General features: G+C 37.0%; 1 protein-coding gene across 1 annotated transcript; it reads left to right on the forward strand.

Annotated features, from left to right (window-relative positions):
* Positions 1-3,707: 3,707 nt before the first annotated feature.
* DNAH5 (dynein axonemal heavy chain 5) lies at positions 3,708-121,744 on the forward strand (the record flags this gene model as incomplete). Its single annotated transcript, XM_080639444.1, has 79 exons — positions 3,708-3,764; positions 9,048-9,182; positions 9,496-9,580; positions 10,739-10,902; positions 12,548-12,769; positions 13,294-13,431; positions 14,030-14,206; positions 14,932-15,045; positions 17,417-17,524; positions 18,218-18,340; positions 19,878-20,093; positions 23,129-23,236; positions 23,719-23,804; positions 24,578-24,899; positions 26,730-26,936; positions 27,991-28,162; positions 29,428-29,573; positions 31,743-31,902; positions 32,384-32,626; positions 33,455-33,645; positions 33,729-33,828; positions 35,228-35,364; positions 36,839-37,040; positions 38,523-38,758; positions 40,442-40,660; positions 41,361-41,423; positions 42,393-42,631; positions 43,481-43,721; positions 45,005-45,204; positions 45,993-46,146; positions 46,741-46,904; positions 47,567-47,723; positions 48,664-48,876; positions 49,707-49,931; positions 51,420-51,592; positions 52,670-52,848; positions 53,928-54,115; positions 54,589-54,783; positions 55,433-55,567; positions 56,911-57,018; positions 59,501-59,654; positions 61,281-61,427; positions 63,013-63,254; positions 65,352-65,528; positions 66,024-66,228; positions 66,704-66,846; positions 67,582-67,716; positions 69,802-69,924; positions 70,779-70,992; positions 71,623-71,846; positions 76,615-76,810; positions 80,801-80,973; positions 83,569-83,699; positions 86,376-86,529; positions 87,301-87,568; positions 88,177-88,408; positions 89,831-89,945; positions 90,207-90,383; positions 93,728-93,931; positions 95,103-95,282; positions 96,156-96,293; positions 96,884-97,019; positions 98,261-98,577; positions 99,875-100,030; positions 100,438-100,620; positions 104,956-105,199; positions 106,166-106,280; positions 106,736-106,926; positions 107,340-107,461; positions 108,231-108,380; positions 109,954-110,199; positions 111,695-111,914; positions 112,589-112,794; positions 113,603-113,806; positions 114,434-114,649; positions 117,246-117,458; positions 118,829-118,981; positions 120,873-121,104; positions 121,593-121,744. 79 exons carry the CDS (start codon positions 3,708-3,710, stop codon positions 121,742-121,744), a joined length of 13,890 nt encoding a protein of 4,629 aa, XP_080495570.1.
* Between the last annotated feature and the right edge of the window lie 166,614 nt (positions 121,745-288,358).

The following is a 288,358-nucleotide window of genomic DNA, read 5'->3' on the forward strand; positions in this document are numbered from 1 at the left end:
ATTTGAGATGTGTAAGTGATCATCTCTGTAAAGGTCAATTTCAGTTGCCAAATTTCATATAGACTGGTCTTATCAAAACCAGCATAGAAGTAATGCACTCTTTCAGCTTTTAACCACTAGATGGTAGCTAGCTACTATCTGTAATTACCGATTGTAAAAGAAACCTTGTTGCCAAAGCTGTGCAGTGTAACACTATTAAAAAATCTTTTGACATTGTGTAATGAACTTTCATAATTCCTAAACTAATCTTACTACTTAATATTTTAACCTAAAAAGCTTCCCTCTGATGCAGTTGCTTCTGCTCTTCATGGTTTTTTACTGATCTGCATAATGGTGGTTTACCCTCAATCTGGTTTACTGGTTTGTAGGGAGCTGAACATAGTTAAGGGTATCCAGAGACACATGACAGGCTAGTATTAAACTGACAATGCTGAGTTATAACACAAGATTGCATATTCATGTATGTATTACATTATTAAAAAGAATGCAACTTCACCATGGACCTTAGACTCCTGGAGCATCTGTGGTGTTAAAATCACAGATCGGATTGTGGATCACCAGTAAAATAAAGGGTAAAAGGGCAGGGTTTTCTTTATGTTTGTTTGCTTGTTTTGTTTTGAAGCTGATTAAAACTGCAAGAAAACTTCTTTCAAATGATAAAAATGTTTTTGTAAGTCTTTGCTGATGATACAGAACTTGGAGAAGTGGCTAATATCCCAGAGTGCTGTGCTGTCATTCAGAAGCATCTATACAGGCTGGAGAGATGGACATAGAGGAGCCTAATGAAGTTCAGCAAAGGCAAGTGCAGGGTCCTGCCTCTGGGGAGGAATAACCCCATGCACTGGTAGCTCTGTGGAGAAGGACCTGGGGGTCCTGGTGGACAATGAGTTGTTCATGAGCCGGCAGCCTGCCCTTGTGGCCAAGAAGGCCAATGGTATCCTGGGCTGTGTTAGGAAGAGCATTGCCAGCAGGTGAAGGAGGTAATCCTCCCTCTTTAATTAGCTTTGATGAGGCCTCACCTGGAGTACTGTGCTCAGTTCTGGGCTCCCCAGTACAAGAGAGACATGAAGCTCCTGGTGCAAATGTAGTGAAGGGCTACTAGAATGATTGAGGATCTGAAGCACCTCTCCTGTGAGAAAAGACTAAGGGAGTTGGGTCTGTTCAGTCTAAAGAAGAGTGGATCTAATCAAGGTTTAAAAGTATCTGAAGGGAGAGTGTCAAGATGATGGAGCCAGCCATCTTGAAGCCAGATGGTAGCGTGAGGGGCAATGGGTATAAACTAAACCACAGGAAGCTCCACCTGAAAATGAGGAAGAACTTCTTTATTGTGGGGGTGACTGAGAGTTGTAATAGGTTGCCCAGGGAGGTCGTGGAGTCTCCTTCCCTGGAGATACACAAAAGCTGTGTGGACACAATCCTGAACAAGGTGATCCTGCTTGAGCAGGGAGGTTCAACTAGATGATCTCCAGTGGTCCCTTGCAGCCTCAACCATTCTGTGATTCTGTGATGTGTTAAATCTAATAATGTGATAAAACAAGTAGTCCTTATTAAGTTATTGATTACATGACCTTGCCTCAGCAGGAACTGTTCTGTTCAAAAATCCTTAAAATGAACACTATTCAAACTAATGCTCTTGTGGATGTAAAGCAAATTCCTAAAGTGATATTTTTATAGCCATTTCAGCAGTTACCAGCTATGCCAAACTTAAGGCTGAGTGTTATTTGGTTTTGTGACTCGTAAGGCGAAGCAGCAATGCAGGTGATACCTTGCATATGGTTGCTGACCAAAAGGTTGCTGCTTAGCCTTCTGGGTTGGTTATATTAATAGTCTGCTAAATTGGCTTTGCTGGAAGTCTGACTTTTGTCTGGAGGACAACAGTGACCTGACCATGGCAGTAAAAAGTACTGTCTCAAACACTTCATTATTTTCAGTTTTCTTTTTTTAACACATAATGAGTTGGAAGACCACAGGAAGTTGCTTTCCATAAGCATCAAAATTTTTCCATGACTCTAAGCAAGATCAGTATATCATCTAGCACTGTAAATGCAGCCTACTTAAAAGGTTCTTACTGAGAGCTGACTCAAGATGTATTACAGCTGTAAAGAGGTTTTCTGTGTAAGTTAATGATTTGTGATTATTTGATATTAACACATATGTGGGTCTATTTCACAGATTAGAATATTCCTTGTTATAATTCCCAGTCATTTTAATTTGCCAGCCTCTGACTTAATGTAAAATTCCACATTCCAAGTTACTTAAATGACTGCTATTTCTGGAGTTTGTGGAAGACTATTTCTTTTTGCAGATGATAAATAAGCTGACAGCTCTGCTGGGCTTGCCACTCACAGGTAAGAAAGAACCAGCTGAAGACAGGGAGGTTGAGGGAATCCTTGACTTCGGCAATGATGTGGCTGTGGAGTTTAAAAGCCCTAAGAGAAGCGAGCAAGACAACCAGTAGTGTCACAGACTTAGACATCAGGTCAGCAGATTTTTGACTTTCTCAGGGACCTGCTAGACAAGATCCCATGAAGGACTAAAGGGTTGGACTACATGTCTAGGCTAGTAAATAGTTCCTCGGTGTTCTGAATATGTCCAGGAATTAACTGTATGTGTAATATTTAATTGCATGTTTAAGGTTTCAGAAAAAGCTATGGATGTTTACTTTTACACTAAATGCAATTTTTTTCAGTCTATCTCTTTCAAACGTATGCACAATCAGATTTGATATAGAAGGTGGGGAAAATTGTATCGAAAAATTAGATAATGTGGGGAAAATGGGTTTTACTCATGAGATTTTTATCAACATTGAGGTTGTCAAGTGGTTTTAGACATGATTCACATTGGTATGAGTGGAAGCAGAAATATTTAGGGACATATTAAGCCTGAAATAGCTGTAAAACATCTTGTTTTTCTTGTTCCTAATATTGGATCATTAGTTTGTTTTTCTTGGCATTTTCAAGAGGACATCAGGTCAGATTGTCGCTGAAGTGGAAAAAAATAAGGCTATTTCAAGAAGAAAAATCTCAGCATTCCTTGCTGGGGGGGGGGGGAACATATTAAGTAACCATTGTGTAACTGAAAAATAACTGAGACTGAGTGTGCTGGCATAAAAATATGAACGGAAAACTCGATAATTTAGTAGTCTGTAGGTAAAAGCTATCTGAAAGCTGCTTGACTGTTGTTGCTAGATATTTAAACAGTCATCTGTGATAAGGAAAAAGACGTCTATTGACAGGAGGATTGCTTAAGAAGACTAACCACAAATCAGATAAGCAGTTATAAAATTTACTTTTGCAAATGGTTATGTTGCCCTTCAACATGATGAATTGTATTGAGTGGTGTTTGCATATAAACAATATCACCTTAACAACACTGTGCTTGGTAGCAGTAATTTTCAGCTCCTAATCTACAGGCAGTAAACTGATGGTTAGAGACCTCTAGTTTCTAAAGGAGTCCAATTTAGGTTTCAAGTAATTTAAATGCCCATTAGAACTGAATTTTAAATACAGAGCTAAAGTTAATGGTTGACTTTTTAGGGCCTTCTTGTGTTTTCTTAGAGTTATTTTGGTGTTCCCACAGATGAGAAATGAAACAAATAAGAACAAAAGATTGGGGGGAGAGCACAAAATAATGAAACAAGAAGCTTGCTCCATGGTTTAAGGCTTATTGCTGAAAAACAGTACTTGATGCTTGTATCAAATAGTACAATGTTTAGAGCTGGAAGAAAGCATCTTTGGAAACAGAGCATTGGCAGAGTTATAAAGGTAAGGAAAACTGAACTTTGGACTAGGTAGAGAGTAGTAACTGCATAGCTTGAATAAAGGTGTGAAATGAGGGGGCAGAGGGTGTAAAAAAACTCTTTTGAAATGGTTTAAGTGGGTAATGTTGGTTTCAAAAAGCATTCTAATTACATAAAAATGGATAAACTTTGCCTTTTAAAGCAAAACATATTTTGGGACAGGTATTTGTCATGAGAGGTAGGTTTTTTTTGTGTAGCTGGTCTTATAAGTTAATTGATAGGGTATCAAGGCTTTGAAAGATAGATTTGAGTTTGGAGATACTTACGCATTTGACTGCTGGTACTTGTATCTTGCCCATATTGTTGCACTGGTCCGGTAATAGTATAATTTCACAAACATTAGACCAGTGCAATAAAGAGTTTGATGCTAGATCTGGCAACAAAACAGGGGTGGCCTCTGCCACCAAGGAAAACTGATGTTTATCTTCACTTTTCCCTTACTTGTAAAATGGGAATGGAGTTTTGAGGACACTATGTAGCACTAAGAAACAGTAATAAAATATACAAGTCACTAAGGCTAATTTTAAAATTAGCTTAACAGCTAATTTTAAAAGCCAGTTATTTGAACAAGTTATTCCTGAATTAATGCAATGTTATACCAAATGCGAAAGCTCTGCTTGATGTTTGAGACTTAAGAGCCACTAAGGGGCTTGCACTAATTCTGTAGGGTATTTGTTTTTTGGAGAAGAGTGAATAAAAAGGTGTGTGTCTGTGGAACACTCAGGGTGCTTGGAAAGTGTAAAATGATTTGCAGTTTACTTTTACAGGGAAATCAATGAACAATACTTAGGCAATATAAAACAGTAAAATGAAGGTAAAATGAAAGACAAGTTAAAGGAGACACAGAAGAATGTCATGTTGATTAAATAAATTTTGGGAAAGACAGTAAATTAGCAGTAACATACTCTTACTTTTTGACTCTTTTACTATTGAACTTCCTAGTAAAGTTCAAGTGTATTGCTCATCCATAAGGCTTTGATCTGAGTGTGTCTAAATTCAGTAACGCAAGGTATTCTGACAACCAAGTGCAGCATTGCTGAATAAACTGTGCTCAGAAACAAGTTTTAACTTGTGCAGTTATGACTTGCATACTAAACATTCATGCTAACTCTGTTTAGAATGTCTGCAGACACATTAGCAACTGCCCACTGTAATGGAGAAGTTGGCAATAGTCAATATTTGGTTTCCAAGTCTGTTGTTTCAAAGGGAGGGCCCCTAGCACCTCCGACTTCTGATATTTTAGTACATTCTGCTTAAATATATATACTTATACACCCTTGTGATAGTTAGAGAATACTTTAAAAAAAACCCCAACCAAACATAACTTAATCCCTATTTGTTGTTTAAGATTGATGATGTGATGTTTATGGGCTTAGGAGTTTGTTAAAATGGCTTTAGGAATCTTCCCTTTATTCTGCTTCAGGTGAAGATGTCTAATAAGTTTTCTGTGCTAAGTTTTTTGTATTTATGTATTAGAAATTTTATGTAGCATAAACCAAGTTACTTATTATAACTAGATTAATCATCAAAAGTAATTTTCAGTTAATTAGTTTAGCTTTGGATTTGCATCTGTTGTGGGACTGTGTCATATGGCCTTTTGTACCTTTGTAACTAAGAGGGGGAAAAGAAACTCAAAACTAAATGTGGCGATGCCGCCCTTCTTTATATCGAAAACTGAAGTAAAGCAATATAATTTAAAAACTTGGCCAGTCCTCCCATATATCTAAATGAGAAAGCATTTTTCTTTTGGAACTACCGTTCCACCTGAATCCTCTGAAATCATGGGACATTATGAGGAGTCTTTGTTTTATGATCTTGATCTGAATTGCTGCTGATGTTTTTCAGGGTTTGCATGTAAGCGTTACTGCATTTACCATCAATTCTTCCCTTACCTACATAAATGACAGCTTATGTGTTTTAGCAATACTTCCATCTTTAAATCTTAGTCTTCCAGTGTTCTATTAAATATTGTTTATTTGAATTACGTAAAACTGCCTGCTTGTCTTTTTTGGTTTTGTGGTTTCTTTTTTTTTTTTTTTTTTTTGTACAGAAGCTGTTTGGGGATATGTACTTCTGTAATGTATCCTGCAGGATGTAAAATACAAATACACAGAAACTCCTAGGCTATGAACATATTGCTGGTTTAAAGCAAGATGTGGGGGTAGTTCAAGTTAGCATCTTGAAGTCTAAAGACTGAATTTTGGAACAGGTTGGTGAATTACTTCACTGAAGTTCTGGTTGATATGAAAGGGTTGAGGGGCTGAAATGCATCACTGGACAAAAATCACAAAGGAAACAAATCTGAAATAGAAATCTACTTGCTCCTTCATGAGTCTTTTGCTTATTTATGTCTGGCCTTTAAAAATGGGGGGGAGGGAAAGAATGAGAGGTAGAAAGCTCAACATTTTCTTACAATTCATTCTTTGAGATTCCTACTCTTAAAGAATATCTTAAAAGTTTATTTTTTTAGTGGTATGCAAAAGAAAACTGATATTTTGACCAGCTTCCAGTCTAGTTCATGTGTTTTCAAATATTTAGATTAATGACATACTATTGAAAGCACTGAAGTTAGGTTTGTTCTACTTTTTTGGGGGACAAGTGAATCCTAAAAGTGAGGCAGAATTGTCTTCATCTGACTGCAACAAGTGAAAGAGAGAGCTTGTGATTGGGGAACACTTCATTTGGGGAGAAGTTCTTAGAAATGGCAGATCATCAAAATACTGAAGCAAGACAAGCAGGATGTGTTCTTGAATTGCATTGTAGCAACTATCAAGAAAGACAAGCGTGTAACTTGTAGCAATTGGATGTCCACTGGAACAATGCAAATGCCTTTCAGAAATCATGTGATAAATGCAAGTAAATGTCTTTAATAATCATAAAATTATACCTTTATTATTGAGTTAAAAATTCCTTGGATTCTCTAGGTAAACTTCATTAAAAGAATTAAAGTTAACTAGATTTTGACAGTTTTGTGACATATTGACAACAAGCTCTTGTTGTGGGACTTAGACATAAAATATTGCATAGCACTATGTGAACAGCTACACACAGTAGCTACTGTATTTGTTACAGAGCTTGAGAGACTGCAATTAAAGGATTGGAAACTTTAAAAGAACTGAAACAAACATTGGGGCATGATTTCCCAGTTTGAAAAGATGCTCATGATTTCAGCCTACATAAACAGCAACTTGTTGAAGAAATTGAGGCTATGAACATATCACAGGGCCATCCGTATAGGTGGAGTTGGGAACTGGTAACTAAGATGAATACCTTCTGTAGCAATATATCTGAAGTTCTATACTGGAAACACAGCAGAATATAGAAGTATTCTCTGTAGTTAAAGTAAAACAAAGAGTTTTTTCTAGATAAAATAGAAGCTAACTAATTGGCAGAGTATTGGTTGTATTTTTCTATGTTAAATATGCATCATCAGTTGTGCTCAGATTACTTAAACAACAGTTTTTAGGTTTCTACTGTTATAATCTAGTGTGAAGTTGATTCAGCCCAAAATGGTTGCTTTTTGTGTGCCTAGCTAGGGAGAAAAATTTCTATGCTAATTTGTGAACATGTAGGAAAGGCCAATCCTGTGGTGACATTTCACTTTTAGGAAAGTGGTGACTGCTTTAGGGAATAACAGAGGTAAAATAGCATGAAGTACATGTACAAATTAATCTGCTCCTGCATTCATCAGGTGTGTCTGTGTATATGTTTGTCTTTTACATGGAAAAACATTTCCAATGCATTCAGCATCTATGAAAGCGTGCTAGTAATTATGAGTTTACCAAATATTTGAAAATTCCTCCAGAAAGTAGGAAAGATGCTTACATAAGGGTATAAAGTGTATTACTCAAGTCCTATTGGCTCTGCAGAAGCTTGTGGATAAATCATTTGTGCATACTTTGAAGAGTTACTAGATTTTTTTCATAATCACTGGGGAAATAAAGATTGAATTTACCACCAATGAAACATAATTCTAAATTTCTTATGAAAATGAAATGATATTAAATCTTGTAATCCACAAGCACAACAATACCAGTAACTATTCCAGAAGGCTATTTTGTCTATAATGTAATGATGTGTATTACATATGGGAATTCAATTTAATTAGAAGAGTAGATATACTGCTTGAAGAATGGTATAATAACTATAGTTAAGCACATTTGTAAACATTTGTGTACCTTGAGGCTTGTGACTTTTTTTACCCCTCATTATATCAGAGAGATAATGCATGAAACCTCAGTTCCCTCCAGCAGCATCTGTCTTTATTAGAGAACGCTTACAATATCTTCCACAAATAAAAAAGATGGGTCTGAGTGCTATCTTGATGATCATACGTGACTAGACTTGAAAATCTGGGACTAAGGACTTAGAGTGTTGAAGGTAACTTGCAGAATGATGGAGCTGTACACATAAAATACCTCTCCCTCTCTGTGGCAGCTGAGGCACGGACTCCAGTTGTGATGCAACCAAAATAATTTATTCAGTGATGAGCTTATAGGCTTTTTATATAACCGTGCCTAGCGGTTAGTAATTGTTAGTATCTGTTAGTTTCTTTTTAGTACCTCTTGCCAACATCATATGCTTTTCTCAACCAATCACATTATTGTTCACGCACCTTTGCTTGAACAACTTATTTGTTCTCAGATGTATAAGCACATTTCTCTGTTACCACTTTCTGCTACGTTATTACTTTCCATTTTCCCTTAAACACACATGCTTTTGTCCCCTCAGTCCACATCGGAGACTTTCATTAGCTCCTGGGAAAGTCCTAGGTAGAACATTACATCTTCCTCTTCAGTAGCTTCTTTGTTTCAATGTCTATAGTTCTCTGAGATTATCTCGGTGTTCTAACTTTGCTTCCTCTTGACTCCCTTGGTTTGCAGCTGATGAGGGTCAGGATGTTCGTGCTCTTGTTCAGGCCTGCTGGCGCAGCTTCCTATGCAGCACTCCCCACACCTGTCCCTCTCGTCCCTCTTGTCTCTCTCCTTCCCAGGCTTTCAGCAAATAATATTGCGCAAAAGACTGATGATTGAGATTTTGTGCTAAATTTGAAAATAGAAACCAGGGAGTCAACCGTGAAATTGTAATGGGTAGCTTATAAAAATAATCATTTGTATGCCTTAAGAATATAAACCATAAGCATGGAGGAATGTAATAATTTTTACCTTTTTAAAGAAATTTTAGAATTTTTATTTTTGTCTTCAAAAGATTGTGAATTTTTTATTGTCCACTTTGCGTTTTGTAACAGCAAAAGCTCAAGGAAGAGAGGGAGGCTAAACGTGCTAGGCTGGATGGCAGGCATGACTACTTACTGGACACCATTGCCTGCTGTGTGAATCTGGACAAAGCAGAAGTAGAAGATGCAATCCTTGATGGCAACCAGGTAATCTGATGAATTTGATAGTGAAGCTCATAGGGTGCTTTAGAACTGATATTACCACACTCTGTGAGGTATTTATCAGACTTCGTGTCTGAGATTACTCTAGTTTTCTCTTAAAAAAAATATTTCTCAGCAGTTTGTAATTAAGTTGAAAAAGTGTCCTTACTTTCAGAACCTATTGTGATGATTTTGAAATTGATTATTTTGCTTTCCAGTGGTTATAGTTAGTACCATAAATTCTGTGACTGTATTTCATGCAAAGAAAACCTTTTAATAGCGGGTATGGTGTGCATAATCTCAACATGATCTCAAACAGATAGAGCGCATTGACAAATTCCTGGCCCCTGGAGGTCTGTGTCGTCTGATGTTCTACTATCAAGATGTGGAGATGACGGGTACAGGTAAACGAACTTGGCTTCTCCAGCAGCATATAAGAGTTGTGCTGAGCAAGTATGTAAGGAAAAGCAACTATTGAAGTTCTTATGTTTTGGGGCTTAATGCAGATCAAGTTTGGTTGTATTGGGACACCAATCCTTGTTCATGAAATGAGGATTGATAAAACTACTGAAGCTTGTCAGTGCACTTCTGCATATTGCTTATATGCTGCAGCAAGGTATTCCATTGTGAGCCCAGCAGCTCTTGCCTGAGGGGCTGAACAATGGTTTTCAATAGTCAAAAGATGAGCAGTGACAGGTGCTCTGTCCCTCCCTATCATGCCACCAGTCTTCCCTAGAACCTCTTCACATTTCTTGGCACATGACCATCCATCCAGGTGGCCCTGCTACCAATGGCCCCAGGAGGCCTGCAGGGTGTGTAGTAGGGCCATTATTCCAGAATTCCCTTTTGCTCATATCCCATTTCCTTCCCCAGTGCCCACATGTTATTACACCTCTGGGGAAAGCCTATAGGGTGGGGAGGGGGACTTACGGGTGGCCACCTGATCCAAAAATAGGGCTCTCTGGGCACATAGTCACGTGCCTGAAAGAAGAAAGGTAAGGTACCTGGCACTTTGTGCATTGTTTTGGATGTTGTCCTTTAACTACTGGTATCAGCAATTCACTTTTTGATCTTTCTGTTGTTGCAGTGTCTCACTAAGATGTATATGCATGCAATTTTACTGTAAAGGAACATTAGAAAACTAGTATCAGAGAAGTAACATGGCCAAAACCACAATTTAAGATATTTATTCCCTCCTCCCTTCCACCTCAACCCAAGACACTGCTGCTACTTGCTGACTCTTTACAAGTGTTACCAACAGCCTAAATATGGAGCAGCATATTCAGTGATCCTGAAATTTTCCTAAGAAGGAATAGAAAAGAAATAAGTTAATAGAAATAAAAGGCTTTTGATGTGAGAAAGAGAAAATTAGATTAAATAGTTCTTACTGTGCTATGAGGACTCTGGGTGCTGCATGCTGTGAGTGGGTAGTCCCATGGGGTGGTTCCCAGTGGCTGGGACTCAAGAGATACACAAATGATGACTGAACCGTTTGTTTAGAAAACTTTTATTTGAATAAATAATCAGTGGGTTTAAAATATTCCTTTTATTTGAATCTATAGAGCAATTTGGCCTTCCGGAAACAGGAATGACCTCTCATTTGACAAAGAAAAAGAAACCTAAAGTATTTGTGACGGAGGGAAAAGAAGTTGCTTTAACTGGTACATGCATTTTCTTCATTAGATCTAGTCTTTTTAAACACATCACAACTGAGAATATCCGCCAGGTAAGAGTCAGTGACTGCTGGTCACTGTACATAATTTTGTTTAATTTTCATCTTAGGGTATTTGCTCTCAGTAAGTAATATGACAGCCTTTGACATGGAAGAATGAGCAAAAGGACACAGTTTGGCTAGGTGAAACACAAGACAAAACAGAAGGGAAAATCTCCAGCATTATCTAGCAGTTGCAACTTGAAGTGTATCATTGCTATGAAGAAATGATGCTAAGGAAGAATATTTATGATAATTTAGAATAACAAGGAGTCAATACCTAAATAATAAGCTCTTTAATCTTAATAAGTGCGAGCAAATCAATTAAAAAAACAATCAAGAATGGTTTTGTTTTTGAGAGTGTATATGCAAATTATGTACAAACAAGTTTTTACTGGTGAAAGACTCCTTAGATCTATGACAATCTGAAGTGAACAAAGCTGGATCAAGTGCTGCAGTAATGAGGAGAACAGAGTAAAATGTAGGATATCCCACGACTGCAACTTATCAGAGTGCTAAAGGAAGAATGACAGGCTAACTGAGAATTTAGTGTCATGGAAAAATTTCAATGCACTTTAAAATAGGGGCTTTCAAGTACAACCTCTAAACCAGCAAGTTTTAACTTCCCCCATCTCTTCTATGGGTGGGAAAAAAACTAAACCAAAACCTCTAAACCTCTTTAAAACTGTATTTTGCCCAGATAGGCAAGAAATAGAAAAGCAAAGGGTGGGTGAGCTGGTGTCATCATCAGATTATTATGATTTTTACACATATATGCTTTAAAGTTTTATGCTAACTTCTTATGTTTTGTTTTTTATGATTTTGAAAGGCCTGGCTTAGATTTTAGCCAGTTATATACTATTTAACATTTGAAGATGGTTTTGCTTATTAATAGTGCTTGCAAGCTGGTATATGCAAATGAAAGTTGTGTAAATCAGACTTCTTCACAAGTAATGATACAGCCTTTGCTGGTAGTAAAGAATACCTTAAAGCTAGGAGAGATACGCTGTAAAGTGAAACTGGTATGTGTGAGAACGCATCTAATGTATGACACTTGAATACAAGTTGTTTGGTGTTAAATTATGTTACTGAAAAAAAATCATGTGGCACCTTCTAATGAAGCAAAATATGGTGGCAGATTAATGTAATTTACCTTAGAAGTCAGAAGAGTAATTTTCAGAATGTCTCTCTCAAACTGGATAAAGGTATTCTTTTTGGACCAAAATCTTTGGGCAACTGCAAAACAGGTTTAACTGTAGTCGTAATTCTTCTGGTATTTAAGCCTTTTAAATGCATTGATCTCTGCCTATATATATGTATATATATCTGAATATAGTAATAAATTGAATTCTGATAGCTTTAGAAGTGGCAGACTGGAATAATTTTATTCACCCATGTAAGCTGAGTTTTATAAATAATGGTCTCTTATACTCTCATTGTATTTTGAAGTGTTTTCAGATCTTTGTTTCCTCAGTTTTGTATGACAAACTGTGACCCTGTGAAAATATTGCAGACCCTGTTAACAAGAACTGTGCTGGTGGTGCGTGAAGGGCACTTGTACTGGTAATTTTTGAGGTGATCAAAGCAATAGGACAGGAATAAATACAATGATGGTAGAGTTTTGCTTTCTATTTTAATTTGTACTGTGTTTCTTTTACAGGAAGTAAATTTTAATATGATGAATGTAGGTCAAGATGGCTTACTAAAAAGTGTTGAGCAGTTGATATCGGAAATCTTCATTCCAGCCTTACAGACTACGGACCATGGCTGGGTTGAACTTATTGAACCTCAACTAGCTTCATGTATTAAGCAGAACTTCCTTTATTCTCTTGAAGCATTTGTTAATGTGCTATCAGGAACTGAGCAAAGTCTGTTAGAAAAGGTAGTATGTTCACATGGCAAACAGACATTGAGCTAGCTGCAGAATGTCTGTTGCTCTGGAGCACTTGAATTGACTGCTGTTGTAGAATACTCATAAAAATTGCTTCTGTTAAACTGGACAAAAGCAACCCTTTTTTTTTTTATCAGTTGTATGTTGATCTGTGGCTTTAACAATTCTGCAGGTGCTTCTGTTCTTGTTTGCTCTGGTGCTGTTAACCATTTGAGCTATTAATTACTTGGCTCTCCAATGGCTGTGTACACTCTTAAACCAAGAATGATTAATGCCTGACAACTAGTTGCTTTAAATGTTAATTTCTACTCAGCCTTTGAGAAGGAAAGAGCGTGAGAGCACAAGGTGCCAGGCTGGTGAATTCTCCAGATTCTAGTGTCCAGTTCTGACTCAAACCAGTTTAATTTAAACTGAAGTGGGAATATTCAAGTGGAGCAATCAGTTACTTTTTGAATTTCCTGTATTATTTGTTATGAACATTTCAGCATTTCAGGGTTTTTTAACCTGTGTTTTAGATCAATCTGAAGAATTGTGAAACATATGATCTGAAAACTCTAAGAGGACCTTCAGATTACTTGATGGTTGCTAACAGCACAGATGCTCTTGAAAAAATAGAAGTCTGCATGAAAGGATGGACCAAACAAATTGAGCAGGTGATAATACTGAGAAATTGAAAAATAAGAAAACATCTGCATATTGACAGATGATGAGTTTAATCCTGTTGGTGTATAGCTACTTTTCTATATAATTAGATGTGATCAATCCCTGTATTTTAAAGCATTGTTTGCATTTTGTGTGCTTTTACTTCTGCATGAGAATATTATTGAGAGATTTTTCCTTCTGCTGATAAATAGAGCATGCATGTATCTTTGGAAGCTTAGACCCTGTTTTTGTAGTCATCTATCCTTAAAGTAGAAAACAGTAATTCTCAGTGGATTTAATGAAATGAAAATAACACAATAATTCACTGAACACTATTCTCAGTGGTCAAAATTTCACTTTGAAACATACTTTGCAGGCTATTTGCAGAAAATGTAATTTTCTGTAACAGTGCCCTTGAGGTATTACTCCCTTTTTGACTCAGAACTAAAAAGGCTAAGCAAAATTAAGGCCTCTTATGTGAGGTGGTGGCTGAGTTGAGTAATTTATTGTGTGAGGTTAATACTGGAAGTTAAATTATGAATTAATCCATAGTATCCACGCAGAGAAAAAATATTAACATCATTCAATAACATTATTCTATGATAAAAGGTTCTTGCAGAAAATGATCAGTTGAGAAAGGAAGCTGATGACCTCGGACCGCGAGCAGAGCTTGATTATTGGAAAAAGAGATTGTCAAAATTCAACTTCCTTACAGACCAGCTGAAGAGCCCAGACGTGAAGGCAGTGCTTGGAGTACTCACTGCTGCTAAATCCAAGCTGCTGAAGGTTACTATTTTGACTTATGGTGGATGTAAAGACTAGAAATGCTCTGTATACTGTAGTTCATTTTGGCGATGTGTGTAACATTGGTGGTGGGGAAAATATTGAAGCATCTTTGGCTTTTGTTTTCTTTGTCCTTTCTTATTTCTCATCTTGAGTAGATAAAATTTAAATCTATCATAGTTTATTGGAGAAGACTGAGAATCCCTTTTGTCTAAAGGCTGATAATGTTCTACATCCTCATGGTTCAACAGAAATAAATACTTACAAATCTTTGAAAAGTTGATCAAAAATCAGAAATTGATTTAATGAATTGGGTATTTAATGAAAAGAAAAAACCCACCACTTTCTCATGCTTTTACAGTGCCTCTCAAAACTGCTTGTGGGGTCATAACTTCTCACATTGACACAACGAAGTTAAAATCACAAATAGAAAAATAAGTGAGTAAGACATGAGACAAATGTTCATCACTCCATCAAGAAAAATATTTAACAGCTGATGTCTGTATATTTTAGAGCAGCTTGTCTTGACACTGCTACTGACATAATCTGTTGAGCTGAGTGGTCTAAACTGTGTTCAAAGTCAAGTAATTGAAGCAAAAAAAGGACTTGGTCCTCATTTTGGGTAAACAAGTAACTCTCAAGTAACATCTATACTTTCAAATGTGTGTTTAAAGACTAATAACAAAACAGCTTGGGTTTATTTTTCTTTCCCAACTTTTTATTCTTAGAACTGGCAAGCATTGGATATTCGCATCACGAATGCAGCAAATGAAGCTAAAGATAATGTGAAGTACCTCTATTCTCTGGAAAAATATTATGACCCATTATACAATAGTGATCCTGTAAGCAGAACTTTTTAATTCTTAACATAAATCTCTTGAGGCCACTAAAATTAATGTATTTTGCAGGATCAGTTTGGAAATTACATACATAGCATTTGAAGTATGTGTCTCCAGCTTGACACTTTTTGCAGTTATGCTGAAAGTGGCCTGATGGGATTTCTGACTACAAAATAAAGTACTTGTTATTTTGTTGCTGTGGTATCTATGCAGCTTTTGGTCTGATGATGGGACTGGATTCTGTGCCACGGGAGGAAGTGAAATCTTTGAGGTTAAAAAAAAATAAAAAATGGTGTGTGTAAGTGAACCTAGCGCTATGCTAAAGACGAAGGATGGGCTTTTGTCTTTGTGTTGGGGGCCAGTTCAGGCTTAGCCAAACATCTGTAATGCAATTTTCAGCTATTTGGGTTAGGAAAACAAATAGAGTTAGGCAAATATTCAGGTGTAAATATAAACCACCTTCTTGTAACATAGTAACAGGACATTACAAGCATAACAAGTAGTAAACAAGTAGTAAACTAAAGCACGGGCTAGGAGGAAGGATTCTTACTGTCCCATTATAGACTAAAGTAGGTGGCAAATTATTGCTTCTATTAAACTTGCTTTTCAGCTGACTGTATGCATCTTTATAGTCAGAGACACATGAAGAGTAGCTATGAAGATTCAAAGCTTTGATCATCCAAGTTACTTTTCTTTCTCTCTCCATACTTTTCCCATGGTGAAATTGCTTCCAAACAGTGCTCTAGGCAACCATGCTACAGCTCTTGTTTGTTTCCACTTACTACATGCTATTAGAACAGTGTGTTCTTTCAGTGTTTTCCAATATGATATTTGAGTCTCTCTGGTGAAAGGTTGGGTATGATACCCATAGAAACCACAGTTAAAGTTAAATATGCTTGCTACTGACACTGTGCAGGGTCTCTACAACTTGATCTGCTTTGTGTTCCCCATACTGACTTTTACCAAGGAGGAAGTGGTGCAATCTGCAGAGATGTTTAGTTTTGAGGAGAGTATAGAACTTGGGGTGGAAGCCATTGAGGTATGGAGAGTGTACCTTTTCCTTACTGGTATTTATCAGTAAAATACTGAGAAGCAGTTTGTCAGTACAGTAAAACTGACATTGCTTTGAAATCCAGACGTGAGGAGGACCTGTCTCAAAAGTCCTTGTCTGGCCTATTCATGCATGGGCTGAAGACTGGATTGCTGGGGTCTTGAAAGGATGCTTCTCTTCAAAGTATTTAGCAAAAGGCATTTCTCTTGTACACAAGGGTTACTGAAAATCATATAGGGTATTGGAGAATTAAAATGGTGTGGTGAGTTAACCTTAGCTATGGCCCAAGCACTCTCTCACTCCCACTCCTCAACAGGATGGGGGGAGAATATAGCATGAAAAAGCTCATGGATTTTTTTCAAAGACATGGGGATCACTTACCGATTATAATCATGGATGAAACAAACTTGACTTGGGACAAAGTAACTCAAGTTATTGACAGTTAAAATGGATTTAGGTAGTGAGAAACAAAGACAAAAATTAAAGCCACATATCCCCACCACTTCATCCTTCAACTCCTGACTTCTTTTATTCCTTCTCAGAGCAGCACAAAGGGAAGGAGACTAGGTGGCTGCGGTCAGCCTGTATGGCTCCTTGTCCTACACTTTTCCCTGCTGTGGCCTGGGGGCCCTCAGGGCTCACAGGGCTGTTTCTCACCTGGCTCCCCTCAGCCCTGGCTGCCGGGCAGCGTTTTGCCCTTACGCAGGCTGTCTCTGAAGCTCCTGCCCGTGGCTGAGGGGTTGAGCTCTGCCCGGCGGTGAGGCTGTTGAAGCTGGCTGGGACCAGCCTCTCCTCACAAGGGCTGCCTCTCTTGCCAGCGCCCATGGACCTGCACCCCAAAGAATGGCCTAGAAGATCACCTCCTCCCAGACACTTCATCTACTGTATTAATTTTTTTATTACCTAGATGCCACTGCTATAGGAAAGTTGTTTGTAGTTCCTTTCTTCAAATGAGTGCTATGAGGCTTAATGTAATTTTTTTATGAATCTGTTTATATACAAGTTTAGATCAGGTTTAGTGAAAGAGTGTACAGACAATTTTCGGTGAAAATAAGTGGTACTTTTGGAGAGGCCTTTGTCTTTATCAAATTTCACTTGTTATCAGAACATTTCCAGCCAAGATTAGTGAAAATTTTTCCCTAAAATTGAACTGGAGAGCTTGGAGGGTGAAGTAGGACAGGCCCAGGGAAAGAGAGACAGAAATGTTCAGGAGACCATGTTTGTAATGCTCCTGTGTTCTCTAATTAGATGCTGACCTAATGCACGGCAACAGAAGTACTCAGTACAGAAGTACTGCAGTTCAGACTCTGTATTTCTTTCCAGGTGTCCATGGTGGATGCTATTCCAGGACTCATAAATGCGATAAAAATGATTCAGAGTATCTCTGAATATTACAACACATCTGAAAAGATATCCTCGTTGTTTGTGAAGGTTGGTGCTTCAGCATGAAAGGAAATTTTCAGGGATTTTTCTGTGTGTTGTTGCTTGAGTGTAAGAGAGAACACATAAAGGGAGCAAGCAATTGAAGAGACAGCATTTTGGTCAATTTAACGCTGCTTTTTGAATGTTTAAAGAATCAGAAATAGTGATAAAACTAGTTCAAAGTTACAATTTATATTATTGTCTGTAATTTGGAGTTGTAAGTATTTTTTCAGACTTCTTGAAGATCCAGGGCTGTTCTCAACCCTGACATGAACTGATTGAGGAACTTTCTGTTACAATGAGTTTCACCTGTGGTGACCTGATTTTTGTAGCCCTTAAACCTCATTATGATTGCATAAAGAAGGAAATGCAGTTGGAAGGACAACCTATTCTTCAGTGATCACAGTCTCTTGATTTTACCTTTGCTTTCAGAAGTGTTTCTTTTCAGTCTTATGACCTTGTAGCTCTCAGTGGAATTTCAGGGTTGGTGCAAAGTGTTTAGATCTGAGGGGAACATAGTTAATCAACAACATTTTGATGGTGTAATGGTTTGGGGGCTTGATATTACAAGGGGAACAGTCTATGTGGCTGGTGTTTGGTACTGCTATTTTGCAGGCTTTAAGGCAGTGGATGAGACTGAAAGAAGGGCAAGTTCTGCTTTGTCTTGAAATGTTTTTTTCACAAGATGAAATTTTTTTTTAGGTGACCAATCAGATGGTTGCAGCATGTAAATCTTACATTACAAACAACAATATGGCCACCATCTGGAATCAGCCCCAGGAGAGTGTTATGGAAAAGATACAAGCAGCTATTAGACTTAAACAGGTAGGTGGCAGAGCACAATGGAAAACAATATAAGGTGAGATTCAGGAGCACGTGGTTAGGAAAACTTCATTTTATACAAGGAAGCAATGTTATAATGTCTGAAAATGAAGAAACTGAAAATACCCTTAGGAACTGAAGCATTTATATTATGACTAACAGGGAATTTAGACCAGTGTCTATCTTCCAGGAACAGGATTTCAATGGTTAACCTAACTTAACTGTGCTTCTTATATGAGAATTACTTGTAGTGTCATGCCTGAGTTTCTTTAGAAAGTTTCTTACATGATGAAGATGGATGTGTGATAGAAATGAAAACAGAGTGAGTTACCGAGCTGAATGTATTTCAAAGATATGTGGATAAGCTCTACCTTTAGAAGGGGCAGTTCAGTGAACTGAGAATTCAGCCATTGCAGGTTGCATCCAGTCAGAACATCTTCTGTTTCAATTTATGCCCATTGTCTCTTGGCCTCTGTTACTTTGAAGATCCTAGTTCTGTCTTTCTGATAACTTCCCTGTAGATTTCAGAAGGTTCATATTAGGTTTTCTCTCTTATTACTTTTTGATTTTTTAATAATATGTGATTGGAAGACTAGAATTTTATCTTGATACTTTCTGAAGAATCAAATCTTGCATGCTTCTAGTACAAATTAGTGTAAATTTATATATATTAGCATCAGCAGTGAGTAGCAATTTTGTGTATTTCTATAAACATATAACAAATGATTCAATTGCTACATTAAAATATGGTGAAGGATTAGTTTATTTCAGTCTGGTTAGTTCCAAAAGCTTTCAGAAAATCAATAGATTAAAACTTAAAATTTGAATCACTTAACAAATTTAGGAAACTCTGGGCCCTTTTTATTAATATTTCCAAGAGGGGTTATTCATATGTATATTTGATGAAGAAATAATGAACATTGTAATTTAAAGATTATTTTCTTGAAAGAAACCATTTTAAGCAAATCTGTTGACTATGAAAAGAGTGTGTAGGAAGAATTTAATTTTAACATATTTGAAGCAAGGTTTGTGACCAGTTTAGAATGCAGAATGAAAACTGAAAGCTGCTAAATTTAGAAGGGTTTTTGTTCTGGAAAGTGATTTTGGAAAATTCAAAATATTATTACTCAACAAAACTGCTCAACACACAATCATTATTTTCCATCTCTGAAAACTGAAATTTGGGTTGTCATCTTGGATATTCAGTAAACATATCAAGCCCTGCTATAAAATAGAGGAAACTGAATTTCACACTAGGTAAGGATGGAATATATGAATACGTAAATGTGCAGTTCATTGATTTGATAAAATGTGTGATCCTGTAATAGTATTGTTGGGATAGTTTTCAGAGACAAATCCTGCTACTGAGTTTATAGTTCTTGTGATCGTTTATTGATAAAAATTCTACTTGCTATCAAGATAGGAAAATATCTGTCTGCCTAAAGTGTTCTACCTAATGATAGTGCCCTTTATTAGATGCTTAACTTCTTTTTTCTAGTGTTGTTTTTTTTTTTTTTTTTAATTAATTCTTTGTTTCCAGGAATATCAGAATTGTTTTCGCAAGGTAAAAGAGAAATTGGAACAAGATCCAGCTGAAAGACAGTTTGCTTTTAGTGAGGTGTATATCTTTGGAAAATTTGAATCCTTTCATCGACGTCTGGTAAAGATAATAGATGTTTTCAATACTGTGAAAACCTACTCAGTTCTACAGGAGTCTAAGATAGAGGGATTGGAAGGAATGATCACAAAATATGAGGTACACAGTAAATTTTGGATATCCTGACCATCTGACTTGAACTTTAAACAGCAAATAATTATGAAAATTGGAAATGTGTTTATCAAGGGAAAAACTAACTCTAAGTTGTGCTAAAATTACCAAGTAGTACTTAGTGATGTAACTGTGTGATTGCTGGAGAAGCGAGCAGACAAGGTGAAAAGGGGCAGGTGGGCATGTGAAGGAGGTATGTCTTTACTTTTACTTGTTTCTTTGAGCAATTTGAGCCACGGTTTTACGTTATGATCAGGAGAAAAACTGAGAAATGCAACATTTCTGTCTTTATGAGCATTTTGCTGGCTATGAAAGTGTACCATGGCCAAAATTGCAGTATGGGGTGAAATAAGTCCCATTTCAATTTCTTTGATGCATAAATGCAAACAAATATAACTTTGATTTCTTGAAATAAGTAATTTGAAAACCCTATACCAATTAAATACCAACCCCCCAAAACTTGGACACTCAGATTGACTTTTTTTCATTAAGAAAATGTGTGCCTGCCCATGGCAGGGGAGTTGGAACTGGGTAATCTTCAAGGTCCCTTCTAATACAAAGCACTTTATGTTTCTATGAAATAGTGAGCTTAATTCCAACAAAACAGGTTATTAAATTTACTTAAAATCTGTACTCTAAATCCAGAGTGCAATCATCACCTTTGTGTTTTATGAGTTCAGAAAGAAGTATTTCACAGATGGCTATCTTTAGGGTGGGGGAAGAAGAGAAATGACTTAGCTGGTTTGCTCTGGAAAGCTCCTAAAGTTTAGGCTTTTTCTTCAGTAACAGCAAAATCATTTTGCTTGTTAGTATTACCATTCAGGCTTCTTTCCTGATCCTTTTATTTAGTAGGAGTAAGACTTGAACAACAAGGATCTCTTCTAAGAATATGAATATGCTAAATCACATTATTTTTCTTCCTTCTTTCCAAGATTAACTTTCTTTTCTAGAAAGAATTTACCAATGCTGAGTTAACTTACCTTATTTTATGTCTTTCTTAGTGCAGTATCATAATTATGGTAATTATATAGTATACTATAATATATATACTTATTACTTGCATAAAACATAAAAATATAGTTACCATAATTATGATAGTTATACTTTATAATAGAAAATAATTATTGTAAATATTAAAATAAATCTTAAGTATTTAATGTGTGGAGTTTGTAGACTGCTTTTAAAAATCACATGTGATACAGTGGCAGTACAGTCAACTGAGGCATTCTAATTTGCTTTACCTTGTCCATTTTCTTTTTGTTATGAACACAAGTAAGTTACTTTGTTTTAGTTTAATAACTGTAGGGTCAAATATGAGCTTTCCTGTTGCAGTCCACAGTTTTGATTCCTTGACTGTATCCTTCACAGTAGTCAGTTTTCTTCTTTGTTGTCTTCTATAGTCTTCTGAGAAGAAACCTAGGCACAAGTTGAAGGCTAGCTTAGTCCAAGACTATTCCACATGGGCAGGATAGGTGTGTGCTGCTCTAAATTTTGCTGTGTTCACTAATACCTTCTTTCTAAAGCTATGTCAGCAGGCACAGCTTTTCTCCACAACTCAGGTTGCTGAAAATTTTCAGGTTATGCTATGAAAATACTTTATTGGTAGGCTGCAACACAGACATTTATTTGGAGTATTCGTATTTGAAAAGCTGCCTGTGACTATTAGTCCAGGCTGTGATGCAGTCTGCAAACTGTATGCAGATATACTGCATTATCCATTTCAGCACTCAAGTCCTAAAGTAAGAGGTTTGTGCGAGATCTAGTTCATAGAATCATAGAATGGTTAGGGTTAGGAAGGACCTTAAAAATCATCTAGTTCCAACTCCCTGCCATGGGCAGAGATGCCTTCCACTAGATCAGGTTGCTCTGTGACCTGTCCAGCTTGGCCTTGACCACTGCCAGGGATGGAACATTCACTAACTCTCTGGGCAACCTGTTCCAGTGTCTCACCTCTCTCACAGGAAAGAATTTCTTCCTTATATACAACCTAAATCTCCCCTGTTTCAGTTTGAATCCATTTCCTCTTGTTCAGTCACTACAGCCCCTGATGAAAAGCCCCTCTCTGGCATCCTTGTATGCCTCCTTCAGGTATTGGGAGGCTGCTACAAGATCAATTTAATTTGGTGGGTAGGAGTGTGCAAGTGAGGGGAAATTATACATTCTTTGGTAGAAAATACTATATAGAAGGTTCTAGATAGTACACATAAATGGCAGAAAGTGATTGTACTTTTTTAATAGTGACAAAATTGAAGTACTGAAGTATTTGATGTGGACCATAGCTACAGTTATGTGACTCATTACATGATTTGAAAAATGTTTACAATATGTTAATGTGTTATGTTAATATGTTGCAGGCATTTATGCTTTACCACTTAGTTGCTATCTGGGATTTGCTTGTTTTTAGAGGAAAAGATGGAAATGTTATTTACAGCAAAACAATAAAGATGGAGTTCCATTGACTTATAATTAAGTGATGGAAGTCTTCTGTGCTGAAAATATACTGAGCTTTGTAGCTGTACTGTGGCAAACTATTAGGATGTTGAACAGCGGCTCAGCTCAAGGGTGATGATTAAGATATACTTTCATTTGAGTGGAAAGAAGCTATGTAAGAGAATCCTGCTGCTTCTTACTTTGTCTTTCAAACTGTCTGTTTTCCTATGGAATCAGTTAATTTAAAGAAATGGAAAATGCTAATGTGAAAATATTTTTCTGTGTTGAGCTGCATAAGAGAATATTTAATGGATAACGAATGTCTTTGAGGAAAAGCAAGAATCTGAACTTTCTGTCAGTCCTAATTGACTTAAACTAGAAGTAAATAATATAAATGAAATCCATATGACCATTGCAGCAACTTCAAAATGTCATGTAAGCAATTTGCTTATATTGCTCAGTAAATAAATGGGAACTAATGGCAAAGGTAAAATGAGAATGTGCATAGCCCATTGTACTAAATATTTTGGTGTGGTAAGTCTTTGTGGTAAGACAATTTTTTTGTTATTTTCTTTTTCTGTGACACTGTTTAGAGCATTGTGGACATCATGAAGAAAAGGCAGTACAATTTCTTGGATCAACGGAAGACTGATTTTGACCAAGACTATGAAGAGTTTTGCAAAGAGATAAATGACCTTCATGTAGGTTTTATGATTCAAATATTTTAATTTACTGATGAGTCCTCATGAAAACACATTTTTTTATTACTGTACTTTATTTGGAAGTTTGATAGCAAGTTTAACACAAAAATGGATGATTTTGTTGGGTGACTGGGAGCACAGCACAAATAAGTCAAATAATTAACTTTCTCATAATTCTGAAATCACAAGTTTGTGGAAGGAAAGGGTATCTGTAGAAGGTGGTGGAACATCTGAAGGTACAAAACTTTTGTTGGTTGCACAGCCTCAGAGGGAACATAGAAAGACAATGCCTTGAAAGTTGGCTGTATTTTGTTTAATTCTTGAAAGGACGAAGAAGGGGGAAATTGATACTTACTGGGGTTAGCTTCATATAAATAATGTTCCAATATAGTGCATGATAAATCCTGTAAAATAATATCTGGCATGTTTGAGGTGTGTACCTTATCTAGTTCTCTGTTGTAGAATTATTTACTCTCTTTTAGGATCAATTAAGGGTTTTCATGGATGTCACCTTTGAAAATATTCTGAACACTGAAAGAGCACTGAGTACGCTGAAGAAATTTGAAAGGTAGTATGTCCTATCTAGATTGCTGGAGTTCTGCCTGGCAATGGAAATAACACTTTAAGGATGATGGGAAATGGGGGGGCTGAGCAGGAGGTGTCTCCTTTAAATACAGACAAAAACCAGCTCAACCTTCTCTCACTTGTCCAGCTCTGTTAAGGGATATCTTTCTAGCAGTGTGGATAAATAAACCCCACATTTTTTTTGTATCAGAAAATGCAAAGCATAAGTGGACTTTGTATTTAATCTTTCAAAAGTAGCATAAGTGCAGGAATACTTTATGGCTGTTAGCATAATTACCTTATTTTTGTCCTTTAACAATAACATTAATTTATTACCACAATGCAGTTAGAAGAGAATAAATGCTCATATTAAGAAACAGTGAAATTTTTCTTGATAAATTCACATTGTTGCAATGCAGCCTCAGTCTTTATTACATCAGTCTTCTTATACTTCTCTGTTTAATGGAGTAGACTGCTAGTGGTGGATTGGTTACAGTTTGCTGCACATAATTTTAGCTCAGTGTTTGAAAACAGTGACAAAACAGAAAATGTGTAGGCTTACTTGGAAAATTGTATCATTTGGTCTAAATCTCGGTTGCTTAGAATCAGGTTGTGACAGCATTTTTTTCAAGAGTCAGTGAAAATTCAGCTGCTAAACTAGCTATTTTCTTATAGAATGCAAGGGAATCTGGAACAACTGTATTTTTCAGGAATGCATCAGGAGAATTTCAGAAGTATTGAAGGAATTTTTTAAGTGATTATTATTTTTCTAAGCAGATTACAAATCCCAAATCTTGGCATTGATGAAAAGTATCAGAAAATACTCCAAAACTATGGCCATGACATAGAAACAGTCTGTAAGATATACACTAAGCAGAAGCATGACCCTCCGCTGGCTCGTAATCTGCCTCCAATAGCTGGTAAGATCTTGTGGGCACGCCACCTATTCCATAGGATCCAGGAGCCCATGGAGTCTTTCCAGCAGCACCCAGCTGTTCTGCAAACACCAGATGGGAAGAGCATAATCCGCAACTACAACAAAGTAGCAAAAGTTCTTGTGAAGTTTGAAGTGATCTACCACAGGGGATGGCTTCAGCAGGTAAACCTGGTTTTGATCATGATACCTTAAAAAGAATGTGGTGGATTTTGTTGTTGGTAGACTACTAACACCTAGCTTTACAGTCCAGATTGGATTCCTGTTGTTTCAGGCCTCACTGAAACACTCAGAGCAATGTGAAGGAATTTCTGGTTAATAACAGTAGTCAGGTACACTGAGCTATAGACTCAGGAGATCTCCTAAGTGAAGGATGAAATGAGAAAAGGTACTTTATAATAAACAGTACTGCCTGTAGCTGAATTTAGGAGCAATAGATACTTCATTATAACTAAAAGGTTATAATGAAAAATATTTATTATGGAAAAGTATAATGAAGATTCACTGGTACCTACATCTGTGTCCTTTGATTAAATGATCTAGTGATCAGATTATCTGACATATACCATGCCTTGATGGAGCAGTCACATACATTCTCTTTTCGCCTTTTACAAAATAACTGTAGCATCCAAATCATCTCCCCTGAACTAGTGCTTTCCTTTGTGAGGTCCTAGTGATCTGTGGTCTGATTCTGATCTATGCTAAAAGTACATCTGGTTTCTCCTACAGCAGGGTCAAATCACATTGGCAGCCACATAAACTTGCTTAGCCTGCTTCAACCTTATATTTATTAAGTGAGAACAAAGAGAGGTAGATTTGAACACAATTTCAAGTTTTAATACGAGCACACATGCCTTGAAAATACAGGACAAGTATATCAGTTTTAAAATCAGTGGTCTTGTCTAACAGATGTTGAAAAACTCGACTACTGTTCAGTAGTCCTCTATTCTTGAGGCAAGGAGCACAGACGAATGTGGACATGAGCATTATAGAACACAAGGTGGAGCTCCTGCTCCACTTCTGAACAAAAGGAAAACCGGGTGTGTGTGGGGGCAATGTACAGTGGGGACTGCAAAAGAAGCAGAAAAAGTCCTGTAGCTCCTACTACTTTTTTATTCTTCTATGAAATGGAAATACTTAAGCTTAGTGTCACTTTCTGAAATTTCCAAACATTTTTCCCTCCTTTTGCCTGTTTGTCACAGGATGGTTATCACCTTGTTTAGGCTTTTTTTTTTTTTTTTTTTAGCAGATAGAATCAGAGAATCATAGAATAGTCAGGGTTGGAAAGGACCTTAAGATCATCTAGTTCCAACCCCCCTGCCATGGGCAGGGACACCTCACACTAAACCATGCCACCCCAGGCCTCATCCAACCTGGCCTTGAACACTGCCAGGGATGGAGCATTCACAACCTCCCTGGGCAACCCATTCCAGTGCCTCACCACCCTCACAGTAAAGAATTTCTTCCTTATATCCAATCGAAACTTCCCTTGTTTAAGTTTCAACCTCTTACCCCTTGTCCTGTCACTACAGTCCCTGATGAAGAGTCCATGTGGAAAACAAGCAAAAGGAGAAATGAGTTTATTCAAAAGATATCTAAAGAAGTTATGCAAGAATAATTTAGTTAATGAAAGAGGTTGTGTCCAGCCTTATAGCAGGATGTAGAATAAGTTTTAATGAAATAAGAGTTCAGATTTAAAAGGATTGAACTAAAAAAGCCTATGCCTCTGCTTTTGATGTTGGGCTGTGGAATGCAGCTCATGATATACAAGAACCAAGAGAAAAATGTCTGTGGGAGAAAGGACAGTTAACTTGTTAAGCATTTGAGGACATACAGATTTTGTTAATAAACTTTTGTTCTTCATTCATACAATATCAATCTTTATTGTCAGCAATATCTCATTTTAGTATCTGCCAAAGTGATATTTATGTCCAAAACTAAGTATTTTGTTGTACTAGCTTCTCTGATCAGGAATGATGGCTTTGTTTCCTGCAGATTGAATTAACCAAAAGAGGACTTGAGGCATCTCTCTTGGTAAAAGCACCAGAAACAGGAGAATTACTTGTGAATTTTGACCCTGAAATATTAACTTTAATCAGAGAAACAGATTGCATGGCTCACACGCACCTTGAAATCCCACCTTTTGCAAGTGTTATTCAACAGAAGAAAGACTGGTATAAGAAGATTGTCAACAATTTGCACGTGAGTTTATTTTAGTTATTTTATATATGTATAATGTACATTAAGATGTCTAGGTTCTATACATATAGAAGAGAAAATATGAAGTCCAATTATTATGCATTAAGAAAATACTGGAAAATCTGTTTTTTATCTCTATGACTTCTTGAGGCACTTTAAAAAAGAATTTCTGGACTTTGTGTTTTCTGTGAAGTCATTTCAAACATGCATGGGTTTAGGGATGTTCTACAGAACTTGGGAAAGAGATGAGGCTGGGAAGGAAAAGGGGCTTACACGATGCCTCTCTCCATTGCCTGCTTTCTAAACAATAAGCAATCTATCTCTTATCCAATACTGGAGTCACCATTGTTTACAGTTTGTTTTGAGAGGATAGCTGGGTGACAGGAACAGGTGGTATGTCTTTAAAAAGTGTAAAGCATCCAGCAAGTAGCAGCATAGTCGCTGCACCAGAGTTTTACACAGATATATGTGGAATAGCTTAAAATCAGAAGCTCAGACTTCCCTTTCTCTCATCTTTCAAATCGTTTGAGTGATTTTGTCTGCCTATGAACAGACAAGGTTTTTGATGACTGAAGTTGAGAATTCAAAGATATGTGTTTAGAAAACTGTATCTTCAAAGGTCTACTTGATTCTGAAATGAGAAAAAAAAGTCATATTAAGTCAAAGTTATTGCAAGGATTGTGTTATGCAAAACGTGAAACTAGATCAGCAGGTTAAAGATGCATTGGAAACCATCACACAGACACTAGCTTACTCCACACAGTGGGATGAGAGAGAGAATCTGGAGGTTAAAAGAGAAAACATGTGGGTTGAGACAAAGACAATTTAATAGGGAAAGCAAAACTGGCATGCATAAGCAAAGCAGAATAAGGAATTAATTTAACAATTCCTATCAGTAAATCCAGAGGAATTTTCTTAATTTAAATTATCATAAATATGTGTATGTGTGTCCTGGTTTAAGCCCAGTTTAATGACTGTTACAGTTGAACCTAGGACAATATGGAGATGTACAAATCATTGTATATTATCTAGTGCTTTAATTTTCTGTTAATTTCAGATGATGCTGGCAGAATATAGAAGAATTAAACTGAAAATACAACAGCCTATTGAGCAACTGGTGGCTCCTCGGTTAGCAAATGTAGACGACGCTATCCAACCAGGTCTAATGTTACTGACATGGACATCCTTGAATATTGAGAAGTATATTAATTCAGTTTTTTACAAGTTAAGTAAGTCACTTGCCTCTTTTCATTAACTTCAGCTTGTTTGTTTCTATATAACTGCAAGCTATATTATTAAACTTACTGTCCTTTATATGGTTTAACTTAATTGGCTTATGCATGAAAGAAATCAGAATTTTCATCTGTCCTTTATGAAACCTGTTTTTTAAAATGCCTTCTTTGTCTCACATAATTGTCAAACTTTTACTAATATGGAAGGGATGGCAGTTAGGATTAGATCAAGTGGTGGGCAAAAGTTTCTGTGTATTCTGAATTCAAAGAATGATAGCTAGTTTTCAAAAGAGCTCCTAGGTTTCAGACTTTTCCTAATCTTACCTTTCATTTCTGTAATGTACAATACAAGTTCTTGGAATAATATCTCTGGCACTGTCACTGCTCAATAGCTTTTCATATTAACCTTTTATTTTTTTAACATCAGTGACTTTAAAACCAACACATACACATCTTGGGCAAAAGCTTTGGAAAAAAATGAGCTTGTCTTTTCAAAAGATTATTGCAAGATTGCACTGAGATGCGTGTTGTTTCTGAAGAGACCAAGTTCCTTTTGATTCAGCTTAATTACTATGTCAAATAGATTTTGTTTTTTTGAAATGATATAAGTAGTTATAGTGGGAATTTTCATTAGTTGAAATAGCAAATTAAAATGCATTTTGGATGCTTACCTGATATTACACTCCATTTAATTCTGAGTAATACAAGTAGTTTCAGCCTGGAACAGGCACCTTGCTGGTATTTAAATTTCTGCATTCAAAGCAAATTGCTATTAAACTGTGAAAATTCTAGTGACTGTTTTCTGTTAACTATTATTTGACTTTTTTTGAAGGATAGATGTTTTATTTGTCAAAAGTTTCTGTTGTGAGTGTGTTCTCCGAGTGGTAATGAGTTCAAACTGTAGAAGTATTCCTAGACCTCAGCTGAGTTTTAATGTCTTTATGTTTGAAATGTGTATACTTTTATACATATATGCATATACATATGAGCTCACCTTATACACATTTATAATATTTTGCCTGTAATATCCTAGCATATGGTTAGTATATGATAAGGTGCATATGCTATGCAAAATTTAATTATGATTTCAGTGATTAACCTTGCTATAAATGTTTAGATATTTGAAATAAGCTGGTTAAGGTGTAGAATTCATACAAAATTAAATATGATTGTTTGTTGATGTAAAAGTTTAAGCAGAGCACAGCAAAAACTATTGTTTCAAAGTTCTAAGCTTGTCTTGAATCTTGTGTTTGCTTCAAAAGCTGGTCTGGAGTTATTGCTTGATCGAGTGAATGACTTGGTTGAATTTCGTATTGATGCTGTCCTTCAAGAAATGACTAGAGTGCCACTCTGTAAGTTGCCAGATGATGAACCACTGAGCTGTGAGGAATTTCTCCGAAAGACTAAGGTTATTAGATAAAAATTTCATAAAGAAGAGTTGGATGGCTTTGAATTAAGATATTTTCTTGGTTTTATGACATAAAACCAGTGCAGAATTAAGGAAGCATGCATGGGAAAGTGAAATAAGGGAATCCTCACTTGCTTAGCTGCAACCTTAAAAAGGAACAAAAATGCCAAATGCAAAGAGGTCTGAGTTCAAATGTTCTTTTCTGAGTTTGTTACTTTCAAGCCAACTACTGTATGATATTTCTTTCATGCTTTAATATTACTCAACTGAAAAGTTTTTCCTCTGTGATAGTATCTTTTTTTTTCATTGTTGTTTGTTATTTAATTCAATTCTTTTAAATGAGGGAATTGCCCATCTGATGCCTGTGAATAGGTCTATAACAAGTGCACTTTGTTGCCTGGGAGAGTAAATACTGTGCAATTGTTGGTGTACTGAATATCTTTGTTAATCCCAAACTCTCCTGAGTTGCTAATGGGATGTACAAAATATACTCAGAAGTGCCTAGGTGAAATTATTCTGGAAATAGCCCCTTCCTTCACCCCATCCAAATTCTGTTATGGTGACAAGGATTGACTGTGAGCAGTTGTTAGTCAGTTGAAAAGCTGATTAAACTTGTAATAAAATTGGCTGTCAGAATGATTTTATGAGGCAATACTGAGGTATTTTGGCATTTCAGGATATAATGTTTAACTTGTGTTTTATCCTGAAATAAACTTCGCTTTAGTAAAAATTGTAGAAAATCCTGTCGATAATCCCCATCCCTGGCCTCTTATAGCAATAAATACCGTAAATTAAAGTTTTTTTCTTACTATACTTAACTTTTTGGCCTTTCCTCTTTTGTTCCTTGTAACAGCCCACACTGTTGTTAAATACAAAGTAAGACTTACTATTTTATGCAGTGAATGGTTATTTTGTAAGTCTCACATTTTTGTAAAGTTTTATTGTTCACTTTTTGATGCTTTCCTGGTAGGGCTGGTACTATATTAAATGGAGTAAAAATATCTGAGTGTGAGCACAAAAACTTTCTCAACACTGTGCGACAACTGATACTGCTTAATCTTCTGCAAGAAAATGTGAGCTGCTACACAGCAATTACAACACCACAGCAGCAAACTGATTTGGGTTAGCAGAACAAGTGGTATACTAACCCCAGTTACGGGTACAATCAAAACAGTAACAGCATTTGTAAGCTTATTGTAGTTTTTAATTAGAAGGGACTGTAAATAAGTTCTATCATATAACAGGTGTCTTTAAGTTTCTAAACAAATTGCTGTAACAAAAATATTTAGACTGTGGAGAAAACCTCAAAGTACTTTGTTTAGGAGTAGCTGTGATATTGCAAATCAGATATGGCTTCTCTCTCAACTAGACTGAATCATTAGGAAGATCAAAGATTCTGTCTTAAAATTTAGAGGTGACTGAATATTTCTAATGGCATAATTTCTTCAATTATTGATTTTTAATTAAATGGAGGTAACCAGGTTTGATTAAACTTAAAGAAATAGGAGATAACAAGGAATAAAAAAAATATAAGGCAGTTATAGTTAAAAGTTAGGGTTTGCTAAAACATACTTAATAAGTTTTACCATAAGTATTAAATTCCCCCCCAACAATACTTTAATACATTTCTGAATTTTATTAAATCTAATTCTTTGATTCCTTTTCCCCCAGTTACTAATTTTCTTATTTGTTCTAATAGATTTTGGTAGGGTTTTTTTATCTCCTATCTATTTATAAATGGGAAATATGATTGGCTAAGACTCCTTTGGCACAGCCAAATAATGTAAAATGGCAATATTAAAATAAAGGATAAATCTTGTACATCTATATTGGAAAGTTAAGAAAATTAAGAAGCACTTACTTTTGGGAGCCCTTTAATAGAACTAGGCTTTATAAACACTGACTCATTATATTAAGTATGGATGAGCCATGCGATTTAAGAAAAAAGCCACAGCGATTTTGAAGGACATTTATGATGTCTTTGGCACAACAAAGAAATCCAACAGTAAATGGTTTGGAGCAAACTAATTGAAAAATAATGTTCCATATTGATCTTGCTTTTCACAAGTCTGAGGCCTTGACATTTGTGTTAATGAATGCTGCTGTGACTGTGAAATAGACATGAGAACTGGGAAGATAAGAACATGTATTGTTTTTGTTTGATAACAGGAGCTCTGTATAAGAGGTTCTCGGACTTTACATTCAAAAAGCTCACTGGTAGAAGATGCTGTTAATGAGTTGATTAACATGTTACTTGACACTGAGGTACAGGTCAGTAAAGAAGATACATCAGTTGTACCCACTGGTGAAGTAAGGGGAAAAAATACGGGTAAGAAGATTTTATTGTAGCCCTGTGGTTATGTTTATTTTGCATAGTGATAGTGTGTGTTGGGGGTTATCATAGCATAGCTGACTGAAGTATCAATCAGTATCTAATGTCTAAAGACTTTTCTTTGAATTTGCCTGAATAATGGATCATCTATAAATCATTTATCATCTGCTAAACAGATCAATATTATCAGTCTAACTTGCGTGTTGAAATGTTAATGCCATAGAAACAGCTGCTTGCAGGCTTCGCCTAATTCCTAGAGAAAGAATATAAGAAATGATATCTAAATCATGTCAGTTTGTACTGAGTAAAGAAGATGGATAGGAGTGAAAGGAATTCTACCCCAAGGTACAGATTACAAATGAGTATAATCTGCACTTCTGTAAAATTCAGCTGTTTTTCACAGATCTATGAAGCTGTTGCTTTATTGTGTTTTAAGTCCCATAAATTGATTTAACTAACTAGATATATGATATTTTAGCAACAGAAGAGGAAAGAAGATCAAAAATCTTGACTTCATCCCACAATTCCAGTGAGATATGGGCTGCACTGTCTCCTCCAGTAAAGAGGAAGAGAACAGATTTGGAAATATTAGAGAAAGAAGCCAATGAACTGCTTTCCTACTTCAATCATCGTAATATTGATGCCCTTTTGAAAGTCATTCGAAACACTTTGGAGACCATACGCAAGCGTATCCATGCATCTTCCACAGTCAACTTCTTAGGTGGCGATATTACAATACTTTACTCTATTAGGTCATAAAAAGAAAAAATTTACAAATGTAATATCCCCAAACTATATATATAAAAAAAGCCACATATGTAAAAGAAGGGAAAACACAGGGAGTTTGAATAAGCTGTCTTGTTAAACCACCATTGATAACATGGTATATTTCCAAAGGATTTTTTTTTCATGTGACAGTAGTAATGTGTCATTGCAATGCTGTTTCTCTTAGGACTGACTGTACTGTTCTGAAGCCAGATATTATGTTTGGAGCTGACTTAATAAGTACTTACTTACTTGACCTTGGCTTTTCCCTAAAACTGTATGAGAAAACAACAGAAAAAGATGTGCATAACTGTATCTCTTACTAATTGCCTTCAGTTTTTTCTGTACATTGTTATGAAACACTCTTCTGAAGTGTTTTCTTGTTCCATACTTTTAAGAAACAAATATAAAGACATTTTTGTTTGGTCTCTAGCACACAAGGCATAGAATAGTACGAGATTCTAAGGAGTTTTTGTGCCCAATTTAATATGCTGACAGGGAATACAAGCCAAAATTTTCTTTTATCAATCAGAGTTTAGCTGCATGGAACAAGTTAAAGAGGAGCTTCATGGAAAGAAATAGCAAAGCACTTAGTTTTCTCTTGTGCTGCTGTAGACTTTACATCTTGTAAATTACTCAGGAATCCTTTTCTTCTTAAGGAATTGCACTCAATACTCAACATTAAGATATATATATTCGTTTATATCATTACAGTGTACAGTCTGACATCTTGAAAGAAATGTGAACAACCTTTTAAATTTTTTCTTTTTTGTCTTTCATTTAGAAAATCACAATGCTTCTAAGAAGAAAAAAAGTGCCCCTCCTATAATTAGGACTAGTATTAACTTATCTATCCCTAATATCATTATGTCACCCTCTTTGGATGAGGTACAGCAGACACTTAATAAAGCTGTACATAGTATTGTGAAAGTAATGAAAGGAGTTGGACAGTGGAGCATGGAGAGGATATCAAAGGTTTGTGTCTTTTAACAGCCTCACTTAAAATTAATATTTCAAAACTACTGGGAATAATACATGAAATTTTATTTCTTCCTCAGAAGAAAATGATAGAGAAAAAAGTGGCTTTGTTACGGTGTGAGAGCAGAGACAGCGATTCTGATGGTGGAATGAAAGAGTCTGGAAAGAAAAATATCCATGGTAATTATGAACTCTGACATCACTCAATTTAAATGTTAGGTTAATGTGCTTACACAGGATATGTTGAAGCATATTAAATACAAAATGCATTAAAAGTGGTAGAATGAAGACTTCATAGATTTTAAGCTACCTTGGAGAAGAAATAGGATATAACAACAATGCCAGTGCTTCTCTTTGTGATTAGAAGCCAGGCTTACCTGAGAATACTTGTCTTTGTACGGATCTGAGTAAGGGGATTTTTTTTTGTGCCTCTCAGAGTGTTGTACTGCTTTGGGTTTTCTGAAGCTTTTAAAAGCTGCTGGGATGCCAGCTTCACCAGCACAGTAGAAACTGTGCATGAATTTGGAAAACAATTATAGTCACTATCACTACCCAAAACATCTTTCATGATTTGTCAGTGCGGTTTGTAACATGGCATGTTCAAGTAACATCGTAAAACTTGTGCTGAAATTCGTATTCAAAGGGTAAATTGAACTTAAACAAAACCTGGTACTGAATAGAAATATTTATACCAATTGCAGCATTGCTGGAGAGAGGATAATGTAGAGGATTGAATAGACTGAAATTTCTTGAAGAGTTTTAACTTAATCTGTTTTGTGATCAAACATGGAAATAAGATATTGAAGGCATTAGTTCAAGGAAGTTTAAGATGGTATCTTTGGGTGCTGTTTGCTTCCTGTCTGAAATGGTTTAGAAGCAAATCAAATTAATTGTTGTACTTTGTACTTCAGGTACTTAAAAAATAAACTGAGTCCTTTTAGGTTAGCTCCCTTTTACACACCTTAAAATTAGTAAAGAAATGCTTGAACCGGTTAAGAAATGAAATTGTTCTTTCAAAACTAAAAATCTTTCTTGCACAAGATGGAGTAAGAAAAGATAGCAAGTTCAATCTTCTGGACCTTTGCTAACTAGTGGACCTTCCTTTTATTTTTCTCTCCTTCTGAGAACTGGCTATGATCATCTTCTTAAATTTAATGTTAATTTGTATTTCAAATTGTCAGTTGTGATCTGTCCCACATTATTTCAGAAAATAAAAAAATATATGCATTTGCTCAAAGCTGACACACCAGTAAATCAGTTGGGTGAAGTATACAGAATAAACTTTGGAAGAGGTGAGAGAAAAGGAAAGATTATATTTGAAAAATTGGAGTGGAACTTGTTCTAAATTTGTCAGAGTACCTAGATGAAGCAAGTTTCCTAAAATGGAGAGGTTTATTAATTTGTGGCAATTATATTTGCCACCTAGACTTCTAGTTTCTGTTTTGATTAATAAGAGCACAACTTTAAAATGCACGCTTATTGAAAAATAGGTTTTTAGGTTTTGTCTATAAGAATTTACTTGTCCTGAACAATATATCTCTCCTATAAACTGCTTTTGAATTTGAATCTGTTTTTATAGATAGTCTGTCAGATGTATCATCACTCAGTTTGCCTGATCCGGTGCAAAGCCAGAACTACTTTAAGAGTGTTTCAGAGAACAAGGAAATTATTAAATTAGTCTCTTTACTCAGCACTGCTATCAATTCTACAAAAAGGGTAAGACAGTCAAGATGTTAATTTAATATCACTAGCCAAGGGATATTAATGTATTACTTTTAACATCCTTGAGCAATAAGGGTAGGCATTTAAATCAGTGATAAATCATACAAATGAAAAAATGTGGGATGGTAGATGGAAAACATGTGGCTGCAAATTTGAAAATATGTTTTGAAAGTGTAACATGGATTGTGTACTCTGTTCAAAAATTTGAGGTTTTGAATATTACATAAAGTAAAAATCAGATCTGATGAAAAACTTATCTCCAATTGCTGAAAACATCATAAAATAGCTCTAGGTCTGCATGAGTTGTATGTATTTAATATAGAACTGGTAGTAATTGTGCAAGTGTGTTAAATACAGTTTTACTCATGTAGAAATTCTAAAGAAGCCAGCATGATTTCTGGCCCATTATGAAAAGTTAATGAAGGGTTTTGGAAGAAAACTGGTTGTTGGCTTGGCATTTGTAAAGCACTGCATAGGATTTGTTGCTGAAGGTTAAGAGGTAGCTTAAGGGATATGCATAATTTCTTTGCCCTTTTCTTATACTATGCACTCTCTAGCAAACTGCAGGTATTGAACTGATATTTCTTTGGGGAATTCTGCAACAGTTCCTCCTGGGGCTAGTCCAACCTTGCAGTGGAGCCTTTCCAGGTGAAAATTTCTGACCCAAGGCCTTGTAACTTCAGTGGTATAAAAGCACAGCAAGCACAATGACATACAGGCTTGTGTTGAAGCATAAGGTGCAGTTGATAATGGTAGATAGTTAACTTGGTATTTTAATACTCAGCATTTTGTAATTGGAAATTTATCATTTAGCCAGGTTTAAATGCCTGCAAGCACTATGTTTATCATAAGTCATGATAAAGATTACCTCTTGTAGCACTCACTTCTCATTTACATGTTTAATTAGCTGAAGTGACAATGATTTGACTTTATCTGATATTCCAGAACTCCTGAGAACCAGAAAAATAATTATTGCACACTCCTTAATAATATGAAAATCAAAGATACCTGAATTGAGTGTAGAATTTAATGTTAACATCACCAATATCATACATGTAATAAATTTTATCTCATAACTGTTCTTGTTATTTTGGGCCCTGGAGCTCACATTTCAGTTCCTAGTTCAATAAATTGTAGGTAAGGACAAGTTTACTCTATCCTAGTCTTAATAGAGTATTTTACTCCCCACTGATTCTTAGGATTTTGACTGAAGAATCACTTCATTGGAAAAAATGTAACTGATTTGACAAATTGAATGTGATTAGCATACAGTTCTTGGCAAGCCTTGTGATTGTTAATGGAATTTGCTTTAGCTTAAATTTACCAGCTGCCTTATGTTTAGTGAAGTGATGCAACCTGCTTCACCATAGACTTCTTAATGTATTCCAACAAGCAGATGGTAAGAAATTAGATGTAATCTCTACATATAATACTGAGAATCTTTCTTTGAACTTCTAATGTGTTTCAGGAAGTTCTTATAGCTTTGGAGAGTTTTAGTTGTTACCACCACATATGGCAGAGGGACAAGGAGGAAACCATTGATAAATTCTTGATGGGAAACCCATTACTGTCTGAATTTGAATCTGAAATTCTGCATTTCCAAGACTTGGAGCTGAAAATCAGTTCTGAGCCTGAGTACATCTGCGTGGGAGCTATTGCACTGTACACTGGTAGAGTTCAGCTTTCCACTTCTTTCTAGAGATGTATGCTTTCTGACTCACAAAAGAAGGAGAGATATTGCTTAGTTTTGGGTGGGTGAACTACCTTAAAGATGGAATGGAGAAAGAGGAAATGGTTGTTCACTGTTTTGCAAATGCTTGCCAAAAAATACTAATGCAGGTGTATCTGTGAAGTTCAGCTGGAGTTCTTTCCCCCATCTAGATATTTTGCTCACTTACAGAGTGGATGGTAGATGTTCGCCTATCCTTCTGTCACTGACCCCCATAGGTACATATTTTATAGGAGTAAGATGCTACATTTGATTTATGTTGCTTTTCTCCTTGCCTGGCTCCATGTAATGAGACAGCTGAAAAGCATTGTAGTTAACATAGCTGATGAAGTGAAATATGCATGTTGCTGCTGATTCTCTTTTTGTCATGAAAGCCAGGCTTCAAATCAAATAGCTCAGGTTACACATCACCTGACTAAATTTTGCATGAGCATTTTAAATCAGTATAACAGCAAGGACAGTTAGAAACTGTGATGGACTGTAAGAAATGCATGCAAATGATTTTGAAGTGGATGTCAAATCTGAGGGAGCAGAATGATTTCTTCATTAGGAAAGAGTGTCAATGAACTGTCTATGATTATATCATAAGGCAAAGAACCAGAGAAACAATCTGGCTGTTGACACTTAATGGAGGTGAGGTAGTTCTGATATTTAATAAATCAGAAAGGTAAGCATAGGAAGAAGCACTGTGTAAAAAGGGACACAAGTGATTTCTGCACAGGGAACGAATAGGTAACAGTGTTGAAATTATATCCAGCTAGAACGTTATATAATGCTTGTGTTGGTATTGATTTTTGAATTTTTTGTAGAGAACTGAAAGGAAGAAGTTTGTATTTTATGTCATAACCTTAGAGAAATGGACTGGATTGTTGCAAAATTGGACAAAATTTCTCTCTAAAATTTTTTTGCCACTTGGTTCGACTGATGCTACAGGCAAAACTTAGAAAAAGTAAATAGTTGATGGACTGTTTGGTTTCATTAAAAGACAGATCTCTTTTGTCAGCTTCCATAATCAGACTTACTTTTCCCTCTCACATTATTTTTTTTTTTAAAGACTAGTTTTTGAAAAGATTTTAGACTTAGATGGAAATATGAACCAATTTGTTAGTGATGTATAGGACAGAAATTTCTATAATGATATATGAACAAGATGACAAGTGTGGAGTCCAGTCCCGTTTTTCCAGTAGGAAAGATGATATATTCTGAACAGATATAGGAAGTAAGCAATCCTGAATTGCAAGCAATCCTATAAACCACTCAAAGTTGTCAATGCAATTTCATGCTTTTCTATACATGGCATATGGGTAGTTAGTCTGAGAAAAGAACTGGGACCAAAGAGAACACATATTACAAAAAAATTAAAAGTACATCTTAAAAAATATCTGCAATATCTAAATATCAGTTAATTGTTCAATGTTTTTAGCTGATTTGAAGCTAGCACTGAGAACAGAAACCAAAGCCTGGGTGACTTTGCTGGGGCGTCATTGTAATAGGAAGTACCGAACAGAGATGGAAGCAATTTTGACTTTTATAGAGGAAACTGACAGGAAGTTAAATCGCCGCATCAAGGATCTGGATGATATAAGAATAGCCATGGCAGCTTTAAAAGAGATCAGAGAACTACATATCTCCATAGACTCTCAAGTTGGGCCTATTGAGGTAATTAACAGGAATGTTGCATGTATGGGTGCTGTTTCAAGAGAGCAATTATTTTCTGGGTTAAAACTTAACAGTGCTTTAACTTTGAAAATGTGTTAAATATTCAGTGGCAGACCTGTTGTGCTTCTGTAAACCTTTTTTATATGGAACTCTAATTAGGACAAATGTAGGCTTGTTGAGGTGAGGGTGGTTTAGAGAATAGTGCAGAAATTGAGTGATTGCGTTAAAAGGAAGATGAGGATACAGATATTTTATGCAAGAAACCTTTTGGTACTTTCTGGAGCTTTTTGGTGTTTTCTTGTGTAAGAAGTCTGCGTATGAAAAGCATTGATTTATTGATTTTCCTCTCTGTGTTTTTTTTTTTTTTTTTTTTTTTTTTGTTTAGACTACTGAAGAAGCTGATTATATGTGTGAGAGTGATTGATTTATCATTTATAGTATGGGCTGAAGTAAACATAAAATATTGACTTCCTTAAAGAAGTTCACTTACTAGAATATATTTATTGAGCATCTCTATGCAGTATGTTCTTGTATGTGCAAATAATGTAAATGTGCATACAGCCTTTCCATAGTCTGAAGAGTACAGCTAAGAAAGAATGTATCTCTCAGCCTTATAAGCTGTGAGGGTCTCCCTAGTTGTGTGAAAGCAAAAATAGGACAAGTATTTTATGGTGAAAAGAAAAGCATATTTGTTTCTGGAACCTTCTGTGAAATTTTCATAGGTAATGTGATCTCTTAGAAAATGACAATTTTGGAAATTCCTGGTAAGACATATCTTCATTTGCCATGTGATGTGTTTTTCACATAGTGGGGTGGCAGACAGATAGTTTTGCAAATTGCAATTTGATCGAACTGGAAAAGGTAAATGAAAATAATTCCACTTTATACAAAATTTTTCAGATGGACTGTTATGCCATAAGATTAATGTCTACCCACTTATGCTAATTTAGAGTAAGTGAATTACAGTTGCGTTTTCTGTGAAACCTGACTAAGGGTTTCAGTATGTAGAGTGTTTATACATTGGTGATACAAGTGAAGATCAGTGTTCAGAAGAAACAAATCTACATCAAGTAGATTTTTAAATAGATTCCTCACTTTGAATGATGAATGATTATAACATTTGAAATGGTTGCAATATCTCAGTTGTGGTAATTTTTGATGTAATTTTCTAATTTTTTTTTTTTTTTTTTTTTTTTTTTTTTTAACCATGAAGCAGAGCTTAAAGGTTTTTGTAGAACAGAAGGTTGCTTCACTTTTTTGAAGGCCCCTGCTTAGATGCTTTCTCGTGGTTCACCTCCCATAATATTCAGCTTGGGTTATGGCAGATAACTGACAATATGGATCGGAAAAATATTCTAATTAAAATAAAACTAAAATCTGTAGACTTCAGGAGTACTTTAACTGGAAGTAGCTTTTCAGACAGTCAGATTGCACTAGGACAAATAATCTATCAGAAAGCAGAATGCTATGTGAAAGATGAGTTGTTAAGGAGAGCTAGTTAGTTTTAATTTTGATGTTTCTTCCAGTTTGGTATTGGTTTGCCAATTGCTATGCATAAAGATGAGATTACCTTTTCCTAACATATGAATCTCTGTTCTTAAAAATTTTAAATCTTAACATACATATATGTGTAAAATTAACTTCACTTACCATTTTGCATATCCTGATTGAACCTTCTGACAGGAATCCTATGCTGTGTTAAACAAATACGGTCTTCTTGTGGCCAAGGAAGAGACAGAGAAGGTGGATACTTTGCACTACACTTGGGAAAAACTGTTAGTCCGTGCAAATGAAGTACAGAATGAGCTCATTGCTTTGCAGCCCAACTTCAGAGGAGAGCTTATTAGCACTGTGAAGACTTTTACTGAAGACTGTGTGCAGTTCTATTCAGATTATAATGAGGCAAGTGGTTTATTGTATTAGAGGAGTTTTTGAGGAGCAGTGAGAACATGAAAAGATTGTGGAGTTGACTAAAAGGGTATGCATCTGTCTGAAGATTATATTTGTTCTTGTTAATGTGGTATTTGAATTTCAGTGTAGGGCAGGCTTTGTTTAGTTTTTGTATGTGACTAAAGCATGTAATGCTGGTAACAGCTCTTAAAGATTAAGACTTGAAACATTTAGGGTTTATGATAAACAGCTAGTTGGCAGGAGCAAATGTGAAGATTGGGACTAATGAGAAATTGTTTTAGAATGCAAGAAAAATTTTCTCATGTTGGATAGAAGTAGAAATGACTTAAGCTCTTAAATTCTTTCTCAGTAGAATATGAATCAAGCTGAACCACTCTTGTATCATCTTCTAAGTAATGCTGATTTTTACTTGCCTAGACTTTACGCTGTTATGAAAACTACTGTATTAAAAGAACAATTAAATTGCCTTCTTTGTTCTTTAAAAAAGAAAAAAAAGTGCTTATTCTAATAGATAACTGTGATCTCTTTATTCAGTTATATCTGACATAGGGATATAATCCTGCAGCCACAAAAATATCTGAATTTAGCATTTAGAAAATGATGACTAGAAGGAAGTTGTGGCTATATTCATCCTCTAAATTAACATTTATTTATTTATTTATTTATTTATTTATTTATTTCTTTGTTTTAGAATGGGCCAATGGTGGTTGGTCTACACCCTCAGGAAGCCAGCGACAGGCTTACCATGTTTCAGGTACTGCTAATTCTAAGGCTTTGCTTAATAGTTATTACAAGTAAATTAACACCTGTAGGCTCTGAGAATGAATCAGAGCAGTTGAACTAATTTTCATTGGTATATTGGATTACTGATTAGGCAAGGTCTATTTTAACTTAATGAGAGCTAATTTGGAATTTTTTTTTTCTATGCATTTGCAAGGAATGCTGGTTAAAATTAGGTTTTTTAGGAGCTAATAAAAGGCTAAATAATGAGTAATAATTACTAGATTTAAGTTTCCTGCTAATAGTCTACTCTCCAGTTTAGACTATTTGGCTATATGCTGATTTTGTGTTCATTATTGTGTCTTTTTATCATAAATACAACTCTGTCCAATCTTCCCTTCCCCTCACTATTTTTTTTTTTAATAGTATTAAAGATTTCCATTTAAACTGCCTATTTCACTATTTTTCCTGTTGAAATGTTTTGTTTGTACCATGATTGATCTCTATCACTGTAATGATGGCTTCTAATGGTTTTTCTTTCTCCATAGTGCTATTCATTTGGCTTCCTACTATATTGCCTCACTTACATTACAGCTGACAAATAAATTTTGTTATTCCTTGCTGCTTAAACTATAGCAACCCTTATTTCAACTCTTCAGTAAAGGAATTGCACAGCATACCTGGAGGGGTAGAATTTGCTACATTCACCTTTCTTTGCTTTGCATGCCATGCTCCACCTCTTCAATGCGCAAGCATTTATTGTTCTATCACTGTGCCACATGGAGTAAATGGCCTCTCTGTCGGCTTCTAATGTGCCTCCAAGCTAACTAAAGGTTACTTTTCTCATGAAAATTGTTGACAAAGCTCTCAACAGTGTAAGTTGTTAGTATCTCCTGTATACCTTTCTAGTATTTGCTAGACTTCAATCACTAATGCAGCTCTAAGCATAATGCCAAATCTTGAATATTTAATTGAGTTTAATCTGTTTCTTATTCTTTCCTAGAATCGTTTTGATAATCTTTTTCGGAAATATATCACTTACACAGGTGGGGAAGATCTTTTTGGTTTGCCTGTAACTCGGTATCCTCAGCTACTTGAAATAAGGAAACAACTGAATCTGTTACAGAAACTTTACAATCTGTATAACAATGTAATTGACACAGTCAATGGCTACTATGATATTCTCTGGTCAGAATTAGACACTAGAAAAATTAACAATGAACTCCTGGAGTTTCAGAACAGGTGAGAAACTGCTGCTGTGGTAAAGATGCCTAAAATAATTTTGTTACTTCTGATATATGATTATAATAATTAACACCAATAATGTATTTATTGTTGGAACATGAAAAAATGAAAAATAGGAATTTTAATTGATAAATATATCCACTACCAACTTCATAAAATAAAGGAGCTAGGTTTTGACTGTAGGTGTTGAGGCTTATTGTTCCTTAGAGATCTTCTTGGCTATTTTTTTTTTTTTTTTATGAGATTGGAATATATGTTAAAATTGCTATTTATTTTGTCCATGAAGACAAATTTCACTTGTTTGTTGCAACAGTATTATTCATGAGGCAGATTCACCCTAAATATCTAAGACAAATTACTGACTTGCTGAAGAGTTTTCCTACAAAATGTGATGTATTGCATACCTACATACATAGAAGCTGAACTTTTCATCAAACCTGTAATCAAATGATTTAAAGAATTAAATCTTTATATTCTGAGGAGCAGGGGTTTGTGTTCTTTTTTTTTTTCTTTTTTTTTCCTAGAGTACAGAACAGGGCATATCCTGAGCTTCACCAGAAGGTGAAATCAAGATATAAAGCAGTTCAGTTATTTTTGAAGATAGCTTGGACAAAGCGTATTAGAATTATGCACTTACACTCCTTAAAGTTTAGCCTGTCAGTGCCTGCCCAGCTATCAGTCAATGAAATAGAATGGAAACAGATTTTCTTACATGCAGAATCACATACAGAATCTTCAGAATACAGGCAACTTGAATTTGAAAGATATGTGGTTGGTCTGTGGTTAAATGGGTAACAGAAAAAATATTTGAAACTTGTGGAAAAGACTTTCATTATTTCTACATAGATGCTGTAAGCTTCCTCGTGGTGTAAAGGAATGGCAGGCTTTTTTTGACCTAAAGAAGATCATTGAGGACTTCAGTGAATGTTGCCCATTGCTTGAGCGTATGTCAAGTAAAGCAATGATGCCTCGGCACTGGAAGCAGATTGCAGATCTCACTGAACACAACTTTGATGTGGAAAGCGAAACATTCAAACTGAGGAATATAATGGAAGCTCCACTATTAAGATATAAAGATGAAATAGAGGTATTGTGAAGAAAGAGAAATGGATGAAGGAAACAAAACAATCTGCTTGAATATTATAGGAGTAACAGTAGTAAGAAGGAAAATTGAGTATTTCTAAAGAAAAAACAGAGAAATGGACTATCACTTCAGCTTTCTGTATAAAATGACACCATCCTGGGTTCATATAAATAAGTTGTGGTATCAACTTCTCTTTTTAAATCATGCAACTTGGCCCAGGAATTAATTTGTGAGGGTGCCTTAATTTGCAACTTAAAGATATTAAAAGTAATCACTGGTTAGTTTTACCCTACTGATGATGTGTTGTTGCAATAGTAATCCCGTTCAGTACGAGAGGAACCGCAGGTAAAGACCCCTGGTGCTTGCACTTGGCTGAGGAGCCACTGGCATGAGGCTACCATCTGCGGGCTTATGACTGAACGCCTCTAAGTCAGTATTCCACCTAGACTATTGATGTTGTGCTATTGTGTCATTGGTTGCTTGTGATTGACCTAGGAGATGACAGTCTTGTTTGAAATGCAAGGGTAAAACCCTTTCCAACTCTTTGTTAGCGAAGACATGCCTTCCTCATAGGAGAAGGAAAACTCTTATTTTCATATCGGGGCTGATGGAGCTCGTCTATCCTTGTAAGGTCTTCCATCTAAGAGAAGGACACTCTTACAAAACCTATGACCTGAGGACTTTGCTGTCACCATCCTGGCTATCTAGGCTGTGGCAGATAAACCTCAGGTGTAAAGGATGGGGCCAGTTCTGCACACACTGCGCCTCACCTAAAAAATCCATTGCACAGGCTGGAAGGGTTTACTCACACTTGCAAAGCCCTGTAGTGACAAGCAAGGGTCAAAACGGCAGGTGACAAGGTGCACTGGAAGCTGCAGGTCCAACCATGCCTGCGAGTGGTTCAGGCCTTTGGTTGCTCGAGCTTGATCCAGGAGATGACAGTCTCGTGCGGAATCTTCCTGATTGCCTATGCAGCTTTTCTCCAATCGGTTTTGCCTATTCCACTTGCCCTTAGTCATTGTGCTTGTAGTGAGTGTGGGTAATGCCCTTCCCAAATATTCATTCGTGAAGCCAAGCCATCAATCAATCAATCAATATTTTATTCCCCAAAGCTGGTCATGTGATATACAAATTATTAACTATGGTGTTTGTATGTCTGTAGGTCTTTCCACTTAATAAATAGTTACTCATCAGCCTCACTAGGATTAAAGGAGATATGAGTTAGATTTGTATATTAGAGACATGAACCATTCATGGCGTCTTTTAACATCCTTTTTATTTAAAAGGATATCTGCATAAGTGCTGTGAAAGAGAGAGACATTGAGCAGAAGTTAAAACAAGTAATAGCTGAATGGGACAACAAAACATTTGTCTTCACAAATTTTAAAACCCGTGGGGAACTTCTTTTAAGAGGTGACAACGCATCAGAAACAATTGCCACCATAGAGGACAGCTTGATGGTTCTTGGCTCTCTCTTGAATAACAGGTAATATGAAAAATGGGGGAGATAAAAATATCAGCAAGAGGCTTTGTTTTATTAAACAAACCTATATTTCACAGAAGACAAGGTAAATAAATATCTAGATAAATACTAAGAGCTTGCTTGTCCTTGAACTGTTCATGGGCAAGTTCTTATTGTCTTTATACTTCCAATAACTTCTTTTGAAAGCATGTGGATGCAGTTCAGACTTCTTGAATAATCAACTGGATAATTTTCATTGATGAAGAAAGTGGTGATGAGCAAAAGAGAGATCATTTCCTGGTTGTGGCAGGCATACTACGGGCATTACAGGCACTGCTACTCTGGCCTTGTGACAGGTCACTGCCTCATGCTGAAGGTGCTGAAAATCCTTCTTAAAATGAGCTTCAATTCGTCTCATTCAACATGACAAAGCCTGCACACAGAACCTGATCATCAGGCAGATGTTCAAAAGCAGCAGTTCAGTTGATGAGGACCTCTGGGAGTCCTTCAGCTTTCAAGAGTCTTGTATAGCCCTTTTATGAAACCACTTTGACTTAGAGTAAAATTGAAATCTTGCTTCTATTTAGCTTCTTTTGGATCAAAGCTGAGCTATGCACCATCTGTACAAAGCAGAAAGTTGGAGCAGATTTGGTTTATAGCTGCTAACTAGCTGAATTAAGTATAGGTTTTTATATTTTCACTTGACAAAGATGTAAGTAGCATAATTATTCCTCATCCTTATGAGTAATATGCTGGCTTTCAAGAGATTTGTTCCTTCTTGAAATAAAGCAAGTGTCTTCTTTTTATTCTAGATATAACACACCCTTCAAGACACAGATTCAGAAATGGGTACACTATCTTTCCAGCACAACAGACATCATTGAGAACTGGATGACTGTACAGAACTTGTGGATTTATTTAGAAGCTGTTTTTGTTGGTGGTGACATAGCAAAGCAGCTTCCAAAGGTTTTCAGACATGCCTTTTTTCAGTTTGATTTTCTACATTATAATATTTAACCTTGTAGTCATAACTTATGCAGTAACATAAACTTTTTTGGTAATTAACAGAACTGGCCTTGCTAAGAAATTAGGTAAACAAATATTGTGTTAGAATAATAACATTGTGTGAGCTAGTTATCTATTTATTTCTGTATTGTAAAATTGTTAACCAGAAAGTGTTGTGCCTAGTAGTACATAGGAATCCTTATCTTGAACTTTCATAAATAGCTTTTTAAATTAAAAATTAACTTTCATTTTAAGAGAAAAAGTCTTCTAATTTAAAGCATGCACTTCAAGGAAGAGTTTTCTGTCTTTTTCTCTAAGAATGATTTAAAGAGAAAGTAGACAGGCTTGGCAGTCAAGTATAAAGCTGTATTGTGCAAACTGTGAGATTTGTGTTTTTCTAGCTGAAAAATCCTTAGAAGTTGGACATTAGATTACTAATGAGATTACTGTTGAAATTACTGGGTGCCAATTCTGCAAGCAAATACCTTTCCCCTTTTCTCTTGTCCTTCCTCCGTCTCTTTCTTTCTTTCCACATTCATTGTCATGTTTCAACAGGAAGCAAAGCGTTTCTCTAACATTGATAAATCCTGGGTAAGGATCATGACCCGAGCTCATGAAACACCCAATGTTGTTCAGTGCTGTATTGGAGATGAAATCATGGGACAGGTGTTACCACATTTACTAGAACAGCTTGAAATCTGTCAGAAATCACTTACAGGGTAAGATTACTACAAGACTGCAGTCTTGGGCAGATGATTGTGAATTGTGTAACTAGGGAAAGAGCAATTGCTTGAGTACTGTCCCATGGACTTTGCAAAGATGTTGCTGTCCTAGTATAAATCCAATTGAACTGAGTAAACAAGTTATCAAAATGATACACCACCTCCAAAGACATTGTTAGCAACTATAAAGAAATATTTAATTTGTAACTAAGCCATCACTCTATCTCTGCTGAAACTGAAGCATGACTCATGATGGTTTTGATCCAGAAGGCAGCCTTGGATTTTTATGTCCTATTCGGACCCTTCACAAATCTTCAAGAAATTCAGTATGAGAGACCTAAATAGCATGTAACAGACTTAATGTAAAAGCATTTTATTTTGGTTTTGTTTCTTTTCTTTTTATTGATACTTACATAATAACAAATAATAAAAGTTTTCCATTAAATGATTTCTGATGCTGAAAGAGTAGCTTTAAAGCAGGTGCTTAACATGAAGGTGTGATGGATAAGAACTGTTGTCATTATCACTGCTAAAAATTGCAATTATACATTGTTAGAAATGCAGGCTTTAAAGAGGAAAGGATGTACAAACTAATTGAATTCACTTACCATCTACCAACTCCCCATCCCTCTTCCTACCAATTTTGATTTTAAATGCAGGTACCTGGAGAAAAAGCGCCTCCTATTTCCACGATTCTTCTTTGTGTCAGATCCTGCTCTCTTAGAAATTCTTGGCCAGGCATCAGACTCTCACAATATACAGGCACATCTCCTGAATATTTTTGACAACATTAAAACTGTCAGGTTCCATGAAAAGGTATGTATTGCTCACACCTCAGTGTTTCATTCTTTCAAATTAATAATGTGTGATACTTGTTAAATAAGAAAGCTACCTGGGTGCATAGGGCATTCAGCTGTTTTAACGAGCTCATCAGCCGTTTATTTATTCAATTTAATATAAAATTAAATTGAAGATTTAATTTTATATTCTCATTTACATAATAGGAAATGTCTATATAGAATAGCAAAACAAACAAAAAATTGCACCAGTGATTAGGTTTCGGAAAAAAACCCACCCAATACTGAACTGTCTTCTGTGGCTTAATATAGGCTAGCATTCTCTCAAATAAGCTTCTGATTCTTTATGAGGATATGTGTCTTTAGATTGCCTGTATTGCACTTTCCTTCATTTTCTGATTGTAACAAAAATGTACATAGTCTCTCACCTGTTTGAGTTATTCTTAATATTGCCTTCAAACTTACTGTTTGAAGAAAAGCTTTTTATACCTTTTACAGGAACAGAAAGCAACAAAAAAAATATTTCTCTTTTTTTCCTGGGTATGTCAACACTTCCATTCACTTGAAATTCCTGTAATTGATCATGTTCTTTTTGTGTTTCCATTAATTTTCCATTGTAAGGCTGCAACTTTTGTTAGGATATTAATCCACCAGTAATGGGGGAAGGTTTCCTTTATTGTGACTGGAAATCAGATACTGTCATTGAAACTTAAGTGAAATTCAGGAATTTTCAATTTATTGAGGTTTGCCTCCTTGTTCAGATGACAGTGTTTTGTTTAGAGCCTTTCTGCACACCAAAAGTAATGATTTATTTGTTTTTACATTTCACTTCAAAAGTTGGTATAATTTATTAGTTACCTAAATAAGTCTGATGTAGTGATGTCAGGAAAATCAAATAGTTATGGTAAAGCTAACAATAAATCTGCAATCACAAGATGTTCTTGCTTTGCTTTTATCAGATATATGATCGTATACTGTCGATCAGTTCACGAGAGGGTGAGACTGTAGAGCTGACTAAACCTGTAATGGCTGAAGGTAATGTAGAAGTTTGGCTCAATTCTCTGTTGAAGGAATCTCAGCTGTCACTGCATCATGTTATTCGCCAAGCAGCTGAGCACATCGAGGAAAGTAATTTCCAGCTGACTGAATTTCTTTCTACTTACCCATCCCAGGTAATATTGTTAAATCAATGAATAATTGGTCACAGATATGTAGCACATTAATGGAGTTTTTTCTTGGTTTTGCAATCAAAATTGCAGCCAGTGTTGTAAATGCAAACCTGACATTTAAATTAAGCTGAATCAACTCAGCCTTTTAAATTACACTTTACATATCTGAAACCAAAAGCAAAAAACTTACCCTGAAGGGTTTTTTGTTTCTTTTCTTTCTCTTTTTCTTTCCCCCCCCCTCTAAAATAATGTTGAATGTGATAAATTAATGTGATGGAGTTAACACTTTCTTTACAAGCTTAATACTAGACTAATGAAGGAAAAGTAGTAAAATTGTTTATATATTCAGGAAAACAGTATATTTACTGGTAAAGATTTGGAGCTGAAGGTAGTGTTGAGTGAAAATTATTTTCTTGGTAAAAGCTCCTTCACTTCTGATCAGGAATGTTGATGGAGAGAGAATAAAGAGTTTGTGAATTATTAAAAGAAATATTTTAAATCAAAGCATTAGTTTTTCACTAATTAGTTATTAATTATAAAGTGTATTAATTATACATAGTATTTATATGCTGTAAATTATATTGAACATTTGTATCAGCAGTGCACTGTAGACAGTATCTACAGGACTGAAGTGTGTTCTTAACTATGTGTTTATGAACGGAGTTGGGACACAAAACAAATGCATGGGGTGAATGACCTCAGTTTGGATGCGTGAAAAAATAATTTTTTACAAATAGTAGAGACACACTTTCTTTAGTTTATCTGTGTCTGTGAATGTACATTTTAGGTGAAAGAGAAAAGATTATGAAGCATATTATTTTATGTTTTCTAAGGTTGGGTTGTTGGGGATCCAAATGATTTGGACAAGAGACTCAGAAGCAGCTTTGACTAATGCCAGGTATGATAAAAAAATTATGCGAAAGACGAACCAGTTTTTCCTGGATCTTCTAAACATGCTGATAGATACGACTACAAAAGACCTTAGCTCAGTTGAGCGAGTTAAATACGAGACATTAATCACTGTTCATGTGCATCAGAGGGACATTTTTGATGGTCTGGTAAGTACTGAAAAATTTACAATGAGGTATGAGGTGGTTTTCACATATAAAACAATGTGAAAGGACAAGAAGAAATATTACTATACCTATAAACTCATGACTCTTAAGCTAAACATTTAATTTCAGGACTACTATGATTATGTGCCCTTGAGTATTATAAAAATGATGTTGTTTTTCAATCCATGTCTTAGTTTCTCTTGAAGAAATTCAGTGTTTTCTCTCCCCATGAGCAATAGCAGAATTTTATAATGCTTTGTGTTGGCCCACTTAAGTTAGATGCTTCTATAGCACAATCACTTAAGGGACTTGTTTTGCTTCATACATTGTGCTACAAGTAATTGTCCTTTCTCTGGACTACATTGTGAGTTTTGAAGAGTAAGTAGAATGAATGTAGAGTTATAGTACAGGAAAAAGTTTGAAGTTGGCTGAAGCTACTATCCCCTCTGTTCTAGTTTCAATGGCATACCTAATTATTATTAATGGATTTACTTACTCACACCTTATGCTGCCACAGGGTATTAGCATTAGGAAAATGAAAGCATACACTGCATACACTGCTGAAACAGTCAAACTTAAGATCTAGCATACCCTTTTACCTATAGGAAGCTCTGGACCTAACTGAGATTTAGCTGTCTGGAAAAAGAATTACTGAGATTTTTATTTTGTTTTATTTTTCCTTAGTAATTAGTGAGAATTGCTGCCATTGCTGATAGGCAGGCATCTATATTTTCTCTCTCAAAAGAGTTGTTTCTAATTATAATCATCTTATGTAAACTGTAATTTTTAGATACAACCTCCAGGGCATCTTTTTTAATTGTAGAATCATAGAATGGTTTGGTTTAGTAGGGACCTTAAAGATCATCTAGTTCTAACCCCCGTATCATGGGCAGAGACACCTTCCACTAGACCAGGCTGCTCAAAGTCCCATCCAGGCTGGCCTTGAACACTGCTAAGAATGGGGCAGCCACTTCTCTGGGCAACCTGTTCCAGTGCCTCACTACCCTCATACTAAAGAACTTCTTCCTAATACCTAATCTAAATTTACCCTTTTTCAGCTTAAAGCCACTCCCCCTTGCCTTATCACTCCATGCCCTTGCAAAATGTTTCTCCCCAGCTCTTTTGTACCCTTTTAGGTTCTGGAAGGCTGCTAAGAGGCCCCCCCTGAGCCTTCTCCAGGCTGAACAAGTCCAGCTCTTTGAGCCTGTCTCCATAGGAGAGTTAGTCCAGACCTATGATCATCTTCGCCTCCCTCCTTATGTCCTTTTATGCTGGTTGCCTCAGAGATGAATGCAGTACTCCATGTGGGGTATCACAAGACCAGAGTAAAGGGGGATTTTTGTGGTAAAAATCAAGATAGATAGGGTCTCTACTATTCTGTTACTAAGCTGTTCTTTATGCCTTTCATTGTGATTGCTGTGCTACTTAGATAATTGCAAAAATAAATGTTAACCATGAATACCAGACCTTTTTTCCCCCCTTTTTTCTTAGTGTTGCATGCATATCAAGAGTCCTACAGACTTCGAGTGGCTGAAACAATGTAGATTTTACTTTAATGAAGACTCTGATAAACTGATGATTAAGATCACTGATGTGGGTTTCACATACCAGAATGAATTCTTGGGCTGTACTGAGAGGCTTGTCATAACGCCTCTTACAGACAGGTGAAAAAGACTGATTTTATTCCTTTATTCTTTGATGCCAAAACTAGGCTTTTGCAAGAGCAATTTAGTGATTCCTATTGGATGCAAAATAGATCTCTGCAGAGTATATCCTTCACAGTCTTAGCAAAGACAATAATTTTGCATGGAATATGTGACTGTTTTTTATTTCTGTGCCTTATAGCTTGAATAAATTCCAGCTTAATTTTTTGCCACATACTTGCATGATCCCCACAGATATGATGTATGGGACCCTGATTTTCATGTATGTGAGGCTAATACCTGAGGATCAGGTACATTCGACAGATACAATATGCAGAGAGTGATACAATGTTTACAGGCAAACTAATGAAAATAGCTAAAGAAGAATAGACAGGAAAAAATTTTATACAGCTGCAGTGGATAGATGTTGAAAGAATTGTAGTGTTACTAACACAGATGTCTACCTACCCAACTGGAATAACACAAAGAATACTTTATAAGCTATTATTGGAAAATAAGGACATTGGTTGTTTCCTTTTGTTTTGTTTTTAATTATTGCATAGAGCAAATCCCGGGGCTTCTCTTTAGATACAGCTGTTAGCTGGTGTTTTACTGCGTTACACATAGAATTTTCCTTTATGAAAATGAGATGCACTGTATGATCAAATTTTAAAGGTGATTGAGAAAGGAAGGTTTAGCTGTCTTTCATTATTGTATTCCACAGTATAATGTAGTTCAGAACTACTTCAGTTAAAATAATTCAGGAACTAAGCTAACCAAAGTAGATTAGTCAGCATATCTGTATCTTCTCTCTTCCCTTCTTGTGATGCTTCAGATGGTTGATTATTGAAGATTATCTGCTTTTCCACTTTATGTAGGAAGAGACAAACCTTAATATTATCTACACCAAAGGCTGAGTGAAGAGGTTTCCTTCTTACTGATTTAAATTGTAATTAGAGGCATGTCATTTCAGTAGTTTTCTTGACTCCTTAAAACCGGACTTTCCTCGTGTAACACATTTGAGTAATTTCCTCTGTTGCTATACAGAAAACTGTGTGCTGCAGCCTCATTAAGTGATGACAACCTGTTGCTTTTTAGATGTTATATCACTGTGGCTCAAGCTTTAGGCATGAACATGGGTGGAGCACCTGTGGGACCTGCAGGAACTGGAAAAACTGAAACCATCAAAGACATGGGAAGGTGCCTTGGAAAATATGTAGTGGTCTTCAACTGCTCAGACCAGATGGATTTCCGAGGACTTGGGAGAATCTTCAAAGGTCAGATATCTGACAAAAGGGCCAACTGTATTCTGGGGTGCATTAAGTGCAGTATAACTAACCAGTCAAAAGATATATACTTTATATATACTGTATACAGCATTGGAGTGGCCTCATCACAAGGTGAGTTTTGGGGTCAAAAATGTAAGAACAGCAAGTGGTTTTCAGCCTTTTAATTAATCCAAACAATTAATATCTTGCTAGGAATGTAAAATATATTTGCAACACTGTCTCCAAGAAATATAAATGTCTGAAAACATAAGACAATTTATGAAAAGATACATAAAGACACGTAAAATAAACAAGGACTACTGCCAGCACAAGAAGAAAAAGCTGTGAAATTTATTGCTGAACTAGTAGAATGCATTTGATTCTGATTTCAATATTTTGTTTCCTTCAAATGTCAAAGCTCTTATCAGTGGAAGGAAGTGCATGACAAGCACTATATATGTTAAAAACAATTGGCACAGCTCACTGAAGTTAGATTCAGATGACATTTCTTTTTTTTTGGTGCCTGAAATTGATATCTATCAGTTATGGCAGATGTTCAATTAGAGATCAAGTGAAGGTCCTTGACTGTTATATTGTTGCAAGTGACTGTGTTGATGATTTTCGTTTTGTTTTTTTTTTTTTTTTTTTCCTTAAAATACGTGGAAGAATGCAGTTCTGACACAGACTGACTCCTAACTTCTTTCCAGGTGAAAGCAACTATTGTTCTTTTTAAACTGTGCAATAGACTATTGACAACCCATCATATTTTCATAGACTGATTACAGGGATATTTTTGAAGGGGCTAAGGAGGAACAAGATAACATTCACGATACTGAGAGAAGGAGAGAAAATTATGGATATAGTGTACTGGACAAGCTTAAGGACTTCTGGAACTTTGTGAACTCTAGCTTAAAAAAGAATTAAACTCTTTTCCTTGTCCCTTTCCCAACCCTCAAAAATAAACCCCTTCCCCACCCCACCCTCGAGGTAGATTACCCTGAATTTTAGCTTATGAATTGCAAAAAAAAAAAAAAAAAAAAGGGTTAGCAACATAATGGTCAGATGCTTCATTGTCTTTCTCTTTGAAGGTCTTGCTCAGTCTGGCTCCTGGGGTTGTTTCGATGAGTTCAATCGCATTGATTTACCAGTACTATCAGTAGCTGCACAGCAAATCGCAATTATGTTGACATGCAAGAAGGAATGTAGAAAAAGCTTCATTTTTACTGACGGGGATAATGTGGAAATGAACCCTGAATTTGGCATATTTCTTACTATGGTAGGTATTCAGTAGGTTTCTAATATGCCAGTGATGACTGCACAATAATCACTTCTAACCTGGTATGTTAAATGTAGTTGCCAATTCTTTTGTTACTTAGCTGTTAGAACTCACTGACAATTTGAGAACACTGAGCATTACTACAAAAACAGTTTACAGGGTCTTGTTTCAATGACATCAAGAACATACAATTAACAAATATAGCCAGCATTGTAAAAACAAATTGTTACCTAAATGCTAAATTAATTCTGCATGCTATGTTCTAGTTCCCAAAGTATGCTTTTTGCTACAAGTACAGAAAAATGGCTACAGACATATAGGGAGAAGTAGACAGTAAAAACAGGACCTGTGAAACAAATACAGGTGTGACTTAAAGCCAAAAAGCTTTTTGTCAAACCAGGTTACACATTCCTTTGCTGATTCTTCTGTTTCTGCAAGTTGCAGTCAACTTCATAACCTACTCATCTCTCCAGAATCCAGGATATGCTGGACGACAAGAGCTTCCTGAAAACTTGAAGATCAACTTCCGTTCAGTGGCTATGATGGTTCCGGATCGTCAAATCATAATTCGTGTCAAATTGGCTAGTTGTGGTTTCATTGCTAATGTTGTGTTGGCGAGGAAATTCTTTACACTGTACAAACTGTGTGAAGAACAACTGTCAAAGCAGGTGATTACTTTCATATGAGGAAAAATATCTTAGGGAAAACCTATATATGATGTCACAACTTATTAGTATCTATGTGAAGAAAACGAAAATGTTCATGTCCATGAAGTAAGCTAAATGACACCTGTGGTTCAGTAGTGCAGCCTTCTGCTGTTCTGGAGGATTAACTCCTGCTACAGGTTATCTGTACAAAATGGGTCAGTCATTCAAAACACTGCTTATTACTAAGATTTATCTTTAATGAATGGTGATGATTGCAGCAAATAAAGCTCTTACATATTGGTTGGTCTTCTAGACTGGATTAAGAGGCATTTTTTTTGTGCTGTCTGTGCTTGTTTAGATGTTTCTCAAATAAAGTCAGTTTCCAAGATCCACAGATGATGCAGAATAATGCTGCTAGTTTACTTCTTAATAGTCCTTGAGAACCTTATCTTGGTTCAAAGACTTGTGATTACCTCTGTCACACCTTACTGCTTAGCAGAGATGGGGAATGAAGTTGCCCATAGTCATACAACCAAAGAGTAGGATTCTAGGAGGCATTTGTGCCACATGTAACACTTCTCATACATATCTATATCTTAAAGGATAAATAAGAATTGTTTGATCCCTGTTAATGCAGGGAAAATTTTCCCAAACTTTGCATATCCCCTAGGTGCATTATGATTTTGGCTTGCGGAATATATTGTCAGTGCTACGAACATTAGGAGCAGCAAAAAGAGCAAATCCTGCAGATACTGAGTCCACCATTGTCATGCGTGTGCTGAGAGACATGAACCTGTCTAAACTAGTAAGTTCCAATGTCCTGGTGTTGTGGTTTAAGCCCAGCCTGTAAATCAGAACCACGCAGCCGCTCGCTCACTCTCCCCTTTTCCTCCCCCCACTCTTGGAGGGATGGGGAGGAGAATCAAAAGAATGTAACTCCCATGTGTTGCGATAAGAACAGTCCAGTAACTAAGGTATAACACAAATCACTAGTGCTACCACCACCAATAATAATGATAAGGGAAATAACAAGGGGAGAGTTACTGCTCACCACCTGCCAACCAATGCCCAGCTTGACCCGAACAGCTATCTAGCCCTTCTAACTCCTCCTAGTTTATATACTGGGCATGATGTGCTGTGGTATGGAATACCCTTTTGGCTAATTTGCTTCAGGTGTCCTGTCTCTGCTTCCTCCTGGTTTCCTCTTCTCCCTGGAAGAGCATGAGACTCAGAAAGTCCTTGGTCAGAGTAAACATTACTTAGCAACAACTAAAAACATCAGTGTTATCAGCATTGTTCCCAGGCTGAGAGTCAAACACACAGCACTGCATCAGCTACTAAGAAGGGGAAAAATGACTGCTACTGCTGAACCCAGGACACCTGGTAAATGAATTAAATTGCACTTTGGGATGACATGTTTTTTTCTGAAATACAAATTAAATCTTTTGAGGTGATTACTAGAAGATTGGATGTGACCTTTACACTGCAGCTAGCTTGGAAATGTTCTGTTCTCTCAGTGGTGTTGGGTGTTGGTTTTGGCTGGGTTTGGGTTAATTTTCTTTGCTGTACCTTGTATGGGGCTTGGAGGGAGCGAGCAAGAGGCTTTGTGGTGCTTGGTTGCCTACCTGGGTTGAGCCACCACACCTTAAGTTGTTCAGATTTTTTTTTTTTTTAATGTATTTACCTTGTTACCTGTAGAAATAAGCAATCAAATAAAAGTTTATGGAGTAACCTCTTGAGAACTTTTAACCTAAAGTATTTAGTAATTCTTTTGAAATAATTTGTTATTCATAGTAATGACAACGTCTGTCTTAAGTAGCTAACAAAACCTCTTCTGTTGCTGTGGTAATTCATCTACTTTATAAATTTTTTCTACACCTTAGACAAATAATTTACTGTTTGTATAAATGTTATTGCTAAAATCTACTTTATTAAATTCAGTTGGTCTATTTTCAGTAACTTTTGATTACTGGAAACATCACATCTCCTGCTAGGTTTTTAGCACCTAGAGCGTTACAATAGGTGTTTTCTTGCATTTTCAAATATTTCTTTAGCTCTGATATAGTTAGGGATTTTTTTTTTTTTTTTTTAACATGCTAGAATAAATAAGGTTTTAATCTGTGTTTCCTCCCCCCTGATTTTCAATAGATTGATGAAGACGAACCCTTATTCCTGAGTCTAATTGAAGATCTGTTTCCAGATATCCAGCTTGATAAAGTAGGCTACCCTGAACTGGAAGCTGCCATTGATAAACAGGTGATGTTTGTCTTGATCTGTGCTGCTGTGACATAACTATCAGTATGTGACATCTAAGAAAACCATTGCTTTTGAATCTACCCAGCTGGTAATAATATGTTTTACTTTTTAGAGGAAAAGTAAAATTTTTCATAAATCTTTACCACTGGTAAATTATTAAATTTGTTTTTAAAGGTGTCACTGAATTCTGATTGTGGTGTCCTGTGATTTTCTTGTGAGTCATTTGTTGTGACCAGTTAGAAAAAACATGTCTACATTCCCTAGCAAGTTGGGGGGGAAGGGGAAAAGAGAGCAAAGAAAGGGGTCTTGATCGTTTAATAAACTATTTAGTTCAGTTTAGTTTATTATTTAGTCTAATAAATTGTTTAATAAATGACAGAAAAAAGAAAAAAAACCCCAAATCATTCAAAAGCAATGCTCACAGCAGACTGATGCCCAGATAGTCTCTGAGCAACGGCTACTTCGGAGAAAACTCACACCAATTTTATTAATGAGCATGGTGTTATCAGTGTAGTTAAACAATCTTTTAAATGTCCCTTCCAACCCAAACCATACTGTGATTCTATGGTATGGAGTATCCTTTTGGTCATCCTTTTTTGGAGTCAGCTGTACCAGATATATCCCCTCCCAAACTCTTGCTCACCTCAGCCTACTAGCTGACTGGACTGTGAGAAACAGAGGCCTAGATGTTGTGTAAACACAGTTCAGCAATAGCCAAAACACTCGTGTGTTATCAACATTGTTTTGATCAAAATTATAAAACATGGTGAAATGGAGAAACAACCCCGATCATCCCAACCAGATCCAGTACATATGTGCAACTGTTAACAGGATCTTTTGAGAACATGTCCAGTCTGCTTGTGAACATCTTTTTTGATAAGGGAAATATCTAGTCTATAAAATTATCATAGAATCGATGAGTGTTGGAAATTGCCAAGAGAAGATAAATCTTCAGTGATGGCATTGGACTACCTCATTTTATGTAAAGAAAGAAATCAGTTCAGATACATTCTATTAGTAGCATCATTAGGTTTTGGATATATATTACTGTATATATGTGGACTCTGGAAAAAATTCAGACAGTTATATTCTCTAGTGGAGAGATAGGCAGCTTGACTGGTTTGGGGTCAGCTGTGAGATCTGTTAAGATGCGAATGGATCCATGGAAATGGTGCATCTGATGTCTTCATTGTGCTTTGCAAGCTCCGTTGCTTCAGCAGTGGTGGTGTTCATGATGATGAGGAGTTAGCGGCAGCATATACTTTATGGTTGCTGTTGATGAATTTATCTTGTGCTGCTTTATCTTCTTGGCTTCCTTGCAGATTGAGATAAATAAGTTGAACTGACATTCACATATGTGAATAATATAACAAGTGGTACTGCCAGTTCCATAGTTACAAATGACTGTGACAGTAATTTTAACAACTGTTTTATCAGTAAAAAGTTAGTCCTTTTTATACCGATAATATTTTTCTAAGATTATTTTTGAAACATAATTAAAAGCAGAAATCATACTTGAATTAAAATATTGTTGTTATTTTGAGAGCTTCACTTTTATAACATGATCTTGAGCCTTTAGAAAATCTTTTGACTATCAAAAACATATGGTGCTGTATGAATCCTTAAGAAATAGTTCTAGCTTTTCTCTTCTGGCTAGAATCTATTTTGTTCACTTCCAGCTGAGTCACTTTCACAAGCAACAGCAATACCATTACAGTGAGATAACTTCTTTAACCTTGGAACTAGCAAAAAGTAGTAAACAAGCATATGATATTTGATTCTAAAGCATCATGTCTTTTCTTAAAAGGATAATATTAAGAAGTTACTCAAAGCTCTGCCTGTACACTGAGAATTAACAAAATGTTTTACAAAAAGCTTTTGACTATTGTAAGAATTTAGAAACACAAATGATCATCATAAAAAAGCAACTGTTCTAAGAGGCAACTGAAAATGGTGTATGGCTATGGAAGACATTGCTAGCAAAAGTGTTCCTAAAATTCTTGGCTTTTCCTTAAAATTATGTTTTAATCCTAAAAATAAAAAATTATGTTTTAACCCTAAGAAGATGTAAAAAAAACCAACAACTATTTTCCTTATTTTATTTTTCTGAATACATATTTGAATACCAAATTTCTTCACAGAGAAGGTAATGAGTATTGGAACAGATTAAGGAAGTAGTGGAATCACTGTTCCTGAAAGTGTTCAAAAAACATGTAAATGAGGACCTCAATGATATGGTTTAGTGATGGTCTTGGCAGTCCTGGGGTAACGGTTAGACTCAATGATCTTAAAGGTCTTTTCCAACTTATCTGATTCTATCTATCCCTTCTTTTTCCAAATAGTTTTTTTTTATATACACAAAAACTTTACAAAGAGTGTAGTCTTCTGAGAAGATTTATGTATTTATTTATTTATTTTTAAAGCATCAAAATATCTTGTGTTCTAAGTTACTAGTAATTTGGTTTTCTGTCACTTTCTATAGGTGGAGGAAGCTGGACTTATTTGTCATCCTCCTTGGAAACTGAAAGTTATCCAACTTTTTGAAACCCAGAAAGTAAGGCATGGATTGATGACACTAGGACCTAGTGGTGCAGGAAAAACTGTTTGCATTCACACTTTAATGAAAGCCCTGACAGGTATGTGAATATTTATGTTGTAAAATGTTATTAAACTTTAAACCATGTTGTTTTTTCATAGAAAGCCTACTTCACTGTGAGAATATATTACTGGAAGAGACTGTTTGTGTTGTATGATACTAATTTTTGTGGTAGTACCTTTTGAAAGCTTGAAAATGTCTGACATTGGAAGTCGTATAATTCATATCCTATATTCCATGTTATGATACTTATATCAGAAGTTCTTATTCTAGAAACACTGAGAAAGATTTGCACTGTCTGGGTAGACGGATTGGGCAAGTGATTAAAGCATCTCCCAGGTTGAAACCTTCCCCTAATCATAAGTATTTAGCCCTCTTTGAACATGATTCACAAGACAGTGTCTTTATCTGCAGTAAAAACCAGCTGCTTCTGTCCTGTGTGGCTGCTAGGAGATCCTGTTTTAGGCAGTGACAAAATCTTCAAGGATATTAATTTTGTGTCCTGGTTGGAGGCTTGAGGAGTGTGTCTTCTTGTTCTCTGTATTTCTAAAGAAAAATAGTAGAAGAACTTCTGTTTGATCTTATTAAAAGCTCATAGCTGAGGGAGAAAAAATACATCTCTTGATGTAAGTTGTGTTACCCCATTTCACAGGCTTCAGTGGGCTGCTTATACAATTTTCCAGAAATGGATAGTTTCTGTAAAATATTACTCAGCCAATAGCCAGCTTCTCATCTATTCAGTAACTTAGTGTGCTTAAGAAACACTGTGAGCTCTGCATTGCAGTGTAAATGACTGTTTCATTTTGGAAAAAAAAGCAGAAAGAACACGTAGTAGTGTTATACTATTTTCCTATATTTCTGTAGCACTGAGATGTGAACTACTACCAAGATAAACTGCCACAATATTTTTTTCAAGCTGATCTTCTGATATAACCTCAAAAACTGTAAAACCACAGTGATTTGCCAGGCTTTTCTCTTGCATGTTAGTGAGCTGTGATTATAATTAAGATTTTAAGATAAGCCATTTTTTAACCTTGCTCTTTTAACATTATTGGTTCCTGTGTAAGTTTTAATATTAGGTTTTCTAAAGATGTCTGGCATAGGATTCTTTTTTAAACTGTTCTTAATGAGGCAAATACAAAGACTATATGATCTCAATATGGCTAGGTAGAATTTGGCTGCCTAAGAGACTTCACAGGGATATGCCAATATGATACACTTTGTCTATTCCAAAATGTATACAAATGCACAACAGAAAAAAACAACAATTAACCATGTGGAGCATTTCTATGGTTTTTAGTCATAAGGATTTTAAAATATATATCCAAAAAAAAGGCTTTAAAGCTCTATTGTTTGGTATGCCTGCAAAATATTAAACAAAGCCTTGAATAAATTTTATCTTGCTGTTCTTCTGTTCTCAGTAAATCCATGAAATGTGATTGTACTTTCAGAAGTTTCAGAACTTTTTTGTACTTGAAATTTTGATGACTGCACTTAACAAATATTGATGTATAGCAAGAGATAAATTTTCCAAGTAAATACATAACCTCTTATAATGATGAACGCATATTAAAACATACATCTAGGTGTAATGATTTTGAATTTATCAAAGTTCTCTGACTGTTGAAAATAAACACCCAAACTAACTAATGATCTGCCTTCATAGACTGTGGACAGCCACATCGTGAAATGAGAATGAATCCTAAGGCTATAACTGCTGCACAAATGTTTGGTCGTCTTGATGTGGCAACAAATGATTGGACAGATGGAATATTTTCAACGCTCTGGAGAAAAACTTTAAAAGCCAAAAAAGGTAGAATGAAAAACAGTTCCCCCCAAAACAAACCAAACAATCAAGCTTCAGGACATCTCTCAAATGCGTATTAGCAGACTTTTTTTTTTTTGTACATACATGGAAGTATTGGAATATTGCTGCAAATTGCTGCAAAAAATTCTGTCTATTGTATAGTCTCTGTTTCAAATGTTTTGTGTTCAAACTGTGTATTGTAGCAAATACTGCTTCACTGAATTTGCTGATCCCTGTCTTTCAAATGACAGGCCCTTGTATGGAAGCACAAGGAAGGTGAGTACCAGTTCCTTCAACACTGGTATACTATAAAAAAATCTTGGTGCTGTCAAGATTTCTACCTGGTCTCCAGGTTCTGTACTAGAAGGGTATGAATTTCCTTTGTATCATACCTGCTAGCCCTGCACATACCATAGTCCATGTCAAATGACACCAGACAATTCTATTTGGGCAAGCATTTTCTGCCTAAAGTAATGCTAGCATATATTCTTAGATTGATACATTAAATAAAAGATAGTTGGATACTAGTGGATTCTTCCTTGTATTGTCTGAATATTAGTATGTGACCTTATCATTAGGCCTTTAAAAAAGGAGTAAAATTAAGAAAAGAAGGGATGAAAATCCTAACTTACGTTGTCTTTCCTAGTTTTTAAGGATACAGATATTTTTAAAATAGAAAATACTTTAGGATTTGATTTTGTTGGTTTTGTTTTAAATCTAGAAATGTAGCAGCCTTGATAATGTAGCATAGCATTAACTGTTGATTTTTCTATTTTTCCTTTTAATGTGAAATAAAAATTAGAACACTCATGTGACTTCCTCAGATTCACTATTTGCAACACTTCTGTAATGTCTCTTATGAAGTGAATTCCAGATTATCATGCCTGAGAGGCCTGCACTGTAGCAATGAAAAGACTCCACATATAAAACTACTTGCCTCAAAAATGAGGTTTGTCATCTGGAGCCTGCTTGATTCATATGCAGCAATGCATCACGTCACCTAGACCTAAATGATAAGGGCTTGCTCTAAAGGCAGATGAGAATGAGACCCTCTCTGAACAAGGGCTATCTAGCAATGCACAGCAAAGGGAGCTGGATCAAGTTTATAAGCAAGAGAATGCACAGAAAAATCTTCCCCTAACAGATCTCTTTTACTTACTAAAGTGATTTTTTCAAGAGTTCCTTTCATTTAATCTCACTACAACACACCACCTCCTTGGAAACAAACAAATGGTGGTTTTAAATAGACCTGTAGTTTCTGTCTTCTTTATGTTGTTTTATGTAAGTTGAAATAAACTTGATTTATTGGTATGTTGAAGACTGGATCCATAAAACTGCTTCAAACTATTGCAAACTGATGACTTATGATGTTACAACTTTATATACTGAGCAATGGATAATTTTTATCAGTGAGTGGTGAAACAAAGTCATTGAAATTGGGAATGGAAATGGTAATTGTATTAAAAGCTAAGATTCTAGCTGTGTGCATGAATTTGGAATTAGTTCAAAACTTGTTTGCAGAGAAACAAACTGGTCCTTGAAAGAAACTAGAACTTCCTCAATAGGCATTTTCATCTGTTATTTATTATAGGTGACCATATGTGGATAGTTCTTGATGGTCCAGTTGATGCTATTTGGATTGAGAACCTTAATTCTGTTCTGGATGATAACAGAACTCTAACTCTGGCAAATGGAGATCGAATACCTATGGCACCAAATTGCAAAATAGTCTTTGAACCTCATAATATTGATAATGCTTCTCCAGCAACAGTTTCGAGGAATGGGATGGTATTCATGAGCTCATCAGTTCTCAGCTGGAGCCCTATCCTTGAGGTATGATAGCTAAGTGATTAGGTACTGGAAGTTTTACTGGTTAGTTATTTAACGCTTCAGTGTTGTTACTTTAGGACCTAATTTTGTGAATTTTTGCTATAAAACACCTTTTACACTGTATAAACTTATAAGTCAGTATTTAATACAGCAATGTTTCTGGTATTAGTTTATACAAGAGTGAATAATGTATTTTTTTCAGAAACATTGTCAACATATTACACTTTTAAAAACATGGACATCTCACTTTAGGGAACGTTTGTAATTCAAGGTATTTTATACAGTTGAAGAACAACTCGGTTGTCAAAATATCAACTACGTGGCAGCCTCTAGTACAGCTTCAGGTCAAGGAAGAAGAAAGAATTTATTCTTACAGGCTGATTCAGGAATCTAGAAGTCCTCAAAGAAAAGCATTTTATTTTGCCTTATCAGTAATGATTTACCTTCTCACTTTAAAGTGATATGCAGACTAAATTTAGTTGTGTTGAAGTAAGTGCTGCATGCAAGTAGTTTCACTTAATCCATGACTTTATGCTTTTAATTTATTTTGGTGGCAGCAGCAGTCAAAGAAAACAGATCATGGGTTTGTTTTTTGTTTGTTTGTTTGTTTGTTTGTTTTGCTTTTGGATAACACAAAACAAATTTTATTCATTTCAACCATGAAACAACCATTCCAATGTCCCTTTCTTGCTCTCCTGCCCCTCCCCCCCCGAAAAAATTTTGTCATAAAATTGCAACTTATAGTTATTTATCATTTGAGCCAAAAGCATTTATTTAGTTTTTGTTTCATTTAACTACTAAATAAAATATCTTGATGGCTCTTTCAGAACATCTTTCTTTAAGTCTATTTTGGATCTTACTAACTTTTCTACTTACCCTTAATATTAAATGAATAGCTGGTAAAGTTCCAGATGTCTATTTTAAGTAGTTCTGCCATAATAAATGGCAAATAATAATAATAGAATAATAAATATAGGATAATAAATATAGAATAATAAAGAATAACTTTAGCACTTTTCTTTCCACTTATCTGTTTCTAGACAGCTTTTTTATACATCTAACTACTTGTAATCAGTCCTAGAGCTTCTTTATTTTGGGCAGTAAAAGATAGAGTTTCAAAATATTATAAAGGTCAAAGTGTATAAAGGAATCACAGAAACATGAAATATTTGAAGTTGGAAGAAACCTCTAGAGACTCTGTAGTTGAACACACCTCACGCATTGTCAGCTAAAGTAGGTAGCTCAGTACTATGTCCTACTGAAATTTGAGATGAAGACTCCAAAACTCACTGAGAAGCCTGTTCCTGCATTTGAAAACAACCACCTTTTTTTTCTCTTATGTTTAAATGGAATTTATTTAATTTCAATTTGTGCCAAATTTTAGTTTGAAGTCTGGGGAAGAATCTGCAAGAATTTTTGCTGATGAGTGTATTTCACGTAAGAAATAAATTCATGGGATGTAAACGAGAAACATTCTGTAACACAGATGAGAAAAAGCTTCTGGATAACTCACAGAAGCAGGTTACTATGTTGAGCTAAAGACATGAAAGAACAAATCCTGTCCTGTGATTTTGAGAAATAAGTAATTTTAACTAGGTTTTGTTTATCCAGCATTGCAGATACTGAGATGCACAATAAAAATGACACATATCAGCAGACATGCCCTCCTGAAATCCCTTTTTTCTGCAACTGCCAGATGTTTCTGGGGTACCCTGTACTGCTACTAGACACTAACACTGTACAGAATGAATCAAACTTGTGTTCAATACATATGAAATTCTTTCTTCTCAGTGTTAAACAGCCACTGTGATTTAAAAAAATATTTGAAAATATTTTTGTGCTACAGAAAGCTTTAAAGTACTTTTTTCTTCAGTGTCCATGTTTAAGAGCCAGTAGGAATTATACATAGTTGGGTAAAGTCTGATCTTCTGCTAGCCAAACACTACCCAACAGGCAGGGAATCTGAGCTTCACACCCCCCCATCCTCACCCCCAAGAAATCTGTTTTCCATGCTCGCTGGACCTTTTCAATTACTAGAGTTAAATTTACTGAGACTTGCATTGGGAACTAAATTTATTTTCTCACCATGCTTTGTGACAGGGGTTTTTGAAAAGGCGCTCATTCCAAGAAGCTGAAATTCTACGTCAACTGTATTCTTCTTCATTCCCAGACTTATACCGCTTCAGCATTCAGTGTCTGCAATACAAGGCTAAAATGTTGGAAGCCTTTGTGATTATGCAGAGCATTAATATGCTGCAGGGTCTTATCCCGCCTAAGGTAGTGTGGATTTTTTTTCTGTATTTACGTAATCTAATGGAGATAATTTTAAGTAAGTCATGAGGTTATGTAGAAAGGAGATTCTTTGACAACTTGGAATATTAATGAAGAGAAGATGCAGGTTTGTAAGGAATTCTTTTTCTTTAGAAAATAATAGCTATGATGTGCCTTCTTTCACATTTGGTTTTCATGGTAAACACTGACGTGTAGCATGCATCAAATAGCATCTTTCCTTCAGGTTTTTTTTTTTTTTTGGTGGATTACTATCAGATTATAAACTGGAATTTAAACAGATTGAATGCTGTAATGGGTGGTTAAAAGTGATATTTACAAGGTACTTTTCTATATTTTGTGGTCTACTCGACATTGGTTCAGTCTCTTTATTGATGAAGACATCAGTAAATTTAAACATGACCAAAGGCTTTTAACCTGATGTTCCTATGATTATCGAGTATAATTTTCAGTCAATTGAAAATAAAAATCTTAATCCTTCAGGAGCAAGGAGGGGAAGTGACTCCAAAATACTTGGAAAGGCTGTACATCTTCTCTCTTATGTGGAGTGTGGGAGCATTACTAGAACTGGAAGACAGATGTAAAATGGAACACTGGTTTCGAAAACATGCAACAATAAAACTTGATCTTCCCTCTATCCCAGAAGGCAGTGAAGATACCATGTTTGACTATTATGTGGCATCTGACGGTTAGTAACCCTTATGGGTGTTATGGGGTGAAACTTAAAAGTAATGTTAAAACTATTCTTCTTTTACAGAATTAATTTAGATGTTTCTTGTAGCTTACCTTCTTTTGTGTTCCTTAGCAAGTATTGTTTTACAGCTACACTTTACTGATGATGTTGTATAGAGCTTTTTCCCTGTTTCCTGTGAGGAATCAGAATGCAGATATATTGCTACAGAAAGCTTCATGGACTTTGTGTGGATGATTTGTCAAGTGAATGAAAATACACAAGCCTTGTCCTTCTCATAATTTATGTAAGAAAGAGGAGTAAGCCTTAACTTAAGAGATTCTTTGATTATGTGATTCTATAATTTTGGTCTGAATTTACAGAGTGGTATTACAGTATGTGAGATGGGCACTGACAGATGAGTCAACTCAGTTGAAAATAAAAGAAGTGATGATGCCTTGTATATCGAAAACATTCATTTCTTTCTTATTAGGTAAATGGGTGCACTGGAATACATGTGTTGAAGAGTATGTATATCCCAGTAGCAGCACTCCAGAGTATGGCTCTATACTTGTGCCTAACGTTGACAATGTGAGAATGGATTTTCTTATCAAAACCATTGAGAAACAGGGCAAGGTACTTCTATATTTCACATCTAAATAGCGCTAACAGTTTTTTATCAGGTTTTTGAATTAAAAATGAAGTATTATATTGTTGAAAGGGAAGAATATTTTTTAAAGAGGGAATGGTGATTCCAAGAGCTACGTTTATGTGAATATGCTTGAACCCTTGAATGCTTATTGCTTCCAGACTTTGTTGTCTTCCACTCACCCATCCTTTTTGTAGTGGAAATAACCATAATTGCAGCTGAGATCGGGTCAGAAGTGAAACAACATTTGCATGTAGCTTGGAGAAAGGACAGCACACAGGGCAGTAGAGTGCCAGACTCTGCTGATATGAACTCCGCCCACATGGGGCAGTTACAGAGCTTATGTACCTTTAGGTTATGCAACTTAACGCACCAAAGCTGTGTCAGATAAGCAGGATATGGTAAATAACACAATCCAAAAGAAACTGAAGGCTCTCAATAGTACACCCTTTTCCAGACAATCAACTCCTTTTATGAATAATCCACTGCTTGGTTAGTTAAATTGTGCTGACTGACTTGACCAATGCAAATATTTTTAACTTAAGGCCTGCAAAAGCCTATGAGACATTACCTGTTTTGTTTCCACATGTCCCTTGTTGAGAATTCATTTCACATAACTTTTCTAGTTTAATTTCGGTTTAAAAACTAAATGGGATTGCTGAGGCTTTGACAAGACACCCAGCTCTTGTGTTTATTCTTATTTCGATGTTGTCTTTGTCTAGGCTGTCCTACTAATTGGTGAGCAAGGAACTGCAAAGACTGTTATAATTAAAGGTTTTATGTCAAAATATAACTCTGAAAGCCACATGGCTAAGAGTTTGAACTTTTCGTCTGCAACTACTCCATTAATCTTCCAGGTATAGTAGTCATTCACCTTTTAATATAATGTGACTGGATTCAGATATTATTCTGAGAATTTGCCAGAAGAATGCCTCTGAAAGCAGTTTATTTAATTGAAAATGAGTACAGAAATAAAAATGCAGCTGTTCAAACGGACTAAATGTCCTAAGACATTACTTAAGACTTCTGTAAAACCCATGTTTTCTTCAACTTCTTCGGTTGTTATTGAGATGTTCTTGGATTAGTACAATCATATCATAGAATCATAGAATAGTTAGGGTTGGAAAGGACCTTAAGATCATCTAGTTCCAAACCCCTTGCCATGAGCAGGGACACCTCACACTAAACCATGCCACCCAAGGCCTCATCCAACCTGGCCTTGAACACCGCCAGGGATGGAGCATTCACAGCTTCCTTGAGCAACCCATTCCAGTGCCTCACCACCCTCACAGTAAAGAATTTCTTCCTTATAGCCAATCTAAACTTCCCCTGTTTAAGTTTGAACCCGTTACCCCTTGTCCTCTCACTACAGTCCCTGATGAATAGTCCATCCCCAGCATCCTTGTAGGCCCCCTTCAGATACTGGAAGGCTGCTATGAGGTCTCCACGCAGCCTTCTCTTCTCCAGGCTGAACAGCCCCAACTTTCTCAGCCTGTCTTCATACAGGAGGTGCTCCAGTCCCCTGATCATCTTCGTGGCCCTCCTCTGGACTTGTTCCAACAGTTCCATGTCCTTTTTATGTTGAGGACACCAGAACTGCACACAATACTCCAAGGGAGGTCTCAGGAGAGCAGAGTATTTACTTCATCATATTTAATGTTTTTATGTCAAAAGTATTAGTTCTCACTAACTGGGTAGAGCTGTTGGTGACTTTCCTCAGATTTCACTAGAAGCCCTGAGTAAAATAAGTGCTACCCATAACAATCTGTCAACTGTGTGCTGTCTGCAATTTATATTTCAGTAAATTACTCATTAAAAAAGTAACGCATGCAGTGCAGCTGCTCTAAATAGAACTATGAATACTTAAATCCTGAACAGTACTGCTTATCCAGATTTCTACTGAGATAGTTTGAGCTATTTCAGGCTTTTTGAACCTGATGGGTATGCCAAGCTGATGCACTGTCTATGTTATAATCAGAAGTGCTGTCTATAGGCTCGATGCATCATCTATCATCTGGCTCTATAGCATAGTAGAAACTGTTAATATGTTTAATATTTGAGTATGTAATTTTGGTCTTATTTTACTTAGTGGTTTTCCTTCTATTGAGTGGACTATAGAAACAAAAACTAGTGTCAGTACCTCTATTTTTATAAAATATATGTCAGGTTTTTTGATGATAGCGGATAGTCTGTTGATGGTAAAGAAATCTGAAATAGATGTGCAAATCTAACAATCAAGTATCTGACAGCAATCTAGACTGAAGCATTGTCTGTTGCAACACATGCGTGTTCAAATTAGTCTGACTTTCTTGGCCTAACTGGTGCCACTTGTGTAAGAAGGCTTTCCAGGCTGCTGTACAGGAACGTAAGCACAGTGTAAGAATGCAGATATTTACATTTGCACTAGTGAATAACAACACGTGGTTGAGTTTTCACTTGGTATAGAATAAATAAAATCTGGACCTTAAAAAAATGGAGTAATGGAAAGATGATGGGAAGAAAAGTGGTGGTAAGGTAGTATTAAGTAAAGTTATTTCATCAAGTGTATTTATGTTTGTGGATTGACTTATCACTGCATGTTTTTATGAAGTACATTGATGTATGCTGCAAAGGTCTTCAAGATTCATGTATTTCAGCTCTGACAGATTGATAGTTACTAGCAATAAATATTAAACTAATAATTTTTCAGATAAATTGAAATGATATCAAATTTATGAAACTGACACCTACATTAGACATTTGTTTTGTTACCAACCTAATGCTGTATAGTATGATATTTAAGGCACTCTAGTTGCACTAGTGCAATTAACTGCAGTAGATGTGCTGTCTAAACCTTCCTTAGTAAAATTCTGGGTAACAAAATCATCAATATGTTTAAACGTTTGAATCTTGTATGAAAAAAAAGGCTGTTTATAACTATGCTAATAATTGCTTTTTAACAGCGTACAATAGAAAGTTATGTGGAGAAGCGCATGGGCACAACTTATGGTCCACCTGCAGGCAAAAAGATGACAGTCTTCATTGATGATGTGAATATGCCCATAATAAATGAATGGGGAGATCAGGTTAGTTTGTAAGAAAGGAAAAAAAGAAGGCCAAAGATATTTTCTTATTTTCTTTTTTCCTTGCTACGCGTTAAAAATTACTTCTCTTTTCTGTCAGGCAGTAGAGGGTAAGTTTCATACATAATGCTTAATTCTTAAAGCTTCTAAAAGAACCCATCAAGTTTTATATTGTCCTGAATTCATTCAAAATAGATATGCTGGCTACAAGAAGCAGTTGAGTGGTCCTTAAAACAAGCCTATATGATTTTAGTGATACTTTTAACCAACACTCATTTTTTAATAATAAATAAAAGAAAAAAAAAAATCAATTGGCACATAAATTTTGATAACAACCTAGCTGTGTGGACAATAATTGAAATAGTAATAATTTTATGAAAGTAGTTTTATGGAATTCTATGGAAATAATTCTATGTTTGCAGCTTGAAAAACCATGTTTGTGATTGCTAAACATGGAAATTTCATCAAAATCTTTGGTAGCAAATGCAAGTATTATCTTGGGCTTGGTTAGAACAACTGGAAGTTTTGTGCTAAAAAGGAGAAGTATTTCCAATATAACAGTATTGGAAATCATGCAACATACAAGCAAGAATAGATTGAAGTATGAAGGATTAATTCTAAGCTAGGGATTCCCCTATACTCCAGGACTTTTGTCCACAAGTATTACCAATGAAGAGGACAATCTAAATATGCTTATTCCTAACAGTGCATATTCCTCCTGAAGCAAATAAGCAGGAATTTGTGTGAGAAAATAATTTTACAGTCTTTATTAGGTCTTTCAAGTTCATAAGTGTGTTTTGCATTTCATTTAGTCGTGTGTATAATATTCTGCTATATAATACCTGATTATTTTACAGGTCACTAATGAGATAGTTAGGCAGCTGATGGAACAGAAAGGATTGTATAACCTGGAAAAGCCTGGTGAATTTACCAACATTGTGGACATTCAGTTTTTGGCTGCCATGATCCACCCTGGGGGAGGTCGCAATGACATTCCACAGAGGCTCAAGAGACAATTTTCTGTATTCAACTGTACTCTGCCTTCTAATTCTTCTATTGACAAAATTTTTGGTAAAGGAAAATTAGCTTTGTATCCTTCCCATTTTTGAAAATGGTAGTTGATTATTCTTTATCCTTCTGTTTATAAACATTATGATTAAATTTGAGGCTTAATACCCCTCTGATTTGTTTCCCAGCATATTTTCATTCCATAACCACTATGCACCTGCAATTCCATCAGTCCGTAGGTTTTTCAGGTTTAGTCACATCTTTGAATCTATTGGTATGCAATGTGTTAGAAGAGTGGCATGCAGGCCATTCCTAGTTGTAAGTGATGATGCTGGAGAGTTGCTAAGGTCTACTAGTGCTAAGAATGAGTAACTAATGACTAGACTTTCACAAATGACAGGATCATTGGTCTCAGGGAAAAGATTGGCTATTCAAAGGCTGGGGAAGATATTTTGATAGAAAAAAAAGAACATTTTTAACAAACAGTAATTCAGAGAGAAATACCCACTGAGCTGGTAGCAGAATGGTGTTAAGATCAGGTGAATCAAGATTTGAATAAAGACTGAAAAGCCATTTCAACAAATTAGAAAAAGGTTTGGGATGAAAAGTGAAAAAGAAATTTAAGAAGATTGTTGCTTTTGGTTTTGCACTAATGTGCACTAATCTTTCAATTGGCAATTTTTTTCCCCACAGGTGTAATTGGACAAGGGCATTATTGTAGTGAGCGGGGATTTTCAGCAGATGTGCATAACACAGTAGCCAAATTGGTTCCACTGACACGCAGGCTGTGGCAGATTACCAAGCTAAAAATGTTGCCCACACCAGCCAAGTTCCATTACATCTTCAACCTTAGAGACCTCTCAAGGATTTGGCAAGGAATGCTGAATACTACATCAGAAGTGATCAATGAATCAAAGGTAAGTGCAGCTCATCAGTGGTTTTGTTATAATTAGTGTATAATTAGTGTAGAAAGAGAGTGGAGAGTCTTCTTGGCATTTCTGGTTAAAAAGTTTTTATTTTTTTTATTCATCTTATTTTGAGGTGAAGTGTTTTAGTTCAGCTTTTACAGTACCAACTGAAACAACAAAAAACTGCTTCTTTTGACAAAAGAGAGTTTGCCTTTCTCTGCTCATTCTATTCCTGGCTGTGTCAGTGACACTAGATAATGGTCCACAGTGAAACACACAAAAATAGAAAAGTACTGTTTGGCATGGGTTGTGGGAACATAACCTTAAAAATAGGGGAGTTAACACTGCTGTTAGCAAAAGGGAGCCTCATACCAGTTGCAAGACACATGAAATAATGGTCTGTGATGGCTTCTTCCCAAAAATCCCCTAAAAGTTCTGACCCCCAGAGGCCCTTTTTGTATAGCTGGCTACTCCTTCTGATGTAGGCTGGCCCCCTGCGTCAGAACAAGTGTACCCTTTTGCTAGCATAAAAGCTTGGGCCTCATGCAATGTGGGGAGGCAGACCTCATACCACCGAGGTCAATGTTGCCTCCATGGGGACGTCCGCTGAGGTTGAGCCTGCTACCTCGCACTGCAATGATGTTTCTTGGAGCTGGTTTCCTGATTGTCATCACATGGTCTTAGAGATTGGTAAGATAAACACTCACCAAAAAAATCCATCACTGTTTCTTTTGCCCTTTGCTGGCTCTTCCTCCCTATCTTTTCCTATAGTAATAAACAGTTGCTTTTTCTCCATTGTGTCTCGCCTCTCTCTCAACCTGGAATCCTCAAACTCTGGAACACTGACAAATTCCAGGTTTTTTTTTTGAAAGAAGTGAGCGGGAAAAAAAAAAAAAGAGAAGCAGTGAACTTATTTTAAAATAATGAAAATATGTATATATTGATTAAAAGTACTTCTCTCTCCACTAGTGTCTTGAGGCTTTCAATCACTGCCTAATGGCTGTTAAACAAATGATTTCTGTCTTACAGCTTAAAAGGAAGTAGTAGTAATGAGTCATTGTCCTGGGTTCAGCAGTAGCAGTCATTTTTTCTCCTTTTTGGCAGCTGGTGCAGTGCTGTGTTTTTGACTTTTGGCCTGGGGACAGTACTGATAACACCGATGTTTTTAGTTGTTGGTCAGAATGTTTAGTCTGACCAGGGACATTGTGAGTCTTATGCTCTGCCAGGGAGGAGGTGAAGCCGGGAGGAAGCAGAGACAGGACACCTGACCCAAACTAGCCAAAGAGGTATTCCATACCACAGCACGTCATGCCCAGGATGTAACTGGGAGTTACTCAGAAGGGCTGATTCACTACTAGGTCGGGCTGGGTATCGATGGGTGGTATTGTATTCTCTTCCCTTGTTATTTCCCTTATTATTATTATTGGTGGTAGCAGCAGTGATTTGTGTTATATCTTAGTTACTGGACTGTTCTTATCTCAACCCATGGGAGTTACATTCCTTTTATTCTCCTACCCATCCCTCTGGGAGGTGGTGGTGGTGGAGGGGGGTTGGGAAGAAAGGGAGGGAGTGAGCGAGAGGGCTGCGTGGCTGACTTGTAGCCTGGGCTTAAACCAAGACAGTTCTTTTTAGTGCCCAACATGAGGCACGGAGAGTTGAAATAACGACAGATCTGACAGGAGTGTGTCTGATCGTATTTGTGATAAGCATTCATTGTTTCAGATTAGTAGTCACTTGTCACAATGCTGATTTATTGGCTCTCAAAGTTGTTGTTCCTGATCTCACAGTTTCAGTATGTCATACTTTACTGATAGCCGGTATTTGTTGTGTTAGTGTTTTTCAAGTGTGGGGCTTGGGCTAAAGTTCTTGTCTCATTATACTTTATGGTAATGATTTGTAATACAATAGAATCATTGATCATGAAATTGATCTGGCTTATGTTACCAGTGTGGTCATCACCTTTATACTTTGGGAGGTATACAATAGAAGTGCTTAGCAATTAGACATCTTTTTTCAGGTTGACCACCTGAGAAGGACACATTCTTTTACCCTCCCAGCCCCCCCCCCCCAACCGTTTACAGCATTGTTTGAGAGTGTTGAAGGTTTTGAATGGCATTTAAATACCCTTTAGACCTGTTTGCTGATTGTGATGGGGATCACCATGTTGGCACGCATGCAGAGTGTGTTTTGCTCACGACCATTTCGTCTGGTCCCGACAGTTAAGCAGAGTCGGGTTTGGGCCTTGTCTGGGGTTAGACGACGATATAGGAGGACCAAGAGATTTTCCCCGAGGCTGGACAGCCATGAGTGGCAGGGTGTATGGGATAGTATGAGCAAGTATCTAGGCCAGTGGGCCCCTCCAGTGCTTTGGAATTTCACCACTGAACAAGTGCAAAATCCAGAAAAATTAGTAAAACACTTAAATCAGGTGTGTTGTCATTCCAGCCATACCAGAAACAGACAAATCATGGCAATGTGCTGGGGCTTGGCCTATGCTTACTGGGCCTTGTTCAACACTATCCAGCCCTTCAAACGGAAAAAAATGTCCCTGGATCTGAGGGCAAAGCAACACACAGCACAGCTACTCCAGTTCCAAGCACAGCAGCTACACCACCGCTAACTAAAAGAACTGTCATGGTTTAAGCCCAGGCCGCAAGTCAGCCACACAGCTCTTTCGCTCACTCCTCCCCTTTCTTCCCCCCCCCCAACCCTGCTTCCGGAAGGACGGGGAGGAGAATCGAAGGAATGTAACTCCCATGGGTTGAGATAAGAACAGTCCGGTAACTAAGGTATAACACAAGACAATACTGCTACCACCAATAATAATAATGATAAGTGAAATAACAAGGGAAGAGAATACAATACCACCCATCGATACCCAGCCCAATCAAGCAGTGAACCAGCCCTTCTGGGTAACTCCCAGTTACATCTTGGGCATGACGTGCTGTGGTATGGAATACCTCTTTGGCTAGTTTGGGTCAGGTGTCCTGTCTCTGCTTCCTCCCGACTTCCCCTCCTCCCTGGCTGTCCTGGGTTCAGCAGCAGCAGTCAGTTTTTCTCCTTCTTAGTAGCTGGTGCAGTGCTGTGGTTTTGACTTTCAGCCTGGGAATAATACTGATAAAGCCGATGTTTTCAGTTGCTGGTCAGAATGTTTACCCTGACCAAGGACTTTGTGAGTCTCATGCTCTGCCAGGGAGAAGGAGAAGCCGGGAGGAAGCAGGGACAGGACACCTGACCCAAACTAGCCAAAGAGGTATTCCATACCACAGCACGTCATGCCCAGGATGTAACTGGGAGTTACCCGGAAGGGCACGTCCTCTTCTCTGTCAGGCTCTTTTCCGGTGGGCGGTATCGTATTCTCTTCCCTTGTCATTTCCCTTATCATTATTATTATTGGTGGTAGCAGTAGTGATTTGTGTTATACCTTAGTTACTAGACTGTTTTTATCTCAACCCGTGGGAGCTACATTCTTTTGATTCTCCTCCCCATCCCTATGGTGGTGGAGGGGGGAGTAGAAACTGCGTGGTTCTAATTTACGGCCTGGGCTTAAACCACGACACTGGCCCAGCATGAGACTCAGAAAGTCCTTGGTCAGACTAAACATTTGAGCAACAACTAAAAACATCGGTGTTATCAGCGCTGTTCCCAGGCTGAAAGTCAAAAACACAGCACTGCACCAGCTACTAAGAAGGAGAAAAAATGACTGCTACTGCTGAACCCAGGAGAGTCAGTTATTCCTCTTTTTTTATTTTATTTTATTTTCATAACCCACCTTTCTTCCAGAAAAGCTCAACATTTTATATCATTTCTCTTTTAATTGTTTTAAGGAAAAGTCATTTAGTGTTTTCAGCACTGAAACATGAAGTGTTGGAAAAGCAACATTTATGGTAATGATGGAAAATTTGTTATACACTTCAGTTATATAATCACTTCATGTTTAATGTACTTACCTTGTTGTTGAATAAGCTCCTGAATACTACTACATCTAAAATTTGTATTTTAGAATTTATTTTATTTTCCAAAACCAAAAATATTCAGCATAACGATTATGTGTATAAATTCTAAATTAATTCTTTTACAAGTATAAGAAACATTTGCTCAAAATTTGTTTGTATAAATTTACATATTAGTTCTGAGACTTGACGTAGATGTGTCATTTGTACAAAGTGCTGGAGGTTTAAACAAGATGCCTTCAAAGAGTACTTGGAAATTTTTCTACTACTGTGTAGTAATAGTGCAGGATCAAAACCTGTGCTGCCAGGATTAAGAACCTGGCAAGTTTTCCTTCTCCATCCTCTGACCAAACTGAAGGACTGTAAAGGTATATTTGGAGAAAGAATAATATGAGCAATTATGCCTTTTTTTTTTTTTTTTTTTTTTCCTCCCTCCTCTCTACTTCGGATATACTATTGGGACTGACATTTATGTTTGGGATGAAATTATTCATGCCATGATGATATGATTTCCACCCACCTTCTACTTAATGACCAGCTAAAAAAGTGGTTGATAAGTGCATAAATATATGTTAACAAGTATAGATACGGTTTTAGGGCTAGGGAAGTAAAATCTTAATTTGGTAAATACATTTCAGTTCAGAATGCTAGGTTAAGGCTTCTTGCACATTAGCTGAAAGCAAGCTTAAATACTGTTGGTCAGAATGAGAAGCTCAAGGTATCTCTCCTACATAAACGCCAACATACTACCATTTCTTTTCTAGCATTAGTATGATTTTAAAATAAAAATGTCAAACCGAATTTTTTTATATATATATGTACAGGTGCTGATAAAACTGTGGAAGCATGAGTGTAAATGTGTTCTTGCTGATCGTTTTACAACTTCGGAAGATGTAAATTGGTTTAACGCAGCTGTGGTAAAACTTATTGAGGAGGAGTTTGAAGAATCAAAAGCATTGCTGGATTCTGACGTTGATGCATTCTTTGTTGACTTCTTAAGGGATGGCCCTGAAAGAACTGGTAAAGTTTGGCTCTAATAACCATGGAGATGGCAAGAATAGGGAAGGGGATATGATAAAATAGACACTAGTAGAAATATGTCTTCAAAAATGCCTAGTAAGTTTATGCATTAAAGGTGGTTGTTCTGTCTCGTGACTTTGAAGGTAGAAGGTAGTCTGTTACCAGCTGTGGCACATCTTCATATTAATAGGATTCTTAAGTCCATATTTATATCCAGGTTACCTGTATCAGAGAGCCTTGCTTCCATTTCCATCAATGTGGTAGGTAGAAAGAACTGTCAAATAGTGAGCAAAAGTATAAATTATTCTAAAATGATGAAAGAGTATTGTATGAATTACTTGAAGTGATAGGGTTGTAGTGCTAGATAAAGAATAGCACTCTAACTACTATCCTCTGGAAACCTGGTAAAAGAGTATTGGCTCTGGGCTAATCCCGTATTTAGGAAACACTTGATACATGATTTTGTAACAAGTGAGTATTATTTCAAAATCTCCTGAATGTTACTAAAACTTTTTGAATTACCCATATGGCTTACAACAATGTTTTTGTGTCTTTTAAATGAAAACACTGTGTCATTAACCTTGCTAAATGACCTGGGGATATTTGTTACTTCATGAAAAAGAACAGAAAACATTTTTTTTAGGTTCTGGGGAAGGTCATTAATTTAAACTATTGGATGATTCAATTATCTGTAGTCATGTCACTGTAATGGTGGATAGTGGAGGCAATAAAAGGTTGGCATGAGTGATCGAAAGCTATTTAAATATCTTCTTGGATAATTGCAGTAGTCAGAAGGCAGTGACAAAGGAGAGTAAAGAATAGGAAATGTTTGATTGGAAGAAATAAAATAGAAGCAAAAAACAAAGTGGTATGAGAAAGTAGTAAAATACATCCTTAAATCCATCCAATAGTGAAGTACTGGAAACCATTGTTTTGAACTGAAAAGTAAGTGCTAAAAGAAGCATGTATTTTTCCAATTAACTTGCTTCTTGTTTACACTTTAAATGTACCTGCTGTGTAATGTGCCATTTAGCATGAAACTTTATCTAACCCTCATTTAGAAAGGGTGTGTTTTGTCCTCAATATGTTTGTCAGAGCCTTGAGAACCTCTTCCTGTTTTGGCTATAAGTGAAAAGAATAACAAGTGTTATTTTGTTTTAATTGTCCTTTTAATGGAATTTAGTATTGCTTATTATGATAGAAGTGTAAGAATGGGAACTGGATTTCTGAGCTCTTAAATATTTAAAAAATTACATCTGACATCAGTTTCCAATAACCCTCTGCTCAAGTTAGTGATACGTTTACTATACTTCCTCTGTCTTTGGGTTGTTCAGTAATAACATATTTGTCCCTGAGATAAATACACAAAGACTTGAAATTAAGTACCTCAAACATTAACTTTTAGATCTTAGCTTCACAGAAATTTAGTTGTGCTAATGTTCTTTAGACCATCAGAGTGTTCAAAGGTGTTTTTTATCAGTTTTGCCATTGTTATTTAATGCTTGTGATTCTGTATCTTGAGACTATAAAAACATCACCCCAATTTAACTCTTTGCTGTATTCCTTAATAGTTTCCCCTCAGTAGCTGAGTTGTTTAAGTGTCTTATTCAACTTGTAAGAAACCTATTTCCACCCAGAATACTCCTTTTCTTTAACCAGTGTTTTTGCAGGTTAAGATAAGGAGTTGGTTAATTTTATTAGATCTAAATCTAAAAGGGTGTTCATACATGCAGAAACAATACAGAACTGGAGAATTCTAAAATTAAGGTGACTTCAGGCATACACAGAACGCAATACAAAGGACAGCTGAGTGATAATTAACAACCAATTTATTTTGAGAGGTTTGGTTTTTCTATAGTAAGAAAATAGTATAAGTATAATAATAATAGTATATAATAATAATAATAGTATAATAATAATTAGTAATTAAATTAGTAATTAAAATTAGTAATTAAATTAGTAATATAATAATAGTATAAGTATAATAATAATAAGTATAGTAAGAAAAACCCCATTAGAATGGGGTTTTGGTGGTGGCTTTTTTTTTTTTTTTTTTTTGTTGGTTGTTTTGGGGTTCTTTTTGGACCACTGCCAATTTGTAAAAGCAAAATGTGCAAGAAGGAAATGGAGAAAAAATCAAAATGAAAAAAATGTTGTAGATACTATTCTAAATACAATACAGTTTGATTGCTTTTTTCCTGCTTTTCTTGCCCCTTTTCTTCCATTTCCACTGGCTTCCAGTGCTTTACTAAGAATTAGGGAAATGTTTATTTTGCTGGAAGGACTTTATTTTAATTCCATCTGTTAGAAATAATACTGTGATTAATATATATATTCGATAACTAAGAGGAGGCTTAGCAAAGCTGATTGTTAGTAATGACTGACCTATGGTAACTCGTAACTGGAAAAATAAATCCTGCAGCATATAGATCATGAAGTCTTCAAAATAATGAAGTTATTTGTATGTAAATAAAAGAGAAATTGTATTGTTTCTACTAATTTTTTGAGAAAAAAAACCCCAACCAACTAATCAAAAACCATGATGTCTGCTTGTGGCACTCCTCCAGTGAAGTCTGTCAGTTATTTCCTGATGATACATGGGCTGTATAAGCAGTGAGATGGATTGAAAATTGGCTGAGTGGCTCTGCCCAAGAGACTGGAAGAAAGACTAGCAGAAGACTAGAAACCTGTAGTGTACCCCAGGGGTTAATACCGAGTACAGTCATCTTCAGCATCTTCATTATTGATCTGGATATGGAGCAGAACATACCTTCAGCAAGTTCCCAGATGACGCAAAACTGGGACAAAGAATGGATGATATGTCAGAGGTTGTGCTGCTGTCCAGAGGAACCTTTACAAGAATCTTGTAAGGTTCAACAGTGGGAGGTGCAAATCCCATGCATCAGTATATACTGGTGGTCACTAATCTGGAAAGCAGTTTTGCAGAAAAGGACCTGAGGGTGCTGGTTGTCACCAAGTTGAACAAAAGACACTGATGTGTCTTTGAAGGGAAAAAAAAGGTTAGTGGCATCCTGGGCTGCATTACAATGTTGCCAGCAGGTCAAGGGAAGCGATCCTTACCTTTTATTCAGCACTGGTGAGGCCACACCTGGAGTGCTGTGTCCAGGTTTGTGCCCCCCAGTACAAGACAGACAGGGACATACTGGAGACAGTCCAATGAGGAGCCGAAAACATGGCTAAAGGACTCTTGCATGAAGAAAGGCTAAGACAGCTGGGACTGTTAAGCCTGCAGAAGGGAAGGCCTAGGGAGATTTCCTCAATATGTATAAATACAAAAGGAGAACACAAAGAAAGACAGAGCTGGGCTCTTCTCAGTAGTGTCCTTTAAATATGATTAATGCTTATGAATGGAAAGATGAGACAGTGGTACTATTTCCTCGTTTCCTTTGGGTGGTGAGGATTTAAAAATTCCTTGTTGCTTTCAGATAATTTGATGAAACAAATGTGTGCATTTTCACAGTGAATATACTACTTTTTGGTGTTTTTTTTTTTTTTTTTTTTTTTTTTTTTTGAGGTAATCATTCACTTTGGTAGGGTTTTGTTTTTTGGTTTTTGTTTTTTGGTTTTTTTTTTTCCATTAGTGAAATCATTTAATCAAGTCAGAGTGTTTTTCTTTCAGAAACTTTTTTAACTGCAGTATTTGTTTACATTGATTCTCTGGGTCTACATTTGCTTCTAGCATTTAAGTTAATTTCATTTTTTCATCATTCAAATTTCAGATGTAGGGAAAGAAGGCTCCTTATTTTTTTTCTGGTTTTGTCTTTGAGAATCAAGCAGCTGAACTTGTTCCTTGTAGGCAGGGTATAGGCAGCACTCTCATATATGCATTTAATATGTAATGTTATGTATAATAATCCTGCTTCTGGGTGATTAAAGAGAATTTTAATTACCTTCACTTACTCATTCCCACATAGAGCCTTTGACAATCATTTAAACTGTTAAGATTTTATTACCTGCTTTTTGTTGTAGGTGAAAAATCAGAAGTTGTTAATTTGGATATTCCCAGAGTATATGAGCCAATTTATTCCTTTCATCAGCTGCGGAATCGTTTAAATAAGTTTTTGCATGCATACAATGGGAATGTCCGTGGTGCTGGGATGGACATGGTTTTCTTTGAGGATGCTATGATTCATTTAGTCAAGGTACAGACTTACTAGATTGCCATTTGTTGTTGTTCATTTGCTCTCATCACCTATGAGTGGAGGTATCCACAAATCGAGGTAAATTACTTCTAAAACTGAAGCAAGTTATTTATTGTGAGCAAATATTTTGTCTGTCACTCTAACTAAAACTCAGCTTTTCTGAAAATATACTGGATGGAACTATTCTTTTATAATTTTATTTTGTGTCTCGTGAGATCCTCTTCAATATCCTAACACTATTTCAGCTTTTCTTCCCCTAATTCTTCTGAGAGCCCTTTCTCTCTTTGGAATGAGTCAAATGAAATTCAGGTTAGAACACAATTGGTTGTTTATGAAGGAGCAGGCACAGCTGAGTATAAATAAAGGTAGTCCAAATTTCCTTTGTAGATAGTGTGTTTACTTACTTTAAAATTCCTTTGAATGTGAATTGGAGCTGACCATAATTTTTAGTATAGCACAGCTTGATATGATTGTCAACATAGAATAGGCTTCATACAAAGAAGAAGCCTTTTTTTTTTTTTTTTTTTTTTTTTTTATAATTATTATTTCTCAGTTACACCATGACATTATCATAGAATCGAATGGTCTGGGTTAGAAGGGACCTTAAAGATCATCTAGTTCCAGCCCACCTGCCTTGGGCAGGGGTGCCTCACACTAGACTATGTCGTCCAAGGCTGTGCTCAACCTGGGCTTGAACACTGTCAAGGATGTAGTATTTACCACTTCTTTAGGCAACCTATTTCAGTGCTTCACCACCTTTACAGTAAAGAACTTCTTCCTTATATCTAACCTGAACTTCTCCTGTTGAAGTTTAAACCCATTACCCCTTGTCCTATCACTACAGTTCCTGATGAAGATGCCCTCTCCAGATAGGCCCCTTCATATATTGGAAGGCTGCTCACACAGCCTTCTCTTCTCCAGGCCGAACAGCCCCAATTTTTTTAGCAGTACTGCTTATCATAAATTATTAAAAACTGAATATTGGATTGTACCTTCCTAGCAGTATAATAAATATCAAAGCAAATAAAATTTAATTATAGTTGACAAACACATTGCATCTTCAGTTTTCAAAATTTTGGCTATGGATACTTGTAATTTCACAAAATTAGTCCCTTTCCTTGAAGGTCTTCCCTCCAGAATGGATTGTGTTCTCCCATGGATTTCTTTAGGAAAATTTTTAAAGCTAAGAAATATCTTACTCAGACAATAAAGTGCAACCTGCCTATTTACTCTGCTTGCAACAGCTAATAGCCATAATTGAAGTGATCAGTAATATTCCAAGGGTGCTGTGCAAATCTATTTTCTTTCTCTGATTAAATACTAAGTATGCTTATAGTAAGCCTTCATACTTGTTTTTACTTTTGCTTATAAAACATTAACTTCTGAAAAATAACTAGTACATTGCCCTCAATACATAAAATATATGGGTTTACAATTGCAGAAATTGGCATTTTTCAAGCTTTTACAAGCGTGAAAAAAGTACATTAGAGAAAAGGCAACTAATTAAGTATCCCAGGCTGCTTATTAGCATGATGTAACTCTGGGGGCATCAGATGTTCAAGATAATAAAGAGAACAGAAGCCAATACCTTGTGTCATTACTTGTGCAGAAGAGATCAGCTGCTAACCAGCTGGTTGGTATTACCTTGCCTTTGAGGGTCAAGTGGCTCCGTGCTGTTCTGGAAATTAATGTAGGTTTTTCTGTATGTTATGAGTACCTGTCCATGTGCAACTGATATGGTATGGAGCAAGTTTGTCCTGTGCTTAAAGGCATATTTTCTCAGCAGCATCTAGCTATTTCCAGATTTCTTGGCATTGTTTTGCCTGTGGACACTGGGGTAGGTGCTGCATGCAGTTCACAGTGCTGAATTTTTTTTTGCTCTGAATTGCAAAGGGTGTTTTTGTTTACCTTGCACTGTTCTAAATTGAAATGTGGAGCAGGAAGTAACTGCTGCCTTTTAAAAGAAAAGGAATAATGAAATGGAGAAGAAAGGGAGATGTACTTGGGAGCTGTTCTACTGTTATCAAATATTTATACTGATACAGTGCATTTTTATAATCAAGAAAACTAGAAGCTTAAGAAGTTTGATTATAAAGGCAGTATTATTACCTGCTGTAGAGAATACGGGAGACTGTTTGTCCTGAATTTAATATGCCTGAGACAGCTTGTCTTCCTGGTCACAATGAAGGGGTCTGGAGAAATGAGTCTTACTAAATCTGTTAAGAGAGTACAGTGTTGGGAAAATTATTTCCTTCCCAATTTTTATAATGTGTCATGCTATGTCAGCACATCACTAACATAACACAGTTGAGATTTACTTGTGCTTTGTAGAAGTGTGAGATGTAATTCCGCTATTAATCGAAAGCTCATAGGGATCGTATCAAGTGGTTGTTATACTATTGAATGGTTTAAAGAAAATATTGCCAAGTGGAAATATCCAGAGAATATATTAATAATAATATAGATTCCGATAATGAAACCTTGAAAATTTAATTTGTTCTACATTTCTAATATAAATACATTACTGAAGTAGCATAGGATTTTTAGGTGTGTAAGTTTTACACATTGTAGCAATAAACGACTGATCTTACACAGATTTCTCGGGTGATTCGCACTCCTCGTGGAAATGCTCTTTTAGTTGGAGTTGGTGGATCAGGAAAACAGAGCTTGACAAGATTGGCATCTTTCATAGCTGGCTATGATACATTCCAGATAATGTTAACAAGGTGAGCATTAATAAAAATGTAAGTAGATAAGTACTTTGTGTTTAAATTCTTCCTAAACATGAAACAGGCTTCCAGTCTCTGCAGTGTGAGAAAGAACAAGCTAACACAGGCTGAGCAGTGTTGCCTAGAGTGGAAAGATGTGAAAATCCTTACAGACTTATTAACTTTGCTTGATTTAAAATTATAGAACCATTCTCCAATTCTGTATTTTCTACATTAAGTCTGAGCTATTACTATCTTTGGAATAATAAACTGTCTTGTGTGTTTCACAGAATGGGAAGGACTATTCACAGTGTCAAGTTACCTTTATGTCTTTTTACACAGTACACTAAACTGTACTGAAAGTAGTTGTAGGCAGCATCTATCCATAATGCCTTTATGAGTTTATCTTGTAATATTTGAAATAACGCCTGTGTGAGGAGGTGAAATCCTCATCCCTGCCCATTAATTTGGTAGCTCTCATGTATATGTCAGTATTTTGGCAGTCTTTTCCAAGTGTATCTTGCTTTATTTAATACTGTTCAACCAAATGTGGTTTCTTGCAGAATAACTTATGAAAGATATGAAAAAATAAATTGTATTATGAAAAAATAAATTGTAACTCCTCTGAATATTTTAGAATGGGTGCCTCCCAAAGTGCCTGTAGGACAAGTAAATGTGCAGAAAATATTTTCGGCGCTCAAATATGGTGTCATTGTAGAGAAGCTAAATTTTTTTAATTCTTTTGCAGTAGTGTTGGCTGCAGCAGAAATTGTAGATTCACATGTAGGAATGCCTTCTGGTGAGGATCTTGTTGAGAAATAAGAATGACTTCAGGAGAGATTACAGTACAGTTCACAAAAGAAGCAGTAATAAATTGTTGTATATCATTCACAAAGACTTATGAAACCTCTAGAGGGTGAAATACTGAAGTGGTGTGTAGCTTTCTACTTTAAGTTGCCAGAGGATCTATATAAAGCCCATGAAAAAAAAGAAAGTCCACAAAAGAACTGGGGAATCCTTGCACCTGAAAGCTTGTAAACCTCATGTGTGCGTCAGATGAATTCAAGAAGCTATCATAAAGAACAGACTGAGTAAAGATTTGAGTAAACATGATTTTAGGGAAGACTCATCAAAGATACTGACAAAACATAATCCTGCCTTGCAAACCACTTGAAGTTCTCAAGGTGTAGTTCTCCAGGCTCAACAAGCAAGTGTAGAAGTGTAATCAGAATCCCATCTGATTGATAGGAGTTTACTCTGTACTTTTCTAACCTTATTTATCTGAAACACATTTAATAACTTGTGCCAAAATGCCTCTGGGAAAAATTTTGAATCCTTTTTGGATAGACATTTTATTTTCCCTCTGTTAATTGGTGAGTTGATAATAGTTGATAGAGTTGATAGAAGATAATAGTTGTAAGATTTTAAATGGTTTCATTTAGTTCACCAAGGTAGATGATAGTCATAGTGCTTACTCAACTTTAACTTGAAGTATGTTTTTCGGGTTAGTACTTTTGTCTAATTTTGAGTAATTAAATTAATAACTCTTCCAATCATTATTTTGCCCTGCAGCTGAAACAAAAGCACATAGAATATTTGTGTCTTTTCTGTGTCTATTTCTAATATTAATGGTGTCTTTGAATTTGAAGTGTCTTATTTACAAATACATGTATGGAACCTTATCTTGGTGATTGTGGCATCTTTGTGGAAATGCACAAAAATTATCTTCTTAATCATCAAGATAAATATTGTAAATCAGTTGTATTTATTTCCTGAGCTCCTCTCTAGTAATGAGCAGCTGCAATGCAGGTTTTGATATTTGAGGTCATCCATGAGATCATTGTGGTTACACAAGAAACTCTTAATGAAGTTGCATGCAACCACTTCTCTGTTTTAATTCCCAGTGGGCATCCTAGAAACCTCAGCTTTTATTGCAATCCTTTATGCGGCCAGAGAGATCATTCCAGTATAACAATGTGTATTGGGTTTGTGTGGCAAGGTTTTGGTAGCAGCCCAGCTACAAGGGTGGATTCTGCGAGAAGCTGCCAGAAGCCTTCCCTGTGTCCACTAGAGCCAATGCCAGTTGGCTCCAAGATGGATGAACTGTTGGCCAAGGTTGCGCCTGTCAGTGATGGTGGTAGTGCCTCTGGGGTAACAAAGTTAAGAAAGAGAAAACAAACCTACTGAGTAACAACAGCTAGAAGAGGAGAGTGAGAATACATGAGAGAAACAGCTACGCAGACACCAAAGTCAACCCACCACACCTTGTCTAATATTTTTAATTTTTTTTTTTTTTAATCTCTCTTTTATCTTTGTTGCTGCTGTCTTTCCTTGTTGTTAAACTGATGACTTTCACCAAAGGGCAAACTAGTTTGAGTTTTTTAATCATTCAATAAAATCTAAAGTATCTTATTGCATCCAGCACTTGACAGAATCCTGTGAGACAATGCCTGTGTTTTCACTTTTTCAAGCAAAGGAGAAATAAATAGCATGATAAAATTTCAGATTTGAGGAGGGGTTTTTGTTGTTAGTTTTGGCTTTTTTGGTGGCTAAATTAAAATTCCCAGACTTTTGCACGGTTTTACCCTACATTCCAAGAGTCTGTTTTTTACTTAAATTTGCCTGTTCTTTTTCTTTTAACTGGAAGCCGTTTTTAAAATAAATGAATGTTAGTACAACTGTCTTTTTTTGTAGATCGTACAACACTTTAAACTTGATGGAAGATCTGAAACTCTTGTACAGAACAACGGGACTGCAAGGCAAAGGCATCTGTTTTCTTTTTACAGACAATGAGATCAAAGATGAATCTTTCTTGGAATACCTGAACAATGTTTTATCATCAGGAGAGGTAAGAGGCCTTCTCGTGGTAACTTTTCTGCTTTTAAAATTTTATAGTTCTGAAGTAAAATAACCAAATTTATTTGAATATTCTTTTATATCTCAAGGGACAGACTTTCACAAATTAAAACACAAGTGCTTTTCATCATTGCAATATTATAAAAAGAGGACTTGGTCAATTATATTAGGTTAGAGTGAAACAAAGCTATTGTAAAATTCAGAATGAGCATCATCATTCTATACAGAGATATTGTCACAGTCAGGCCCTTTTAAATGTGTTGACAAGCCATTAGTGACATGAGAATAGCTTAAAAAAAAAAGATAAAATTGTCTGTTAAGTTAAATATTTCATTAGTATACAATCAACTTTTGTATGGTAAATTTATGTCCAGAATAAATGGGATGGCTTTAATAATTTCTATTTGTTTATTTATTTATTATGTCAGCGGTGTATTTCAGAGTAATTTCTGCTAGTTATGAGAGGAGAAGAAAGCAAAACTGTTGTATATGGATTCTTAGTTTAGTTTTGTTTTGTTTTGGGGTTGTTTTGTTTGCTTGTTTGGGTTTTTTTCACTCAGGATAGTGGGTTTTACATTTACAGCAAGTTAGATTTCAGTATTTTTTGATGGAATCACTTCAGTCAAAGTTCTTGATTAAGGGCGTGGGGAGGGCCCTAATAGCTTCAGTGTCTGAAATGCTATGTATTAAATGAACCTTATGCTATATACTTTATTTTGGATCATCTCATAAAGCGTGAAAAAAATCTTCCTTTTTCTCAAAGGTTTCAAACTTATTTGCACATGATGAAATAGATGAGATCGTTAGTGACCTCAGACCTGTCTTCAGAAAGGAACATTCACGTAAACCTCCAACCAGTGACGTTCTTTATGACTACTTCATGACCAGAGTTCGTCAGAACCTTCATGTGGTTCTTTGCTTTTCACCAGTAGGTGAAAAATTCCGTAATAGGGCTCTGAAGTTCCCTGCTCTTATTTCTGGATGCACTATAGATTGGTTCAGTCAATGGCCGAAGGATGCTCTAGTGGAAGGTATGTGTAGTTTTTGTTTTTGCATATATTTAATTCTCTGATCCGTGGTCATGAACTTGCTTAAATTGCCAGCACACAGGCAGAAGAAATTTATTTGGTTCTAAAATTTGCTATAGATTCTTTTTTTCTTTAGATCTTGCTGTATTAGGATGTTGAAATATTTCTAACAGGAGAAAGGCTTTAATATTTCTAACAGAAGAAAGGCATCAAACACAGTTTGAAGGAAAAATGCCCTGGAAGATGGCTTAAAGGCATTAGTAAAGGTGGCAAATTACTACTAAAGAAAAAATTTATTAGTGCCTGTGCCTGTGATCAGGCATACAGAAGAAGGCTGTGATCACCCAATCTCTGGTAGCTAGCAGTTAAATGGGTTGACAGAAAGTAGTTGCACACCTTGGAGGTGAAAGAATATCAGATCCTTGTCTATACTTTTACTGAGAACATGGAATAATGTTAGGAATCTGACGATGGGGGAATAAAGATGATTGGGGTTTCAGAAGCTTGGTGAAAGCTGATATAATACATGCTGCGATGTTTTGTATTACCTTGTTTATAAGCTAAGAGGTTTTCCTGAGTATTTACTTACATTTTTATTTTTCTTTCTTAAGTATCTGAGCATTTCTTGTCCTCATTTGCTATGGACTGCACTGCTGATACAAAGAGGGAAATTGTGCAGTGTATGGGCTCATTCCAGGATGGAGTGGCAGACAAGTGTTCTGATTACTTTCAAAGATACAGACGTTCTACACATGTGACTCCTAAATCCTACCTGTCCTTTATTCAGGGATATAAAGCCACATACAAAGAAAAGCATGCTGAAGTGCATACATTAGCAAACAGGTAAACTGCTCAGTTTACTACTGTTTTTTGGTAGTTTTCTTCCCCAGGTAGGTAAATTCTGATATACTTCATTTCAATGCATGGTTTGTCTCTTTGCACAGCAAAAGGATTTTTCTTTTTTTATTTCCTAAAACGATGTAAAGGTGTGACTTGATCAAACATTATAGTTGCGCTTGGTATATAAGTTAAAGTCTGTATTTTTGGATAGGAAAAAGAGTGATTTATGAAAAAGAAAGGTGGTGGAGAAAAAAGGTGAATATAAATTATTTCCATGTATTTTTCATGAGTAAAAGAAAACATCTACATATAATTTCATAATATATTCATAGTAGCTTTTACTGTACCAGAGAGTAACTTTTTTTTTGTATCAGGAGTTTTATCTTCCTGATATGGATGTTTAAGTAACACCCTTGGCATTTTTGGTTTTGTGATCATAGAGCCCAATTTAGGCTGCTGAGCTTTTTAGTTGTAGATCGTTAAAGCGGTTTTGATATATCCTTTCTTCTTTTCAGATGCTTTATTAAACTAATGAAGTCTATTTGCAGATTTATCTTCATGTCAGAAATTCTAAAATAGAATGTAAACCTAACATTTAGTGTATCATTCTGTTAAGAAAAACTGTCTTCTCAGTTTTGAATGTCTTGTTTTCTGCCTTCTGATGCCTCAAATGTACTAGTTTAGTTCATGTGTGTCAGCTTGTTTCACTCAACCTTAGTTGCTTAGTCTGAATTGCTTTAGCAGGTGTTACTTTGTCTGTTCTCCTGTATTTGCTTAGTTGTCCAAGTGCTGCTTAGGCTTTGCAATATCAGCCTCTGTATAACCCACTTAAACTTGCCTGAAAAGTCCTAAGACTTACTTTATAATAGACAAAAAGGACTCCTGAAGGGGCATTTCAAGGCTGAATGAGAAAAGTGTTATCTGTTTTCTCATGCTATTTTTTCTGTTGTTCTTGGTTGCTCTCAATTTCAGTATTTTGATTCTATTAGCCTTTTCATTATAACTTTCAAACATAAAATAGTGATTCTTAGATATTTCTCAGCATTCCAGTATGCAGAAAATGCTTTCTGCTGTATCGAATTCAGTCTTTTGAATATCAGTTTGGAGCTCAACAGGGATGATGACATATATGGAACCAACATATGGGATTTTTATGCAATGATAAAGGCATACTATTTGAGCTAAAGTGGGTAAAATTTCAAGCCACAGATGCTCTTCATATTAATCTTTATTTTTCATTTTCTGATTCTGAAGACAGCAGACACTTGTGTGAATGTTACTGTCCAAGTTTTATTTTTGGTGTAAAACATCTTTTGCTAGTGGTCTTTGCTTGATTTGATTTATTCTATTAATGGTATAATTTGAAAAGTGGAGGTCAAATTACTTAGGAAATTACATGCTTCTTATTTTACTTTTCAACTCCAGGGTGAATACTGGATTGGAAAAATTGAAAGAGGCCTCTGAGTCAATGGCTGCTCTAAGCAGAGAGCTGGAGGTAAAAGAAAAGGAACTTCAAATTGCCAATGTAAAAGCTGACATGGTATGTGAAGTCTTCAAAGTGTATTGCTGTTTGATTTTTTTTTCCCCTTCTTTTTATTTATTCTATTTTGAAAAGGCTAAGCAAGTAAAAGAAGTGTTGGAAAAATGATATCTTGGAAATTTAAAACAGGGACAAAAGAAATCTTATTTGAGTTTTCTGGTTCTGGAGTTCAACAGATAAAATTTTACAACAGAAATGAATGCATCCTTCCAACTAGGTGTTTTCTTTAATATTTGGCATGTGGGTTTTCTCATGTTCTAGGTATTGAAAGAAGTTACTGTGAAAGCACAAGCTGCTGAGAAGGTAAAGGGTGAAGTTCAGAAAGTGAAAGACAAAGCTCAAGCTATTGTAGACAGTATCTCAGTTGACAAAGCCATTGCTGAAGAGAAGTTGGAAGCTGCTAAGCCTGCTTTGGAAGAAGCAGAAGCAGCCTTACAGGTTAGTTCTTGGACCATGTATAACGTTATTTTACTGCTAAGAAGATGGATTTCTTTGAAAACAAATATAAGGTTGCATAACTCATCAGTTGACAGAAAATATAAGCAAATAAAAATACATGCTTTGAGGCTTTTCAGATTCAGTTTTGTTTTTCAATTTTCCACCTGACTACCAAGCCCAAAATAGACTTTTTTTTCAGAAAAGGGCAAGTTTTAACTTTCATTTGAAACTATAGTTGATATATGATGTGCTGCAGGTCGTTAGACCAGTAACTGATGATAGCGTTATAAAACAACTTGTGTTCAATGAGGGAAGTGCCTTCCATATATAAACAGTTGTTATTCCATCCAAATCTAAGCTTCCTGTTTTAAGTTTTCATCACTGAATTGCATTTTGAATAAGTATTCTGATCCACTCTTCTCCACCATCTTAAAAAAATTTCTTTTTTCTTATGCATTATGGCATTACTCAGATTTCTAGTGTTCATCATGGGACTTCGTGTTTTTTCGACATATTCTTTTTGTAAAGCTTTTTAAGAGAGTGATAATGCTCTACCCATATCTTTACATGATGCATCATTAGTGATGAAAAAAGATTTTTTTTTGATCTTGCATAGTATTTTTTTGTTGTCTGCTCAACTGACTAAGCAGTTAACAGGAAGCTGGCATCTCCACAGAAGATTGAAGGACAGAAGAACCTCAAAGGTGGATATGTAGATTTATTGCAAGGTTTTCCTTTTCACTAGAGGGACTGCCAACCATTGTAATAGCTAAAGACTATTGTGACATTCCTTCAACTCAAAGTCTTCAAAATCTAGTATAAGTAAGTTCTCATGGATCATCTGAATGTATTACTTCACTTTGAGGGAGAGGTGCTTAACAACTCTGCCTGCCATGATTCTTGAAGGGCAGAGGGGAAATGTCTAAATGAAGGCTGATGATATGACAGCTGATAAAAGTGGCATAAGAGAGCAGGTCTGGATCATAAATTCCTGATACTTAGCTACAGGAGAAACATACCCCCTCCCTCCTCACCTCTCCAACAAAAAACCCAAAGGTGGACAAGCATTCTGGCAAGTGCATGGACAAGCAATGCTAACCGGACAATGTCTCAAGTATTAAAAAAGTACAGTGTACTGTCCTGCATCTTACTACTGCTGGCTTTCTGGTTTTGGCTAAATTTATGAAACCAAAACTGTACTGCTCTTCTTGGAATTCAGGATTCTAAGAAAAGAAAATCTGATTTTAACAAAAAGCTACACTCAAATTATTTGGCTTAGTATTGAAATTCATGCATTTGCTATAATAAATTGCTTTGTCTGTGCCTAAAGGGGAAAATTATCATAAAAGCAAGCCTATCAGCATACATATCTGTATTCTCAACATGCATTCATTCATTCAGAAATTGCTTTAAGTGAGAAAATTATCTCTATGAGACTGTGAAGGACTGCATCTTTCAAAAAATGAAATTGTGATAATTACAGATTAACAAATTGCCAGCTAGGGATTCCTGTAATGGAATTCTGCTCGCAGTGTAGACAAATACTATTAAAATATTTCATAAATATAAAGGTCACTCCCCAGACTAAGAAAACCTGTGGTTGGTTATTTCACTCAATTTTTACATATTTTAGGACTACTAAATGTGACACTATGTGAGAGGTAGATATAGAACAGCTTACAAGCATTTTTAAACATATAATGAGATTACTTTTTTAAAGTGTGAGTAAGAATTGTTAAAGTTCAATAAAACTAGTCGCACTTTACCCTGCATTAAAAATAGCACATTAAATGCACCTCAACTTCCAAAAGGTCACAAAGAAACACTGGTTAAAGTTTCCACACAGATCTGCTGAATTATCAGGTCTACATTGAACCCAGCAAGCAGCAAAATACTGAAGGGAAACAAAAGGCAGGCAGAAGGAATGTGATGAAGATGATCTGCAATAATTTGCAGTCGCTTTCTTGAAGTATAAATCCAAATAATAATAATCTTCCTTTATGAATTCTCAGGGAAGCATGTGCTAGACTAGAAGCATGGTGTCATAACATCTGCACAGCCTATTTCTTACTGTTTGTCACTATTGTACTCAGAATCATAGAATCATAGAATAGTCAGGGTTGGAAAGGACCTTCAGATCATCTAGTTCCAAACCCCCTGCCATGGGCAGGGACACCCCACACTAAACCATGACACCCAAGGCCTCATCCAACCTGGCCTTGAACACCACCAAGGATGGAGCATTCACAACCTCCCTGGGCAACCCATTCCAGTGCCTCACCACCCTCACAGTAAAGAATTTCTTCCTTAGATCCAATCTAAACTTCCCCTACTTAAATTTGAACCCGTTACCCCTTGTCCTGTCACTACAGTCCCTAGTGAAGACTCCCTCTCCAGCATCCTTATAAGCCCCCTTCAGATACTGGAAGGCTGCTATGAGGTCTCCACACACCCTTCTCTTCTCCAGGCTGAACAGCCCCAACTTTCCCAGCCTATCTTCATACAGGAGGTGCTCCAGTCCCCTGATCATCCTCGTGGCCCTCCTCTGGACTTGTTCCAACAGTTCCATGTCCTTTTTATGTTGAGGACACCAGAACTGCACACAATACTCCAAGGGAGGTCTCAGGAGAGCAGAGTAGAGGGATAGGATCACCTCCTTTGACCTGCTGGTCACGCTCCTTTTGATGCAGCCCAGGATACAGTCGGCTTTCTGGGCTGCGAGCACACACTGAAGCTGGCTCATGTTCATTTTTCCATTGACCAGCACCCCCAAGTCCTTCTCCACAGGACTGCTCTGAATCTCTTCTCTGCCCAACCTGTAGCTGTGCCGGGGATTGCTCCGACCCAGGTGTAGGACCTTGCACTTGGCATGGTTAAACTTCTTAAGGTTGGCATCAGCCCACCTCACAAGCGTGTCGAGGTCCCTCTGGATGGCATCCCTTCCCTCCAGCATATCAACTGAATCACACAGCTTGGTGTCATTGGCAAACTTGCTGAGGGTGCACTCAATCCCACTGTCCATGTCACCAACAAAGATGTTGAACAAGACCGGTCCCAACACCAATCCCTGAGGGACACCACTCGTTACTGGTCTCCAGCCGGACGTTGAGCCATTGACTACAACTCTTTACTCAGGCTGATTAAACTGCCTGTGAAGAAACAAAGCTTCTAATCCAACTTATAGGACCAGGCCTGCCCCTCAACAACTGCCATTGTTTCAATAAAAACACTATGAATTTTTTTTTTTTTTTCTTTTCCGATGGATTAATACAATTGGTGAGATTGTGTCTATGTCTTATTAAAGGGTAAAGCAATTATTGCTATTCTTTGTTTTAAATTAACAGACAATAAAACCTTCAGATATTGCTACTGTCCGCACGCTGGGTCGACCTCCTCACCTCATTATGCGTATCATGGACTGTGTGTTACTGCTCTTCCAGCGGAAAGTGAACAATGTGAAAATTAGTCAGGAAAAATGTTGTGCCATCCCATCATGGCAAGAATCTCTGAAACTGATGACAGCAGGGAACTTCTTACAGAACCTACAGGTGCTTGTGCAACCTTTTTGATATTTTCTTAATACTAGGAGATAGGTGACAGTGTTTTTACTGGTGTTCACAGGAGAATAAATATGCAAGCGAAGTCAGACATACAATAGATCTGAAATGTTAAGGGCTTAGAAATAAGTATGTCATAATGAAATAAACTTGAATCCTTCTGGCAAAGTCAGGTCATAAATCAATTATAGTTTCTCCTAAGTAAGGCAATGAAATTACTTTCAGTGACAAATGATTCAAAGCTTTAAGCATTTGGTTTGAATAGCCATTACTTATCTGTTTCATTAAAGCTGATAGAAAACATCTTTTTTTCTGGTACTTAACTTTCCATTAAGTTTCAGCATTGCAACTTGTGCAGTGGCTTGCAAACGTGTGGTTGATTATCAGGATATATGAAATCAGATTTTTTTTAAATTTGGGAATTCCAGCTCCATAGCATGCATCTAAAGAAACAGGAAGAGTAACTGGTGAATAAATACCTGCTCAAATTTTAAACTAATAATATTATGATTAATTTACTCAGAATAAATCCTACCTTGTCCTGCCCCACTGGATGTTATTACCTCTGATTTCTGAGTTTGTTTAATCTGTCTCTTGTCCAGCAGGAAATTACAGATGGCAGGCTTGGGCAACTTTGTATGATTGGTAGTGCCATAGATGCCACTTATTGTAACATTCACATTGCATACACTCTTAAGGATTTTTAATTTACTTAAGGGCTTTAGCATTTCATTGCTTGTGCATAAAAAAATCTATTTGTGCTTCAGGGAACTATTTTTTTTTGAACTTGTCAGTGATGGCCTTTCATTATACCTTGTAAATAAATCTTTAAAGAGCAAACTTATAATGAATATTTGACCATCAAAATGAACTTGAGTGAGAAAATGAAGAGCTTTCAGGAGTGAAAATGGAAAAAATGCTTTTCTAAGGAGAGAATCAAAATAAGTTCTTAAAATTGAAACATTCCAATAATGAGATAAGGTAATTTAAGTAGAAGACAGCTGGTTTGCCCTTTGAAAGGACTGTCATGTAGAATATATGTTTATGAACCAGAGCTAAGCTTTTTTTTTTTCTTTTTGAAGATAGTTACTTACTCAATCTTAAGTAAAATGTAATTTCAAGTGGGATACCAGTGATGTTTTGGATTTTTTTCTTTTTTCAGCAATTTCCAAAGGACACAATTAATGAAGAAGTGGTAGAACTTTTGAGCCCTTATTTTGAAATGGTGGACTACAACATTGAGACAGCTAGGAGAGTATGTGGGAATGTTGCTGGCCTTTGCTCATGGACCAAAGCTATGGCTGTGTTTTTTTCAATCAACAAAGAAGTATTACCTTTAAAGGTAAGTTTGTTAATTAATGGGAGGCATAAAACCTCCCTTTGCTCTTTCTCCCCACCTATGTGCATTTGAGGATTTAATCTACTGGAAACATCAGCTGCCTTATTCTAAAAGGTGCTTGTCTCTGTAGGAATTTATTATCATGACAATAAGAAGTCTACAGTAAAATATATTTGAAATGTGCTACCTCTTGTAAGTTGTCAAAATTATGAAAGAGTGTGCAGTTTTATGCCTCTGGGAGTCTTCTGACTGGGGCAGCTGTTATCTAGATTAATCCGCTATTTCAGTTGCTTTAACTTAATTAGACGAAAGCTCGACATCTGGTTCTTTTAATGTTCTGGATCTCACTTCATAAGAAGACTGACTATACAGATAGTGTGTGTACCAGTGTTGTTAAAAACCCCCCAGCATTAATAGTTGTTAAAAGGCAAGAATGAAAGTCAGGAAGAACATGGTCAAGCACGACTTTAACACAGAATAAAGAAGAATGACTAAAAGGGTAGCAAGATTTGTAGTTAGAGGTAATATTTTTCACTAGACAAAGCAAATTGATTGGAGAAATCAAACGGGCTTCTACTGGCACCAGTCTCTCTTGCAGACTAACATTTTGTGTCACAGAGAGAATGGCTGGTATTCCCAGAGGCTTTTCTAATTACTTTTTCTAATTGATGTTAGACCAACTGCTTGATTGCAGCTACCTGCCGTAAAAAGTCAGTTTGTTGTAAAATTCAAATAAAAGGTTTCAAATGCATGATAAAGTCTCTTTTGAGCAGTTTGATTTTGAAATGTAATACAGTAAAACTCTTTGAGATACATTATATCAACTGTTTTGAGATGTTGTATGTATGAATACAGTTATATTTGTATGTTTCGTAGGCTAATCTAGCAATCCAGGAGAATCGGCTAACCACTGCTATGCTGGATCTGCAGAAAGCTCAAGAAGAACTGGGTGCCAAGCAAGAAGAATTAGATATTGTACAGGCAGAGTATGAAAAAGCGATGAGAGAAAAACAGGTTAACTGCTCTTTACAGAAAAGAAGTTGCCACTTTAAGGAAAACTGAGTGCATTCTCTCAATTTTACTATTATTTCTTGGAAAGGATGTTGATGGATGGAGGATAAGAGAGAGAGATTATTTGGATACTGACTCTTTGGACCTCATCTCTCTCTTTTATCTCTGATCCTTTCACCCCGTCCCTTCTACCTCCTTAATATGTTTTATTCAGATTATTTGTGTAGCGCCTACTACTGTAACACCAAATTTCATTAATGTATGTTATCTGTGTATAATGTGTTTGAAATTCTGGCAGAATTTCTGAGACTTAATAAGTACCAGGCAGTTTGCATATCTTTTAACGTGTATGCCAACATAAAAGTTAAGAGCAGACAGATTAACAAGTTGAATCACATTTATGACAGGTGTTACTATTCTGTCCTGATGCATTCTTTCCATCCCATTTTTCCCTCCTTATCTGCATGGTGATATAAGAGAGAATATAATTTTAGGCTGTGGTTTAACTACTGGTTTAATTAGATGTAATGATTTTTCTGGCCTATCAGATACATAACTGTAAACCGTATTTGTTGGTGTATGGTTTTCCCTAGACTTTGCTTGAAGATGCTGAGCGTTGTCGTCATAAAATGCAAACTGCCTCAAGTCTGATAAGTGGTTTAGCAGGTGAAAAAGAGAGGTGGACAGAGCAGAGTAAAGAATTTGCCATGCAAACTAAGAGGCTGGTGGGTAAGTTCATATTAAAAAAAATAAAATACAGGAATTGTATATGGTATGCATGGGCTTCAACTTGACATATATAACATGCAGTGCGTACCTGGGTCACTGATGTTTTATGTTTGCTGATGTTTGCAGATAGCAGTCCAAAGAGAGCGTTATGTTAGCAAGTGCCAATAAAATGTCTATAACTGAGAATACATATGAATGAGACTGATATTCAGGCAGTGACATTTCTATGTAGAAATCAATATTTTTAAATGTAGTTATTAATGTTCATCAAACTTTTGTTTCCTAGAAGTGAATTTTTATTTTGTAAATACGCACTTGGAAACTAAGGTACTTTGTAATAATTTATTAGTTAGATCAAGTAAATGAAATTTATCTTATCTTTTAATGTGGACTGAAGTTTCTTTTCTGACTTTTCTCTTGAAATGCTGTAAGAAGCATGCATTATTGTATAGGTTGCATTATAGTAGATAGGTTATATTTTATTTGCTGGTATAAGATGTATATGTGTATTATTAACTTGCTAAAACTACAGGATACCTTCCACATATACTTATGTTTTTTTATAGATAACTTGAAAAAGTCTAAAAAATATTAGTACTCTGTAAAAGTACAATATCTTCTTCAGTTTGAATCCTGCTTTCTTAGTTCAGAGGTAAAAAACCCCCAAACTTGTCATGAAACTTGGGGGGCAGCTTCAGATTAAAACTTGTCACACTTAATACCTCTATAATGATGTCCATTACAATTTCTTATTACTGGCAGTAATAATTGTAATTTATTTGTTCTTAATTAGTAGTCCTAATTAAAGGATTTTTTCTCCTCCCAAAATATGGTTTAAGCTGGCTCTTGCGATTGTGTAAGGAAATGATGGAATTGGAAATTTATGAGTAAGTTTATTCTGAAAATGTCCTGCTTGCTCAGGATCTGTTGTTTGGAATAGTGTTATGTGTTAGTTGGGTTGACCTTGCCTGGCTGCCAGATGCCCATCTGTTGGTTACTACAGTTGCACTGTAAAGAAAGAATAACATGAAGTAGACATGGCATCTACTGAAATGTAGCATTCTCTTCTTATGTAATGAGCCTTAGCGAAAGAAATCAGGCTTGTGGGTCAAAATGTGTTCTTCAATTGCAAGCCAAACGATACAACAACTAATGAAGGAAGCAGCTTATTCATTAATAGAATAGGAAAAGTTGTAATGTTATTTTTTTCTTTTTTTTTTTGTTCACTTTTTCTCTTTAAGGTGATGCACTCTTGGCTACAGCTTTTCTGTCCTATTCTGGTCCTTTTAACCAGGAGTTCCGCAGCCTGCTATTAAATGACTGGCAGAAGGAAATGAAAAGCCGGAAAATCCCCTTTAGTAGCAACTTAAACCTCATAGAAATGTTGACTGATGCGCCAACTATCAGTGAATGGAACCTACAAGGATTACCAAATGATGACTTATCCATACAGAATGGAATCATTGTCACTAAAGCATCTCGTTATCCTTTATTAATTGATCCACAGGCACAGGGTAAAATTTGGATTAAAAATAAAGAAGGCAGAAATGAACTTCAGGTAAGAGAAGTGCTGGTGCTTTCATAATCCCTAGAAACTCTTAACTCACAAACATTATAATTCAGTGATTCAAATAATTCTTAGCAAATGCCTTTTGTTTAAATTGGCTACGCTGGCTATAAAAGATATTTCAGATATATTTTGGTATCTAAGAGATTTGAGATTTGGCTAGATACGAAAATGTACGTTTGAAGCTTATTAGTTCCAATGTCTTGATTTGTTTAATGAATTTATTTTAATGAAACATAAGCCTTTGGAAAATAGGCTGGATGGGTAATGTCAGGTAAGAGTTGAAGAATGTTTACAGAATATAATAAGCATTACAACCCCCCAAATAAGTGATTAACACAAGTTCATATAAATGTTTGAAACTGAAGATGCACAACATATTTTTATCATCTTTTAATCAGAATTATTGATAATTTGTGTTGTCTTAGCATGGATTTCAGGTGCTGAATGTTTTGCAAATGTACAGGGAAGACAGTACTTCAACAACATCAGTCTGAGGCAAGATACATCAACTCAGTGCAAACACGAAAATATGAGAAAGTCTGTACTTGCTACATTTATGATTGCACCGATAAACCAGCTTTTCCAAAAGATGTCCCTGAAAAAGATAAAGAGGAGTTTGAAGGGTGATAATAGCGTGGCTGAGAATATTACTAGGAAATTACTTTCATTCATGTTGATTGTTGTCTCAGTGCAGAACCCTTTAATTGTTGCCTAGCTAGTTATGTAGTCATGTCAAGAAATGATAATTAGTCTTTAACTGTAAAGTTATAAACAAACTAAGCTGAATGTGCTTTGTGTATATGTTGACAAACAAAATTGTACTGAGGACTGCTTTTTAAAGCAAAGACTATTGAATGGCTTGTTAAATATAAGCTTCTAATTTTTAAGGGGGGGAGAAAAAAAAAGGGGACCCTAATTTTGGAATTGACCTTGATGCAGTTTGACTTGGAGATGTTATCAAAGGTAAAATTGAAGGTGATAAAAGGTTCCTGTGAATTTTCAGTCTAGTTGCATCCATAGGAGATCAAAATTGTAAGTGCTTAGTGCTGCTTTGCTTCAACTTTTGTAGTTGAAAAAGATGAGTTTGCCTTCATTGAGATCCTAGAGTATGACATGCTGATGCTATCTTTTCTTGTGCTCACAGTCTTTGCCTCAACCCTAGTCTAACCATAGGATCATTGTTTTTATCAGTAATATAAATAAAATTAAATAAATTTTAAATAGAAAATAAAAATCTTGGTAACTGGGCATAATATAATATAGAGGTCCATAATTGTATTTTTAGATCACTTCTTTGAATCACAAGTATTTTAGAAATCACTTAGAAGACAGCCTTTCTTTGGGAAGACCTCTTTTGATAGAAGATGTTGGAGAAGAGCTAGACCCAGCACTTGATAATGTTTTGGAAAGAAACTTCATTAAAACAGGTTCAGCCAATAAGGTAAAAATAGAACAAATGAACAAATAAGTGGAAACAGACATAACCTACTTGCCTATAACAAAACCCCTCCAATAAGTATATGACTTTGAAAGAGTAATATTTAATTGTGATTAATGCTAATACTAAAAAAAGTAGGGTTTAAGATATCATATAGTAAATATATTTAATCTACAGCGTTCCTTATCCATTTGATTATGCTAATTTTTAAAGACTACAATTATCTGTGGATGAGTAATTTAAAGTGATCCATAGTTATTTTCAAAACCACTTTGCATCAGACACATAATTAGCACTGGATTTTTGCACATTTGAACAGAAATTGTATCCTGTGTTTCTACATGCAGTACCTGAAAGAGTGTGTACTGGTTCTTGATATGTCAAGACTTCTTTTTAATACTTTTCTTAAGGTGAAGGTTGGGGATAAGGAAGTAGATGTTATGAAAGGCTTCAGACTTTACATCACTACAAAACTGCCAAATCCAGGTTACTCTCCTGAAATTAGTGCTCGAACATCCATCATTGACTTTACTGTGACCATGAAAGGTCTTGAAAATCAACTCTTAGGCAGAGTCATTCTCACAGAGAAACAGGTAAAATAACTGATTTTATCCTTTTTTTCCTGGCTATATATCTTATATTTACCTGTAGAAGGTTTTAGTTTAATTTCAATTTATTACTCTCTAATTCCATATTAGAGGATGACTTTCTGAATCTCTGTATTGTGATTATTCAATAAGAAGAGTTTGCAGCACATCATTTAAAGTTTCTGCAAAGTTTAAATTTCTGTTCCTGTGTTGTCTGGTGTGCCCACTTGTAAAGTCTGTGTGGCATACACCTCAAAGAATTGACTGACTACTGATAAGAATACTGGTACTGATTTCTTCTTTTCCATCACAATGTTAAAACAATTTGCAAGATGTGAGTTAAGCATAAAGATGTCAAAGGGTAGCTGGTATATCTGTATAAGTTTAATGCTACAGTGTGTCTTGGAATAATTTGATTTAAGGGACTTGATTTATGTCTGAATATAGTATAACTTAGACTGTTTTAATGATATGATTGTTTTGATGCATTCAATATTGTGTAATTTAACAATAAAATTGCTTATTTAGTGTTGTAGAAACAGGTATGTCAGGTTAGTAATGGAGTTATAAAAGAACTCTTTATGGCTTTTTGAATTTCACATTCATATTTCAAGGTTTGTGGTGGAAAAAGGCTCAAGTTTTGTAAGAAACAGTTGATGCAAACTCTTGCACTTGTGAATAAATTTGGGATAGAGTCATAACAGTTATGTTGCAAATAAGAAGAAAAATGACTCTATCCCAGCTGAAACCAGGACATCGTCCATCACATCTGAAAAAACACAGCAGTCAGGTGAAGCTTCCGATGACTGGAAAAAGGGAAATATAACCCCCATTTTCAAGAAGAGAAAATGGTTGACCCGGGGAATTACAGACCAGTCAGTCTCACCTCTGTGCCTGGCAAAATCTTGGAACAGATTCTTCTGGAAGGCATGCTAAGGCACATGAAAAACAGCAAGGTGCTTGGTGACACGCAGCAAGGCTTCACTAAGGGGAAATCCTGCCTGAGCAAATTGGTGGCCTTCTATGGTCAGGCTGTGAAACTGATGGACAGGGGTAGAGCAGCTGACATCATCTACCTGGACGTTCAACACTGTCCTACACGACATCCTTATCTCTAAATTGGAGAGACATCAATTTGATACATGGACCACTTGGTGGATAAAGAACTGGCTGGATGGCCGCACATAAAGAGTTGTGGTCAATGGCTCATTGTCCAGCTGGAGACCGGTAATGAGTGGTGTCCCTCAGGGATCGGTGTTGGGACCAGTCTTGTTCAACATCTTTGTTGGTGACATGGACAGTGGGATGGCATGCGCCCTCAGCAAGTTTGCCAATGACACCAAGCTGTGTGGTTCAGTTGATATGCTGGAGGGAAGGGATGCCATCCAGAGGGACCTCGACATGCTTGTGAGGTGGGCTGATGCCAACCTGATGAAGTTTAACCATGCCAAGTGCAAGGTCCTACACCTGGGTCGGAGCAATCCCCGGCACAGCTACAGGTTGGGCAGAGAAGAGATTCAGAGCAGCCCTGTGGAGAAGGACTTGGGGGTGTTGGTTGATGAGAAAATGAACATGAGCCGGCTTCAGTGTGTGCTCGCAGCCCAGAAAGCCAACCGTATCCTGGGCTGCATCAAAAGGAGCGTGACCAGGAGGTCGAAGGAGGTGATCCTGCCCCTCTACTCTGCTCTCCTGAGACCTCCCTTGGAGTATTGTGTGCAGTTCTGGTGTCCTCAACATAAAAAGGACATGGAACTGTTGGAACAAGTCCAGAGGAGGGCCACGAGGATGATCAGGGGACTGGAGCACCTCCCGTATGAAGATAGGCTGGGAAAGTTGGGGCTGTTCAGCCTGGAGAAGAGAAGGGTGTGTGGAGACCTCATAGCAGCCTTCCAGTATCTGGAGGGGGCTTATAAGGATGCTGGAGAGGGAGTCTTCATTATGGACTGTAGTGACAGGACGAGGGGTAACAGGCTCATACTTAAGTAGGGGAAGTTTAGATTGGATATAAGGAAGAAATTCTTTACTGTGATGGTGGTGAGGCACTGGAATGGGTTGCCCAGGGAGGTTGTGAATGCTCCATCCTTGGTGGTGTTCAAGGCCAGGTTGGATGAGGCCTTGGGTGACATAGTTTAGTGTGAGGTGTCCCTGCCCATGGCAGGGGGTTTGGAACTCGATGATCTGAAGGTCCTTTCCAACCCTAACTATTCTATGATTCTATAATTCTATACATTTTATGAATATTATTAACAAGATCAAGCATTCTTCGGTGCAGCCTGTAAAATGAAATCAGCTTGTGAAAGGAATTCCATGAAGCTGGATTTGAAGTAGCCTGTTTGGTGCAAATTTCTTGAATTTATGTGTATTGCAACTTGGGTTAGTTTTGGTTCCAATTTTTTTTTTTTTTTTTTTTTTTTTTTCTTGATGTTATGGCTGGAGATTTTTGAATTTGTGCAGAAAAATTCCAACTGTGTACTCGTCCTGATCTGCAAAAGTATTTTAAAAGCTAAATAGATGCATTTTTGACTGAAGTTTTCATCTCAAGATATTTCACTTGCTTTAATTTAGTTATTCTGTTTCAGCTTGTTTCTCAGGATCTTCTTGTGAGGAAAACTTAGCTTTCTGTTTTTTAAATACATTGAACTCTAAAACATGTTTAACCTCTTAAACTGAAGTTAGCAAAACATGAAATTTAATTTGTCTCAGAAAGATTTCTCAAGATGGTAGTTATTATATTTAATTGTATGCTAACATTCTTTTAATGCTATACTTTTGAAAATTGTTTCTGCTTTGTCAAGCTTGCATAATTGTTGTGTTGCTTCATAATTGCTAACTGCTTTTCTTTATTTCCATTAGGCATCAGTTGATTGAGATGGAGTTAACTGTAGTTTACTGGTCTTTTTTTCATAATTTTTTTTTTTTTCAGAATCATTTGAACCTGTATGCACATATTCAAAGTTATATGACATTTGCATTATTCTATGACAACAGTCCCAATAAGTCTTTTCTACCTGATGATGATATTTCAATATGCCTTTTGTATAGTGATAAGAACCTAAACCTGATAACGAGATGAAGATGATTTTTTAAAATTTCCTTTCTAAGATAAAAGGACTTTCTTTACAAGTATTAAATGTTTGAAATACTTAGGAACGTTAGCAGTATGTGGGAGTGAGAAAACCACTAGTTCATAATGTGAGAAAACAAAATAAGTGCAAAAGTTGTAACAATGTTGCAAATCTGTATAAACAAAGGCAGCTTGAACAGCGGAGTAAAACCTTTCCTTGAGCCTTGCTAAGGTCTGAGGTTCTTAATGCCTCTAGTGCTGCATGAGAGATCATATATTTCTTAGCATTGTCCCTGTTTCTTTGAAACAGTAACAGCCTGTCTGCACTGCCGAAGTGGAACTGGCAAAGGTGGAGTGAACATGCAGCTTCCAGCTTAGTTAAAACTATCTACCAGCCCTTTGTAAACAGTGGAGTACTTCTGTAGGCATAGCTAATATTTCTACCAACTGGCTCACTTACTGTTGATTCATTAGAGGCATATTGTCTTATGAAAGGCTCTTAACCCATCCTCTCCCTCTTTCTTGCTTTTTTCCTTCACTGTATAAAAACATTCTGTATTAACAGAGTAGTTGTATATCTGAGGGATTTATTCGCAATGAGTTTTAAAGTTTAATTTGAAGAGTAGCATAAGAATGAACTGAAAGGCCTTTAATCTCCAAAAAGCTGTTAACAGGTATTCACCTTTCATATATGACCACTGGAAAACAAAGTAGATATATAAACCACCCAGTTTGTATTACTAAAAGTACCCACTTAAACACTTCTAGTGAAGCAACTCAGTGTGAGTTCTACTTCCTTTCCTTTCTTAGACAATGAAGCATTTCGGTGGGAGACTGAAGTTATCCCTGTTTGATGGAGGAGTATCTTTAGGTGTATTTCTTGAAATATTTGGTGCTTGATTCGGTGACTCTGGATGCTCATTGTTATTGAGACTATATTTTTCACTATGATGATTGGAAAAGAGTGCATAAATGAGGATGTGAAATAAATGAGATGGAGTGAAATAAAATCCTGTGTCTGGGAAGGTGCTTGCATTCTTCTTTCTCTGAAACAGAAAGAAGAAAAGCAATCACTATTCTGAACTAATTCTGTTAGAGCATGATACTTATGTAGCAGGTTCAGAAATACCCATTAGAAATACCACAGGAATTCTTTTCCTGAAGACTCTACACTGTTTTAGTAGGATAAGTACTTTTAAAACTAAATACCTTGCTTTATTTTGTTTTTATTTTCAATTACGCTTCTGTTTCCCAAATATTACCATGTATTCCAACAGGAATTAGAGAAAGAAAGAACAGATCTTATAGAAGATGTGACTATGAACAAAAAGAGGATTAAAGACCTAGAAGATAATCTCTTGTTTCAGCTTACAAGCACTAAGGGTTCTCTGGCAGATGATGAGAGTCTAATAGTTGTATTGAGTAACACTAAGAAGACTGCTGAGGAAGTAACACAAAAACTGCAGATTTCTGCTGAAACTGAAGTACAGATCAACTCAGCTCGGGAAGAGTACAGGCCTGGTGAGTGAAGGTAGTAATGAAAGTCAAATGACTGGAGCATACAGTTAAAACAGCAATACTTAGAGCAGGAGAAATAGTAAGATGTGATCAGAAAGACTGTAATAGGTGGGAAGGATTTGTGTTTCTGTAAGTAAAATGTATCTAGCAAATGGCATACTGAGCTACAGTGGAGAAAATAGTCAATATTATGCTTCATGCAGAATTTATAAAATGGGATTTTCTATTGTCTCCCTAGACCTTCCCATTGCTCGCACGTTGACATTCTTTCAGGTGTCAGTATAATTGTAAATGCTTTTTGTATCTGTTTGGATGCATGATTTGTTTATTCTATCATAGATCCTTAAATTATTATAGTCACCTCATTTCACTAGTCTTGTGGCTTTTTACTGACAAGTGAAAACATGAAAAAATTGAAGAAGAAAAAATTCTTTCTGGAATAAAATGTTACACCTGCATTTTACAAAATGTGTAAAATGGTACAGTTAGCATACCAAAAATCATTGCAGACTTTGTAAAACCTTTGTATTTAAAGCTAAATGATTGTTGAAAGTAAATTAAATCAGTACTGGGTAAGTTAAATCGATATAGTTCATTTGGATTTTCTATGACTCCTGTAAAAGTCTATAAAGAGAAATTTTTTTGGATACTCAAACAGTACTTCAAACCATCGTACTTTTTATATGTTCTACTGATGATGTGAATGTTGCAGTATACCATTCAGATGCTCTCCTGGTGTGTTCATATTTGCAATCTGGGCTTTACATAGTATGCATTAATTATGGAAAAGATTTTTTCTTTCTGATATATGAATGAGGATTAATAAATGTTTTAATTATTTTTCTGGCTGGTAAAGAATGGAGCAACTCAAGGATCTTCAGTTAACATTAAACTCACTGTACTTATAAAGAGTTGAGGTTTTTCTGCTCTGCATTTCTACTTTGAACAGTCTTGTTTCCTGTCCTTCAGTTGCAACTCGAGGTAGCATCTTGTACTTCCTTATTACTGAGATGAGCATGGTCAATGTGATGTACCAGACTTCACTTCGGCAGTTTTTGGTGCTTTTTGACCACTCCCTAGCCAGGTAATTTAGCTAACAATAAGTAGAATTTGTATTTACCCAGTCCTGGAGGTAGTTGTAGTATGACAAAGGTTTGTTTCTAATGTCAGAAAGAAGCATGTTACTTGTTACAATCTTGACAGGAGTTGTCAGTTTAAATGCCTATAAGCCTTTGTCTGTTAGTTATCAAGGCAAAGAAACTTTAAATGTACCTACAGTCCTTCAGAATTAGATAGTTAAAAAACTTACTGTTCTGATTTTTCAGCTATGCAGAAGCCTTGATTAGAAAGGTATTTGTTTTTGTTGCTCCTTCAATGTGAAAGCTGTTGCTAGCTTGCTATCTGGTGTTCTGGGTTTGAGATCTACTACTTTCTCATGTTTTGAATGTTCTAAATTATGTTTTTTTGTCTTTTACATAATATTCTTTTTAATGAAACCTATGTATAGTGACATTCAACTGCAGGCATTTCTTCCAACAGGTCTACAAAAAGCCCTATAACTAGCAAGAGGATTACTAATATTATTGAACATATGACATATGAAGTGTTCAAATACGCTGCCCGAGGACTTTATGAAGAGCACAAGTTTCTTTTCACATTACTACTTACATTGAAGATTGATATACAAAGAAACAGAGTGAAACATGAAGAATTTCTGACACTTATTAAAGGTTGGAACTACAGAGCAATTTTAAGTAGAGGATATGTATTATTTTGTGAGCTGCAGTTTTATCTCCTAGCCACTTGCTGCTTCCTTTCGCAGATGAGAAGCCAGTCAATTGAAAGAATACATGTTTATTATTCTGTTCTGGTGACCGGCAACATTGTATAGCAGTTCTGATTTGTAGCAGTGAACTTAATATTAACAAATACAGCTTTGAGTAGTGTTTATTTGGTAACTGCAGGAGGACAAGTAAGAAAATAGGAACATAAAATTGATGTTAACAGTTAAAAAGAATATTAGACTCAGCTAAAAGTGACAAGTTCATGGCTTTAGTCTTAACTGCATGCAAGCACTGTGTATCTTCACTTGAAGGCTTAGAGTAACTTATATTATGTTACCAAGATATTTAATTTCATGCAGGTGGTGCTTCCCTAGACCTGAAAGCCTGTCCTCCTAAGCCAGCTAAATGGATTCTGGATATGACTTGGCTGAACTTGGTGGAGCTTAGTAAGCTTAAACAATTTTCAGATATTCTTGATCAAGTAAGTAAAAGCTTTTTGAAATGAATCTCTTGTTTGACAGCGATTGTCTAGTAATGGTCAAGGCATGTAGTGGGAAACCGCTTTATTTTACAGAACAGAATGAAACTGACAGCAGATACCCACAGCTGTAGCCCCAACTTCTTAGCTACCTGTATTGACAAAAAAATTTAACACCTCCCTTCCTCCCCTCTGAAAATAAGAAGAAAGTGCAACATTTCACACCCCATAGTAATATAATATTTTTTAAATTGGGATATAGCTTGCTATTATTCAGTTCACATAATGCAACTTGAACCTTCTTCCAATTGTTAGACTGTCTTCCATCCCTGCTGTGCTTTCTTACACTATGTTTTATGATGCTTGTTCCAATATTTATCTGTTTATGTGGAGTAAGAGTTAGGGAAAGTGTGTTCAGTAAATTCAACACTTGCATGAATAGTCTTAATAGAGACTTAAGTATACGGTAGTTAATGGATTAAGTAAATAGCAATTGGTATATGTGAAGAATACTTTCTGTACAGTCATCTGGGGAGTAAATGGATACCTAGTGTTCTCAAAGCTATGGCTGAGCATTGCTTGCTGTGCCATTATATCATTAATGGAAAATACTGAGTAGTAGCTAATTTTTTTCAGAATATGAATATTTAAAGGCATTGTTGCATTCTACAGTTTTGTACTTAAAATATGAAAACTTGGTTTTGTTTTTTTTTTTTTTTTTGGGTGACTTATCTGTTTAATGAGATTTACTCATTTGTTGGTATAACTGTAGATTTCCAGAGCAGAGAAACAGTGGAAAATCTGGTTTGATAGTGAGAATCCTGAAGAAGAACTGGTTCCTAGTGGCTATGGTGAATCTCTGGACTGCTTCAGACATCTTCTTCTTATCAGATCTTGGTGTCCTGACAGGACTATAGCTCAGGTAAATATATGTAGCCAACATAGTCTATTAAATTGTCATTAGAATAATAGATACAGGATTGCAGTTCAGTACTTTATTATTTAATGCTTTACTCCTTAACTCCTTTTTGTAATGGACCTTTACATTACATTTTCTGAAATCCTTCTCAGACAATTTATGTATTAGTTTTAAAAGAAGTGTTAGCAAAAGTATCCCAATATATTGAACAAATATCAGCTAGTGATTTTATGGAGAGATAGAATTTCATCTGGAAATGTACGTGTTTATTCAGTTCTGCTTTATCAGGTCAGAAGTTACTTTTTACTGTCCTTGCTGATAATACTCAAATTGTAGAAGTGTTTTCCTGTTAGGCTGAAGTAAAATATTTTTAAAAAATCTGTATTAAGGTCTGTTCAAAATGTTTAGTTTAAGGCTATCTATTTAGAAAGGACAGAAACATAAAATTAAAGTTTATTAAATGGTTAGATCCACTTTTAGGAAAAATCATCTTCTAGAAGCCTATTTTTAATCTTCTTGTTCTTCTCCAGTAAAAAAAGTATGAATTATGCAATTTCTGATGATTTCAGAGCAATGGTTGGAAATTTACTGAAGTCAGCATGCATCACTAAAAACGTGGTATTAATTTTATGGAGGCAAACCTTTAGATATTGTGACTAGATTTAGAGAAAGTCTTGGCAATTATCAGTGTAACTGTAGTCAATAGAAAGTTAAACGGTACTCTATGATGAATTTCTCAGATGTGTGCTACGTGTTTGAAATGCAACATACAAAATTAGTTCCTCAGTTCTGTTAATGGGGGCAAGATACACTTCTATCTTATGATGGTTTTATGAAAACTGGTATTTTATCAAACACCAACTGCTAAATATCTTCTATCTCTGAGAAGTAATCCAGAGTTATTAATGGGAAGATTGGTCTAAGACAAAAGCAATGTAGAGGGAAAATGTGCAAGATAAAAATCTCACACTGTTTGAAAGAGCCTTTTCTATTTCTCAGTTGATTCTCAGGAGCAATAACAATTTTTGAAATACATAGAGAATGACAGAGATGGCTTCTATATGTTCCTCTCAATCTTCTACTTAGCAGCAGTTATTTTCATCATTACTACTCTCAATTCATTGTTTGTTTAAGCATGAAGGTTGGAAAGATCCTGGAAGCATATTTTCCATGCTTTCCTCCCTTTTTTCTTAAGTATTTGGAAAGGAAAGCTAGATTTTTAAGGTTAGAAGTTTTGCTGCCTAGTGGAGATACAATCTTTAAATCATTAAATCTTTTCAAAAGGTTTAGTAAGGTTATTATTTTTATTATACTGTAAATACAGGTATTATATATAAACGTGCACACAGATGTATTTAATAGACTAATTATTTTTGAAGTTTTAACTGGTCTTATAAGGTTCAAAATAACACTTTCAGTATGATATATTAACATGTGAAAATAAATTCATTGCATATTTATATTTCTGATATAAATTTATAGTAGCTGTCAGTTTATTTATTGGTTGTATTTACACTGGGAAGAAAACAGCATTAAATTATTACATCACAGGCTAAATTTATCCTTTTAAATATAGGCAAGAAAATATATTATTGACACTATGGGGGAGAAATATGCAGAGGGAGTCATCTTGGACTTGGAGAAAACATGGGAAGAGTCAGATCCACGTACTCCTCTCATATGCTTTCTTTCCATGGGTTCTGATCCTACGGACTCAATTATTGCCTTGGGAAAAAGACTGAAGATAGAGACACGTTATGTTTCCATGGGCCAGGGGCAAGACATTCATGCTCGTAAACTTCTACAGCAGACAGTGGCTCATGTAAGGAAAAAAATCTGGATGTTTTCCTGTGTCTGTATTAAACACTTAGAAATGAAATTCCTGTCATGAAATATAGGTTTGTTGGGTAATTAATGCTGTATTTATTTGTGTAAGCAAATGTCCTCAGCAATAGAACTGTCTTTTCAGTCATTTAATTGGCTATAACAAGCATCTTCATATTGTGCAGAAAATAATGTTTTTCATATAAAATGCAATTTTTGTTCTAGCTTGTTGACTGATGAAAATAGCTGAATTGCTTGGATTGCGTGGATAGCATATATTCTTCAGCAAGTATTTCATAGCATTTTTTTAGTTTTGTATTTTTAGTAATCGAAACATATTTTGTTAAAGAAGATTAATTACAAATATCTAATTATAGTTACATAACCTTGAGAAAAACAAGGTTGTATAGCAAAATACGTTGAATTTCTCTAGTCTGGATTTTAAATTGAGATAGACAATCTGATAGCACAAGCATTTTACAGGTGAAACATGCAAGGATTAAAGAATAAAATTTCCTGTATGAGGATAAAAGTTGAGATATCCTAATTTAGCTTTGCCCATCAGGTGGTAGTACTGCTATGCCTGCTCATGTGAACAGTTTAAACTTGCACTCCCATGTTATGAGCTTCTTTCCTGTCTGTATAACCAATTTTCCTCTGCTTGTGCTTCAGATTCTCATTTGACAACTTCGCAGTGAGAGCTAATTAGCAGATTAGATGAGAAGTAATTCAAAAGACAGGGAAGAAAAGCTCCTTTTGTTAAGAGAAATGCAGTACTTTCCCTCACTGTCTCTCATACCCTCTTAACGAAGAGATATGAGAGATGTCTATGTATGATAATTCATATGAGTAAGTCTGGTATCTATTGATCAATAGCAATACATTAATTATTACATACTTGGTTGGTACATATTTGGTTATTTTTCGAGCTTGTGACCCTTGTGAGGAACAAGGTTTAGCAGCCTGCTGTATGGAGCTACTTCTGAGCTTCCTTATGTAAGTCAAGATTTATGTGTTTATCAGCACTATAATCATGTCCAGACACATTTTGAATGTACTGAAATGACAAAGGTAGGGACTACTTGAGAAGACCAAGTGGGATAAGTGAAGAACACTTGTTTAGATGATAAAACCAAACAAGCTAACAATGCCTCCAGAAGGAACAGCCCACATCTTAGCTCACATAAGCTTTCTTTGGAGAAAAAATATTTTTTTAATTTGCATGTGTCCTTTACTATGGATACTGGTCCCTGTTTGTACATGAAATGTACATGAAATCAGATAACTAAGGCCTTGGTTTTGATTTAGTGAGCTAGTGGTCCAAAATTGACTGTGGATTATTTCCTCTTTTAACAGCTCTGATAAGCACTTAAACATGTTATATTTCACTATATATTGGATGGGTCTGCTTTGTTCCTAACCTACAGCATAAACAAAGAGTGATTTTTAGGTGGGCTTTTTTGTAAAAGGTGTTGACTGCTCTTTTAAACTAGGGAGGTTGGGCACTTCTACAAAACTGCCACCTTGGACTAGACTTTTTGGATGAGCTGATGGACACAGTGATAGAGACTGAGACTGTCAATGAAAGCTTTCGACTGTGGATGACAACTGACATTCATAAACAGTTCCCCATCACCCTTCTTCAAATGTCTATTAAATTTACCAATGAACCACCACAAGGACTCAGAGCTGGTCTAAAGAGAACATACAGTGGTAAGTGCTGGAGTGGTAATGATTTAAATTTAATTTTGCTCATATTTGGACTCTTTGGTGTTAGTGTGTGGTCACATTGTAGCCAGCGGTAGTAGATGTAAACTAGTATGAGGAACTGATCACAATAGTGCCAGGACACCTCTTGATCCTTGATTTGAGTTAGAAATTTTGAAAATTAAAAGGAAGAGAAGATCTGATGAAGTTCTTTTGCCAGAGCTAATTGGACAGTAAAACAGGAAATGCTTTTTCTTTTCTGAAGTGTTGCCTTATCATATCTCAGTTCAAAGTGTTTACATTTTTAATCTTCTTTTGTCTTTTGGCAGAAAAGCAACATATTAATCTTTGTTGGCTGTTAAGTGATCTTTGCATTGTATAAAATAAAGGTTTTATTTTGTAATACTGCAAAAAACAATTTAATGTGAATTCATCTATCACTGAATGTTTTTTGGTTTTGGTTTTTTTCCTTTAAAGTTTCCTCTTTTAATTTGAGAGATTTAATAACATGCTATAAATATTCTTCAGCCTAGAACACTTTGTAGGATAATAATTTACTTTTGGGAGAAGTACAGAGCCAACTGAGTATCTTTAACAGTGATGTTTTAGCACTGATTTGAAGTAGTTTTGAAAAGTACTTTTATTGTGTTTCTTATAAAGTCCACTTACAATATCAATAGATGTCAGCCAGGACTTACTAGATGTCAGTGACATGGTACAATGGAAGCCAATGTTGTATGCAGTAGCCTTTCTACACTCCACTGTTCAAGAAAGACGCAAGTTTGGATCTCTGGGTTGGAATATACCGTATGAGTTTAATCAAGCTGATTTCAATGCTACAGTGCAATTCATTCAAAACCACCTGGATAGCACGGATGCCAAAAAGGTAATTAATGTTTTTGTGGTGAAGGTAGATTAGGGTGATGAATCTTTCTAGTAGTGGAATGTATATACATGGTTAAAAATAACCAAAACAGAACCAAGATTTTAAATTAGTCTTTTGTTTCTTTCCACAAGCATTTAACATTTGAACTATATATGTCTGTAAAAGAACAGGCTTAAATTAGACTTTTAATCCAGTGCATGTTAAATTTCCATGTTAATTTGTACATTTAAAAAAATCCCTCCCACACATCTCCCCTGAAAACATCAGAAGTATAAATCTTAGAAATAGAGACCTTCTTTCCAATGCTAATTCAGTCAAATAGTTTAAAATGGACCACTGTATTTAAAATATTCTTTTGTTTAAATCTGAGTAAAAAGATTAAGAATTGTCTCCTCCAACCGATCTTGGCAGCATAAAGAAATAGAAAGTGGCTTTAAATGATTGCATAAGAGTTCCTCTTATATTTCTCACTGTCATATGGTTAGTTGTCATATAGGGGTCTGTGGAAGATCACTTTGTGATTGGCATTTTAAGTGAAGTTGAAAGTGTGATTGGAATGTAGCTGTATCACTCTTGCCCAAATGCCAGAATAGCCTTCTGTATTAATTGTCAATGAATTCTATTTTGAGAAATCCTTGAAGGTGTTTTGGGTATTGAGGGTTATAGGAAAAAAAGAGTAGTAAGAAAATAATTTTCTTCCAAAAGGAACAGAGATGCAGGACTTGGTATGAAAGCTGTTCTTACTAACAGGGATGTAAGTGGGTGAGAAGAAGATTAGCTATAGTCAGTGCTTTCTGGTTGCTTTTAGGGGATCTCCTGGAGTACTGTTTGTTACATGATAGGTGAGATTCAGTATGGTGGTCGTGTGACAGATGACTATGACAAAAGACTCATGAATACCTTTGTAAAGGTTTGGTTCAATGAAAACATATTCAGTCTGGAATTCAGCTTCTACAAAGGATACAACATACCTAAATGCACTACGGTGGATCAATACCTTCAGTACATACAGGTTGGTAAATGAAAGCTTTTCAACACAACCCCCTGCCCCCCCAACAATTCATTTGAATCTTACAAGTTCCTGAGCCTTTGTATTTTGACTTTTCTTCTGACTGTGTTTTGGCATTTATTCACAAACTTTTTATTGCTTTCTAATAGTCTATGTCTCTATTAGTCACACCTTATTGTTGTCATCAATGTTATCATTGCCATGACAGGAATCTTTCCTTTATCATATGATTTGCTTGAGGGACATACTTGAAGGCATATAGTTATTAAAGAGGGCAAAGAATGGACTCTAGACATTGGGGACAACCTCACAGAAATAAAAGATGTAAATATATGAAAGTAAAAGATGACTGTTAAAATAATGTACAGAGATTAAAATTGAATTTGTTGTTCATCTTGATGTGATTTGGGCTGTGATATGACAAATGGATTACAGCAAGTTATTTGCCTTAAGACTGTTTGAAGAGATCTAGTCTCTTACTTTACAATGTGTTTTGTGTGCGTGTTGGTTGGCTTTGTGTTGTTTGGTTTTTGTTTCTCTGGGGTTTGTGTGGAATATTTTTGTTTGTTTTTTAATAATTAGCTTATAAGTCTATCTCCGGTTGTGCTCTTTTTATATTTTGCTGTGTAGAGCCTTCCTACTTATGACACACCAGAGGTGTTTGGTTTGCACCCCAATGCAGATATCACTTACCAAACTAAACTTTCCAAGGATGTATTGGACATCATCCTCAGCATTCAGCCTAAAGACAGCACTGGTGGAGGAGGAGAAACCCGAGAGGCAGTTGTCGCCAGACTGGCTGATGATATGCTAGAAAAGCTTCCAGCTGATTATGTACCATTTGAAGTGAGTTAATGAAATTCTGTCAAAAACATTTGCTCCATCTTGCTTAGTGTGGATTAAAAAAAAAAAAAGTAACTATTATTTTTCTAAAAGCGTGTATGAATCCATTCATACTGTCAATTCTTCAAAAACACATTTTAAAGAAGTCTGACCAGACTCTTAACATTTATGATGAAGTCACTAAGTGTGCATTCAAGTGCTTCTGTAAGAGCTTTTTCAAAATCTTAAACCACTTACTGCTTAAGTTGTCATTTGCACTATGGGGGAGATAGCATCACCATCTTTTAACTAAGGTTGTTGACACAGTAGAGAACTGAGGTCGTTTTGCAAGTGTATTTGAGTTTCTAAATGTATTACAGCTTTAACATATGCATTACTTTGGGATTCAGGTTATATGCTGAAGATATTTTTAGGCTGCTTTCTTTGTCAGTGAAGCGAATGTCAAAAAGCTTATCAAGTGATAGGTTTCATTGACTGAAGCCTAGTGTTAGTGTCTCAGGATCCGTATTAACACTTAACAGTCTATGTAATTATATTTGTAATGGACGCCTGCTGCCTTGCAGTGATCTCTTGTCTGAAAGAGCAACTTGCCTTCTGGTTGTGTTGAAGATAGAATGTCTCTCAAGGTGAGGGGGTTTTCTTACAGTTAGAATACATTTACTAATGACTAGATACATGGACACTCCAGTTGATTGTATTCTGTAACCTCATTCTGGAGACCACAGTTTGGGTGTTTGGACAATTTGTGTTGTTTCTGGGTCTTTCCATAGTTCTTAATTGCCCTTTAGAGCTCCAGAATTTTCAGGATGCTGACATTATAATTCTTCCCAGGTGAGGCTGGTTATGAGTTTCAAATAAGCAAGAAGAAAATGCTAGTGAATTAGTTAAGGTTTCTATATTTTCTGTATCAGGAGATGTTGAACTGTTGTGTTTCATTATATTTGTAAAAGCTTGAAAGTAAGTAAGATTAGATATGTCACTAATAAAGCATTTACAACACTTTTGTTAGGAAATGGATGTGAATGGCCCTAATGAGTCATTAAGGAAAAGGTTCACACCCATGTTTTTATTTTAACAGATTCTCAGAGTAGTCTGCTCATCTAAGCAGTAAGATGTATTATAAATTAGATAATTTGCCTGCCTTCTCCTTCTTGAGGAGAATTAAATCTTTTGTGCTTAGTCTTCTGCCACTTCACTTAGACTTTAATGGAAGTTACCATGAGGACCTTTATACAAGGGTTAGGTGGCTTATAAATGCCAAATTTCTTCTGTCAGGATGCTGAGCTATGAGAAGGAGAAAGGAGACTTGTACAATTAAGCACTCTCTTTACTGTTTTTACAGAGTAGTAAGTTTCCTTTATGCGTGGTATGCTCATGAGTATGGACTCTCAGTGTTTTACATCTGTTTTATGTTTTCAGTACCCTGTTTTGTATTATGCAAATTTCCTTCACTCAAATGGAATAATAATGATAAATTTTATCTGAATAGGTCATTTAATCTATCTGAACTGGGAATACTGACCATCTAGCAGTCTTCCAAAAGTTTGCACTTGATGAAGTTTCTGACCTACTGTCTTTCTAGAAGCCTGAGCTTTATGACCTTCCAAAAGGCTTAACCAGGTGTCTGCAAAGACTGCAATTTGCTGAGTTTCTCAGAAGAGTACTGCTTCAGTGATGGGCTAAATCTCCTGGTAGCTGTTAGTTCAACTCCTAAAATTCTACTTGACATCTCCAGGAATAGATATGTGGCTTAATAAAGATATATTATACAGTGTCACTGTGTAGGAGCACTTAGCTCTGTTAAGTTTACAAGAGCTCTTTTTGGGCAGATTAGCTCTGATTAGAAATGACAAATTGAAATTCAGCTTATATTAATAAAAGCGAATGGGGAGCACTAAATTTTTCACATGGTGATAACTATTTAAATTCTATTTGTTTAGCAAAATACTGATAAATATATGTTATGCATATTACTAAGTTCTTAGTAATAATTAGTAATAATAATAAGGTTGTTACCCTGCATAGGATTCAATATCTGTTACATAATATTTTCACTTATTTCCCAAAGGACCATATTGACCTCAAAAATTCTGGTTATGTCCATACAGTTGTTAATTTGCTAACTTTACATTTTTAATTAAAAATATATGAGCAAGTTTTATTAGAAAACAAGACTGCCTGGAACTGTGATAGTCTTAGGCATTGCTGATAAATAGCACTACTGTGCTGAGGCAAAATGGCTGGAGCAATTGCTCTTAATTTGTTTGTGCAAAGTGAACCTTGGGAACTATCTGTTCGAATTAAAGCTGAAATCCTTGAAATGGGGTATAGCCTACATGCTCTTTAAACAATGTCAGCTCATAGAAAGACATACAGTCTAAATTGTGAGCTAGACTAAAATCATAGCCAGTCTCAGCATCATAAATCTCTCTTGGAAAAAATCTGTCTTGCAGAGTATTCAAGGAAGATGCCAAACTGACCATTTAACTTCCTATATAAAAGTATTATATCTTATAAATTGTACTGGGGCCTAGCCTTGGCATAAAGCCACCTTTGTCTTTTACTTCTGCTGAAGGATCTTTGTTTTTTTTACCTACAGGTAAAAGAGAAACTAAAGAACATGGGACCATTTCAGCCTATGAACATATTTTTGCGACAAGAGATTGAACAAATGCAAAGAGTTATTACCTTAGTGAGAAGCACTCTGAATGATCTAAAACTTGCAATTGATGGGACAATTGTTATGAGTGAAAATCTGAGGGATGCTTTAGATTGCATGTATGATGGAAGGGTTCCTGCTAGCTGGAAAAAAGTAGGTGTACATCACTATTATTTTTTCCTTACAAGACAAATCTGTTGAGCTAGATTAAACTACTTGGCACACAGTAAATACTTTTCTCAAACACAAGTGTTAACCAGGACTGTGCAACTGCTGGAATAGATTTTGGGCTAAAGTAAACACAGTCAAAACAAGCCCTCTTTCATTTATAAAAATGGAAATGAATGTGGGAGATGCAGGTATTTCCCATTTTGACAGCTTGTTGCATGTTGACAGGATAAAAAAGTTAGAGAGTAGAGAATAATTTAAAATGTGTGATGGATTTTAAAAAATAGCACCCATATTGGTGAACTACATTGTTGCTGTTCTTTGAGATTATGACTTGTAGTCATAGAATCAGAAAGCAGTAGAAGCTGGAAGGGACCTCTGAAGATAATGTAGTTTAACCCCATTTCTGAAAGCAGGATCACTCAGACCAGATTTGCCAGGATTCTTTAAAATCAAGAATCCACGACCTCTCTGGGAAACCTGTTCCAGTGTTGGACACCCTCACAGTAAAAAAATCCAAACAAAACCCCCCAAATGACTACCAAGCAAGCAAGCAAGCAAGCAACCAACCAACCAAAAAAACTTAACTTTAAATTAAATTAGCACATTTCATCTTGTGTCCATTGTTTCTTCTCCTATCACTGAAAAGGGTCTGGCTTAATCTCTTCAATTCTCCACATAAGAGGTACAAATATTAATAATATCTCCTCTGAGCCTTCTCTCCTTCAGCTCTCTCAGCCTCTCCTCATGGAAATTGCATTCAGGAACAACTAGATCAACTGATGAAAAGAAAAACTGGGAGCTTTTTTGGCATTTGCTTGTTTTGTTTTTATTGACAAAATAAAATGGTACAAAAACCTAGACCAAAGCCGATGCTTCACAGCACGTGTGATACAACTATTCAAAGAGAAAAATAGTCATAAATTTTCACATAGTCTAAGCTCAATTTTCCTTACCTGATTTTTCCAGAAAAAGAAGAATAGTTTTGGCAGAAAGCCTGTTATCTTGATGCATTGACCTTAGCTTTAGAAAGACGTATATATTTCTTCTTAGTTTACACAGTTATCTAATTTTGCAAAAACATCATTAAATGGACAATTACCACACGAAGCATTAAGCATGTCTAAATGGAATGGTAGGCATGAATTTGAACAAAGCAAGAAGTTGTTTCAGGTTTCAGTGGGATGCAACGTTTATCTGGTTAAAAGTTAAGATATGAAAAATTAACTTTAAATATGCTTTGTTAAGATTGATGTTCACTACCATGTGACGAATAACCTTTTCTTGAGATGAATTTGATGTTTTTAAACTTTCGAATAAAACTAAAAAATGAATAACCTGTTTACTATTTTTAGGCATCTTGGGCTTCCAGTACTCTTGGTTTCTGGTTTACTGAGCTTCTAGAAAGAAACCACCAGTTTTACAGGTGGATTTTTGAAAGCCGACCAAACTGCTTCTGGATGGCGGGGTTTTTTAATCCTCAAGGATTTTTAACTGCAATGAGACAGGTAAATTGTATTTCAAGTCTCACTCTACTTATTCTTTGATATACTTTAAAAATCAAAAATAAATATTGTGATAAAGGCTGAGTTATACACATGGGTCCCTCATGTCAGCAGGGAAGATCATGACTGCATAATTGTCTAGTATTTCCTGAGTGAAATATCCATACATTTTTCCGTATATCAATGACCAATATGTTAAAATATATTTCCTACTTTGACCAAGCTTCGTGTATTAAGAGCTACCTTACAACATTATTAAGATAGACTGGACTGGAGAAGTAACGTCTAATGTTACCATTGAGATATTCCTGAGAAGAGCTGAAGCTCATGAATTTATTTTCCTTTTTTCTCTCCCTTTTGTTCTGTGTTCAATATTTATCTGGCTGGAGACTTGCCAGAACAGCTATTTAGAATTAGTCTTAAATTACATTTCCGCAGTTCAGTAGCTGGTTGAGTCTCTCTCCATGAAATGGGAAAGAGTTTCCTTTATTAATAAGTGCTAAGTATAAAGTTTGATGTATTTGTTAATGTATGTCTCTGTCGAATTGGTGATTGTGTTGGCTGCTCAGCACGCTAGTTGCATTTGATAAGTGAGATAGTTTTTAATTTAAACGAGACAATAAATGCTTATGCTGGTTGGCATAGAGGGACATTGGACACAATTCTCTGGAATGTGTAAAATTGGGAAACAATATTCAGGAGGGACCCCAGAGAAAGCTGACTTCAAGGAGAGAATGAAGATTTGTAGAGAAGAAAAATCTCTCTTGTTCTGAGGTCTAGGTGGTATAATCTTTATCAAACTGAAGTTCTAATTGGTGACCAACTTCTACTAAAATTGCAGGCATATAGCCTTTGAATAGCATAACGAGATCTTTCAAGTTAGCAGTAAACTGGGATTTTCTTTTGGACCTAAGCTGGTAGAAATGGTTTAGCAGTAGGATCTGAAACAGTTGGAATTTGAAGAACTTTTCCGGTTCCCTGAAAAAATAATGTGGATACATAACAGAGTAATGTTCCAAGTAAAACCAAAGTGACTTTCTGGGATTTTGATATGTGGTGGAATAAATAGAAATGAGAAGGATGAAAAACCAGAATAATTGTTGAACTGTAGCCCTCCTGTTCTTTTAGAGCACCTAATTAAGTGCAGAAGGGGAAAAATATTAATTCAAATTACTTCAAATAAAGACCTTGGAAAACATTTACAAGACTGCGATAACTCTCAGGTCTGGCATAACTTAATGACATAGGACAGCAAGGGATTGGGCAAGATAAATGGGTGTTGTTCAGTGCACTAACTGACTAAGTTTGAAGTATATGTTGAATCTTAAGCATCTTTATCTTCAGGTGTTCTCTGAGGATTTTGCAGTCTCTATATGTAGCTTTGGAGCTGAGTGAGCTCTTACTGGTTGTTAAGGATACAGTTAATGAAAGTATAAGTACAAAAAGAGGAACGTAACCCCAGAAAATATGCAGCAAATCAAACATTTTGGTTTTGTCACTGGAACTGTTTTACTTAGCACATGCAGTTAATGTTTTCTTATCTCATGAAACCTGAAATTTTTGTATTTGCAAAAGCCAGCTACCATTGACATTCAGAGTTTGTGTTACTTGGTATGTTCCTAAGATATTGCATATAATAGAAAGATTGAAAATAAAATATAGTTGATAAAGTACTGAAAGTCTTCTTGTAATACCATGCCATCAAAAGCTTAGACAGAAGTCAAACTGTTGTAAACATGGATATCATAGGAAGTTTTTTTTTTTTTGTTTTGGTGTTTTTTTTTTTTTTTGTGTGTGTTTTGGTTTTTTTTTTTTTTTTTTTTTTTCTATTAAATGCTGGGGAAAATGGATCATGTAAAAATGTAACCTCCATACTTTCATTCATTTTGGTCAGGAAATAACAAGGGCTAACAAAGGATGGGCTCTTGACAGTGTAGTGCTGTGCAATGAGGTCACTAAATGGATGAAGGATGATATCACAAGTCCTCCTTCAGAAGGTGTCTATGTGTATGGGCTGTATTTGGAAGGAGCTGGTTGGGACAGAAGAAACATGAGACTGACTGAATCGAAGCCCAAGGTGCTGTTTGAGATGATGCCAGTTATAAGGATATATGCAGAGAATAACAGTAAGTAACTGTATTGTAAAGGGTATTATTTTGATAGAATCTAATACAACTTTTTATTCAACTGCATGGAAGACTTTTGGGCTTTAGGGATTTGTGAGGCTGTTGCTGTTCATTGTATACATACTGAATCTTTTTCAATCGGGGAGACTTATAAGTCTTCCATGTAAAATAAGTTTTCAGCCTTTCTTAATAATAGGCATTTTTTTCCCACCTAATATTTAGAAAGGTTTCTACATTCTGATCTTAATGGTGTTAACAACCTTTTAAACCCATTACAGATGAGCTGTTCTCAGCCACCTCTGAAAAAAACACGTTTGCATTCAGTCTTCCATTGACAATATGTGAGAAGATCAACATTTATACACTTAAACTCTGTAATCTGTATCAGAGAATTAGTTCAAATTTACATTTGTGTTATGCCCAGTCCATTAAGGCTCTGGTTTTTCAACCTAATTTCATTGGTTTTTATGTCTCTTCTGTCTTTTTAGCTTCAAAAGATCCACGTCTTTATTCATGTCCAGTCTACAAAAAGACCATTAGAACAGATATGAATTACATTGCTGCTGTGGATCTAAAAACCCTTCAGCCTCCAGAGCACTGGGTACTGCGTGGGGTAGCGCTTTTGTGTGATGTCAAGTAATGTAAAAAAAATTTTTCTAAGGGTTCTTTTCTGTTTTTAAGTATAAACATCAATATGTAGTTAGCTGGACAACGGATCACTTCTAAAAATGTATTTTCTAAGGCATAGATTCCATTATAGTATTTTTAGAAAACTGTTCTCAATAAACCCCTGCAATAGGCTTATGAATGCTAAATCTTAGAGTGATATAAAGTTTGGTGAATAAGATTCAAGTGTTACCTTTGATGTCTTCAAAAATAATGACAAATATTTAGTGTTCCCATCTCACTATTGTGTGCTTAATTTTATCTTGAATAAAGATTCATTGACTTGAATGTTGCTGCTTGTCAGTGATAAATATCCTTGTATCAGGGCTTACATTCAACTTGCTAAATGAAAAGCTTTTCTTTTGTGTGTGTGTGTGCATGTGTGCATATCTTTGGAAAGCAAAGCCCAGTTGCTCATTCATATTAGTTAATAAACCTCAAGATGATGTCCTAAGATTTATCTCCCAGGTGATAGCTTTTAGTTTGCTTGCTGTCTAAATAAAGAAGATGAGACTGGAAAAATGTTACACTTCTTTCACCATTTGGAGAACGGTTCCATGGTGTTACATAGGAAACCAAACATTTGACAGCTGCCAAAATTCTATCTGGCTTATGACTTATAAATATGTAATGGATTGGAAGAAAATATTCAGTAAGAATGCTTGGATAGCTCCATTTAGTTGAACACTATTGGCTTCACACATCAAGCACATTTACTTAATCATCAAAAAGCCAGGGTATTTTTGTTGCTGAGTCTGGTAAGTCACATGTCTTAGAGGTCCACTAGTCATTCACAGTAACAGGTGCTGCAGAAGAGGAAGCAGAAAGAGCCAATGTATCTGTTGCATTCTTCCATACATAAATGCTATAATGGAGAAGCTGGTTTCGATTTTATGTCAAATCAACTTGGAATTTGAAGGGTACGTCAATTAGTTTCTTAAGTAAACATGCTAAATATATCTGTTCCTTAAAGCTAGTGTTTAAGAAAAATGTAAAAATAAAAGATGACAGAATAATTGTATTTTAGTGGAGACTTCAGCATTCATTTCTACAGTCAAACCAGCTATGAAACTTATGTCAAACATTGATTCTAGGTGTAGAGGTCTTTCGATTATCTTTTCATTTTGGAACTATTCTTTTGCTTTCTTTTTTTTTTTTTTCTTTTTTTTTTTCTTAATAACTCACAGTGAAGCTAATGAAATGCATGAAAATCTCCTTTACGAAATATTTTTTAATGTAGTTGTGGCAATAAATAAATGTATGATAGGACCCTGGAGCACCATGCGCAGACTTCCGGGAGATCCTCCAGATGCTCAGTGGAGTTCTAAGTCGCTGTGGACTTGTGTCTTTCACCAGGACCTTATTAGTGTATATAAATATATAAAGGGGGAGTGTCATGAGGATGGAGCCAGGCTCTTCTCAATGGCAAACTATGATAAGACAAGGGGTAATGGGTATAAACTGGAACACAAGAGGTTCCACTTAAACTTGAGAAGAAACTTCTTCTCAGTGAGGGTGACAGAACACTGGAACAGGCTGCCCGGGGAGGTTGTGGAGTCTCCTTCTCTGGAGACATTCAAAACCCGCCTGGACACATTCCTGTGTAACCTTATCTAGGTGTTCCTGCTCTGGCAGGGGGATTGGACTAGATGATCTCTTGAGGTCCCTTCCAATCTCTAACATACTGTGATACTGTGATACTGTGTGAGATGTACATACCTCATCCTTGTGCAAGTCATTCACACTGAGAATTCTCAAGCCACATAAACTTCAAATGCTACCTTTGAAACAGTGGATTTGTTGTACCATTATTGCTGTAGATGCAATGGAGATGTCAAACCCTGTGATAATTTTCAGTGGGTGAACTGTGCACATTTTTTTCAAAGTGTGATTTCTCTATGAGGGTAGTTGGGAAAGGGGTAGTCCCCCAGATAAATACACGCTGGTGATCCTAGTTATGCCAAAGACTGTTAGATCAGTGAAGCAATTAATGTTAGCAGTAACTGTTATTTCTGTTCCACTAGGAGTGTTCTTAAGAGGCTTGGCGCTGGCTTTTTAGGTGTCTGCAAAACCACCAGCAGGATGGACTGATGAGGCAAGGGAAAGTTCAATGAAAAGCTTTTTTGACATGCAGTATCATGTTGGAGGCCAGAGTGAACAACTCTGCTCTGCCAGGGATCCCACTGCCTGGGCTGGGAGACAACTTGGTGCAGCTGGAATTAGACCTGCCTCAGTACTGCAGACTTCTCTGGCAGTCACTGATCTGTGGCACACTCTGGTTACCCTCATCAGGTCAGGCTCTGCCTTGCTGACTAAACTTTCTGGCATGCCCTCAGATCTACCTTGTTATTACAGTCCCATCTGGCAGTCACCAATATGTTAGCTGGCCCTGGCTGCTGTCATGGACCTGCTCTTTTTTGTTCAGGTGCCATGGGACTGTGCCCTTGTCAGAGAGAGCCTGGCCCTGCCCACCCTGCTGTGACTCTTGGCTCCCAGCTCCACTTTTCTTTCCAAGTAGCTGGCCTTTGTACTCCCTGACATACGGTTTCAAACAGGTGAAAAAATGAACTGTTTTGTTCATCTTCATAGCAGAAGTGGGTAATAAAATGTTTATATTGAAAGGAGTATCAATAAAATAACCAGCCCTGACATACTATAGAACTGATGTACTTTCTCCATGTTTGGCTCTGCTATTGGTACTGAATGGATTACTTGAGAAAAAGCATTCACGGACATAAATTGTACTATTCTTAAGCATGCAACACTATAAAATCGAGGGTCTGGAAAAATGCAGGAAAACAGGAAGTGTTCTTTCTGATGTTGGGCATGATAAATGCATCTATTTTGGAGAATGTTATACAAATTTATCTTAGAAATTAATAGTACAATAACTTTCTGAATAAGGGGAAGATATCAATGTGTCATCAGAATCCTTTGAAATTCCTCATAAATTTTGTAAGTATTTTAAAATAAGCAACCTAATCTTTCAAAATATACACTATGCTGTATAGGCTATACTGCATAGAAAGGTTTTGTTTTTTTAGCTTCTCTTCAGAAAGACTTTTAGCTCATAGGTCATTCACACTGAGCTTTTCATTCTCACTGCTGTGATTTATTCCACTTTCAGAGATTATAAAGCAGGAGAAAAGGCTAAGTTTTTATCACAGTAAGCAGTTCAGTTGCAAATTAACAGTAAGTACAGCTGTAATCATTGAAAATCAAAAGTACATTTTTATGGTATATATACAAATTGGATTATGAAGTATTTCTTATTTTGAACTATATTCATTAAATTATTTTGATAATGAGATCAATATTGAAGAAAATTCAATGTTTCCCTATTAGGTGTTTTTTAATTGTATACAAATATCTGAAGGGTTTTAGGCTTGAAAACATTCAAGCCATATTAAGGATTGAAAAGCAATGCTGGATGGTTCATAGGAGACAGGTTGCTTACCAGATGCATAAAATTAAAGGTCTATTAAATAGATGAAGAAAATAGACACAGTTCTTGATATGTACACCTTGGGATCCACAGATATTTTACTGGAACTTCTGGCATCTCTTAATTTGCAATATGCGTTTTCCCTCAGTCTTTTCCAACTACCTTTTTCTGTACCTTTTGTTCTTATAATGAAACACCCAGTGTAAATGATTATATATTATGCATGTCTATATATTAATATAAAAAAAGAGAAATTAAAATCTGGGGTTTTAACTAAACAACAAATACATGTTGCCAATCTAAATTTGCTTGTAAAGTCTGCACGTCAGAATAGAAATATCTTGGTACTTACTTGCATATTCAATTTTTAAAACAAATAACCAAACTGAGAAGCTCTTAAACCAACACTGGAAAAGCTAGCAGAAGAATCAGTGGGAAAAACAACACGGTTAAAATTTTTTTCAGTTAGGGCTATGATTTGAAATGAATACTACCCTTCAACTTTTTGGTAAAGCTATTACTTGTGTTGTAATCACTTTGAAAACTGAAGTAGTTATTTTAGGTTTTGCTGTCAGAGGCCACGAGATATGGGGTTTTGTCAAGAGAAACAACAGATATTTGACTGCTGATGTAAAAACAATTTTTTTTTTCAAAAGGTATTTTCTTAGAACAAGAAATTTACACCAAAAAACCGAGTTAGAAAACTGTAACATTCTGTGAAAAGAGCTTAACTTGGTTAACAGAAGGCATTGTGACTTAAGACACTCTTTTTACATAAATTGCCTGCAAATAGCTCAGCATTCAGTTTCACTGATAAACTGCCAAAGGTATGGCAGCCAGTATATATAACTCCTCCCCCAAAGCCTCCCTCACTGACTTCTGAATTAGTTCCTATATACCTCACTTACTCTGAATAAACTGTGATTCCAAAAAAGTAACAGTAGTCTAGTTTGGAAAGGACATTGTAAGTGGATCACCTTATCTTTTCTAATCTGATCAGTAGGTACTCAGAAAGTGTTGACTGTCGATGAAGCCTGCTGGCACTGTATAAGATTGTGACAAGAGTGTTTGTAAACAGTGTCTAGAAATGCTTTGTGAAAAAAGATGTGTTATCTCCATTTTCTGAGTTATCATTCGCAAAAATCAATTCCTTTGTAATAACTTTCTTTATTTAAAGGGGGCTTATACAAAAGATGGGGACAAACTTTTTAGAAGGGTCTGTTGCAATAAGGCAAGGGGTAATGGCTCAGTCTTTGCACTCTCCCTTCAGGTATTTATGCACATTAATAATATCCCCCCTTGGCCTTCTCTTTTCCAGGCTGAGCAGTCCAAGCTCTCTCAGACTTGACTTACCTTATGGGAGAGATACTCCAGATCATCATCTTTGTGGCCCTTCACCAGACTTTCTCCAGCATCTCTTTAAATTTATTTCTGCTAGATTTCTTTTACAAAAGATGGCATACATTTGGTTCCCTAACTATGCATGGATGTTTTAAGAGCATGTATTTTCAATATGTCAGGGTTCAGTGGCTTGCAATTCCAGCTTTTGCACTATTGTGCTTTTACCAGAAGCTTTTATTCAAATGAATCAAAAATGTATTCTGTATAAAGAGGAGGTGTGCCTCTCTCTTTAGTGTAGTTAAAGCATTGGTGGTTGGCTGCATTGTGATGAAAATTTGTAATTTTTCTAATGTATTTTTTTGGTATAAAATTAAAATACATTACTTTATGCCTTATGCCACCTATATACTGAACTATAAGACAATTACTAAGACTTGCAATATGTTATGAAAGTGCTGGTTGTTAGACATGTATAGAGTACTTGTGCTTTTCTCATGCTAGACAGGAAAGCTTCAGGCTTATGTGTTTTCAGTTATCATATCAAATCTTTGAGAATTCTGTTAACATTCCAAATTGTCTCAATGACTTTATTGCATGGTAGATTCACTGTGCCTATGGCTGTACAGAAAGTGGCAGCACTTGACAGTTGATATTGAGGAACTGATGGTATTTGGAATTTGAATGCAGTTCTCAGTGAATTTAATCATACTGGTTTTGTTTTTCAAGTATTGGTGCATTGGGAATATGGTAATCAGGTATGTTCCAGGGATTAAATTGTTGGTATTTACAAAAGCCTCTGACAGTGAAAGGCACGTATATATATAGACAGTTCAGGGCTTTGGTGCTTGTTACTGTATCTTGCACCTTGTGGGTTCTACAAGCCAAGTGATGGCAATGTGACATTCAATGAAAACAATCTCTGTGCTTTTTCTCAACAAGTTATTCCTTGCATTAAGTGGAGATAAGAGAGATCTGAAGAGGGATTAAGACAACTGAAATGAGAACAAAGCAGTTTCTGCCATTCATCTAAACCAGGTTAAGGCTAAGGGGTGAAAGGATTTCAAATAAAAGCATCTCTGCTCCTGAACTTGTTTGATAAAATAATCTTGCCTGGTCTGTTTCTCTTCTCATTTTCTTTCTTTCTTTTTTTTTTTTTTTTTTTTTTTCCTCAGTAGGAATATGTTATTTCCTGGATTATACTATTTAAAACCAATAATTATTCTTGTAAAGGGTAAATGCAAAAGTAATAATTCTGGATATCTCAATTACAATTAATACACATCTTAGTGAATGACAAATTGAATAGTCCACTTTTTGTCATTAACTAATAACATCTTTGTCCTGGGTTCAGCAGTAGCAGTCATTTTTCTCCTTCTTAGTAGCTGCTGCAGTGCTGTGTTTTTGACTTTCAGCCTTGGAACAGCGCTGATAACACCGATGTTTTTAGTTGCTGCTCAGTAATGTTTACATGGCCAAGGACTTTGTGAGTCTCATGCTCTGTCAGGGAGGAGGGGAAGCTGGAAGGAAGCAGAGACAGGACACCTGACCCAAGCTAGCCAAAGAGGTATTCCATACCACAGCACGTCATACCCAGGATGTAGAACTGGGGGCAGGTACCCGGAAGGGTTAGATCACTGCTCAGTTGGGCTGGGTATCAGTTGGTGGGTGGTGAGCGGTTGTATTCTCTTCCCGTGTTATTTTCCTTATCATTATTATTATTGGTGGCAGCAGTAGTGATTTGTGTTATACCTTAGTTACTGGACTGTTCTTATCTCAACCCGTGGGAGTTACATTCTTTCGATTCTCCTTCCCATCCCTCCAGGAGTGGGGGGCAGAGGAAGAAGGGGAGTGAGAGAGAGACTGTGTGGCTGACTGAGTTTAAACCATGACAATCTTTTTTAAAAAAGACCTGTCTTTTGCAGCCTAGGCCAAACCAAGTGAGTTATGAAAAGTACTAAGTGTATATAGAGTAAAAGTATACATTTAATAATTTTTTTTTTTTTTTTCCACAAAATGGAAGTTTTAATTTGCCTTTGGATGACAGAGATTTTCTTTGAAATTCAGCAGCAGAAAAAGAATTTATTTAGGAACTTTAGGGTAATTGTTTATTGAGTCATGTAGTAGAGTTTGAGTCTGAAATTTACCGTGGATAAAGGCAAAATACATCATGTGGTAGTGTCTGCCTTATAAGTCAAAAAGTTCAATTAATCACACTTAGATGTAGCTAACCAAACAATTAATTTCAGCTGCTTAAACATGGAGATTTTATTAAGGTCTCTTCTAATGCTCAAATATACTATCCCTAATATATTTGCAAAGCAAAATTACATAGAAATATGATGTTTTATCTGAACAGTTATATCTTTCACTGGTAACTGGTAATCTTATGTGCATAAAATACAAATTATAGACATACAGTTATAATCATTCTAGACATAATCTGCTTTTTAGTGTCAGAAGTTCAGCAGCCAGAATGTGAGAGTTAAGATGATAATCCCAGAGAATTTTAAGTGTGTTCTTTTCAGTAGCTGGAAATATTTATTTTGATTTTTGTGCCTTGTAGAAAGAAATAAATTGAATGAACTTTCTATTTAAATGCAAGGCTAAGTTCTGACTGGCTGAAGTGCCTAAGCCAAGATAACAGGCTTATGAGAAAAGAAAGTAGCAGTGACTGTTTTGGTAGCACAGTGGACAGCTTGAGCAGTGTCTGAAGAGAGGAGCACATCTACTGTCAGGAGAGTTATAAGAAAAGCACACTCTGCAGGCACTAGCTAAATTCTTTCACTACAAAATAGTATATTCTGTAGTGTTTTGTAGTCATATTCAGCCTGTGCATCCCTTAGCATCTCTGTTTATGACAGAAAGAACTACTTAGTGTTTTTTTCAGTGGCTTCTTTCATGTCAGTGAAGTTATGCTAATTAAACCTAAGTTTGTTATATTGTAAATTTAAAGCAGACCAGCTCTCTCTACATAGGTGTTTTTAAGCATCCAGATTTCTGTGCATTTTGCAAGACTAACTTACATGGCAGTGAGTAGCAGTAGGTGGTGTCTTATTTTCTATGCAAGACTAATGATCATGAACTCTTAGAGCCATTTTTCAGGGAAGTAAAATATGATCTTATCCATCATTGTTATCACACGTAGGCACCATTTAGGTTCAGCTGTTCAATTTCAATTTAAAACTGGAGGTTGATTTTTTTTTTTTAACTGCTTTTGTGTCCATTGTAAATTGTGGAATTTCTTGATGTCAGAAAATACCATATAATCTAACTGATGCCTCTTTCCTAAGCAATATTAAGCCACTTCAGTGAACCTGAGAATCTCATATGAAATTGCCATTTTCCCAAACTAAGCCAAAGATAAAGTGATGTGTTTATACTATTGTAATAATAGGATTAGATTGGAATTAATTTTAAAACAAATATAAGGACTTGTTTGTAGTTTATATTTTACGTTAAAAACAAACAACAAAATAGTCATTAACTAGAAGTTACAGGCACTGAGTTATTCCAGTTAAATATGTGAGGCACAAAAAGGAAAAGATTGAAATCACAACGAGTGGCAAGCTTCTTTGAGTCAGGCATCTTTGTAAAAGGTATTTAGGCTGAGAAGGAAAGACTTTGACCATCACTTCTTCTTCTCCTCTTTTGCCATCTTTCCTCATTTTTACATCTCATCAGTATTACAGTGTTCTTTGAGCTGATATGATTCCATACTCTGCTGAATCACAGACATGGCCATATAAAATATTTTACTGCAAGAGGAATGAAAGGAACAGCTGCTCTGTTACCATCTCTCTTAGTTTTTTATTCCTAAAAGCTTGTCTGCCTGAAGCTGTTTGAGCTGAGGCTCACCAGGTGTCAGCAAAGTAGTCCAGAAAAAGAGCTTTTTCCTGAGAATTATAAAGGAAGTGACAGTTAAAACTTCATGCATGTAGAAGAAATTATAAAGCATATTAGGTTGTTTAGTTCAAGTTAACCTAAGAAAACCAGTGTTATTGTGCTTTCCATGCCATTAGCTGTGTTTTATTTCATGGTCACTGCTTTCCGTACATTGAAAATATCATCTATGTGTCTAGGGAACAGTGACTATGATGTGCTGCTTTTCAGACAGTTAATGAGAAATATTGAGTTAAAAAAGTGATCTCTCCGTGAACTTGTCAAAGTACCCTATCTGCTCAGACACGAGGTGTGTAGTCTGTAATGAATAACTCTTTTCTATTTCCTGTGGATTATTAGGTTGCGTGGTTTCATCTAAAGATGCACAGAAACTGTCTTTTTTTTGGGGGTTTTTTTTTGGTGTTTTGGATTTCACTATTTGATAAAACTTTCTGTATTTTCTCTAGCTTTCAGCTAGCTTCTGCCACAGAATATAGCATCTGTCTTAGCACTCAGGGCAATTGTGCTTGCCAGCTATTCAGGAGTCATCTTCCACTGGCATGCTACACCCTGGCTAACACTGGGCTCAACAGTGGGTTTTTATTTTATTCGTTGGCAAATATTATCTGGTAGATCAGTATCCCTCAGACTTTGCCTTTATTTCCCAATGCCTTTTAACATTTAGGCCTCCTCTTGGGGAGAGTGGGGAGGTGAAGTGGATATGTGTGTGCGTGTTGCACAGATTTGCCTTGCCACACAAGAAGTTCAGAATCAAACAGTTCAGAAAAGCTCTTTTACAATCACCATTAATTAGCTTTACCTGGAGCTACTGTAGCATTGGCCACAGCTTGCACCTGAAGAGCAAGCAGCTTCTACTACGTGATACGTAATAAAACGTAACTGATACAATCCACACATAGGGTGCATAGTTGCATATATTTCAGTATATACACATTTATATGTACATGAGTATATGAAAAGTATTGGCTTTTTAAGATTTTAAAATACTTGGTATATGACACTTTCAAATGACTTTTTTGTGTGTGTGTGTGGTTTTTTTTTTTTCTTTCTTTGGTTTGTGAGTGTTTTTTTTCTAACAGATGTTTTGGTATCCATGTAGAAGCAATTGCTAAGTGGCTTAGGGAATTTGGTTTGGAAAGTGGAGCTTATTTCTGCATTTATTTAGGGAACTGATTCAGCCACTGTCTAAGCAGGAAAGCATATATATTGGCTTATTGAGGAGGCTGAAAAGTTCATCTTCTGTGTCTGGAGGAATTTTTGGGGTTAGATACGTGTTGCTGTAAGGCAAGGAGTAATGACCTCTGAGGCTCAAGAAAGAGTCCCAGTAAAAGTTAGCTGGACAAATCTAAGTCTATGCAGTTTAATGTTAAACTACTGAAAATGTTCATGAGGATGCATCCTCTAAAGAAGTAAAGAACTGGATTTCATTATTATTCATTATGTTCATTATCATCATAGGTCAGATAATTCCTGATATTTAGGCTTTAACTTACATTTGAAGAGACAGTTTTGAAGACAGTGTTCTACAAGGCTACTGCAATGTTTAACTTCTGCTGCTTTAGAGGGAACAGACCCGTTTAAAAGCTATGTATCATATAAACTTTGTTGTAAGTGGCCTAGTGTACATAGGACAGAGAATAAATATTGTCTTTTGCCTTTCCCATGCCTGGAACATTTGTCCAGAAACTGAAGAAGCCCAAGGAACAATAATTGTTTTGATCGTAATTCAGTGGAGAAACACATGGGTTTTCTGTTTTCATAAGTTTATCATGATAATAACTTTTTCTTTTTAACATGAAAAAAGTAGTGTATTCTTTTAATTCTTTTATTTTGACAAAAATATTATCTATGTTAAAAATAACATAGTATGAAAAATGATATAATCATAGAATCATAGTGATGTAATTATTGAGAATGTAAAAATGGTGTGAGCTTCAGTGTCAATAATGCAGGAGAGCGAATCTTCTGGATCTTAAGTTGCAACTGGGAAAGTGAATAAGTGTAGTTCATAAGAACTGTAGGATTTCTTATAAATTTGTGCCTCTAGATGTGCACAACAATATGGTAATAAAAACCCTCCAAACAAACCTTTCTCATTTTCCAAATATAGCTTTTAAGTATCCTGAAAGCATCGTTATCTGACTGCATACTTGTTTGGTTGTTCAGGAACGTGCTTATCAAGAGATATGTTTTCATGCTATGTTAGCTTTTGATAAAAATTAATTGTCTTCTCAGGTTTAGCATTAGCGTATGGACACTTCCTGCTTTAGACTTAACAAATAAGTAGCTGTATGTACCATATTGCGTTCAGTGTAGATCAAGTGTACCTATTTTCACGCCCCTTCTGCCCTGGGTTCAGCAGTAGCAGTCATTTTTCTCCTTTTTAGCAGCTGGTGCAGTGCTGTGGTTTTGACTTTCAGCCTCGGAACAGCGCTGATAACACCGATGTTTTTAGTTGCTGCTCAGTAATGTTTACATGGCGAAGGACTTTGTGAGTCTCATGCTCTGTCAGGGAGGAGGGGAAGCTGGAAAGAAGCAGAGACAGGACACCTGACCCAAGCTAGCCAAAGAGATATTCCATACCACAGCACGTCATACCCAGGATGTAGAACTGGGGGCAGGTACCCGGAAGGGTTAGATCACTGCTTGGTCGGGCTGGGTATCAGTTGGCGGATGGTGAGCGGTTGTATTCTCTTCCCTTGTTATTTCTCTTATCATTATTATTATTGGTGGCAGCAGTAGTGATTTGTGTTATACCTGAGTTACTGGACTGTTCTTATCTCAACCCGTGGGAGTTACATTCTTTTGATTCTCCTTCCCATCCCTCCAGGAGTGGGGGATGGGAGAGGGGGAGTGATCGAGCAGTTGCGTGGTTCTGAGTTAGAGGCTGGGTTTAAACCACGACACCGTCAAATTAACCTCCATGAGATTTAAAGGGGATGTGACTAATGATAAAAATCATTGTTTCCTTTGCAGACCTCTCAAATGCTGTACAGTACACTGTTTCCTCTGGCCTAGGGTAGTGTTTTGCTGTATGAGTTAGATTTCAAATCATGTTTGCAATGTTTATTATGCAACAAAGTAATTTTTTAAATTTCTTTTTAAAATCTAACGTCGACGCAAGTGCCCTGAATAATAGCAGTGATAGTGTAGTTGCTTTATCTTTCCATAGTTAACTTTGGAACACCATGTAAAATAATGTCTAATACTGAAAAAATGTTCTAGGGGTTATTATAGAAGCCTGAATTTGATTTTGCTGGCAAATAGAGAACAGGAACAACAGATGGCAGGTGTAGCATGATTGCTACATGATGTCCATTGAACTTTTGATGCATAGAAACGCTGTGTTGTCAGAGGTAATATCATTAATTATACAGAAGATGCAGGAGTACCCAAGCAAGAGTATAATTGTCACTGAAACCAGGCATACTGCACTTGCAAGGCTTCTCAGGGACTCACGAATTTGGTTCGTTGCTGTATGCATTCATGAAGCAGTCAGTGTTTAGTTTCAGGAATATGATGAACAGAGGGACATCCCATACAAAATGTTTTGGTTGTGTTTTTTTTTTTTTTTTTTTTTTTTTTTTTGAGGTGAGAAGCCTTCCATCACCTCTCAGGGTTTTTGTGCTGCTAAAGGCACCTGGGCTTAGTCCTGTGTGTGTAACTTTGTAGCAGGTAGGCTTTGGAAGAAAAAGGAAAGTGTTGGTGCAGATAAACTGGTAACAATAATGAGTTGTAAAGATTTGACTTGCTTTTAATAACTTGATTTCTTTAATTTTTTTAACACTACTTTAGCATGCAAAATATATCTTAAATGTTGTATGTTCTGACTTAGAATCATAGAATAGTTAGGGTTTAAAAGGACCTTAAGATCATCTAGTTGCTTTAGCTAAAACAGTCATAATGGAAAATGACAATAGTAGAATAAAACCTTAGGATTTGTGTTCCAAGTGTACCTCTGCTCATAAAAGCATATATTGAGGTGAATTAAGAGCATAGCTCATGCCTCTGCTGCTATTTCTTTGAATTGTGTGTAAAATAGTTTTCTAAAGCTAGACAATTAGGGAAGAATTGTGTCAACATCGTGGATTGCTTCTTGGGCATAATAAAAGTCTGTTAATTTATTTTTTTATAGACAATTCCTCTCCTTAAAAAAAACAAAAACAAAAACAAACAAACAAAAAAAACCACAAATCACAAAACCTTTGAATGCAACAGAACTTTCTAGAGAAAAAAAAAAAAGAGTTAAAAATTCCCCCCAATACCCTGCTTGCTGGGTAGATACTTGCAGGAAGATACTGACCTGAAAGGGTTCATTGAAGTTGCTGGTTTCTAAAACCTCTGGATATGTTGTCGTTTTGCATACAGTATGCTTAGTATGAAATCTTACCTTTAAAGAAAGTTTCAGAATTCCGCATTTCTCTCATTCCCTTTTTTATTGACAGTATGATACAGGAGTGTGAAAGGAAATATAGTAACAGATTAAATAAACATACATAGAGGACTGTAAATTATTTTATGTCTTCGATATAAAAAACAGAAAAAAAGGCAAACCCTTGATCTCACCATCTCTTGAATTGGTGCTTGAAAGGCACACATTGAAATGTTTTTAAAAAATGAAAGTTCTTAATCATGATATGTTTGGAAATGGACATATATAATGGACATTATAGTGAGGCTGAATGCAAGCATTCATCTTGGGTTTTCTAATGATATATGAAAACAAGTCCAACTTCTGCCTTGGATGGTCTCTAATCATAGAATCACAGAATTGTTTGAGTTGGAAGTAATCTCCAAAGACCATCTAGTTCAACCCCCCTGCAGTAAGCAGGGACATCTTGAACTAGATCACGTTGCTCAGAGCCACATCTAGCCTGGCCTTGAATATTTCCAGGGATGGGGCATTTGCCACCTCAGCGAGCAACCTGTTCCAGTATTTCACCACCCTCATTGTAAAAAATGTCTTCCTTATATCTAGTCTGAATTTACTCTGTTTTAGTTTAAAACCATTACCTCTTGCTCTGTCACAAGAGGGCCTACTAAAAAGTCTGTCCCAATCCTTCTTGTAAGCCCATATAAGTATTGAAAAGCCTCAATAAGGTCTCCCCTGAGCCTTCACTTCTGCAGTCTGAATAACCCCAACTCTTTCAGCCTTTCCTCATAGAAGAGGTGCTCCATCCCTCTAATCATCTTCATGGCCCTTCTCTGGACTCTCTCCAACAGATCCATGTCTTTCTTGTGCTGAGGACTCCAGGGGTCAGTCAGTACTCTAGGTGGGGTCTCACCCTGGTGGATCAGGGGGACATGTGTTTGAATCAATAAAAAAACCCATATGGTTTTTAAACCAGTGCAGTACAAGTGAGTCTCAACTTATATTTGAGGGGCATATTATTCTACTGTGCTGACTGATAGGAAATTTTGAAGGCACTGGCAATTTGACTATAGAAAACCTGCAAGATAGAATTATTCCTTAGATATTTTTAATAAAAACAAAAAATGGCATTAAGAAATGTTCATGCAGTATTCCTGAAAACGGTTATATCTTGAATGGACATTAGCTAGAAGCAAAAAGCTGTTGGCTTAAGCCATAGTGTCTTGAATGTTTTATGCTAAAATTAACACATAAAATTATGCCACAATTAACAGCAGGAAAGTTGTATTTTCTTGAAAGTAAATATACAAGTTCCATAAGAAGCACTGCATATGATGTCGGCGCAGAAATACAGAAATTGAGTGCAGTTGATCACAGAAAACATGGGGAATGTTTGAGTAGAAATCAGGCTACACAGCAAATCTTAAGCTTGTTAGAAATTTTCTGAACTACCTTGCCTAAAAAAGCAATCTAACAATTAAACATATTTCCTTTCAGCTTATAAGACGCCACTTTTAAGAGGCACATATCAAAATTAATTTGATATTTTATGCAGATTATTATTTTTGCAGTTGCTGGTATCCTAGCTAAATTTTTACATTTGAGGATGAAACTGGTTTACATGTGCAGTGCATTGAGTTGTCAGGGCTGTCATTAGCATTTATGAACCATTTAGTCTTCAGCTTTCTCCTGACTTCTCCAATATGCTTACTGAAGACACTTTATCCGCAATGATTTCTTGTGACTCCTTGAGGATGAGAAAAATCTTGGGGTCCTGCTTCATTGTAGGGTACTCTGGCCATGTGTGGGACAACACATGTACCAGCTAAGAGGGGAGCACCTGAGAATGTTCAGAAAGAGAAGAATAAAAGACTGGGGAATAAAGCCAAGATTGACATATGGAAAAGGTAGAGAACAATATAAGAAAGGGCCAGGGTACAGGTAAAAGCAGATGGGAGTAGGTGAAGAAAGAAAGGTTATGAACTGACTGGAGAATGTAGAAGTTTAGCACGAGAACAGGGAAGAAGATAACAGAGATTGAGCAGGTGGAGAAAAGAGGTTACAAAAGTGGCGTAAGAGCCTAGAAACAAGAGCAGCCTTTTGCATCAGCTGTAGGTTTCTATTGCAAAGCGTGGGTTTGCACCAATGATTCCTGTATCTTGGTACTAACTTATTGGAAGAAGAGTGGGAGTGGGACTTAGTACACTTATAACTAAGTGTACACTTATAACTAAGTGTACACTTATAACTAAGTGTACACCTCCAAATGTTGTAATACTACAGAATTCCCTAAAGTTGATTTCTAGGTAGTTAGTCACCCCAAAGTGTTTGCTGCTGTTTTGCAATCTCAGTTGGGAGCCAGTAATGAGTTCTGTGCCTCTTTGTTTCTTCCAGACAACCTATCCCTTGCAAGTTTCCCAAATTATTATCATCTGGCTTCACGTTTTTAAGGTTCTGTTGTTTGGGTTGTGTTTGGGTTTTTTCATTATTTTTTTTTTTAATGTTTTAAACATTTTTGTGCAAATAATGTATTTATTGTTTCTGACAAAACAGTTGTGGGTTTTTTTGTGTTCTTGTTTGTTTGGTTTTTTTTTCTTAGAACCTGTTTTGCTGAAATGGTAGGACTCAAAGCACTGAAATGACCAAGTGTGAGCATTTAAAATGTTTCTGTGGATTTTCCTTTTGTTCCTGTTGTTTCTATGGAGTAGTCACTGTTGCTATGTGTTTTTTCTCTTTGTAGTTACCAGAGTATGACTAGCTAGGTCAACACGCTCATGGTGTTAGTGGGGAATAACATAATTGCTGCTTGATTAGAGAATGTATCTTAGAAACAGCTTTCTGAGTTAGAAAAACCCTAGAGTTTAAATTTCTCTAGCAATGGCATAATCAAGAGTAATTAACCAAGCAAGGCACAATTAATTGTGATGAGGTAACAACATCTCTACTGGAAAAAAGGAGGGGGGGGAAGTAAATCTGACAGTACTCAATTTTGTGGTGTCTTGAGCTTTGCTACTGCTTGGTGTGCACTTATGCATATCAGTCTAAAATCTCTAAAGCAATGAAGCAGTGATCCTTTAATTATTTTAATCAATATTATATAGTCAGACAGGTTAAGTAGTTATCTGCCATAGCTGAATAAACTTGACTAAAAGAACCCTCTCTGCCTGTGTTCTCCGGGGTGCACTCAGGTGGATGTACTTTCACCTAAAGGGCATGCAGAACGTCTGACAGCAAGCTTTTGGGAAATGTTTTGAGTCATGAAACTTTCAACAGTTAACGGCTTGTTTTTCACAGATGCGAGAGAAAATGAAGAACGTGTCACCAGCAAAACTTAGCATGTTGCATCCTTTTCTCCCACTTTGTGTTGTATTCAGCCACTGACTTTTGGCCATGTGTGCTGCCTATCATTCCAAGAAAAGCTGAATGTAACTTACAAACTATCAGAAAGAAATGTTGTGCTTCTTATTTTTTATACAAGTTTTCTTTACAGGCAGCAGAATTTCTAAGTCAGTCAGTTCCACAGTGTTGCAGTTTAGAATGTGCTTGAGCCTGAAACTGAATTTTGTCATCTTGAATATCATGCTGACAGAGAAAATGCCTTAAGAAAATTCCCAGTGGAGCCAAGACAGAATGTAGTATAGAGGAGAAGCAATTCAAAGGTGAGAGGAGCTGATTTGCACCATGCTCATTTCTGATTCCTGCACAGGGACAGCTTCAGCCCAGTGAAATTTCAGGGATGCCAAGAATTTCCCATCAGCAGAAAGAAGTCATACTTGCAGTGTTCATTTTAGGGATGGCTTATCAAAATACAGATTTGATTCTGAATTACTAGAGACCACCATTTCTGAAGAGAGGATGTAAAATAAAACGTAACACCTCAGAGTGGGAAGTAGAGATTGAAGGGTAAGCATGTCATGAAAAACCGTGCTCGCATCCCAGATTGTTTTAGTTTTAGAGCAGGATGAAAACTCAACTGTTACTACAAAGTCAAAGTTTTACAATAGAAATAACTGTGGAAGATCAACTAGGAATAACAGAGTTCTGGAGTATAGGCAAAGGAGTTGAAACAAATGCTCACTGCAAGCCTTGCCTGTATGCCATCTTGCGCCAAACGTGTAAGTAATGCCTGGAGATACTGGGACCACATAGCACTGAGATTATGGGCATCTGAGGATTGTTATTGAACTATGCATACTCCATATCCACTGCTTATTGTTGCTTGTTTGCTTTGGGCTTAGAAGTTCATTAAAATGCTACAATGTGACCTTTAGATTTTTGAGCAGCATGATGCACTACATCACTTGAATGTTTTGACAGCTTTTCTCAAATGAGGTCTAAGCTTGGAAGGAACTGTAATATGGACAAGTCTGTTGTCATGATGCATGTGAACAAATGTGTTGCCAGAAGCAGGTTTAGAAATGTGCTATAGTTTTATGGACCCAGCAAATACACATAAGTCTTAGTTCCTGTAAACCAAAAGATGACAGATATTTGTTTAGAAAGTTAGAAAATCTATGAACATACATCTTAACTGTAATCCTGATTGAAGAGACACCCTCACCATGCATTATAACCAGAATAATTGCACTCACTGTGAAAAGGAGTGTACATACCCTAAGAAGGCACCTTAGCATTAATCAGAAACACTAAAACCACTGTCAAGACATGATCATACTTTGATAAAAATGTGCTTCAGAAAATACTTGAAAAAACCAGAAATTCATAAGCCATGAAATGAATCCTGAACTTACGATACAGAAACTAAAGTAAGGTCAGCAAAAAATATTTCACTGTTACCTAAAATTATCCTTTTTGGAAATAGCAGTGTCCTGGTGGGAACAATATGTTGTGTTTATGTCTCTTTGTTCAGAGTGATAATAATGAAAATGGAAGCTCATCCTTCTCGATGACAAAGATATATATTTTGCTTTACATAGAAATGTCTATACTTGTGGTTGAGATAGATAATTTGGAGCAACAGCTTTCAAACGTCTGGTTCATAATTTCATCCATTGGCCACATGGATAGCATCCAAAGGTGCTATCTTTGGCAGAGTTTTCTTCAGTGCTCTTTTTTGTCAGCAATATCTCCATTATTGAGTTAATACAGGACAGAGGTTTTTTATTTATTTTGTTTTTCTTCACAACATCACTGGACATCACAGTGTGTGACTTCACTTGCTATGTGTTAGTTTACCTGTTGTGTCCTTGCTCGCTGATGAGATTCTACTCCTGCTTCTCCTCTATGAACTATGGATATTTTATGTTCACCTAACAGGGACACGTTTCTAAGATCACCTTGGAAAGTCTTGTTTTCATTAAAATTTCTCTTTTGAAAGGAAAATAGAAGGACAAATTAGGAAAAAAAAACTTGTATAGAGAGATCATTAGAAGCTGTTTTCAATGGGAAGAAAAATAGTGTCAAATTCTAGTTTCATAAACATTTAGTTATCTATCTTGCTGATGTACCTTCATTTTGTGAATGTGAATCGAAGAAATCACTGATGATGTTTTCTGGTAAGCTGGTGAAAGTTGCTGCAGGAAAAATAGGTTAAAATCAAGTTAATGGATTGGTTCATGTCGATCAATGAAATTTTGACCTTTGAGTTGAGAGACAGAACAGTAAAGGGCCTGCTGTGAGTGGAAGATTCAGTACAGTCATGAAATCAGTTCAATAACTCCATCTTTAAACTTAAAAATCACAGAGAACTCCTAAGTTGTTGGTAGAGTCAATGCTTGGCAGTAAATGTTTCTCAAAATTGACATCACTTGAGGCTCCATTTACCTAGGTTTTACAGAGCTAAACAAAACAAAAAAATAAAAAGGTTATTTTGCTCTTTGTTCAGGATTAGAATAAGACAAATTGTGTTGTGAGAACCTTAGTACTGGAAGCAAGGTGAAGGTATATTTTGACAAGACTCTGCTACTGCAGAAGTAGGGCTATGACTAAGGTAGAAGTGACAGCATGGAGACAAGTTATACAATAGTCAGCTTTTGGATAGAGGTGGGACTACTACATCCTTTTTATCTGAACTAAGCTGCACTTATTCCTAATAGCTAAAAATAAACCTGAGTGTTAGAGATGCAAGCAAATGAGGTTTTCATTTCAATTGATGTTATAATTTTACAGATGTTCTCTTTGTTTAACTTGTCTACTTGAAAAATATAGCTAAAGAGAAAGGGCAAAAGGTATATACTGTGAATTTGCTACTGGAACTACATAGCCTCATGCAATATAAAATTTTTGTCTATTTATACTACGAAGATGGTTATGGCTCAGTGTTCCCAAAAACTTTTTCCCAGGAAGCCAATGTGTAGTCTGAGGCGAAAAGATATACAGTTATTCTCTTTGAGAAAGATGTCATGGAGGATCATGGAGATTGAGAAGATGTCACAGGGAGTGAAACATATGGGGAAAGGTTACCCATTGAGGTAGCATTGTAATGCTGCACTTTACCATTACATACTGAAGCTATTAGTATATGGCTTCTCTCACTTTCTTTCACTTCAAATCTTTTGGGATATTTGTGAAATACAGCTGCTGGATTTTTCCCTGTAGACATGCCAGTTTTTCAGAAGCTTAACAGTGTGAAAAATGTATTGCAGTCTTTTGCAAAAAGCATAAATTCTTTCTTAAAGGGCATGCAGTGTGGTTTAGTACAATATTTTTCCCATTCAGAGTACTCAAGTACTATTAACATTTCCTTTCTGTAACAGTGATATAGACTTGTTTAGTAAGGAATTGAGATAATATGGGAGTTTGTAATATTCTGAAACTTCAGCAATGAATATAAATGAAAATTTGTGTTTGTTTCCTATCCACTTATTTTTTTCCATAATATTTGTTTGCCGTTAAGGAACGCTTCCCTCCTTAGTGCTGCTTCCCATTCCCAGCCATCTGGAAGATGAAAATCAATGATTTGGCTGATAAACTGTATTGTGATGGTTTCACTGATATCCAGAGGGGCTATGATTTTACAGGATCAATGTCCCATGCAAAGGCTGTCAGCATATCACCATAGTGTGTTTCTTTGTGAGGAGTAAGATTTTTTTCTGTTTTATCTTGTTAACAGTTCCATTTGAACACCATAACAGGTGCCATTTGAAATCTTGTGGAGACAAATATGTTCTGCTTTTGGAATGTGTCACATTGTCCTAAGTGTGGTAGTGGAAACTAACATGTTAGGAAACTTTTTGTAGCAACAAGAGGAAACAAGAATGTACTTGGTTTGTGTTACTTGGGATCCTATTCAGCTTTTACTGCATGAAAAGGAGATTGCCTGCAGTTGCCTAGTATGTCATTGGTAGACAGAAATACTAATTACATTGCCATGATGTATGATAGCAGCTTTGATGGGTATTAGACTACTTTCCCTTCTTTCCTGAAAGGGCTGATTAAAGTGTTATAGGATTGTCCTGAATTGTGCTTTACCTCCTGTAAAACTGTAACAACTATAATATTGGTCAGTTCATTGGGTGGTGGGTTGTTTTGGGGTTTTTTCCGTCAGATTAGAGATTCACTTATTCTTTAGGTATTTCTGTACTGATGGAAAACAGTGAAATGAGTATTTAAGGACAACATAATAGACGAAGCAGGGTCATGAAGGAAGATAAGGTCAGCTGCTACTCGAATACGTTTTCTTTAACAAAAACAAGAGAGAGAGGTTTCTACTGAAGGTATAGATTTGAACTCTATGTAAACTCACTTAAAAGTCAGCTCAAAAGTAATAGAGTTTGTTTGTTTTTTTTTTTTTAATTTGTTTTGGGTTTGGTTTGTTTTTTTGTTTGTTTGTTTGGTTTTTTTTAATAGATAATGAAGTCTTAATATTTACTGTTAAAGTTTTTGTAAGTACCTTAAAATATGAGTTATAGGATTAGGTTTTTTTGCCAAGTTTTCTTGGTCCTAACAGAAATCGAATCTGGCCAAGAGCAACCATGCAGAACAATCCATTTATCTCTGAGGTAAATTTTTGGGTTATTTTTCAGGTAGCCTCTTAATGCATAAAGTAAAATGTACAGCAATAGGCATAATCGTAAGCTTAAAATCAAGGTGGTTTTGAGAAAATCAGTACATTGAGGTTTGATTTGTGGCGAGCTGTAATATTTAATCTCAGTAAATGTTATACGTTTTTCTAGAAGGTACACTTCTGAGCAAGTTGTTAATTCTGTGACTAGCACTTAGTATTGATTGGCTTCGTCTGAAATGGTGCAATTGAAGGACAATCAGTACTATTTACGGCTCTAGGTTGATCACTGTCTATCATACTTCTATCATTAGAAAAGCCATCTGTATTAATTTTAATAACATTTCATTAAGACCACATTTGTTATTCTAAATTCATGCAGCTCTTTCAGATTTCCAACAGTAGAATCTCTGTAAAATTATTTTCTGGAATTGGCAATAGTAGACACTATCTACAGAAACCACTTCCTGAAGAGTGTTGATTATGTTACTTTATGTTTAGACTTTTACTGTGTATAACTTCTTACTGTGTGATACATTTCTCAGACTATGAAATTTTAACATTAGCTAGTGGGTTTCATTTCCCAAGATTCTATGGAAAGAGCATAGATGTATAAACATGTCTATACTTCTTGCTTAGTCACATTTGAAAAATGCAGTATTCAAGATGATGGTGCCTAGGCTGATGTGATCTGCCCTAAAGACTCAACAGTGAGGCAGAGTTGTTCCTTGTGGGTGGAAGGAGGATGCAAATCAGGCCCTAGTGCTTGATGAAGTTGCCCTTCTGTATGAAGGCTGCAAATACTATCTTGTATTGTTCACAAATTTGTGCTCTTGAAAAGTCAATTGGTGTCCCAATTCAGTTCAAATTGGGATGTGCTGATTAGGCGTCAAATTAAAAATCTTTTTTTATGACCCGCAGCCAAGACTAACAGTGGAGTGAAGATAAAAATATGATTATTGTGTCACTAGTTAATCTATTTAAATTTCTACGGTTTCTTCATTTGTATTTATTTAGTATGTGGGAAAAAAAAACTGACCTCCTGCTTCAGTGGGCTATATATTTAAGAGTTTCAAGAAATTCCTTTGTTGATAAGCACAGGTTAAACATGTGCAACCAATGTCTGAGGAGATTGCTGGAAGAAAGGGTGCTGTACATCTCAACCTATTCAGCAGCAGGAAAATGTAGAGCTCTATCATTTGTTCAGCTTCCTCAGCATTATACTGTAGACTTCCAAACCCCAGTCCTCTGCTGACAGACAGACAGACCCTGTGCCAAAAAAATATAAAATCATAATCAAAATGAGGTTGTGGCATAATGTGCAAGGACAAGAGCCTGGAAATAGCACTCTGACATCCTTTTTAGATGCTACAATTCCTCTCTCCTGTAAGTTCTGATAATGTTATATTGCATGCATGCATGAATAGTTTGGCAATAGGAAGAGTCAACATTTTAGGAAGTAGATGTTCAATTCCCTACAAGTGTGGTAAAGTATGAAAAAGCATTCTATGTATTAAAAACTGCTTCTTTCCATAAAAGTGTCTTATTGATTGGCTTTTATCCTTGTAAGACCTATGTGAAATAATAAAGCATTAGTATGAAATACAGTATTTCAAATAAAGGAACACTGACAATGAATTACCTATGTCTCTGAAGTAAAAGCATGATTGAGATGGTGTGTGAACCAAGATCTTCTGAGTAATGCAATATACCTAGACTCTTGAGCAAAATCATAGTGGCAACGGTTTTCCAGGTAAGGTGCTGTGCTACTGCTTATTTAAAACAATCCACGATTGCTAGTGCAGCTAACACACAAAAATATCCATATTTGTCTGTCTTTTCAAATTTCTTTTTCTGAAGTCTTAAAAACTTGAGGAAATCCTGCAGAAATTTGATGGAAAATGGAAGCATGCAAGATATACACTTGCATAATATTTGTAAGCAATTAATCTTCACTGCATCACTGCTATTTCAGAAACCTATGATCAAGTTAAAGTGATATTTCATAGAATCATAGAATAGTTAGGGTTGGAAAGGACCTTAAGATCATCTAGTTCCAACCCCCCTGCCATGGGCAGGGACATCCCACACTAAACCATGTCACCCAAGGCCTCATCCAACCTGGCCTTGAACACCGCCAGGAATGGAGCATTCACAACTTCCCTGGGCAACCCATTCCAGTGCCTCACCACCCTCACAGTAAAGAAGTTCTTCCTTATATCCAGCCTAAACTTCCCCTGTTTAAGATTGAACCCATTACCCCTTGTCCTATCTCTAGAATGCCTAATGAAAAGTCCAGCCCCAGCACCCTTATAAGCCCCCTTCAGCTACTGGAAGGCTGCTATTGGAGATCTCCACGCAGCCTTCTCTTCTCCAGGCTGAACAGCCCCAACTTTCTCAGCCTGTCTTCATATGGGAGGTGCTCCAGTCCCCTGATCATCCTCGTGGCCCTCCTCTGGACTTGTTCCAACAGTTCCATGTCCTTTTTATGCTGAGGACACCAGAACTGCACACAATACTCCAAGGGAGGTCTCAGGAGAGCAGAGTAGAGGGACAGGATCACCTCCTTCGACCTCCTGGTCACACTCCTTTTGATGCAGCCCAGGATACAGTTGGCTTTCTGGGCTGCGAGCGCACACTGAAGCCGGCTCATGTTCATTTTCTCATCGACCAACACCCCCAAGTCCTTCTCCACAGGGCTGCTCTGAATCTCTTCTCTGCCCAACCTGTAGCTGTGCCTGGGATTGCTCCGACCCAGGTGTAAGACCTTGCACTTGGCATGGTTTAACTTCATGAGGTTGGCATCAGCCCACCTCACAAGCATGTCAAGGTCTCTCTGGATGGCATTCCTCTGGATGGCATTCCTTCCCTCCAGCATATCAACTGAACCACACGGCTTAGTGTCATCAGCAAAACTGTCCATGTCACCGACAAAGATGTTGAACAAGACCGGTCCCAACACGGATCCCTGAGGGACACCACTCGCTACTGGTCTCCAGCTGGACAATGAGCCACTGACCACAACTCTTTGCATGCGGCCATCCAGCCAGTTCTTTATCCACTGAGTGGTCCACCCATCAAATGGATGTCTCTCCAATTTAGAGACAAGGATGTTATGTGGGACAGTGTCGAACGCTTTGCACAAATCCAGGTAGATGATGTCAACTGCTCTACCCCTGTCCCTCAGTTCCGTAGCCCCATCATAGAAGGTCATCGAATTGGTCAGGCAGGATTTCCCCTTAGTGAAGCCATGCTGCCTGTCACCAAGCACCTTGTTTATTTAAATGTTATGTTAAAATCGTAACACTATGATGTTCTTCTAATGTTTGATACGTTACTGGCCATGGAAGAATTTTTGCTGGTGCTAGTTTCTAGTAGGTTAGTGTTTGATATAAAGAAATCAAAACTCTGAAGATGTTCTTAACTGAAGGAAAACCATTTTGCTATTGACGCTGATATTATGTAAAAACCTTATTTCCAACCTAGAGGAAACACTAGAGAAATTTTTCTTAACAACTTCAGGAAACCTTTTCTATTAGTATGATGCTCTTCATCAAAATAGCATAATGAGATAATTTGCCTCTAGATCATGCTGTTTAAAATGTAGAGTTTTAGTTGTTAACCTAGTGTCAAGCATTTTACAAGTTAATCTGGGTGTGCTGAGTGATATTAGGTGACAGGTTAAGCAAATGTTTCAACTAGTCAGACTAGTGAGAAGGTTCCTCTGTTATGATGATAGATACAGAAATGATTCAACAAACCGTAAACTAAATAAATCTTGGCATTTTAAAAAGTATATAGGTGATTTCTTGTGCAGATAAATGGCTAAGGTATAAAATTTTCTCCATTGTATGAGGTCTTTCAGAACTAGGATGAAAGATAGAGAATAGGTACCCTGTTAATATGCATTGGCACTTTAATAATAACTGTAGAAGTCCTGGGATGAGGTTTGGATGAAACTCAATGTTCTTCAGTACAAATCTTAAGATAAGTTGGGCTACAGGAAAAATCAAACCCAAAGGCTAATCAACCTGACTTACCTAAGCAACTAAACACCCACAGTGAGAGTGGGAGAGTGGGAAATGTAAAGGGGAAATGTAGGGGAAATGTAGGCAGCCTAACAGCTTTAGAATCAGATGTATTTGAAGGTCTGGAAGGGAAAATAGTGAGAAATGACAGGATTTAAATTATTGGGATGTGAATAACAGCCCTGTTTAATCAAATAACCAAGCAGGAGTATTTTATATTCTGAAAGAAAACACTTTGTGGAAGAGACGGGAGGTTTTACAGCGATTTGGGGTACTACGCAAATCAAAGAAGCGCAGACTGTGAAGGAAAAGAAGATTTCACTGATGTTTACAGCTATCTCTCATCTGCATGAATCCTGCTGCATTGAGGGACTTTAAAGAGAGCATAGGAATGGAGCAGAGAAAACAGAGGCTTAAGGAAATATTATCTTTAAGAAACTATTTTTTAACTACATTTGAAGATGCAGAAATAGTCATTCAGAGGGCATAATCCTCTATAGGAATACATCATAAAGTCAAGCCTACAGTTAGGAAAGTTTGTTTTCTAATTCTCTAATATGACTTGTTTCTTTTCTTCAAACAAAATGTTTAACTATCTGAAGAAAAATGTCCTATCATAATTATTTAACACTGATAGGAAGCTTCATAAATCCATTCAAGTAATGTTTTCTAAAGAAGGAAATATCTTTTTCACTTTATTTAAAAATATTTCTGTGATCAAAACAATGCTAAACTGTAATGTGCTTGAAAAAGATGCATTTCAACAATAGTAGGGAAGATTAAAATATGTGATTAATGTGAAAGCAATTTGACTGAAAGTTTTCTAAATGGATAAATTCCAGGCCAATGCATATCCTTTTTCTTCATTTCCGCTTGTCCTTGAAAAACATGAAGTTGCAGTCTCAATTAATCACCTAGTTTTGTTCCGATTGATTAGGTAATAACAACTTTGGATCCTGCCGGTACATTATTTAGACCCTCTGTAAAAAAGTAATTTATCTCACTTGAGAGCCTCTCCTGATTTAGGAACTGAATACTGGCAGAATACAGATCTATTTATTTTTTAACAGTTGTTTCAAACCACAAGATTTCAATCAGAACTATGACACTGATAGTAACTAGAAAGGATTTAGTTTTAACATTTTGTGATGATTTACTTTCGGTTGCCTGTCACACAAAGTAGTTCCCCACAGAGTCATAATAGTGGGGCGGTTTAGTTCACCAGGTCAGAGAAACTTTAAAACTTTGCTGATACTTAGTTTCACAGCTGTAAGATTGGGGAATGAAAATAAGAGACTGAAGATAGGGATTGTTGTTCTAAACTGGGTGGATTTAAAAGCTTCCCCTTTATAAGCACTCATTCCTGTCTATTTATCTTGCTAGTACCAGCCACATGCATGATATAAACATTTTGCAGGGTTCTTCATCTTGACAGTAATCTTCTGGCCCTATATTTTGGGGACGTACTGTAAAACTGAAACATGAATTAACCTTTATTTATTTATCTATTTTTTTTTTACACAGTTTGGCTGGCACAGCCTTAGCATGGCTACAGGAGAAAGCGACCATGACCATAGAAATCAGACCTGCTTCAAGATATTGGTAGGGCCACATGCAAAAGTAACTGTAGTTCTACTTTGACCATACATGCTGTAATATCCTGTAGGTCAGCAATACAGTGATGCCTTTGCTGACATCAGGACACAAGCTTTCTGTTCAGTTTCCAAGACCTCAGAGCTGAAGCTTGCTGTCTCTGAAGTTCTAAGGCTTGCCTTGTTTGTATTTGTCTTGATCTGCCTGGAGCTTTGTTTCCTATTTGATTTCACTGTAATAGCAATTTTTCTTCTGATTTCATCAGTGATGATGGTCAATTATTTTACTTTCCTTACTTTTGTATGGTAGAACCATAATTTTATAGAGTTAGTAATAATAATTTGTTAATCTGTGTAGAATGTGGCCAAGAAGGCCAATGGCATCCTAGGGTGCATTAGAAAGGGTGTGGTTAGTAGGTCAAGAGAGGTTCTCCTCCCCCTCTACTCTGCCCTGGTGAGACCACATCTGGAATATTGTGTCCAGTTCTGGGCCCCTCAGTTCAAGAAGGACAGGGAATTCCTTGAAAGAGTCCAGCGCAGAGCCACAAAGATGATTAAGGGAGTGGAACATCTCCCTTATGAGGAGAGGCTGAGGGAGCTGGGTCTCTTTAGCTTGGAGAAGAGGAGACTGAGAGGTGACCTCATCAATGTTTACAAATATGTAAAGGGTGAGTGTCAGAATGATGGAGCTAGGTTTTTCTCAGTGATACGTTGGAGATATTCAAGGCCAGGCTGGACAAGTTCCTGTGTGTTGTACTCTAGGTTACCCTGCTCTTGCAGGGGGTTGGACTAGATGATCTTTTGAGGTCCCTTCTAACCCTTGGGATTCTGTGATTTATGACTAGCAATGGTAGAGAGATAAAGGCCTGCTGTGATAACATACGTCTTAAGAAGTGGGTCATGAGATGGTCGAATTCGAGATCCTCAGGACAGTGAGAAGAGCGTGCAGCAAGCTCACTGCCCTGGACTTCAAGAGAGCAGGCTTTGGCCTCTTCAGGAGCCTGCTTAGTAAGGTTCCATGGGATACAGCCCTAGAGGGCAGGGGGGCCCAAGACTCTTGGTTGTTATTCAAGGATCACCTGCTCCAAGCTCAGAAGTGTTGCATCCCAACTAGAAGGAAGTGCAGCAGGAGGGCCAGGAAACCTCCTTGGATGGATAAGGAGCTGCTCAGGAAAATTCAAAGGAAAAAAGAGGCTTATAGAAGGTGGAAGCAGGGACAGGCGGCCTGGGAAGAATACAGGGATGTTGCCCGAGAAGCTAGGGACCAGGTGAAGAAGGTTAAGGCCCAGCTAGAATTAAACTTGGCTAGGGAGGTTAAGGATAATAGGAAGGGATTCTATAGGTACGTAGCAAATAAAAGACAGACTGGGGACAACGTAGGTCCCCTTTGGAAGATATTGAGAGAACTGGCTACCCTGGATTTGGAGAAGGCTGAGGTTCTTAATGACTTCTTTGCCTCGGTCTTCACTGGCAAAGTCTCTGACCACACCACCCAAGTCTTGGAAGGCGAAAGCAGGGAATGTGAGAATGAAGACCCTAGACCCACTGTAAGAGAGGATCAGGTTCGAGACCATCTTAAAAACCTGAACGTGCACAAGTCCACGGGACCTGATGAAATCCATGTGCGGGTCCTGAAGGAGCTGGCAAATGAAGTTGCTAAGCCACTGGCCATCATATTTGAAAAATCATGGCAGTCAGGTGAAGTTCCCGATGACTGGAAGAAGGGAAATATAACCCCCATTTTCAAGAAGGGGAAAATGGATGACCCGGGGAATTACAGACCAGTCAGTCTCACCTCTGTGCCTGGCAAACTCTTGGAGCAGATTCTCCTGGAAGGCATGCTAAGGCACATGAAAAACAAGGAGGTGCTTGGTGACAGCCAGCAAGGCTTCACTAAGGGGAAATCCTGCCTGACCAATTTGGTGACCTTCTATGATGGAGCTACAGAACTGAGGGACAGGGGTAGAGCAGGTGACATCATCTACCTGGATTTGTGCAAAGCCTTTGACACTGTCCCACATAACATCCTTGTCTCTAAATTGGAGAGACATCAATTTGATGGGTGGACCACTCAGTGGATAAAGAACTGGCTGGATGGCCGCATGCAAAGAGTTGTGGTCAGTGGCTCATTGTCCAGCTGGAGACCAGTAGCGAGTGGTGTCCCTCAGGGATCCGTGTTGGGACCGGTCTTGTTCAACATCTTTGTCGGTGACATGGACAGTGGGATTGAGTGCGCCCTCAGCAAGTTTGCTGATGACACCAAGCCGTGTGGTTCAGTTGATACGCTGGAGGGAAAGAATGCCATCCAGAGAGACCTTGACATGCTTGTGAGGTGGGCTGATGCCAACCTCATGAAGTTTAACCATGCCAAGTGCAAGGTCCTACACCTGGGTCGGAGCAATCCCCGGCACAGCTACAGGTTGGGCAGAGAAGAGGTTCGGAGCAGCCCTGTGGAGAAGGACTTGGGGGTGCTGGTCAATGAGAAAATGAACATGAGCCGGCTTCAGTGTGTGCTCGCAGCCCAGAAAGCCAACTGTATCCTGGGCTGCATCAAAAGGAGTGTGACCAGGAGGTCGAAGGAGGTGATCCTGTCCCTCTACTCTGCTCTCCTGAGACCTCACTTGAAGTATTGTGTGCTGTTCTGGTGTCCTCAACATAAAAAGGACATGGAACTGTTGGAACAAGTCCAGAGGAGGGCCACGAGGATGATCAGGGGACTGGAGCACCTCCCATATGAAGACAGGCTGAGAAAGTTGGGGCTGTTCAGCCTGGAGAAGAGAAGGCTGCGTGGAGATCTCCAATAGCAGCCTTCCAGTAGCTGAAGGGGGCTTATAAGGGTGCTGGGGCTGGACTTTTCATTAGGCATTCTAGAGATAGGACAAGGGGTAATGGGTTCAATCTTAAACAGGGGAAGTTTAGGCTGGATATAAGGAAGAACTTCTTTACTGTGAGGGTGGTGAGGCACTGGAATGGGTTGCCCAGGGAGGTTGTGAATGCTCCATCCTTGGCAGTGTTCAAGGCCAGGTTGGATGAGGCCTTGGGTGTCATGGTTTAGTGTGGGGTGTCCCTGCCCATGGCAGGGGGTTTGGAACTAGATGATCTTAAGGTCCTTTCCAACCCTAACTATTCTATGATTGTATGTGTAGAGACTGAGTGCAGTGTACAGTAGTACAGAGAGATGATGATAAGACATGGGGTATAGACTGGCACTGCTTATGGCTACGAACAACCCACCAGTGGTCAGCTAAAGCAATGCAGACCTGCAGCTGGACAAAAAGGATAACAAGGACAATAAAGAAATAGCATCTAAGAGATGTAAAATGTAGTTAATATGACTAACATGGAGTTACAGACTGTCGTGGTTTAAGCCCAGGCCATAAATGAGAACCATGCCGTCTACTTCCCTCTTCCCCCCCCCAATCCTTTCTTCCCCCCACTCCTGGAGGGACGGGGAGGAGAATCGAAAGAATGCAGCTCCCATGGGTTGAGATAAGAACAGTTTAATAACTAAGGTATAACACAAACCACTACTGCTACCACCAATCATAATAATGATAAAGGAAATAACAAGGGAAGAGAATACAACATCTTCTCCAACCAGTACCTCGCCCCCACCCCGCAGCGAACTAGCCCCTTCCGGGAACTCTCAGTTCTGCATCCTGGGCATGACGTGCTGTGGTATGGAACACTTCTTTGGCTAGTTTGGGTCAGGTGTCATATCTCTCTTTCCTCCCGGCTTCCCCTCCTCCCTGCCAGAGCATGAGACTCACAAAGTCCTTGGTCAGGGTAAACATTCTGACCAGCAACTGAAAACATCGGTTTTATCAGTATTATTCCCAGGCTGAAAGTCAAAACACAGCGCTGCACCAGCTACTAATAAGGAGAAAAAGTGACTGCTGCTGCTGAACCCAGGACACAGATCATTAAAGAAAGAGATGTAATGAAGTCTTAGACATGCAGAAGTGATTCCAGGTGGCTTCTAGGTGAGAAAGAATTTATCACATCTGTGTATGTAAGCCATCAAAATGATATCACTACCTGTGAAGTATGCCAGATGCTGACATCATGCCATAGTTCCCCAGACCCCACCAGACTGAAGTGTCCAACTTTAGGACCTAACACTAGGAAAAGAGTGGAAAACTATAAGGGGTGTGTGTGTAAAAATCTCAGTCAAGTGATTTCTGAAGTTATGACAGTGTGCTATTGTATTTAACTTCATGGCAGCACTGATTACATACAAGTCTGATTTAGTACACCAAACTGCTGAGGGAAAAAGCAACAAGAAGGAAACAAACAATTATTTTCCTCAAAAAGGCTTTGGTTTTAGCAGGATTCTACATTTGGGGTTAAAATTCCTTTTGTTCATCTTTTTGGTACTATCATCTTTTTTACTGTAAATTATTCAATGACATCACTGGCTGCTTCTACACCTTTAAGTGTCAGTAGGAAGATAACTTAAAACTCACTTTCATTATTCTTGAAAGCTGGAATCCTTTTTTAGCATTGCTAAATGCTCTTAAGGGAGCAAAAATATCTTGATAGAAGCACTTTTAAAAGACAGTATTTTGTGATTGCTCCTTACTTCTGCACAACATCAGCCTCACTTTTTGTGTGATGATGGTGCTTCATAGCCTTCCTGTGTTTATACTGGTGCTGTTCTTAAACATAGGGAAGAATTGAAAGGTTGATGATCCTTTATCTTTTTTTTTTTTTTAATGTGCCTGTCTATTTCAGATTACACACACAATATTTTTAGAAGATTGTGGGTTCAAGTGACAAAACCCAAAAGCTTAGTTTAAACATTTTTCTGGTATGGATGCCAGTAATTTCTTTACTGTTCGGTCTTTTCTCCATGATGTGTGTGGTTCTTATGGGTTGTCAAAGGTAAGGAGCATGTCTGGAGCAACGTATGAATAGAAAGGATAGATGTGAAAACACAATTCAGTTCTGCATTTGAGAAATGCAAAGATATCCCTTGTGCTTTTGAAGTTCTTTGTGATGCAGGACAAATGACTGTGAACAGATGTGGCACATCTAATAACTCACTGCATATTTCTCATTCCTGCGTGCCGGACTCCGCATCCTGGAGTTTCATTTCCTGGAGTGTTCACTTTTGCAGATGAAAGCATAAGTCAGCATGGGAAGCACAGGCATTAAAGAAGCAGTGAAATATATACTTGGAATTAGACCATAGAAAATATAATATTTTGAAATTGTATTAGTAAATGAGTATATTTTTCAGGACCAGCTACATTGTTTAATGTAGTTACATCCTAGTACACACAGCTGGATAAAAGCACCTAACAAATTCAGTTATCAAATGTATTTACAATACACCTCAATTTTCACATTTTGCTTCAAAATTTTAAATGTTTTAAACTGTGTATTTTAGTCAATTATTAAATACTATAACTTTGATACAGGAGTTCCTTCCATTTAAAAAACCCAAACATTCAAAGAAGCCAGAGTTGATAGATTGATGGTCTTTAGTGAAACTAAAATGCTAACTCTAAAATGAAATACATGTCCATCTTTCTGCAGAGATTTGGATTTGTCTGTTTTATTTGGAACAATAATCTTGTGGCATAAATGGTTCACTGTGTTCAGCACTTGCTTAGTTTTAGTTTTTATTTTTGTTGACAGTAAGTCACAAGAAAGTAAGCCATTTCTGGCAATTTAATATTGTGACCTCTAAACACTACTTTCATTTGCAGTGCTGAGGTTTTGAGTTCATGTGATGGAAACTCCTGAATAGATTTTACAAGGCTTGATGTTTAGGTGCTTGCCTGTGGGTCTGGTATAATGTGCTATTGGGATGTTAGTGAGTGGAACAAGACACACTGCTTAAAAAAAAGTAAGGAATAGCTACCAGACTAAAATGTATACATTAGACAAGGCTCTTAAATGTATGCATTTGATATATTCTGGAGAAAAATATTTCAGCAGATGCCTTTGTATTATGCTAATGTTTACAACCTTAACATTCAAAATTATGAGACAAGGATTTGGACTGGTCAGTTTTGGACCTTCACTGCTCAAGTTCTGTGGTAAACAGCAGGAGTTGACAGTTAAGCATATGTGGTTAATCCTGATGGACTCACCACTATAGATGGATTCTTCACCTGTTTAATGTGTAACTTCTCTTTCTTTAGACTGAGTAGCCAACAGCTCATGTAAACAATTGGATAGAGTTTACACTGGTCATTTTGGAAAGTCAGATATGAGTCCTCAGTGATGAAAGATGTTTCCTTGCTGTACTAAGGTTGCATCAGGAACTTGATACTTAGCTCTTATTTGCATACTAAATAATCCTGACTACCATTAATATTCCTTCTAAATCCTGATTAATCCTTGTTTTTGTTCATTTCACTTAGTCAGCCAGTGAGTTCCAGGAAAAGCATAGTCAAACATTAGCACCAGACAAAAGGCATGGTGAAAAATCACTACAACCTCTGTAATGCCAGCACATATAAGTGACACATTCTGTCAAGGTCCCTTCTGGAAAAGTAAATTATGAAATATTCTACTAAATACACTTCACTGATGAAATGCATCCATTTGCACATGTGTACATACATGAAGTCACCATACACAGACCAATTAAAATTATGTGAATTAATTCAAAAGTTCATATGAGATAATTAGAAACATTTTATAATTCATGAGTGAGCAGCAAGGGTAAAGCAAGGATCCTCTCCTTTAGAGAGCACAGAGAGCATTTTAATTAAAACAATAAACTTTATAGTATAGATTGGAGATAGCTATTGCTAGTACCTGAGTGTGAAGGCTGCACAGTAATTTAAAGGTGGCAGTTTCGATTTAGTATAACTCTTTGTACAAAGAGATAGTGAAGATAGTAATCAATTATCTAGTGCTGAGGATTACCAAAAAAGGCTGAAGTGACAGCAAAAGCCAATGAATGCACAGTGGGAAAGGCAAGTTTGCAAATTTAAAGGCTTAGATGCAAGTACAGCAAACTGAGTAATTGGGTGTGCAGTAAGGAAAATCAGATGCTGCTGACATATGCCTCCTGCTGTTTGTGCTGCTGAGCATTGATACAGATGTGAGTGTTTGTAATGATGGCCTCAATTGGCACAAGGAAAAAGGAAAGGTTTGAGACAGTTACATTGCTCAGTTTTTATAACATATGAATTAAGCTATCATGAGCATCATTAATTATTAACTCAGGAGTGAGAGAGGGGTTTTAAAAAGCTAGTGATTAGTGCTGTGATTCAGTATCAAACACTGGCTGATTAGGTTTCGTTTATGTGTGTGGTTACGTGAGCCATTATATTAAAAAGACGGGAAACAGCTATATTGATTCCTTTTTCAGTACAAGGTTGGTGAAAACATGCAGTCTGTCTTAAAGACTAATCACAGGAAAACCTTCACTAGCGTAGCAGCAGCAAATAAAATAGCTTAATCTTGCTTACATTACTCTGATGCATCAAAAAGCAAGTAAAGGGTGGGAGTGAGACTGAGAAATTATACACACTTTAAATCAAGGCACAGTTCTCACAAGTTGACTTTACTCTTCAGTAACCTAATGCTCTTCCTCATGTACTGATGTTTTGATTCCATCAGAGCTGGCCTATATTTACTTGTCCTTCACAAAATTCAATCTTTTCATTTTTCGGTATCAGTAGAATATGAAGAAACCAGCATGACTGGGGTAAAAGCAGTTGATATGTATTTATCTTGTAGGACAGACATAATTAAATGGTAGAGATTCTGAAAGAGAGAAGCACAGTATCACAGTATCACAGTATGTTAGAGATTGGAAGGGACCTCAAAAGATCATCTAGTCCAATCCCCCTGCCAGAGCAGGAACACCTAGATAAGGTTACAAAGAGTATACAAGAGTATATTGCAAGTTTACTGTATCAAGGAGGGCATGTTAAGTGTGGGTATATATCCTTGAGTCTTACCAGTAGCTGCTGGTGTTACCCCGGAAGAGGGAGTGGCTGAATTTCTGATGATCTGGGCTCTGCAGGTTTAGAGGCAAAATATAGAAGCTGCAGCATCACTTCAGATATAGATGTATAATCAGTTACAACTGGAAAGAGCAAGCTACAATAATGAGCATATTCATTTAGTAGTAATAAAACATACTAAAATGGAAAAATATGCTACGTATTGAATGAATTGCTTACACAGCTTTAACAGGCACAGTATTGTCTATTGAGTGGTATGAAGTTCCGTTTCAAGATTTATTAACCTCAGAGCTTACATATATCTAGTTCAACAAGCTAACCAAAGTGAATGAAATCCCTCTATAAGCATTAAGCTCCTGATTTAACACTTCTGCTCATAACACAGGTGCATGATCACACATTCAGAACACCCAGGCTGACTGCTCTGAGTATCCTGTCTTTGAATCAGAAGTTAAGAAATTCTGCCTCTGTCATCTGGTTGTGCTGTTGAAGCTAAACAAAAGTACTTCTGTCAGTATTAAGAGTGTCATGCTTCTGACTGTGATGGAGATTATCCTCTTGTATTGCTTCTACACAGTAGTGCAGAAGAAAAGAAGGTTTAGCTGAGGCTTAAGCGAAAGTCTTTCATTCCCCAAAAGAACAGAGTATGTTTAGCTATACCTTTTAAAAATGACATATTGACATTTTTCACTTCTCATGTAATACCAAAAATGAGGCATATGTTTTTTAAAATGAAACACAAACACAGGAGTGAAAACTAGTAAAAATGTTATCATTCCCTAATAGACTGTCTGTGAACTTAAAAAAAAAATGATGGACAGTAATAAATATGTTTACATTCTCTAGCTAGCAATAAATGGAAGAATAGTCTGTGCTTTGCACTATTCATTACAACTACATTAGCTTTTCAGTCCTGCTATTTCAAGATGTCTTTTGTCAAAATGGTTTTATTCCTATGCAGACGTGGGTGTCTCAGAACATGTGGCCAACACAAAGAATAAAGCAATTGGATTAAATATTATGTTACGAGGCTGAGTCTAGTGAAGCAATTTCGATTTGCTCTCAGCTGGATGACCGTTGTTTACATCTATGTAGTTAATTTCTAAGGATCGAGTACTTGCTTGATTTTTTTTTCTTTTTACCAGCACTAATCATGACACCAGTAATAAGGCAAATTTTTAAAATAGCAAATAAAACAAAGGTATAAACTGAAGTTAGGCAGCTGTAGATGGATAATGACTGTTGCTTAATTTTCTAAGGGTAAAGTTCAAGAAGTTTGAAGTGTCATGTGTTAACAAGAAGAAATGTGTCTCTTGCTTGGTCTCGAAGAGAAGCTGCATTCACAGTCTCCAAGTATGCAGTTTGGTGCTGACATATCATGAACTGGAACTGTGATCCAAGTATATGTTTTTGCATGACAGAAGATCTTGAATCTGTTTTGATGTACTTATGAGTGAGATATTTAAAGTATTTTCTATGGCTCGGTACTGCAAAAAGTAGATTACTACCTTATAAATTTTCCAGTTTCTAGGAAGCTGGAGGGAAACTGGGAGACCATTACTCAATTGTCAGAATTTAAAACATCCCAGTAGGATTATAATCCTGCCTGCGAGGCTCAGCCAAGACCCACCCTGCGGAGCCCCCTGCATTCTTGGTCCCGGGGAGTCACCAGACCCTGCAGTTTCTTGACACTGGGAAACACAGGATTAGTTTTTGCTGGGGTAGGCAGGCCCTTGACCAGCAAAGCAATGGTTTGTCACTGAAGCTGCTCACTAGGAATGCAGCTTCTGAGTCAGGCCATTGGCTGTTCAGTAGATTTAAAGTGGTTCTCTTCAGTTGCTTTAGCAACATGAAACTTTCTGACTGTTCTCAAGACTTTGAAAGTCTCAAGACCTTTCCCACTTTGATAATTCAGTAAGCCAGGATGCAATTCTCTCTTGAGATCTACTATAATTTAAGCTGAGGATGAGAAATCTCAAAGAATGATCTGTGCTTTTGATTGCACAACTAACTGAGAAAAGCACCATATTCACAGGAAGATGCTGACTAATCACAGAGTCCAGTAACAGATCATAACTTGCCATATAGTATTGTTGGCTGGGTTTGTGTGTGTGTTTTAAACTTCACATAAGTTTGTGCTGGGAATTTACACCTTTTATTACAGTTATTGGATTTTGACACTATTTAAAAGGAAATACCTGCAGGTTGTGAGTAACATGGCTGAGGAAGGCTGAATTCATATGAATTCATGTTATACTCTTCTGGGACTCTGTATCAAGAGAGCTTTTGCTGAATGTGAAGAAAAGCCATTTCACATAGTAAAATTGACACCAAGCACAGTTTCTTTATGGAGGTAAGATAAGTGAAAATCAAGATACAGATATATTTAGTTGATACATACCTTTTTTTTTCTTTTTTTTTTCTTTCTATATATCAGCTGATAAATAAAGTTATGAAAGATAATTCCAGTCCCTTTGCCAAAACAGATTTTATTTGAGGAAAAAATTGGTCTGTGCTCCTGGGAGCAATTTGGTATTCTAAATGGCTTTCTCTGAAGTGTTTATTGAAATGGAGAAATTATTCCCCATATTCTCTCCATTTAGAATGGAAATCTACTCTAATACAGTGAATGACCCAAGAAAACGAAGAGTGCAGAGCAAAGCAGTTTTTGATGAAAGTATGGGAGACGCAGGCACAGAAGGCAGAGTAAAACCATTTGAAGAAATGGGAACATGAAATGCAAATATATGAAGAGATAGAGATGACCACATTTTTCATCGGTAGAGTAATGATGACAATTTGAAAAGTGGTTTAGGTCTGTGACATGCAACACTACAGGTGTGTTGACCTGGATCAACTCTTTTGGGAGAGTATATTTTCCCATCACTTCTAGAGATTGTCAGATCCCAAATCCTCTTGACTGGTGCTACCTTTTATTCAAGGTATCACTTGCACCAAGTGGTAGCTAGCCACTCATGCACAGCTAGCTACTACTGTCTGAGCTCTGTTTGTCACCTTCTGGCTGTGGCCATGCTCAGCTAGCTGCTCAGACGGGCTTCACAACTCCTCTTCTTCAGTTGTCTGGTGTTAGTAACAGCTGCTGTAGTGTAGAAGACCACATACAGTCCCTGATTATCTGCCCCAGCCAAAGAAAGTCCCACCTGAAAGAAGCCTCAGCTCCTCCAGACCATCTCTTAACCAGGCTGTTTTCCAGTTTGATTTTTTTGTCTTTCAGGTCTATGAGCTACATTGTAGATTAAGGCAAATATTAATCCTAGGAATAGTTGGGTAAACTTGACTGATTGATGGCTTGGCTTCACGAATGAAGATTTGGGAAGGGCTTTACCCACGCTTACTACAAGCACAATGACTAAGGGCAATGTGGGATAAGCAAAGCCCATTGGAAAAAAGGCTGCTTGGTCATACAGGATGTTTCCAAACAAGACTGTCATCTCCTGGGTCAATCTCGAGTGATCAATGACCTGAACCTCCTGCATGCAGGGTTGGATCTGCAGCTGCCAGGTTACCTTGTCACCTGCCATTTCGTCCCTCGCCTGTCTCTACAGGGCTTTGCAAGTGAGTAAACCCTTCCAGCCTGCACAGTGGATTTTTTAGGTGAGGCACAGTGTGCGTGGAACTGGCCCCACTCTTTACACCTGAGGTTTATCTACCAGAGCCTAGCTAGCTAAGACAGTGACAGCAAAGTCCTCAGGTCGTAGGTTTGATTAGAGTGTCCTTCTCTTAGATGGAAGGCTAGACAAGGCTAGATGAGCTCCAACTGCCAGGGTTTGAAGTTAGAGTTTTTGTTCTCCTAGGATGGTTGTCCCAAGGCAAGTGTGAAGATGGTTTGGTTTCGTGAATGAAGATTTGGGAAGGACTTTACCCACGCTTTCTGAACAAGACTGACGTCTCCTGGGTCAATCTTGAGCGACCAATGTCGCAACAGCAAAACATCAAAAGTCTAGGCAGGATTCTGACTCTGACTTAGAGGCGTTCAGTCATCAGCCCACAGATGGTAGCCTTGTGCCAGTGGCTCCTCAGCCAAATGCACACACCAGGGGTCTGAACCTGCTGTTCCTCTCGTACTGAGCAGGATTACTATTGCAACAACACATCATCAGTATGGTAAAACTAACCTGTCTCACAATGGACTCTTAAGGTAGCCAAATGCCTCATCATCTAATTAGTGACACGCATGAATGGATGAACGAGATTCCCACTTTCCCTACCTACTATCCAGGGAAACAACAGCCAAGGGAACGGGCTTGGCAGAGTCGGTGGGGAAAGAAGACCCTGTTGAGCTTCACTCTAGTCTAGCGCTGTGAAGAGACATGAGAGGTGTAGAATAAGTGAGAGGCTGGGCACACGCTCGGCAGCGCAGGGCGACCTGTCCGCCAGGGTCCCGGCCGTCAAAGAAATACCACTAGTCTGATAGTTTTTTCACTTACCCGGTGAGGCGGGGGGGCGAGCCCCGAGGAGGGCTCTCGCTTCTGGCTCCAAGTGCCCGGCGCATGCCAGGCACGACCCACTCCAGGGACAGCGGCAGGTGGTGAGATTGAAGGGGGCAGTACACCTGTCAAAGCGTAATGCAGGTGTCCTAAGGCGAGCTCAGGGAGGACGGAAACCTCCCGCAGAGCAGAAGAGCAAAAGCTCGCTTGATCTTGATTTTCAGTATGAATACAGACCATGAAAGCAGGGCCTCGCAATCCTTCTGGCTTTTTGGGTTTTAAGCAGGAGGTGTCAGAAAAGTTACCACAGGGTAATAGTTAGGCTTGTGACGGCCAAGCGTTCATAGCGACGTCGCTTTTTGATCCTTTGATGTTGGCTCTTCCTATCATCGTGAAGCAGAATTCACCAAGCGTTGGATTGTTCACCCACTAATAGGGAACGTGAGCTGAGTAAACTTAATATGCAGATGTTAATGTATCTTTACAATAATAGTGGTTAGCAACAACTTCCTTTTAATTTATTTTTTTAAAACTGAAATTTCTTCAAATACTGTGAAAAAAAATCCCTAATTGCATGTTTCAGACCTGCTCATTAGTCTAGTCATTTCCCTTTCATGTCATCACAACCATCTCAATCGCTCTGCATATGACTTTTTCTTTCCTAGGCCCCTGTTACCAGGCTAATATATGACATTTTTTAATGTTTCTCAGGAAAATAATAAGGCTGTTTATAACCTTTCAAGACCAGTGATAAGCAATGAATGCTTATAAGGTATTATCATCATTTTTAGAACAGGATCATACCCTGTGTGGTGGAAAAAGTTTAAAAATAAAAAAAATATGTAGGGAGATAGGCAAATGCTTGCTGTTAGTGGTAGATTGATGGAGGTAAAAGCTATTTTAGAAGTTGGGTTACTCAGCATGACATCTGACATTGACTTTTGCCTTCATGAAAATTAAGTATATTTTTATTTGCAATTTTACAGGACAAGAATGGCTTATGAATTGCTTTTTTTTTTGTTTGTTTTGAAATAGAACTTGACTGTTGCTATCTTGACCAATGTTTTCAATGACATATTACTGAAAATTTAAGGGCTAAAATAGCTGTGTGTTTTGCATAATGCAAAGTATAATTGAACGAGCATGTAAGGCAATTTGTAAGTATTATACTGCTGTATACATGCTGGCATGATGCTAACAACACTTAAGACATAATATATTTTCTTTCTCACTTTTAACTCCATAGGCTTATTATACCTGGTTAAGGTTAGTGCTTTCATGATTACTTCATTGATTTAAACATTATCTGGAGAATAAATTGCATTAGTAACAACTTCAGGTGTAGAAAAACAAAAGCATTATTAACCTTGAATGGGAAAGATGTTTTCTTTAGAAATGTAAAATGAATTTCATTTAAGAAAAGAAGCTTCGGAGATGTCTTGGAACAGTAGGAAAAATAAGAGAAAGATTCTGGAAAATTTTGTTGTCTGTGGGAAATAATTAATCTAAAAGTCCTAACAAAAGTTGTGATTAAAAAAAGTATTGATTCTTTATACAGATTTTACTGAAATTGGGAATGCATCCATTCTTGGTAAGCATGACTGCAGTATCAGTGACATATGGTTAGCTGTTTGTTATGCCTAAAATGTAAATGATTAATAAGGTTATCAAGGACAATCAGGAAAATTCAAGTAACCTCAAGTGTGCTTGCATGTCTGTCAATCAAGTCTCAGTGAAAGTTAGGTGAGGACAGCTGTGTCCTCATGCTCTCTTTTTCAGTCAGTATCTCGTTCATTGTCACAGTGACAAATGAAAGCATTTCATGGAAGCAACTGTCAAAAGCCCTCTTGTGAGCCCTACATTTTCTATTTCTCAGTCAACAGTTGCCATGAAATATGACTTCATATCAGTAAGCTACAGCTCTGTGATCAAATGGGCTAGCTGTTAGTCAGTGGCTGTTGGCCATTTAAACGGTGAATGATAGGATCCAGTTGGACATTTTTCACTGAAGGAGGAAATAAGTCTCTCTTTATAGGCTACCTCATACTACAAACATGGAATATTTATCTGTGACATGAAAGCCTATTCAAACAGTGCAGTGTCAAACTCACTCTAAACTGATGTGCAGGCTGATTCATTAAAAAGTACTTGGCCTGTATCCTGCTGGCAATGAGGTTTCCAGAAACTTCCTTGCATCCATGTTACTCAGAAAACGAATGTATGAAATTCATTATTGTGTATGGTTCTGGTCTTAATAATTAGTAGCTGCCTGCTATCCAGGCGGTTTTCTTCATTTCTTCTACCTGTTCTTTCGTCTCCCTTACCTGACTATACAAGACCTTCATTTAATAGAAAATGAGTTGATAAATTTCTGGTCATAAGCAAGCAGTGTTGCTGCTTGAAGCACAAATCTGGAGTGAGGCATAGAATTCTTCAGGGAATGAAATGTGTGCTCACCATTAGTGGTAGTGTTAGTTCATGAAAGAAATCACAGGTTAAACTTCCAGGGAAGTGAAATTGAAGGTTATCCAGAGCATGAAATAAAAAAAGAATCTATAATGTAACATAAAGAAAGAAAAAGACATCTGGAAATTATCCAACTCATCTTTCTTGTAATGTCACTGCTTTCTCCTGATGAATATCCAGTGAAAAATCCATGTGTGATGTATTTTTTTGATGGTCACTAAAGTGAAGAGAATAAATTTTTTTAATGAATGGAAAGTAATTTGATATCAGCCAGTGTTGCAGAAATTTATTAGGTAAAGGATAAGAGGTTTTGGAGTAGAATTCAGCCTGTCAGATTTGTTCCTTCCTCTCTCTTTTGCCAGTTCCTCTTCTTTGCACAGAAAAGAGTTGATTATTATGTTAGCAATCCTTATATTTTTTAATTTTTAATGTTTAGGAAGATAATTGCAAAAGAGTGGAGCTTTTGTTAATAAACCAAAACCTATTAGTAGATTTATGCCCTTCAAATTAATGATTTTTTTATTGTTATTGTTTACTCATAGATTTACTTGCATTATGTAGTACTTGTCAAATGCTGATTTCTGGAAAATCAGCTCAACACTTTGACCAGTTGAATCATATCTGACTTTGCTTTGATGGCAGAAATTTTGACTCAGGGCTTGGAGTTTTCAAATCACTATTTACATCCCTTTGGTATTTCTTTTCAACGTCAGTGCTGGGACCTTGTTTGTGTTTGTATCATCTCACAAAAAGGTCCAACATCTGTTTCATATTTCAATCTGACCTTTTCAATGGGAAATGAATTTTCTAGACAAACTAACAAACCAAAATTTTATGGTTGGATAAATTTATTCAGTCTATCTTCAAAACTTTTTTAAGGATATCCTGTATTTAAGCATAACATTATCTCTTTCACTCATATTTCACTAACCCCAAAAGAAAAACTGCTGTTGGATCTCAGTACAGTAGGGTAAGCTAGTTTCAGCCACTTCGAGGTAAATTCAAAGTCTGCAAGTTTCAGACTCTAACCCTCGTGAAAATTGGACACAACTTATGTTACTTTTGCCTTTGGTTATGCCATAATTTAGATTGGTATGATTTCTACAAACCTTTGTCATTCAGAATATACTAATTGTTTGATCTGTGCTAAAGCCATCTCAAATTTAACAGTACATGTGGGTCAGCACAGATGCCAAACTGATCATCAAAGTCAGAATGATGTGTCCTCATGCTCTCTTTTTCAGTTAGTATCTTCTTGTTCATAGTCACAGGGACAAATGAAGACATTTATATATAAATAACAGAGGGGGTGGTTACTTCAAACTTTACTAAATCATCAGACCTCACAATCCATTGTCAAGAGCCCCGGTGCCTCATGGACACTCACCACAAACCCTACAGAAAAAAGTCCTGCATATTTATGAAAATTCATGAGCACAGTGCTTAGTCATGTTGCCAGTTGAGCTTTGAGAGAGGAAGCCTGTGGTGGATAAATCATGAGGATACTGCAGGATACAAAACCCATCAGTTTTCATTCTGGCCAGGAACAGGATTTGTGAAATGAAAAATGCAATGCTGACCTTGGTATTAGAGTAAAGTTAGAAAAGCTTGAAACAGGCCCTGGAGCTATGTGAACTATTTCTAAAGACTTTTTCTTTGTGTATGTGTGCGTGTGTGTGTATTAAAGAAGTAAACTGACACATGTCATTTGGCCTTTTCCATCCGGGAGGATGGAAATCTTGGCATCACTGACATATTCCTTCTCAATGGTTCAAGGACAGATATCTTTGCTTTCAGTGAAAAATTCAGTGACCACATTTAAAGCAGAGAAAGTGGCACAGAATCAAAAAAGGAGAGGCATACAAATTGATATTCAGAATTGAAAGTAAAAATTTTAAGTTAAGTAACACTTTGACATTCCTTTACTTCAAGCTGTAGTCTGGTTTGTGTGACTCAACAAGTGTATACTTGGAGTCATATGCATAAACGCAATTTGCAGAATGCACAAAAGTTTTATACAGTACTGTGGTCTGGAGTGACCTGGCAGAGCTTTCACAAAGTGCTTTCCCTTACCAGAGGTCTTGAGAGGAAAGGAATAGTTTCAAGTCTGTCGTTTATGTGAAGTTCCTCTTGTTAAATCGCAGACATTTTGAGTATTGAGCCTGGAACAAACTGTGTGTTTCGTTTATGCTCTTAACCACTCCATGGCTTTATTGCAAACAGCTAACTAAAAGTGCAACTAAGACCTTCTTCATATAAGTGGGTATAAGACACATTCTGAAAGATTTACACCATTATATCATGATTAAGTTTTACATGCTTTTTGGCCTTTAACCTGCCTTGTTGATATGTCACGTGAAGTGACCAGTCTTGAAATTTTTAGTGTTGCATGGCCTTACGCCTTATTAGCACTGAAGAAAGTATGTATGATCTGGATATGAATCTGAATAAGAAATTAAGTCACCTGCTTGCAAAATCTGGATGTGCGTAGTTCTCAGTGATGTAGATTTAGAAATTTGTGTTGTTATTTTTTGTGTAAGATATTGAGAACAGTATACTGTGCCATGAAATGCATTAAACGAATTTTGATCTTCAAGGTAAATATGTATGAAGGAGTTCTTCACTGTTCCTGCATGTGACATTAGTGTATATGTTCGCTATGAAGCCTGTATATGTCTTCATCATATGCTAATTGCAACAAGGCCCAGTGTTTATTTGGAATAATTTACTTTCATCAGCTTGGAAAAATACCTGCCAATCTGATACCTCAAATTTCTTAACAATTTAAATTTCTTCCATTGATTCTTAGCCAAATCTCCAAGCTTTACTTTCAAGAATAGAAACTCCAGTCTGTGGCAGAAAATCACTTGAAGAATGCCTTTGCCAGACAAATAAAATATTTACTATTAGCTCATGAATTATGTTTTGAGCAAATGCATTATTAACTAGCGTATGAAATCATAGTTCTTACTGTAGCTACTTTTAGATCCTGTCACAGGTGTTGCTGAATGAATGGAAAATAACAAATATGGTAACTATATCTAAGCAGAAGCAGCACAGAGAAAGGAACTGGAACAATTTAGTATAATGGAAGAGCAAGAAAAAAGAGAAACAGTAGCAAACTGATTAAATACACTCAAATGAAGATTGTATGAGACTAATCTGTGATCTGTTATATAACTGATTGTCTGGAGGAAAGACATGTGGTAGAACTGAATCACAAAGATTTCAATAGCTCATATCATATGCCATCACAAAGCAAAAATGTTAGTTCAAGTCTGATGACATGAAGGCTGTTAGGAACTTTGTTTTAGTGAATGCAGGTGAGAAGATGTGATAACTGCTGAAAAGAGCGTGTGGCAGATTTGGACGTGACTTACAAGGAGAATTCCTTAAGAACTGCAGGCTGACCATATTAGAGAGAAAAAGAAAATTAGCAATAGGTTAATCAAACTTGTTGATTCAATAGAGTTAGAAAGCTCATGTATAGAGAATGGGACTGGGTTTTAGACATGAAGAATTGCATGATTTTCAGGAACAGGGTATTAGGAATTAGATGAAGCTGAATGGCATGAAATCCAATTTGTAAAAAGACAGAGAATTTTTACATACGAAGAGAAAGATTGGAAATAACTAAAGGCATAAAAATGTGTGTGCATTTATTCAATTATCTACTGAGTCTGTATTGTCCATGTGATCTTTCTCTGTAAAATGTAGTTGTGATCTTAGGTTATATGTGGAATGATGTTTCCAGGAGAAATAGCAAAATATTAATGATACTACGTAAGGCATTGTCAGGAGACCTTATCTGGAATACTGAAAAAAAAAAGAGTTAGAATTGGAACAGGTTCAGGAAAAGCTCAGGAGGATGGGGAATCTGAAGATATAGTTATGCTTCTGTCATTTGTGTATATGGCTTTAGTAAGTACATGCTAGTTAGTACAAATGTTAATAATGTTGGAGGTAAGTGCCGTAGGAGCATCTCAGAGTTCAGGATAAGAAAATAGCCCAGGTGTTAATTCAGTTTCTCAGGCAGCTCTACAACTCCCACTGATCTGTGTGACCATGAATAATTTAAGTCTGGAAACTGAAGATTGTTGCTAGCTATTTGAGCTGATGGATTAACAAAATTCTTTCTGGTCAGAGAAGAAAACTAAATGCTGGAACACTTTTAAGACTAAACTTGAGCAGTTAATGAAAACAAGATGCAAAGTCATTATGCTAATCTTGTCAGCTGCACTTTAGAACTGCGGTTTTATTTGGTATAGCACTTTCAAAGTTTACCTTTGAAATATTGCAATATAATATGTTACTGAGTCTCTAGTGGGATACTTTTCATTATGATTTTGTAATCATTACAGACTTTAACCAAGATGATGCTGAAACACAAAATAATCCCTCTTGGGTTATTAAAATCAGAAACAAACTGCAAATACTATTCCAGCTTTTCTGAGACACAGAATGAAGAAGAAAAAGAAGGCTACATGTGGCAAATAGGCTGTTAAACATATATACATAAGACAGCACTCTATTTAGAGAGGTCATGGGCATCTTCAGGCTCTACAGTTGTAAAACACCATATAACTGCCTGTTTTTCTCACCCAGATTTTAAGTTTTGGTCCTCAGTTGCTTCTGTCATAGATAAAAAAGATCCATACAGACCTTCTCACTTATGCAACTGGTTATGCTAGCTTTATCTTCAGTCAGTCAGATCCAATGATTTGGACTCAGTCAACAAATTCTCATCTTCACCTAACTTGGATGGAACAGAGAACGTCAACAATACGAGCTAGAATAGCCACATTCACAAAGGAGATTCTACAATATTTAAGATATGTGAGGTTGAGAGCGAATTTAGTTAGACTTAAACTAATAAAAGGGGTGGGTAGATAAATAAAATGCTGAAAACAGTTTTATTTTCCATGGTAACAGACACAATGCAGCTTCTGAGAATATTATGCTGAAAGAAGAATAAAACACAAAAAAAGATAAAAAATGAAGCAGCCAGTGTGAGGATACTGGTATAGCAATAACCTCCTTGACATTTTTATTAATCTTGTCAGCTTACACCATAGTATTATAATTGCATTGCAATTATACAATGTTAGAAAAAGAAAAGTCTGGTTTGAGCTTAGTAAAGATTTGTAGGCATGACAATGTAATTAAAAAAACATTGGATTTTCCTTTCTTACTTGCTGCTTCACAATATACAGTGGCAGACATTTTTATCGAATATAGGGTGGTATCAAAGTTCCCTCAGAGTGGCAGAGCTGGTAGGTTTCACTGCTGTTTACTAGCGCAAGCAAAGTGCTGAGACTGAGGAGGAGGCCATGACTCTGGAGGCACTGGACTGCTGCACGCAGTCACTTCTTTGTCACCTTCCTCCTTTTGTCTGACCTCTTCTGCTTCCAACATGGTCAAATCCTTCTTACTTCCGAGACTTCAGGTATCTCACAATATTCTCACTTAATCTGTACTCCATTTCTTCACAAGGTAAGTTATATCTTCCTCCTTTTACCTATTTTCTTGTCCCACTAATGTACAGTTGGCTTAACTCAGAATGGAAACCCATTTTCCCTCACCCCCATCACCTTAATATTCATGGGTATTCCTCCTGTCTGTTCATCCTTCTTACCTCCCCAACCTTTTCACAGAGGTTTAATGCTTTCCTTCATATTGAAGCTTCATATGTGTTATTTTGGCTTCAGTGGTGCATTGAGAGGGACAGATAGCCTGCTAAAATATATCTGATCCAGAGAGAAATTTTGGAACATACATTTTTTGAACTTCAGCAGGATGCGTAGGACTGGCAATGCTTCAAGCAACTGAAGACTGATACCCATCTTAATGATACCATATTCCAGTTGTGACTAAAACATTAATTATGAGATTGTGTGCTGTGTTTCAGCTGTAGTCGATCTGAAAATTAGTTAACTGTATAGCTGAAATTCACCATCTGAATACTCTAATTTATTCCCAAATGTTTCCTTAAAGGTTTTACTGTACTTGAAAAGCAGAGGTTTTTTTTGGTGGCTGCTGGTAGGAGATTTTCCACAGATACATGTGTCTTAATCACTGAAGACGTTATCAGTGGTTATACAGGTATACATTGGAGACATCTAAGAGCAAATACATTGTTGTTAGGGTATTTCTGTCATACTAAAGATGTTGGGTATACCTACTGAGTTTAGTTTCACTGTCTGCAGTACATTTTTTTCTTCAGCTGAGACACAGTGAGTGACCAAGTAGCTATTACTAAATTAATAAATTAGTGACCTACAATGAGATAAACTTAATGGTATTTTTGTTAGGAAAGGTCACCCAGTCTGTTATGAGGAGCTAATTGAAGTTAAATTCCTTAGTTATAACCATTTTGGCCTTTCAATTTTTTACTCCATAACTATTAGTCGCAAACAAATAAAATATTAGCCGAAGAACATTCAGGTGCTTATCTTTCTTGTGATAAAGCCAATATTCTCAGGAAATGAGAGTCTGGTAGTTTTTCACATTTAATTTCATTTTGACACTGAAGGAATTAGAGGGGTGAAAGACTAGCCCAGGGCTTCCTAGACAAGAATTGACTGTCCTTTTCTAACAATTATTAGCATGTTAACCTTAAGACTGCACAGTCATACTATGTTCATTATAACACTTCTAACAGAAATTTGGTTCTGCAAAGGTCTGTGAGGTAGCGAGCTACCAGGTGGCTTTAAAACAGTTGCTCCCTGAATGCCCTCATTCTTAGCTCAGTTAGCTGGAAATCAGAAGTGAAAGTGTTTTCTGCTCTGGCAACCTAGACATGGAAATTCTGTTAAGAATTAAGGAAGTAAGGTCACATTTTTGTACAAAATAGTTTTGGTTATAGTCCTATATCTGTGTCTTTCTTCAGTTTTATATGTACTTTAGTTCTTATTTGTCTGCTGGCTGTAGAAGGATGTCGATTTCCCATTTCCTAAATGTAACAGTTCATAAGCCTTTACCTTTTTATTACTGTAATTATTTGTGTTTTGCATAATGCTACGATAGCTGACTTTGTGTCTGATGTGTTATGTACTTGAATAAAATTAAAATATTACTTGATGATATGAATTGTGGTTGATTTTGGAATGGTCTACAGTTGTTTCAAATTAAAATTATAATAAATTTTTGGCAAATGCTTATATTAATACTTTATGATTGCAAAGCAATGCATTTATTTGATGATGCTTCTGTTATGAATGCCAAAGAGCATTTCAGGTGAATTTATTATCCTTTTCTTGAGCATCTCTTATTTCATAGAAAAAAATTAAAGATGTAACAGCTGCTGAAACTAGTTTGATTTTAAAACTTCAGGGCCATTTTTTATTTTAAGTTATTCTTTTTTTTCCCAGAGCCATTCTTTAAAGAAGTCATTCTTTTTTCCTCTTTTTTAATTATTCATTCCTCCCACCCCCTCCACCTCCCCACCCCCAGCAGGTAAGCCGCATTTTAAAAGGGAAACTATAAGGGAAACTTATTTTTCTGACACTGAAATTGCTTTCTCAACTAAGGAAAAGAGCTGAATTGCTGCTACCTTGATTGCATTCCTAACAGTATTTGATCTCAGATGATTCTTTAAGTACTTTGTAAATCAGATTCCTAGGGATGGTGTCTTGACCTACATTTCAAGCAGTGGGGGTAAAAATAGGTAATTGTTTTGCAAAAAAGAAATGATGAAGACTTTTCTACAAGCATTGAGAGTGAAAGCGATATATTAGTGGTCATTACTGACTGGGCCTGCTGAGATCAAGAGTGTAGAAATCCTTTATTATCTGCTAATTGTCTCACTTGTTTTTACATCTTAAAAATGTCATTTTATATGTCTTTAAGTTCCAAGCATTCAGTTGCAAGGTGCCCAGGCACGGTACATGTCAACAAATAGCTCTTTAACCTCCAACAGAACTACATCATTTTATTAAAATTCTCTTCACTTTACAGAAATAGAAGAAAAAGGAAAAAGAAGCAATTTTCCCTGATAAAAGAGAAGGTAAGTCTCCCTGAGGGAAGACCTTTTTGGTTCTCCACATTTGCTTAATATTAACACTTTATGATAATTTGAAAATAGAAGGAGGATTTTCTGAATGATGGGTCCAACTCTGAGTAGCTATTGAATAGAGTAGTATGGAAGTGTAATGAAAACATTTGGAATAAGGCTATACATGCACAGGACTGATTAAAGACAAAATCAACTGTCTCTGAAGGACAATCCCTCTTACAGTCCCCTGCCAAGTACCGATTTTCAGTCGTTTAAGTCTGCATGTGAAACCTGGTTTTAGTTATTTAGTGAAACCTGGCTTTAGTTATTTAGTGCTAGCTTCACTTCTTTACTTAAAGGTGGTGTTGTGGGGCACTGCAATATGCTGTGGACTAAAACTTTTGTTAATAGGTGCTACTAGTTGACACATAGAGGAAAACAAACATGAAAAATGCTCAACAAAAAATTAAATGTGGAGTTGTCCCCAGAGGGTCTGATTCAGCTATTCTGATATTGATAAATCCTTCAGTGATATGAAAAAGAGATTAAATACTCAGAGCTTGATCTTGGGGTTATAAACATTTTTGCCTTTTTCTTTTGATCAGAAAAATTAGGTGGGAAAGGATAAAGCTATGTAGTGGGGATAAATAAGAAAAGAACAGTTTATAAATAGATTTGCCATAAGTTGTTTGGCCTAGGAGAGTGCAGGTTTCCTTTAGTCTCTGAAAGATGTAGAGCTTTTGTACATCAGTGTTCCTTAATACCACATACCACCTCTCACTCCCCTTAACCTCAACCAAATGACCAGCAAAACTGTTTAGATTAGTTGTGTCTTCCAGAGGTTAGTTCCATGGTAGCTTATTCCATAAAGCTATTAATAAGGTTAAACATCTCTAAGTGTCTTGAGAGAAACTGTATTTAGCTTACAAAATCAGAAAGACTCCTGAGAGTCATACTTTCCAGGGAAGGTGAGAAAGTACCAGGTAAGGTCTTGCTTCAGTGTCCTCATATCTTGGATGATTACTAAGTTCTTTTTAAATAGAAATCGTTTTTTCAAACACCTCTCCCACTTCTTCTGATTTTTGGATAACTTTTTCATTTGTATGTTCATTTGATTCCCATTCAGGACTGCACATCATAAGGGCAGCATTAAGTGACATTGGTATTAATACCTGGAGATCATTAGTGCAAAATGTATGACTCAACTTTCAAGACTGTAATGGAGCTGTTTAGTTCTAGGCTGTATTTCTGTCTGTACAGTGTGTTCAAGGCTAGTATCAAATGGCAGTCTACTTGACTATTACGCAGCTTACAGTTCTGGGATTTTTCCCTTTCTTCCAAACAGCTTCATGCTTTGAATGTGCAGGAATTTATAACCTAAGGGAATGATGCTTCAAGGTTAATGCAGTCAGCCTTGAAAATCCTCCTCCAGAAAAATTATACATTACCCTATATAGGAACAGCTGTGATAGAGGACAAACATAAAACATTGCAAGTGTTTTAAGTGCTGCATGAATTGCTTGTATTTTTGTTTTCTCTCCACCTTCCTACCTTACTTGGGAGAACTGGTTCCTTTTGAAGTTTGGTTTGTTTTTTTTTTTATCATAATGACATCCGGCAATGTTGTAGATGCAGCATGATGATGTGAAAGCAAATTATTTAACATACCTGAAATCACACACACGGAGAAATAGACTACTGTCAAGTGACACTGACAGGATCTTGTGCTTTTATTGCAAAACAGAATGAAAAACTTTTATGGCTCTTGGCCATGGAGAAAAATAAGAAACAAATTGGATTTGTCTTCTGCAGAAGCCAGGAAGTTGACCTTTGTACTTAAAACATGCTTAAACAGACTGTATTGATATCTGAGTTGATTGGTAATGCAAAGCAAAAAGAGTACTATCAACTCATATTTCGTTTGTCTTAAGACAGATGGAGAGCCAAAATGATGCCAAATACTGTAGCTAATCCTGCTCTTGACTTTGTGACTTGATAAATTAACACAGTTAAAAAGAGTTAAGAGTGCAGTGTCCAAAAAATACTTTCTTATGCCAATTTTTAGAGAATTGTGAAAATAAAAAATAACATAGGTGCAGAAAGCAGGGGCAGAAAAGGATTCAGGATACAACCTCTTAAGTCCAGTCTGTAAATTCTACTTTCTAACACATTCTTTCTCCAAGCTGTTACATGGACAAATTGGTTGATTTAGTAATAGAAATTTACAGCTTTCTGAAATATTTCAAAACCAATCTTGTTGTTCAAAAGAAAGAGACATCCATTGAAATGTAAGCAGCATGCAGGACTAGCGCTATATTAATCCTTACATTCTGATTAACATCTCTGCAGACCTCTGTTTTTTTGTATTCTTGTGTTAACTAGTGCAGTGAAGAATAAAATGTATTTAATCCTCAAATTAAAATATAGCAATTATTCTATATGGGGACATTATTGTGGGGATCTGTTACAGACTGCCTGACCATGAGGAATCTGTGGATGAAGCACTCTACATATAGGAACAGCCTCACGCTCTCAGCCCCTTGTTCTCATGGGGGACTTCAACCACCCTGATATCTGTTGGAGCGACGATGCAGCCAGGCACAAGCAATCCAGGAGGTTCCTCGATTGTGTGGAAGACAACTTCCTTCTGCAAGTACAAGAGGAGCCGACAAGGAGAGGTGCCATGCTTGACCTCGTGCTTACCAACAGGGAAGGGCTTGTTGGAAATGTGACGCTCCAGGGCAGCCTTGGATGCACCAATCATGAGATGGTCAAATTCGAGATCCTCAGGACGGTGAGAAGAGCGTGCAGCAAGCTCACTGCCCTGGACTTCAAGAGAGCAGACTTTGGCCTCTTCAGGAGCCTGCTTAGTAAGGTTCCATGGGATATAGCCCTAGAGGGCAGGGGGGCCCAAGACTGTTGGTTGATATTCAAGGATCACCTACTGCAAGCTCAGGAGTGTTGCATCCCAGCTAGAAGGAAGTGCAGCAGGAGGGCCAGGAGACCTCCTTGGATGGATAAGGAGCTGCTCAGGAAAATTCAAAGGAAAAAAGAGGCTTATAGAAGGTGGAAGCAGGGACAAGCAGCCTGGGAAGAATACAGGGATGCTGTCCGGGAAGCTAGGGACGGAAGGCTAAGGCCCAGTTAGAATTGAACTTGGCTAAGGAGGTTACGGATAAGAGGAAGGGATTCTATAGGTACGTAGTGAATAAAAGACAGACTAGGGACAACACAGGCCCCCTCCAGAAGTTATCAGGAGAGCTGGCTACCCTGGATTTGGAGAAGGCTGAGGTTCTTAATGACTTCTTTGCCTCGGTCTTCACTGGCAAAGGCTCTGACCACACCACCCAAGTGTTGGAAGGCAAACACAGTTACTGCAAAAATGAAGACCCTTGGCACACTGTAGGAGAGGATCTGGTTCGAGACCATCTTAAGAACCTGAACGTGCACAAGTCCACGGGACCTGATGAAATCCATCCGCAGGTCCTGAAGGAGCTGGCAAATGAAGTTGCTAAGCCACTGTCCATCACATTTGAAAAATTATGGCAGTCAGGTGAAGTTCCTGACGACTGGAAAAAGGGAAATATAACCCCCATTTTCAAGAAGGGGAAAATGGATGACCCGGGGAATTACAGACCAGTCAGTCTCACCTCTGTGCCTGGCAAACTCTTGGAGCAGATTCTCCTGGAAGGCATGCTAAGGCACATGAAAAACAACAAGGTGCTTGGTGACAGCCAGCATGGCTTCACTAAGGGGAAATCCTGCCTGACCAATTTGGTAGTTTTCTATGATGGGGCTACGGAACTGATGGACAGGGGTAGAGCAGCTGATGTCATCTACCTGGACTTGTTCAAAGCGTTTGACACTGTCCCACACAACATCCTTGTCTCTAAATTGGAGGGACATCAATTTGATGGGTGGACCAGCTGGTGGATAAAGAACTGGTTGGATGGCTGCACACAAAGAGTTGTGGTCAATGGCTTGATGTCTGGCTGGAGACCAGTAGCGAGTGGTGTCCCTCAGGGATCCGTGTTGGGACCAGTCTTGTTCAACATCTTTGTCAGTGACATGGACAGTGGGATTGAACGCGCCCTTAGCAAGTTTGCCAATGACACCAAGCTGTGTGGTTTGGTTGATACGCTGGAGGGAAGGGATGCCATCCAGAGGGACCTTGACATGCTTGTGAGGTGGGCTGATGCCAACCTCATGAAGTTTAACCATGCCAAGTGCAAGGTCCTACACCTGGGTTGGAGCAATCCCCGGCACAGCTACAGGTTGGGCAGAGAAGAGGTTCAGAGCAGCCCTGTGGAGAAGGACTTGGGGGTGTTGGTCGATGAGAAAATGAACATGAGCCGGCTTCAGTGTGCGCTCGCAGCCCAGAAAGCCAACTGTATCCTGGGCTGCATCGAAAGGAGCGTGACCAGGAGGTCGAAGGAGGTGATCCTGTCCCTCTACTCTGCTCTCCTGAGACCTCACTTGAAGTATTGTGTGCAGTTCTGGTGTCCTCAACATAAAAAGGACATGGAACTGTTGGAACAAGTCCAGAGGAGGGCCACGAGGATGATCAGGGGACTGGAGCACCTCCCGTATGAAAAAAGGCTGAGAAAGTTGGGGCTGTTCAGCCTGGAGAAGAGAAGGCTGCGTGGAGACCTCATAGCAGCCTTCCAGTATCTGAAAGGGGCTTATAAGGATGCTGGGGAGGGACTCTTCATTAGGGACTGTAGTGACAGGGCAAGGGGTAATGGGTTAAAACTTAAGCAGGGGAAGTTTAGATTGGATATAAGGAAGAACTTCTTTACTGTGAGGGTGGTGAGGCACTGGAATGAGTTGCCCAGGGAGGTTGTGAATGCTCCATCCTTGGCAGTGTTCAAGGCCAGGTTGGATGAGGCCTTGGGTGTCATGGTTTAGTGTGGGGTGTCCCTGCCCATGGCAGGGGGTTTGGAACTAGATGATCTTAAGGTCCTTTCCAACCCTAAGTATCCTATGATTCTATGGTTCTACATTTTCCACCTTCTGTTTTTCTAGTTGTATAATATGTCACCTTTTCCTTACCCTTTCAGTATAGTCACTGACAATAGCTTCAGAACTCTAGCACATACACAGGTTTTGCATTTTTGGCTGGTATCTGACTCTGGATGTTGACACCAAACCCACACCAGGCCCTGAAAATAAGGTATGCAAGCTCCTCAGTCTTTACATTGACTAAAATTGTTTCACTCAGGCTGTTGGTACTTTCCATGTCTAGTACAATCTATTTTGGAAAAGTGTGACAAATTTGATATAATTTAAAGCTTAGCAAATAAGTCACTGACATAGCTGCTTGAACTTCAATATTCACATGTGCACTTGAAAACTAATAAAATTTTGGGGGATAGTGCCTTCTAGTAGGAATTGCTTTGTTCATCTGGGCTTTGAGCTGGTTCCTCTGTCCACTTTTCCTCATGTATTTTTCACTTGTTGCAATGGTTGCCTCTATTGCAGTAGAACTGTACTTCTAAATATTATGCCCTCTTGGTGTTGCATGCTGAGACTAAGAAACAACAGCTTCACTAATTGTAATTTCTCTTTTTCACCTACTGACTCCTTCTGATGATAAAATGAAATGTTTCTTGGAGGTAGGCCAGTAATGAAGCTGAGAGTCCCAGAAGCCTTTCAGTTATACTCCTTCAATGAATTTCCAGTCAGGGTGACTGCATTGCAGTAGATTCTTTAGACAAGGTCAGACTAGTATGCAGCAGAATGCAAATAGAAATTGTAACTCAGCAATAACATATCTCACTTTGTCACATATGCTGCCTGCTGACAAATTTATAACTCTTTCAGGATTTAAATGCAGATGTTTTTCAAGCCTATTCATTATTTTGCAGCAACTATAACATTCTCAGGTATATCTACCTTACACATTTTCTTTACAAGGTGAATCACTGAGCTGAAAACAATTATTGACTAACTGCTCATATCCCACTGAGTACTACTGTGGGTTGGTATTATTTTGCAGTGCTGTCTGTAAGCTGTCCATATATTACTGGTTTGAAAGGTATCCCATGAGCCTTTGCATCCTCATGATGTGGGCAAATGCTGTATTTTCTTTCTACCTGTCTTACAAATATGAGGTTACCACACCAGTGCCTGCCACAGAAGAGTGATACTAAGGTGTTTCTTTCTGCCTTTGGTTACTACTACTGTCATCTTAGTAAGTTGTGCTTGTTACTTCCTGCTCTCTTTGCTTCTGTTCTGTGGATCACAGTACCACAATACTCCCTATAGTGGATCATATATGTTTTTCAGGAGGTGGTATACACACACTCTCTCTGTGTGTGTTTATGCTTCAGGAGCATCTGAATGAAGACGTCCAGGTGGAAAAGATATAGATCTCCCAGTGTCGCTTTATTTGTAGCAACCATCTGCTTCTTGGGGCTAAGAAAAAGGTTGTAGCCATAGAAGAAAGCACCAAAACGTGAATTCAGAGAGTCTTGTTTCAAGATCACTCTTTGTCAAGAGCAGGCAGGTGCTCTGCAGCATCCACACAAGACTCTTCAACTGCATATCACAGGAGCGAGCACTTTGCAGTAAAAACTTGTAGTAGGGGACCAGACTTGTCCAGGATAAAGGTTAGAAATTAAACTCTTTACCCCGGTGTTCACATTGTTCTTTCTATGGAGGTGGTAGCTACAAAGTAGGAGGCTAATAAGCAGAAACCTGAATATGTCTGGAGAAACTTGCTGTGGCAATCTTCACATTTTCTTCCATCTGAAGATCCTTCCAAGGCTTGCAGAGCAAGGTGTGGGTAGTTGCTCCCTGCCTAATTTTCCCAGCTGCAAAACCGGGGCCTTTTCCTAGTACAGTCTGACTTGCACAGCTGCTTCCTGCAGGGCTCAGGGAGAGTAAGCACATCTGCTTCTTTGGAGAAGAAAGGAGAACCAGTGAATAAAATGTTAAGAAAATGAAGGACGGGTGAAAAGAGAAGGCAGCAAAAGAAAGGGGAAAGAGCTGAAGAGAAAAAAGGTCTGAAAAGGTGAAAATAACAACTAGCCACTAGCATGGCAAAAAGTGGAAAGAATAGCAGAGAAACTTGGGCTTGGGAAAATGCCACTGAATGAATCTCATGATGCTTGAGAGTCTCTTAGTTTCCTTTTCGTTTTACCTGAGGTAACAGGTAACCATGGGAAAGCTTCCTTCTGGTGGAGTGGGACAAGTATTGCCAGGTGGAGTCTGAAGGCATCAGATCCTTCCTCTCTGCTCCCTCTTCCTTTTCTGCCACATGAGAGTTTTGCCTAAATTTTTTTTTTTTTTTTTATTCCAGCTATATATCAAGGAGAGATGTAGCATATGTCAAGTGAGGGCATTGTGAAATGAAGCAGGTCCCATAGCAAACTGAAAGGGTAGGTACATACCTGTTATATCTGTTCTCAAAGAGATGAGGCACATGCTATGCCTGAATCATATGTTACATATGTTGTAAATGTGCACAAAATTATATTTCTGCTTCCAAGTGATCCGAAAGAATGTTCATGCAGTTGCAGTAGTAAAGTTTTAGTTAGAAACAAGGAACATGTTTACAAATGCATCATGTTCCCAAAGAAAGTAAAAACATGTTTCAATAACTAATAGTGTATAATAAATCAATGATCCTGTCTAAACTGACCTTGAATGTTTCCAGGAATGGGGCATCTACCACCTCTCTGGGCAACCTGTGCCAGTGTTTCACTACCCTCATAATAAAAATAATTTCTTCCTCATATTAAGTCTGAAATGACAGTGGTGTTCCTGCTGAAATCTAACATTTTCAAAAAATTAAAAATGATTGCTAGAATGATGAACTAGTCTCTGTGTAAATATAATATGCAAAGTAAATTCAATATACTGGATTGCATGTAAGTTCTTTCAGCTCTGAAAGTTAAAGAAAATTACTCTAAAATTTCTAAAATGTGGTTTCATTCTCGGAAAATAATGCTTGTCTGGAAGTCACATTTGGAGTAGATTTTAGATCCAATTCCAATGTAAGCAGTATTTAGAAATGGGAAAATAGAATTGATTATTTTTCTTAGTGAAAGAAAACAGAATTCAGAATACTGCTCACTTCTCATGTCAATAGCCTTAATCATCTTATTGGCATAAGCTTAATGACACTGGTGTATTTTTCTTAAATTAGAAGATAAGAATAATATGGAAAATAATTTTCTGTGTCTCCAGATTATTCTGTTCAGTTTGAAAATGAGAATAATAAAATCATAAATAGCATTTAAAGGAAAGAATACCAGTATTTTATTAAAATGTATGAATTTAAATGTTTTGCAGGGAGGAAGTATTGTTTTCTTTTTACTGTTTTAGGCTGGCATACTTATTCTGGCCTATTACTAATTTCATAAGTTGTGACAATGAACATAACTTTTATCTTCTAAATTTTGAAATACTGTCTGTCGTGGTTTAAGCCCAGGCTGTAAATCAGAACCACGCAGTCTACTGCCCCCCAACCCTTTCTTCCACCCGCTCCTGGAGGGAAGGGGAGGAGAATCGAAAGAGTGTAACTACCATGAGTTGAGATAAGAACAGTTTAGTAACTAAGGTACAACAGAAATCACTACTGTTACCACCAATAATAATAATGATAAAGGAAATAACAAGGAAGAGAATACAACCACTCACTGACCGTACCTCCCCCCCACCCTGCAGAGTTCCAGCCCTTCTGGGTACTTTCAGTTCCATCCTGGGCATGACGTGCTGTGGTATGGAATACCTCTTTGGCTAGTTTGGGTCAGGTGCCCTGTCCCTGCTTCCTTCCGGCTTCCCCTCCTCCCTGCCAGAGCATGAGACTAACAAAGTCCTTGATCAGGATAAACATTCTGACCAGCAACTGAAAACATCGGCTTTATCAGTATTATTCCCAGGCCGAAAGTCAAAACACAGCGCTGCACCAGCTACTAAGAAGGAGAAAAAGTGACTGCTGCTGCTGAACCCAGGACACTGTCAAATATTCCTTTTATTTGTTTGTGGGTTTGTTTTTTTTTTTTTTTAAAGTCTTCATCAGTTAACAGAAAATAGCAAACACAATCATGTTTTTTTGGCTAGATTTTTACAACTCTTACCAGTCATTTAGATTAAAAAGAGTTAACCTGGTTTATGCTACTGAAGTAGACCAGTGTGAATAATATTTTTTATATACATTTTTTTCTTCACTGTGTCATGAAGAATGGTAGGGAGAAGTGTGAATAAATAGCAAAGCCTTGAGTAATATGCACTCTTGCAGAATTTGTAGAAAGCTGCTATATCAAGAAATAGGAAGCTTGACAATAATGCAGGGGATTAACCCTGAGAGTGCATCTAGAACTCTGTGCAATGTTTATCACTTTAATACAATATTAAGAGTTCTCTCTCCATAAATTTACTGTTATTTTCCAACTAATTATACATATTATTTTGTCATCTTTATAGAAAAAGAAATTAAATATAAGATACCTTAGAAATTTTACTATAGAGTGATTTTGTGCCCAAACTAAAATGTATAACCGTTCTTCTGAAAGTAAATTATATGTGCTGTAGCAACAAAAAAATTCAAATAGGTCAAATATTTCTGGTGATATTGTCAAGGATTTTGTGAATTTTCTGCCCTAGAAAAGACATTTAAATTATTGACTCAGTGGGAAAGGAGTCGGTACATGCTCTTTGCCCTGAGCAGCAAAACAAATTCTGTGCAAACTTTAAATTAAAATGCATCCTGCCTGTTTTGGGGGTGAGAAGCTTAAATGTGAGTGAAAGGTGGGAAAATAGTATGGAAGTAAAGAATAACACATATTTCCATTTCTAAGACATTTTACTCTTCACATCAATCAGCTAATATGATGGCATTCATAAAGATGTGAGTTTTTCTGGAAAGTGTTGTGAAGAAAAGCATAGATTGTCACCTTTATTAGGATATCTTCTCATTAGCTAAATAAACACCTCTCCTTACAACACAATTGGTCAAGCAATATTTTGAACATGAAACATTAAATGTTGCTTTTGTTATTTTTCCCATCTCTTCCTCAGATGAAAACCAGTTTTTTCACCCTGAGTAGTTAACCTAAACTATCCTTATTGTCCTCTTAAACCTTTGATAGCTATTCACCTTAAACTTTATTATTTACTGTCCTGGGTTCAGCAGTAGCAGTCAGTTTTTCTCCTTCTTAGTAGCTGGTGCAGCACTGTGTTTTTGACTTTCAGCATCGGAACAAAGCTGATAACACTGATGTTTAGACTGACCAAGGACTTTGTGAGTCTCATGCTCTGCCAGGGAGGAGGAGGGGCCGGGAGGAAGCAGGGACAGGACGCCTGACCCAAACTAGCCAAAGAGGTATTCCATACCACAGCACGTCATGCCCGGGGATGTAACGGGGAGCTACCCGGAAGGGCACGTCCTCTTTTCGGTCGGGCTCTTTTCCGGCGAGCGGTATCATATTTTCTTCCCTTGTTATTTCTCTTATCATTATTATTATTGGTGGCAGCAGTAGTGATTTGTGTTATACCTTAGTTACTGGACTGTTCTTATCTCAACCCGTGGGAGTTACATTCTTTCGATTCTCCTCCCCATCCCTCTGGGGAGTGGGGGGGGGGGGGGAGTAGACTGCGTGGTTCTGATTTACGGCCTGGGCTTAAACCACGACATTTCCTTATTTAACAACTTAGATATTTGAAGGAGAATATTTTGAATTCTGTATCAGAAGATTTTGCTTCATGGTTATATGCACCTAACATTTTTTGACTACTTAATTTCTGTTTTTTAAGATTATCTAGACATTCTTACCTTCACCACTCAGCACTTCAGATCTCAGCACTTCAAATCAGATTAGATTTGATTCTTGCTCCCTCCTCTTGTGTGTTAGCCATCACGCTTAACATAGAGCTCTTATTACAGATTTTTGGAGTGTCTGATAGCAATCCAGGCTTTAAACACATTTAAATGTGATTTGGATTCATGTTTCATTTCCTCATTTGAAGATAAAAAAGAAAAACAGCTTTGTACCTCAAATTTTCGCTGGCATTATGACAGTAAAATTTTAACACTTCTTCTAGAGCATTTGTCACAGGGTCTGCATGATACATCAGAACTATATTGAAAATATATTTGAAACAGAAATGCATTTGATTATATGGTATACCTTTTTGAATTTTTTGTACTCTACTTGTTTGTAAGCCGTAATTTAACCAAAAACTATAGAAAAGCAATCAACTAGAAAGACTTACTGAAATTTACTATATAGGAATCTTAGAACTGGTTTTGGCTGAGTTCATACATGTTTTCACTGTGGAATAATGTGTTTGTTTTATCCACTGGCTTGGTAGTCTGAGCTAAACTGACAATAACTATTTGCTTTATCTGCTTCTATCAAGTATTTCAATTTTTCAACCTTTTCTCTTTGCTTAGAGCTGTTGAAGACTAGATAAGCCTCTTCCTGGCCAAGAGTATTCTCCTCTGATGGGACATATGTCAATAGCCCTTGGATTAGATGATGTGTTCTGGGCTAACTTAACTGTAAGGAGAAATAAGACTTTAAACCAAACACTATTAGTTATTCCTATTTAATACTTATAAGCATTTCAATGCTGTTTTGTTTTTCTCTTTTTTTCTCTTTTTTTTTATAAATTCACCAGGTTTTGGTTCACCAGTTCTGGTTCAGACTTTGAATATTAGTGTTTGTCGTGGTTTAAGCCCCGGCTGTAAATTAGAACCACGCAGTCTACTTCCCACCCCCCCCCCCCCACTCCCCAGAGGGATGGGGAGGAGAATCGAAAGAATGTAACTCCCACGGGTTGAGATAAGAACAGTCCAGTAACTCAGGTATAACACAAATCACTACTGCTGCCACCAATAATAATAATGATAAGAGAAATAACAAGGGAAGAAAATATGATACCGCTCGCCGGAAAAGAGCCCGACCGAAAAGAGGACGTGCCCTTCCGGGTAGCTCCCAGTTACATCCCCGGGCATGACGTGCTGTGGTATGGAATACCTCTTTGGCTAGTTTGGGTCAGGCGTCCTGTCCCTGCTTCCTCCCGGCCCCTCCTCCTCCCTGGCAGAGCATGAGACTCACAAAGTCCTTGGTCAGTCTAAACATCAGTGTTATCAGCTCTGTTTCGAGGCTAAAAGTCAAAAACACAGCACTGCACCAGCTACTAAGAAGGAGAAAAACTGACTGCTACTGCTGAACCCAGGACAGTATCCACCCCTTATTCCATACCATTCACGTCATGCTCAGATCCCACATTTTCCATATACCCTCCCTCTCATTTCAGTCCACTGTTATCTTAGTGCACGGACCAATTCCTATAAAGCTACTGAGTCCATTCGGTTCATGATGTTGGGCTCCATCTCTTGTAACAGTCTTTCAGAGCAGGAGAAGCTGTGTGCAGTGTTGGATCGTTGTCTGCTGATGCTGATCATTCCTTTACTGTAGAACTCATCCGGTTCTATCAAAGTTCATTCTCTGTTGGGATGATGGTCGGAGGGAAGTCAGGGCCAGTCGCTGGTGCCCTGCAGACTTCTAGTTGATGGCTATAGCAGGCAACAGCGTACAATTGAGTTCATTGTCTGTTTTCCCCTAAAATCAAATCCCCTTGAGGTACGCATCGGACTTCCCCATCTTCCTGCATTACCCACCAAGTATATCCAGGTCCCTGAGCAAAAGCAATCCCACGAGTGGGTTTGCCTTTACCTGAAGCAGGAATAACCCAGACTGTCTTCCCCAGCAAATTCTTCATGTGCACCACAGGAACTTTGTCCCCCTCTACAATATGTAAAAGTTCTGACTGGGCTGGGCCAGCCCTGTTGGCAGATCCTCTGGTGTTGACCAACCAGGTGGCCTTTGGTAAGTGTGTATCCCAATGCTTGAAAGTTCCCCCACCCATTGCTCTCAGTGTAGTTTTTAACAGCCCATTGTACCGTTCGATTTTCCCAGAGGCTGGTGCATGGTAGGGGATGTGATATACCCACTCAATGCCATGCTCTTTGGCCCAAGTGTCTATAAGGTTATTCCGGAAATGAGTCCCATTATCTGATTCAATTCTTTCTGGGGTGCCATGTGGCCACAAAATCTGGTTCTCAAGGCCCAGGATAGTGTTCCTGGCAGTGGCATGGGGCACAGCGTATGTTTCCAGCCATCCGGTGGTTGCTTCCACCATGGTAAGCACATGGCGCTTGCCGTGGCGGGTTGGTGGGAGTGTGATATAATCAATCTGCCAGGCCTCCCCATATTTGTACTTCAGCCATCGTCCTCCATACCAAAGAGGCTTTAACCGTTTGGCTTGTTTAATTGCAGCACATGTTTCACACTCATGGATAACCCGGGCAATAGTGTCCATTGTTAAGTCCACCCCTCGATCACGGGCCCATCTATATGTTGCATCTCTGCCCTGATGGCCTGAAGTGTCATGGGCCCACCGAGCCAAAAATAATTCACCTTTATGTTGCCAATCTAAGTCCATCTGAGCCACTTCAATCTTAGCAGCTTTATCCACCTGTTGGTTGTTCTGGTGTTCCTCAGTGGCCCGACTCTTGGGTACATGGGCGTCTACATGGCGTACCTTCACCACCAGGTTCTGCACCCGGGCAGCGATATCTTGCCACAGTGCAGCAGCCCAGATGGGTTTACCTCTGCGTTGCCAGTTGCTCTGCTTCCATTGCTGCAACCACCCCCACAGGGCATTTGCCACCATCCATGAGTCAGTATAGAGATAAAGTACTGGCCACTTTTCTCGTTCAGCAATGTCCAAGGCCAGCTGGATGGCTTTCACCTCGGCAAAATGACTCGATTCACCCTCCCCTTCAGCAGTTTCTGCAACTTGTCGTTGAGGACTCCATACGGCTGCCTTCCATCTCCGATGCTTTCCCACAATACGGCAGGACCCATCAGTAAACAAGGCATACTGCTTTTCACTTTCTGACAGTTTATAATATGGTGGGGCCTCTTCAGCACGCATCACCTCCTCCTCTGGTGACATTCCAAAATCTTTGCCCTCTGGCCAGTCCATGATGACTTCTAGAATGCCTGGACGACTGGGATTTCCTATTCGAGCTCGTTGTGTAATTAGTGCAGCCCATTTACTCCATGTCGCATCGGTTGCATGATGTGTAGAGGAGACCCTGCCTTTGAACATCCAGCCCAAAACGGGCAACCGGGGTGCCAGGAGGAGCTGTGCTTCAGTGTCAATCACCTCCGAAGCAGCTCGAACCCCTTCATAGGCTGCCAGTATCTCTTTCTCAGTTGGGGTATAGCTGGCCTCAGATCCTCTGTATCCCCGACTCCAAAAGCCGAGGGGTCGACCTCGAGTCTCCCCTGGAGCTTTCTGCCAGAGGCTCCAGGTAGGACCATTCTCCCCAGCTGCGGTGTACAGTACATTTTTTACATCTGGCCCGTTTCGGACTGGTCCAAGGGCTACTGCATGAACTATCTCACGTTTAATTTGCTCAAAGGCTTGTTGTTGCTCAGGGCCCCATTTAAAATCGTTCTTCTTCCGGGTCACATGATAGAGAGGGCTTACAATCGAACTGTAATTTGGGATGTGCATTCTCCAGAACCCCACAGCACCCAAGAAAGCTTGTGTTTCTTTCTTATTAGTTGGTGGAGACATTGCTGTTATTTTGTTCATCACATCTGTAGGGATCTGGCGACGTCCATCTTGCCATTTTATTCCCAAAAACTGAATCTCCTGTGCAGGTCCCTTGACCTTACTCCGTTTTATGGCAAAACCAGCCTTCAGCAGGATTTGGATTATTTCCCTCCCTTTCTCAAAGACTTCTTCCGCTGTATCACCCCACACAATAATGTCATCAATGTATTGCAGGTGTTCTGGAGCTTGCCCCTGTTCCAGTGCATTCTGGATCAGTCCATGGCAAATGGTAGGGCTGTGTTTCCACCCCTGGGGCAGTCGGTTCCAAGTGTACTGGACGCCCCTCCAAGTAAAAGCAAACTGTGGCCTACACTCTGCTGCCAAAGGAATTGAGAAGAATGCATTGGCAATATCAATCGTGGCATACCACTTGGCTGCCTTTGACTCCAGTTCATACTGAAGGTCTAGCATGTCCGGTACGGCAGCACTCAATGGTGGTGTGACTTCATTCAGGCCACGATAGTCTACTGTTAGTCTCCACTCTCCGTTAGACTTTCGCACTGGCCATATGGGGCTATTAAAGGGTGAGCGGGTCCTGCTGATCACTCCCTGACTCTCCAGACTACGGATCAGCTTATGGATGGGAATCAGGGAGTCTCGATTGGTGCGATATTGCCGCCGGTGCACTGTTGCGGTCGCGATTGGCACTTGTTGTTCTTCGACCTTCAGCAACCCCACAACAGAAGGATCCTCTGAGAGACTAGGCAAGGTGGACAGCTGCTCATTTTCCTCAGTCTCCAAAGCAGCAATACCAAAAGCCCATCGGTACCCTTTTGGGTCTTTGAAGTACCCTCTCCTGAGGTAATCTATGTCGAGGATGCATGGAGCCTCTGGACCAGTCACAATGGGGTGCTTTTGCCATTTCCTTCCAGTCAGGCTGATCTCAGCCTCCAGTACAGTCAACTCTTGGGATCCTCCTGTCACTCCAGAGATATAGATGGGTTCCACCCCTTGACAGCTTGACGGCATCAGGGTACACTGTGCACCGGTATATACGAGAGCTTTATACTTCTGTGGGACTGATGTGCCAGGCCATCTGACCCACACAGTCCAGTAAATCCGATTATCCCCTACCTCTACCTGGCTGGAGGCAGGGTCCCTCTAACAGTCATCACAACGTTGGACACCTAAGTCGTATTGAAAGGGATTATTCTTCGTTATCATAGGAGCTGGAGTAAAATCAGCTCTTCCGCTCCATCTGGGAACCTGCTCACCAGAGACTGAAGCCGCAGCTCTCATGGGATGATTAGTCTTGACCCTTGTTCCTATTTTCAATTCATGCACCCGTTCCTCCAAAGCTGAAGTAGGTTTTCCATCCCACTTCGTCATGTCTTCTCCATGATCCCGCAGGTAAAACCATAGGGTGGCCCGTGGTGTTTGCCTTCTATATCTTCTGTCTTGAACAATAGGACGTCTTTTGTTAACAGCTGAGACGTGTGTTGGTACACGTGAGGAGCTGGATAAATCAGATAGATCGTCCCTCAATTGTTTGACATCCTGGGACAGTTTTTCCACAGCTGAGATGATGGAAGGGGTGAGATTGTCTTCGAACTCTCGGAGTTTATGAATCATTTCATCCACTGTTGGTGTTACTATGTCACCCCAGGTTACTGTTGCCAATGAATGGGCATATGATGACGGTGCATTCCGTGTAAGTTTTCGCCACATGGGTCGTGTACATTCGACTTCATCTGGGTCTATGGGTATATCTCCGTTATTCGGTTTGATGTGATAAATCATCTCTACGATGACTGATTCCCTCAGAGACTGGATGCCTTTGTCTAAAGTAGTCCACTTGGCCGAACGACTCGTAACATCATCCTTGTATGGAAACCTCTCTTTCACAGCTGCCAAGAGCCGCCTCCAAAGACTGAGGGACTTTTTCTCTCTTGCAATTGCTTTGTCAATTCCCCCTTCTCTAGCAAGTGATCCCAGCTGCTTGGCTTCCGTACCTCCTAGTTCGTGACCATCGGCCCCATTGTCCCAGCATCGGAGCAACCAGGTGATGATGTGCTCCCCTGGTTGACGGGTAAAATCTTTTCGCATATTCCGTAGCTCGGTTGAGGTCCGAGGTCGAGAAGTCACCTCTTCTTCTTCTTCGTCATGTGATGATGACTCCTGACCAGATGCTGTCCTGAGTGGTGAATACATTGTTTCTTCATCTTGCTTCACCCTTCTTGCCTCTTTTTTGCTTTTTCTCTTGCGTAGAGGGGCAATCGATATTGGTACGAATTGGTCCCCTGGTTTAGCTGCAGTCATCACTGTGGTTTGAGTAGCAACAGTACTTGTCGCTGGGGGTGGTGTAGCTGCTGTGATTGGAGCTGGGGTAGCTTCGCTGTCTGTTGCAGTTGAAGTTTGAGTAGCGGCTGTACTTGTCGCTGGGGGTGGTGTAGCTGCTGTGTTTGGAGCTGGGGTAGCTGCACTGTCTGTTGCAGTCGAAGTTTGAGTAGTGGCTGTACTTGTCGCTGGGGGTGGTGTAGCTGCTGTGCTCGGAGCTGGAGTAGCTGCGCTGTCTGTTGCTTCGCCCTCAGATCCAGGGACATTTTTTCTCTTTTGAAGGTGCTGGATAGCGTTGAACAAGGCCCGGTAAGCATAGGCCAAGCCCCAGCACGTTGACATGATTTGTCCCTCTCTGGTATGACCAGGATGACAGCACACCTCATTTAAGTGTTTTACTAATTCTTCTGGATTTTGCAGTTGTTCGGTGGTGAAATTCCAAAACGCTGGAGGGGCCCACTGACCTAGGTACTTGCCCATACTATCCCACACACCCTGCCACTCATGGCTGTCCAGCCTCGGGGAAAATCTCTCGGTCCCCCTATTTTGTCGTCTAACCCCAGACAAGACCCAAACCCGACTCTGCTTAACTCTTGAGATCAGACGTAATGGTTGTGAACAAAACACACTCTGTATGCGTGTCAACATGGTGACCCCCATCACAATCAGCAAACAGGTCTCAACAATATTAAAAGGCCACTCAAAAATTTCAAAACTCTCAAACGATGCTGTAAACGGTCTGGAAGGGGCACTGGGAGGGTAAAAGAATGTCTCCTTCATAGGTTGACCACCCAGGAAGGAGAAAAAAGATGTATAGTTGCTAAGCATTTGTATTATATACCTCCCAAAGTATAAAGGTGGTGACCACACTGGGAACACAAGCCAGATCAGTTTCATGATCAATGAAAAATCAAAAATCCTTCTATTGTATTACAAGTCATTGCCACAAAATACAACGAGACAACAACCTTAGCCCAAGCCCCACACTTGAAAAACACCAACACAGCAAATACCGGCTCTAAGTAACCTACGACATATTGAGACTGTGAGATCAAAAACAACAACTTTGAGAGCCAATAAATCAGCATTGTGACGAGTGACTATTAATCTAAAACACTGAGTGCTTATCACAAATACGATTAGACACACTCCGGTCAGATCTGTCGTTATCTCAACCCTTCGTGCCCCACGTTGGGCGCCAAAAAAAGAACTGTTGTGGTTTAAGCCCCGGCTGTAAATTAGAACCACGCAGTCTACTTCCCACCCCCCCCCCCCACTCCCCAGAGGGATGGGGAGGAGAATCGAAAGAATGTAACTCCCACGGGTTGAGATAAGAACAGTCCAGTAACTAATGTATAACACAAATCACTACTGCTGCCACCAATAATAATAATGATAAGAGAAATAACAAGGGAAGAAAATATGATACCGCTCGCCGGAAAAGAGCCCGACCGAAAAGAGGACGTGCCCTTCCGGGTAGCTCCCCGTTACATCCCCGGGCATGACGTGCTGTGGTATGGAATACCTCTTTGGCTAGTTTGGGTCAGGCGTCCTGTCCCTGCTTCCTCCCGGCCCCTCCTCCTCCCTGGCAGAGCATGAGACTCACAAAGTCCTTGGTCAGTCTAAACATCAGTGTTATCAGCTCTGTTTCGAGGCTAAAAGTCAAAAACACAGCACTGCACCAGCTACTAAGAAGGAGAAAAACTGACTGCTACTGCTGAACCCAGGACAGTGTTGCATTCATGTTGAAACTATGTCTTGTGAGAAAATATTATTTTTTATGAGCAATATCATCAGGTGTTGGGTTCTTGTCATTATTGGTTTTTTGGACATTGAAAGAAGAAATAGTAAACTGTATGTGGTCTAATGAGTTGTTAATGGCTTTTTTGAAAAACATTACCATTTTCCTTCTGTTGAAATGTTTCACAAAAAGTACCCCAAAATCTTATTTTTCCATTTATATAATCACTATCTACAACTTTGTTATAATCTACAATTCCATTGCTGCTGTCAAATATAGCAATTTCCAGACCTATACCTCAAATTTTACTCAACAAGCTCTTATTTTGTTTAGGTATGTGTTAATTATTCTACACTTGGTAGATTCCTTAAGCTAGGATAAACATAACACACTAAAGAGTTGTGTAATTATTGATGTCTTTTAATATCTCTTCAAATAATTCGGCATTTCTCAGAATGTTGTAATTTTTTAAATAATTTAAAACATATTTATATGACATATTCTAGTACATTTCTGCTAGAAAAACTGAGAATTTTTCAATACCCACTGTCAAATTGTGTTTTCCACTGAAGTGCTAATCTCTTTCTTTACAGTTTATGTACACTCATACATTCATTAGATATATTGTATTGCACTTAATTTGTTGGCTTATTGCTCTTTATTTGTGGAAAAAACCTTTTAAAACTTTGACTGGGAACTCTTAGAATCTAACCCTGCATTCTCCATCAGAGTTTGTTACAAATGATTAGAGAGAAAGAAAGGAGTGGTTATAGCCCCAGGCAACATGCATGACAACATTTTCAGCAAAACAAAATTTACTGAGGCTTAAGCACAGCTTTAATTAGTATTCACTCAACAATATTTCTTATTTCTGCAAGAAAATCTCTTGAATTATTCAAATCTTAATTACTTACTACTTTTGGTTTTTTTTTTTTTTTTTTGCGGGGGTTGTGTTTGGTTTTGGTTGTTTTGGTTTTTTTCTTCACAGACTGAAACATCTGGTAGATATGTAGTGGTTTTTTTCAACTAAACTGAAAAGCACCATTTTCAAATTTGAGAGTAGATAATCTGAATTCTTCTTTCTTTATTCAAGTGGTGAATACCCATTCTCAAAACCTATATTATCTGTGAGAATTTGATGTTCAAGAACAATTAAGATTTTATGACTCTGTGATGATTCACTATCCAGTCTTCTTTTGGCTCCTTGGATGTAAATAAAAACAAGAGATTTTCACATATTTTTTATAGCTTTCAATTGCTCATTGTTGAAGCTGACACTGTTGCATCTGTCTCTTTGGTTGTCTTGATTTCCTAGCCCTCCATGTTCTCACTCAAAATCTTGTGGTGCCTGGACTTTCTTCGCAAGGAAATGTCTTCTGGTTTTTCTGGTATGTTCCGTTAAATGACTGTTAGTCTCCTGTTCTCTAGAGCTGGAACTCTGAAGGGCTAAAGTTATTTTTTGACATGGGCCAAGGTCGTTGCTTCACATGCTTGCTCAGTTTTCCAGTTTTGTATTTTCCGTTCATGATTTGTCTTAAATGACTTTTCCTCTTTTAAGGGAGAATAACATTTGAGGGACTCTTTTTTCTCCATATAGCATATGCACAGAGATACACCGTCTCTGGTGATTTTGAAGTTCTTGTGCTGTAAAGCTAGTTGTACTGAGAGTTTAAAGGAAAACAGAGCTACCAGCTACCAGATTTTTTTTCTGGTTTTGCTCAAATAAGGGTTTCTTTTAATTTAATATGGTTAATTTTTGCCTTGATTGCTGATATCAGAGATACCTTTACTTCTTTTCCTATACACTTCAGAAATAAAGGCCATAACTTGCAAAATTTTAGTACCTGATCTTTCTACTGTGTCAGTATGAATTGCAGACACATGTTTAGATTCTACCTTTATAATAAAATTTGGACATGCCTCTAACCTGGAAAGAACTGCTTTTGGATTTCAGTCAATTGGTCTTGCCCACTTAAGAAATCTATGGTCCAGGGTATATTTCTACCTAGAATAAAAATTCCTTTCACTACTTAAAAAATCTTCTATTCAGAGAGATAAAGCAGGTGTTACAAGATTTTGAGCAGGAGTGTAAAGTGTTAGTGAGATTGATTAGTGAGGCCAAAGAGACATTATGGCACCATATTAAATAGACATATAGGCAAGTTTCCACCTAAGTTTGAAATGATACCACAGTGGTCACTTGTAGTCATGAGGATTTTGAATGTGCTGTCATGCTTTGGTGATTGTAATTTTGTTAGCTTGTTTACCAATTGCTTACATCTCTACCTGAGACAGTACTGTGCTACTTGAAAATGTAATGGCATTCTAATGTCTTGTCAGCTCCAGGGAAGGCTTGAAAGGACCTCTTAATAGTGGGTCTCTTGAAAAGCACTAGGAAGCCAATGATGGATTAAACTCCTGCGAAGTGGTGCTGTTCTAAGACTGCTCCAGTGTAAGAGTTAGCAAATAAGAGCTAACAGGGCTTTTAACATGTGGGTAAAATGGAGGATTCAGAGACTGCTGTGAGGCAAGCATAAGGTGTTTGTATAAGTTAGTAGAAACACTGCAGTTGTTGTAAGTCAGGACATGCATATACAACTCTGTGGTAAACTGTTGAAAAAGGAGGGTAACTAGCCACAAAATACAAGTTGCTCTATTCACTTGACAGGGCCAAAAATAAATTACATGGACTGGCCCATAGTAAGGCAAAAATATCTGTCGTGTTGTGGTTGTGATTGCTCTTGGAAGTGACCTGCTTCCATCCTCCTAGCAAGCTGATGAGTTCGTCTTTAATATAGTAGTCCATCTGTCTTTAACTTTTGTGTTAACCATGACATTTGAATTGAAAAACATCTGTTACCCCTTGGCAGCATGTTCCTTGAAAGCACACTTGCAAAGACCAGATACTTCTAATGACCTTAGTTTTCCTCCCTGTCTGTCCTGATCCACCTTAGAGAGAGTCCCTAGATCTCTCATCTACTCTTGAGGCTTTATTATGAAATAGTAAGGAATGTGAGAAAAGGCAAGTAATTTGGCAGGTGGGATATGTCACTTTTACAGGTGGGATACGTAAAGCAGCCTGCTGACCAGCCTTATGTACATGCCTCTGAAGAGACCTTGCTCAAAAGTTTGCTTCTCTGGTTTTCCTTCATGTCATTCCAGATGACAAAAGGTCATTTATGATACTTAGAATTTTAATTTTAATTTAAAGCTGGAGTCGATGTGTTTTATGGACTCATAAAATAAGCAAACCAGGAAAGTTACTGGAAGTAATGGTAACTATAAATTGACTTGCTTGGGACTAGTGTACTACTGAATTACTTTATGTCACTGTTTTATAATTAGGACACCATGGTAGACCCAAATATTTATAAGCATATGTAGAGAGATAGAAGATGAGCACATACAAAGCTTCATGACAGCCATTAAAGGTTATGGGATTCTACGCATTTCATTTGTGACTTCAGTAACTCTCTTTACATTTGACTTGATTGCTTAATTTCTTGTTGCACAACATAGAGTTCAAAGTTTGTTTTTTTTTTTTTTTTTTTTTTTTTAATGTGGGCAATAATAAAAATCTATGTAAACATTTTCTTTTAAAATAATGGATTAAATGAAAGTGGCAGAAAAAATTTCCTTATCAAGAAATTGCCAAAACACTAAGACTAAGAAATTGCAGTGGATTTCAACCCCAAATTTGCATACTTATGACAAAGTGTCAGGAAAAGAATTAACGGGCTTGTGCCTCATTCAATTCTACCCAGTATTTTTAGTAATGGCTTATATTAATCCACTTTTTTTCCATGTCAATAGTTTTTATATTATATCGCTTATTATTTTGAAGCCATCTGAGTATGAGAAAATGTAGTATCTCATAACCCTTACAGTGGAGTACTTAAAAGTTTATTTTTCTGAAATATGATTATACTCTCCAGCTGATTTTCTAGGAAAGCTGAGGACATTTGTTGCTTAATTTTCTCTGTGCATATGTGGATATAAACCTATTTGTACATAAAATAATAGTAGAATAATACATTAACAAATTTGACTATCATTGGTGTTTTTCAGAAAATAGTGATAATAAACTGTGGTAATTAAATGTCAGACTAAAATAATAATAATAAACAATAAATTTGGACTCCCAAATGCAAGTATACTGATGATCACTTACTAGTCATCCATTTGTAGGCTAATTTTATAAAAGCTTTTCTGTTTTGTTTTGATTTTAATAAAATAGGTATGATGCCCTCAAATAAAATGTCATCCAAGTGAGAGGTGACAGAAGAGCCTCAGCTGCATTGCAACGTGAATACAATTAAACATTAGGACAGTACTTAAAAATATTTCTGTGTGCATGCTTCTAACCTGCTTTATGAAAAATATAGCATCTCCCTGAATGATGCTTTTTACTACTGCATATAAGCAATCCTTCTTCAATTATGTGTAAATACTGGACTACACCTTTATACTGAATTTTAAATTAGAGGGTAGATAACAGTTGATGCTTCTCCTCTTTAGTGTTATAGTCCTAGATGCTTTCCTTAACATACTACATATGTAAAGCAAATTTATTTTTTTTATGTATTAGGTGTAAAACATATAAGATTTAGATAAAATTTCTTTTTATCCTTTAGGTAATTTGAATTTTACTACCTGCTAAGGGAAGAGAGCAGATTTGAAATAACATAAATTTACCTTTGATGTTTGAAGTGGAATACACTTTATGCAGGTTTTAAATAAGAATATCTGTGAAGGTGTGAGTGTTCACCTTGACAAAGGTTTATGGATGTAAAGGAGTAAGCTGTGTTTCATGAGCAAAGTGTCTTGGAAATCTAATCTACTATTATGAAATATAATTACTTAGAAGTTAAGTACTCACAATATGTTGCTATGAATTAGAAAAGCTAACTAAATGACTCTGTGGTGTGTACTGTGAGCTGACATATAATCACTTTTTTTAAAATAAAGTGAATAAGGATGGTTTTTGGCAATATTCTATTGTAAACTTGTTGTAACGAATCCTTAGGAATGCTGGGGCTTGAGTTGTAAGCTAGTGCTTGGAGACCTAAGGTCTTCCAGAAAAAGCTAATAGCTAACAAACAGCTCATATGCCATTGTATTGAATGCAGGTGTCAAGGTTTGGGTAGCACTGGGCGCCTGAAGGAGTGGCACATTGTGTTTCCCTTTGTTGAAACTCAAGAGATTCTTGTTGAACTATTTTTCCAACCTGTTGTGGTCCCCTGAATGACTACAATTTAGTGTGCAAATGTGCTGAGGGTGCACTCTCGTCCATCATCTAAGTCGTTAATGAAGAGGTTAAACAGTATTGGACTTACTAATGACTAGTGGGGCACACAACCAGTGACGGGCCTTCAGCTGGACTTTGTGCCACTGATCACCACTCTCCTGGCCTGGCAATTCAGCCGGTTTTTAACCCACCTCACCATTTACTTACCTAGTTTGTACTTCATCAGTTTTTCAGTGAGAGTTCCTGGGATGCAGTGCTGAATGCCTTGCTGAAGTTGGCATAAACAATATTCATTGCTCTCCCCTCATTCACCGTGCCATTCATTGCATCATAGTACACTATGATGTTGATCAAGCATTCTCTTCTATTATTAATCGATTGTGTCTGTTTCCAGCTTTTTCCTTTTTATTTTTATTTTGGTGGAGATAGAAAATGTCCTGTTCGTTGTATTAGTATTGTTTTCTTGAGTCTTTTAACCAAAACTCTAGGTTTCATTTTAAAATAAAGATGTTGAACATGTAAAGGTTAACGTAAATTTACTTTCTTAAAGCTAATGCAAATCAATGAAACAGTGTAAACACAACTACGTAGAGCTTTAAATACCATCTGATGGAAGTATAGACTAACAGATTTAATGGAATTAAGTAAAATGATGGCAGCTTTAGTACTCTCTTGACAAGGCAAGGAGACACAGGTGCTTTGGAATCAAGTCTTGTAGCTATTTTGATACAGTGTAGAGATTGGGAAACAGCCACCTTATTTGCTCATTTTTTCAACTATGGTTCTTTAAAATGAAATAATATCACTAAAACTGGAAATAGGCTGAATAGCAAAATAAGATATTATTGGTCTCTTCAGACTAGGAAAGTGACCTAAATTTTTATTTTACCTGGCTTGAAAAGGAAATTGTCCAGAAAGATGAAAAAACAGTATGCCTTTAATCAACCTGATGATTCATTCTGTTCATTTACTTAGTAGTAGAAAAAAAAGGAGTGCTTGGCAAAGAAGTGTTGCATATTGTATAAATATAAGAATGTTACATCATAGCTGAAATATTTGTTATGATAATTGGCCTTTCCGCTTCAAAACTATTTGCTCCTATCAGAACAAAATGGTCAGGAAGTGAATACATGTCAACCTCCTTTACTGTGTGGGAAAAACAACATGCACAGATGGGAGTGAAGCGTCACTCACTAAATGTCATCATTACACTGGACTTGCTATTTTTGATGTGTCTAATAGAATTATAGAAATATAAGCAACTATCAGTTGCTGCATTTTATGTGACGAACCACAAGGCCTTTTATTTTGAAGGGTTTTATAATAATACATGCAAGTTTAAATTACTTTGTACATTATTTACTTCAAAATAGTGATGGGTAATTTGAGATAATTAAGTCTTAAAAAAATGTACAGGACTATATTGGCCTATTAACAGTGACCGAAGACTGGATCAGAAATTTGGAATGAGAATAAACCTAGTAATCATCTGCTCCAGCGGTAAAATGACAGAGCTATAGCTAAACTACTTATACGCCTTTTTACAACTAATCTTAAGGTGTAACAGATTTTTGCTCAGTATGAAGCTACCAAAATTATTTTCTAAAAAGTCTGATTTATCATTTTATGCAATGCATGTAAAACCTAATAAATATATTTGAAAACCATTTCTTCAGACTTAAATTTGTCCATTTCATTCATCGTCTTCCCAAAAGCTGACTGGTTTTGTGTTATTTGTTGTAACCTGAAATGGGTTTAGCTATTGCTATCAGCAGAATAACTATATTTCCTTCAGATTATCATAAATACATTGTGAAGCTTTTTAAAGGAGCTGCATCACTTTTGCATCCATATTTTTTTATTTTTTTTTTTAAATACAGAACAAAAAAAAGCCTGTGGCATATATGCAACTAAGAAATTTGTGGTAAAATATGTTAATCTATGGATAATTAAGTTTAACTGTCATTCAACATTCAAAATATTATGTGAATGCTGTAAATTCATAGAGCCCACAGGTAACTTTGAAGCTTCTAAACTGATATTTGGATATAGAGCTTTCCAACTTTGGCTTTAAAATGGGTAGTGAATTGACTACAATGGAGTTAACAGGTTGAAAGCTTCATTGAAATTAAGTATCAGAACTGACAGATGTGATTAATAAAGTTTGTCTGTGACCATTCTGGAAATTATTTAATACTTGCTTTACTGTCTTGACAGGAAAGGAGGGTATATTAGTAAGCTACGATTTCATACGGAAGAAAGTAGATATGAAGTATTGGAATAATAGAAGGGATGAACAATATAAAAAAGTATAAAAAAGTAGTTTGGGCCCTTACGGTGCATACTACTAAGCAGAAGCTCATCAATTTTTAATAAGAGAAATGAATTTTACTGTAGTTGCAATATTAAATCCTAGAGTGATGTTTGATTAGTTTGTGAAGGTGATTCTTTGATGTGCTCACCTGGGATCACAGGAGGCTATTTGGGATAGAAGTGCTTAAGGCATTACTTAGCTGTTGTTTCAAAAATGAGGCATCATTTGATGCATTTGATATTAGTCTTTCTGCTATGTCCTAATACTTTTAAACTGGTCACCTTAGGAGAACCAGGTTTTTTATCTGGACAAAATACATGCGTGGGTTTTTTGCTGTTGTTGTTTGTGTGTATATATGGTTTTTTTATTTAGATGGCTTGGGGTCACAGTGTAATCTCTGAGGTGAACTGAGAGGTCAATTGACCCTGTGAAAGTGAAAACCGCATAAAAGAAAATTTCTTGTTCTTTCATGCAACCATCAAAGCATAAAATGGAATAATAATAAAAAACCCCCTGTACAGTAGAATCTTAAAGACATGTCAACTACCTCAATTCTCCCAGCATATGTTGTCTAATATGTTTAAAACACTCTAGCTTTTGGAAAAAATTGCAGTTATTAATGTATATATATTAACATGAGAAAGAACTAACATCTAAACTTGACTATCTCTTATCTTGTTGAGTACAGAAGATATTTACTTTTTATAATATTTTTGCCTTTCCTGACAATTTTAAAATTTTGAAATGTTGAAAACGTGTATTTATGGGAAAACCATCTTTAACAGTGTTTAATCATCCAGATTCTTAAGTCATTCATACTTGTCATGACCAAAATCTTAAGTAGTCCTAAAACCGTGTTTATAAAGTGTTTTCTTCCAAATGAATGCACAAGTCCTTTGTATGGCAATGAAGTATGAAAAGGGTTAATGTACTAGAGCACTTGTTTCTTAGATGAAAACCATAGGCCTGTGCAGGTACACCTTGCAGTTGCTCTAAAGAGGTATCTATGTAATGGCAATAATTCTTCTGAAAGAGCAGTGAAGCGAATTTCTGCTGAGAAGTGTCCCTGAGAAGTATTGTAGGAAATTGTTCAAATGTAATTGAAAGGAAGGTGATAAAGATGTACTCATGTGTCATGGTCACTTGTAAGTCATGGGAGAGCAATGAAGAACGGTGTGGTGGAAAAAATTGTAATTGGCACAGTGGCATCCAGGAAATAAGGGTCTTATCTCTTCCACAAAACCCAGGGGAAGTCTGTTTCCCCAAAGTCCATTACAATGAAATATACCTATTCTGTTAGAAGGTATGGAGGAAACTCTTCAGGATATGGAGGAAACTCTTCAGGAAAATTATATATTTTTCCTTATAATTTTTTTCCCGCTGATTCTTTTCATTTTTTGGAGAGAGGACAGAACAGATTGAGATGTGGAGGGGGAATCTTGTCTCAGTCATTTGAGGAAAAATATGTCCAAAAGCATGTGTTCAATTTCAGAATCTGATTCAGGCTAGCTATCAATGGCCTGCAGTTTAAAATGTGAAATGAAAGTATTTATTTGAACAATGTCTTTTTATTATTGTTAAAACATGTAATAGACATGCTGATGAGTCATATAAATGGTGTCAATTATATTAAATATGTGTGTTAGCATCAGTAAAACAACTTATTGCATTATTATTGTCTAAATTTGTAAACATTGTTACCCTTACAGTTGAAATTTTAATCGTAATTTCTGTCCTCTTTCTGATTTTCTAGTGTAATTTGGAGTCTCTGCTAAAGGTAACAAATGTAAATATAAATGTCTAACTAACAGTTGTCAGACTAACAGTTGATAACAGTGTTTCATGTTTGACTCATCATTACTTTAATCAGATGGCAGAATGTACATAATTTCGTGTCCTTCTTTTCTTTAGAATGAACTGCAGCATACAGTTCTTAGCTAGAGACTGTTTCTTCCTATCAAGAAACAGTCAAACTTTTTCATTTCCCTGCCACTCTTTCACTTAGACTTTTATTGACTTCCTTGTCTTTGGAAAGAACACAAATATTTGAAAGACCTTTTCCAAATCTGGATGATTTCTGTCTCAACCTGTTCATCACATCTCTTACTTGAGTTTTATTTATCACTCTTTTATTTTTTCCTGACAGCCTGTTCACAGGAACATCTTGTAACATCACTGCAACTGGAATGCCAAAGTCTTGTGGAATGGAACTGTATATTTAAATCCTTGGAAGAAAATGAATGAACTTCTGGATTTATTTGAAAGAGAAAATATCACATGTAGATATGCAAAAATTTCCTCTTAAATGATTACAAAACTGAAAATCAAAAATTATGCGGTGGTGCATTTTGATATATTCTTGAAGATCAAATGTAGAAATGCTTCCGAAATACAAATTTTTTCCTGCTTCCTTATCTCCCAAAATCCATTCTGCAAAGCATTCTGTTAGTGCTGCAAATTGCTCTGGTTAAAATTGCCATAGTTTTTTCCCTCTGCCAACCAAGAAAAAGATTTAAAATTCTTAAAATTATTCAAGCAAAAAATTATCAAAACAGAGCTTCTGCCATAAGGCCCTTTATTATCTAATGTTGCAAATTCGCCTTCTGGAACTCAGCATGTTGCTGTTCTGCTGCTGTTTCTGTTATGTGTATTCTGACCTGGCTGGCCTTGTCATGTAGTCATTTACACCTGTTTTGCTCATACATGAAGACTAAGAGATTTCAACTCTGTGCTGAAGGTTTGATGCTTGATTGTTCATTTCTGCATCAGCTTACAGTGCAGTGAATCTTTATGTGAAACCACTTCATGCAGTGAAGCTGCTATTCTGTAATGAGAAAAATGTAAATTTTATTTCAATACTTCCCCCCCACTTAGAAAAAGAGCATGTCAGTTTTGTATTAATGTAGTTCTCCTGCACTGCAGTCCTTTGTTCTATTCTTTCTCACTTTGCTTCATGTTTCTGCTTTCTGTGAAAGTTGTCACCTTTATTTCAAATTGCCCATCCCAGATTTTGCCCAGGTCTACGAATTAGAAAAATGCTAGCTCCTCTGTGAGCTAGCAGACAGTTTCACCGTTGGGCTGTACAGAAGTGTGTGCATAATCAGAGTAATAGATAAGCTGTTTGGAAAAGAGCTCCATCTCTGCAGTTACCAGGGAGATTACTTTGTCCTATGATGTAATCCTGGCCATATGCAGTCTTACCTATGGAGCAGTGCAAAAATGAAGATGCTTCAGGGTCTGCACTGTCAAATCAGAACAAAATCTCTGGAACAGTTTGTGGAGCAGCATGAGCTAGCAGGTTTTGTGTTCAAAGTCAGAAAGCTTAGTAAAGCTGTACTTGAACACCTGCTTTCTAATAGTTGCTCATTAACTTCTCTATTATAGGAAAAATGGTAGCCTTACCGGGTAGACCACCTGGTTTAAGACAAAAGTAGCTTTTCATGCAGAAGAATATGAATGCAATTATATGACATAACATTATCTGGCAATGGCAGATATGATGTTTGTCTGGAAAAAATTTCCTTCCATACAGCTATATGTGTGAAAATGAGTTTTGAAAGAGAGTTTTAGGGTGAAAAGATAGAATTGAGCTTATAATTAATAGTAGAGGTAAATGATTTCTAATTTTTAGCTGTGTGATGGACTTAGCATGAGTAAGAGCCTGTGTTAGCAAATGCTCTTCCTTCTTATAACTGACCCATGAGTCATTAGAATTATGGTGTGCTATAAACCTTAATTAGCATAAAAGTATTCTCTCAGGTGATATATATTTTAACAATCCTGTATTAATAGTCACATCCCACAAGTCCATTATAGATTTTATGGTTTAATTATCTTTTCTCAGTGTTTAGAACCCGTCTGGATTGCCTACTCTTTGGCAAATTCTTCTCGGCTTTAGTAAGTTTCTGCATGAAGTGGTTTCACATACTGTTAATATTGGTCTGAATTTTGGCTGTCTGGGCAAAGAGATAGTCAGGAATTGTCAGCATGGACTTATGTAAGTTAAATCATGCTTGACGTAATTGCTATTGAAATGAGGAAGGGGAAGCAGAAAGAGTGGTACATGCAATATACCTTAATTTTAGTTACAATTTTTACACCATCTGCCACAGTATTTTCACTTTGAAGCTCATGAAATATGGACTTGAAATATGTATAATTAAGTGGACAGAATATTGGCTGGATCTTCATGTTTAAGATGTAGTAACCAGTGGATGAACATCTATTTGGTTGATGGTAAGAAGCAGAGTGCTCCAGGGGTCAATACTGAGACCCAGGTAATTTAATATCTTAATCACTGACCTAAGTCATGAGGCAGACTCCACTTTTATCAGATCTGTGGATGACAGCAGATGGGGTGAAAGGAGTGACATACCAAAAAGTCAAACTTCAATTCAGAGAGACCTTGAGAAACTTGAGGGTTGGGGCAACAGAACGCTATTAATTTAAGCACAGAGAAATGAAAGGGTCTGTACCAGGGGGTAGAGTAATCCATGCATTACAGGCTGGGAATTCACTGTCTGAGAAACAGCCCTGCTGAAAAGAACCTGGATATCCTTGTAGATGTCAAGCAGAATATGAATCAGCAATGTATTCTCATCTTAAAGAAGGCAAATCATGCACTGGAGTTCCTTAGGGTGAGTGTGGCTAGTGGATTTGAAAAAATTTTCCTCTATTTGGAACTGGTGAAGACACGCATAGACTTCTGTGTCCGGGTTCAGCTGTCTGCTTCTAGAACAATCTTGAATAGCTGGAGAAGGTCAGAGAGATACTACTATTTGGGGTACACATGTCCCATGAGTAGAGGTTGAGGAAAGTGAGCTTGTCTAGTCTACAGAAAAGGAGCCTTAAAGGATGGCCTACAGCTACTCGAAAGTGTAACAAAAGTGATGGACAAACTGTTCTCTTCAGTGGCTGATGATAAGCAAGAGACAATAGCCTCAGGCTGCACCTTGGGAGGTTCATGTTAGTAAAAAAAACACATTTGCACTAGTAAACCAGTGCTGCAGTGGAACAGGTAGTGATATCTTGATCCTAGTGCCTTTCGAGACTGCTAGATAAATTCTCAGACAACATGAGTTGCTGATAGGCCAACTCTGAGCAGAAGGCTGGACTAGAGATTCTAGAGGTGCCTTCTAAATAATATTGATATGATTATGTGCATTTTGCTTTCATTACTACTAATTCATCTGATGACAAAAAAGGTTTTTAAATCTCATGAATAGAGAATTCTGCCTACTACATTGCTGGGCTAGGCTTCCTCTGATTGATAGTGTGCTCCTAATTCATCAAATGACATAATTTCCTTTTTGTTCACAGCTAAGGTAAGCAAACATTGGTCAAGGTTCTGATTGGAGATCTCTTGAATTACGAAAATTTTTGAAGACTTTTTCCAAACTGGGATTAATATTAAAGCAAATATATGGAAGAAAGCTCTGCATCTGAAATCAGCTAAATCCCCCCCCCTTTCTTTTTACCCTCTTTCCACCTCTGTCAGTTTTAGGTCTGAATTACTTACTAAGGCCACAATTTTAGCAAAAGCTTCTCAATGTGTCATAAAAAAAAAGTAAAAAATAAACTTTAAAAAAGTTTGATAGGTTAATTTTTAATTGAAATCTTGATGCAGAGAATTAAATATGAAAGACGGAGATAAAATACTGAATCACTCCGCATGAATACAGGTGTTTTTACCTCACTATTCAAAAAGGGAAAAAAAAAAACAAAAAGCATCCCATAGACTGCTTTAGAGAATTTTCAGCCCATGAGGGAAAAAGGTGAAGGGCAGCTCTGGGATGATAAATGTTACATCCTAGGGCAATGTGATCTCTGCTGCTACCGGTCAGGTTACAGCACACCTGTTGCCTGGCTCCCTAACAGTAGCGTTTACTCTATTGAGATAAAACTATAGCTGGACTCCAACAACTTCTTAAGGCATTTATTTGGTGTAGAATGACACCTCTGCTTGTCCAAATAGACAGGTGCTAAATTTCATTGCCTCAATGCTATTTTTTCTAGACCTTTTTTTTTCCCAATGAACCTCTTTCTGGACAGTCACAAATTTTAAAAGAATGGGATGGTACCTTTTGAACTTGACATTCACTTACTTATTTACTCTAAAGTGCAGAGCATATGAAAGTAGGTGTTATTGGCTCCTGAATAATGAGGAAAACCTATGTGCTGGAAAACCAACTGTTATTTCAGTTTTATTACTTATGCCATTCATAATGTCCATGAGTGTGAGTGAGCCACAGCATTGATCAGTTCAGACTTCTATCAAGACAGTATTTAAATGCATTTGTCATGGTTTAAGCCCAGCCAGCAACCCAGAACCACACAGCTGCTTGCTCACTCTCACCCCTTCCTCCCCCCACTACTGGAGGGATGGGAAGGAGAATCGAAAGAATGTAACTCCCACGGGCTGAGATAAGAACGCTTTAGTAACTAAGGTATAACAAAAAACCACTGCTGCTACCACCAATAATAATAATTATAAGGAAAATAACAAGGGAAGAGAATACAACCGCTCACCACCCGCCAACCGATACCCAGCCCGACCGGAGCAGTGACCTTGCCCTTCCAGGTAACTGCCTCTAGTTTATATACTGGGCATGACGTGCTGTGGCATGGAATACCTCTTTGGCTAGCTTGGGTTGGGTGTCCTGTCTCTGCTTCCTCCCAGCTTCCCCTCCTCCCTGGCAGAGCATGAGACTCAGAAAGTCTTTGGTCAGAGCAAACATTATTGAGCAACAATTAAAAACATCGGTGTTATCAGCGCTGTTCCCAGGCTGAAAGTCAAACCCATAGCACTGCACCAACTACTAAGAAGGAGAAAAAGTGACTGCTACTGCTGAACCCAGGACATCAGTAGAGCAGTAAATATTAATCCTAATCTCAAGCATGTTTCAGAATGTATTTAATGCATATTTCTGAACTGTAATATTCACCTTTGTGTGGCCTGCCACTGGAAAATGTAAGAAAGAGCTTTGGAAAGCCTTAAAGTCTTTTTCTTCATGTGGCAATTGTCAAAAAGTATGAGTCTTAGATGCTACTACTCTTTTATATTTGCTATCCCACAGTAGCTACTAATCACTTTCCGTAACAAAATGCTGTTATAAAATCTGTTAAGATTTCCCCATGAATATTACATTTGCTATAAAAGCAACACTTCAAGCCATGGCATCTTCTGCAACTCAGATAACGATGCTTTCAGTTTCAGAAAATATCTTTTTTCAATCATACTCCATGAACAGAAACAGTTAATTCCTATGTTAGCCTCAATTTGGAACAGATATGGGCAGAGTGCAGATAAAATGCATCAAGTAGTGATGGCCGAGTATCTCCAGTTAATAAGACATGAGACCATGCAATGCATACTAAGGACATAATGTCCGTAGAGAATAACAGGATCCCATGAAGAATTGCATGTTGAAGAGCTGAAAATGTTGAAAACTTAAAAAAAAATATAAAAATAAATCACTAAGACAAAGAAAAGTATTTCTTCCTTGCTTCAGTTCAAACCTACTTTCTAAAATACTGAAACAAAACTAAACAAATCTGCTTCTTTCAGGGAAGTTATGGATATGCTTGCTGTAGGGAGAATTCTGCTTAATTCTGATTTTCATGCTTGGTGAATCTAAACCTGTCTTTCTATAAAACTTACACTTGCCAGTGTTTTTAAAGCTGGACAGAGTCCATACTGCCTCTTTCTCACAAGTTCCTATTACTTGTAAATTAACCATGCCAGTGCCAAGATAGAGACCTACCTTGTTTAGATATACAAAATCTTTATCTATTAGATCTTTTCTCTTCTGCATGCCATGTGTTCCACCTGGGAAGCTGTAGCTTCTTTTCCCATGTCTGCAGAGTGAAGGAAAACAATACACAAAAAAGCCCTGTCCCATGGAGGGTTGGCTGTTGTTTGTTCTGCTTAATAAATTTGAGCTGTTTTCAGCAACCACTCTATCAAACGGTTGACAAGTAACTCTCCTCGACAGAGCAATTATCCAGATGTAGCACAGTAGATTCTCTCTAGGCATCTTCAGGCTTGTTTCCAATCTAATAATTTGACATTAATACATCCTAGTCTGTCATTTAGTGGAATACTGCACTGAACTAGCTACTGACCTAATGAAACAAACTGTTAAGTTGCCTGCACCTATGACGTGCTTCATAAAAGCTTTGTGGGACCATGGAGAGCACATAAGAAATCAGAAATCAGTAAATATTATTGTAAAACTCATAAAATATTGCTGAATGCGTTAAATAGTTCTTAATATCACAAAAAATGCTGTCAAGCCAAAAAAAATTCAATAAAAGATTACTGACATTTGTACAGATGTAAAACCAAGTCTTTAATAGCTGCGATGACAAACAACTGTGGTTCAAAGTCTAGGAGAGAGAGTCTTTGAATAAGATGAATAAATGTTTGAACAGCTTTGCTATATAGAATACTCATGTATTCATTTACTCATTTCTTCAATTCAGTTTTATTCAGCTTTCAGATTTGCTAACTACATCTGTGAAAGTGAAAAATAAAATTTGTATGAATAACTCATAGAAATTGTATTGCTGATAATATTATTATAAGCAATTCCTTGTAAAAGTGACATATGAGAGAAAATCTAGCTTATTTGTCTTGAGATAAAGTGGTTGAACTGTCAGAGTCCGTAGTCTCACTCGTCCTTTTCCTAAATAACAGCCCTTTCTTCCTGGAGGTGTTGACAAACATAGCATATATAAAATATTAAGCTCTGTAGAAGTAATTATATATATGCATAATATACCTATTTATAGCAACTTACAGTGAAGACACAATTTGATTTCTGGAAAGAACTTGTGTAGTACAAATCCTTGAAATAATTCTGAGTGAAATAGAGATTTCTAATAAGCAAAACATTTCTGTGTACAAGAAAAAAATATAGACATTAATGTCTTTAACAGTAAAAATTTTGCCCAGATGATATAAAGCCCCTAATTTATTTGGAAAATTGCGTATGTTTTACTTCTGAAATATATTTTTAGAATAATTGTTATCTAGTCTTGGAGCTGGGAGCAGAAAAATGCATATTTCTATTAGAATCAGTGAATGGGCAGGTTCTGTGTTTCGCAGAAGAAATGGAGGAAAACCCTCTTTTCGTGACTTTTAAATGTGAGAAGAAAGATTGCTACAAGAGACCAGATAACTTTTTCTTAAATAAACCACAAAGAATTCTGGAGACAGCAAGGTTCCTTGAACTGCTCCATTAACTTCCTGCTTTTGGTTAATCAGTATCTTAGTGCTGGTTCTTTCAAGTTATCCTCTATTACTGAAACATTTTTAATATGGGCATGCAGGAATACACAGTTTTTATTAAGGAAGTAGCAAAACATAGCTTTTTTTTCTTTTTTCCCATTTTTTTTTTGTTGCATATTTTTGCTTTCTAGTTCTATTGCCTTTCCTTTTAGGGAGGTTGCCTCTATTGAACTGCTTCAGACCTGAGTGGGATTTAAGGTTCCAGGTGTTATTTTGCATATTTCTTTGCCAGTGTATATGGTATTCTTGTCCCTTTAGAAATGATCCCTGAAACCACTAAAGCTTTTGTACAGATGGAGCTTTATTAAAAGAGAAAAAACAAACAAAGAAACAAAAGTCTTGGCTTTCTAATACAGTTCCTGTCTTTTGTCAGGGTTGTATGCAGCCAGACTGAATCTTGTAGTCCCTTTCATACCTCATCAGGTGGCACATACAGTCCCTGCTTCAATGAAATATCTCTTTCATTTGTTTCAATGTAAAAATTACCATTTCATTACCATTGGATTTTGTGGTTTTTTGATAGGGATGCACTGAAAGTAGTGTACATAGTGATGAACCACAAAATAAATCAGCTAGTCATCTAATTCCCTTCCTAAGGGATGGGATGCTACCAAGCCCTTAAAATCACTTAATTACACAGTTATATATGCTGTGATACATGTTGTAACTTGCAGTATTGGAAGCAAAAAAAATACAATAAAGCAAAAATTTCACCTCTACTGACCCTTGTGTAATTGTACAGTGCAGTTTTTCCTACCTTGATTAATAGCTGTGACAGCAACCATTTGACCAGAAAGTTAAAACTAGTGATAAAAGTGCAATTTCTAAATTTAACACGTGTTCTCAAAAAATGGCACTTAAAACTTTATAGCACAGAGCTGCGTAGTTTCCGTTGAAAAAGTATTAATTATATTCAGAATACAGAATACAAAATGCATAATCAAACTTGTTTTGATTCTATAAGACTTGGGAAATGCTGATGAACACAGCAGGTGAATAAATATGACTCTCTTCTATGTTGGTAGAAAAAGAATATGTGTAAAAGAATGCAAACATTATTTAACCTTTGGATTTCAGACTGAGTGTTTAGAGTTGAATGCAGTGACAGAGGCTAGATTTCTGTGCATGATGTGGTGAAGTTCACTGACTCAGAAAACCTGCAGTGGTCATAGATCTTCACTGAATCATAAGCAATGGAATTTTTTATTTTTATCTAGAAGGACCCAGAAATGTATATGTATAGAGAAGGAGATGGTAGGTACTAGACATGCTCTGTGTCTTTTTCTGAAGCTGTAAACCACAATTCCAACCAGAGTGAGGAAGCTTTCAAAACAAAAGCCTAGAGAAACTGGTCCACATAGAGCTCCAAGACAAAAATGTTAGTTAGATACAGGAGATGACTCAACAGTTGTAGAGTTGATGGAACGACTGAGTGCCCAGTATGATGTTGTAAGCTTGTTTTTAGGTACTCACCAGCTTTGAAGTAAGTTTCCCAAATCAATCTCGCCTTTCAGCAAGGACTGCTGACAGTTGAAAGATCCTATAATTTGAGAATGGAAATATTAAGGATTAGTGGCCTACTTGTCTTTGGAAACACTGTCAGTGGAAAGGGGAGGGAATTGGGTAAGTTCTTTTATACTGAAGTTAAAGTTTATAGAGCTGTGGTGGAGTGAATGTTACAGTTACTGAACAAACAAGTCTATAGAACTTCTGCTAGTTCTATGTGGCCTTCCACTTGGACTTGGACTGCCACCGTCTGTCTTTTCTTCTTCCCCTGCTTTCTCAGTGTGTTCACTCTAAATATACTGCAGTTACCTGTGCTCAATTGATCTAAAGCAAGTTACTGTCTCCTGCTTTTGCAGAGGTTTCAATTCAATCCAGAGCACAGTAGCTAGAGCAAAGCTAACAGGCAGCTTACCTCCTGCTGCCAAGCTACAATGCTTTAACAACAGATAAACAATATTACAGTACACTAAACAAGCAAATGTTTATATAATTCACTTGATCATTATGACATTAGCAAAAGAAAAAATATTAAGGTAAACAGAGGTACGAAAAATGTGACTGACTGAACCCTAAGGCTAGAATGTGACTCCCTGAATAAACCCCCTGAATGGAAGAAGGCTCAGAGGAGATGAGTGAGGAGGATGTGCCCATGAAACTCAGGGAATAGTGCAGGGTACAACTGGACCACAGCTGTTGCAGTGATACAGATATTCTGAGATACAGAAGATGTCTGTATCTCAACATACGAGACCAGAGGGTGGCCTTTGTTTTAGATAAAGTTATCGACAGTTCAGTGGATCAACTGGTGGTGTAACTGTTTCTCCACATGATGTGGATGGAGCTTTGGATTAGATGGGTCCTTGACTGGGTATAATTAAGGGAAGATGTGTAAGCAGGAAACTGGAAAAATGTTTTCTGCAAGACCAAGGAAGCCCAATCTGCTGGAAAATAAAAAAAAGTTGATAGCTACACAGAGGTGCTAAATCCATTGATATCACCTGCATAAGGCTATTAATGATGTTCAGCACACTCAGTTATCAATAATTAAGCATTTTTCACAAACAGTTCCTCCACTGCTGACCTTTAAGTTCCCGTTTACAGGGATACATACAAAGAGATGAGTCTTGGCACTGAAAAGCCTGCCTTTGTTTCTGAAATTCAGGAGCTCACTTAGGTTATGGATTAGGGTTTGCATTCAGATGGCTAACTCTGACCTGTGGCACCACTTACAAGGTAGCAACATGAGGAGTTTCAAGATGCTGCAGATTACAAAAAGAGAGTGATATTTGTGCAGATGGCAGACCTTGACCTATGGCATCACTAACAAGACAGTGACATGAAAATGTCAGAATACTGTAGACAACAGAATGAGGGGGGGGGAGTGAGGTGAGATTTAGCTTAACAGAATTAACAAGCAACACAGATATTAACTGGGTATCCAATAGTAAATACCAGATCATGCTAGCAATTAATCAAACGGGGGCCACTGGGAAAGAGGGAAAGAGGCGTGCTCTGTATTTGGGAAGGGATGGAAGCAACATGGGAAATTATTTGAGATGCAGGAGGAAAGGCATTATAGAGTTAAGTAAACCTTTTGATTAGGGTGGTTTAGGAGTCTCTGTTGAGCAGCTCTTTCTGACAAATGTAGCTTACAGCAGAACAGTAAATCTGTCTTTTTGTTCCAACCATAATTGTGAATAACTCACAAGGCTAGGGGTGCCTAGGTTGCTTTCCCTACTGCTGGCAAGGGAACACCTAGAGGAGGCTTCTTGCCATCCTAACATTTACTGATTTTATAATACCTTGTAATTCTTCCCACCTTCAACTTAGACCTTTATGTTCCCCAGGCAATCATGTGCCCATGTGTCTAATGTACTAAGAATCTTATAATCTGTCCCCTTACTAATGTTTTCTTTCTCTTTCCTGATGGTACCAATAATTTTTTATCTCAGATTAATTAATATGATCAAAGTGAGCTCTGAGCAGTTATTCTTAATCTATATTTAGCATTATGTGTCCCTGGTTTAATTTCAGACTTAGTGAAAGGTCTGTCCATTGAAAAGCAGCCTTATTTTTTTGTTTGTTTGTTTGTTTTTATGAGATTGCCTCTTTCCATATGACCTGAGACAAAGATGTAATCTTTGACTGCATCCTTAGTCAGCCCCAGCTATGTGAACTTTTCTTCCTTCTAAGGTACTTTATTAAAACAACGTAACAGGCTTCCTGTTCTTTAAAGGGAGTTCTATTCAGAATCACTTTTTTTCTCCTTTCAAGTTTGCCTACAATTGCAGACAGTATAGCCCAGAACAGGATTTACACAGATGAGAAATAAGGAATAAGGGTGTTAAATTTTGCTATTGATTGAACACACATTTATAGCTTATAAGGTAGCACTTAAGTGACACGTAAGAGGGCTCAGTGTGGGAGACCACAGACATATCGGGCCAGGCTTGTCTAGAAGTGGTGCCAGGGGAAAACTTGGGTAATTATCAGTTCTGGATTGCAAGATACTTTGTAACTACTTTGAACATATATAGCCTTGTTCTCCTATAGCAATTGTAAGGGTTACAATTCAGTTACTTATTTTGCACAGCGTAAAGAAATGTAGTTTAAAAAGTGGAAAGCGGGGGATTTCTGATAGAGGGTCTCTCACAGGAGGCAGTTATGTAGGGAAGCAAGCAACTGCTTTAATGCCAGGAGAATAAAACTTCCAGAAAGACTTGAAGTTGCTGATAGATGAAAATATAAAGGTAACAGATTTATGAAACAGTTCCAAAATGCAGTGTTTCTTTCTACATGACACTGCTGCTTGTCTTGACGCTTGTTTCTCAAAGATCAGTTTAAATGCAACGTTTTAGAATTAGCAATTTTTTGTCATACATAGTGCTGTGAAACAGGCTCTGGATATCCAAATCCTGAAAAGGTTCAGCTAAGTTTGATGTTTAATGTGAAGTACTTAAATTTTCAAAATATTTGTTCTGTTGTGGAAGAAATAGTTTTTGCTTGGTTCTGTTAGTGCTGATGTGCAGTCTATGTAATAGGAAGCTGTACTTCTCATTGAAAAAATTAATTTGTGTTAGTGACCGTGGAAAGAAAGACCACTTTGTATTCACCTTCAGATGCATTAAAGCTGGGCTTTGCGTGGAAGGTTTCACCTGCATTTGCTGCATGAAAAGATACTCATATTCAGCTTCTACAAGTGCCCATCAAGTAGAGTGTTAAGAGGAGTCATAGATGAAGTGCTCATATCAGGAGTTTAAGAGCAGGGCTTCACCTAAAAACTTCCCAGTATTGATAGCTAACAATCGAATGTATTTCTTGCCCTGAGAAGTCTGAACTTTTCCATCAATCAGTCTGAATATGCAGTAGGTCAAAAACTGAGGGAACACTATTGAATAAAATTCAAAACAACCTTAAATCAGACTGTAAGACTATGTGGGTTACTTGGGGGTTATTTTTTTTTTTTTTTGAGGTCTTTTTTTGGTTGTGGTTTTTTGTTTGTTAGTTTGTTTTTGTTTGTTTGTTTTTTGTTTGTTTTTTGTTTTTGTTTTTGTTTTGTTTTTTGGTAATGCTCATGGAAGGCTATATTAGAAAACTTGGTACTGAAGTTCTATAGGAGATATTATGAACATTCTTGAGCCTCACTTTTTAAAGAACTGCTAGAAGAAATCTATATATTGGATTTAAAAAAAACCCCAAACAACAAAAAGAATTAAAAAGCAAGCCATAATGATTTTTAGGGATGCTTGTCTTCACAAGTATCTCTGAATCTACAGTTTCTTTGTATAATTCTGGTTATATATACTATGGACAGCTTACTGAACATTTCTAAGCATTACAAATCTACAACAAAAAGCTGTTCAGACAGAAGCAGAACACATTTAGTAGGGAAAGGAGCACTAATGCAGTTCTTTTTACATTCACTTTACCTAGTGAAAGACTATTAAATGACTTTAATATAAATAAAAAATCTCAACCCTTCAAAAACTGGTTAGTCCACAAAAACATTAATGATAATAAACTTAATAATAAAACCCCAATAATTTCAGTTGAACTAATGTAGGACCATCCAAGTCAAGTCTTGAGTAAAATCTGTTGAATACAAGTCTTGAAAAATCACTTACTTCACAGACATATTAAGTGCAGCCTAGCTGATGTAGTTTGCCTGTAGACATTGGGCTGCATGAAATAACCCTGCTGGAGTGACAGCATATATCTGAAGTAATTTGCATATACAAAAGGAGTGCAAACAGTTATTATTTACAGAGAAGACATTAGGAAATGAAAGTATTCTGCCACAGTAATTTCCTCCATCCAAGCCAGCAGAGTATATGTAACTGTTCATGTTGAGAGTTAAATAAAATTGCATGGTAAATGACTTTTTTTGCATCTGTTGTTCTTGCAAATAGCAAACAGAAGTGCCTGCTCTTCCCTGATCACCATCTAATGTGCAATATTTCCTCCTTCCTCTGGTTTATATTTTCCTTGACAGACAGGAATGCTTACCTGCTACTTAACAAAATAGTTCATTAACCCATGTTAGCACAAAGCAGGAGAGCATCCTCTTTGGTTTTCTTATGGGTCCTGACTCCTGTCAAGATAAGTAGGGAAGAGGCTGGAAGCTTAATCAGGGTATGAATCCTAGTGTCCACAGATATTCTTATTGGTCTGTGACAATGAACATCAGAAGACTCATTTTCATCACGGCACAAAATTAGCCATATAATGTCTATTGTTCTCTAATTTCTCCCTTATCATCCTAGAAATGTAAACCCAGGTGTCTCATTCCTATGTAAGCAGATGTGGAAGCTCATAAATTGAATTGCAACCTGAAGGAATGTGTTGATCTCAGATATTTTGGTTGCCAGGGAAACTACATTCTCAGTCTGTGTATGTTTACAATATCCTCTTTTCCAAAGCTGTCTAAATTTCATGTTGTGGTACTCAGGAACAGACTAAGATAGAGGAATAGTAATATATGTCTACTAAATGTTATCACTGATTTCTTAAATAATATTTACAAAAATAGGTCATGCATTCTGTCTCAGAGTATGTATTATTTTAATAGATACGTGGTAAACCTGAGAAGTATTTAATATACATTTTGATCCTTTTGGCTACTTTCTTGTGCTTCACTCAATTCAATTCAGTCTCAATTAGAGCACACTTAGGTATGCCATAAATGTCTAAAGTGGTACTTCTCAACAATAAGTTTTTTCAGGAGAATTTTTTTTTTCCTCCTCCAAAGACTGTATTTTTCCAAATTACTTTGTGGCATAAAAGCAGAAATAGGTATATTGAATCATGCTTCATCAATGGGGACACTGTATGTCCCCACATATGTTTTTTATGTGTCAGAATTTGAGAATTACTTTATAATAGTCCAAAATCTTAAAAGGTGGCATTCCTATGTTTACCACACCTACTCCGACTATTAGTTAGAGCTTTCTTTAACGTACTAGTATCCTATTTTTCCTTTGAGGACCATGAAGTCAGATTTCATTCAGTAAGAAAATCGAGTTTGCAAAGGTATCAGACTTTCTGGTTTTTAATTATCCAATGAAATAATTTTCAAAAGTCATATCTCTAAAATATACATGGATAGTGACAGAGTATAAAGTTTGTACTGGTTCTCCATGGAGACAACTTGTGTGACCGACTGCCTGACTTCTTCACCGTTTGTGAGTCAATGCAGTTCTCCAGATTCAGTACAGCAAAAGAGTCTGTCTTGTGCTGGTACAGAGTGTGCACACAGACTATTTCTAACTAATTTTCTCCACAGCAGCAGCAGCAGCAGCCTCACCTGAGTTATTTTCTTTCAGCAGTGAAATACAGGAATATTTGGGTTTATTTTCTTCTTTTCTGAAAGACTACACTGTATTTTTTTTCTTTTTTAATTTAAAAAATAATAATAATTTCATATTGTATCCGTAAAAGCAGCTTGTAGGAGCTATCCGGAAGTTGTTCTGTTATGCAGAGACTTAAAATAGTCAGTAAAAACCCAGAGAGTGTAGGAAACATGACAGATTTCTTGTCTCTGAATTATTTTTCAACAAATTATATTATCTCTAACAAAATAAATGAAGTAAATATCTCAAATAGAAGAATATTATTCTTAATATTCCCACTGTAACAGCAGTTCATTTACTTAAAATATGGATCAGAACTTAAGCTGGTTTAAATACTGTGTTTTCAAACCAGCAGGTTTCAGCAGGAAGGAAAATAGCCAAAAGGTGAATTAGTGACAAGAACGAAGTTTTGAAACACTTTATTTTGTGTAATATTCATGTAGCTTAGCAAAGAAACTATTACTGAAGTGAAGAGAATTGCTGTGGGCATTGCAAAAATGTACTGTGTATTCCATGTTTGTAAAATGAATATGAAAAAATTATGTCATATATATTAGAAGACTGAAAACTGTAGAATATTAAGGGTCTGAACTCTGACTGGAGTTCAAATCGTGCTAGCTTCTGGCATAAAATTCTGAGGATATTGGAAAGACCATAATCAATCAGTGACAAAATAGATTAAATTACTGATAGCTGATGATGCCCTGGTTCTGACATTGGTAGAGTAAATCCAAATGTTACAATAAAACATTTTAGACTGAGATTTATAAATATAAAATCAAAGCAAAATTCAGCAGTTCAGAGTCAGGATTAAGAGGTAGTAAGTGGAGATATGAGGTGTTTCCTTGATTTGAAGGGAAAAGGAAAAAGCAAGATTTAATTATTCTTCAAGAGCTCCCTGAGGTGGTCAGTATTTGTATTACATAAACAAGTATAATTGACAGACCTCTGTTAGCTGTGGAAGAGGAAGACCTTGAGAAAATCAGTAGACACTTGTACATGAGGAAATGAGTGAATTATAAACCTACCAGGTGATCTGCCATTTTCTCATTTTAATTTGGAAACCAGCACCCAGTAAACTGATTTATTAGGGAAAAACAAAAGCATACTTAGATGAATAATTCTTATGAGATTAATGGCTAGATAATAATAAAGCTGAAAATGTCCTGTTCTTTCTGCCAGGACATATAAAAAATCAGTTTAAAGATTTCTTTGATGTAGTGATCTCAGAATGCAAACTGTATGTCCATGTCAGTGACCCTGGAGCACTATTATGCAAACACATTTTACTAAAATGTTATGCTAAAATCTTCAAGACATTGGGAAATCTGCAGGAGTATATGGAAGAATTCTGTAGATACAAGTGTGAGAAGTATTTAGAAAATGCAACTAAACCTTGTACATTCGTTGCTTACACGTATTTGAAGCTTTGGATTATATGAATGTTGACTTGTATTTGAACAGAGAAAGAGGCTAACATAGGAGCTGAGAACAGCAGCTGTGATGTTGTGCAGAAGCTGATGATAAATAGAACTCCTATCTGTGCCATTAGGCTGGTTCTGTGGTGGCTACAAAGAACCCTCTGGTCTAAGCAGAGCCCAGATGAATGAAACATACAATATGTTTTAGCTCATATTTTAAGGGAACTAAGGAGATGATTTGAGAGTTGATATCAAAACTATCAAACTGCTCTTGTGGACTGCAGTGATGAAGGGACATGGTATTTGTATTTCTGTCATTTACGTGGACGGTGGGAAAGAAAATCTTCATGTACCAAAAGGTTGATACTGAACTTTGACTGCTGAGTAGTTGAGCCCATGTTACTTGCTACATTTGTGCACTGTGCTGCAGCTTGTGTAAAATAAAGAGGCTTAATTCTCTAAAATTCAATTTGACTAATCCCTTGACAATCTGGCCTATTTGAAGTGAAAGAAGTAAATTTCAATTTTACATTCATATATCCATTTTTGGAAAACTTGTTTTCAAAGCTTCTCGGTAGTTTCTACAATATCCCTCAAAGTCAAAAGGTGCAGTGCATGAATAAATTTGCTATCCTTTGTTGAAAGTAATGTCTTTTTAAACTACAATCTTGCATTGCTTTCTCTCTTGCCCTCTTCCCCATTTTCAAAGTGGTCACAATACAATTATCTGATGTAAGTAAAACCCTTTACTAAGGGAACATTTCTTTCAAATTTCATCCTGTAAAGAACACATTATTAACAACTTAATGTCTGGACAAGCTTTATGAGATTTGTAGGCATATACTTGCCATTATGTTTTCAATCACCATGTAAGTTTCGTTTGGGCTGCCTCATTTATCTCATGTAATGGACTAGAAGAGTGAGAGCCTGCAATAAGAAAGAGGGGGAAATGCCTTCTGGGAGTATTGATTGAATAAAAAAATTGTTTTTCTGAGCACTTAAAATTTATAAACACTTGAGTGCATCTAATTCCCTGCCAAAATACACACTTTCTATTCATAGAAGAATTACATAAACGAGCTGTCAGTTTGTCTTAGCATCTTCTCTTCTGCTTTAGTGAAATACACGCTTCCCTTATATGCAGTCTGCTATTTGCAGTATAGATATCAGTGACTATACCATGCTTACTAGTGAATCTCTTCTTTGGTTTCTCCTTTAGTGTCTTTGACTGTCTTTGAAGTGGCTAAGGGAGGTGTTGTTGTCATTGTTTAGGATTTTTTTCTTAATTAAATAATCATTATTTTAAGTGGACTACCTCATTGAAGAAAAATAATTACTGTCAACTGGTCTATGCCATTCATGAGTTACTCCAGATTTTTAAAATAGGCCTATTCAGACAAAATTTTGATATGGCTTTCATCATTTGGCAAACAAGTCTTATGTATTTCAAATTAGTCATGTTCTAAAGTGATGTTTCACTAGATGCAATCTGAGTTTATTACTAAGTCATACCCTGAAGTTAGCTAGAATATCACAATAACAAGATGAGGTGGCATGCTAATCAGAGGCAGTTTTCTTTCTGATTATGCTGAGTCCATCTTGAGTTCAATATGACTATTCAGCGTAGTGTTCCTGAAGTGTTGTGCAGCAGGTAACTATCATGTGCTGACTGTTTGTGGCCAAGTAGTCAGTTAATATCCTTCAGTATAACTCTTTTGTAAGTTTGAATAACTACAATTAAAACAAGAATTAAATGCTTTGGCAGATGGTAGGAAAAGCATGGAAAATTTCGCTGGGGACATCAGATGGTCTACAAATAGCCATCTGCATTACTTTTTAAGCCAGAATCCATTATGAAGTAGCCTTTTTTATTCTGCTTTTGAAAGACATAATTTACCTTTTTGCATAGATGTAATTTTTAATTTTTAATCAATAAGCATAGCGGAATAAATAAAACCTACTCAGTGTTCAGCTGTCTGCTGTTAAATACCAGCCAGAGGTGTAAAGTAGGGCTACAGTGTTCCTTCTGGTATTTATTTCAAAATAAATAAAAATCTAAAAAGTCAGGCTTCACTCTTAGAAAAGACTGTCTGATATACAGCATGTAACTGTTTAGAGGAACAGTGGCTGGCACCTCTCTTACCCCACCTCCCATTGAGAGCCTCAGTCTGTAATACACTGTGCCCTTGTCTTCTGTTGAAATGATACCTGATTGCTCTTTGTTCACAAAAAGTTCAAAAGAATGTCGTCACTTCAGAACAAGGTATTTCCCTGTGCTTTGAGTGTTCTCCCAGCTGGAATTGAATAGGATTCTAAGGCTATACATTTTGTTTGTGGGATCAAAAGAAAAATTATCTATATACATCCATTTTAGATATAATCTTTACTAACCATAATAGCAGTTTTTATAATAGTCATTTTCAGATGTTTACCAGTATACATGAGCTCATGCCCTCATACTGGCACATATTAGCAGCACAATTAAAGAATGGGGATTTTGAAGATAACAACACAATATAGGGTATAATAATACATGAAATAATATAAAATAACATTATATATACTATTTTATATTATTCAGGCACCACTTGCTTCATGTTCAGCACATGCTTAATGATCAGTTTTACAGAAGTGGAAATAAGTGTCTATTTGAATCTAACCCTACTTGGTCACTTTTTTTTTTTTTTTAATGATCCTGCTTTCATTTCCTTTCCTATTAGATATTTTACATATAAACCTAGTTCACCTTTGTGTTACCAGGTCACCTGATCCTGAAATGATTTCTTGCGTTTAAAGGCACATCTTTAAGGAATGCATAAAAATTTGGTTAATCTCCACAGAAATTTTTCTGCCTCCTTGAGCTGACTAGATCATCATGCGAAGCTGAAGAATTTGATATATCATGAATTCTCCTGTTATTTTATCAGGATGGAGTGAATTAAGTATTGAGATGTATTTTACTGATGAAAGAAAAAATTCAATGTGCTTGGGTCCATGCTCTGCTATTAGTTAAATTAAGCTTGTCTATGATTTTCTGAGACTTTTAGAAAGCATTGAGAGAACTGTCTGGTTTCAGGTAAGAAATAGAATGTCTTTCAATTATGGGTAAGAAAAAATTCTTAAAAGAATTACAGAGTATAAACCTTGGAAAGGAACATGCTGTTTACAGAAAAAGTTGAGGTGAAAAGAAATGAACAGAAGTTGTTCATAAACTTAACTTGAAAGGGAAATTAGAAACAAGCAGGATCACCTTTGACCTGCTGGTCATGCTCCTTTTGATGCAGCCCAGTATATGGAGTATATTCTTTCAGCTAGATAAGCGTGTTCCAATGCTAACTTGCTGTTAAAGGGCTAAACCCATTAACTGTTACACCAATTTCTTCCTGCAGAACTGGTGTGTCAATGCAGTTGGCAATACGAAGTACAAAATTATTGACCAAACTGCTCAGGTTTCTGAGACTCCACCTTCTGATCTGTTTTTGCTGCTTTGATAGCAACTGTTGCAGTGCTTGCTATTATGAGTGGAGTCAGCCTCATGTATATTGAGCTCATCATATGAATAAGTCTTCTGAGTAAGTCTTTATAATAAAATATTGCTGTAAATCATCTAATAAATATGCAAAAAACTCTGATGCAAAATCTGTCTCTATTTGCTCACTAATTACAAAAGACTTAAATTTATTTAAAAGTATCAAAAATAGTTAGTTGTTCTTAACAATGCAGAATTTTCTTCTGTGGAATAGATATAGGTATGTTTGGGTATTAGAAGACTGTTTTTAGAGGGACATTGAACAACAATTTTCTTTTGAGTTGGACAGAATGGTGTCAACATATTCAAAAGACATCCTGTCATCCATGGACCCGTTTTCATAATGCTTTGTTCTTGATGGAAACTGTATTGCAAACTCCTGGTTTGAAGGAAGAAAATATTTTTTGCTCAGGAGAGTACAGTTTTCACCTAGACTAGTCAAAGAGCACACTTGCAGTTTTTGCAGTGAAATGGTTAACTGAATTGTTGAGATTTCAGGAATGCTCATGGTTAGAAGACAATGAAGTGTGGATAATCTTACCATTATTCTTCTCTGGATGATGTAGAGTGATGAAAGATCACTTTGAGAAAATGGAAAACAATGATATTATTCAATGAACTGAAATGACTTTATGTGGTACAGTAACTGCAAAGTGCTTTTTCCTTGAAAAGGTCTAAAGCTTTAAAGCAAAAGCTGAAGCAGCTCTTGCAATCTACTTCTGTGCATACCCAGTTCTATGCCTTTTGTATTCCTCAGGGTATACTGACTTGTTTCAAAATCAAAACAAAACAATTCTACTTGGTCAAAATGGAGCTGATTCACATTAGAGGCAGCTGATAGCCATTTCCCTACAGTAAGCCATACAGCAATAGGCAGCTGCCTTGTTGCAGTACCAATGTATTGTGTGCATAGAGTAAATGTGTAATTTTAGTAATTTTTTTTTTTTTCTGTCTTGTATTTCTATGTTTGAGCGAAAGGTGACTCCAGAGATACTGAAATAGAATACTTTTGTAGTACTGGAACTCAAAGATGGTATATAGAGCTCCAAAATTTCACTGGTTTATAGTGGATATAAAACTAAATCCAAAACTACGGTGAGAGTTTTCTTGCTTAAGATTATTTCCTTTGTAAACAACTTATTTTATTAATATCCTGTCATTCTTAAAGAAAAAGAGTTTTCCAGAATTGTGAAATTCTGCAGTGTGTTTTCAAAGGTATTTTATTTTGGCAAATGGAAAGATTTAACTCTGGTTATTAAATCAACTTGCTTCTAAATTTTCAAAATTGGAAAGTTTTGGTTTGTTATTTTTTGGGTGGGGTTGCATCCATTTTGATTTCTTCTGTCAAAATATCAAGAATAAATAAATAAAATTCAAACTTAGTAAACAATTCTGCAGATAAGGTTCTGGATAAAGAATTCAGTGCTAGTGAGGCTTAGAAGAATGAAATTGGAACCAAGAGTTCACTCCCTGAAATTCTTGTAGAATAAGATGATCTAAATAACCTGATAGTTTCAATGCTTTACATTGCATTCAATACAGAAAAAAAAAAAAAAAGCATAAATTCATTGTTTTTGTAAGATGCAACTATTTTTCTGAACTCTTAAATTCTAAGAAAATTAAATTAACAGTTCTTATACTCATAATACTGAATGAAAAAAACTTCTTCACTTTTGGTTTAGATCAGCTGAAACATATAAAAATGTTCAGAGAAAATGAGCATTTTTTTCCATGTTTTTTTTACTCCTTTAACCTGCATTAAGTAAGTGGATAGGCATTAAACATCTCAGCGATGGAACTGGGACCACCATTGTAAAGTGACTCTGGTATTGCACTTGTTTCCTATTATATCCTGTGGGAATGAATGACACTTGCATCAAAAAGTATTTTCTCTCCCAATGTACATTTTGACAGACAATGAAAGGTTCAGTACTGCCTGGGAACAGAGGGATTTTTACTTACAGCTGGAGTGGGTAGTTTTGGGAATCAATTTGAATTTAGATAAAAGTTGTTAAAAATTCTTGATGCATTGGGAGTCATAAAAGTCACAAGACTTTAGACACTAGTAACAGAAGTCCTTTTGACTGCTGATGTAAGCATATCTGTATCAGGGACTAATTTAATTATTCCTGGATTTGTCTGCTTAATTCCAGTTCCAGGGACTGTCTGGAAAACATAAATAGTGCTTGTGTGCTATGTCCAAGCTGTTATCTTTTCAAATACAGTACTACTTATGTACTGAGAAGTAACCATAAAATGTTTCATCCTAAGGTCATCCCTATTCTGTCATCCTATTCTAAGGTCAGATGAACAGCTTGTGAACTTGAATTAACTGATTTGAGCTGAGATAACCTGATTTAAACTGACTGCATTTGTACTCCCACCACATGTCTAATCACATATCAGATAGTGAAGGATTTTATAAGATAACTTTGCATTGCTGAAATTGCTGGAAGATAATTTTCAGTTATTAAATTGGAAAAAAGAAACAACAAACAAAGCATGCAAGCATAAGCCTTTCCCTTAGAAATGCCTCTTTTCTTTGGAATATTGTTTATGACATAGGATTTATACTTCAGCTTTTAAAATTAAGTTTAGGAAACAAAAAATGGAGTCTGGTTCCAGTGGAAATGCAAAATATGAGTGTAGATAGCATTTGCTGTTGTAAAGCAGCTATATTTTCAGCCTGGATGCTTGAGAATAGTCTGTTTACAGTAGCATAACAAGCTGCCAGTTGTCCTTGTTATTTTTTCCTTAAAATCATCCATGCATTTTTTCTTGTTCTTTGCCTCTGCATTGGGTTTTTTTCTTCTTTCTCCCAAGCTTTAAACTTTTAAACATATCTGAATATTGTATCCTCTTCTGCCTTCCCTTTCTTTCAGTACTTTCTGTCATCAAATAATGAAATTATAAATCTTGGGTAGATATTCCTGCCAGAAGTGCTTCTTACTTTCTGGTCTAAAAATGAATACCATACAACCTATAAATAGAAGAGTTTCCTAATTTTATAGAAATCTTGCAGGATGACCAGTTGTTTGATGTGTAATGTTCTTTCTTCTCTAGCTGTATATCCTAACGTATTCTCTGCAGATTAATTTCCCAGTATGAATAAGGTTATTGTACATAGCAGTGTAAAGGAAAATGATTTTCCATGTTCAGAAGCAAAAAGCCCTTTCCCTCTATAGGGCTGCAGCAGTTGTATGAGGATGAGAAGAACGTGCAGTTGTTAATTGTAGCCATGACCTGGCTTGATGGCTGACTTAGTAAAAAAAAACTGTTTCTTGCTGTTTAGCAATTTTCCTCCCCTGTTCAAGATTTTCAAATTGCCACTTTTAATAAATTAAAATAGTATATTGGTTTTCTTCTGCTGTGTTGTTCTATAATATTTTTGATACTGTTCTTCTTTTCTAGAATGTTGATAAAGATTTTTTTTAGCCCACTGAGCAGAAGAGGCTATAACACACTGTTTGATGGTTTTTGTAGCGGAACTGGTATGTTTGCCCGTGCAGCTGATACTGGGAATACAACTTCAAACTTAAGTTTTTGTCTTGTCCCCTGAATTGTTGACATGATCCTTTTGCCCAGTCTCTTAATTTGTCTCTAGTTCTATATTTGAAGATGAAGAAACATATTGACATCTCACCTTGAACGTTCAACTCTGCCATCAGTGTTTGGAGTTTCCTTATATAACGCATCAAACAAGCTCCCAAGGGTCTTACTTATTGCTATAATAATGTATATGTATGTATACATAATTTATATGCATGTATGTATGTATGGACATGTGCAAAGCGTTTGATACTGTCCTACATGACATCCTTGTCTCTAAATTGGAGAGACATCAATTTGATGGCTGGATCACTTAGTGGATAAAGAAGTGGTTGGATGGCCACACACAAAGAGTTGTGGTCAATGGCTCGGTATCTGGCTGGAGACTGGTAACGAGTGGTGTCCCTTAGGGATCGGTGTTGAGACCGGTCTTGTTCAACATCTCTGTCGGTGACAGGGACAGTGGCATTGAGAGCACTCTCAGCAAGTTTGCCAATGACACCAAGCTGTGTGGTTCGGTTGATACGCTGGAGGAAAAGAATGCCATCCAGAGGGACCTTGACACACTTGTGAGGTGAGCAGGTGCCAACCTTAAGAAGTTTAACCATGCCAAGTGCAAGGTCCTACACCTGGGTCGAAGCAATCCCAGGCACAGCTGCAGGTTGGACAAAGAAGAAATTCAGAGCAGCCCTGTGGAGAAGGACATGGGGGTGTTGGTTGATGAGAAAATGAACATGAGCCGGCTTCAGTGTGAGCTCGCAGACCAGAAAGCCAACCATATCCTGGGCTGCATCAAGAGAAGCGTGACCAGCAGGTCAAAGGAGGTGATCCTGTCCCTCTACTCTGCTCTCCTGAGACCTCCCTTGGAGTATTGTGTGCAGTTCTGGTGTCCTCAACATAAAAAGGACATGGAACTGTTGGAACAAGTCCAGAGGAGGGCCACGAGGATGATCAGGGGACTGGAGCACCTCCCGTATGGAGATAGGCTGAGAAAGTTGGGGCTGTTCAGCCTGGAGAAGAGAAGGCTGCGTGGAGACCTCATAGCAGCCTTCCAGTATCTGAAGGGGGCCTACAAGGATGCTGGGGATGGACTCTTCACAGGGACTGTAGTGACAGGACAAGGGGTAATTGGTTAAAACTTAAGTAGGGGAAGTTTAGATTGGATATAAGGAAGAACTTCTTTACTGTGAGGGTGGTGAGGCACTGGAATGGGTTGCCCAGGGAGGTTGTGAATGCTCCATCCTTGGCGGTGTTCAAGGCCAGGTTGGATGAGGCCTTGAGTTACATGGTTTAGTGTGAGGTGTCCCTGCCCCTGGCAGGGGGGTTGGAACTAGATCATCTTAAGGTCCTTTCCAACCCTAACTGTTCTATGATTCTATGATTCTATGTAATATATATACATTTTTAATAATAGTTTTATACTTGGAAGATAGTCCTAGAAAGTGGAGGGACTCTAGACCCCCTAATTACAGTACTTCCACACCTCAGACGGCTGTAATAAAGCACTCTTGGGACCAAACTACAAAACACTGTAGTTTGCTGTTATGTATCTGGGCAAGCTGTTACATTATTAGTTATATGTCTCTCTTTCCATTTGGCAAAAAGCCAAATATACTTTCAGAATTTTCCTAACTTTTGGGCATCATTGTGTTTTAGTGAGTGTCTATGTAAAGATTTTGGTTCTCTTAGCAAAAAACTCCATTTTGACATTGAAGAGACCATTTTTTTCCAGGATATAGTTCTTATTCTTTTATAATCCTTCAAAGTGAACACATTTTGACACTAATTTACTATTGCTACAATACTTATGAAAATTAATTGTAATTTTAACTTGTAATAATAATGCAATAAAATAATTTAATTTTCCCATAAAATATATCTTTCTCTAAGCAATCATTAACTAAGCTTTCCTTCCCCATGTATTTCCTCTGATTAACATTTATGCATAATTTTACACAGAGTGGTGTTCTTTCAACTTCAAGATTCAGGAAGGGAGGCTAAAACCAGAAGGAAATAAGGGAATAACTACAATAAAGGCTTTTGGAACTTGCTTTTGTGAAAATACCAAGGATACAGTTGACAAATTTTTATTAATAGCCTCGCACTTTAGGGAGAACTACTGACAACCTTCCATAAGGAAAACGCTTTCTCAATCAGAGGAAGTGTTTTGATGGGAACATACTGATTTTTGTCTCTGCTCTTAGGAGAAAGTGGGCTGCTAGCTTTGTTTCTTATTTTTTATGGCATGGTACTCCCTGGTGCTGTCAGGGGGACAGGAAAGTCCTGCCAAAACTCTGTTTCTTTGTGAAGCTGCTTACACAGGGATCCAGCTCCTGACTCCCAGGCAGGTTTTGCTTCAGCTGACTCAGATTCCCAAAGACGTGGCTCTTTAATTAGTTGGAGATTCCTAAGCAGCTATTTCCATGATTCAGTCACCCCACACAGTAAGCCATTTGCACCCCATTATATTTAGTCTCACTAAAACTAGTAATTAGCTGAATTTCATATCAATGTTGTGTTTGTATAACTACTTGTGTAGTTTTACAACATAAAAAGTGTATGTATTGAGACTCATAAACTCACATGATTAGTGTCTCCTTTTCTCAGCAGTTTATCCTGAAGGAATACATCTGCCCCTTAAGAAAAGTGCCCTGGAAACCTAACTGATAATAGAGGCTAGCTGCCCAGGTAGTTAACACTTCAAAAATATGTCTACATATCACTATCACTTTGTTAGGCAGCCTTACATTAGCAGGGGATTCATAAATCAATATCCTGATAACATTTATCAAGGGTACTCTGGATTAGAGGAAATCTAATATATTTACACTAAGTACAATTCCAGCAAAGATTCTTCAAGTTAGAGGTTACAATCTAGGAGACAGTTCCAGAAGGATGTATATTTTCTGATGAATTAGATTTCAGACCTAAGAAATCCAGACTCCCTCTTGTCAGCTCACAGTTGAATGAATCACAGAAAAGACTTTGGGAATTAAACCCAAATGTACCCAATGACATGTATTCTTTCCTGACCATTTCATGTTCTTTTTTTCAAATTAAGGGAGTTATTTTCTTCATTCTATGTTTTAGAGGACAAAACACCTTCGTGGTTTTCATTTGCATCTTTTCTGAAGTTACAGTGATTTCTAGGCTATTGTCAAATAACGGTGTTCTCTCCTGGGATAATGATGAGAAACATAGTCCTGCCCTTGATACAGCTAGGATTGATGTCTCTTGTGCTTTCAATATCAAGCTTCAAGAAGAGCCTGGCTGTGTCCTCTCCTGGACTTTCCAGGGTAGCTGGAGGGAGCAGGTAGTTGAGAAAACCTCCTTTGAACTTTCTTCTCCAGAGTCACCTGAACCAGCTGTGCCAGCATCACCTGTCTATTTACCTGGTGGGGCCTACCTGGGTACTCACTGCAGCTTGGTATGTCCTTGATGGCATGAGGAACCTAACCTGCAGATTCTGACTGCTTCCCTTCTGTGGAGCTGGGGTTAAGGTATTTGTGTCTGCGGGGCTTCTGTGTTGATCTTGATCTCTTCACCCTCCCTGATGTGCCACAGCCTGCTCACCTGCTCCTGCAGCTCCATACCCTGGTGAGGCACCTCCTCCACAAGTCCATAGCTCCTGCAAGCAAGGATACCATCTCTACCTGCCTCCACTATGGGTAGAAACCCAAAAGCACTTGGTGGCCATCCTTCTGGGTCCAGCTTCTGGTGTGCTGTGGGAGCTGCTTCAGGTGCTGCTTGGACCATGCTGTTACACCAGCATTGCTGAGTACTTGTATCCTGTCATGGGCAGAGTTTCTAGCCCCCAACTATGCTCCCTTCTGAACCAATAGCAACAGGCACCCTGAGCCTTGAAGAGATCCTCGAAGTCCTCTGACAATCACAGATGTTCCCATAAGATGGAGAAGATGTAGAAGCTGAGCCCAGAAATGACTGCCCAAAATGCTGCATCTCTCAGCTGTTTTTCCATGATGCTAGACAACATCCTTACAGTGCAGAGTGACAGCTCTCTCAGCATTGGTTGCTTCAGTTATGGTCCCCTGCAGTTGGAGGGTCATCTGAAGACGTCCCAGAATTGATCTTCTTCACCAAAGCCTTGGGGCACTTTTCCTCCTCCATATCCTTTGTCACTGGGTTCCCTGCCTCATGAACAGCAGGCCCAGCTGGACCTTGTCTTTTTTGGGTGCAGATGCTGCTTGAAAGACAGTTTTTCTTGTGTCCTTATGTCTTGGGTTCAGCAGCAGCAGTCACTTTTTCTTCTTCTTAGTAGCTGGTGCAGTGCTGTGGTTTTGACTTTCGGCCTGGGAATAATACTGATAAAGCCAATGTTTTCAGTTGCTGGTCAGAATGTTTACCCTGACCAAGGACTTTGTGAGTCTCATGCTCTGCCAGGGAGGAGGAGTAGCCGGGAGGAAGCAGGGGCAGGACACCTGACCCAAACTAGCCAAAGAGGTATTCCATACCACAGCACGTCATGCCCAGGATGTAGAACTGAGAGTCCCTGGAAGGGCTGGAACTCTGCAGGGTGGGGGTGAGGTACTGGTCGGTGAGTGGTTGTATTCTCTTCCTTGTTATTTCCTTTATCATTATTATTGGTGGTAGCAGTAGTGATTTGTGTTATACCTTAGTTACTGGACTGTTCTTATCTCAACCTGTGGGAGTTGCATTCTTTTGGTTCTCCTCCCCATCTCTCCAGGAGTGGGGGGGAAGAAAGGTGTGTGTGGGGGAAGTAGACTGCATGGTTCTAATTTACGGCCTGGGCTTTAAACCCCGACACCTTATCATCCAGCCTCTTATTGTCTTTCTTTATAGTGTTTTATCCTTCCAGCATGCCTACTTTTCCTGCCATTTTGGTGTCATCCACATAACCTGTGATCTCACCTTTGACCCAATCATCAAGATAATTTATAAAAATTGAGCACTAAGAGTATGAGTATCTGTACCCTGGGGCTCCATGCCTAATGTCTGCCAGTTTAACTTTGAGCCATTCATCATCACCCTTTAGGCTAAGTATTTTAGTCCTTTTTCAACCAATCTTGCGTTTCATCTGTCCAGTCTAGAGCTTGTCAACTTTTCCACAAGGATGATGTGTGAGAAGGTGTCAAAAGCCTTGCCAAAATCAAGGCAGATGACATCCATGGCTTAACCCTCACCCATTCAGCAAATTGTTTCATAATAGAAGGCATGCAGATTTGTCGACCACAGTTTACTCCTGGTAAATCCATATGGCTTCTCCCAGTCACCTTCTTGTCCATTGTGTTACTGCCAGTAGCTTTTCAAAAGACCTTTCCTCAGTTTTCCCAGGAAAGAAAGTAAGCCTGGCAGACTAGTTTCATGGATCTTTCTTTTTGCCCTATTTGCAGATGGGAAAATTAATGGCTCTTTTCCAGGCATCTGGACTTCCCTTGATACCAGTGACCTTTCAGACATGACAGGGAGTGTTTTTTTAATGGAGCCAGTCATATGGTCGGTGGTCTGTGCTATTATGTTGCTTTCCCAGCATTTCCATGCATGCTTTCATCTTGTCCCCTCTGGCCACACTCATGTCCAGGTTTTAGACAGCACTCCTCATTAAACTGAGTATTAATCAGCTCTGCTGGTAGCCAGCCCATTGACAATGTCCTTGTCCCTTCTTAGTAACCAGATCCCATTCTTCTTAGAAGACTTTGAATTGTGTTTGAGAAGCATCTTGTGGTCACAGGGCCCAAAAACCTGCCTGTGGCAAAAGCCATAAAGGCAAGTGCTGACTGGTTAATATGCTTGCCCCTGCCTGCACACTTGCCCAGCACTGACAAGACTGGGGGAAAGCAGCCTTAGTTCTGGTTCTCTTCCCTTTACCCCTTGGGACTCTGTTGTGCTGCTTGTTTTCTCCTGGCTTATGTTTTGCAGAATCCTTGCTGCTCACATAGCAGAAGAGAGTGAATCCTGTGGGTTGGATTAGCTTTGGCAGTCCCTCCATTATGTGCTGGGCTTTGGCTCCAGGTAAGGAACAAACTTTCTGTGACTGGGTGTTGGGTCAGCAGATGGGTCCCACGGTATATGCAGAAAATAAGTCTTGTGATACTTCTTCTCCCTGAGGATTCTGACCTGTTACGCAGAAGCTGCTGGCCTGGTTTTCTCTTTCAGAGGCCCTTGTTTGCTCTTCCCATAATTTTTCAGGATTCCCTGCCTTTTCTTTGCCTGAATGGTTCCAGGTGAGGGGTAAGCTGTTGTCGTTCAGAAACAATTGTCTCTAATTAGGTTCCTTGAGATATTCCATGAGGAGGGTTTACTTGTATAGGGTATATAAGTGGGTGTATATATATATATATTAATGTGCATATGGGTCTACAAGGAGGGTATTAAATTTACTAATGTGATAGATTTGCAAATACATGGGATTTTTATTTAGCAGAGTAATGCAGCAATATATTACATAATACAGCAATTGCACTATGTATTTGAATCACAGTAGAAATGTGACTCCTATTACAAGTCTCTGTGTCCCAGTGATGGGTGTTCCCAGTCACTAGGAAGGAGCATGTGGGTTGAAGTCAGCTCAAACTTGCTGGCTTATTGGTTGCCTGGTTTTATACTTTATGTTGGGTTGAGCCATGTACTCACTTTCCCCTCCACACACCAGGAACACATCAGTCTCTACTAATTATCTCAGGGAAGGCTGTTTAAACAACCTGATGACACATTGGAGCAGCCATACATCCAAAACAAAGGTGACCCTCCAGTCCCCCTTGTGTTGAGATAAGCTTAACTTGGTTTATAATTGATGTAGGTCATTCTTTACATTCTTCCTCTTTGCCCATAAATAAAAAAATTTTGAGCCTATTACACGGGAAAAGTAAGAAGTGCTAAGTAGTAAGTGTAAGTATTTTAGTGTGTTGCATGTTTTTAACTTCTACCTAGTCCCACCCTCCATATTATAGATTTGTCCGATTCGTGATCCTGGCAGTGAAGGGTATGCTCTGCTTGTCTCTTTCTTCAAGCCTTTTCTTCTTTATGCATCCTGGACTCTATTTTCTTTCCTCCTCTCCCCCTCCAATTCTATTTTTGGGGAATATGTGCAATATTCAGTGGGTACTTTGTACTGTTGAGGCAGTTATAATTGGTGAAGTAGTTAGGACTTCATGAGCTATAGATAACTCTTAGATCCAAGAATCTCAGAGAAATAACAGCATTAGTTAATAAAATACAAGTCAGAAATGTGTATGAATAAAAGTGCTTAAGTCCTCTTGTATCTGCAGATAATGTGAAATACCATCTAAATAGTAATGTTAAGAAGGCAGTCTACTAGAAAGAGTGAAAAAAGGAAGGTACACTTACTAGATGGAAGATGTTTTACAGCTGCTATTTTGTACATTACTTCTGGCAGTGACAACAGTGCAGTTAAAATTACTATAATTATCATAGTCTTGTAATTGTTATTCCTGTGTCTCTCAAGCTGAGACCAGGCTGCTTACATCTTTAGAAGTATTTAGAACCCGCAGCTCCAGTGCAAGGCATATTCTCATGTACTAATAGCTCTTTTGAGAAATATATTAGAGAGCTCACTGAGTTTGGTGTTTGTGTTTGTTTTCATCAAATCCTAGCAGTGCGAAACTAGGAATTGGATGTTGGTTACTACTGTGTTTTTTAGCTACACGTTTTGTGCAGGATTAAAAAAGGGTGTAAGCTGTGGTGGGCTGTTGAGGGTGTGGAGCATAAGGGGTGACCGAATGAATCTGTGGCTCAAATGATGAGACATCGTGGGTGTGCAGTATTACTTGTGATTTCTAAAGAAAATTGCAAACAATAATACACTGACATGAAAACTAAGACACAGAGTTATTATGTGATCTCTTTCTCATTAAGTATCTGTAGAAATGTTTATAATAAAGGCTGGAAATTTTATATGTTCCTTTTATTTATTAGGCTTTACACATTTTGCTTTGATGTGCAAATGTCTTGAAAAAAACATAACAGAAAAGAAAAAAAATATATATTTTAAGGGAACTAAAGATCTGAAAATCATACATATTAAAAAAACTGTATATGATGGTTACTAGGACAGTGGGTAAACCTGAATGAAAGGTTTTCTGGATTCAGTTAGTGCTGGTCTGACGCTACATTTAATGCTTTCATGAACTTTGAAACTTTTCTATGGGTGAACTTGCCTTAAGGCTGTTTCACTCAACAAAGTGGCAACATGGTGTGCAAAATGACCTCCTACCTACAGCTGATAGCAGAAACAACAGCACTTTGAAATCATGCCTCTGGGGAAGTTATAATGGTTTCTCAGAGGATTTGTAGAAGCAACTTATACTCAGCTTCTTGGCCTGACCATCTTCAGGCACTATCACTCATTTAATCTTAAAGTGGCTTGCTGGAAGCCCATGGGAATGTAATTTCCTCTGTTTTTGTTTTACTACCTGATTGATCTGGGAGATCTTTGCAGAAGGCTATGCTGGGTGAAGTTTTGTATGTTATATGCTGTGTTTGTATAGCTGAGAAATTACTCTCACCTCTCAGCTGCACCAGCTGTTAGATGGCCATCAAATGCTTGAATATATTTAGCTATACTGGAATCTTAACATATTCAGACTCATGATTGCAGTTGACAACAGAATGATGTGCAATAATGGTAGCACTGATAGCTTACTCTGAAACGCCATTTTATGACTGTAACCTTCCTTCCACCACAGAGCTGCCTTCTACATGTTGTTCTTGGACACCTTTATAGTTGGCAGAATACAGCATCTGAATTCCCCGACGTAAGCACTTTTATAACTGACTTCTGTACCTGCCACTTTCCTGGTGGAGGTCTCTAACTCCTAATGTATTTCATTGTCATTATTACAGAATAATAGGCACATTCTGGATGAAATCTTGCATGTGTGCTTGGTGCTTGAAGCACAAGCCCTTGTTAATCTGACGGCATGTACACTTTAATGCTATCAGTATTTTTTGCATTGTTTTTGTGTGAAAGGCAAATTACCTTCCGTAGAAACCATGAACATCTGAATGTAGTTTTGTCGAAGTCTCTGCAGTAAGAATAGTTTGACTGACATTTTTCTGAATCACATCTCAGAATCTTTTCCCTTTTTATAGCTAGTAGTTAAAACATTGAAACAAGTATGATAAAAACATCCTCTTGGTTGATTGCTTAAAAGCTGTATGGAATATTTATTTTTAATGTTCATTTTTAAACTGTAGCATTATTTCTGTTTTATAGGGAACAATAAAATTCTCTACAGTTTTGGAAGTGTGTCTTCAACAGGATTAGTGAAATGGAGAATGAAAGGAAAGGTACCACTGTCTTGTCTACATACTGTTGTGTCCAAAACTAGGACACTTATATGCATTTATTTGTGAGAAAAATAGCTGCAGATACTGAAGAAAAGGATTCCGTAAAAGAATCATATGAAAAAGAGCAAGTAAAAATATTTAATTTTTGATTATATGCAAATTTAAACAAGTGTTTTAGAAAAATGTAGCCGTATATGCCAACTAAAGTATTATTCTCATGCAGACTTGATGAGAATGACCATTTATACCATCATTATTTTCTAGGTGAAATAACTGAACAAAATGGGATGGATGGTCTATTTGGAACAAGGACATTTTGAACTACATGTATTTATATAAAAAATCTAAATATGAAACTAGACCCTGACTAAATCCTTCAAGCTTTTGATTTCTGTTTTTTTAACCCATATAATTGGTAATATTATTATCTTAAAATTGTTATTTATTATTGTATTCTCTTAATATTTTCTGTATGTCTGTAATATTTTCTTAATAAAAGTTGCTACTTTCAGCACTAGCCCACGGCTTTTTTGAGTGTTGTGGACACTGTATCATATTAAATCTGATGAAACATAATTCATAGAATCACAGAATGGGTTGGGTTGGAAGGGACCTTAAAGATCATCTAGTTCCAACACCCCTGCCATGGGCAGGGTCATGTTCCACTATACTAGGTTGCTCAAAGCCTCATCCAACCTGGCCTTGAGCACTGCCAAGGAGGAGACATCCACAACTTCTCTGGGCAACAAGTGCCAGTGCCTCACCACTCTAATGGTCTTTGCACCAGCTTGATTTTTTATTTTTTTAATTGTAAAGCTGTCCATACAATGCCATATAAACTGAGTTAGACACAGGATTTTACTTGAATGGATCATAAATGTTATATGTCATTCTAAATATGGTTAATTATTTATTTTTTGGTGAAGATAGTAAATACTGAGACCCCATCCTAAAACACTTAATCTCATTTTTATAACAATTATTTAAAAGCAAAAAAACCCACTGTGAAATAAAAAAAAATATGTAAAGTAGTTAATTTGCTCTTGCAGATTCATTTTGAAGAACTATTTTTAAGCCAAAAGCCCTGTCTGCACTAGATAGATATAGGTAATTTATTCCAGGATGTGTTCATGAAAATAAATGCAAAAGACCTTCTCAGAAAGTCTTTTTCAACCTTGGAATAAGTTAAATAAGGTCCCTTAGTTGTTCATAAACCATAAACTTGCGTGGCTTTGGTGATGTATTCTCTGCCAAAGAGTCAGACTCCTTAGCAATGAAATAATTATCCTGATCAATAAAGTAAATTAAGAATAAAAGACAGAGTGTAAGAGGAAGATTCTAGGTAGGACAGTGAACAACTGTAGTTGTTTGATCTTGCTTTTATACAAAACCTGGCCAAACTAAAAATAGAAATGTTAGGATTATCTTCTCTTGAACAAATTTTATTTTTAATCTTAAATAAATAATCATGGTCAGTCAAAACATAAAGCTTAAACTTAAAAAACTCATGAAGTTTAACAGGATTTCATGTTAAGTCCTGTTAAACTGATTCTGAAAGGCTGCAGCCAGCACCAAGAGCCTTCATAACCCCTTCCAAACTTGCAGCTATAGTGCTGTGGTATATCAGGTAGATATGTCAGAGGTAAGAAGTCTGTGTTAGTAGAGTCCTGTAGCATGGTGGGGTTTTTTTGATGTTCAGTATATGATCTGTAAAATTAAGAAGCCTCATTAAAAATAGTCTATTGAGTCAATTTGTGCCTACTATAGCACCAGCACATATAGGAGGAGTAGCTGCCTTCTCAGTTTACAGGAAGTGCACCTTCCACCCGCTTCAGGGTTAACATAGGCACATTTAAAGGTGGTGATTGTGGTGCAAAAGTTATACAGTTTAGTGATGGTAAGATATTTTAAGTTACTTGACTGTATACTTAGCAAATTAAGCACCCAGGAAGGATCAGAGGTACTGTATTATTTAATCGGTGAGAATGGAGAACTCTCAGTCGGCTCCTCTTGCCATCAGCCAAGGAGAGAGGCTAGACCACTGCTTCTGGTACAAAACCCACGAAGTTGACACAAAGGCAGAAATGCTCTCCCTAGATTACTATTTAAACTGATAGGGCTAATTGATTAAACATGGTTAGGAGTTGCTACAGAATGCAGAGGAAACAGCAATTTGCAATGGGGCAGTGATACTTTTGGGATTTTATGGAAGGAGATTTTGGGATATGTGTAGTGTATTATGGGATACTCAAGGGAAAGAGCAAAGGCAGGAAAAAGGAGGGATCAGGTTGGGTTTGGGAGGAACAGGATTGGTAAAATAAAGGGAAGAAGGGATAAAGAGGTCTGGTCATGTTCAAACAGCTTGCTGGTCTGTAATCTTGTGTGACAGACCTCTTGTGCTTGTCCTATATTCATACTAAATATTAATTCTATATTCTGTGATGGTATACTATCTATACTATTTATATGTGTGCATGAACACTAGGAACTAATTAGTTAGACTAGCAGAGAAGGAGGTTGAGAGGTTTGAGTACCATCTACCAGAGCTGGATCACTGGTATGAGGAATTTGAGGATCTAGTGAATGACAACTGCAGGACACAAGGGTATGGGTACCAGCTAACAAAATCCAGTTCTGCTAAGCTGAAGAAGAAACACAGGATCAACTTATCCATCACTGATGTTTTTGTGAGTCCTGTGTTTGTGTTGGTGCAGCTCAAGGTACTGCTCTCTGTCTTATTTGTGTGGTTGCTCATATATACGCTGTTTGTAGTGTGTGCCTGCACCTATGGGGAATACGTGCTTGGCCTTATTATATCCTGTAGACAGAGAACTGCACCAGCCTCTCTGAGACAGGAGAAATCCCTTAAGAGCAATCCCCAGTGGGTACAGTTACCTCTAACAGAATATTAGACACATGAAAGAAAAGCAGAATATAGAAATGAATGGAGTGATGATTCAAATATATTCTACAGAACAGCCAGAGCAGTTCTGTGACAACATTGTTAAAATTTGGAAATGCATATTGCAGCCAAGCAGTTTTATGTTGGATAACATAGGCAGTGAAAAGAAATCTTCATTTACCCAAAACATCTGCATAACATCACTTGCTTCTTCCTAACGGGTTATTAACAACTTGCAGCTTAAAGAATTTCTAAAATGTAGTAAGGGCCCAGAGTCAGAGAGATGTTGGACAGTGTGTGCGAATCGGCAGTGAAGGTTGGGAGAGCTTACCAGGAGCCTGCAGTCAAGTTTCACTTTCATAGATATGATAAATGAATGTGTATCCAGGTATGTTTTGTGGGAAAGGGGAGAATAAGAATGGGTTAGAATACTGCTGATAAACAAGAATGTGTTCTGTATCCTGTTCAAACTAATAGGATCAGAAGCTATACTTAAAAAAGAGAAGGTGATGTACTTCTTGAAAATAATGACCAAAAAAAGAGAAATAACTGAATGCAGTAGTTAAGACAGAAGCAACTTTTTTCTTTGATCTTTCACTGGGAAATTACATTAAACAAGGCATTATACTAATCCTAACTCTGTGGGACTTTTTCCCAATATGTGTGGGATTATGCTAGGGAGTTGAAACCTAAATCAGTTAGGGAAAGCGGGTACGTGTTGTTAAGTCTGTATGTAAGAGGTTTTCATCAATGACAGTAAAGATAATTCACAGAATTATTTGTGTATTGGTATTTAAAAACAGATAAGGTAATCACAGCCCATCCTTAAAACAGTTCTGGAAAAAAAGAAAAAGAAATAAAAAAATGTGTACTACTTAGTGTTCTACATTTATAAGCAGAATTGCTTAAATCCCTGAGTGCCTGATAGATTTAAAGGCCCGTGAATGATCATAGCACTTGCTATATCTGGGTATTTCTTTGGCTCTTGATATTCGACTGCTCTCTCATTACTGTTACTACACTGAAGCTATAGTGATTAGGAGCTTAGTGGGTAAAGGCTCATTACAGGTGCAAATGAAAAAAAAGATACTTTTTTTTTGTTACTGAATTAAAAACAAGCCACAAACCCCCCAAACAAACAGATCTCCATATAATATGCTGTTTTCAAGTGTATAATGATACAGAATTCTATGCCTGAACAGCAACTGCAGTGAGAGGTTGAATGTCTAAGTCTAAATTAAAGTACTATCTGCTGACCTTAACATTATTAGTACCAGAAAAATATATAGTTGTAATAACTGTGCTTCAGTAAGTTAGCTTGCTCATATTCAGGCTTATGCCTGAATTGCAAATGAGAGTTCTATTGTAAAGATAGGATTATAATATTGGGTATTTCCGCTCCTGTTGATTCTTAGAAGTCAGAAGAATAAGTATATACATACAAAGCCAATATAAACCATAATGAATGGATACAAGCTAAAACAGTCATACTTTATTAAAACCACATAAAAATATTTGCCCATGTCATAGCTGTAACATTTGAAAGTCCCTATAAATAATACACTCAGTTTTGGGGTTGATTTGGTTGAGACTTGTGTAATTCCCTAATGCTGTATAGGTTTTTTTCCTGAATAACTGATCCTGTTCTTCACATTTCAGATTCAGTAAATTGTATGGACTGACAGAGAACCCAACATTATGTTTTGGTTTGGTTTTGTTTTTAATTTTAGAAGCCTTCAGTCTCTCTAGAGTATTGTCTGAGAGTATTTTTTTACTCTCATGAAATGTAAAAAGATTTTACTTTTCTGGTAGTAGACATAAAATCTAAGCTTGTGTATCTTGGAAAGCATCAACTCGGGCAAAAAATACTATAAATGTATACCAAAGAAAAGACATATCAAAGACTGGTATTTCCTCAAATTCATCTCTCCCATTGGGTAAGGTACAGTCATCTGATGGATTACACATACCTTTGTTCCATGAAAATCTTGAGATATATTACATTTTTCTTAAAATTGCATTTGATACAACCTCTAATTCGTCTAGGAGGTGTTACTACTGCAAAACAGTAATGTGAAAATAAGTCAGACTTTCCATAGGAAGCACACTGTTGATACTACTCAGCAGCTGATATCAACAGTATGCTACAGATCAAAACAGTACCTATATGTCCATGCCTAAGTCAAAGTTTCATTGTGTTTTTCCCTCTATAAATCAAACACAGTGTCTACCTTAACAAGATGCTATTTAAACAAAGTGATTTAACCTTTAATAAACTAAAATATAAATGATAGCTCTTTGTCATACATTTACTGTAAGCAGTTATTTTCTAGAACTGGAACTGTAAATGCCATCTGTACAACTAGCTGATTGAAACCAGCTGAAAGATGATTAACTCCTGATAGCTAAAGCTCAGAACCACTCCCTGCTTAAACTACAGCAGGTTTTGCAGGTCCATTTAATTGTGAGATTTTAACTCATTCTGAAACTTCATTATAATTTTTCCACTTATGCCACTGGAGAGTGTGAATGTGAGATTTAAAAATAAAAAAAAAAAGAATAAAAAATGTAGGCTTTAGCTCTTGTACTAAACGATGCAATCATTAGATTTAAGCCATAACAGACTTCTAAACCTGTGTATACAGTGCTAGATAGGGACACAGATGTGGTCAGATGACAGTGTTCTACCCTATAATTTAGGCAAAATATTTTTCCAGTGATTTTGTGAAGAAGACATCCATAAGCTTTGATTACTATTATTTGTATGTAGTTTTGTTTTTCAGTGAAATCACTTCCTCTTCTTTAAGAAATAAAGCAAACTTTTATGGAATAGATACATCAAACATCAAGGCCTATGCAGGTTGTTTTGTTGTTGGGCAACTAGTTGCCAGCAAGTCTTGGATGAGTCTTAGCTTAGCCAAGGAACTTTATATATTCTTGTCTTCTATGGAGCAGAGATCACCAGAAAGCTTACTGAAGCTACTTTCTATTTTAAAGATTTTTGTCCAGCACCAGTCTTTGCTTCTCTGGAAATAATCTAAGATAAACATTAATGAAACAAATCAGCATTTTTAGTATTAGGCACAACTTTGTCAAAGGAATGGCATGGAAAATCAAACAGCAGTAGACCTGGCTAGGAATTGGCTGATAAAACATAAATGTCAGAAAAGACTGTTAATAAAAACCAGGGCAGAAGCATCCTTCCTATTACCCCAGCTTCACAAAATAGTATTGAGAAACTGGAGGAAGTGCTGGGAAAGATTTCTAGGGCTGATAGCCCAAGCATGTCAATGAGTCCTTAACTCATTTACTATGTTTGGTTTGGATAAGTAATAGACACCAGACTTACAGGTTGGAAACTTAAGCTTCAGGAGAGCTTTCTGATCAGGCTACCCTGTGAGGGGAAAAAAAAGAAGTTATGTTCATCTTCCTGATACATACAGTTTCAGTGTTTCCAAGATTAAGACTTTGATTTTTTTAATAAGAATAAGCTTGAGTTGGAACAAAACCACACTAAATATTTGATTTTCACTCCACATGGAAAACTCAGTGGTTTCATTCTTTCCCCAGTTTTAACTATACATTATTTCCAAATGTTAACATTAAAGATGTTAACTGAGGCATAAATCAATACATAGTAAATCAACACTCAGGTATTTGGGCAAATATGTAGCAAAGCTGGGGGTTTACAGGCACTTTGACATATATGTTTCATTTCATCTAAGCAGTTCTATTGTTTCAGAAATATGAATAATGAATATTTTTCAAACCTTCACTGTGTTACTCGAGGACTATATTGTAAGCTGCTGTTAAATACTAACTCTGAAGTATAGATTTGCTACATTTAACCATTTTTAGCAGTCTGGGAAATAAATTGTTTGTTTAAATATGGTGTTCAAGATTGACAGTTTCAGGTCTTAAAAATCTTGTAAACAAACCAGCCCATTCATAATGATTTAAATCTTTCTTGCTATGTAGAAAAGTTGATGTTAGAGAAAAAGGCAATTTAAAAGCAGATGGAAGCATTCTGATGTCTTATTTCTTAGTGTGAGTAATAGATGATACAGCCAAAGTAAACATTTTGATAGCTTTTCCTTTTATTCTGTAATTGTGCCTTGTCACTTTTGACTTGTACTTGTCTACTATACAAATACAGAGGGCAGCAGTGTGAACTTTTTTGTATCTTTCAAATGCGAGGACCTGCTCACTTCAGACTCAGTTGAAAAGCCATTAATTAACATTAATACATCTTTATGGGACTAGATTTATAAAACAAAACTGCTGGTGTTGTATGAAACAAAAGGACTGGCGCTGAGACTGGAACCCCACACTAGATGCATTATGGGGACTTACCTTGGACTCACCTTGGACTCACCCTAGTCTGGTCCCAGGGACTCAATGTACCTTACAGCTTGGACTGCATTTTCTGGTTCAGCCTCATCTGAAAGATGCTCCTGCACTTCCTGTGAACCATGACACAGAAAGTGGGAACAGTCAGATTTGTTTCAAAAGCACGATCTTGAACTCATCTGAAATTATAATGTAAATACACTCTTAGGGTACTTGTGTCCCATTGCTCTTCCTTCAAAATGCTTCATGCATTGTCAATGTCCCTTGAAAATGCTTTTTTCTGTGACGGGGACAGCCAGCCTGTTTTGCACTGAACTGTCCTGTCCTAAACTGACACAGCTTCCAGTTATTATCCAACTAGGATTCATTTTACCTACTTTTAGTTGAGTAAGGTTATTTTTTTAATATCAGAAAGTCATCAAGACTCCACTGTCTGCTAGAGAGAAATGCACCTCCAGATGGAGATTTGTCACTGTTCTAGGATGTAATGGATCACTTTCCTATGGAGAAAATGCCACTTTCTCCATATGCTAGAAGGAGATCTTAACCCTGAAGATATCTAAATTTAGAAGGTTATATCAAGATGAAAACAATTTCATACTAATTCATCTGAGCTAATTTTGAACTCCTTCCTTGTCACAATGGCTTAACATTAAGTTGCAAGCTAATCTCTGTCTGTTTCTTAAATTAATTGGAACTAGTTATTAATTAGAATCATAGAATCAATTTGAAAGGAACCCATAAAGATCATGGAGTACAAATCCCTGCTCATTGCAGGACTGTGTAGAACTAAACCATATGATTTAGAGCATCATCTAGAACTCTGACAGGCTTGGTGCCATAACCACTTCCCTGGTCTTCACTGACAACCCTCTCAGTGAAGAACCTTTTCCTAACGTCCAATCTGAACTTCCCCTGATGCAGCTTCATTCCATTTCCTCATGTCCTAGCACCAATCACCAGAGAGGACACCAGCACTTCCCTCTCCATTGACCCCCTTGAGGAAGTTGTAGACTGTGATGAGGCAGACCTTCAGCCTTCTCTTCTCCAAGCTGGACAAGCCAAGTGACCTGAGCTGCTCCTCCTAACTCTTGCCTTTCACCACCTTGATTGCCAGCCTCTGGAAACACTCTAATAGTTTGATATCCTCTTATATTAAGGCTCCAAAAACTGCACACTGTACTTGAGGTGAGGCTGCACTACTGTACTATGGAGTGGGATGATCAGCTTCCTCAACCACCTAGCTACGATGTGCTTGATGCACCCCACGATATGGTTGGTCCATCTGGTTGGCAGGGCACACTGTTATCTCCTATTCAACTTGCTATCTACCCAGACCTCAGATCTCTTTCTGTGTGGCTGCTCTACAGCCTCTCATCCTCCAATTTGCATGTATAACCAAGATTACTTTTTCCCCTGTGCAGAATCTGGCACTTGCTCTTGTTAAATGTCATATGAATGATTGCCCAGCTGTCTAGTTTATCCAGATTTCTCTATAAGGCCTTTCTAACATTAAAGGAGTCCACAGGTCCTCCTAATTTAGTATAATCCTAATAGGTATTCCAAGGAAGAAGCTAAAGAACTGTTTTACAAACTCTGGGCCACATATTAAAATGTAACTTTTAAAAATACATCTTGCACAGATTTGCATTTGGGAGCAGGGGGGTATGGCTTCAATTCCGTGCGTCATAAGCACATTATAAGGCTGAACAGTGAAAGATGCATCCTAGTCTTCCATCCTCAGCCTAGACCCAGAATTGCCGTTGCTATAGGGGTTTCTTACACATTGATGAAATCAATCTGTTCAGAATAATACAGTATATTATATTGTCTTCCATAACAACTTTGCGTCTGATATTGAATATGCTTGCTCAGTGAGAGAATGGGAGAATATTTTCCACCTATGCTCATATAACATATCTTGTTTATATTAATTCTATTAAAAAATAAATCACCCTATGAAGTACAGTTTATGATAAATATGGATGGTCTCAAAGGTAAAACCTTTTTTCATTTTGAATGATATACCTCTTGTCCTCTTTTGTTACCTCCAGCTATTAATGTGAAGCTGAAACTACCAGCTCCATAAAAAGAAAATCTATGACTTTGTAAAATGCTCAGGAGTGCTACGGTAGTGATTATTAAATGACTTAAATGACATGAGAAAAGTCAGATATTTACTATTTGTCTGTGTACTTAGGGAGCTATTGTATAACTGCAATACCCCAGTTCTATCAGTGACTGTACAGGAGAATGAAGGCTATACAAGAACAGAGCTAAGAAGCCTAAAACACCTGCAAGAACAATAACAGGTCATATTATCTGAGGGGGCATCCCAGAGGTACAGGTACCCTCAGCACATGATACAAATATTGGAATGTATTACAGTTGAGTTTTGTGATTGATTATAGTTTTTATGGGGTTTTACATGCTAATTACTTCTCACATCATCTCTTTGAAGATTTCCCCTACCTCTTCCTTTAATTTTTTTTAATTTTTTAATCATGTAAGTAGGCCATTTGCCCTTTTTTTTTTTTTGCTTTGTGTTGAGGTGTTTCCCATATCTTACTTCAGAAGCCTGATGGTGATGCTGGTTACATTCCTTGCAGTGAGACATTTATGTAGAAAATGCAGGAAACAAACATGTTTCTGAGCTATATGCAATCTTGACAGAATGACCACATTTTTCACCTGTGATCAAAATGACCTAATTAATCATGTCATCAGTGACAGGGGGTTTGAATGGCTAATTCAAACCAGTTTTACGCTTGGTTCCAGCAGTTCCTGTGAAATAATTATTTACCTGATCAGCAGAATGGATCCAAGGAAGAAAAGTAAATGCCACGTGTTGTTCTGCCTTTTCCATCTATTTCCACAGTCAAAGTCTGCAGCATTTTTTATAATCTTTGGCTTTGTCAAAATAAGCAGCTAGATGACAGTTGGTCCATGTTAACTTGAGAGGGGAGCAGCAGAGGTCAGCATCAGCTTTCAATGTCTGAAAGCTTCCTTTCTGAGCAAAAATGAAAAAAAAAAAAAGAAGAAAGAAGGAAGGCAAAAAGTATCAGTTAGCTATTATTTTTAAAAAGGCTTTCACAGTGATGCTAATGCTTGCTTAGCTGGTAGCAACAGGTAAAAGAAAAATGGGAAGATGCTTGGACTATAGGAACCATGGCATGCAAACTAAACTTTATCATTGTTCCGGTCGGATATTCAAAAGAACTGCATAGGAGAGTGTAAATATAGATTTTTTTTATTATAGTTTCAAACAAATATTTAGAGATAGATGTTCACATAGAAGTTCACTAAGGGCATGTTCATAAAAGTCATCTTTTTGTACTGAAAAGGAAATTCTTATACACTTCTTTTTGTTCTCTCACTGTTGAGACTTTTCTCTCGGGCAATAGGAGATACATCTCTCTCTTTCCTGAATTATTTCCAGGTTTCTGGAATATAGTGGCTGTACACTGCTTTTACAGACATGGTTGTCTTTCTTGAGGAGCTTAATCACAGCTTTTGATCCTGAATTGGGAGAATGGGGACATTTACAGGTTAGCAACAATCACAGCTGAAATTTGTACTGGAAAAACCATCTCTGATGTATCACCTGTTGATTTACTAATGGTGCAGAAAGTCTCATTCATTGCAGTCTCATTGCAGTTCTTGTACTGTAATGAATGATAGAGGGTTTTTTTACATGAGTTAACACAAAGTTATACTGTGCTTATGCATACACACACATATATATGTACACGTGTGTGTGTGTGTGTGTTTGAAACTGTTTTCCCGTCTTAGGCTTTTCCTTTCTTTGTTAATATTTCTGCATTTACACCTGGAATTGTTAAGATGATTTCACAACTGAGATGCACAAATGTGCAATGTGCATTTTTATTTTTTTGTTTTATTTTTAATAGAGTGGGACACATCACCAGTTTGGGGTTTATTTCATTTAGTTCCAAAAGTGTATATAAGTTATGAATTTTTCTTGTTACATTGTGCAATCCAGCAATAACCTGGAATTATCTTCATTGCTGATATGCAGGAGCTGGTGAAACTAGCGATTTTTTCCAGGCTTCTTTGTCACCTTCGTATGGGCTAATATTTTCTCAGCTTCTTTGACTTGCTGGTATTCCCGGTGTGCACATCTTTCACAGATGGAACCAGGCATCCTACTGCTATTTAGCTTGATAGGAGAGCAAAGTGATCTACTCATGACAGCAGCTGTCCCTAGAAAAATGAAGAAAGCAGATATGGAACTTTGGCTGGCACAGACTTGCAATTTCTTGTCTCAAGAGCTTACTGCGGTGTGTCAGCTCTAGATCTGTGCCTTAGTAAGGTGTAGAAACAGACATTCTCTCCACAGTTGCTGTCATTTCATTCTTGAATTTGCAGGATATGTCTTGAGTTTCATGTCCTTATTGATGGGATTGCATGTTAATAAAGCCACTGAAGTTTCATAAAATGTACACCCTGATTTTGTCAGTTGCCCTCGAGAATAATTTGTGTAGGTTTTTTCATCTTTCTTTGTAAGTGTGGAAAGGTCACTGAAATTAACCATTTTGATGTGAAATGCTGCTTTTTCATCTATCAACAGTTTGGGAAGGCTGAATGCCACTTTTCATATTTCACACAGCACAATTACAGCTGTCATATCTTACGCAGTAACATTCTGCCTACTTTTTAAAAAACAGATCAGAATCTTGGAAAGATATTTGGATTTCTTTTTAAGAAGAAATTAATTTGAAATAATATTGAATGTCTTTCATGCAGAGGTTTATGCACTCATCATTCTTGAGAAATCATTCTCCTTGTATGTCATGCATGTATATGTCTTGCTGGGAAGCAGCTAAGTTTTTGCTTCAACTTGCTGTTACATGAACGATCCATCTGTTCGAAAGGTGGGAGCCTTCTTTCACAAGGTAGGAAAGAGTCAAGGCAAGGTGGCATGCAAAGAAGAAAGAGGCAATACTCTGATCCTCTTGATGTGGCAGTGGATGGAAGAGTTAGGAGAAATGCAGGATGACATAGACAGTTATTGAAAAACTGCAAAAGAAGAGCTGCACTATTACCATGTGCTATTTCCATGCAACATCATGCAGCTGGAGGCTGCATCAAGAAGCCTTGTTGACTACAGAAAACTCACTGTGAATGTGGATGCTCCTTTTATGATGCTGGTAACTAACTTTTTAGCTGTATTCTAATGCAGTTTAGGGTGCTTTTTCAGATGATAGGTGAAGACTTTCCATCTTCTGTGTTGGATGCAGTCTGTGACTTCCTGTGTGTGACTTTCTGGAAGGTGATTTTGTGTATGTATGGAGAGACCTGTTATTTTTGTGAGTGAAAGCTCTGCAGTAGGCTTGCAAAGGATGTGTGAAAGGACAGTCTAATACATAGGTAGTAAAAGGATACCTGCCCCATTTGAGATTTTTTTTCCCAAGCATTTCATAGGTATATCAGAAAAATCTCATGCATCTGGGTAATCATATATCACAGTGTATCCAGAACTGCTTACCCAAACCCCATTTTCCCCCCCTCTTTCTTAACAAAAATATTTGTCTGATTTCTAACAGTACTGATCATTTGTAAAACTCAAAAGCTTTTCACACGTATCTGACTGGAGATATACTTGGCATACTTGGTATACTTGATGTCAAACAAGGTTTTGCCAGGGACAGATTTCTGTTAAATTCTTCAGTATTTGAGATAAGGTCACATACGCTGCTTGTTAGATAAGACTCCTTATTCAGTGTTTGCTCTTTTGCCACCTTTCACCAAAGTCTCTTAAAAAGAAAAGAAGGTAAACAACAAATTTGCAAATATAGTTGCAAATCATCCTGGATTTCCTTCACATTTACATACATGTAGAAACTTGCAGATACTGGAAAGGTATTTCTTAAAGATTATTACTCATTCTCAATTTTTGTTCCTCCACTGCCAGGCAATTTATCATTCTACCAGACCTGGTTTTAAATTTTTTTATTTATCTGACTAAATAAATATTGCAAGATTGTTTCATAACTACTGAACTTTTGAATGAACACAGATTTTGACAAGAGTTTTTTAACTATCAAGGACCAAATGGTAGAATGGGAATCTTTACATGAACTTTATCCTAATGGCTCCCAAGGAAGCTTGTACATGAAAACCATTGCCTCTTTGCATAGACTGAACCAGAAGGCTGTCCTTAATACAAAACAGGGCAAAGTGTCATAGTATTCCAAAGTGGGGGAAAACCAGAAGTGGGACTCTGATACCAGGAGATTATGTAGCTGCCATTTTCACATATTTTTACATAAGTAGGATTTTTTTTTTTTTGTTAGTTTGTTTTGTGAGCTCTTCTGCAATACTATTCTAGCATTTATACTGGTAGTTTAAGAGATAACTAAATATTTAATTTTGGTTGTGTCACTGAGGACTTCCTTTCATATTGTTGCAAAAACCACTGGCAGGTAGATATAACTTGTGAAATGGAGACAGACATGCTCTCTCCACTGGCAGTGGAAAAGTATATTTTCACAGGAAATTTTTGTTCAGTACGAGTGCTGTATTTCTTCAAACCACAGTCAATAACATTATAATATTTATATCTTAATACACTGTGAAAACGCTGACATTTGGAAATATTTTTTTTTTTTAGGAAAATTTAAGAGACTATATATTGCACTGCAGTTTCCCTGAAATGTGAGGATTATTAAGTAAAATTGCATGGGAGAGACTTAGAAGATTAGTGTCTTGCTTACATGAATTATTCTGCCCAAGACAGGCACAGTTAAAGTAATTTCTGGTCACAGTCTCTGTCCTTTATCATGTCCTATCTTTCTCTGTACTACACTGGAGGCAATATATTTTCAGTGTTTCTGTTTTTCCTGGCTTGAATGTTTGTCTATGCATTCTCAGTCTCATTTCTGCGAAATAAACTGATTTTAAGAAAAAACAAAAAACAAACTAGGCCTTCTGCCAAGTGAATGGTAAAACTGGTATGATGGAGAAGCAACCACTAGTGTGTTGTGAAGAGATAGCTAAGGTGATAACAACGCAGATGCGTTGTAACTACAAACCAGGTAACCATTCCCTTGGGCAGGATTATCCATTTAGTTTAAACTGTCTGGAAGGTAACTTTGGAGAGATACTTCAGCAGCATTACTCCTGCTGTGAGGCCCTTTGCTCCCCAATGGCGTCATCTGCTTTCTAAATGTCAATGCAGTGTTTGACTGCTGCCTGTTCTTTGATTCTGTATAGCATTACTCTATAAAAGCTAAAGGTTACTGTTCTACTGGTAGAAAGTGTCTGAATGATTTGCAAGAGCAAAGCTAAAATCATGAAAGGAAGGAACTCAATAGATCAGGGCATGCCCTAAGACATGCTGGTATAAAATTAATCAAAAAAGCCATTCCAACCCTTGCTCCCCCTTTTCACCAACATAAAGGTTGGGAAAAATAGAGGAAACAACAAAGAAACCATTTCTGTACGAAACAGATGGCATTTTAAATGTTTTGAATATACAATTAAATATTCTTATGGCAGGATATAACTTTCTGCAACTTTTCTTATTCTTGCAGCTAAATTACTGGTACTGAATATTAGTTTTATGTAGATAGTTAAAGATTTTGTGTGGGGAGGTTGCGGGGGAGGTTATTTTATTTTGGTTTTGTTTTCAGCCTGAATCCTTTAGGTTATTACACAGGAAATGCAAGTTCTTTGAATCCCGTGAATTAGTTATTTAATGCAAAAATTAGCCGTGGCACTGAGAACAGTTTCAGCAGCTATATTAGAGCAGGCACATCTGAGTTTGGCAAAAGAAAATACACTTCAAACTCTGCAAGGAGCAACCATATGGAATAATAGCTGTAGGGGTCTGCAAGAGAAATGGTGTTTCATATTTGAAGTTTTCTTTTCAACATTTCAGCTCATTTATTTTGAGCTATAATCCCCTGAGGAGTCAGGAGCTAGAACTGGGGTGTCTGGTAAAGATCTGAGGCAAAGCTGCTGGGAGCTTGAGGGAAGAACAGTTGTTCCTTGTGAAAGATAGTCGAGTATCAATATTGAATATTCAAATTTCAATATTGGATGACTAGAAAGAAGTTGGCTTCCTTGTCTCTGGTCATCTGTGTCAGTAGCAGTTAAGATATTGTACTAACTTGTGTTAATGCATCCATAAATGTTTGCTTTAAAACCATTCCTTGGCAGCCATTTTTGAAGTTCAATAAGAAGCTTTGAAATTTTTGAAAGAAGAATAAAAGAAACTCTTTAACTACTTAAGTCTAGAGTAGTTTAAGTGGCAGCTTCAAACAGGTGAGATATATACTATCATGATTAAAGAAGAACAGAAAAAAACAATACTGCTATCATTTAAATTGCCCCATTATCTTCTAATTTTTAATGTTATACACAATTATTTATAACAAACAAGTACTACAATATCTTTTTTTTTTCTGTAAACATATAAATGGCTGTGGACTACCTGGCATGGAGATCACTAATAAAGCAAGATGCATATAAGTGACAAATTTTGATTTTAAGTTCTCTGCTGTACATGGGGGTTTGGCATCTTTTTCAGGTCCTGTGTACAGATTGTCTGTCTGTCGAGCTGAGTTTCCTTCCGCAAAGTCCTTCTGCATAATTTAATAAATACTTAATAAGGAAAAGCATCCAGTGTCTGACAGGCTACCTGTGCTGTGGTAATCTGTGCAAGCCAGCTCCTTGTTTCTCTTCCTTTGCTCATTTATTATTCTGTCTCAGTGGTTGAACACAGATCTTCCCCACTGCTGCAACTCAAATGTTGCCAGTCACTTTAATGATCTGACTAATGCTCGAGTACAACAAACATGAAGATAACATCCTCTGCCAAAAGAATATACATTAGCACCTATCGTGCATGGATGTCAGCTGAGCAGTGGCTGATTTCTTTGTTGTCCAGCACTTTGCAACAGCAGATTGGTGCCTCCAACAGTCAGTTTATGCCCTGTACTTTTAGATACCATGCTAAAGTCAGAGGCAAGACTGTTCAGCCTATATTTAATTATTACAGTCTTCTTACATTTTAAGACTGTTTCACCCTTCCCATCCTTTTTGAACTGCATTCTTCCTAGAAATATCTTTGCAGCAGCAATGGTACCTTGGAAGGCTGACAGCTGGAGATGAAATGTGGTGTTTGATTTATCACAACATCTGACTTTCTGTGCAAATGCCAGGGTGCCTATTTAAGTTCACTTAAGAATGTACATTCTCTCTTCTCCCCCCACCCCCAACTTTCCCCCTCCCTTCGAATATGCAGGATGATATTTAAGAAAACATAGTTCTTATATTAAGTGAACTTACAGGTGATTAACAGCAAACAGAATGCCAGGAAAAGGTCATGGGCTAAAATGTTCCTCATTGTAATTCCACATTTTTTCAGTGAACTCCTCCATCATGTTGTAATAAGAACAGCCTGCTGCATAAAGCTTGGTTTCTGACATTCTTTGTGCCAGTTATTTCCTGAAAATAATAAAATCTTCTATTCTTAGTTTGTTTATTCCTCAAATAAAAGTAGTTTACCTGGAGCCTGTTATTCACTTTTTAGGTAGATTAAGTGTTTTTCCCTATGTCTCAAACCTCTGCTTCAGTCAGAGCAGTGGGCTTCAGCCTTAGTCTCTGTGACCAGGCTGAAAATATGTTTGGTCATCTGGAAAAATCTTCCCTATATTACAAATGTAATCTGTAGATATTACTAGTATTTTCTCAAGAGAGTGATTTTATTTATTTTTTTTCCTACAGGATATTATGCAATGTAGCAGCACTGCAGAATTTGATAGAGGCAGAATTTTTTCCACCTACTAAAACTTTTCTTCTAGTGAAGGTGCATAATCTAATTAGCAGGATTTATTGTTTAGCCTTCATTCACAGGAGCAGTGGTGCTCCCACCATCTTCATCTTTGGGAATTGTGTGTTCCTGCTCTGCCTCTTATGTCAGCAGTAGTTCTTGTTTGATCTGATGGGGAGCTGGTGCAGGATACTAAAGGGAAGAAAAGTATTTCTTTTTTGTACAGTTGGTTCTCTATTGTTTAGCTTCCAGGATTGGCTTGCCATACAGTCAACTTGGTAGCTATGCAAGTACAAAGAAAATGGAACAAATTCTTGGATTTAATAAACCATATTTAGAGACAAAATTTTAAAAAAGGAACTAATGTTATCCTACTTTTTTTTCTTAATTACAAAAAGACACGCTAAAGCTTGACGTTAGATAATAGATTTTTATTTTATTGAATAATCTCAGCACTTATTCTAGCTTCCCCATTTTGCCAAAGATCTAGGTTATTTTTTGGCAAACAAATGACATTACCCAAGCAAAACTGCTATGTCTTAGTCAAAAAAGAAATCTTAAAAATCCTTCTCAAATATCAGCTTCTAGTGAATTACATATCACAGAGATTTTTGTTCATTTCTTCTTGTTTTGTAAGCACTTAAAACGAAGGGTTTTTTTACTTAAATGTTTTCTCAATAATTAAGCTAAAAGAAGCAAGATTGCATTTTGGTTTACATTGATGAAGTGTCAGACTTAATTGCTTGTTGAATGGATTGATATGGTATTGCAAATGAAAAGGAAGATTATGAATGAGGCCTTGCCTGGTATCTTCTGGGAAATGCAAAAAAAAAGCACCTCAGTTTGTGTCAAGTGCTAATGATCTGGTTTTAAGAACAACTTTTGTCAACCCCTGTGATTAAACTAGAGCTAGATAGGGGTAATACCACTAATAGAGAGCAGCTGGGTTTGCTATAAATGTGGATAGGTTGTAAACTTTACCCTGTGGCTGGTTCTGGTCCAGTAAATGCAGCTACTTTAGTTAGCAATAGAGCTTTCATCTTCTTATCGCTAAATACTGGCTGAGGTTCATATATTCTGATGAGAGGAGAAACTTGTTTTGTCGCTGTATATTGCATAAAACAGTTGGAGTTCCATGAAAAAGATAATGCTAAAGTTTCCCAAGAGAAGGGAGGGAAGAAGAGGTTTTGGGAAGGAGAGGAAGGGCTCCTTTGTAACTGTGTGGCATAACACGATTTGCTCAATGATATAATTATTCTATCCTGTACTGTTTTTTAAGGTTGCAGGTGCATGATGTCTCAGAATCTCGTGACACGCATGCTGTGATCTAGTTCTGTGTCCCCACTGTTTTGTTCAGCACTTGTTGGCTCTCAAACTTTTTATTGCAACATATGGCTGTCTGATGTTAGCATTTCACCACGGATGACATAATGAACTTCTAGAAGTCTATTGCTCCCATAAGCCTCATGCTAGCTGAGCAGTGGTGAATTTATCTGGTAAATATAGTGCCTTTTCAGAAGAGCTTAACGTGAATGTCTGGAATGTGAACAGAGACCCTCTCCACCTTCCCCTTCCTAATTAAAACTGCAAAACCTTAGGTTTTGTGCAAACTAAGCTTAGGTTCTGGCTTCTCTGTTTTTGTTTGTTTGCTTTAAAGATTATTACTATATCTAGATTTTCATTGCTTTTCTATCCCTTCACTAGAGTATCAAAGGACCTTTTCTGTGGTTTTGGTTTCTATTCTTAATTCAACTGGTGAGGAAAAGGATCAAAAATTGGAATTTTTAAATTGTAGTATAATGCCTTAATAACTAACCTATTAACTTTTTTCTTTGTTTTAATTCTATGTTAAGTTACAAATTTTTGCTAGCTTTTGTAAACAGTTTCTTCTTATTTTGTTCTGTTCGATTCTACCTCCATGAGTTTCTGCATTTACGGACTACCTTAAATATTTTGACAAATTGATGGTGTTCAGAATTGTTGCCAACTGCAGGCAAACACTAACGACTTTTGAAGTTTAATAAAGTACCATGGAACCTACATAGCTACAAGTATTTCTTAAGGGGAAAATACCAGACTGCTTAGGAGTCTAATTTTTGAACTCATCATCAATTTTTGAAAAAAGCAACAGAAAGTTCACTGGAGGAACTGAAATCTGAAGATAAATCATGGTGGTATATGTAAGTGGAAACAAGCTGTTTACATAGGTTTTGTAAAACTGTATATAATTTATGGAAATAGATCAGAATGTACCTATTGGTTATCTCATTTGAGCAATTGGTGATTTGGAGGAATGTTTTCATATACTGCCTAGGTTAGGTAACTATCCTGAAATTTTCATTATCATACTCTAAAGCCAGTAGCGTGTCTTTTTGGTAGTATTAAAGTGAAGGGTCATTCAGTTGCTGTCGCATTGAGCTACAACTTTCAGCCATTTCTGCAATACTTAACAAAATTAAAAATGAGACTGTTACAGATATTCTAATGCATGCAAGAAGAAGGATCAACATTAGCCACTCTAAAGCAAATTCCCCCACTCCTTGCCTGGCATTTTTTGAAGAAGGAGACTTCCAGCACCATTGTCAGAAATTCAGAATAATACTGTTTGATATTTTAGTCAGATGGAACTCAAAAATTTCACCTGTCCTTCAAGTCCAGTCCTTATTATGTAGATACTATATTTTATATGTTTGTTTTAATAAATTCATTGATGATGATCTCCAATACAACGGTGTACTTTGCTATTGCTGCTTACCCTGGAAGTCTGTTCCAGTACCTGAGTGCTCTGATGGTTAGAGTATGACAATTTCTATGATGAATTTATTCTTGGCTGGACTTTTGTTCCTTTTTCTCATCCTTTGACTGAGTGCTTTGAATTCTAATAGTATTTACATCTTATTTCTATACATCATGGGTGGTGTTTATAAATCTTCAGTGGCATTGAGGTTTCTAGCATGGCACAAATTTAAATCCCAGGGAAAATATAGGTTTTAGTCAGACTATAAAGACTGAATTAAATTAACTCCTTGATGGTTGATTTCAGCTATATAATAACTTTGCTCCAAACCCATGAAATTAATTAAATGCAATTTGAATGCTGGAAAGAATTATAAGGATGCAGTCCAATGATGTCAAAATTCTTAAGCATAACAGCCTAAGTAGCTGGTATGAAAAGGTCATGGAGCTGCAAGCAATACGAGTGAACAGATTGCCTGAACCACTCTGGACCATTTATACAGTGCAGGTAATAAAAAAGACAGTGGAAATTACTACTTGAGGAGATTCTTTGGTCGACTGAATCCCTAGCTAAGGGACACCATTAATATTGATTCTAATGGCAGAACAATGGTATTCAATTCTGAAAGCAAGTGTTTTGCCATCTTGCTATTTTGCAATATGTAGAAGCTTTAGGGAGTGATCTCTGCTGTAATAAAAATTATTTAGTTTTATGTTAACTGCATGCTAATGTTAACTATTAGCTTTACTGGTCTAAAGAACAAGTGAGAAACCACAGCTGCTGGTCTCCTTTTCTAGTGTCTTAAAGTGCTGGATAGAACATTAGTTGTCAACTGAAGTCAGACAAGTTATTATGTTTCTCATTTCTGCTAGGAAACAGTCACTGGAATGATTAGGAAATACTGGGTCCTGCCAAATCTGACCTGGATACAGCAGGTGTTGCTCAACAGATTGTCAAGGTGTTCTGAGGTAAGACTAGAATGATGGAAAGGCTTTGTCCTTACTTCCTCCCTAAAGCAAAAGTAGTTTATAAAAGACTAAGACATTTTAAATTGATAATCTAGTGTAGTTTTAAAACTATTGCCATTGTCTGTTTGGCTTAATAGAGAAACAATGGAGAATAAAATGGCACTACCTTCTTCTTGACCGTACTTATCACGGCAGTGAGCACCCTCTTCTTCTGTGTCCTGCTGTTTTGGCTGCTTAGTCCCCAGGTCAAATTAGATATGGCATCTGTGTGACCTTGAGTTAGTCAGCTGTCTGAGTGAAGAGGTTTGTAAAGCTCTTGTCCCCTTCACTTGGGTGATGATTTTAAGCTCAGACTGTCACCTCTGGGATCTGCCTACAATACTGCAGATGCGCCTGTCCCCAGCCATGAATCTTGCTACTCTTTGGATTCCTGGCTGGCCTTAAACCTGCCTCATCACCATAGACTTCTCTGGATACCACTGGTCTTCAGCTGAACTTTGCTATCATCCTCAGGCTCACTCAGCTCAGCTTCTGTGGGTACCATGAGTCTCTGCCCCTGCCAGTGGGGGTGCTCCTCTGCTGGGTTTGCTGTCACCCACAGCTGCCAGCTTGCCTCCCTTTACTGAGCAATCCTCTCCTGCTACTCCCTTCTGATAACTGCCAATACATTTTTAGTCATAAAGATTCCCAGCTTGCAGCCACATTGGGGTGACTTATAAAAGAAAGAATTTTTTTCATAGCATAGTTTTTCTTCAGTATTTTACAGTTCCACAATAGACGTTTACTGATAAAATCAGTCTATTCCATCCCTTGATATTTGAGGTCAAAGTGTATGGTGTCTCATCCTCATCCAGACATCGAATTAGGGTGTGTGTTAGGTACAGTACTGTTCCTTTTTTCTTAAAAGTTTTGAAGAATATTGGCTAGCAAGTGAATGTATGCTAGAATATGGATGTGCTTCAAATTACCCTAATGGACTACAGTGCTCTGCAAAATCATTAAGGTAATCACGCATGCTGATGACTGTGCCCTTGAAGCAAACATAGCAAAACGTGCAGCTGATTGTGAACAAACTGGCATAACCAGGAGATAGCTAGAACTCAATTTTTACAGTGGCCTTTGTAAAGTAAGTTCTATATAGCTCCATTAGTATAGTTGGGGCAAAGAAAGTTAAAGGCGTCTGTAGTTTAATCCATTTTTCCAGCATGTTATTCAGTGATACCCTCTCATATAATGCATTGACAAATCCAGAACCAATGCCTTTTTGGTTAATGGTCAGACAAAATTTGGATTCAGTGTTACCTGAACATGAGTCCTCTGCTTAGGTTCCAATTTTCCTTTGCTGTTGATGGATATATATGGTTTTTAACTGTGTTCCGACTACATGCTATGTTATGGTTAATGCGGCAAGGTATGATCTGTAATAGTAACATCTGTAATAGTAACATTCTGGAGGACCGCAGGTTCCTAAGGATTGAAATACTGACAAACGATAGTTTTTGTGGGCTGGACAAGTATTGGAAATGAAAGAGATCACAATGCTGACATGACTTTTCTCATGCTGAAGCTGAAGTATTGCCCTGAATAGCATAAGACTGAAATCAACGGCTGGGAAACTGTAGCTATCAAAGTAGTACACAGTCATTTTGGCTAGTGGGACTCAGCAAGGAAATAAAAGCTAGGATGGGAATCAATTTTCTGTGGGTGGAATGAAAGTCAGAGGTTTCCGATTTCATTGCTAAAAACTCTCCTTTACCTGTTCATAAACTGGACATGAGGTTGGGTTTGTCACATTTGTATATGAAAGAGAATATCCTCAGTCAGGTCATTTCTGATTAATGAAGCGCTACTGAAACAATCACTGTACTAAGTGGTGCAGTGTCAATAAAACACAAGACTAGTTAGAGGCCTGCAGAGAGTCTTCAATGGCTGTGGTGGTAATATAGCTGTGTAATCTGCAGTACAGTCCTGAGACTCTTTCAATTAGACCTGAGTAGTGGCTTCCTCTACGCATTCATACCAAAAGCATCTTGGTTTAGCTTCTTTCCTCTTTTTTTTTTGTATGTATCATAGTTACTTGCCCTTGCCTAAAGCAAGCCTTGTTGCTTTCTAGTATCTCAATCTTTTTGTTTCAGGCCCTTCTACAAAACACTGTTCTAGTCCAAAAGGTACCTGTAGAAAAGAATATTGTGGAAGTGTAAGTCAGTGTGCCACGTAGATCATCACTCAGGCAGGGGAGGAAAGTATCTTCCAGATGAACTGCCTAGCACACCTATGAAAAAAAAAACAAACCCACTTTAACCGTGAAGGACCTCCGTTACTGCCAACCCCCAACTAGGTAAATCTTTTTAGCAGCCTTTCTATGTTGGAATGACAGTCCTTTTCCTCTCTGTAAATTGAAGTGCTGTAACTTTCTGTTGCTAAGCAATCTATGACAATTACATTTTGCTCAAGTGCATAATTTCTCTTAAGTCAATTGCAGGTTACTGTAGCTTTTATGGCTTAAAATCTAACTTTTGACTGGGCAAATAAGTCTGACTTATTTGCAGTCAATATTGTCTTTTTAAGTAACAACTGTCTAACTTGCTTTTTTTGACTGATTTTTCTCCATTAATACCCTTTCATTAACTATTCTACAGGGATAAAACTTATGTTAAATAAATAAGAGTTAGAGTAAATATTTTATAGTTGTCTTATACATGCAGACCTGAGTGACAATACTACCTTCTGCTCAAGTGGTTTGAGAACAAATTTTATTACTGCTGCTCACAGGATCATTTGGATAATCTAAAAACCTTACGGTCTCTGTTTCTATGCTAAAGGGCTTTGTCATGACTACAACCTACTTAATGACTAACACCTTCAATGTATACTGTAGTAACTCTCTGCGTAACGCAGCCAAGAAAATTATATCTAGCATATGTCTAAAAAAATATAAACAGCTGCTAATGATAATGTTGGGAAAATAACTTTCCACCTTTGAGATATTATATCTTGCATCTGAGAAGTAGGGCTGTAGTGTGCTCTGACTCCATTGCTTCTAACATATCCCTATCCCAGGTTACAGATCACAGGTAAGCAAATGTAATGTCAGTGATGCAGCATTTGGTGCAATTTTGAAGCAAGTAGAAATCCTACTTAGTGCATGTTTTTCACATTGGTCTGAAGTGCAGAGATATAGGTAAAATATATTTTTTTTAATGATAATTTCACTAGTGATTTCTTCAAAAAGGTTTTCTTCTCATGTTTTTACTTTTAGGTATTACGTAACACATGCCAAAATCTGAGTCTAAATCCCAAGATATTCCTTGAATTAAAAATGTTTAAGGAAGAATATTCTGTGATCAAAAGCCAGTATTGGACATTTTGTTAATTTACGAACTTAGGGAACTTGGGTAATACAAATAACATAATGCTTTTTGGTTTTTAAATATAGGAATATGGAATGCATTAAATAAAACATTTAAAGATAAGTTGTTTGATTTGGTATATTTTTGTTTATTTATTTTTAAGTGCCAGGTGTAGTTCTGGTCACCAGTCTATTAGATTCTAAAAGCAACCCATCTTGCAGAAATGTCAGGTGTTGTATAAATAACAGAATTATTTGCCTTTCTTGAAAACTAGAGTAATTACTTTTTTGTCTTTCTGAACATGTTTTCTGTACAAAACATCCTTGTACACTGCTAATACTTGTCTAGTCATACTCAAGAGTAGCTGTTTGAAGAAAAGGGCAGATTTGGTATCAGCGTCTTTGACTGTTGCTTTTTTTTATCTTAATATTTCTGCAGTTGCTTCCTTAAAAATTTTAGGTTTAGTTTTTTCGACCATCATTCTTCCCTATTAATCTGACTCTGTTCTACTAGTTAAGACTTCCTTTTCTGCTTCAAGTAACCAAACATTGGATGGATGTAGACTTGTGTTATCTGGAAATTAATATAGTTAAATGCTATCAATATAGAGCATATAGTAACAACAGTGTTAGTGCAATGCAGTGCTTCTGAATAGAAGTACAATGTAAAAAGGTAAAAAAAGATTCTTCTGGTCTATCCCTTGTTCTTCTTCTAAGAGAAAAACAAGCAAAGTAGAGGGATGGGAGTTTTTTAAACAAGAAAATCTCCAAATCAATCTTCTGAAGGCAAACAGAATGAAGGTAAGGCATTAATGCTGTAATTGCTGAGAAGTAAGTTGCATAGATGAAACCTGCATGACAACAAGCAATCCAGAGAATGTTGCTGGGGTCAGAAAAAGAACAATTTGAGAAAGAAAAATAAAAACCATAATTTTATTGTAAAACAAACAAACACACACACACACAAAAAATATTGGCATGAGATTAAAAATCTGTGTTGCAAACCACTCTTCGAATAAATGAAGCTGTCCTGATTTTCTTGCAGGCTGTCTCTAAGGCAATCATCCTCAGAGATGCACAGCAAACATCTTGTGGGAGTACTTTTTTATTGCTATCCAGTTTCTTAGTATAAAGTAGCATAGTTTAGTGTTCAAGAGACAGGGATGTGTATTGCTGTCCAAAGCAAAAACTAGATATTAACACACAGTGCTGTACAAAATTTATTTCCTCATGCACATAAAGTATTAATGCATCCTTTGCAAATGTCTCTTCTTGTGATTGAATGTACACACTGTAAAGACAGTCAAGACATCTTATTGCATTTTCATATGACAATGAGTAAACAGAGCAGCAATGCCTAAGAATTTTGAATTCAGTCTCTCTCAGCAAAGTGACTCACTCTTTGTGCTATTATATACATTATATGTGGAGCCAAAAGTGCCTCAGGTAGTTTCTAGCAGAAACTGACATTACTGTCAGTAATTAGATCAAAGACTAGAAGAATGTATGTACAGTTTATAATTTCATAAAAAGTTCATATCAAACATGCAAACTTAAGTCTTGAAAAGATTGCAAATACACATTTCAGACTTTAGAAAATGTGGAGAATCTGTATTTAACTACTTGTGGCAATGAAAACCTAAATTGAGAAACCAGAATAAGCATCAACCATCAAAATTTGAGAAATTAATTTTTGTAAGTGATGAACTGTCTTCACAGATTTTTGGACTACAGCTCTGTGTATCCGATTGTCAGGATAATAAAAATCAATGGCCTACTACAGAGGTCAACAAAGTATAGGCAGTCCAAATGAACATGTCCTGCGTGTGCAGGCAGGGCTGTAACCTAGAGTAATCTCCAGAATATGTTTTGTAGAAAGGTAGTATACTGTAGGAAGTCTAGTTATCTTACCTTCCCTCACTGTTATTCTGGTCATAATAACTATTTTAAGAAGCTGTTTGCAAACTCATGTCTTGTTATACTCATTTGTAGTCCTGGAAGAAGAAAAAAAATGAAAAACAAAGCCAGTGTTCTTCAGAATAAGAGGCATCATCCACAAAACATGGTCTGACCAGACTCTTCTCTTTTTGACACTGTGTATTGTGTATTAATTTGTGCTTTACCATAGTAACACCTCAAAGACAGAGAGTGTTCACTGAAGGCAGATCTTGTTATGGAAGTATTATAATTTTATAACGCACATGGGCAAGCTGTTATGAATCCAGAATTAGTAGAAGCAAGGGTGTTCTAGTTTCGGCTGGGATAGAGCAAATTTTTTTCATAGTAGCTGGTATAGTGCTGTGTTTTGGCTTTAGTCTGAGAATAATGTTGATAACACACTGATATTTTCAGTTGTTGCTGAGCAGTGCTTACCCTAAGTCAAGGACTTTTCAGCTTCTCATGCTGTCCTGCCAGCAAGTAGGCTGGATGGTGCACAAGAAGCTGCAAGGGGACACTTCTGGGACAGTTGGTCCAAACTGGTCAAAGGGGTATTCCGTACCATATGATGTCATGTTCAGCATATAAACTAGGGGGAAAGATGGCCGGGGGACTGCTACTTGAAAACTGACTGGGCATCGGTTGTTTGGTGGTAAGCAATTGTTTTTCATTTTCATCACAAGTTTTTCTTGGGTTATATTTCTCTGTTTTTGTTTTTCTTCTCATTAAAAATTACAATATTATTTTCTATTGTCATTGTTGTTATTATATTTTGATTCAACAATTAAACTGCTCTTATCCCAACCCACGAGTTTTCTCACTTTTACCCTTTTGATTCTCTCCCCTATCCCACTGGGACAGGGAAGTGAATGTGGAGCTGCGTGAAGCTTAGTTGCTTGTTGGGTTTAAATCAGAAGAAAGGGTTAGCTTGAATATTTCCTTACCTGAAATAAAAACCTTACTATTAGTTTGGTTATAGTGTAATTTAATGATGGTTGCTTCTTAAATTATTGTGTGTATCTTTTGTGTAAAGATCATGAGCTTGTATAGCTAAGGGGACACATGGATAACAAAGTAAATGTTCTCCTCAGTATTGACTCAGTTACTAAAATGTATTTATATTGCATAATATCTTCCTTAGTTAAACCTAGACAGAGTTAGAAATGTAGTGTAGGTAGGTTTCAGAAGGCAAGTAGGTACCCAAGATGCATCTAACATGTAAAGTTGGTGTCCAGTGCGATTAGAAATGCTGCCTGCAGCATTACCCTACTGCAATTCTAGTGCAACTCTTTCTATTGCAGACTGTTTATAATTACTACTAATGGAGTTCCTCTGATTTGTAAGAGGCTATTCCATAGCCTTTCACTTAATGCAAAGCACCAAGTAACGAAAAATAACAACTGAAAGTGATGACTTCTGCTCTATGTATATTTGCTTCATTTTATTTTCAGCTTATGTCCAGAAATGGAGAAAAAAAATGCAGATGTTTTTCTCTAAAATTAGATTTTAAGCAGGAAATTCATGACTTGCTGAAAAGACTTTGGTTATATCACCATTGCTGTAGATTTGTGTCAACATTTGGTCTATCAAATTTATTTGTACTAAGGATGATGAAAGTAAATTCTGAACTTACAAAACCATGTTATTAGGCAACGATTATATTGATTAGACCATCAGATGTCACGTTTTTCTGTCAAGCTTCTGCTTCATTTATAATAGATAAATTAGATCAGCTTTGAAGATAATAGAAATATGCATAATATTTCAGAATATTATAGAATATGTATAGAATATATATATGGAATTCAGAATATATATTTCAGACAGAAAATACCCTTATCTTATTCAAAGGAACACGTGCTGTCCAGGAGAACAGGATTCATTTATAATTTTTCTGTAGCTAATGATCCTGTTTGGGTCAAATCTGTGATAGGAGTAAGATGCAGCTATCCTGGCAGAAGCTGAATACCTAAAATTGTAATTGAATATACAGCTGGTGACCATAAGACATTCTGGAAAAAAAAGAACAAAATATCACGGCCTTGCTGTTCATCCTGGCAACCTGTTATGGGAGACACCTGTTCTGCAGTGCCTAGGGTGTAAATTGTTCAAATTCTATGATTCTATGATTCCTTAACATATGTGTGCGTTCCAGAGACAGTAAGAGAAGAAAATATCCAGGCCTCAAAACCCCAAAATAAAAGCACCCTGCTTACATTCAGTTCAACATTCAGTACATAGAATCATAGAACAGTTAGGGTTGGAAAGGACCTCAAGATCATCTAGTTCCAACCCCCCTGCCATGGGCAGGGACACCCCACACTAAACCATGTCACCCATGGCCTCATCCAACTTGGCCTTGAACACTGCCAAGGATGGAGCATTCACAACCTCCCTGGGCAACCCATTCCAGTACCTCACCACCCTCACAGTAAAGAATTTCTTCCTTAGATCCAATCTAAACTTCCCCTGTTTAAGTTTGAACCCGTTACCCCTTGTCCTGTCACTACAGTCCCTGATGAAGAGTCCATCCCCAGCATCCTTGTAGGCCCCCTTCAGATACTGGAAGGCTGCTATGAGGTCTCCACGCAGCCTTCTCTTCTCCAGGCTGAACAGCCCCAACTTTCTCAGCCTGTCTCCATACGGAAGGTGCTCCAGTCCCCTGATCATCCTCGTGGCCCTCCTCTGGACTTGTTCCAACAGTTCCATGTCCTTTTTATGTTGAGGACACCAGAACTGCACACAATACTCCAAGTGAGGTCTCAATATTATGAATATTATACATATTATGAATGAGGACAGTACTGCAAAAAAGGAGAATGCCATCAATTTTCTTAAAGTGGTGGTGATTCTGAGTAAAAGCAAAACTTGATAATCTGTGTTGGTTTGTTTTGTTGTTTTTTTAAATCTAATGCTAAGCGTTTTAAGTAGGAGGCTTACTTTACCTCTGTAATTATAAATTTCATAAAATAGTTTAATATTCCTATTCAAAATTTTGTAATCATAACCTTTGCAAACTTGCTAATTGGAAGCAATCCACTGATGCCTTGAAACTATTTACTCATAAATGTCTAATGGATGTTCAGTATTATTGCCAGTACCTTGCAGCTGGTAATAAAGCCTTAATAAGGTTATGTACATTTAAGAAGTGGATGCACTTGATATCTTTTTTCACATACAATATAAATTTTTGCTGTAACACTAGACCAAAGCATACATAAAAATTTATTAATTCACATACACATCAAGATACTTGAAACACAGCCATTGCCTTGAGCACACATCAAATGAATTAGGTAACACACGCTACATAAAGCAAGTTGGCCTAAATACCTTTTCGGCTTCTGTCTTTAGCTAATTCTGGATAGCCTGGGGAAGTAGGGTGCAGGGAAGGATGTACTAATGCATACTGAGAAGGGTAGAACTGCTTTACATATATACTTCAAATGAAGCTGGATGCTACACAGGGAGAGAGACAGAGAAATGTCTTAATCTGCAGTTAGAATTAGCGCTAACGCACTTCCAGTGCTTCAAGGACAGGTATTCTTCCATGCCAATGTAGACTGAAGCTGGTATCTGTCTCATCTTTCATTCTTTCATTTTCTAAACAATTTATAAGTATTGTGCTGTTGTCCTCTGGTCAAGTTTGTAGATTCCTTGATCTTTCAAGGAGCATTTAGTCAAATCAGTTTCTTTTAGCTGGAAAATGCCAGCATCATATAACTGAAAATCTATGAAATCATTGACTACAGGTCCTATTATGTGGTACTAGGATCCCAAATTCTGATGTTTTTATCAACTGATGCTCAACATCCTGGTGAGCTGATGAGTGTGATACTGTTCTTTCAGCAAATACTATAGCCATTTTGAAGAATGGAAGATTATCAAACCAGCAGAAGATGATGCTGGTTTTCCATCATGGGAAAGATGTTACAAAAATCTTGCCAAGTGAGCAGATTACAAAAACTCTTTCTCTTCCTTCTGATTTTCCTAAGCCCTGTTCTTTTCTTTTTATTTTTGATTTTTACTAGAAATTTCAAAAGTGGAATATAGAAAAGGGCTGCTTGTTATTGATATAAACAGAGATTTTTTTGACCTATAGATATATGCTAGAAATTGTTCTTTGTTATATTGTTACTCATTTTTCTTTCTCTGCATTAAGATACTTTATATGTACACAAGGTCTTCAAAATATTTGTGAGAAGGAAGCCTTTGATGAACAGAGAAAGCAGAAACTCTGAGCAATTTTTTTTTTCTTGTGTAATTCCTCATTTATTTCTCATATGTTATTTAAATTTAAGAATTCTCCCAGTTTGGCATATTTCATAGTTTCACCCACTTCAGTAAAATTTTATCTTTTTTATCAAAGCAAGTGTTACCTTTGACCTTACTTCTGTTGAATCATATTTTTATCACACATTTTCTGTCACAAGCTATTTTATCAAGTAGTTTGTAACATGTGCAGATTCCTATATATACTCAGTACAGAACTATTTATTCAGCTGTAGATATTTTCTTTCTTTATATATTTAGTAGGAATGGATTTCTGAAGGCTTACTCATTCATGCTCACTGCTTCAACTTTTGTAGAGTTCATGCAGTTCTGTTTGTAGCCATTTAAAGTTCTCTATTCAGATACAGTCATTACCAATGCTTTTGGGTTTGGGTCATTTTTTGTTTTGTGTTTGCTTGGGTTTTGTTTCTATTAAAACATGCTATTTCCATTGGAAATAAAGAATTGCGATTTATGCTTTGCACACATATCTACTTCACATGCAGACTTTTTCTTCTATTTATTGTTTCCTTTTATTTTAAAAGCTATTCAGCACTTTTCACTAGAAGAGTAGATCATAGGAATTATAGAAAAAAACCCAAGTTGAATGGGAACTCAGCAGGTCAACTTTACCAAACCCCAGCTCAAATCAAGGCTATGTTCACAGTTATATCAATTGTACAAAGTATCATCCAGTTGAGTTTTGAAAATCCTCATGTGTAGAATTTTCAGAGTGTCTCTCAGCCATGCCTTCCTGTGCTTAATCCATGTAACTGTGAAGAATTATGTTCTGTTGGAGTAGCTCTGATTTATTTTTTGTAAAATTCATTTGCTATTCATAATGGAGATTAGTGAATCACTCTATCAGCATTATCTTCTGCACATTGAGGAACATTTCACAAGTTATGGGAGTTATGTTGATGACTGGGAATCGGTACAGATGTAGAGAAAGTCTTTTGAGTGAGTGCATCACTTGCCACTACATATATACCTATAGACATTTCCAAGGTTTTTCTGGAGGCAGTAACTGGAATTAACATTATTTTAATTGGGTTATTCTTTGGAAAGGCCTTTTCTGACTTTGATTGATAGAAATCTTTTTATGTGCGAGAGCAGCTGCAATGTACTGAGTTCCGTCCAGGGACAGGGGACGAGCGAGTTGAGTGTCTGTGGGTGAGAATTAAGGGGCAGGCTGGCAGGGGTGATACTGTTGTGGGTGTCTGTTACAGGCCACCAGATCAGGGTGAGGAACTTGACGAGGCCTTCTACAGGCAGCTGAGAGCGGCCTCACAGTCACAGGCCGTGGTCATCGTGGGGGATTTTAATTTCCCTGATGTTTGCTGGAAGGACTACTCAGCAACCCAGCCACAGTCCAGGAGGTTCCTCCAGTGCATGGATGATAACTTCCTCATGCAAATGGTGGATGAGCCAACCAGGAGAGGAGCCCTGCTGGATCTCATCCTCACTAACAAGGAGGGTCTGGTCGAAGCAGTAAAGGTTGAGGGCTGCCTTGGTTGCAGCGACCACGAGATGGTGGAATTCAGGATCTTGTGTGGTAGGACCAGTGGAATAGCAAGTAGAATCGCAACCCTGGACTTTAGCAGGGCAAACTTTGGCCTTTTCAAGCAATTGCTAGGGGAAATCCCATGGGCAAGGCTGCTTGAAGGTAAAGGGGCCCAAGATAGTTGGTTGACATTCAAGAATTGCTTATTCCGAGCTCAAGAGCAGAGCATCCCGACACGTAGGAAGTCAAGGAAGAGGGCCAAGAGACCTGCGTGGCTAAATAAGGAACTGCTGGGTATGCTCAAGTGGAAGAGGAGAGTTTATAGGTAATGGAAGGAGGGGCTGGCCACTCGGGAGGAATATAAGGCTGCTGCTAGAGGATGTAGGAAGGCAGCTAGGATGGCTAAGGCCTCCTTAGAATTAAATCTGGTGAGAGGGGTCAAGGACAACAGAAAGAGCTTTTTCAAATACATAGCTGATAAAACTAACACCAGAGGCAAGGTTGGCCCACTGGTGAACGGGATGGGTGCCCTGGTGACAGAAGATACAGAGATGGCAGAGTTATTGAATGCCTTCTTTGTCTCAGTCTACTCTGCCGGAGGCAGTCCTGAAGAGCCCTGTACTCCTGAGACCTCAGATGAAGTCAGGTCACTGGAGCAGTTTGCCTTAGTCGACGAGGAATGGGTTAGGGACCAGTTGAGCAATCTGGACATCCATAAATCCATGGGTCCAGATGGGATGCACCCGCGGGTGCTGAGGGAACTGGCGGAAGTCATTGCTAGACCACTCTCCTTCATCTTTACCAAGTCTTGGGAAACGGGAGAGGTGCCTGAGGACTGGAGGAAAGCAAATGTCACTCCAGTCTTCAAAAAGGGCAAGAAGGAGGACCCGGGTAACTATAGACCGGTCAGCCTCACCTCCATCCCTGGAAAAGTGATGGAACACCTTATCCTTGATGCCATCTTAAGGCATGTCAAGGATAAGAGGGTTATGAGGGGCAGTCAGCATGGCTTTACCAAGGGGAAGTCATGCTTGACCAACCTCATAGCCTTTTATGAGGAAATAACATTGTGGATGGATGATGGCAGAGCGGTGGACGTGGTCTACCTTGACTTCAGCAAAGCATTTGACACAGTCTCCCACAGCATCCTCACAGCTAAACTGAGGAAGTGTGACCTGGATGATCAGGTAGTGAGGTGGACTGCAAACTGGCTGAAGGACAGAAGCCAGAGAGTTGTAGTCTATGGGGCGGAGTCTAGTTGGAGGCCTGTATCTAGTGGAGTGCCTCAAGGATCAGTATTGGGACCAGTATTATTTAATATATTCATCAATGATTTAGATGAGGGAATTGAGTGTACTGTCAGCAAGTTTGCTGATGACACTAAGCTGGGAGGAGTGGCTGACACGCCAGAAGGCTGTGCTGCCATCCAGCGGGACCTGGACAGGCTGGAGAGTTGGGCAGGGAGAAACTTGATGAAATATAACAAGGGAAAGTGTAGAGTCCTGCATCTGGGCAGGAACAACCCCAGGTTCCAATATAGGTTGGGGAACGACCTGTTAGAGAGCAGTGTAGGGGAGAGGGACCTGGGGGTCCTGGTGGATGGCAGGATGACCATGAGCCCTTGTGGCCAAGAAGGCCAATGGCATCCTAGGGTGTATTAGAAGGGGGGTGGTCAGTAGGTCGAGAGAGGTCCTCCTTCCCCTCTACTCTGCCCTGGTGAGACCGCATCTGGAATATTGTGTCCAGTTCTGGGCCCCTCAGTTCAAGAAGGACAGGGACCTGCTGGAGAGAGTCCAGCGCAGGGCAACTAAGATGATTAAGGGAGTGGAGCATCTCCCTTATGAGGAAAGGCTGAGGGAGCTGGGTCTCTATAGTTTGGAGAAGAGGAGACTGCGGGGGGACCTTATTAGTGTATATAAATATATAAAGGGGGAGTGTCACGAGGATGGAGCCAGTCTCTCCTCCGTGGCAAACAATGATAGAACAAGGGGTAATGGGTACAAACTGGAACACAAGAGGTTCCACTTAAACTTGAGAAGAAACTTCTTCTCAGTGAGGGTGACAGAACACTGGAACAGGCTACCCAGGGGGGTTGTGGAGTCTCCTTCTCTGGAGACATTCAAAACCCGCCTGGACACATTCCTATGTAACCTTATCTAGGTGTTCCTGCTCTGGCAGGGGGATTGGACTAGATGATCTTTTGAGGTCCCTTCCAATCTCTAACCTACTGTGATACTGTGTGATACTGTGAAATCTAATCAAAATTGCATTAAATGATTGTAGTCTTATGAACAACACCTGCAACACTTTCTGCTCTTCATCCACTGCTGCAACTCACACTTTATCCTGTGATTCTGTGATATGCAGCTTTAAGTGATTTGATGCTTTTTTTGGAGATGCTGTGTTTCATGCACATCCATTTTATTGTTCTCATTGGGCAGCAGCCAAAGGGAGAACAGGGGTGCTGTCTCTTTCTGGGTTAGTGTGTATTACAGACAACAAAACATCTGCCAAGACTCCGATTGTGGGCATTCTGCTTTGCAAACAAGAGAGAAATTTCAGTACGAGAAGCATTTTTATGTAAGTGAATTTAACAGTTGATTTTCTGATGTGTCACACAGAAAGCCTGTGCTGATACTAGGTTAGTTTTCTTGAATGTTAATGTGCAGCTATTAATGTCAGTGGGCAGATGAAGATGTGGTATGAATGAATTACTTCTGAATGATGGAAGGCTGCCATTTGAATCAAGATTGATCAAAGAAACAGTAAGTTTTTCTTAATATTAAGAAAATCCAAAGGGGAAAAGTACTGCATATCACCACCCACTCTTGTGCTAAAGAGTCTCCCAACAGAGTTGTGCAAGATGAAAACATCCATGTAGAGCAGTGTGAATGAGTCACTAAGGCAGAGGCCTTGGTAGGGAAGGTATAAGTGAGGCTTCCCCTTCTGTATTACCTGCAAGTCTGCTACTCACAGCTGAATTCTACTAATTTTACCCTTAAGTTTCTGTTGGAAGTGAAAGGTGCTGATTTCATTTGTAGTTATTATTAGGAACACTACTTTTTTAATGTTTGATATTTTATTTTTCACATGCATTGCTATTCTTTTGGATTTATTTTTTAAGTAGATAACCCATTATCTAGATAATCCAGATATTTTAGTAAGTAGATAAATTAGGTAAAATAATATTTTAATGAGGTGATTGCTGCTGCAGTTACTATCTCCTTGACTGTGACTAAAATGATGATTTTACTTTTTGCAATATGACAATATATAATTGGTAATAATTAATAAAAATAAGGTAAATAATTGGTAATAATTAATAAAAATAATTAACAATTAATTAATAACTATATTATTAATATAATTAATTTATTTAGTATTAAATATAATATTATATAATATTCAAATAATTATATAATATAATATAATTTATTAATATATTAATTAATATATTAATAATAATTACTTAATAATTAATTAATAAATTAATAAAAATAAGTAACTATATAAATATAGTTGGTGATATTTCTGCCATCTTTGTGATGAACAAATGAGTCTATCATGGCAGAGGTCATCACTCTTCATGTTGGGAGGGCAGTTACTGCAGCAAAAGATTGTGGCTGAGCAAGTACCTCCTCAGGCTACTATGTAAAGCCAATAGCAATGGAGCTCTGAGTCACAGAATTTTCTTTGCTGTTTTTATATACTCTGATGGAAGGTGGCACAAGAAGTTTTCAGCTAATGGAGCTTTTCTTGCTTGCACTGTTTTGGGCTTGTTTCTCCCTTTAGAAATTGCTGTCTCTGCCTTACCCACTGCTAGATTCTACTCTTTGTAAAAAATTACTTTCAGAAATTCAGACAAATTTGCAGATCAGAATTCAGCTTTGGGGCTGCAGCACTGGAACACACTAAATCTAGAAATGAAACCGAATACATTATTTCCTTCACAAATCAGCAATCCTGAAAATGCCATTAAAAATTAACTCAGCCCAGTGAAAGTAATTTTATAGTTAATAATTCAGTTCTGTAGGCCCATGAGATTTACTCATATATAAAGTTACTGTAGAAATTGCAATTCATTTGTACTGAAGAAATGGCATTTTCTTAGTTTACAGGGTTATGAAAAGATAGGTTTCTTACAAGTGAAAAAATGAAGTTTGGTGGGAGCTCGATTTTAATGTATATATTTTTAATTCAAGTTAAGACTTTTATATCAAGATTCATAAGTTGTTAAACTCATAACACATTTCAGAAATTTTGGGAAGGCTTGTACTTTGTTATCTTAGAATCTTAGTATTTAGTTGATATAGTGACTTTATTCAGAAGTACATGTTAGATTTTTCAGGTTTTATCCTGCAAGGATTGATACAGACACACTCAGGTAAATAAATATGACTGAACTTTTAACATAGATTGTTAAACAACATTTAATGTCTGAATAATACTTTTATCATGTAGAATTAAAATGACCTCAGTATATTTAAAATTTGTGGCTTAGGTTAACCTAAAATGAGATCACTTTTATTATGAAAACAAGTGTCTGCAGACGACAATTTAGAGCAGATTAACTAATCCTCCGCAATAATATTTTCTGTTATTTTGAATTAGTTTTTTAATATAGTAATGATGTATACTATTATGAAAGTCTTGTGCTTATGAAATACTGTTATTTAGTGATGGTTCATTAGCTTGTTTTGTAAATCTCTGAGAGAAAAAAAATGCATACAAAATTAAAAGGCACAAAGATTCTTAATTCAGATTGCTGATGCTTGAATTTAAAGTAGATTAGCTAAGCACATCATTCCTGAATGGATATTCTTATGAAGAATGAAAAAGTTTAGAATTTTGTCCATACTAAGTGACTTTGGATGTAAATAAACCTGAAGGTCATTTTAATACTTAGGGGAAGCTCAAACAAGATTTTATTACAGTTTAAAGATTAAGTAGTATTATTTTTCCATGTAGCAGAAGTGTTTGGGTGTTTGGTTTCCTGTACTTGGTTAAAAATTTACCAGGGATAAATGATTACAAATTTAAACAATAAAATAAAATAAAATAATAAATCCGGCTTCAGTGTTGCAGCATTTTAATCCCAACTTGCTCATATTATGAGCTTTTATACACTGTTAGGTACAATATCAGGTTTTAGAGTTGAATCTGCATGATACCGTATTAGTATATCTTGATGGATCTGAACTTTTTGATAGGTGAACATGATTTGCTTGTAAATGACAACAAATGCGTTAGTTTAAGCCAAGAGCCAGAGTTCTTCTCTTTGAATTCAGTCACAGAAAATTTATGCTGCATTGCATTTTTATTTCCTTTAGAACTGGACCACCAAAAGTGCTGAGAAAACATCTGAATGAAACTGACTTTATTATTTCTTAAAAACTCTTTTAAAGGAGACAGTAAGAGCTCCCTGTAGTATGGATCTGATGCTGATAAATCCAGCAAAATCTTCTGGAGCCTTATGCATGCCAACTGACTTAATAACACTGCCCTCACCATCAGTTGTCAGAGAAGTAACAGCTCCCAGTAGACCTTTGGGGTGTAATGAGATCTTGGCTAAAATTTTATTTTCTGAATTGGAAGTATATTTGAAGGTTGCTGCTCCCATACTTAGAAACTTTTTTCATTTCCTTTCTAAATGCATTTCCTCCTCCACAGGCATTTGTCCACAAGCCAGCAAAATCTTCTGGCATAGTTCTTCCTTTGCCTATTTAATTTTATATCCACATCTCTTTCAGCATTTGTGCTGCCAGTCAGAGTGAGTTGTGCTTCTTAGAGCCATATCTCTACCATAACATGGAAAAGAAGCACAGTGTGATGACATTTGTGCTGGTGCCAAGCAAGGGGCACAGTGCAGCCCTTGCTGGAGGTTACTAGTACTAAATATCAGAAGATGCATCTTTATACTGATATGACTATATTACTTCTGGTTTGATGTTTCATTGTTTGGACTTTTCCATGCTGCATTCAACTAAAGATATACTGTTCAACTTCCTTCTGATAAGCTTACTTGGCCTTTTTTTTATATAATGTAATGCTCTATCACAGTTTATTTTGCCCAGAAGAGGGATATTATGTTATATTAAGCTATGCTAGCCAAAGTACAGTTTATCAGGGATTGCTTGTTTACACTTTGTTGCCTACCTGAGCTCTGCCCCCAGTGAGGTCAAACATTCTAGGAAGAACACAAAATTGATCTTGCAAAATGATTAGCTTTTCAGCTGCACTCCAGAGCTCCTAAATCATGGTTAAATCAGTTATCTTTTCATGCATTTGGATCACTGATTTATGATGGTGACAAATGCTGGAGTTAAGTAAAGTAATAAAATTCTGTGGAACTGAATAATATATGTGAAGGAAATTATATACCTTCGCATGTCTCACCCTTTGAAATGAAACATTTATTTTTTTTTCTGAAGTCTCTCCTTTCATTCAGACAGAAGATAAATGTTTTACTGGATTTTCCAAAACTTAATCATTTGTTACATTTGTTGGACCTACATGGCAATATTAAGCACAGCAACTCATAACTTAAGAAGATTATTGCAGTTTCCTAGATAAAATAGGTTAATTAATTCCCTGAGGGGACTAATGAGGCTGTGCTTTTGGTATAATCATGTTAGTTTCCTGACTGTGTAAAGAAGCTACTAACAATTGGACAAATGCAATAAGGGACTCTCTTAGGAAGCTTTACGATTCTGTAAAGTGCTAAATTTGTTAATTATCTGGTTAATTTCATGTTAGCACTCTGTGTTCAAAAAGTATCAAAATTAGTTTACCTGGCTGAATTAGATTTCTTTCATGTCAGTACTGACTCCTGTTCAAAAGAATCTGTTGATACTGCTTAGTGACAAAGGAATTTAATATTGTGTTTCTGTGGAACCTTTGAATCAATCCCTTTGTTTCCATGGACTATTAAGTTATCTGTCTTTTTCTGATGGACTAATCGAAGCCATAGAAGAAAGTCATTAGTTCACAGTGACAGGCTTAAGAAAATATAACTTGATCGGTTTTACCTTAGTTTCAGTGTCATTTTACAAAGGTAATTGAGATCTAGTAGTATTATATCAAAGTTTTCTAACATTTAAGTCTTTATGCACCTATGACTATCAGACAAATTACATTTCTCTTCATAAGAACTAAATCCTCTAGAATACCAGGTCAAGGCTAGGGATGCATCTAGTAAGCATTTTTCAGGCAGACTTGATTATTAAGTGCTTTTCTACTAATTTTGAGTAAAATCATAGTTTTCATTTATTCATGTAATGTAGTATAACAAAATAAAACATCTACCTTAAAACCAATGCACAAAACCACAACTCATTTCCTAAAGAGTCAGCTTGTACTAAATAACACACACTAAACATAAAAATGAAATATATTCTGACCAAAACTCATTTCTGTCTTGCATTGAACAGATGTTCACAAATTAATTTTGCTTATAAGATACTCCTTAAAAGCAAGAGGATATTTTAGGATTTTAAATGAAGACAGAATTGCTGTCTAGGTTATGTTTTGTTATCCCTGTAGTCTCAGTCTCTTGGTTCTGATGGCATTTTTTGAACCTTAAGCATCAGTTTTAGTACTATTGCAGATGCTGCTTCAAATTACATGGAAACAGATGGAAATATTATAATATTTTAAGAAGTCCTCCTGTCTTTAGAAAGAAAGGGGTATTTTAGCCTGAACAACTGTAATCCTGCATAAAGCAAACATAAATCTAAATGAAAAATAAAAAATCAAACCCCAAACTAAAATAAATATATTAATTTTTAAGACACAAATTTTATAACACAACTTTTCTTCCCCATAGGTTAAAGAACAATGACAACAATTTCCTGTCCAGTCACCTTCCTCTAAATCATCTCCTTGCAAAATACTTAATATCATAAGGTTTTCTAATAGTCATATAAAAACATATTGTCATTCCAGAGGCACTTTGATTTCAGAATTAAACATATTTCACAGATTTACTGCGTTAATCTTGGCATGTAGTTACACAAGATGAGATTTTGTTTCTTCTTTTCATTTTGTTTCATAAAAGAGTGGTTTATTTCTAACTGGATTTACTTGTTTGAAAAGAAGGTTGTTGCACAATCTGAATTATAGTTGGAATTTCAGGGAAGATAGAGTGAAAGCCTGGAAAATGAGTACCCTATGTTTTAGGGAGGTAGAAAATGAAATGATTCCTAAGCAAATCTCAAGAGACAGAAACATGTAAAAAAAAAAAAAAGAAGTCAGTTCGTACTTGCAAAACCCCCAGTTACTATATGCAGGAGAAAGTTGATGAAAACTGGTGAAAAGGTACTGCTTTCTAAGACAACTGCTTTGTACATTTTACAAGGAAGGACTCTGAAAGAGCTGAATGTGTGTTCCTACTCCAGGTGGAGATAGAGCTTTATGTCTGACTGAAGTGTGGTATACACCCTGGAGTTGTGGTCTTTAAAACTAAAGCAGCTTAGGCTCATCGATATAAAAATCAAACTGCTTTATGAAGCCGAGACCTTACAAATCCCACTGTTTTCCTTTTCTGAAATGTTGTGATCCATGACTGTCTCCTTCAGTACGATATTCACTTTTGTTAAACTTTGTTTCCTTTGTGTCTCCAAACATAGAAGAATGTTTACCTTTCCTAATATGAAGGATAGTAGCACAGCCTTGTAAATGTGCTTCTATGCTTAACTGGTGATTCATACCTATACGAAATTAAACATTTGATATATGTATTCTGAAAATTTAATCTCCTTGTGCTCTACAAATCTCCCAAATGTAGTACTATTCTTCTACTGAAAGACAAAAGTCTGAACTTCTGATATTAGTTACACCCCAGTATTGCAATGTCTTCCTAGTTTCTCATTCTGTTGTAGTACTGTCCACTGTGTCAAGATCTCCCACAGCAAACCATTTTCATTTGCCTATTTATGCCTTTATAATATTTCAATTTGTGGCAGGTGTATTTTTATATTGAATAGGTATCTTCTATTTGAATAGTTCGTATTTTATATATGTTACAGTAGTTAAATTGAGCCCAGTGTATATGCCTGAATTTAATAATTTATAATACAAGTTTATTAGCGTTTGGTTCAACATTGCTATGACTGAATACCATTACAGATAGATATCTTTTCTGTTAATTTGAAAAGACTTAGGCAATTCTCATATTGATCAAGATAATAGTATCTTCAGACTTATGAAAGTTATTGTTTTGTTTTCATTTTTTTTCTCTGGAAAACATTAAACATGTGATTAGCTGTTTTTCCTAAAGATTCATGTGTTTACCTGGCTATTCTCACAGTAAAATCCTAGATCCTCTTGGAAATTCTCAAGCGAATATCTTTACTTCTGACAACAGCAAATATTATGAGACATGGATTACATTTGGAGATGTTAGCCTCTGGTTTCACAATGTTGTTTTATGTTCTTTTTGAATTACTTGTCCTTTAGTTTTCAAAGCAATAACACACTTCATGTACAAGTCCGAAAAAAAAAAAAAAGACCTGGAGGAATCTCCATTTTAACCTGCGTACTTTTTAATAAGGTATTTGATAAAAAGCGTTCATGCTAATGTTAACCTCTTAGAATATTGCTTTTGTAGTTTTATCTCATGCTAGCAAGGAAAGCTTTTGAACTGCTGCTTCGATTGTAACAGCAGATATAGAAACTCTGGATTAAAAAGGGAAGTCAAACTACAAATGCTCAGGACTATAGAAAATGCCTTTCAGGTTAACATTTCCAGAAAGGCTTCTTCAATCCCTTAGAAAAGAGAAAAACTGTATATTGACACCATAAAGAAAATAAGAGCAACAAAAATCTCTACACTTGATAAGCAGAATATTTTGTAGAAATCTAATCAGGCTTTTGGCAATTCATTGTTAAAGGACAAAGGAAGAAAGTGACATTTTTGAGACATCACAGTGGTTTTGAACTTGTCAGTTGACATTTTGATAGAAAAAGGGGTATTCCTTCGCCTGCATGGATGGGTTTATTCAATATACCATTGTAGTGATATAAAATAAACAATGATATGTTTTTTGTATGTATCTTAAATTACTTGCTTGTTTTACTACCGCAATAAGCACTACTTGTTGCCAGAAGAAAAAGAAATCAGTGTTTCAACCTAGAAGTAACACCTAAACTTTAGGTACATAACAGTTTAAGGTTAACAGTCTGAATGAGGAATTACCCAGAGGGGTGACAACGGTCATTGCAAGAACCAGGAAAAATAACAATACCAGATTTGTATCCTTATTTCCTGGACAAAGGGAAATATGCTTCTCCAAGTTTCTCAAGAAAATGTTTTATTTTGAAAATTGGTTATACAATTGTAAAACTAACAGCCTTGATGCTGATACTTATTAACTAGAATTATGTGATTGTGGCAAAACAAAGCTTTCTAAGCATCATTTGAAATTAGAGGGGTCTTTTTAGTCAAATCTGAGAATGCTGAGACCTGATTTTTTATAAATCTCTGGCATATCTTCTGTAAACAGTCATGGATTTTATTACAAATTGCACATTTTTATTATCACTTCAGATTCTCTGATATTTGCAAATGTATGAAATGTCATGGCTTCTGGGTTTTTTTTAAATCATTTGGGAAAAATAGTGATATTAGTTAATAAAGTGGAAGGATACTTTGTTCTCAGTGGAAAACATTTTTTGGTTCACTGAAAATAATTACTAGTCACGCTATCAGCATTTATTGGCTAGAAGTCCACAAAAAGTGCAGGTTTGAAATATCTCTGCTGGCAATGATTTTAAACGTATATTACTGTTATTAAAAGTTAACAAATTTAGTGATATTTTTTATCACATTAAGAGGAATATTTTTAATTTATAGTACACTCTGAGAATTCTACCCTAAGAAAGAATCATTGAATTGTATAATTCAGACCTGCTTAGGGCTATTCAATCGTGACAACACTGATTATTAGACCTGCCTGATATCTGTTATAAACTGCACATACTAAAATATACTGCAGGAGATTTGTAATGTTTTTTAAAGATATCCAAATCACTGTTAAAATTATACATAAATTTCTGTATACATTGTGGTATTGTCTTTTGGCTTGTTTGTTTCTACTGCAGAAAGAAATAATCTTGCTCGCTTTTTACTCCTGAATTCCCAAATTTAAGTCTAGTAATTTATTTGTATATTATAAAAGTGCAAGTCTAAATAATTAATGTTTTGCAGAGACTAGAGAAAGAAACTAGTGCTTATATTTAGTTTTCAATGTTGAATTCAGTTGAAAGAAACATATTTTTATTAAAAAGATGAAAAAATAAAAAGCTAATTGATGAGAATGTCCTATTGTGCTGCAACAAGACTACATCAATTGCTTTGCAGTTAAATGTAAAATAAGTATATTTGAAAAATGCTTTTAAAAATTGTTGACTTAAAGAACTGCATATACATTCACTCAAGCTGTTACTATCTAATAAAAAATGTGTCTTATTAAAGCATAATTATTATTCAAATTCAGGGTTCCAGGTTTAAACAAACAAACAAACAAAGATTATTTGAGGGTTTGGGTTCATTTTTTCCATTAGTTAGTAAAGATACTATTATAATTCCTAAGGCACTAACAGTACTTCATAGTTTACAGACATTTCTCAGGTGATTGTGTTCGGCTAGAAAGAGAGCCAAAATTACATGTATCACAGAAAGGAAAAAAAATATTTTTTTTGTTGTTAAGTTGCATAGATGAAATCCAGCCAGAAAGTAAGCACCACACAGATACTGTCTAGTCCAGCCTCCCCTGCAATAGATCAGGTTGCTCAGAGCTCCATCCAGCCTGACCTTGAATGTTTCCAGGGAGGAGGCATCAACCACCTCCCTGGGCAATCTGTTGCAGTGTTTCAACACCCTCATTGTAAAAAAATTCTTCCTTATTTTAGGCTGAAATCTGCCCTCTTTTATTTTAAAACCATTACCCCTTTTCTATCCCATTTTTGCCCTGTCCCCATCTTTCTTATAAGCCCTCTTTAAGTCTTGAAAGACTGCAAAAAGGTCTTGCTGGTGCTTTCACTTCTCCAGGCTGAACAACCCCAGCTCTCTCAGCCTTTCTTCATAGGTGTTTCATCCCTCTGATAATTCTTGTAGCCTTCTTCTGGACCCTCTTCAACAGGTCCATATCTTTCCTCTACTGAGGACCCCAGAGCTGGATGCAGTACTACATGTGGAATCTCACCAGAGGAGAGTAGAGGGGCAGAATCACCTCCCTGCACTTCTTAGCCATGCTGCTTTTGATGCAGCCTAGGGTATGGTCATCTTTCTGGACTGTGAGTGCACATTACCAGCTCATGTCCAGTGTTTCATTCACCAGTACCCCCAAATCCTTCTTCACAGGGCTGCTCTCAGTCCCTTCATCTCCCAGCCAGTACTGATGCTGCGGCTTGCCGTGACCCCAGTGTAGGACCTTGCACTTGGCCTTCTTGTACTTCATGAGGTTCACATCGGCCCACTTCTTGAGCTTGCTGAGATGCATTCAATAGTGAGCAGGAAAAAGAAAAGAAAACATGCCATGTTAAGGGAAATTATGTATCTCTGGAAAATACTTTAAAATAAAACTATGAGGTAGGTATGTACAAGACATTTTTTGCATCAGTGTTGTATAGGTTGGGGTTGGAGCACAGAAGAACTTTCCATATCTTAGACTAAAACTAAAAAACAGTATCTTTTTACTTAAAATGTCAAGGATTGCAGGTAATGTTAACACTTCCCCTATTCCTACTCTGTTACAAGTGTCATGGTTTCAGAAGGATAGAACTCTACTTTTTAAGAGAACGTACCAGACATTGCTCTGGGCATGCATTTGTTCTCAGAGATGTTTATTTATGAGTCAATAAAATTGTGTATTGAAATCACCTAGGAAAGAACCACAAACATCGGAAATTACAAAAAAAAATCAACAAAACCAAAACCCAACCCAACTCTAAGTCTGTGATATATGCTCTCAAAAAACTGGTTACTAAATGCTGTCTGCAGCTGCCTCAGGTAACCTGCATTTACCTTCACTGGCGTGCTAAAATTCTTGAATTCAAGAAGCATATGCTTCGAAAAGCACATAACTCTGAAAAAAATAGTGATTTTTATCTTCTCACTCTCTTTAGAAGGTGCTGACTAGGAGACTGACTAGGAGCTGACTAGCTGTTTATTTGTTGCACTTCAAATAAGGCTCAGTATCAGGATTGACTGCCTTTAAAAGCAAGCCATAGTAGAAGACAAGCATTTTTTTTTTTTTTGAAATGACAACCTGATTCATTATGTGTCAAATCTTTGTTGGATAGAAACCAGCATGGTCCCATTACAATCTATTTAACCATTCTCCAATATAGCAATTAAAGCTCCAAGACCCTACCTCCGTCTTCTGTTTTTTTGTGGGGTTTTTTTGGATTTTTTTATTTTTTGGATTTTTTTCTTGTTTTTAATTGCAGTTGTTGGTTTTTTTTCTAATAATATTGTCTTCTAGGCATAAAGTGCAACACTTCACAATCAGTTTTCTTTTAAAACTCTAGTTTCAGTCTTTTATGCCTTGCTAGAAACGTATTTATTATGTAGTATAAATGAAATAGCATCTCCAGGATTTCTGTTCCTCCAAATTTTAAACGTAGCAATAAAACAAGTTTCTTATAGTGTGGCTATACATTTGTATGTCTACTACATAAAATTCTGTTACACTTCCAAATGGTGATGTACGTGTATTTTCCTCATAACAGTAATCTACCTTTCTGTTACTACAGTTTTTGACACTTTGTTACACTTTTGTTTGCATCATCAATACCAAAGCTAAGAAAGTGTGTAAGTTAAAATCAGTAAGCAAACATATCCATTTGCTGTAGCTCTCATGTTGTTCAGCAATTTGGTGAGCAATCAGCTACTTGATAGTAAAACTCTAAGCACCTCTACATACATGTAATAGCCATCTGATTTTAACTTTTAACTCTGAGGACAGCACCTTCAAATCAGTTCTCTTCAGTGCTCAGATTTTACAGGGTTTTTTAAAAGAATGCATAGGAACTCAATAAATGTAATATTGCAGTAAGTGATTAGTAATCACCATAACAGCAATATGCTCATTAGTCAATATATGTTTTATCTGTGGCAGCTTTTTTATTCCAAATTCACTAGTTTTACTTATATTTAGGAGGCTAGAAAATATTTTTTTTTTTCCTCTAGATTTTTCTACCTGTAGTCTCATGGCTGACTCTCAGCCTTGACATTTTTTTAAATAGAAACTCTTTGTCTTATAACTTAAGAAGAATCATTTTCATCGGTGGAGTTTTCTGCATGTACCTACACATCAGGTGATTTTTACATCTTGCTCACATATAACATTTAAAGTGTAGATCAGTTGTATGATTAAAATTAATTTTATGTGAGTATGAACAAAAAATGGAAAAACAATCCTAAACCCCAACATTGAAGAATGTCTAACTTATTTATCTGTTTTCTGGTGTCTATTTCCATTTCTATGTTTGATGCAGAAGGAAAATACACATGCTGTATAACTAAATATTTACTTTTAATGCAGAGATGGTTCTAACAACTTTTAATTAATCCTGTAAGAATAACTGCAGGGAAAAAAATATCCTCATCTCTGAGCTGACTGAGTTCAGAAGACAACTGAGAAGTTTTTTCAACACATTTGAAGTGTTAATATCACTTCACTTTCAATGCTGACTTTATCTTTTTTTTTTTATTTACCACTATTGTACTTCTTTTTAACATTCTGCACCAAAGGTTAGCCAATATAGGAAGGAGATAGATAGACAGTGCACCTACATAAGGTCCTTGGTCACATAGTAACAAATGCCATGTGACTGACAGATATTAATTCTAGAAAGTAGAAGGAAACTTACAGCATGACAGTACAGTAAGTAGTAATATTGGTATACCTTGGTATTGTGTACCCTTGGAATGGGAATAGCACTGTGCCACTGTCATATTGGGCTGCTACTAGAAGAAAGCTGTAAGGGTTTGTCAAGAGCGTTTTGAAGTTCCATTCAGAACTGAACTCTCATCCTTTAACACTAATTTCATGTACCTACTGTTACATATAAAAATACATTTTTGGTTTAGGGTTTGGTTTCGGTTTCTTAGATAAGTAACATTGAGTAGTATTCTAAAAAAGTAGTTTACAAATAGCTGTTACTTAATATCTGAAAAACATCTTGGAAAAAAAATAATATGTCCAAGATGTCTATCCTACTTTCTGTAAAGAGATGGCACTGTGCCAGTAAAACATATTCTTAAGAAATGTAAAATGGCATAGTAATTGTATCTGTACTTTTACCTGTGATTTTCATTGAGATACAAACTCTGTAAATATAGATGAGAACTAATTGGTTGATCTATACTTTAATTACTATCCATTGCAATAGTTAAGTAGATTTGAGCATGCTAGCAAATAAACTTCATTGATTTTGCAATTTTAAACCCAGAGAAAAAGGACTACAACAAGGTAATTTTATTTAGTTTCTCCATGTGAATGCAATCAGGAAGTAATAGCAAATTTTCACACCATGCTTCATGTACTTTTCAACCGTCATTTTCATATGTTTGAAATGATTTAATATTCATATAATAATGATGCAAAAGAAATAAGGGTTTTCTTTGCATTCACAAACTTCAACTAGTCAAATTAATTAATGCTAATAATTTTTTTCTAACAAACAACACAAAAGTGTAAACATTTTCTTTTCTAATCGCATTATTCCCTTTTAAAATTTCTTTTTATTACATTATTACCCCAATACAAGGGTAATTATGTATTGTGTATTATCTGTAAATTGTGTATTATCTGTAGCAGATTATAATACTATGACTCCAAATGGAAGTTAAGTATGCAGATTTGAAAAATAAAGTCTGGTAAACAGTGTGTTTATTTTAAATTGTTCTACATAGGGATAAATGGAATTTATTTTCCCAGATATTTGCAAAATGTCAATGTTTCCAAAACTTTTTTTTTTTATACTTCCACATATAAGGTGAATGTGAGCAAATGAGTTGCAGAATACAGGATGTGGAATGTGACTTTTCTTTACCAACACAACTCTAAAACTCAGGCTTCTTAAAATTCTTGGATAAGTACATTCAGAGTAATTTAAAATTAATCAAGGAAATTTTGTGATGGATCCTTCATACAACATGAAATTGTTCTTTCTGAAGCAGGGCGTCTTTAGTATTCTTTTGTTTCTAACACCACTTTGACATGACTGAGTGCTTAGTCATTCTATTTTGATAATTTTACAGATGATTTCATAAAGCTGAAATGTTGACCTTTAATTGATGTCAACACTTCCACTTATTGATAAAGGCTCACAAATTGTTCACTACCAATGTTTCCTTCTTGGTTCATACAGCTGAAACTAGCAAAATTGCCTGGTTTGCCATTTAGAAGTCTTAATATGACAAAAAAAAAAAATGAACAGAACTGTCTACATATGATGATAGGTGGTGGGCAACACTGCCTGCAAATAAGGCTGTGTAATGCTTCCAAGTGTAGCTGAAATGGCTTGCAATTTTAGGACAAAATGTAGGAAAAAAAAAGTGTTTGTTCTGCTATCGTGAAAAGTGATGTCTTTTTTCCTGTGCTGTTGCAGTCCAAGGAGAATCCTGAAATCCTGCTAGGAGCTGGCCTTTGAATCTTTTGCTAACCTTGTTAAAGCCCAATAGTCATTAATCAAATCTTCAATTATAAGCAGAGTGCTGATCACTCACTGTCCTGAATGACCTACTGGACTGTAATGGTTTAAATCTCAGATGGCTCTCTCCATGCAGACCCCATGCCAGCTTTTCTCAGTTCACAGTGCTAAAAACTCCAAACAGCCCAATGTTTTTCACTGCTCTACATGGCAGCAGCATGAAAACCTTTCCTTGCAGTCTCTGCTTTCAACAGGAAAACCAGCAAGTGCTGAACCTCAGATCAGCATTCCCAGCTACCCAGATGGCAGATACTTCAGGTAAAAGTGAGTGAGTCAGTGCTTCCTAACCTGTGACAGCCACTAAAGTGTCAGAAGGTACTTCTTAAAATGACTGGAACATTCAAGCACAAAGTAAAAAATAAACCAAAAAACAAAACCCAAACCATCTCTGCATATTTCCATGCACACAACTAGGGACATCAAAAAAAAAAAAAAAAAAAAAAAGGAAAGAAAATGAAAGGAATACTGAAAGGGCAACCTAAGTTTACTTGGTTGTAAGTGAAAGCTTTTTAGCAACACTGCAGAACTTTCTCCCACCCCATACTTCATTTGAAAAGGATTTAAAGGATTTGGATCAAAAATAAATAAATAAAGCATTAAAAAAGACTGAAAGAAGGAAAGCAAAATGCATGAGCTGAATGGTTTTCCCGTGATCAGAATTTCCTATGTATCTTCAGCATTGGTCCAAAAGTCAGGTAAGAATGTAGTTTGCACAATAGCAAGGCTGAATATTCTTAGAAAATCAAATCCTTTTGATACTAGATATTTGATGCAAATACATGGAATTTCTTCTGTCAGAGAGCTTTTCCTAAAACACTGGGAAATACCATACCAATAAGTATCTTAAAAGAACATTAATCAAAAAATGCAAAGTCAAACAGTCAAAATTTAAAATAGGAAAAAACAGCATGAGATAATAGATTTTAAAGATTAAAACACTAGTGATAAAGACTTAAATAAGTAACATACAGTCAATTATTTTTACCATTTTCTATCATAAGTACCATGACTTACTATTATTCTTCTTATGAGAAAAAATAATTTTCCTTGTGGGTATTAAAAAAAAATTAAAATCTTCTATCAAAACATGGAATAAAAATTTCATCTGAATAATGGTTATATTTAACTAGAAGAACATTTGATAAAAGTATGGTCAGGAGGGTGACTAATGTATATACTTGAATGTGATCAGTTTTTGCAGCTAGGTAAATTAAGGCAAAGTCAGTTAGAGACTTTTCAAACACCACAGATGACAGAAATAGAAGTAAAAGAGAAAAATTAAGCTTCAGCTTTTTTCAATTATTGTTCAAAAATATTAAGAACACATATACTGTTGTGCTTTTCAATTAAATTTCAAGGTAAAGAGCAGTGAATAAATTTATCTCCTTTGTGCATGCAGATCTCCTAAAGAATCTGTAGAGATTTGACAGAGGAGTGAAATATTTTTCACATGCTGAACAGACTTCATTTATATTAGTGTTTAGATAAAGTATTTCAAGAACAAAGGAATTTTTCTTTTTCTGATCTGTTTGTAGAATCGTCAAACTCCATTTCTGTTCATTCTTGTTTTGTAAGGTTTTTGTTTAATTATAATGTCTTTCTTCCTGTGTTGGACAAAGAAAAGGGAATAGGAAAAGGTATTTCTTGTTACTGGCAGATCTGAACTAAACTGGGCTTCTTCAAACTTCAGCTGTCATGTCCAAAGGTAGTATCTCCAAAAATCCTGCCTATTTTTTTAAGCATGCCCAGAGCTCCTCTCACCTCTGTATTTACTTTGCTGACGGAGCATCCTACAAATCATTCCACTTCAGGAACTGGGGTCCAAGCCTTGCTCTAAATTTTGTTTAGTGTAGAAACAGAGATAGAATCATAGAATAGTTAGGGTTGGAAAGGACCTTGAGATCATCTAGTTCTAACCCCCCTGCCATGGGCAGGGACACCTCACACTAAACCATGACACCCAAGGATTTGTCCAGCCTAGCTTTGAACACCGCCAAGGATGGAGCATTCACAACCACCTTGGGCAACCCATTCCAGTGCCTCACCACCCTCACAGTAAAGAATTTCTTCCTTATAGCCAATCTAAACTTCCCCTGTTTAAGTTTGAACCCATTACCCCTTGTTCTGTCACCACAGTCCTTAATGAAGAGTCCCTCCCCAGCATCCTTGTAGACCCCCTTCAGATACTGGAAGGCTCCTATGAGGTCTCCATGCAGCCTTCTCTTCTCCAGGCTGAACAGCCCCAACTTTCTCAGCCTGTCTTCATACGGGAGGTGCTCCAGTTCCCTGATCATCCTCGTGGCCCTCCTCTGGACTTGTTCCAACAGTTCCATGTCCTCTTTATGCTGAGGACACCAGAACTGCACACAATGCTCCAAGTGAGGTCTCACGAGAGCAGAGTAGAGGGGCAGGATCATCTCCTTCGATCTGCTGGTCACGCCCGTTTTGATGCAGCCCAGGATACAGTTGGCTTTCTGGGCTGCGAGCACACACTGCCGGCTCATGTTCATTTTCTCATTGACCAACACCCCCAAGTCCTTCTCTGCAGGGCTGCTCTGAATCTCTTCTCTGCCCAACCTGTAGCTGTGCCTGGGATTGCTCCGACCCAGGTGTAGGACCTTGCACTTGGCATGGTTAAACTTCATGAGGTTGGCATCAGCCCACCTTACAAGCCTGTCGAGGTCCCTCTGGATATTTTTCCCAACACTGTTGTGGGATAATGGGGGAAATTAGAGACCACCTGCCTACAAATGCTCAAAGTTATCTTACAATGTTAAACAAATTTTACAGTGAAATGCAGGTGATACCTCTGGGATGGAATGTGGCTCCAGAGAGTTGCTAGTTCAAATTAGAACTTCTAAATATGCAAAATTGGGGTGGTGGGGAATTAGGGAAGATTCCATTGTTAACTGCTGGGATCAGCCGTGAGGCTGAACCCATCTTCTCTCCCCACAAATGGACACCTCTAGGGTAAAAGCTCTCCTCTATGCACACTTAATGACTGATTTTTAGCCTGCTTTGCATATTATTTCACGCTTGTTCTCACAGTTAGTTTATTACATTGTCACTGACAATCTTCAAACCTTAAATTGTCACTAAATATAATAAAAATAGTCAGTTAAGGTCTATTTTGTGTGAGTTTCTGGAAAGTCAAATTGACTTAAAATTGGCTTAAAAATATACTTAACTTCTTTTAACTTAGTGGGTGAATCTGCTGCGGCGAACCCTGAATAGGACGGTAGGTAACATCACCTTCTAATAACAGTGGAGCGCCTGCAGAGTGCTCTGACATCTTGATTAGTCTCAAGGGTCTCATCTTTCCTGGGGCAGTAACAAACCCATCAAACTTGCAATTGAAAGGATGAAATCTTCCCCCTTACAGAGGGAAATAAATACCCCTTATACACCCTTACTAGTGTATAAGACCTCTTAACATGACAGCTGTCTACAGAATATAACTGCTTCTTTTTGGAAATCTATAAAGGAATACTCAACAGTTTTTTACACTTGTCTAATGAAAGTGCAACCTTCCCATCAACTTCTTTTACTGTACAGCCTTGCAATATGCTGATGAACATGACTGCATGATGAACAGGAAGGGTGATGAATATATTCTCAATAAATTATTCTTATTAAGTCCAAGAATCAGTTGCTTAATAATAAAAATCTACAGGTTATGGAAATGTAGGGTAGTTTACATAATAAAATAAATCAGAGGCTTAGGAGCCTATAAGTTTATTCTAATTTCTTGAGAGTAATAAAAGCAAAAAGTGCAGTAATAAACTAAGCATATGATGATTAAGCAACTTTGGCCCGTACAAATTCTGTTTGTAATAACTTACATTATTCACATTTTGCTTCATAGCATATTTATGTGAATTTTTATGACACTACGTAATCATGCAGGAGAAATTGAATCACTGGATCCACTCACATGAAATCTAAGCTCAAGTACAAATATAATTACATAACTGACTGTTGTAATTATAGGGGTATTATCTCAAGAAGAAAATATTATAAAACTTTAATAACTTTTCATTCAAGAACTTTTAAGTAAACAGATTATGTGAGATACTCAGAGAGAAGTCACTTATAGAAAGGTTGTTCTCACAATTTGAAAATAAGTACAGAAAATTAATAGAAATCTGTCATAATTCTGATTAAAAATACCTATATTACTTGCTGCCACATACTTCAGGTAAAAGTGCAGAAATAAAATGTTGATATTGCTGGGATTAATATAAATTTCTCTCCACTCCAGCTGTTTCTCCTCTTCCATCTCACATCACTGCAGTGACAATTCTGTTTTCTTTTCAGGAAAAAAGCTGAAGAGCCTAATAGCTATTTAACTACTGAAATAGCTAAACATAAAGTTTAAAAAATTAAATTAGGACCATGAAGTTGTTGGTCCTCTTTTTCCAGGAAGTAAAAGATTACATAAAATAAAACTTCAGTTCTTCCTTATACTTTTGAAGCATAGGTTTATTTCATTGATTACCCAAAATTAAGATTCAGTGCTAATCTATAAAGATATTTCTGTTTTCTTCTCTCTCCTTACTCCGAAAATATGAAATTCATAGAATGACCATTGACACTGAACTGTCAAAAATGCATTCTAAAGCTCAGATATACACATGAACTTGATCAATTCTTTGTTGTAAATCATGGCAAACAGCTGAAGAGAATTACTAAAGCATAAATATATAGCAAAAAATGTCACTAAAAGTTCACACAACAATCCTGTGCTTCCATGTATTTTCCTTTGAAAGATATTTTCCCTGTGAGCTCCTGTTAGTTGTATTAAACAGTTCTTTTTTCAGCTACATGAAAATCTTCTCCTCCATTCTGTATTAAGCAAGTGGAAACATGGCTTAGCAGAGGTATTTTTAAAGCACATTATTTTTACCCAAGAGCTTTGAGTCTTGAAAATAACTTGAGCCCTAAGAGACATCTTCATTTGTCTGCATTAGCTCTTTCATGACTCTATAGAAGCAGAACACTACTTCGTGAAAAGATTAAGTGATGCAACAACAGCTCTAAAGCAAGCTTCATGGGAAATAAAACTCAGATTCCTGCAGGTCTCAGTCAGTGCAAGCTCAGAGTAATATTTTCAGCATGTTTTCCTAGCAAGTGGAAAATAATACCTAAAAAAATTTCCAAAAATGAAGCATTATTTACCTTCCCCATCATTTCAAATTTTTACATTGTGAGGGGCATTACGAGAGAGCTCCTTTTCATGTCTTCGAAGATAATTTTCTTTTCACTGTTTTTAACGTTTTGTATCACTTGCTGTGTTTCACCTATACGATATTGTTTTTGCATAAATACATCATTCATTGTTATCAGACAAGAAAACCTTTAAATATATTTTTAAAATAAAAGAAAAATGGCATTTCATCATGCTAATTGGACACTTGTATAACTTTAACTTGTAAAGACATGAAACCCCACTATCTCCAGTAAATTAAAAAAACTTCTTGAATACTTTCATAAGAGTGGATTTACTCTTTCTTTTGGGATTTACATAACTGTTTGGCATAATTATCTACATTGCTTTTGTGAGGTTCTAAAAAGGAAATAAAACAACTTTTATCTTTGAAGGAAATAACAAGTAAACAGAGCATTATTTCACTCCTTTTAAACTCCAGAAATAAAGATGAATAATAACGTCTAATAAGACAGTATTTTAATCAATTGTCACATTTCATAATTGAAAAATGAAGATGCAGAAGAGGGAAGTGAGCCTCTTTGCAGTTACTGTATTCTGGATTGCTTTCTATTTTGCAATATCAATTTCAATCACAAATAAACAATATTATTTAAATATGTTTTGTTGCTAAAACAATTGGCAAAGCATTAACTTTTCTTTTAGACAACAATAACTGAAATGCTAAACATTGGTTTACAGACCAACAGAATTAAGTTATGTAACAAGCAAAATGAACAATGGAAAATACTTTTTGCCATGATAATTTATACCAGTTTTCAAAAAAGCATTAAAACTGAGGTATGTCTTCTTTGAAAAGAATCCTTGCTGATTAAAAACAATACAGAAAAACTTTCTGTGATGCATGACCTCCATTATTTTTTTCCCCCAGGGAAACTTAAGTATGGATATATAAATCCATGGTACATGGCAAAATTGCGTATAGCAAATAGGAGTAAGGCTGTTCAGACTAGGTCAGTAGTGTTAGGGAATTAAAGACTGTTAAGTACTTCACAGTGTGAAAGATGTTATTAAAAAGTTCTGAACAATGTAGTAATTTTTATTCCTATTCTCAGCTATAATAATGAGTTACAGCTAGGCCAAAACATTTCACATATAAACTACGTCAGATCCAATGAAAGTATTTGACCTTGAAAAACTGTGATAGAGGATACTACACCAAAAGATGTCTGACATCTATTGCAGATTAATATTCTGTATCTTGAAGGAAGTCAAACTACAGAGCATCACAAGCACAGTAACCCCTAAATTTAAAACAAAAATTATTTCATAGACAGTTCCTAAATAAAAATCTATGAAAACCAGGGGTCTAGTCTCAACAAGCATTTAAACCATCTAAAACTCATTACCTGATACTTATTTAGTGAGTTAAGAAAAATAAGTTGCTTCTGTTGCTTTTTAATTAACATATACAGGTGTAAAGAAAAGCATTAAGATTTGGATTAGGATTCTTTTGGGGAGGAGCAACTTCCTCAGACAGAATTTGTCAAGATACAATTTCCACCTCCACGTCAGAGCAAAGCTAGTTTCTTTAAAGGCAGCTTACATGTCCTCACTGAAAAGCTGATTGTTCTTGTCAAAAACCAGATATTGAAGTATAAGTGACTGACACAAGATACAGTTGAAATGCAGGTGAACTGTAAAGAACATTAAAAGTGCCATGTATGGCTATTAGTCTTCTGTTAGATATGAATTCAACATCACATTTTATCATTATTATAACAGTAGAAGCCAAATGCTTAAAAATCATAAATAAATTATTTGTTTTCCTTCTCTGGAGAAGGCAAAATATCACCTACTTAGAAGCCACAGGGAATGGGAAGACAATGCATGGGTTTTATAACTTTGCTTAAATGCTTTTGAGAAGATGTTTCCTTAAATCAGGATCTATATTTTGAAGTGGCAAGGTCTATTCAAATTCTTTTGAGCAAATTTTTTTTCTCTGCTGTTTTCCTCTGATATTTCAGCACTCTTGAAGGCATACAGTTTATTTCACTGTCTAGACAAAGCAACTGATGAGTTCCTGGATGAGAGAAGCTCTGATGCTGGCAAAGGGGTGGCTGCTGGAACCTGAGCCATATAGGCAGTGTAGACACGAGTAAGTATCCCCACTATTTTCTCCTCTGCCTGAAGCAGCCTTGCAGCAGGTTCTGCTCTCCCACATGCTGCCCATCCTCAGTGCAGCAGGGTATAAAAGCAAAGTTATTAATTCCTGAGAACAGGCCTCATTATACAACCAAAGTGTTTTCACCTGTCATTGAGATGACACAGAGAAATCCCTACAGAGGCTTCAGATTCCCTTAGATACAGATTGATTTCCCGGGTGACATCTGAGCAGCTGTTTTCTGGCAGATCAACACTGAGAAACAATATCTGAAACAGAAAATCTTAGGGTGGCCAAGTTGCATAAGCCCTCAGTTCAAGTGGTGGTCTGCTGCAGCTGAACACAAGCATTTCTGTCAGCCTGACCTGCCCTATACCTTTGAATGGGAAAAGATGAAAGTCATAGGCCTCTGCAGTCCTCGGTCAGAAACAGTTTCCCCACAATGCCCAGAAAATCCAAAGCCTCACCCAGATCTCAGTGACCTCAGGTTCACTCTTTTCCACCATTCCCCACAGGTCTCACCAGCTCCATGGGGGAGGCCATCCCCAGAGTCGGGGTTGGCACCAGCATGGTGCTAGGC

Source organism: Psittacula echo, assembly GCF_963264785.1.
Source record: "Psittacula echo genome assembly, chromosome: 2".
Lineage (NCBI taxonomy): Eukaryota > Metazoa > Chordata > Aves > Psittaciformes > Psittacidae > Psittacula > Psittacula echo.